Source organism: Sminthopsis crassicaudata, chromosome 1 (assembly GCF_048593235.1).
Source record: "Sminthopsis crassicaudata isolate SCR6 chromosome 1, ASM4859323v1, whole genome shotgun sequence".
Lineage (NCBI taxonomy): Eukaryota > Metazoa > Chordata > Mammalia > Dasyuromorphia > Dasyuridae > Sminthopsis > Sminthopsis crassicaudata.
In genome coordinates, this window is record NC_133617.1 from 98,525,885 (window position 1) to 98,814,242 (window position 288,358).

Genomic DNA, 288,358 nt, shown 5'->3' on the forward strand with positions numbered 1-288,358 from the left:
TGGGAAAGTCATATCTTGAGTAAAACTTTTTTCCCCTTCATTGATCCCATTGATTCTGTGCTCTCTCTGTTTAGGCATACCATCAAGTGATAACTTCCAGGACAGAGAAGAGAGACTGCTCTGAGCTTGGCTTTCCTAGCAAATACCTAACCTTCAGCATATAAGATATAAAAGTGATTAATATAGAAAAGGCATTCCAAGGCAATCAACTTCCATTCCAAGTGTTATCATTTCACTCTGCTGTCATTTGAAGGTAGTGAAATATCTCCTCCACATCAGCAAGTATAGGACTCAGATTCTACCCAGAATTCTATTATTTTTGTCTAAAGGTTTTGTCATGTATTAAACTGCGGGGAAAAAAAAAAACTCTCCTTCCCTTTCTTTCCTAAAAGAGGAAGATTTTTAATGGAAGATATTTAATGGAAACATTCTTTCTTGAGATCAGGTTTTGAAAGATGTGAAAAGAAGTTTACCGAATAAACTTTTTATTCATCTGAGGTAATTAGAGAGGGACTAATGCTGGGAAGGATGGGGGAAGCTTGAAGTGTTGAATATCCATGAATTGATAATTTATGAAATAATGAAACAGCAAACATGTCCAGTTTTATTAGGTCCTTGACAGAAAAGGTCATATTTGGCAGTGGGAAAAGGGGTGCCAGTCACACTTTAATTAAACAGAGTATTTGGAGGTAAAAAAAAAAAAAGCCTGGAAAGATGAAAAAGTCCAGAGACAGATCTCATAGGAATAAAATGGGGAGGTGAAGGAAGGCAGGCAGGATACATAAAAGGGTGGAGAGAGGGAGAGGCAAGAATTTCACCCATGTAACCAGGGATTAAAGTTCTGGCAGCATGGACTTTATGGAGAAGTGAGAAAAAAACTGGGGGGGGAAGGAGAGAGAAGAGTTTGAGAAATTATTTTATTGTTTTGTTTTGTTTTTTTGTGGAAATAGGCCAACATCCTATCTATGATATTTTGGGTTTAGTTCATTGACATATTCAAATTATCACAAAATCATGAGCATTCTTTTTGATATTCTTCTAGTCTGGAGCTTTGGAAGTCCAGATTTTGTATGGAATTCACATTTCAAAGGATCAGAACCTTAATACCTTACAAAGATTGTTCATTGTTCATTTGTTCTAGATTGTTCATTCCTAACCTAGCAATATATTACCAGCATATGGATTTTAGTTAATTGTAAAGGGCTTAAACTCTTAAAAGGTGTGCTTGAATGAGACAGCTTAGCACTTAAGGTTAATTACCTATTGAACAATAACTCTATTAGCATGTTTGGAATTTCTCTTCTCTCAGTTAATGCTGCCTCTATGCTTAGGGTTAAGAGAATTGTAGGTAAGGATTGGAGGGTGGGATGAAAGAGGCAAGAGAACTTCACTTGGCCTCAGGATGAGGAGGAGAAAAGTATAGAGATTCATGGAAATTCTGGACTCTAGAATCAAGGAAGCATCCTTGGCAAAACCAAAGACTTTTGCTTATCCTGACTCTGAGGCCTCCAGGGAACTAGCCCAGAATTTATAGTTAATATATGAAACAACTTGTAAATCATGCTCCTTTGATCTTTGAGACAATTGATATATATTGTGACTTAAGAATTGCATAATATATTAATCACCCTCTCTTGGGTCAGGATGGTGGATCAGCAACTAGTTGTGACTCCTCCTACATAACCAGAGAAGCTAAATTGTGAGCCCCCAAACCCCAGCATAATAGGCTGGACTTGGTCAGGCTCACTCAGCTCAGTGGGAAACTCTGCAGCATCATTGGCCCCAGCACAGTCAGGGAGAGGCACCTCTTTTCCCTGCAAAAGAAGCTTGGGACAATCTCCTTTATGCCCTAGTCACAGAGCTCGTTTTTTAAAATGAACAAAAAAGCAAAAAGATCTCTAAATATAGAAAACTACTATGGAGACAGGAAAAATTAGAATGCAAACCAGAAGAGGAAAACATAGGCAAAATGCCTACAGGCAAAACCTCAAAAAGAGATATGAATGGGTCTCAAGCTCAAAACACTCTCTTGGAAGAGTTTAAAAGGATTTTGGGAGAGAGAAAGAGCAGAAGAAGAAGAATAGGGGAAAGAAATGAGACCTATACAGGAGAAATATGAAAATTTTGGGGAAAATATCAGCAGCTTCAAAAAGGAAGCACAGAAATTGACTGAAGAAAATGCCTTAAAAATTAATTAGGTGAATTGGAAAAAAAAGCTTTATTATATATATATATATATATATATATATATATATATATATATATGTATATGTATATGTATATATATATGTATATATGTATATGTATATGTATATATATGTATATATGTATTTATATGTGTGTGCATACTGGAAAAAAAAAACCCAGCATCTTTAAAAATAAATTTGTCAAAATAGAAAAAGAAAAAACTCCTTAAAAATAGACTTGGTGAAACAAAAAAAGAAAACAACTTGAGGGGGGAAAAGCCACTGAACAAAATAACTCCTTTAAAAGTAAAATTGACCAAATATAAAAGGAGGTAAAAAAGCTGACTGAAGAAAATAATTCATTAAAAATTAGAATTGGACAAATGGGAGTGGATGACTTAATGAGATATCAGGAATAAGCCAAACAACACCGCACCTTCCCCTAAAAAAGAAAGAGAAAAAGATAGAAGAAAATGTAAAATACCTCACTGGAAAGACAACTGACTTGGAAAATAGATCCAGGAGAGACAATCTAAGAATTATTGAACTACTGAAAACCATGATGAAAAAAAAATAAATCTGGACATCTTTCAAGAAATCATCAAGAAAAACTGCCCTTATCAGGGAATCAAAGAGTAAAATAGCCATGGAAAGAATCCACTGATTACCTCCAAATAGAAACTCCAAATGAAAACTTCGAGAACTATTGTGGCTAAATTCCTGAGTTATCAAATCAAGGAGAAAACATTGCACGCAGTCATAAAGAAACAAATCAAATTTTGAGCAGTCACAATTAGGATTACCCAAGACGTAGCAGCTTTCACATTAAAGAATCAGAAGACCTGGAATATGATATTCTGGAAGGTAAAGGAGCTTGGACTACAATTAAGAATTAACCACCCAACAAAACTGAGCATAATCTTTCAGGGTGGGAAATGGAATTCAATGAAATAGGGTATTTCAATAATTTCTCATGAAAAGAACAGAACTGACTAGAAAATTTGACCTTCAAAAAAGTTTAAAAACTGATTCTTGATATCTCATTAAGTCATCCATTAAATTGAAGGTAAGAAAACTATTGAATTGATAATAAAGCTAAAAGTTGGTTTTATTTTTAAAAACAACAAAATAAATAAACCTTTGATTAATTTGATATGAAAAAGGAAAGAAGAAAAGCAAAGTACCAATATCAAAAATGAAACACCATTAATGAAGAGGAAATTTAAAGCAATAATTAAGAAGTATTTTGCCCAATTACATGCCAATAAATTTCACAATCGAAGTGAAATGGATAATACAAAAAAACCCCATTAATTGGCCCTATTAACAGATGAAAAATAAAATATTCAACTAGCCCCATTTTAGAAAAATAACTTAAACTAGCTATTAATGAACTCTCTAAGAAAAAAAAATACCAATCATTTCAAATGAAAAGACCATAGCTGAACAGAAAATTTGATCAAAAAAAGCTGGAAAAGGTAAACATAGAAGAAAAAAAGCTATGTTTTTTAAGGGTTAAAGAAAAGATAGATCCAAAAGTGAATTCTACCAAACATTTAAAGAACAATTAATTCAAATACTATATAAACTATTTGGGGAAATAATGGAAAAAGGAGTCCTTCCAAATTTCTTTCATGACCCAGATAAGGTGGTGATACCTAAACCAGGCTAATCCAAAATAGAAAAAGGAAATTATTGACCAACTTCCCAAATGAATATTGATGCAAAAATCTTAAATAAAATATTAGGAAAAATATTACAGCAATTTGTAACCAAGCTAATATACTATGAGAAAGTGGTATTTATCCTAGGAATGCAGGACTGGTTCAATATCAGGAAAACTACAAGCATAATTGACTATATTAATAATCAAGTTCACAGAAATCATATGATTATTTCAATAGATGCAACAGAAAGCATTTGACAAAATACAACATCCATTCCTATTAAAAACACTAGAGAACATAGGAATAAATGAAGTTTTCCTTTAAATGATAAGTAGATTCTATCTAAAACCATCAGCAAGCTCGACCTATCCATAACCACTTGATATTCTTTTGTTTATATCTTACTTTATTTGTGTGAAAAGTGTTTTGCAAAAAGTATAGTTCCTGGCTTTGTCTTGGCAGGAATCTCCCAAATATTTTATAGCATCTATAGGGAGAAAATTATAGGCAGGAAGAACAGTCAGTGAAAATGACAGGAATCAAAAATGCACTTACATGTGCAAAGAACAGCAAGGAAGGCTATGCCATATTGTTTTTAGAAATACCATCATTAGTAATTTTCATTCTATGCATATTGTTTTACTTAACCGTAAATTTGGACATTACAGAAAAAATGAAAAAGCTAAAAGCAATTTTAGCTATAGAATTTTAATCACAGAATGCAGAGTTGAAAAGTAATCCAGTTACTATCTAGTCAAATTCATTTCTGAAAGAATTACCACTACAATATAGTTTATAAGAATTCTTGTGGCCTCTAGAAAACCATTTTATACAAGGAAGCTCGCTTCACTTTTGAACGGTTTTAATTATTAGGTCAGTTGGTTTTTTCCCTGACTTTAAGTGCAAATTTACCTCTGAATCAACTATCCACTTTTCTTAATTCTGCCATCTGGAGTTGAATAGAACAAATCTAAACGCTTTTCAATGTGATAAGAGTTTTAAATACTTGAAAAAAAAACTATCATGTTTCAGGAGTTTTTCTCTTTTACATTTTAAACATCTCCAGTTCAAATGACATTAGTTAGATGGAATTAGTATCGTTTATTTACAATCCTGCCTTTCTTCAAGTTGTCTAGGTTATTGCTTCCAAAAAAGTAAAACTCAGAATAGAACCCAATACTCCAGATGTTATCTGACTAGTGCAGAGTACATTGGGATTGCTTATGTCCTTATTACTAAAAGCTATGCTTCCCTTAATGCAGCAAAAGCACATTAGCTTTTTGGATTTCCATATCTAAGTGATGACTCAGTTTGGCCTGAAAACACTGTTAAAAACCCTTATTTTTTTCTAAATAGTTACTACCCACATCTGTTCAACTTATACTTGTAAAATTGATTTTTTGAAGCAAAGTGTAAATTGTTAAATTATTTTAAATGTAAATTAAATTTTCATCAAATTTCATTTTTTAAAGAAAATTTAATCCTCATTTTATTCTATTCTATTGAAGTCTGTTTTGGACAAGGTTTTGTCATACAGTTAATTAAACTTAAGGTTTAAAATTAAAGTTAATTAAACTTCATGGTTTGGAAAAATGAAAAATGAACTGTATTATCTATATCTATCTTTAAATTATTATAAAAATATTAAACTGATCAAGCAGAGATCCATGGGGTGCACTCACAGAAACTTCTTTCAAAGTTGACATCAGCTCATTAATGTGTTTTGAGTAATGCTATTTAGCCAATTTCAAATTCATCTAATGTCAGTTCTAAATTGATCTGTCATCTAAGTGTACTATATCTCTTAAAGATCTCCATAAGAATGGCATGTGGTTGTTTAACAAACTCCACCAAAATCTAGAATAAGAGGCTATTGGTTCTTTTTTTTGTTGGCACATGTAAGTTATGAATGTCTACATGCATTTGTCTAGCTGTGGCTTTTAGGAAGGCAAAACTATATATATATTTTTTTCTCCCTCACTTCAGTCCTTCATCACCCATTGAGAGGGCAATATGACATGTGAAATCATGCAAAATATATTTCCATAATAGCCACGTGAAAAAAAACAAAAAAAAAGTTTCAGTTTCCATTCAGTTAATCAATTCTCACTCTGGAGTTTAACTTTAAATTTTATATTTTATATTTACATTTTAATTTAACTTTTCCTTTCAGATTTTGGATACTATGCTTAATATTTATATTACTTCATTATCAGTGATATCTTTTAGCAAAATATATTTTTCCTGATTTAACTCTTTTAATTAGATGTTTTTGCTTTTACTTTGTCTGAGATTATAATTGTTACCCTTGCCCTTTTAATTTCAGCCAAACTGTAATAGATTCTCCAGCCTCTTATTTCAACTTTTAACTTTGTGTATTTCTTTCAAAATGTGTTTCTTGCAAAACCATATTGTTGGATTCTGGTTTCTATGCTATGGATTTTGTTTTATGGGTGAGTTCATCTCATTCATATTCATAGTTATGATAACTATTAATTTCTCTCCATCATCTTTTTTATAAATTGTTTTTTGTTTACCTCATCTCACCTCAAAAATCTATTTTGCTTTTGACTATGGCTTCTGTCAGTCCACTTTTGTTGCACTTTTATAGACTTATTAACTAGCACTATCCTTACTCTCCCTCTCACATATCCAATTATGCAATATATCTAATATTTGATCTCTTGTCTCTAGTCACCTAGCCACCAGAGGCTTTCATCACCTGGTATATACTATTTCAATGAACTTCCCTACTTCTCTTCCCATTCAACTGTCAATTGGTTTTCCTAAAGTGAAGATTTGACTATATCACCCCCTGGTCAATAAGTTTCGGTTCTAGTCAATAAACTCCAGTGGTTCCTCATTACCTCCTGAGTAAATGTAAAATTTGGTGGCATTCAAATATTTTCATAATCTTCCTCCCTATTCTCTTTCCAGTCTTTTTACCTTATTTCCCAGCCTTTATTCTATGAGGTAATTACATTAAACTCCTTTGTGCTCCTTATATGGCAATCCATCTTAAAATTCCACACATTCACTGGCTATCTCCCATTTTTGGAATTACTCTCTCTTCATGTCTCTTGGCCTCCCTTAGATCCCTGCTAACATCCTATTCACCACAAGATCTTCCTTTCCAGACCTTCCTTAATAGGAATACTTTCCATCAATTAGCTTCAATTTATCCTGTATTTTGTTTGTGAATTTTGTTGTGCTATGTCCTTTGTTCCAATGTGAGCTAGAGAGCAGGAATTACTGTTTTGTTTTCCTTTTGATTTTCAAGTACTTCATATACTGCCAAGTAGATTATGACTACATAATAGACACTTAACAAATTCTTGTCAACTGACTGCTCTACCACAATCCATCCTCCACAGAATTGCCCAAGTGACTTTTCTTACATATTTGTTCATTCCACTACTCAATAAAGACCACTGATTCCCTCTTTCCTCTAGGATATAATATAATTTGTTTGACTTTAAGGTCCTTTACAAACTGACTTCTTCAGTAATGATTTCTTCTCTTTTGTCACATTGTATTCTGGCTAAATCCTCATACAGCATTCCATCTCCAGTTGCCATGACTTTAACATTAGCTATTATTACCCTCTCTTTACTTTTATCTCACAAAATTCCTCTTTCAAGATGCAATACTACCTTCTAAACAAAGCATTTCCTGATTACAACTGTTAAGGTATTTCCTCCCTGCCTTTTATTTGTTTTGAAATATTTTTGATATACTTCTATATGTAAATGTCTCCTCCATTAAAAAGTAAACTTTAGTGAGGTTTTGAGAGCAGGGAGTATTTTGTACCTTCAGAATCTAGGATTTTGCCTGGCATATAGTAGAAACATGAAAAATGTTGATGAAGCCATCTTCCTCTCCATAATTTTTCAAAGATTTGCAGTTGATCATGCAATCTTCCCCCCCCCCCCCCAGTATCTGAGGATGTATGTGAATCAATACTTGGATTAATCAAGAACAACAAAATGATCATATTATCTTAGGCCACATCTCTGTAGTAACCATTTTTGTTCTTTTTTAATTCAAGTCATTATCCTTGGCAGAGAAAATAGAAGCAAAATAAAAGTTTTAAAATTCAGAAGCTACTCTTTGTTTTCTCTCTTGCCAGATATCGACTCATCCATCAGGAAGAGCAGTGTTATACCTACCTCCATTGATCCTCTTTTCTCTCATAGGGCATTAAAAACAAAAACAAAAAATTCATTGTCCCTAGCTTTCCTTGCCCACTGAAGCTGCTTCTGGTTGAATATTCCTAGCATTCTTCTTTCAGGATCATTTTTAGATTAAATTTTGTATTTTTTATTTTACATATCTTTTAATAATATGACCTAAGTTGCCTGAATTATGTGTGTATTCAAACAAGTCTCAGTTTCCACATTTGTAAAATAAAGTAAATGAGCAAAATACTAGTCTTATGTATTTTTAAATGCTACCATCTGTAATTTAAGTGAATACCATAATTTCTCAGGGAGAAAACAGCTACACCTGTGGAGTACCTATCTCTATTGATTATCTTCAAGATTATAAGGATTATTTGATATTTATTTATGGGTCACTTCCCAGGCACTTAGGTGATATAGTGTATTAAGAAGTTCAAACTCTGTCTCAGACACTTTGTAGCTGTGTGACTCTAGGTAAGTCACTTAAAACTTGGTTTGTCTCACTGTCTTTATCTGTAAATTAGGATAGTACACTTATCCCCAGGGATGTTGATTGGATAAAATGAGATAACTGGAAAGTATTTAGCACTATCCTAGTACATAGGGGGCACTATATAAGATATTACCTATTAAATAACAATGTTTCCTTAATTGTAAAATGGGGAAAGTACCATCTACTTCAGAGAATTGTTTTAAGAATCAAAAAAGATAATTTATAAAGTGCCTTGCAAATTTTAAAAATCTTATTTAATATTTTATTTTTCCCAATTACATGTAATTTAGCTTTTTTTTTTCAATTTTTTTTGTTTCAGATTCTCTTACTCCCCTTCCCCCTGCATTGAGAAAGCAAATAATCTGACATAGGTTAGACATGTGTAGTCTTGCAAAAACACATTTCCATATAAGTTATTCTGTGAAAGAAAACAGACAAAAAAAAAAAACCAAGAAAAACAAAGGAAAATATCTTTGAGATGCATTCAGGTTCTACTATTTCTTTCTCTGGTCTTGGACTGCACCTTTCATGATAAGTCTTACAGAATTGTCTTGGATCATTGTATTGCTGAAAGTAGCTATGTTATTCATAATAAATTATTATACATATAACATTACTCTTAATGTATACAATGCTCTGGTTCTGCTCATTTCACTTTGCATCAACTCACGTAAGTCTTTTCATGTTTTTCTGAGAGCATTCTGCTTATTATTTCTTAAAGCACAATAGTATTCCATTAAATATACAATTTGTTCAATCATTTCCTAATTGAAGGACTTCTTCTCAATTTCCAATTCTTTGCCATCACTAAAAGGATTTTTTTTTGGTACATTCCATTCATTCCAATAGAAACCACTGAACTTGACTCGTTACTAGAAAACATATATTTTTTGCTTCTATTTTGGGATACAAACCTAGTAGTGATATTGCTTGGACCAATTGTATGTGTGGTGGCCTTTTGGGTGTAGTTCTAAATCGCTGTCTAGAATCATTGAATCAGTATACTTTACCAATAGTATTTTTTCCCACATTCCCTACATTTGTCATTTTCCTTTTTTGTTATATTAATCAATCTGACAGGTCTGAGATACTAGGTCAAAGTTATTTTAATTTGCATTTCTCTCATCAATAGTGATTTAGAATACTCTTTCCAATCTGACTGTAGTTTTGTCTGAAAATTACCTGTTCGTATCCTTTGACCATTTATTGTGGCAAGGCTCTCATTTCTATAAATGTGACATGTGTTTTCTTTATTTGAAAAATTATCAGACTCACTTCAAATTTATTTTCATAGAAATGATTTCTATTTCCTTCCATTCTATTCCTATTTATCCTACTCCTTTACCTTGTCCATGTGTTTTGCTTCTGATTTTGACCTCCCCCAAACTGTCTTTCTATTAGCTTCCCTTCCCCATCTTTTCTTATCCCCTTTCCTTCCTACTTTCCTATATGGTAAGATGATTTTTACACCCAAATGTGTACATTATTTCCTCTCTGAGCCAATGCCAATGAGTAAAGTTTATGTGCTACCTCCCTGCCACTCCCATTTCTTCTTCCACTGTAAAATATTTTTCAACCTCTTTTACATCATATTTTATCCCATTATACCTCCTTTTCCCCTTAGTGCATTCTTCTCATCCCTAATTTAAAAAAAAAACCCCACCACATTCAATTCATATGTTTTCTATGTATACACCTAACTTCACTAATAATGTTTCTTGGAGTTACAAATATCATTTTCCCACGTAGGAATATAAACAGTTTATCAAATCCTTCATTTCCCTTTCCTATTTATCTTTTATGCTTCTTTTGCATATAGTTATTTGAAAGTCAATTTTTCTTATTCAATGCTAGTGTTTTCATCAGAAATGCTTGAAGGTCCTGTATTTCATTGAATATTCATCTTTTCCCCTGAAATAATATTTTGTTTTGCTGGGTAGGTGCTTCTTGGTTATAACCTTAGCTCTTTTGCCTTCAAGATTATATTCCAAGTCCTCTAATATTTTCTGAAGATCAGATAGAAGCTGGTAAATCTTGACTGTGGCTCCATATTTGAATTGTTTCTTTCTGGCTGCTTGCAGTGTTTTCTTCTTAACCTTGGAACTCTGGAATTTTGCTATCATATTCCTGGGAGTCTTCATTATGGGATCTCTTTCAGGAAGTGATGGTGAATTCTTTCAATTTTTATGTTACCCTCATGTTCTGGAATATCAGGAGTTTTCCTTGATAATTTCTTTAATAATAATACCTAAGTTTTTTTGTTTTGTTTTGTTTTGTTTTTTATCATGACTTTTAGGTAATCTGATAGCTCAAATTCTTAGATCTATTTTCTAAATCAATTGTTTTTCCAATGAAATATTTTACATTTTTTCCTCTATTTTTTTTTTATTCCTTGACTTTATTTGAATGTTTCTTGATGTCTCATAGTCATTAGCTTCTATTTGTCCAATTCTAACTTTTAAGGAATTTTCTTCAGTTAACTTTTGTGTCTCCTTTTTCCATTTGGTCAATTCCTACTTTTTAAGGTGTTCTCTTCAATGAATTTTTGTTTATCTTTTTCCATTTGGCCCAACTCTACTTTTAAAGGTATTCACTTTTTTTTTAAACCTCTATTTGGCCATTTTTTAAGGTACTCTTTTTGCGTGTGTGCATGCACCTCCTTCACCCAGCTTTTGACTTTTTTCATGATCTTCTTGTGTAATTTTCTCTTCCCAATTCTTCCTCTACCTCTCTTATTTGATCTTTCTAGGCTCTGCTAGAACGTAAGACCAGTTCATATTTTCTTTGAGGTATTTTGACTTTGTCTTCTTCTGTACACTTTGATGTCACCAAGATGACTTTATAGTTTTGAGTTTTGTCTTTTTCCCCAATTTGGTCACTTTTCCAGCCCTATTTCTTGACCTTTAATTCTATGCCAAAGAGGGGAAAACATCCCAAACTTCTAAGGTTTTTTGTGCAGTTGTTTTCAGGGATAATTCTGGGAATCTCTTAAGTTTTTGGCTCTTCCAAGGTGGTATGAAGCAGGGAGAGGTATATTTACTACTCTCCTGTACTATGCACTGGTTTATGAACACTCTTTTTAATCCTAAAATTATGATCAGGGACCCTGCTCCCCTGCAGGGTCAAGCTCTGCTGTGCTAGTGATCCTCTTTGAAGTGGACTATAACACATGTCTGGCCCACATCCAAGCAGAAGATGCAACAGTCCTGCCCATGGTGCCAGCAAATAGAAGCCTATAATCTCCTCCCAACCCACTGTCTTGACCTCTTAATGTCTGTAGGTGAGAGATCTGAAAACTACTAGTGCTGTCACTGATTCAGTTGCTCCCAAGGCATGCTCTTGGTTTGCTTGGGGCCCAATTTTGTGTTAGCATGGCCTACACTGGACTGGGCTCCTCTCTCACCCTGGTACAATAGAACTTTCCTGCTAACTCTTTGAGTTATCATTGGCTGGAAAATTGTTTCATTATGTCTTTCTGAGGGTTCAGTTGCTCTTGAATTTGTTTAGGATCATTATTTAAGGGTATTTGTAGAGATTTGGGAGAGTGAGTCCCCACCTTAACTCTACCACTTTGGCTCCTCTGCCTTGCAAAATAAAGCCAAGATCACCCTGGCAAGAAAAATGCTACTGTGTACTTCAAGATACCAGAACAGATACTTCACACCCCTCCCCAAACATTGGCCACAGGATGAGTTTCATAGCCTTTGGTTTCTTTAGACATTTTCCCATCGATTCTGTTGGGATACAATGGCTCTCAAGTTCTACAGAATCCTTAATGAAAACATGTGCTAGGCTTGCCTACAAAGTTCTAAGTATTGATATATTCTTTGCCTCAGATGGTTTCAAATCATTCATCAAAATCCCATCTCTCTTCAAATAAGAAACTAAGTGGGGAAAATGGTGATGTATTAATGACCACTTGTTTTTTGGCAAACCAGGTCTATTGGAAGGTGGTACACAGAAACTGGATCAATTGTCATACATGGACTTCATTTTCAAAGGATGGTTGGCAGCCTGGTGAAGTGGAAAGAACAGTGGGATTTGAAAGACTTCATTACCATCAAGGAAGGAATAAAAGCTCCATAAAACGGCTGACAAAACATGTTTTCCACCTTTTGGCAGGTGTTGGGCCAGAATGCAGAAAAACATTTACAATCATGGACAAAATATTGATGTTATGTTTGGGTATAGTAGTTACAGGAAGGGTTTCTGGGAGGAGTGTGTATGTGTGTGTGTATCTATCATGGGAAGGTTTTTAAATCTTCCTAATCCACTCTCAGAAAAGTCTATTTAGGCATCTGGCTACCAATGGAGAGGAGAGATCATAAAATCTGAATTGAAAGGGACCTTAGGAGCTACTTAGTCCAAACCATTTTACAGTAAGAATCTCCTTTCACAACACACTCAACATTATCCAGTTTTTGTCTGAAGATGTAGAGAATTCACCATCTTTTAAATTTTAGCTCTAGCTTTGCTATAAATTATCTAATTCAGGATATCAACAATTTATATTTGCAAAGCATTTTATATACATTATCTCCTTTGAGCTTTATAACAATCCCACAAAGGAGGTACTAAATCTCTGAGAAGTTTAAGTGATTTGTCCCTGTTCACACAATTATAAAGTTTTAGAAGAAGGATGTGAATCCAATTTTACTCCTAATTCTAACTTCAACATCATTTCCACATTAGCACAATAATTTTAATCATTTGTTTTCCCTCATTTGTAAAATGAGGTTCATTCTGGGTTTATGGTTTTTTATGACTTGTCATAAAAGTCATCCTTTACCTGAAATTCATAAAAGAATCACAGTTAGGGATAGCATTATTGGGGAGGAGGGTCAGGACTGTCAAAGAGGAGACTACAATAATCTAAAAGCCACAAGCTTAGGATGTGATAGTAAACAAAATTAATATTAAAATCATATATGCCTAGATTTAGGCTTGTGCTCTGATGACAAGACTATATGCAACTCTGTGGTCCCACTCGAAGATTTAAGTGAAGTACTTCCTAATGCAAACCATATTTCTGAAATAAAGCTGGATGATACTCCATCTTAATTCAGATTGTTCTTTCAAGCTTAGTTAACACATAATACCAGTAAAAATCATATTAAAGTCAAAAATACAATTCATCATGTATAATTTAAAAACAAAATAGTAGATTATACATTAGTGTAACTTTTAACAAAAGGTAGGCTAAGACTTATACAATAATACTTTCACCTACAATTTTGAATATTCTTAATCATATATGAACAGATTCTGATAGTGGGAAAAACATTTGGTTCTCACTTTAAAAGATATCATTTTTCAAATACACAGTTACAAAAAAGTTATAAAACTGCACATGACATGACTCCTTGTTATTTTTTTTGGTTTGTTTTATTGCTTACATGTCAATCACACAGTGTATCCTTATAGTTAATGAAACTGGATTCATTACATTTACTACAGAATATATCTTCATGGATAAAATAAGATTTTAAAAAAAGTCTCATTTCCATATTGACAACCCAAGAGATGAATATTACTTCTGGAAATGGGTCTTAATTTTATCTTGAACTAACAAGTACAAATGTACTATTACAAAATACAGTAAATTAGGAAAAATTCAAAGCAAAGCTCAAATACATATAAAATTTGTTGGACTCCAAGTGAAAAATCAAACTTTAAAGAAACAGCCACCGGTACTAGAGGTCCAGTATACACACTATATATTCTAAGTATTAAAGCTGTTCAAGAAGAATGAAATGATACAAAACAACTGTGTACATTAAAATAGAATACTTAACAGTTTATTTGACTTAATAACTACAGAAAAATAAAATCAACACAATCAGATGGTAGACAAATTCCATACTCTAAGACTTCAAAATGCCTAAAAGACACATATACATGTACCTGCAATGTTCCTGTGACACAAGAAATAAATCAAAGAAAATATCCATTCTCAGAACTTATAGCCAACAGTCAGTGTGGTAATCAAGAATGTATAGGAGTTTACTGTAGTGAAACTGAGGAAAACTTAAACCAACAATATATGAACAGACTAAGGGAAAAGTGCAATAAAAGCCAATTACATTTTCCAGGGTACATGCGATCAAGACATGCAGTAAATGTAAATTTTTCAAAACAAGAAAATATGTACAGCAGTTTGTATATTGCATGAGTGCAAATGAAAATACATTCTTAATTTTTTATTTTCATAGATTATTAAATTATATATATTTTTTCATACAAAAGCACACAGTGTTAAATTTATAAAATGGCATCCGAGTGGATGATGATTGTTCTGCATTCTGTCCCATTTAGATTCTTTAAAAAAGGAATGTAGGTCAAAAAATATCTTACCTTAAAAAGAAAATCAAAGTGGGAAAACAGGACAAAAGTAGGCATAATGATGCAAAAATTTTTGTTCAATTAGGGTGTCAAGCTGCAACAGCAATACCCCCAAAAGAATACTGGATATGCTCTTCTGTTGTCTACAACTGTGAGCACCCTGTTAATTGGGAAATGGCTAGTTTTGAGAACATTCCATCTTGTTTCAATGTGTCATTTCATAGGTTTAATTGATTACAACATGGAGCATGCACTATTATACTTCCAAAAAGCATCAAGGGAAACCATTATTTTGGCTTACATATTGAAAAGATTTACAATGACTTTGTTTATCTCTTCATTTTTTCCTGTTTCAAGCAGAGCCTAAAATAATACACACAAATTCACACAAACACTTTATTACAATTTTCTAAATGAAAATATTAAGTTCCTTTTAGCTTTTGAGATGCTTATGCTGCTTCATGTAAATGGCAATGTAGGTTGAAAAATCTTCCACTCAAGGTACTGGATTGTGGAACAGATGATTTTTAATCTTCTGAAGAGAATTTCAAAACGGACCATGAAGAAAAAAAGTGTTTATTAACACCTAGTGCCAAGGAATTCACCAAAATACATACCATTTTAAGAAAATACTATCAAAAGCATGTCAGTACACACAAACTGTAGCACTGATATTAGCAGATATATAAACCTATGAAATTCAGCACACTTGTTCTCTAAAACCACAGGGAAGTCTAAGGTAATTCTAAAAAAACCCAGATATACATGGGTACATTTGGTTCAAATCTTACAAAATAAACTTAAAGTTAACACTTAGGAAGGCTGAAACTATAGAATTCATTAAAAAATAATCAACATGTAAAACAGTACTGAAAATTTAAATTAATATGCTATGAAGAGAAATGTATAGACTTCTCATTTTTTGTATTATGAATTCACAAGTGAACAATTAACTTCTTAAAAATGTCTTTCTATACTAAATATATCTCTCTTAATTAATGAAGCCATAGCAAAATATGACTGCAATTTCAAAGCATGGCCTATAAACTATATATATATATATATATCTATGATGTGAAAAATATTGCACAGTTTGGTGCTCTAAGAGGAAGCTTCACACTTCTCAAGAACAGTTAAACTTTTAGCAGAAAATACAGTATAGCTGTACCAGATTTGTAAAAGTACGTTATTTTTTTAGATCACAGTCTTTGAACACATCACACAAATTTGTTACTGTAAATAAGCAATAGTGGCTTTCGACAACTTATTCTAAAGCAAAGAAGAAAAAGCCACCAATTCAGAGCTTCCGGGATTGCAAGAAAATACATGTCTTTGCTATTCTATATGACAAGCAGTCAAAGACATTTTTGTTAAAAACAGTTCTGTATAAGTTTATGAAATACATCATATATACTCCGTATGTTTGTAAATTCCTATTAAGGATTTGAAAAAAAAATAAAAAAACTTGCTTTTGAAATAAGCATTTATGAAAAGTTTAAAATGTACTATAGAACATGAAAAAAAATCTCAGTTGCTCAACTTTTAAAACCAATAGGGAATTCAAATGGAAAAAACAAATTGACATGACAGATCTGTATGCTCCATTATATTTAAGAGAATACAGTCTAAAAATGTCTAATTTACTCTGGCAATCAATCACTTGGTTCAACTTTAGTTCCCTAATTATTTTGAATAAATATGTTAACTGGAATGAGGCAAATTAACCCTAAAACTGATTTTAGCCTTGATTTTCAACTTTAAACTAAATATGATTCAGCAGACTCCATAAGACTCAATACACACAGAGATCTGGAAACTTCATCTCATAAACTGGGACAGACTGGTACTGGGCATGTCCAGATGTGATGGTCAGTGTTCCTGATGGACTCGGAGGTGGACTGAAAAAGATAAAAAAAAAAAAAAAAAAAAAAGGCATCAGCACAGGTATATCTAAAATTGTTTTTTGTTTTTTTTCTCTTCTTCAGAGAATTCTGTTTTCAAATTTATCATTGATATGGCCTCTCCAATTAGGTTACAGAAATTGTGATGTCTGTCAAAAAAAACAGATGGTATTGCCTGCCAACTTAACTTCAGTTCTAATATTCAAGTCTAAACACTTGGTAATTCAAATTATTGTACTCTGATTGTTCCAGGTCAGAATTCAATAATGACATGCTTTAAAAACAAAAATGGCATTTTGCCTTGCTTTGTTTCACCAATCCTAGAGCAGGGACATTATTTACTAGACTATGAAATTTTTAAAAAGTTAACTAAGGCCTGAAGCCTAAGCTGTTCCTTTAACAATTAAGAGAATGTCTTCCACAGAAAAGCATTAAAAGGGAAATGGAAAATATAGGAATATTTCATGATATTATGCAAAATAGGAATATACAGGAAATGTGAAGAAAGAATAGATGAGCAAGAAAGGAACATTGTTGAACTTTTATTATAGGATAGCATTTGGTTTGTAATTTCAAAGAATTATGGAATGCTATAGGACCTAAAAAACCTTCACAAGATATAAAGGAATTATGTTACAGGGACTAGAAGAACAAGATAATAGCTCTAACCAAGAAGGTCATACTTTTGACTCATTGAATATTAATTAAGGGAAGTTAAATTTATTTTCACAAGTTATATTTCCTCTATTCTATCCTTTGGCATTTGATTTTCTGGAATCCTACTGTGTGGGAAAAATGACATAACACAAATGAAGCTCTGTGCAAAATTAAAGAATCTGGGTTGTTAGCTAATCCTTTTAGCTTTATGATACCTATAAATTTGATAAGCATGTCATTTATACCAGAGAAACAGAAAAACTATCAAAAGTAGGCTTAAAAGTTAGGTAAGAAATCTGAGGCTTATTTTTAGTATAAAAACAAGCAGTTTTATATATCCTAACAGGTCAAGATATAACATGATATGAATCATAAATCTTATGATTTTATTTCACCCATATGTATCTAAAAATACATAAATCAATCTGTAATGTCTACTTAGAACTAATTTATTTCCCCTCCATGTTTTTTTCCAAATGATTTGATTCACTGTTGTAGATATCTATAAGTGAATAACTGCTGTAAAAGGTCTATTTATATTAAGATTTTTGTGTGTATTCAAGAGATCAAGTTACTGCTTCTATTTAAGTTCAAGGTCAATCAACAGTTAGCTAAACTGAACATAGCATTATTTTGGCACAAGCATAAAGTACTATTTCAAAAAGTACATTTCAGAATGGGTAATCAGACAGCATATTAAAAGAACAAAGGAAATTAAAAATAATATGACCAATTGAGACAATGTTAGACAAGGTACTGTCCCTCAAAAATTAGTTATCTGTATCAATATTTATTCTGAACTTACTGAAGTCCTGCAGTGGGTAATATGGCACCATGGTCCTTGGCAATAATCACCTCTACAATCTATTGACAGTTCTATGAGTCTTTTCAATAAACCAGAAAAAAACAAAAACAAAACAAACAAAAACAGGAAATCTCTAGAACTCAGCTAGACTATTCCTTCAGGACAATAATGTGTACATAAGAGAGTGGGACAATGGAATGGAGAAAAGAAATATTTACTCTAAAAGAAAATGCTGATGTCCATTTCCTTAAATGTTTTTAACCATAACTATTTATTTTTTTAAATGGCTTTAAAATATTTCTCTGAAAGAAGAATTAGTTAATCCCAGCAAGGTTTTACATTCATAAATCCTTACCGTATGGTAAGTTCCAGTATTTGTGCAAGTCTGTCATGAAGAAAATTTGCCTATGAGGAGAAAGAGAATAATGGAGAAAGGAATATTAAAAATGCTACACAGAGCTGAACATTCTTCCAATGATTTGCATCATTACATATAAGCCTAATACATAACAGTAAGATTCAGCACTGAACATACTGGTCAAAAATAAAATTTGCAAATGACAAATAATTGAGGTTGCCAAAGTCTTTTCTAGTTTCTCTACATATATCAGTGTTGCAACATTCAGCACTATAACCCAGTGTAACCTGTGTATAATTCAACCCAACCAAAATAAAGAAATAATCAAGTCCATACTTTACAATGGCCACTGATAAACTGATAAGTGTCCAAAGGAGGGGCAATCAGGAAGGTACTCTGTGATCATGTAATGGAAGGATTGGTTGAAGAGAGACTGAAATTATTTAAGCCTCAGAAAGGGATTTAATGGATATAGTATAGTTGTTATCTAGAATTTGAAAAGCTATCATAGGGAATAATGTTGCACTGCAGAGTGCTGAACTTCCAGATAGGAAGACCTGGATTTGAATCTTACCTCCAATACTGTGTGGCCATGGCTGCAAGTAATTTAACCTCTCTGAGTCTCAGTTTTCTCATCTGTAAAATAGCACCTATAGTACCTACACCTCAAGGTTATTAGGAAATACAGTATCATATAAATGTCTTGATATTATCATCATTATGTTTGGCCCCATAGGACATACCTAGGAGCAATGGTTATAATTTCCAAAAAGAAAAATTCAGACTCATTTCATTAAAAGTAGGTATTTATAAAAGTGGAATTGGCTATCTTAGAATGTTCGTAGTTTTCTCCAAAATAATGGCAAATGAGCCAAAGCTAGACAACTACTTATCAGGGATACTGTACAAAGAATTCTTGTTCTGGATGAATCGACAAAGTTGTTGAATTCCATTTCAATTTGAATTCTGTGAATTAAACTGTAGAATCAGTCAAATAAAATCTTTATAATTGATGTGTATATAGCCTAACTTAGCAAGTGGATTACTACATGAAAATAGAAGTTGCTTTCAATAAATAGGTTTAAAATAAAAAATATAATTAAGAAATTTTCTTTCTTTGCCCTCTTTAATTTGCAATAATAGCAAAAAGCTTCAAAAAAGTTTAATTAAAATACATTAGAAAGAACACTTTCTTGGGAGTCAGGTAATGTAAGTTCTAATTAAGTAAAATATTCTAGTTGTAGTCTATATAAAAAATTAGCCACATACTTTAAGAAAGTTATCTGATCTCCTTGGGATTCAATTACCTTATTTTATCTAGTGCTAGAAAGGACCTTAGAGATCATCTTGTGTAAGCTTTATTTTTCAATTAAGAAACTTGGACTCAAATAGATCAGTAAAGTGGCCAAAGTCCCATATACAAAAAAGAACAAGTCATTTGAACACTATTATTTAACTAAATATATATATATATATATATATATATATATATATATATATATATATATATATATATATATATATATGATTGCATATAACATGCATTTCATGTTTGCTGCATTATATATACCATGTTGAGTCTAATATGCCTATAAAATAAAGGGTTTAAACTATATAATGTAGAATATTTATATGAACTATAAATGTTTAAAATCTGAGGGCCTTTTACCCAGTAAAATGCTAAGTACAGAATCCTGTTCTAATAGGAATGTTATTTTGTGACTAAAAGTGAAAATATGCGTTTCATAAAATAAAAAATGAAATTCATACATTCAAATCTGCTTTATCTACGCAAGCAAAAACTTAAAAAATAGTCTTTTCCAAAGAGTTTCTTATTATGTGGTCAATACATTTAAGCCTCAATATTTGTCCTTCTAAAGAATGATCTGAATTCATTTCTTTAAGTATTGGCTGGTTTGATCTTGCTGTCAAGGAACTCTCAAGTCTTCTGCAGCACTCAGCTTTCGTTAAAGTTAAACTCTCATAGTCATACCCTGTAACATGCACTCCTGGCAGTTACAATTACTAGTCTGTCCTAGACCCAACAGAGCACCTTTGACCACTGACCTTTGCAGTGTCAACTCTACCTGGCTTGCCTCCTCTGAGGCCTTCCAAGGTCTCTGGCCACAATTTCTTGAATCTATAGTTTAATAACCAATAGTATGCTCAAGAACAGCCACGTATAATCTTAAACGCCTTTATTATACCTACTCACATAATGTCCTGACTTGTTAACTCCTTAGTGAACACCTGGTCTGAAGATCCACATGTTCATTACCAAACTTCTTACCTCTCTCGGCTATCCATCAGCTTGGCTTGGCTACCCCAGGCCAGGGAGCCAGGTTAAAGAGAGCGACTTGCTGCCTGCAGTGGGCTTATAAAGGACCTGCAAGGTCACACACACAGCCAACCAGAGAGAGAGCCATCACCCATTACGAAGCCATCTCAATATGGCCAGGATCCCACCCACAGGGCAGTCCTATATGCACAGAGATTACTTCTGGACCACTCAATCTCCTGTTGCACCGTGGCCGCCCATTTAAAGGATCCTTACAATACCCCACTATTGGAAAGAACACACTTTTGACTATAAGGGCATTTGTTGGCAAGGTGATATCTGCTTTTTAGTATGTGGTTAGATTTGCTATTGTGTTCGTTCCAAGAGGTAAGCATTTTCTAATTCCATGACTGCAGTTGCTATGTGCAGCAATCTTTTGAGCTCAAGAATAGAAAATCTGACAGATTCTACTTCTCCTTCTATTTACGATCTTAGATATTTTGAAATTAAGCTTCAAGCCGATTTTTACACTACTTTTTCACCCTCAAAAAGAGACTGCTTATTACTCATATGGACCTGTAATCTCATCAGCTGAGATAAATTCTTCAGTGAATCAGATTGCAGATCAACCATATTGTCTATATTCTCTCGACAAGGAGATACATCCATGTCCTTGATTTTTCCTGGAATTCTAAGGGTACCAATGGTGCACTTTCACTCCACCTTTAATCTGTTGGTAGTACCATTTATCCTCCTCTTCCCTTACTATCACAAAACCCTTTTATGACTTCTTTAATTCTAGTCTTTTCAGTTTAACATCATTTATTTGTTGTACATACATGTATACACAAACATACGTATACATACACACACACAAAACCCTTCTTAGATGGAAGAAAATGTTAATCATCTAAAGCTTTGTGTTTTTATACAAATCTCTGGCTTTTCTTGTTCCTTTTTCAGTTTTTCCCCATCCTCACCTTTCTCATCTTTGTATTCAAGTCATCAAAAGTATCAGAGAACATATTTATTTGGAGGATCCTGTGTTTTGTAGAATTTGCTACCATTTCATCTTTGGCAATTAAAGTATAAGCAATATCAACAAATAAGTTTCTTTCCACTTAGCTGCAATTCTTTTTCTTCTGATTATATTAATAAGAAGAATATCATCTAATAATACATCCAGTAATTAGTCACTCACAAGAATATCACATTTAGTGTTCCAATAATAAAATTGATATTTATAGTCCATAGATTATGAAATTCTTAGCATCCTCTTCTATCATCAAGTCAAATGGGCTCTACCCAACAAATGATTCATTTTAAAGATTTCTTTTCATGGGTTGTCAAAATCCCAAGGAAAAACTATTCATGAAATCCTACTCTAATGCCAACATTACCTCTTGATATGGAATGGTGGGTATGTTTTTTTTAAATCCTCTCTAGTTCAAGTGAAAAATATTAAGAAATAATTCTCTCCACGCTAATTTTTTTTCAGACTTTTCTCTGAAAATATTTAGATTTTTCTCAAAATTTAACACTTATCTAGAGAAAATTGTAGATTTGGCCTGTATCCTTCCCTGCTTAAGAGACTGGTACCATGATTACTTAAGCGCAGTGTTCTTTTTTTGCATTTAAGGATTAAAATTCTGATCAAAGGAAAGAAATACTTCAGCTTTTGAACTTAAGAAAGGAATTACAATGTATGGGAATGACTGCCATCTAGGGGAGGGGGTGGAGGGAAGGAGGGGAAAATTTCGGAACAGAAGGGAGTACAAGGGATAATGTTGTAAAAAAAAAAAAATTACCTATGCATATGTACTATCAAAACAAAAAAATGTTATAATTATAAAATTAATTAAAAAAAAGAAGAAAGGAATTACATAGGGACTATTCTCAAATGCTAATAATCCAAAATGGTATTTTAACATATTATAACTTTGTTACTTGTTTAAAATTCCTATAAATATCAACTAGTCTTAGGGCTTGGGATAGAGAATCACATCTAAAAACAGGGCAGGGAGAAAAGGTTCAGATAAGTTGTGCCAATTGGATAATTCTCTCTCTTTAGGACAGACATATAGAAGTTAGATAAAAAAAAAAAAAATCACTGGTGAAAGACATATGTCTAAAACATGGAGTATATGTTATTAATATTTTTTTCTTCAATAGAGGCGACCTTGGGTCTCTGAACAGTAAGACAGCAGAGGCCTAAATCAGCTGAGCATGGAAAGGTATATCAACAAAAAAAGGACTGATTGGTGATGTTTTTTTGAGGTGCTATGGCAATCTAGGACAATGAAAATATATGCATTTCTTCTATATACACTAGTTTTCCTAAATTAGTAATTCTGATACAAAAAGAATTTCATCTTAAATACACAAACAATTCATTTTCAATAATAAAGCAATTTCCATGTCCCCTGAGAAGTGCAGTCTGAAGAAATGAAGTATATCTTTTCCTGGAAAAGGAAGACTATTAGTCATGTAGCACACATTATCAAAACAAGGGCAAAATACTAATTGTTACTTCAATTATGGGTATTCTGGAACAAAATCTATGAATTTTCCAGTGATGTAAAGTCCCTATGAGGAACTTCTACTGATTCAGATCAATAGCTTCTCTAACACAGCTATTTGGGGGGCACTGAGAATTTACTTGATTTGCCCAGGGTCACAAAGCCAAAATTTGTCAAGAGGTAAGACCTGAATCCTGAGTATTACTACCATTACTACTAATAATAATCTCTGAACTGCCAGATTACTAGATTGGCTTGCATCATTACGTGACTATTTACTGAAAGAGTTTTCAGAGTCTGGAGGATATTTCCTGGTGGTTTGTTAACCTATCTATAGTTTAAGAATTCAATTGAGAAACAACTTTTTTCACAAGAGAAAATAAGTTCACAATTCATCAAATATAACAATTTAATAGGTATGTCTTTTATCTTCAAATAAATCAAGATTGAAAACAAGTTCGCATTATGTTCTTTGAGCATTTTTAACTTTCACTAGGTTTTGCGCCTTCCCTTATGAAGTTTTTACCTTTAAAAGGTGTTAATTAGTTCCACAGCAAAACTAAAAGCAGACTTCAGTTTCTCTGCAGTTTCATTTGGAATTTCTCACTTGTATTTTTATGGAATATTACTTTAAAAAAATAAGAACTACTTGGATCCTATTTAATAAAAACCATATTTTGCCATAATGCCAAATTACATAGGTGCTCACTTTGGATTCACACTGTGCTGCAATTTCTTCAAAAGGTGCTTTCTGAAACTTCTCTATCACAAGACGCCTCTTCTCTTTTTCTTGTTCTTCCATTCCATTGGTATCTTTAAAAATATGAAAATGGATTAAATTAACAAGTCAGTTACCTAAAAAAAGCACATTTAATAGCAATAAACTTCCCATAAGAAATCCAAAGGATTTACATGATAGTATTGGAAACTACATTGATTTAAAAGTGAGGAAATAAAATCAAAGTATGACGTACATAACATTTTTGAAATTTCTACGTGTTTGCAACAGAAACAAAGAAACATTTAGAGAGGTTATTACATGAAATGGAAAACTAAAAATAAGGAGACTTGGAAGATAAGGCCTTATCTGTGCCAGGCTTGTATTTTTTGGCCTCTCTCTACAAAATGCATAGGCATTTACATACCATTACTATCCAAAAGACCTGCAATCCCAGAGATGTGTATGTTCCCTCCACCAGAGTAAACTGCAATTCATCCCTCCTTCCCATATTGTAGGCACTTTCTATATGGACTCCCTTAAGTCCTTCAAGGGGATCAAATGATCATATTGTGGGTCTTTACTTTAGATTTTTTTGACATTCAAAGTTAACAGCAGATTAATCAAATTAATGATTAATTTTTTTAGCTCTTTATGTTATTTCAGTTTTAAAAGTAGCAATAACAACTAATAAAAATGATTTTTTTCCAAGTCTTTTCCAGTCCTGTCTAACTCTTCATGATTTGATTTGAGGTTTTCTTGGCAGACACCCAAGTAGTTTGCCATTTTCTTTTCCAATTCATTTTACAGATGAGGATATTGATGCAGACACATTGTCCCATGTAGAGAAAATAATTTATGAGGCTCAAATAATGTAGTTTCAAATCACCCCTATGTCTAACAAGAAACTTAAAGAGTATTTTATGCTTCTTTTTTTGATATCTAAGGGCATCTAGGTCAGGCATCTAAGAGCAGAGAGTTGGACAAGGCTGAATTGACTCAACAAATAAATTTCAACATCTTAAATAAGGATCAACAAAAAGCTGAATTGTAAAAAATTAGTGGAAAAAATAAATCTCACCAATTGCTTTTTTCAATGCTTCAAAGGTTATTTCTTCAGTGGCAGTGACCTGGGTAAAAAATGATTTAAACAGAAATTAGTTGTGGAAGAGACTATTGTAAATATCAATGTAATCTAGTCATTAGTGATCTCATAATATTCAATTTTTTTTCCTTCTTTTCCTTTTCTTAAATCAAGTAATGCAATATAGAGCAAAAGAAAAGCTAGAAAATTTATTTAAAGATTGCTAGTAGCAACAGCCCTTTGTTTAATTAAGAAATTTCACTGTAAATGGAAAGGTCATATAATTATTAAAAAAAAAAAAGGTAATAAAGTACATAAGATGCTATAATATAAGGTGCCCCCAAAGATGATCAGAAAACTTAAGGTACAGTTCTAAATGTTTTTGTTATTTAATTAATTATTAATGTGATGTTCCCTAAAGGCAGAACAACCTATTAAAGTCAAAGTATGCCAATGCATAAGGATGAAGCAATAGCTTCTCCTGCCATTCTTGCTTTCTGCTATAACTCTCAAAGTTGCTTCCCTACTTCTTTCAGATTCCTCTTTTGGATTCACAATCTCATTTCACTTATCCCAACTCTCCAGTTTAGTCCTGTTAGCACCATTTATTATAATACTTTTAATTCTCTCTAACTCATCTTATTCCTAAAGATCCTTATGTCTTCTAAGTACTTTTAGCTTACTAGACAAATCATTTAAGGCTTATATTTACTCGCAGTTATTCTTCAATAAGGGGAAAAGACTTGGTGAGTATCCCAAACTGGTGTCTCTCTTCCAGAGATCTCTTTGATGAAACTATGGTCTCTAGGCCAAGTGACAAGGACAATACTTACTAAAAAGGTGTTACAGTTCAGCCTATGAAATCTACTTTATTTACTATCCCCTCTTCATACTGACTCCTAAGTAACTGTAACATATACAACTGAAATATTCAACCCCTACATTATAAACAACTGATATAAAGAACATTTCTAATAAATATTACTTAAGTATGGTTAAGCAAAAATCTCTCTAAATTCATGCATATTCTTCAATACGACTGAAGGACACAAAAGAGATCCATGATTTATCTTACCTTTAATATTACAAGCAAAGACTTGACATTTCATTGGTATAGGAAGCTGATTCAAAATAAAACTTCCTCTACCAACGAAGACTAACAACGGTTATGTAATTTATAGTCAGAGTTTATAAACAGATTTTGGAAAAGCTAAGTAACTGCCCAAGGTGATGCAGTCAGTGTGTGTTAGAGATAGGACTTGAATCTAGGATATTCTGAGTTGAGGCCAGTTGAGTATCACTATGCCATAATGCCATTCTGATTTAAAAAAAAAAAAGCAAATGATCTAATTTATGCCATTTCTATATTTACTGTTGTATTCAACAAAATTAAAGCAGACCTTCATATATATTTTAGGAGAAACACAATAATCTGCAATTGCTAGGACTTTGGACAGGCTAAAAAAAAAAAAAAAAAAAAAAGGAAATATGCCTGTAAGTCTGACTATCTAAGATTTCTTACACTTTTGCTTATCTGAGTTATAGGAAAGCATGAAAAGGCAAACTTAATATCTCTACTGATAGTTTCTGAAATATATTACTCACATGGAAGATGGAAAGTATTTCAGTGCTTATTTAAACCAATTTCCATCTAAAAATTAGGAATCCTTATTACAACATACCTAAGAATGATTATCCCAGCTTTGCCTGAAGACCTCCTTGAGGTCCAATGCTGAAGAAGTCCAATCTACTTACAGATCTCAATGTTAGGAAGTTTCTACCTATATATAATCTTTGCAACTTCCAGGCACAGCCTATAGGTCTGCCCTTTGGGGCCAAACAAAAAATTAATTTGTGGTAGCCTTTCCAGTAGTTCAAGACAGCTATAACATTCCACTTGAATCTTCTCTTCTTCAAGCTAAATGTTCCTAGTTCCTTCAACGGACTGCATGACACAGCACGAAGTAGGGGTGCTTTACCATTCTGATTTCCTGCCTCTCAACATTTCTCCTGGTTCATGATGTCCTTTCTAAAAAATGATGTGTAGAATTCAACATAGTCCTCCAAAGATTGTCTTACTAGGGCAAAAATACAGAAAAACTATAATGTCCTAGTCTTGAAAGATATATGACAATTTAATGTATCCTAAGACTACACTAACTTTTTTGGCTTCCATTTAATAATGTTGCAGGGCAGCTAGATGGCACAGTGCATAGAGTACCAGGCCTGAAGTCAGGAAGATTTATCTTCCTCAGACATTTACTTAGATGGGTAACATTGGACAAGTCAATCAACTTTGTTTGCCTCAGTTTCCTCATCTGCAAAATAAGCTAGAGAAGGAAACAGCCAGCCAATCCAGCATCTTTGACAAAAATAGAAACAAAAGGGGTTATGAAAAGTTAGACACAACTGAAATGAGTGATCAACACAATCATAACATTGATCCATTCTGAATGTGCAACATTATATCCCCCACATCTTTTCCACACTAATTAATCATGGCTTCTTCATAATGTACTATGAAGTTAATTCCTTGAACTAAATTATAAATCTTACATTTATCAACTAAATTTTAGCTTTTCAGTTTCAGTTCCAAACTTTAGCTTTTTAATTTCAATTCTATCTACCCTATCAAGATTTGGGGGTAGATAATAGAGTGGGGTAAAGGGGAAAGGAATTTATGACTCTCCTCTGCCTTGCTAGCTATCTCTCCTCTCTCTGTGCTACTTGTAAGTTTGATAAGGATCTTATCAATATCTTTAACCAAATCACATATTTAAAAAAAGTTAAATAACATAAGGCCAAGAACAGATCACAGGAACGCTCCCCTGGAAATATCCTTCCAAAGTAACACAAATATCCTGAGTCTAGAAAATTATCCATCATGAGATTTATCAAAAGTCTTACTAAAAATTGACACAAACACTCTCTCTCTCTCTCTCTCTCTCTCTCTCTCTCTCTCTCTCTCTCTCTCTCTCTCTCTCTCTCTCTCTATATATATATATATATATATATATATATATCACTTCTCAAATTCAGTATGCCTGTTGGAAAAAAAAAATTAGTCTAGAAATACTGGTTCTATATATATTTTTTTATGATTGAAGCTTCTTTCTTCCTTTACTTTTAATAAGCTCATTCTTAACCATTACAGAATTTTGCCAAAAACCATTAGCCTATAGTTAGTGATTGTGTTCTTCTTGCTTATCCTAGATATCAACTCCCTAACTAGCTATTTTCAATGTGTTCCTTCCAGGGCAAAGGTAACTCTTCTTTGCAGAAGAAAGAGATCTGCTCTAGTTCATTCTATTTGTACTCCTCATCCTATTCTCATATGATCAGTCAGTGCTATTGTAGCTATTCACATTATCTGTCACTACTTTTATTACACAGACACAAGCAGACAGGCATACACATACTCATCACTGAAGTTGATAAATTCTTTAATCTTTCACATTGGTTTCTTTTGACAATTCACCTCCCGTCTCTCAATGGAATAAAAATTTCCTATTTTGTACCTTCAAAATATCATTCTTGACAGCTTTCTACTTCTTCTGTGCTGACTTTTACTATAGAATTTTATTCCTCAAGACCCTATTTAGTTATCCCGTGAACCCTTTGAAATCTGATCTATAAAATCTAGGATAGATGTCAAACTATGACCAGACTTTCTCTCTATCACAAACTCTATTCTAGTTAGGACAGAAGAGTCAGTCACTCCCTCACTCCATGTGCTCATGTAATACTCCAGACCTATTTTATCTGTTGGTAGGAATCAGATAAAAAGAGAATTCCACAATAGAATTTAAATTCCTTGAGGGATTGGCAGTGTGATTAATTCACAGTAGAGATGCAAATAGAGGTTCATTTGATTTGAAAATCTTTGAAATAATTGTTTTTCATATAATTCTAACTCATATGAATAGATCAATTTTTCAAAAGGGATGTTTCAAGGGTTTCTATTCTTAAAATAAATGATAAGCTAAATAGCTTAATACACAGCATTGAAAAATGTACTATTTACTCAAAAGCAAAATAATTTATATTCCATATAAAGTCTCTCTTAATCAAGAGCTGATTATAAGTCTCATTTTTTTTAAAAAATAGAAGATAGGAAATTGGGCAATAACAAATAGAAGTTTCTGAAAACAGAAAAACTAGAAAAAGGATTAAGCAGTGGTTTCTTTTTTATTAGCAAGGTTCTGAGCATATAAGGCAAAAGAAAATCATAATTACAGTTGTTTCATTGATTCATCAGCAAACTTGTGTATTAGCTGATTTCATTAATATAGGGAACTCTTGTTGAGGAAACCGATAAGCACTGATAAATTTATCAGGAAACTGACAAATGTATAAAGATCATTACTTCCTCTGAAATTTAGAGTTTTGGAAAGTTGCTAAGGCACTGCAATGTTAAGTACTTTGTCTAGGGTCACAAAGAAATGCAGTATATTTTAGCAGTGAGGAATAAACTTAGAATGAAATTGAGACCAACCATATCCACTGTTATGGCTGCTGTACACATATGCAACATCCTCACACACCCACATATATATATATATATGCATAAAAGTTACTTATAATAATGCCAACATTTTTTTCTTTTTTTAAAAATAGATACAATGTTAAAATATTAACTATAGTCTACTGGGAGAAAAATATGTATAAATGAGTCAATATAAGATAGGGATAGAGGACTGGTCTTATGATTTCATTATTGTAAAAATGATTTATCGGATAAGGAAACCCTTTTGATTAATGTAGATTTGGCAGCTTGACTATAACTTCTTAGACAGTTGACTAAAGATCTGACACATTAAATGATTGACCCAGAGCCACAGCCCTAATGTGTAGTTACTAAGTTATACTTACTTTCATTACAAAATATATACAAAAGTAATTTTTTTGTGAGGGGCAAAAAGAAGAATGGGCAAGCCCTAATGCCAGAATGGATCATGAAAGTACTAGTTGGTCTTTGAAAAAAGATTGAAATTCTGGCGAGACAGAGGTAAAGGGGAGAATATTCTGAGCTCAGGACTGTGTGCAAAGAGCTGGCAATGGGAGAGGGAATTTCATGTACATGGAATAGCAAGTAGGCCAGTTGGGCCAGAATGTATAAGGAAAACTATTTTATCTACAAGGATACAAAAAAACATCTTATTAAATGTTCTATAAAAATCAAGATACACTAGTATAAGAAAATGATGTCAGTTTGGAAGGCTTTATTCTTACTAAGTCCATACTGACTCTTAATGATCAGCTCTTTTTCTTCTAAATGCTCACAAATCCATTCTAGAATTTTGCAAGACATAAAGAACAAGCTTACCAGTCTAGTTTCCAGAATCCATCTATTTCCCCTTTTCTATGATTTTAAAATTTTGATATTTATTGCCTAGCTGGAAACTCTGTACTGTTACCTTGTATTAGAGCAAACATTTCCAATATGTGTTATGTTGAATGCTGTCCTGGTGAATAAGTTTGAAGCTGGAGTTTGGCTCAGCTGAATCTAATACTGTAGTATATTCGACTATTCAGATGCCCTGGATGAGACTTGTTTGACTTTACTGTAGCAATATAGAACCAAGTTTGCAGTACAGGAGCTTCAAATGGGAACACAGGGTAATAAATGCCTTTTAATGTAAAATTCATCTTCTGTTTAAAAACTATGAGTACTTTCCCCCCCATGTGAATATTTTATGCAAAATATCTATGAAATGAACTTCTCAGATCAATTTATAGATTAATTCAGTAATATCAGCTAAAAATGCTGTATAAAAAAGGTAGTATCAAAATAAAAAATTGTAATTAAAAAACGAATGGTTCATAAGACAGCATTGTATTTGGCAAACATATATGAAGAACTAAATTTAAAAAGCAAGCACCCCAAAAGAAGACAGTGGCAACAACCAGACATCAACACTAAAGAAAGGATATTATTTGCCACAATTATTAAATGGAGGTTAAGTTACCACTAGGCTTTATAACAGAAAAATCCGTAAAGTGGAGTAGAGAGAGGTTTCTGACTAAATCCAATTGGTAATATAATAACTTGCCCTTGATACCCCCAAGTCTCATTTTAATATTTGGAAATGCATCAATGTTATAGATCACAACCCCTCTATGACATGGCAGAGCACTTTTAAAAGTTGGTAGTTTCATCAAAAAATAAAAAGGTTAATAATCACTGTGTAACCAGCCTGCTGAGGTGCCACCAGAACTAGGCTGGTCTTTGAAAGACAGTCCTAATAGTCTATTAGAGGAATTAATTATATCTATATTTTTTTCTCTCTCTCTCTCTCTTTCTCTCTCTCTCTCTCTCTCTCTCTATATATATATATATATTCTATATTTAAATACCTATCTATGTAGACTTATACCTACATATATACATATATGTATGTATATGTATATGGAGCATTTCCCTGTTGGTAGGACCTGGCAGAGCTTGTTCTTAATTGGCCTGGCTTTCAAAAACTTAATTATGTAGGTGCCTGACAGAGACATCAGAATGAGATTTAAGCCAATCACTGAATATTTCTTAGTGAAAATAGTATGAATAATACAAACCCAGCAACTGCTGTCCCTACCTATCACACTAGTGTTTGAGATGTCAATTACCAATACAAATCAACTATCAGGAAACCTGAAGATCTGGGAGTTGCCACATAGTAACACAAGAAGTGATTTTAGATGATGTTCTTCACTGTTTTGATAACATTATTTTCATGGTTTATTTTGTATAAACAAGAAAACAAGTTTTTTTTGGAATGTGAACAATTTTTTAAAGAGGTAATATTTTCATAAAAACAGAGAAAAGATTCTGTGACTTCCTTGTCACAGTCTAATGATTTGTCCAGTCTTGGATGAATAAAGCATAAGTGAATGGGTGAAAATCTAGTAGCAGCACAGTGGTGCTATTAAAATTTAGGTCCAAAATAGGGAACAAACACTGAGAAGAAATGCCAATTTCTAAATAATCTATACTAGGAGTTTTTGAGGGTTGTTTGATAACATTGAAATCAAAGTTATAATTTTCCATCAATGGGAAAATTCCGTAAAAGCAATATGCAACCTAGACCAAGAGAATAATTCTATCTGTGACTAATACATATTTAATAAAATGATCTGATACACTAATTATATGATACCTTGTACATATCTTGTTGTACATGTTGTACAACACTTTATTTTTAGTAGTCTTCATAATGGCTATGATACTATGAACCTAACCTACAAGACTACAAGATTTCTCTATGATGACATAATATAACTATAAAGTTTAAATTGCTTTAGTATATAAGTTAAATAGCATATAACTAAATTGATATGCTAAATAAAATAAAAAGAACTTTAACAACCATGTCTTATTTAAGCTTGCTCCCAAAGATGAGGTATCTACATAAACTACCGTTCCACCTTTTTTTGCAAAGGCAGAGGTTATAAAAGTAGAACACTAATTTTAACCACTGCTGGACATAACTGATGTGCTAATTAGTATTGCTGAATTGTTTTTTTTCTCTCTATTTTATTTCTTTATCATATCATTTATGGACTAGAAAAGTGAGAGTTATTGGGAAGTTATGATATTGTTTAAAACAAAAACTATTTTAAAAGAACTTTAAAACCATGCATAAAAAAACTACTTTTCAACATTAAAAGATTCAAAGCCTAAGTAATATGAATGACTACTAAAACTTTTAAAATGCTTCTATCTAAAGGGTAATCTGAGTTGACATACTATATATTTCATTTTAAAGTAAGACATTGATAATATTCTATCAGATACAGTGGGAGGAAAAACTGACAAAAATTTTGACAGTCTCAAAACAAAGCTCACAGATTAACTTTCAATAACTTACCACATCTTCAACAGGGTTGCTGCCTGGTAAAATATCCACCTGGATAGATACAGTGTCTACAATGCTCTTCCTTCTAGAAAGTCGATCTTCATCTAGATTTAAAAAAAAAAAATTTGTAGTTTTTCTTTCCATTAGAAACAAGATTCAATTTTTATTTTTAATTGTTTTTGATGCAAAAAGAATACTAATATTCTCTACCTAGAGAAAATATGAAAAAGGTAGTTCAAGAAATATTTAAAGGCAGTGAGCTTTGTCTTTCATCATCCTCTCTTTAGTTTTTAATATTTTCCTTCATATTGGCTTATTACCCTATCTACAGACAGATATCTTACCTACCTCCCAATTTAATTATTCCCCCCCCTTAAGCTCAGCACTTTTCTTTATTTTTCTATTGCTACTGAGGGCATCACCATCCTTCTAGTAATTCAGTTCTGCTTCTTAGTGTGCTCACTCCTCACTCTGTTATATCTTTTTCTACAACAGATCTTATATTAAAAACCTTGTCTATTCAAAAAAACACCAACTCAGAGCGGGGCTTCCTTAACTCTTAGCTTGTTTACTTTTAAAGATCTTGCTCCTAATTATCTTTCACTATTACAAGACTGTGAGTTGCCCTTTCTGCCTTAACTTTCCCTCTATTCCAATCTGTCCTCCATGTAATCCCTACAGTAATTTTCAGAAATAGGGGGGCCTGACCACATCAAGCTCCTTCTCAACAAATTCCAATAATTCCCTATTATCTCTAAGATCAAAAATAAACTCCTCTAAATAACACATAAAATTCTTTACAACAAAGTTCCTTGCTGCATTGTCTTCTTTTAATCTTCTCTTGCAAGTCTATTTGTTATTCTTCATACACAGAACTCCATCTCTCATCCCTCTGCCTTTGTATCAGCTCTTCCTCATGCCTTTCCTTTACTCACTTTCCTGTTTAATTTCTTCACAGCTTAAAATTGTTCTTCAGGAAGTCTTGAAGTATCTTATTTACCCTAGTCATTAGGACCTTTCCTTCTAGGGGGCAGTTTTTTAAAACTTACCTTTACTTCATTCCTACCATATTATCTTTGACATTTATTAGCATTAGCCAGTAATCAACATTAACTATTCTCTTAATGTTAAATCTACACATTTCTTAATTATATGAAGTTAATTGAAGAGGAGGATCACTACATTAAGATTTTTAAATATTACTCAAATTTAAATGCAATTTTTTTTCTTTTGCATGAAATCAAGAGTTATTTAAGTTTCTCAGGACTGACAGTAGAAATTATAAGCCTCATTTTCATCTTTGATTGCTTTAATTAACTTTTTAAAGTATATCAGTCTTTTTCAAAGAGTCTAGTCTTCACCAATCCTACATTCCAGTTATTGCAGAGAAATTTAATCATTGCTATAGCAGGCATAAAAAAAGAAAAAAGTCAATTATTCAGTATCTCTAAAGTTATTTTCTACTTTCCCTGAAAGTATTGTGTGTGTGTGTGTGTGTGCACGTATACATATGTTGCCTTTCTGGTTAAAGGCAATTAATCCCTTGAGGTCAGAGACTATTTCATTTTTTCTTTGTACCTTTCAATGGTGAAATGAATGAATAGAACATTTTAAGCGCTTAACAAATACCAATTGATTAATGTTGAGATAAATCTTCCATTGACTCTCATGTTGCTCTCTATCTACTATTCTAGTTCAGTCAAACTTCTTGAAGGAATAATTTAATAATGTTGAGTTACATCTCCCTCCTTACTACTCATTTTCCCACCACCTTGCAATTATCTGTGTTTAATTTTCCCAATTATATGTTGATTTTCATTTCTACCACAGTTCTATGTTTTTTGAAAGTCATAAATGACCTAATAGTTACTAAATTCTATAATCCTTTTCATATTGGCAGCATGAAGAGTTATAACCACCATTCTCTCTTTTTGGTTTAAATAATAGACAAAAGAATTATCCTGCTTCTTCATACCTCAGAGAATCAGAGTTGGAAGAGATTTCAAAAGGTCCAGCTCACATCAGGACAAACTGTTCTTCCAACAAACAGCTTTGGTAAAGATGCTTAATTTCTGGACAGACTCCTATGTCTCCTATGCTAATTAATACATGTTGACTAACTGACTGAAATCGGTAAGAAGGAAAAGGATATAATTATAAACAAAAAGAAAAATGAAAAAAAAAAATCTACAAAATACTTTAGTCCTCCTTTCTAAGGTCATATTCTATCTAATCTATGAATCCTATTAACACATATAGCTGTTTCATTTTATAATGTAAGCTTCTTGAGAACAGGGGACCATAGTTTCTTCCCTTCCTTCTTTGATTCTTTAACTGGTACATATTACTGCCTAGGGGGCACCCAGATTTTAACCAGAGACCTCTTAATCTGTAGTCAAATGCTTTACCACTGAGCTGTATTCCAAAGAAAAGTGTAGGAAAGAAAAGGTATTAGACTAATTTCTAAATTGAAGGTCTACAGAGCTGTTATGTTAAACTCATTGTTGTGTGCCTGTGAAATCTGGGATGGTGTCATGCCAGGAAACTGAACTGCTTCCATTGTTTTAGGAAGATTCTAAAGATCACCTGGAAGGATAAGATACCAGACATTAAGTCCTTTTTCGAACTAAACTGCCAAGCATTCCAACTCTAATGCAGAGAGCACAACTCTTCTCACTTGATTGCAGTTTGAATGTCTAATGTACACTTGTCAAAAAGATTATTTTATGGAGAACTCACAGATGACAAGCACTCACATGGTGGTCAGAAAAAGTGATACAAGGACAGTCTCAAGTCTCTTAAAACTTTTAGAATAGATTGTATGGCATGGGAGACACTGGCACAGGACTGTCCAGCAAGGAGCAAAGATAATGCTGTGCTTTTTGAGTAAAACAGAATCGAATTAGTTCAGAAGAAACACAAGATGCTCAAAGTTAGAGAAGCTATCCCAATGTTCATAGGGACTATTTGTATCCAACTTGTGACAGAGTTCTGAGCTCATATTGGTCTGAGCAGCCACAGATGGACACATAATCAACTCTAACATAGTGATATCATTTTGGTCCTCTGAGAATATGGGTCAATAACCAGCTAGTATATGGTAAGCCTTTAATAAATGTGTGTCTATGGAATGGTTAACTGACTGACAAGTATTTAAGTGCAGGGTTCATTTGAGACATATAGTAATCTTAATTTCACTAGAATAAAATAAATGTAATAGGGGAAAAGATAAGATTGGAAAAGTGGATAGTGCCAGATTCCATAGGCTTTGGATATCTGGCAAAAGGAATCAACAGAACCCAACAAATGAGAGGAAGTGACCTGACTAGATTATGCATAAGACTAGTCTACCAGCCTTTGGAATGATACTTTAGAAAACGAAGGTATCAAAGGTAGGAAAGTTTATCATTAGAAGATAAGTGTGACTGTTCAAGTAGATAGGGTAGAAGAGGCCTTTTTTAGGATGGGGACAGTGGGAACTGATAGAAAGTTACAGATTTGTAGGACTCTCTTTCTTTTCAGTTCCATAGTGACTATTCTAATTCATACTCTTAATATTTCATGCTAGAACTATTTCAATAGTATTTTAACTAGTCATTCCATTTCCAACTTCTTTTCTCAAATCTGTCAAGTACATTTTCAACCCATAAATCTTTCTAAAATACTACTTTGATCACATAATTCCCCAACTCAAAGACCTTCACTACCTTCCCATAATTTTATCAAGTCTAATCACTTAAAATTTTCTAAAGCTTGGTCTTAGTTATCTTTCAAACCTTATCTCCTAACACTCCATGTGAGCCATATTCCCCACCAAATTAGTCTTCTGTCCATTCCTCAAGTACCTTTTATCCTTTCAAGGCTAGCACAAATATCACCTTCTTTATAAAGTCTTAATTGCTTATCCCAAAGGAAAGTTATCTTGGTTTCTTGAGAATTCTAAAGGCATACTGTTTTCATTTATATGCCACTTTTCTGGAAGGCCTCCCCACCAATGTCCTAATGTTCTCATCTAAATTGCAAGCTCCTTATATATACACATACTGTTTCCCCCCTTAGAATATAAATTACTTGATAATAGAAACTATTTCATTTTGTTTATATCTATCTTTATATCATTAAGTACACAGCTTAATAAATACTGGTGCATTGAAGGACATCTTTGCATTACACTAGCTTTTTAATCAGGCTGTAATTTGTTTATAATCTCTATTTGTGACCTAAATGTAATAATAAGGCTCATAAGAATTAAGACTTGTCAGTAAATAATGAAGTACTATTCACAACACCTCCTACCAAAAGGGATTTTCAAATAAATTAGGAAAAAAATTGATGGACTTCACCCACAACTCCTCCCTCAATCAAAAACCAAAAACAAATAACACCAATGAAAACCCTAATTTTAGATCAGCGGTAAAAACTTGAAAACAGAAAAAAAAAATTAAGTGTGAAACTTTTTTTTCAGCAAACATCAATATAAGTAGCAATAGGCTAAAAAAAAGCCTAAGAAACTCAGGAAAAGGATAGAAAACAGGCAAATATATACACATAAAATATAAACATATATATTCATACATATTATACTATATATCATATATATGTATACATATAATTTTAAATTGAACAGGAACTTATTTTGTTTTTAAAACCTCATTCTTTTCATATTGGAAAAGAAAAAAAATTGTCTTAAAGATACATTTTATGATTATTCTTATGACTGTGGCTAATAATTATTATATATTATTTATTGATAGGACTTAAAATTAAGAAAGGCCCAAGTATAAATAGAAGCAGAACACAATTCAAACACTATCATAAAAGTAAAAAGGCTCCTCAAAGTACATACATACCTAATGATAGTATCCAACAGATATAAAACTCCCCACCTTAGACAACTTGATCCTGCTCCTATTTTTCAAAGACTGTTAAAATGCCATAGTTTAATATATTCTCTGGTATTTCTTGCTAAATTGAAAAGAATTCAGATGTCATTAATCAGGAGTCACTTGGACACCTAGTATTTTTTTTGAAGCCATTTCCTTAAGATCCTTTGCATCACTACTTCCAAGTTCAACAAGACCATCTTCTATTCTACAAATACCCTTTTCATCTTTTCATTCCTCACTGTAGTGTTTAAGACATTTACTAAGAATAAAGGTATTGCTTTATGTTTACTTTTTTCTTCTTCAAAACTATATTACTGTGACCTAACTTTCAGAAACAGTACTTAAGAGACCCAGAACCCAACTGCTATTAACAATGCTTTACTGCCATCTTGTGTATCTGTATATGTATTATACAGAGGTTGGCTTAAAAACTGTATGAGTGTGTATGCTACACATATACACATACCTAATTTTAAAGTCTATACTAACTAAAAAGTTAACTTTAGCTAACAACTACATATGCACATGAACTATGAAAATTATTAGCTTAATAGTGAATAACACTGTACAAAACTTTTGGTAATGACTATATAATGCCAAGCTAATTTGAAAATTAAATAATGTATTATTATATGTATATAGATATATAATGTATATATATTCTTTCTGTGCAATTTCATAAAATAATTATTTAACTGCATACAAAAATCCCAAGATTTATAATTTGTCCAAAGGTTACTGATTCAAACATTAGATTTTACTTGTACAGAAGAAAATAAAGCATACCCAAAATATATATTTTACCTTCTTTTTGTCTAAGGATTCTGTAAGAACATAGTAGGCACTATATAGATATTAGTTATTATTACTGCTGTTATTGTTAAAGAGTGAGGCCTCAAAAAATGTTAATGAAAGAACATTTAAATGTTACAGACAAGTCTCTAAAACAGGCATTCAAGGACCTAAAAATAAAGCAAAAAACACATTAGGAATTTAAGAATTAGTTCTTTATTTTTCTTCACTCAGGTGAGAAGTGAAAAAAATTATATTACTTTCATTTATGGGTTAATGCTACAGATAGTTTTTATATGCCACTAAATGGCTTAACTTGTCTGTTTTAAGTGCTCTATTAGTATTAATGGCTGCCTTGCTATGGTGTGGTTGTTTAGTCATTTTTAGAGATGTCCAACTCTTCATGACCCCATTTTGGGATTTACTTGGCAGAATTACTGGAGTGGTTTGTGATTTTCTTCTTCAGCTGAGGTCAAAAAGGATACTTTAAATAAGTATCTGATGACTCCAGGCCCAGGGCTCTATCCATTGTACCACTCAGCTGCCTTTGATACTCCTTGACATGACTAAATCTAAAAAATAAACCAAGATCTTAAAAAAGAAATCCTTGTGTTCCAATATGCATTTTAAACTACTGTATGCCATTTTTCATTTATGAAGGCACTTAAAGACATGAATGGGTACTGCCACCTTTTTTCCACTGCCACAAGGAATGTTTTTTGCACTATTGCCAAAGGCAATTATATCTAAATCACATTCACTGCCAAGTTTTGTTTTTTGTTTTTTTGAAAATACTAATCCTTCAAAATCTTGCAGCTATACACCATCCTTGAAATTTATTTATAATGTCCTTCTTAGATTTTCTAGTTCTAATCCTCCTTGAATTCATAGCATTTAAGATTAATGATTTATCTTTTTTCTTGGAAATTCTCAAGTCTGAAATAATTCTGCATATTTTACTGCAGGGAAGCTGAATGTACTTCCCACAACTTTTCCTTAAAATTGGTACCTTTCCACTACTTGTTTATTTCAGTGGAATCTATTTATTCTGATTGCTATGTGTGTTCAAAACATTGAAATTGTTTTTAATTTATCCCTTTGCTCTATTCAAATGAACTTGATTTTTAAGCTATTTCTTCCCCTTAAAAAGGTAACAGACCTTAGGGCATATGCGGCAGCAAAGGATGCACTCCAAAGAAGATTCAAATTAAACACAAATTCTGGGCCGCACAGAATAAAAAGGTATTACACTGAGCCAAAGCTACTAGGGGTGCAGAGCTTTGGAACTGAGCTTCAAATGTAAGGTATTCCTTTAAATGACCAACACCTGCCACCACAGTGGAATAATGCTATAGCGCTGCCATCAAGAGAATTTTACTTCAGTAAACTATCAATGATTTACTAATAAAAATGCCTAACAAAACTCCCTTACAGCTCTACTTCCACTTCAACTCCCTATTTTTCCAAATTAATTGACCTCAATGTCTCATGGAAACTGATTTCATTGCCATATGGTGGCAGTGTTTAGAGTGATCAGAGGACCTTGGTGGGAGAGGAGGGACATGATCATCTGGTTCTACCTTAGGATTATAATGGGTAACCCATCTGACTGATTCTTGCTCCCTATATCTAAGCTGATTATCTGCTGGATGAAAATCTCTCTCTAACCCTTATACCTAAATTTTACACTAACAGTCCATATCTTCTTTCTGTCTTACTATTGCTTTGTATGCTTTCATCCCAGATGCCCACATAAGAACTGTTAGAAAAACTTCCAGATTCATACTGAAACTATTTCACTTTCCATTTTCTTAGCAAATAGACCTTGGGTTTCCCCAAGGTTTGTCTTATCACTGACCACACTCTGCAGTATTGGAGATTATTTTTCATGTTCCCTACATATTTTAATAGTCAAATTCAGGGAAAGAGTCAATCTTTTCTTTCATTTCCTCACTCTTCCCTTTTTCTCAATCATTAGCAAGCATAACTCAATTGAAACTACTCTCCTAGAGATTATCAATGGTCTTTGAATTGTTAGATGCAGTAGCCTTTTTTTTTTTTTCTTCAGTCTTCAATCTATTTAACCTTCCTGAAACTTTGAACACTTTTGATCACATCTTCTTCTGGGTATTAGATAGTTTCTTCTTTTGGTTTCAGTGACACCGCTTTCTCAATTCTCCTACTTGCTCAAATGTTTTCTCAATATTTTTTGCTACATCATCATCCTGTTCTCAAACATCCAGCCTGGGCCATTTTCTTTTCTCTCTACAATTTCTTTGGGTGGTCTCATAAACCCACAGGTTCAAGTAGCATTTCTATGAAGATAACTTCCAAATCCATTTATTTAGCCAAAACTTTTTTCTTGACATTTACTTTCATACTGCAAACTACAAAGTGGATATGTCTCATAAAATGGCTATCCTCTATCAGAATCTTGAATTTAATATGTCCAAAATGGAACTCATCATATTTCCTTCAATCACATTCCTTCTCCAACCTGCCAATTTCCTTATCTAAAATTTCAACTTTGGAATCATTCTTTGATATTCGTCTTCCTTAATCCATGTTATATCCAACCAATTATTAATCCTTGGTAATTCTACTTCTTTTGCATCTATGACATCCATTCCCTACTTTCTACTTGCCAAGCTACTACCTTAATTTAAGTTCTTATCATTTCTGGACCAGAGTACTACAATAGCTTCCAGATTATCTTTCTGCTTCCAAATTTTCCTTTCTTTACTCCATCCTATACAGTTAAGAAGTCAATATTCCTTAAGCACATACATGTATGACCGCATTACTCCTCTGCTCAAAATTTTCAGTGTTTGCCATTGCCTAAGTCATGGCCTCTACAATTTGGCTCCCATTTACTCTTCATCCTATTTCAAAATGATCACCTTTATATCCTTTATCTTTCATATCTTTTAGATTTATCCTTTTTATATCTTTATGTTTCAGTCAATCTGGCCTACATTTAGCAATTCTTCAAACTTAACCCTTTCTTTCATCTCTCAGTCTTGGCATAGGTTGTATTTTATGACTAAAATGCACTCTTTCTTCTCAGCCAACACCAAGAATTCTTGACTTCCTTAAAGATTAACACAGATGCCATTTCTCATACAAAACCTTTGCTAATGCTTCAGTTACTTATGCCTTCATCAATTATATTTCCTTGTATAATGAGTAATAGTCTACAAAGGAAAATATAAGTGCAATGTTTTGCACTAAGTAGGAACTTAATAAGGGCATTTCTGAACATATTTTATGACAAAATTCTAAGACATACTATTAAAGATATGCTATGATAAACATCCAGTAAAATTATGAAAATAAATATTCACAAATATATCCTAAAATTTAGCAAAGCAAAAGGAATTAAGTGATTTTGGAATCTCTTGAATAGCCAGCCAACCCTACAGAGTTGAACTTGAAAGGTCTCCATAGGAGTGGCCCAGGGATTTATGCTTGGCTTGAAATATTTAACTATACCTGGATGAAGCCATAGCTATATGCTAAAATTTTGAGAGACACAAAGCTATGGAGGACAATTGCCATTTGTTCAATTGTTTAAGTTGTGTTTGACCTTTCATGAGCCCTTGTGGGGTTTTCTTAGGAAAGATACTTGGAATGGTTTGCCATTTCCTTCTCCAGTGGATCCATTTTGTCTGACAAATCAGAGGTGAAGGGACTTGCTCAGCCAGCTAAAAAATGTCTGTTTGATGCTGTATTTAAACTCAGATTTTCCTTACTTCAGGTCCAATGTTTTATCTACAGAAACACCAGCTAATGTCTCTAAAAGTCATCACACTAAAAGGCAAAAATAGTATTTAACAAGATCTCATCAGGCAAGACTAAGCCAAATATTTTAAGAAAATTAGTGGGAATAAGCAATGTTATAAATGCAACAATGGGAAGGCACAGAAATTGGCTCATGTAACAAAGAGTTTTAAAAGACTAAAAGATCAATATGAGTTAACAATTTTAAAGCAGTCATGAAAAAGCTACAGCAATCTTAAGTTCAAAGAAACCAAGACTAAGGAAATACTATTTTCATTGCTTTCTATCATTTTTGGATCACACCTAGAAGCACTGGTTACTAAATTGGACACTACAGAAGGCAAATTTTCAGAGATGACCATATGGTAAAATGTCTCAATATCATGCCATTTCAGGATAGTTTAAGAGAATTCTGGAAATGATCAGATTTTGCCTGAGAGAAAAAGTGTAAATGGGCATCCTGATTAGAGATTTCCAACAAATAACTATGGTATATTCTACAAGGGATTTTCATTCAGATTTGAATTGTACTGGGTTGTCTCTAAGATTCCTTGCAACTATTTTAAGATTTTGTTTTCAGTGGTTTCTATTGATTTACCAGATACAAGAAAATTTTACTGAAGATAATGAAGAACAATGTTTTATATTAAAAGAAGCAATATAGTAGCCATCAGTGAAAATGCATTCTTATCTCCTACCTGGGTCTTCAGACCAGGTGTTCACTAGGGAACTGACAAGTCAGGGAATTAAGTCAGGGCATTATGTGAGTAGGTATAATAAAGACTTTTAAGATTACATGTGGCTGTTCTTGAGTGCGCTACCGGTTATTAAACTATAGATTCAAGAGATCGTGGCCAGAGACCTTTGAAGGCCTCAGAGGAGGCGAGCTGGGTAGAGTTCACACTGCAAAAGTCAGTGGTCAAAGGTACTCTGTTGGGCTTAGGGCAGACTAGTAATTGTAACTGCCAGGAGGGCATGCTACATATGACCTTGAACAAGTAATTTCACTTCCATAGACCTGTTTCATCAACTAGAAAATAAATATTTTGGCCTGAATGATTTATATATTAGGCCTGTAGCTCTGAAATTCTATGATTATTTATGCATTATTTATTCAAAAGTAAAGATTTTGCAATCTTTAATGATTAGCATTAAGAAAATCAACTATTGGTGTATATATAGCATTTGGTAATTTGGATTTTTATCCAATTGCTTAAATCTTGAGACAAATGACAGTTCACTACAAAAGCCACCAATGTATTTTATTTTCTCTTCTCAAAAACAATAATTCAACAGGCTTTTTTCTGAATATATTTGGCAACATTAAAAAGCACCTGTAAAATACCAAAATCATATTCAAAATGATACTAAAGCCATAAGAGAAAAGACTATGGAGATATCTAATTGCCTTGAAGGGGACACTATATTTTCTCTTTAATTTACTGTTAAGTACTTGTGTGTACAATAACAACAAGATTATGTAACAACTATGGAGACTGAAAATGGATCAAAGCAGAGTATTTTCATCTCTTTTTGTTATTGTTTGCTTTTTTTTTTTTCTTTCACATAGTTTTTTTTCCCTTTTGGTCTAATTTTTTTTTTTTTTTTTGCACAACATGACATATGAAAATATTTTAAAAAGAATTACACATATTTAATCTATATCAGATTGCTTGCTTGTTGGGGGAGGGAGAAAAATGTGGAACAGAAAGTCTTATAGGAATGAATGGATGTTGAAATCTTTATGTATCTTTACATATGTTTGGAAAAATACTGTGAAAAAAAGTATTTGTGTATGTCTCACACACACATACAACCCCCCCCTCCACTTTGATAACAGCAAAGCCTAAGAAAACAGGCAAATATCTACATATTCATATCTAAGATTTTCAGAAACTATTTGACAAGCTATTTTAAAAAACTAATCATTTTTTAAAAAGAGAAATGCTAAATTGAAATTAAACATATCTAAGATTTAAAAAAGAAACAGGGAGGAATGAAGGATAAACCAACTATGGCTACAGGAAAGGTTAAGAATAACACTAAGATCACAACTACATAGAACAGTTCAGTTCTAAAAGTCTTCTAAAAGCATTCTTATTTTAAGCTAGGTATGCACTTTCCTACAGGACAGCGAGGGAAAGGAGAGGCAAAACTAACACTTGGATTTACCTTTGTGCTTATGTCTGTGTTTGTGAGGTTTTTTGCCTGAAGGAAACAAAGCTAAATCCAAAAATTTTAAGAATGTAAAAAAAATTAAGTCTTATCCTTACATAAGTTCTACTACTGTGTTTTATTCTAAACATTTTCATTTCCCCAAAAACTCTTAAGGAACAGAAACTGGGAAGGTAAAATATTAAAAATTTTACAGTCATAGAAATAATACTGCAAAATATTATTTAGCATAACTATTACAATAGTATACATTCTATATAAATAAGCAATAGTGATAATGAGAAAAATTACTATTTGACTAATAGTCTTATTAAATCACTAGTTATAATGAAAATATCATCTCTTAAGGAATACATCTATGCATCATTTACAATATATAAAATTTCACTTAACTATTATATCTGAAAATTCAAAATCAAACTAAGAAATAAAAAATCTAAGGCTAAGACATGATAAATATATAAATAAAAGCAAAGAGAAAACTGGATAATCTATCAATGTAAGAACATCATATTATGATTTAAGAAAATAACATTTACTATATACATCGTTTGAGGAAACTATAAAGAAAAATTACTAATTCCTTTATATCAGGAACAAAAACTGAATATTCTCTTAGTTTGCATAAGTTTCACTTTTTGTTATTTCAATAGGGATGTACAACTTCTGAAAGCAGGACAATATTACTTTATTTTAGCCTATAGTATATGTCTCTGTTTAGAGAAATTACAAACAAGATTGATTTAAGTATAATTTCCCATTCTTTATTAGAGGAAATGTTACTATTCTTAAAGAGAGCATAATACCTGCTTCTGTCAGTTACCTGTGTTAAGAACTTGGGAGTTATGTCAGTGGGGCCTTTGAAAGTTGCTAGGTCATTGACCAGATTCCTGGTGATGAGCCTCTTTGATTTAGCTAAGCTACAGCTAAGATTGCAGATATATAGTCTGCTGTAAGGGTTCTAGTCCTTGTAGCATGACAAAATATTATTCTCTGCTAGAAAAGCCTTTTTGCAAATCAGGATTACCTCCAAACTATTATGAGACATTAAAGTAACTTTTGAGAGTCCCCCTCTTAAAAAATTCCTCTGTCAAAAACATATTTTCTGTCATTAAGTTTAGCTAAAGAAACACTGATATATTTTCACCAAACAATTTTGTTCAACTTTCCCAAATGAATTAAAAAATAAGTTTCAAAGAGAAGAAAGTATTTAAATCTCACAAAACTGAAGGGCCAGGGGGTGGAGCCCAAATGGCAGATAAAGCCATGAAACTATTTGAGCTCTCCTAGTTTCCCTCGAAAACCACATGAAACCAAACCTCTGAACAGAGTCTAAGGGAATGAAACTCCTCTTCAGCTCAAAATGGACTGGAAAAACTTCAAGAAAGATTACTCTCACTAAGGTGAAAAGGGTGATTAGGCAGCTCAGACATCCTCTGGGAAAGCCGGTGAAAGGGTCTTAGTCACAGCAAATCAGAACTAAGACTCAGTCCTGGCTCAGTAGAGGAGCAAATCAGGGGAGGCAACCTCCAGTCCCAGCTCAGAAGGCAAACTCTGAGAAACCAGGCTATTTCCTGAAAAGAGCAGGCAAAGCTACCGCTGCAAACACAAGGGTTCAGAGCTGTACAGGAAGCTTGGGAAAGAGCCCCTTTTGCCCCAGGAGCAGAGTTCAAGCATAAAAGTAAAAAAAAAAAAAAAAAAAAAAAAAAAAAGAGAGAGAGAGAGAAACTACCAAAAGGAAAAAAAAAAAAAAAAAAAAAAAAAAAAGAAAATGAGCAAGAAACAGAAAAAGAACCTTAACCATAGAAAGCTACCATGGTGACAGGGCAGACTAAATTTCACAGAACTTTCTGGCAAGAGATGCTATAGTAAAACATACTACAGGTAAGATACTATAACATTATTATCTTAGGTTACTTTAAAAGTAAACTCTAAAAGCTACTCTAATAATCTTCTGAAGATAGCTAATACAATGAATATATACACCTACTCAATAAATTTTAATATTGAATATTTGAACACCCATATAAAAGAACAAGATGAATTCAAACACTACCATAAAATAACATCTAATTACTCTTATCTTACCTGTTACTTGTGGCACATATGGCACTGTTAATCTTTCCACACTATATCCACTGCCTCCTAATGATTCTGCAATCTTGTTAGTCAAGAAATACAAATTTTTTTCATGTTTCTCCAGAGATTTTGGAAGCCTGTGAAAGTAAACAGTTTTTTCTTATTTGTTGGTATTTTACATTTCAATCCAGCTAGACAAAAATACAGAAGCCAAGAAAATAATACTTTCAGGATTAAGTCTGATAGATGTATGGTGTGTAGTGTGTGTGTGGCTGTGTTTTCCATACTCTAGTGTGAAAAAAGCTGAGATAGTATAGGCAATAATGGAGGCTATGTAAAAAACCTTGTAGCATTTCAAAAATTTGTTCAAAGCAGTCATCAAAAACATGCTAGTTGATTTTGCTATACTGACTACTATTATGAAAAGAACTGACCTTACAAATATTGGAGTTTTTACTCTTTGAGTGAGTCCATTCTATCAACACTTGAGCATCTAAGAGGGAAATAGTCCTATCTAAGTAAATTCATAGGTTCAACTGCTTGAAATTAAAAGTATTTAAAGCAACTTAAGACTTTTTCTAGTTCAACTGCCTTATTTTACATAACAGTAACAATCCCACAGGGAAGAAGTGACTCTTCAAGGTCACAAAGTTTTAAGTAGCAGAATCAGAACTCAAAGCCAGGTTCTCTGTATCATGAAATTTGACAACAGAGAATGGCTTTGGTTACTAATGGAATTCAGTTTGGATCTGGCCAAATCTCTCTCTAAAAAAAAAAAAAAAAAAACAGCTTAAATATTCTCAATTGTGAGATATTATTTCTATGAGACATGCAAGTTAATTGCAAGTTTTTAAACACAAGTTAAAAAATCAATTAATCAACAAATGTTAGCTCCAATGAGGAGCTAGGCATTGAACAAGACAGTGGAAAAATAAAAAGAGAGGGAAAAAAAATTCTCCTTGCAAATTTACAAAGTAATTTTTCACAAAACAAATATTTCTTTGCCTTTAAAACTGCTTGCAGTTAAATGTAGACCCATTTACATTTGCAAATTCAAGACTGAATATAACCCTCAGTTTAGTGGAAGAAATGAGTTATAGGAATTATATAAGAAAAAGAAAACGATAAATAATTAGTAGGAAACCCTATAGGGACTAATTATTCCTTAAAAATATGGTACTTCTCACTATTTCAAAGTCCGATTTTTTTTGTACAGCAAAATAACTATATGGACATGTATACATATATTGTATTTAACTTATACTTTAACATACTTAACATGTATTGGTGAACATGCCATCTGGGGGAGGTGGTGGGGGGAAGGAGGGAAAAAAATGCAACAAAAGATTTTGCAATTATCAATGTTCAAAAATTACCCATGCATATATCTTGTAAATGAAAAGCTATAATAAAAAAAAAAAAAATCATTTAAATCTCCAGTTCCCCCCCCAAAATCTGGTATTTCTTATACTATCAAAACAATGTTTAACATACATGCACTTGTCTCTGAAAATATGTTCTGGCAGAAAATAGGGTGCTTCCATTGTTCTTGTTTCAATAACCTGAAAAATATTTTTGTAAAGTAACACTTAGGATGTAGCAATTATTAAAAATGTATAAGTAAATAATTTACTTTAGAAATCAACATTTACATTATATCTTATGTACAGAATTCAGTCCACTTCTATCAACTTTATTTTAAACTCACAATTCTATTTATTATAGTTATAGTTAAATCAAGATATTCATGAAAAACAATTTTAATTTCAAATGCACTGATTAAACCTTTATGATACATTTACAGCCAGTAAAAATAGAGTATTTATTCTCCCAGACGTTACCGATGTTATACTTTGCCAACAACCTGAATATTTAAATTTGTCCCAACAGAGTAGATACTAAAAATACATTTTATGTAACAATTCCTTCACAATACTGTGTAGCCCTTCTGTAAGATGGTTTGGATTCAATCAGGGTATATGGCAAAATTTTCAAAAATTGGATTTTTTTTTAAAACTAGAAAATCAATTTGCAAAATAAAAAGTTATGTGAGACATAATTTTTCAGTCAGATAAGTAATATGCTTTTAAAGAATATATTAGACCTTCCAGGTAACCATTTAACAATTTCAAGTTGCAATTGACTAAATGTAATTACGTCTTCTTGGAAAAGGATATGCTTAGTTTAGCTAAGTTAACAATTAGCATGTTCACCTTGCAGAACATGTTTATATCAATACATGGTTTAAAAATAAGAACCATATTGTAAAAAAACTATACATATTTAGGCTTGAATTAAAATACATATGCATAAAATTAAATGAAAATTGTAAGTATTGGCATTAAAAATCATAGGTTAAAGGAATATATTTTGAAGAATAAGCCAATTATCAGAAAATGCTGACAATGTACAACATTGATGATTACATTACCTGTTACATAGAATTATTACAAATAACATGACATTTCATAAAACTAAAAGACAACATGCTGAAACAAAGCAATATGAACTTTTTTGGCCACATTACCTTGCTCACATGTTGGTAAAAAGCTGGAACTGCTATCATCTGACTTAAAAAGTTGAGGTACGCTCCAACTAATGCCATGACAGCACAGCGATGGAACATGGGTAAATTATCTTCATTAAGGATGGCATTATCCTTTAATAAGAAAAAAAAAATTGAAATAGTCCAAACAATAATGTTGCTTTAAAATTTTTCTGAAAAAATAATCAGTAAAATACAGAAACAAATACTAGCAGGATAATATCTGTTTCAAAGAGATAATAAAATGAAAAAATCTAAAGAATAAATTAATGATTAACAGTATTTCTAAGTCTTTAATTAAAATGCTTACCTATTTCTGTTCTAATAAACCATGATCAGTATCATTAATAATATATCTTTAAGGAAATAGTATCTCAAAGACTGTGTTTTCTTTGAAAAATTTCACTGAGATAAATTACCTGTAAAGCAATAGCTACTCGTATAAGATCAATAACCACTTCTTCATTGGCCAGTTCAATAGTTATAAGAGCAAGAGATGTATAGAGTAATTCAAAATTTTTCTGAACATTGTCTTCTTCCTTACAGCCCAAATAAATATGGCGGTATAACAGCTGACCATTCTGAAAAGACATCAGAAATTAAAAATATTCTTTACTTTAAACCAATTCATTAAAAAATAGGTTATTAATAGGTACATGACCATCCATTAAGGAGAAACAAATAAAAATGTTGACACAATGATAGAGAGGAGTGAAAAAATAGGTTGATTCAGTTCAATATCTCCTAACAATATCCTAACAAAAATCTGGAGTTGAAGCATCTGGGTTCAAATTCCAAAATGCTAACTGCCACCTATGTTTATTAACTAAATTATTTAATCTTTCTAGATTTCAGTTTCCTGATTTATAAAAATGAAAACAGTTTAGACTAGAGCAGGGATTCCAATCTTTTTATAGCATATACTCTATTTCTTGAAGGAAATCTGTTAAAAGTCTCAGGGACCATTTCTTAGGACAAAGGTTTAAAGGCCTAATATAAAATACAAAAAAAAAAAAAAAAAAAAAAAAAAAAAAATTATATAGAAAAATATCAAAATAATAATTTTTTTAAAAAAAGTTAATGCACTTTTTTTTAAAAATAGGATTATATTCATGATTAATTCTGATGGATGTGACTCTCTTAAATAATGAGATGATTCAGACCAGTTCCAATGATCTTGTGATGAAGAGAGCCATCTACACCCAGAGAGAGTTGGGAACTAAGTGTGCTTCACAACATAGCATTTTCACTCTTTTTCTCATTGTTTGCTTGCCTCTTACTTCCTTTTTCATTTTTTTTTTTTCTGGTTTGATTTGATTTTTCCTGTGTAGCAAGCAGTTGTATAAATATGTATGCATATATTGGATTTAACATATATTGGATTACTTGCCATCTAGGTGGTGGAATGGGGAAAAAACTGGAACACAAGGTTTTGCAAGTGTTAATGTTGAAGAATTATGCAAATATGTTTTGAAAAATAAAAAGCTTTAATAAAGAAAAAAAAAAAATTAATGCACTTGAGGATAAGAACCACTGATCTCTTCCAACTATAAATCCTGTTCACAAAAAAGAAAATGAAGCAACAAGAAGAAAACATTTAAATACAAAATTAAATACTTAAATACAAAACAAGAAAAAAACAAAATAGAGAAAAAAGAAAAACAAAACATTGTCATGTGTCCAGTGGAACAACAGGTAAGATTCAAAATACGTAACAATAAATTTCCACTTCAAGATAGCATATATAATAAAAGAAGACATTATATTCACACCTGCCTACCTTTTTTTTGCTTCCTTAAAGGTTTTCTTTTGTTCTCTGCTATGTACTTTTTACTATACACACACACACACACACACACACACACACACACACACACACACACACACACACACACACACACATTTACATACACATACATAGACATGCATCTAAAACAATATGAATATGGCTGAGATATAATATATATATTTCTCTTCAATGAATCTTTAAATTTGACTTTGAAATCAATGATTACTAGCCCTACTTTTTTTTCCCTAATTCCTGATCCTTGTTATTGTGTTTGTGCATATCTCTTTTATTTCCTATCCTTATTCAGCTCTTCAACTTTATTTCTATTCCTTAACTTGCCTTGCTGTTAACATTTCCTCCCATATATGCCTTCCTTATCTTCTCCCCCTACCCTTTCCTCTTTTATCTTTTTACCTCTAAACTACACACCTTGTCCCACTGCCATAAATCCACACAACCTTCTATATCCCAATTTATCCTCTTCCCCCCCCCAATTTCCTTATAGAATTTGAAGGGTGCAATACCCTTCTTGGTGTATGCGTGATTGTATTATTCCCACTTTAACCCATTCCCAACACTAATAGGCTTTCAGAACTACCAGCCCTCCTTCCTCTGTCATCTAATTCCTCCATATTAGTTCTTCCTCTGCGCTTCATTCACATGGCATAAGTACTATTTTTTCAACTTTTTCCTAGACAGTTTAATAGAGTCAGATCACACTCAGCTCTGCTCCAGTCTTTCTTATAAATAAAATAATTTAAAATAATTTAAATAGCTCTAGTGGGCAAAAGAGGAACAAAAGGGGGGCAGATCATTATTAAATACACAGAAGACTTTTCTAAACATTATAGTCATCTAAAAATGGAATGAATCACTTTGTGAGGTAGCAAATTCCAGTTATTAAATGTTCAAGCAGAAGAGAGATGATTAACAATCAGTAATACTACAGATGGGAGTCATAGATTGGACAAAAAGGTTGGATTAAATTACCTCTAAGATACCTACCAATCTAAGACTTTGTTTTTATTAAACAGATTAAAATAGATACTCATAACTTAATTTTTGTATCATTCTATAATAAAAGTTCTCACCTTTTTCATAAAACTTGCATCTTGTCTGGAAATTTTCTCTCTTTTTATCTTGAGGTCACCTACATCTGGTATGATTCTATGAAAACAAAGAATACATTATTTTAAAAAAGCATTATCACATATTTAATTATATCAAAATCACGTATGAAAAAACAGCTATTAAAATGTCTGAACTATTTTCAACATTGCTACATCAATTTCCATTTTCAATTATGCCTATGTGTAATAACTGTATTCTATAGTCAATTGTCAGGAATCACAAAAGTATTATTTACTTAATCATAAAACCATTATAATTTTTAAAGTAAAATCAGACTTTGTTAAAGCAAAAAAAATAGATTTTGTATTTAAGCTAGTAACTATTCAAAGACATTGTGAAATATGAAATGTTTCTATCTTTATGGCATACAGCCGTCTTAAAAACACATTTACAACTAGAGAAGAAGCCTAATGAAAGTGCATAATATGCTGGAGTCAAGGAGAATCTAGGTTTAAATCTCAATTTTGACATATACTAACTGTGATAGATGTCATTTAACTTAATCTAAATCTCAGCTTTTCCATCTATAAAATGACAATAATATTGATAGTACCAACATCTCAGGATATGATAAAACTCTAATAGGATAATGTTTGTAAAGACCAATGTATGTAAAAACTAGAGACTAAATTTAATTTAAAAACCATACAACTTTAAATTATAATTACTATGAAGTAAATCCAATATTTCTTAATTAAATGAAAGACAGGTAATAATTTTTGAAACCTGAAGGATCTATTGGGAGGGGATCTTCATCATTTTTTGTGCCCTTTGGCAATCTGATAAAAATCTATGAACTCCTCAGACTGTTTTTAGATGCACAAAATAAAATACATATAATTACAATGGAAACCAAAGATTAATGAAAATGAAGATATAAAACTGTTTTCCTGTCCAAGTTTATCCCAAAAGGGTAAGTTTTGATTCCCTTTAGAGGAATCTTCATGGATTCTAGGTTAAAAATCCATAGTCTTAGAATAATCTCTCTCACTTGATTATTTAATTTAAAATAATCTTTAAAATTTTAAACATAGAAAAATATTAATTAAATCAATTTTAAAGTAAAATTGCCTGATTCCTCGAAGTTTTGCCCGATTGTCATGTCGATCAACTAGGTTATGCAATATTTCAAGGACCAGCTGTCTCAATTCATAGTCTTCCATTAGAGATGGAGATAGTAAAGGATCAAGAAATGGGGCAGGTAGTGCAGTAACAATGGTCTTAGCTTTGTATCCAGATGTTACCTAAGAATAATTAATATAAACATGCACCATTATTACAAAATCTTTTATCTTTTCCAAAACCCCTTTTAAAGTTTCAAATTATCCTTTCAAAGACACATAAATATACAAAACATCTTCTGAGGGAAACAGAAATAAAAGCATAAAATCAGAATGTACCAAATAAGAAAACATAGTTACTTAAAACTTTTAAATGACTTTACTATAATCAATAACTATAATGAACATTAATTTGCAAAAAATAAAAAAAGAGATGGAATTAAAGAAAAAAAGTGAAAATTGAATTATGTGCAATTCATCTCACATATTTTAAAGCAAAAAGTTAAAGATAATGACACCTTTCTCATTTTGAACACTGGTTTTCAAAACTATTATACTATAAACAAGCTGACTGATTAATATTTCCATGCATCTATCTACTCTAAATGAAAAGGTTTTACATATCAAAATTCTTAAAATGCAGTCAATAAAGTAGGTGTGTTATTAACAGAAAAAGAGAATGATTATTAGAAGCAATTTTTTATAATGGCATGGACATAACACACAAATTTAAATGATCAATGAATTTTTCTTCAAAAATATATAGACCAGGGCTTGTTAATCCATTTTTTTTCTGATTCTGTCCTAAAAATGTATAAAACATGAAATGTATCAATATTGTGCTTGCATTAGACTTTTACTCTCCATAGCTTCATTCTCAAAGAGAGTGAATTAGATGCCTACTTATAATATAGGCTAGTATATTACAAAATAAAAGAGTGTTATGTTAAAAAGGGAAAAAAAAAGGTCTCCTTTCTGGTCAGTTGATTTTTTAAATTCTTTGCCCACATGCTCACTTTGGTTTATTCATTAATTATTTATTGACTTAAGAAATCAGTTTTAAATTTTTATTCACCCTACAGATTATGATGTGAGAAAACAAGATGATACAATGGATTAATTGCAAGACCAGAAATCAAGAAGACATATTTAAGTTCCCTCTTTTCTCTTACTGTATGATCATGAATAGCACTTTTCATTTCTCTTATTATCAGATAACTTTCTAATATTATAAATTATAGCCACTTACAAATTGTATTAACAGGGGTAAATACTATAGTGGTAAGTAAGTCTTTCTCCTTTTCCACTACCCTAAAAAAATATTAAAATTAAGGACATGGAAGATCTCATTTGATTACCTTTCCATTTTTATGCAGTTCTTATGACTCATAATATATTAATTCTTACAGGTCACAATGAATAATCATTACACTGGGCTAAGAAGGCAGAATCCATAACTTTTCTCAACTTTACTCCTTAGGAGTTCTATCCATTCTCTTTTTTTGGCTACCCTGAAAGTCCTACTACCTCCTCCTCCACAATGATTAGGGCAAAGTAGCTCCCTACTGCAGCAGGAGCAGTAGCAGCTCAATATCAAGACTTCCATCCATTCCAAAATTTCTTGGCCATTTTCCTATGGCTTCTGGAGGATCCTAGTATTAAGTAACAGCTTATACACAGGGTTAAAAGAGGAAGAAAACAAGAAAAAAATAGCCAATACATTTAAAGGAATAAGATTAAGGAATTCTTTATTTCCAGAAGAATTAATGCAACAACGAATACCTAAGTGAAGAACAATAAATATTTATTAAGTTAAAAGCATTTTCCTTTCATTGCAGAAACTTTTTTACTAAAAAAATGTAACTGTGGTTCTTTATAACTGAAAACCTTTTTCAGGAATATCAAATGACATGATTATCTACAATCTGTTTCTTGGTTTCTCATTTTTAAAAATCTGCTTTTAAATTATTTTCAAGTGAATTTAAATTCTAAACATGCCAAAATTAAATTCTCTAAAACATGTCAAAGAAATCTGACTCCTCAATTAACTGTGCTGGTAAATTCCAAAACATACATTCATTTACTAATTTAAAGTAACATGTATATCCTCTTTCAACTTGAAATATTATTTTTAAAAAAAGAACTTGATTTAAATATAAGAGGGAAATTGTCATTGTGTGTTTTAATAAACTCTGAATCAGGAATTCTAGGTGGCTTAGAATGGCCTCTAGAAGCTATATTAGTCTGGAGACCATTTTTTCCCCTGATTCTTCACCAAAGGAAAATAAACAATGTCATCTTGGGCTAAGGCATCTAAACTTTTTGAAATCTGTATTTTTTGGTCTGTAAACAGAGAGATTTGAATTAGATCTTTAATACTACTTTGAGCTCCATCATTCTCTGATTCTATATAGGAAACTATAAGACTTGTAAAGTTTAAATATTTTCACTTAAATACCCTTTGATTATTTCCCTCCCAGCCCATTGCACATTTCATATGACTTACCATAAGTAAAGATCTCAGCAACATTATCTGAATCCGTCTGGTTCCCAACTCCCTAAAATTTAAAGTTCTCAGGTATTAAATTTAATATTCAAGATTTGTATTACCCATTATTAATCACATTACTAATAGCTTACACTTCAAATATCCCATCTTTAAAAAGAGACATTTGCATATGCTTCTCAAGATCAAATCAAGTGGAAAGATTGCTGGCTTTGCAGTTAGAGGACAGAGGTTCAAAGCATGGTTCTACTAACTGCCATTGTGACTTCAAGCAAGTAACTATCTCTCTAGACCTCATCTTATCCAGCAGTAAAATGGAAGCATTGCTCTTTGATATCTCTTCCAACTCTAAATATATAATACAATGATGCTAAACAGAATTTTTATTCTTGTCCATATACATAATGTATGTTCAACCTACAGAAATATATTTGTTCGTATACAGAGAAAGGCTTGACTCAAGATTTAAAAAGAAAAAAATCATTCAAATTCAAAAACAAAAAACAAAATCAACTTAAGTGATCCTAGCCAAATAATTCAATCTCTCAGGACCCTGAACTCTTTAGACAAGTCACTGATCTGTTTTAGCAGAGAGAACACAAGGTCAATGATATAAAAAACAGACCAAAAGTAACTATAATTAATTTTTAGGTTCTCATTCTACATATTTATAACTAAGCAACATAACTGGTAGGCATAATAAAGATGACATATAGTTGTGACTAGAAATGTGCTTTCTTTTTTTTCCTTCTTATTAGTTTTACTTAACTGTTTTACCTTTTTACAAGAAAATTCTTATGAAGCAAGAGTAATCTATGTTTATATTGTAAAAAACAAAAATTTTAAGTGTACAAATAGAAAAAGTTGATGAACTGATTAAAAATTAAAACTAATTTTAAAATACAAATTTTACCAAATTAATGTAGTCTGTTACACAAATATGAAAACTACTTTTCCTTCAGAAGGACATCAATCTAAAATTAAGTTCAAAATTAAGTTAAAATTAATTAGAAGTGTGAGAAAACAGAAAGTAACAAACCCGAGTTGACTGGTATCCAAAGTATGTGTGGTAGTTCCAAAAACAGGTACTTTTCCCATAATGAACATCATGATCTCTGATCTCTGATAATCTGGTAAATTACTTCCAAAAAACCCTATAAAATATTTTTAATTTAATAGAAAAGAATTTTTATAATTTCCCAAAGTATATAAAACTGTAAATTATTAAACATTTTCAACATTCCAAAATATTTTTGTACTATTTAAAGGATATATAAATCAAATGTTTTCTCAGCTTCATTCATTATTAAATAATATACATGCCTATAATAGCTGCCTATATAGTCTGCTTCAAAATCACATTTAGACTAGTCAACTGAATTAAATTCAAATGAATATTAAAGTGCTTTATATATAAAAAGGCATTTTCCTAGAAAATTGAGGTATTTTTTAAAAAAGAGAAGAGGATTTCCTTTAATAAGAAATTAAAAGCTATACTTTGTAAACTTTGTACATAGTTTGTAATGACCTATGTGTATGCTATAGTCCCAGACTATAAACTATTTGAGGGCAGGGGATAGTTTGTCTCATCTTTCTCCTTACACACTTGTTGGTGATCTCATCTTCCATGGCTTAAATATCACTTCTGAAAATAATGCTCGTTAACTCTGAATATGAGCACTAAATATGAGCTATGACACTAAGAGATAAAGGTACAATGAGAGGCAAAAGTAGTCCACGCTCTTTGAGAACTCACTTCTAATAGGGAAAATGACTAGCAAACATCTTGTATACACATGACTAAGACAAAATTAACTGAAGGGAATCTCCAATTTATCTTATATATCTTGTTAGAATAGTTATTTGCATTTTGTTTTCCATGACAGACTTTAAAATCTTTACACTATAAATTCTTTGAGAGCAAGGATTTTATTGTCTTTTTTCCTTCTATCTTATACATTTCGCACAGTACCTAGAACATGGTGGACACTTAATTCTTCTTTAAGACCTCCAATGAACCTATAGTTTCCTGAGACATCCTATTTTATTTTCAAATGACTATTAAAAATGCTTTTAAATTTCTTTTCTTTGAAAATTTTATCTAGTATCTCCAGTACAAAGAACCAGGACTAAATTAATTCCTTATTCCAATTGAATGCCCTTAAAAATATCTGAAGATAGCTATCATACATATATCCCTTTCCACTTTGTAATTCTGTATTTGTAGGAAATAACTGTAATTTACTGACATTTCCTAGAACCATCAATTTTTAATATTATTAGATATCCATGAATCAAGGTTTACATTTCTGGTGGGTTCAAACAATGACAGAATCAAAATACCTATATTATTAATTCAGCTTTTGGGAGATAATGTAAAGGAGATAAGAAAAAAAAAATAAAAGCTTAGTAAATTTTCTTCTTTTTTAATTAAACATTACAAGTGGCTTGCTATTTTGTATATATACATATACACATATAATCTGTGCATGCATTATATTTCAGAACTGGTATAAATAATCTAATATATCAGCAAATGTTTAGTAGACTATGCTACAGGAATACATAAGGCTCTGTTATCATATAATAATATTTAGAAACTCAAGATCATTCAGTTGAAAAAAAAAAAAATCATGGCTCATATGTAGTCCTTAGCAAATTTACTCATACTCTTAGCAATCTGGAAACAGCTTTTACAAGTTCAGCCTTTCTAATGAAAATATCTCAAATTTAATGTCTAAGTTAAAAACTTATTGTAATTTTTTTTTGAAAATAATATTTGAAAATAAAATTCACTCACCTATTGTTTGAATAATAGCATTCTGAACAATCTTCTCATCATTATCTTTGGTGCTTGTGCTTACAGTGATGCTGCCCATAGAGCCTCGTCTTTCACCAGCTTCAAATTCAACACTGAGACGCAAATGCTTCAGTAAGGTGTTAAATACTTCCAGTACTGTAGGGCCTGTAAAGCAACATGTATAAGAATAGATGTTCTTTTCCAATATTAGAACCTTAATTAAAAATTAGAACATTTTATTGGCAATAAAAACACAAAACTAAATGAGTTATTTTCTTTCCTTAAGAAACCTACATTTTTCTAGAGTAAGAGTTCTTATCTTTCTCTGTATCATGGACTCCTTAAGCAGCATGAATAAGTCTAGGGACAATCCCCTTGTCAGGAGAGTATTTTTAAAACATAAAATACATAGTGTTACAAAGGAAACCAATTATTCTGAAATACAAAAACAAAAAACATATTCATGGAATCCAGTGTGGTAAAGGAATATAATACATTCACAGATGAGTAAATAAATACATAAATAAAATGCACAATAGTGATAAAATACCATAAACATTTATTAAAACCCAGTGTTCTGCAGATATTGTATTAAGTGCTAGATATGCAAAAAAACCCCATTTCCTTCAATGCGCTTACAAGAGAGAGAAGCTGGTGGCAAATGAAGAAATAACTGGTATTATGAGGCCTATGTAAATAGAAACTATGGCAGAAGATTTTTTTCTCTGTCTTCCAGTCCTCAAATTAAGAAGACAAAAACAAATGAGGGTACTAAAAAGGTGTGAATAGCAAAGCTGAAATAATATCCAGGATGATAAATTTCCTGGTCACAAGATTATCCTGGGGTGGAGATGAGGAAATAGAGTAGGGGAGTAAAAAGGGGAGTTATGGTGAAGATGATGACAAAGTAGAACCCAGATGAACAGCTGATGGAATCTGACATGGGAATATATTTATTATATAAGAAGAGGAATTAAGAAATCCATCACTCAGGCATTTATTAAGTGCCTGTTTCAGGCAAGAAACTGTGATAAACATAGGATATACAAAGAAAAAAAAATTAAAAGTCTTCAGACTCAAAAATTTACATTCTATAAGAAAAATAATGTGCACACATATAGAGATATACAAAATATGTAAAAAGTAACATTTTTAAAAATTTGGAGGGAGGCATTTACACCTAGTGGCACTTTGAAAGAGACTAGGGATTTTAAGATACAAAGATATAATGAATTCTCGGTTTGATGAATAGTCAGTACAAATGTAGGAAAAGAACAGCAAGATCAATTCAGGGTAGTAAGGTAAACCGATGGCAGCCTATCAAAGACTTTATTGGAAAAAATGGAAGTTTTCTCATATACGAAAATTATTTCTGTGCATTTGCATTCCTATCTCTTTTTTTGTTTCTTTAGTGAGAATTATCACTCCATATTCAAATTTTTCTGTTCTGACAATTTTCCTACTCTGCATGTTATAAATTCTGCTTTCCAAATTGTTCCTTTCAAAATATTCAGAAACATCTTGCTGTTTTCAAAGTTCTCTTGGGAATATACAGGGTCCTCTGCCTCATTGGGTATTTAATTTTCCTGTTTTGCAATATTTATTCACAGATACCTGAGCTCTTTTTTCTGATTTAGAAGCCATTTTCTCTTCTGTTATTAATATCTGCCTAGTATTATCTGTTTATGTTAAAGATCTTTGGATTTTCTTTCTTCTTAGAGCTTTGGTAATTTCAGTTCTTTTTTCTATCCCTGCCCTCCCTACCCCCCCCCCCCGAAATACTCAATTTCTGACTCCTTCTTTGATGGAAGTTTCACTGAGCAATGGATTTCAAAGTTATTTCAACCTCCTTATACAATGAGCATTTATGGCTCACTAGCCTACTTCTTTGACCAAGCAAAGAATGAGACAACATTGGCCCCAGCTGGATGCTAGGATCTTTGCCTCAAGATTAATGGAGTTTCCCATGTGTCTGTCCTGACCCACATCCCTCTTTTCTCTATTTTCTAGCTAAGCTTTCTTGGAACAGAGAAGGTTACCTACCACTACTGACTTTTAGCACAGTCTAAGTAAATTTCTGCAAATTGGATCTCTGCAGCACAGGGAAAATGGGATGGAGCATTTAGAATATCTTAGTTCTGTTGCAAGGGCATAGGTCAGTTTGTGCTGGACTGCTGAGGAACATGAAAGAAGACAGAGTTTTTTGAGAGTGTGTGAGCTATTACAGATTAGCCTTGCCTGTTGTTAGTTCATCAGTTTTTTACCCTGTTTGATTCTTAGTGTTCTGACAAGCTGAAATTGTTTCTCTCTGGGACATAACTTCTACCTTAAGAGTTTGAGAGATTGTGAATATGGTTTAAAAAAAAAAAATCTAACTCTCCATATTGCTGGTCATGTGACCAAAAAGCTCCAATAATCTTTTTTTTATCATTAGTCACTTAGGTTAGAAACAAGAAGGACATTTGTGATAATTATAATTTTTAATCTCCAAAGTCCCTTAATTTTAACAATTTCACATGCACATTCCTTCGTCTTGCATGATTCCTTACTTTCTGGTCTCACTTTTCATGTTAGGTCAAACTCTCCTTATGAGCCCTAAATTATTATAAGTTTGTTTCCCTATATTAATGTTGTTTATATATGGGTAAATGCATTTTATACCTGTGTTTGTGTGTCTGAGTATATGTGGGCATATATGCATGTAAGTTTAAGTATTTTATAAATAAATTTGTATATATACTTATTTCTGTTCTTAACTGCTTGGAGTAGATAGAGCAGATAAAAGGGGAAAAAGGGAAAAGAGCAAAAAGTACACAGCAGAGAACAAAAGAATAAACTACAAAGAAGCATAAAAAGAAGCATGAATATCATTCTCTTCTGTTATTACTTATGTTTTCTTGAAATGGAAATTTATTGCTATATATTTTGAATCCTCCCTAATGTTCCACTAGGCATGTGACAATGCTTTTAAAAAAGGAAAAAAGAAAAAGATTATACTAAGTATTTTTTAAAATATTGCTTACCTATAGATCCTTTAGCAGCAATGGCAACTGCTTCTAATAGAACCTGGATAATCCCTGCCCGAACACGTGGAGAATCTTTTTTTCGAGCATCAAGATGTCCTAGAGTCTCTTGGATCACATGGTGAGAATACTGTGCCTAATAAAAATGAAAAAAATATTAGACATTTAAAAGACAATTTTCTCTTTTTTTTTTACTTTACCTTATTAATTTATTTAAGGTATTTATTAATACCTTATTAATTTTACTTTACCTTATCAAGGAAATCTATTACAAATTTTTAATTTAAATACTTTTTTATTTATTATAATCTTCAAGAAATGGTAAAAATTTTTAATTTATCACATGCACTATTGAAATTATGCTCATATATTTGGCTCTAGGATACAATTAAGTTTTATGTGTCAACATTATTCAAATACTGTCTACCTTTCAAGAAAAGTAGATAATATATTAAACATAATTTAATACTATGGTTTGGGGAAATTAAAACTACATATATTTAAGAATTCATATCAAAAGAAAGGCTAAGTGGCATAGAGGATAGCACTCTAGGAATGTAGGCAGAAAGAGCTGGATAGGGTTCCCATTTCTAACACTTAAGCATTATTACCTTGAATGAATCATCTAATGTAAACCTCAGTTTCTTCAAGTGTAAAATGAGAATATTAACCGTAGTATTTATATCATAAGGATCAAATAAACATAAAACATTATATAAAAGTCAATTATGTTATACAATATATGTTATATATATATATATATATATATATATATATATATTATGTCATACAAAGCAGCCAATATAAAAATTTTTAGAGTGAATGTAATAGACAAGAAGCTACATGATACAGTGGAAAGGGCATAGGATTTGCAATCAGAAGAGAAGAGTCTGAATCCCAGATCTGACATATTTACTATGGGTGCCTAGATGAATGGTTGTCAACAAGCTGTGAATGAAATCTGGATTGAGGTCAATAGCATAAGATTAAAGTCTACATGTTCTTTAAAAGATAATTATTATAGTATTTAATCAACCAAATCAAGATTGGAATGAGAGCTATCCAATAATATGTGAAATTGTTATGACATACCCATCAAAAAATTATGTTTAAAAAGGACCTTAAAAATCAGGCATGTACAAGAGTACCTTGGGGGGGGGGGGGGAAGAAGGAATTGCTTCAATGTTTTACTTTTTCTGGTATAGCCTTTTCTAGGGCTCAATTCCAGAAACATTGTTAAGCCCCTGCTGCTGCATAGAGAACTCTGCCAGAGCAAAGGGCAATGATAATATTTGTTCCAAAGGAGCTTACACTTTTATCCAACTTTATCCTGACAAGTGTTTGTTAATTCTCCCACTCCTAATATAATAATGAAGACATTTGGCATTTATAAAAAGTCTTTAAGGTTTACAAAGATTTTTATCCAAAATTACTTCCTTAGATCCTCATACCAGCTGTGTCAAATATGTAAGAAAATTATCATGCATCTTTTTGAATGAAAAAGTCCACAAAGGCTAAGTGGCATACCCTGGAACACAGGGTTGACATGTGACAGCAGCCAGCACACAAAGCTCAGCTGAGGCCCATCCATGATGACTTATGTAATAACTAAGGACTCTATTATGTGTGTCTATTGTTTTAGTCAATAAGATTTTAGTATTCCCCAGTCACAGTCACCCCTCTCTTCAAAGATTTTCTTTAGGGCTAATGTGTTTTATTCTCATCCCCCCCCCCTCTATTATAGGGAACTCCTCTAAAGATGGGGGTAAGGAAGGACATTAAGAAATATAAGTGATATAAAAGTAAAAAATATCAATAAGAATTCACTTAAAATGCTATTTAGTTACAAAAATGCTTATTTTATAATTCAGAAATGACTGGCATATGATTAACTTATATGGTAGTCACTCTTTCCAAAAGTGGGCTGAAAGTTTGATAAGTGACATGGAAAATAAAGCAAAGGTAGTGATCAACCAAATATAACAATAAATATCTATTTAGTGTATTTAGTGTAATTTTAACCTGCTCTGTGTTGAATTTTCTTTGCTGAAGAAACAAATGAAACTTATTCAGAACTAATGTTACTTAGCAATTATACTAAAGCAGATAAACCTTACCTGAATGGAATACATTATAATTTTGAAGCAGTGAACTGCAAATTCATTGGGATCCCACAGGTTATGATTATCTAAATGTCTGTAAGCAAAAGAAAAATGCAGTTCAGCATGACAAAGTCTCACAAATGGCTTTGATGAAGAATATACTTTAATTGCTGTACATTTATTGAAAATCAGCTTTTAAGAAAAAAGGCAAGCAACCACAACCAAAGAAAATAAAGTCTATATCCCTTCTCTCCTGAGCCCTGCCCCCCTCTGCCTTCAAATAAAAATAGTGCACCTTAAAAAAAAAATACTAACTTACCAAAATGATTCACTTATGTGCAACACTGTAATCCCTAAAATGCTACATAATGATAATATTCTATTGTAAAATTCAATATATTTAAGCTTTTTTTTTTTTAAACGGCTACATAGCATCGGGTATTCAAGAAAAATGTTGTTCCCAATATAAATAATTTCTACATTTCATATGCATGTGTGGAAAATATGTGAATATTTGAAAAAAAAATTTTCCAATCTCTCTTCTTTGATTTTTCAAGTCCTTTTTAAGTTTTTTCAAGAACTCCTTTTCTACTTGGAACCATTTGATGTTTCTTACCAAAAAAAGAGTGACTTTTTTTAGTTCCATTACTAACTTCCTCTAAATATGAACTCAGGTCTTCACTATCCCCATAGTACCTATCCTATGGTTGGATTTTTCTTTGCTTAAAATTTTTTTGGTTGTTTAATTTTTTTAGAAGTTATTAGTGTAATCAAGTGCTAGTCCCAAGGTAATGGGGCATGATGTCCCAAGTATCAGGTCCTACTTTCTGAGGTCTATGACATCTGACTCAGGAAACAGATACATAGAATTATTAAGCTACTTGAAAGCGATAATCAAAAAAAGGCTCTAGACATCATCTTTCAAAAACAAAACAAAACTATCCGTGATATCCTAGAAACAGAGAATAAAATAAAAATTGAAAGAATCTACCAATCACTTTCCTGAAAGAGATTTCCAAAAGAAAACTCTCAGAAATGTTATAGCCAAATTTCTGAACTGCCAGATCAAGGAGAAAATACTTCAAACAGCCAGAAAGAAACCAATTCAAATAACAAGGAAACACCATAGGGATTACACAGGATTTAGCAGTTTCTTCATGAAAAAATTAGAAAGCTTAAAATATTTTCCAGAAGGCAAAGGAGGCTAGAATTACTGCAAAGAATCACCTACCAAGCAAAACTGGTTATACTCTTTCAGTACAAAAAAGTACATTTAATGAAAGTAGGGTATTTTCAAGCATTCCTGATAAAAAGACCAAAGATGAATAAAAAAAATCTGATCTTCAAATATACTATTCATGAACATAAAAACATAATAGAAAAAGAGAAAAAAGAAGAGTTCAATAAAGTTAAAATGTTTCCATTGCCACATAGGAAAATAACAATTGTAACACTTAAAAATCTTTATCACTATTATAGCAATTAGAAATATATATAGACGAGTACACTAAGATTGACTAAGATGGAATAGTATCCAAAATAAAATAAAATAAAAAGTGAGAAAGAGGATTCCAATAGGAAATGAGAAAAGGGAGAGGTAGAATGGCATAAAGTATCTTAAATGAAGAGGTGCAAAAGAGCTATTAGAGTAGACAGGAAAATGGGGAGAGAAGGATGAAAAAAGGGAGAAACATTCAGGCAATGCTTGAACCTTACTCTCATTTGAACTGGCTCAAATAGAAAATAAAATAAATGAAAAGTAGGGCATTAAAAAAATTAGTTTACCTTATAGAAAAGTAGGAGAGAAGGGGAAAAAGAGTAGGTGAGGAGACTGGGATTTATGGAAGGGAAGGTAAATTAGAATAGGTAGTGGTCAGAAGCAAAAACATGAGGATGTTATGGGCCAGAACTTGAAACAAGGTGCTAAGTCAGTGGAATTGACAAAGAAAATAGTTATTTAATTTAGCATGGTGCTTAACAGTTCTCTAGTTCAGTACATGTACTTAGTACTTACTATAGTTCTACAAGATTCACACCTTTAAGAGAAAATATATAAGCTAGGATTCAGTCAGGGAGATTCAGAAGCCAGAAGGTGCAGGAGCTTAAGCTCTCAGAACCAAGGAGAGAGATAGGCCTCTAAGAAAGCTAACCCGGCCCCAGGAAAGGAGACAAGACTTGGAAGGAGACAATAAAGGATTTGGACTTTAATACCTGTTTGCATTTGGGGTGATTACTGAACTGAAACTAAGGCTGCCTCCAGAAACTCCAAAGAAAACCCAACAAGAGAATATTACATTTTAGAGAAGAATATTACATGAGGGAAAGAGACAGAGAAACAAGAATAAACGGGGAAAATAGGATAGAGGGAAATATATAATAATCGTAACTGTTAATGTAAAAGGGATAAATTATTTTATAAAACAGACACAGATGGCAGAACAAATTCAAAACCAGAATACTACAATGTGTGGTTTACAAGAAACATATATGAAGCACCCACGCAAAGTAAATACTTTATTTCACTGAAATACAAAAAAGGGATTAAAAAAGTAATTATGATCACAGACAAAGCAAAAGCAAAAGTAGGTTTACTTAAAAGAGATAAGGAAAAATACTGTCTTGCCAAAAAGTATCATAAACTATAAAGTATGGTTACCTATTGCACATTGCAATTTTCCCCATTGTGGTTTCAATGACATGTATTAGCATAAGAAATTAAATGAGAATTTGGGGGAGTTTTGTGAAAACCACAGAAGACATGTAAAGGCCAGCAAAAGAAAAATAAAAAGTTTAGAAATCCATAAAGATATAAAATATACATAGGATATTGCATAATATCAACCCAAATTTTACAATAAAGTACTATAAATGCCCCCCAAAAGAAAAAAATAGCAGACTTCTCTAATAAAGGGAGAGGCAAAAAATTTCACATGTATTTTTTCCAGATTGGAGGGGTGTCATGCCCTTACCCCACATGCTGCACAAGTATAATATCAAAACTACATATAGAGGCCCCAGACTGAATAGCACCCAAATTTTTAAAAGACAAGTTAACTCAGTTTTAGTAGGAAATAGAAAATAAAACTATATTGGGGAGAGAGGGGAAGGGAACTTCAACTTTCCTCTCTGAAAGGTAAAAAAGAAAGAAATTTAAAAAATGAAAAGAATTTTAGAAAAGTTAGATATGATAAACCTCTGAAGAAAACTGATTAGGAACAGAAAGGAATAGATCTTTTCTCAATGGTTTATTCCACTTATACAAAACTTGACTATGGGTTATAGCATAAAATAAAAATGATACAAAAGTTTCACAATCAAATAAGAAAAGCAGAATGTTAAAAGCACATTTTCAGATTATAATGCAATTAATATTATGTTCAATAAAGAACTGTGGAAAGACATTAAATGTTAACTGGAAACTAAATAAGCTAATCCTAAAGAATTATAAGGTTAAAGATAACAAAGAAATACTCAATAATTTCATTAAAGAGAAGATAACATACCAAAAGTTATGACAGGCAGCCAGAGAAGGAAAACTATGCCTCTAAATACTTACATCAAATAAAATAGAGAAATAATAAATCACCGAATAAAGCACGCAATTAAAAAAAAAAAAAAAAAAAAAAACCCCAAAAAATTCAAAATCCTCAATTAAATGCCAATTGGAAATTCCAAAATTCAAAAGAGAATGATAAAACTCAAACTAAGACAATGAATAAAAACAAGAACTGGTTTTATGGAAGGAAAAGAAAACAACACTAAAATAGCTAAACCATTGGTTAATTTCATTTTTGAGGAAAAAAAAAAAAAAAAAAAACAGAACCAAATTACCAGTATCAAAAATGAAATGATTTTACTACCAGTGAGGAGAAAATTAAAGCAATTAGGAGATATTTTGCCCAATTATATGCCAATAAATCGGGCAATATAAGTATAATGGATTCAATATGTCATGGATTGGCATAAGAAATTAAATGGGAATTTGGAAGGAATTTTGTAAATATCGAAGATGTCATAAATGTTTACATAAAGTATATAAGTAAAAGGAAGTAGAATACTTAAATAATCCCATCTTAGGGGAAAACAAAAACAAAACCAACTGAACAAGCCATAAATGAATTCTCCAAGAAAAAATTCTCCAGGGCCAAATGAATCCACAAGCAAATTCTACAAACTATTTAACAAATAATCCTAATACTATATAAATTATTTGGAAAAACTGGTGAAAAAGCCCAATGTTTTAAATAATACAGACAAGATACTGATACCTAAGCTACCATGAGCAAAAACTAAGAAAACTATAGACCATTTTTTCTAATAAATACTTATACAAAAATATTAGGAAGGAAATTACAACAACCTATCTCAAGGATCATATACAATGATGAGGTGATATTTATACCAGGAAAACAAGGCTATGTCATTATTAAAAACTCTTAGCATAACTGATCATATCAAAGCCAGAAATAATATGATTATGTCAACAGATGCAGAAAAAGATTCTGACAAAATACAACACCCCTTCCTATTAAAAAAAAGAGTAACAAGATAGAAGATTCTTGGAAGATGATGTAGTAGGTTGGAAAATTCCAAGACTAGAGATCCCTTCCAACAAACAAGGTAAAATAACACTTCACGATGGAAAGTAGAAGAACAGCAAACAAACAAAAATAGGACAGAACAATGGTCATCCTGGGACAACCAGAAAAAATCCAAAGGAAAATATTAGGACAGAGATATGGTCCCTTTAAAGTATAAATATTTCCACCCTAGTTCCTCTGAAAAAGCAAGTGGTGAGTTCAAGGGATAGCTCCACTGACTGTAGCCTGAGGCCCAGCCACAGGAATTTTCACCTCCAGATAGTGTGGCAAGTCCTGAGTTGGGGAAGACTCTGCTGATTAAGGACACCAGGCACAGCTGTGTTGCTGAAATGTGGCTCTGGGTAAGGAACCAGCATATGCTCTGTGAGTGCAGAAGCAGTGAGGCAAGGAAGCCGCTGGCTACAGAAGAGCAAAGTTCTTGGTTTCAAGTTCTAGGCCAGAGGGGAGGGCTGAAGGAGGACATGAGTTAAGAGTCCCCATACCTCACACTCCACGACCTACTAAAACTCAGTTATGCTAATACTAATACTAATACTAATACGCTGCTATAAATTTTTTTAAATAAAAAGAAAAAAGCAGGCAAATGAGAAAGAACCCAAACATATAGAAAGTTACTACAATAGAGAAGACCTAGTGTTCTTCTTCAGAAGAGGTTACTTAAGTGAGGGAAAAAAAAAAAATCCCTGAATAGTAATGTCAAATAGTTAACTGTCCAAAAAAATCTTAGAACTCAAAAAAAAAAAAAAAAAAAAATTAAAAATCAGATGAAATAGACTGAAGAAAATTAAAAAAAGAAAAAACAAGATTATGAAAATAAAGTCAACTAACTAGAAAAAGACAGATCAAAACTCTTAGAGAAGAAAATGACTCTTTGAAAACTAGGATTGAGCAAGGGGAAGCCAACAAAATTATAAAAGACCAAGAAATAATAAAACAAAATGTAAAGAAAGAATGAAAAAATAGAGAATGTAAAATGTCTCATAAGAAAATCAACAAATCTTAAAGAACAAATCAAGAAAGATAACATAAGAATAATTGTAATATCTGAAAGCTATGATCAAAAGAAGAATTTTGATACAAAAACTAATTAAAGAAAATTGTCCTGAAGTGTTATAATTAATAGAGATTTAAGTAGGAAAAAAAAAAAACCCACCAATCATCACTTTAAAAAGATTCTATGAGGAAAACCTACAGGAATATTATGGTCAAATTGGAAATTTCCAAGTCAAGAAGAAAAGCAAGGGGAAAAAAAAGAATACTGTGACACTATAATTAGAATTCCAAAACACAGGAATACTATACATTGAAGATTGTAAGAACTTAGTTGTGGCCAAAAATACTGTGCCCAGCAAAGTTAAACATAAATATGAACAACAACAATGAAAAGACATTCAATGAAATGCTAGACTTTCAGGAGTTATTGCAAAAAGATTTGAACTTAATAGAAAATCTGGGACTGCCTAAGAAATACAATGCTAGACCTGTAGCAAATGATCACAGTAAACCTTGTGTGTGATAAACTAACTCAAAAGACCTAAGCTTTTAGAGGAACTCTATTTGACAAACCTGCTTTAAAAAAATAAAATAAAATAAAGTAAGATAAAATAAAACCTAGAAAAACTATGAAAGAAAATAGGCATAGACCAAAATTTATACCATATGCCAAGAGGTAAGGAAAAATGGGTGCATACTTTAGACATAAAGGGTGAGACCAAAAACAAATTAGGGGAGTATGGAAGAATTTAACTACCAAATGTATAAAGAAGGGAAGAATTTATGATGAAACAAGAGATAGAGAACATGATGACAATTTGAACTATTTTAAAATTAAAAGTTTTTCAAAACAAAATCAGTACAACCAAAATAAAAAGGAAAGTAGATGAAAATTGATAACTCTTACTTTATAATATATTTCGAGATCTGGTCAAACTAAGACCACTTTCCTTCACTTTTGTTTTTCATTAAATTCCTTGACAATGTTCATTTTTTGTTCTTCAAGATGAATTTTGCTATTACTTTTTTTCTAACTATAAAATACTTTGTTGATAGTTTAATAGGTACGACAGTGAACAAGTAGATTAATGTAGGTGGCATTGTCATTTTTGTCTTATTGATTCAGCCTGCCCATGACCAATTGACATTTTTTCCAATTGTTTAGATCTTACTTTATGTGTCTAGAAAGTGCTTTGTAATTGTTTTGATGACTATTACTTTATAATAATACATTTCGAGATCTGGTTAAACTAAGACCACTTTCCTTCACTTTTGTTTTTTCATTAAATTCCTTGACACTGTTCATTTTTTGGTCTTCAAGGTGAATTTTGCTAATTTTTTTCTAACTCTATAAAATAATTGGTTGGTAGTTTGATTGGTATGATACTGAGCAAGTAGATTAATGTAGGTGGCACTTTCATTTTTGTCTTATTGGCTCAGCCTACCCATGACCAATTGATATTTTTTCCAGTTGGTTAGATTTTACTTTATTAGTATAAGAAGTCCTTTGTAATTTATTCATATAGTTCTTGGATTAGACTTCCAAGCATTTTATAGTGTTAATAGTTCTTTTAATAGTTTCTCTTTTAAGTTTATTTAGCTTTAACTTTGAGATCATGATTACTACTCCTTATTTTTTTCTTTTTACATAATAAATTCTACTCCAGGTCTTTATTTTATATTTTTGTATATCTCTTTATTTCCTATCCCTCCTGACTCCTCTCCCTTATATTACCCTCCTTTACTCCTTACCCTCTTATTTTTTTATACATTTAGAAAATTTTCATTCCCTTCTAAATGTATATTGCTAAAAATCTCTCCCTTATCCTCTTCCCCATTCTTATACTCTTACCTTCTTAATTCTCTCTGAATTTAAAAGATTTTATACCCTTATATATATACTTTACTCTATTCCCAATGAGAGTGTTATTATAGAGCTACCAGCCCTTCTCCATCTAATTCCTTTGTGTTTCATACGTGATTTTGTTTTTTAGAATGAGATCATATTCTGCTCTACCCCAAATATCTTTTTTTTGTTTTTGTTTTTGTTTTGTTGTTGCTGAGGCAATTGGGGTTAAGTGACTTGCCCAGGGTCACAAAGCTAGGAAATGTTAAGTGTCTGAGACCAGATTTGAACTCAGGTCCTCCTGACTTCAGGGCTGGTGTTCTATCCACTCAGCCACCTAGCTGCCTTTCAAATTACTCAATTACTGACAATCTTAGACATGCAGATTGCATTTCCATATATGAAACAATATATATATAGTTTATTAACTTTGCCTAAAAAAAAAGATTACCTTATCCATGAATTTAGTTGAATAGAGACCATGAGATCTCATTATATGTAAATCTCCAAAAGAACAAAACAATACTAATTGTGAGTATTGGGAAACCAGAAACATTACTCAAAGCAATTAAATTTAATTTATCAGGCAATAAGTAAAACATATAACTGAGCTAAGTCAAAAGGGATATAAAACTGCATACCTTTTGACTAAGCAATACTACTACTAAATCTGAATCCCAAATACATAAAAAACCCAAAGAGGGAAATATTTACATTTTTATATATGTCAAGTAAAGTACTTAATGAACTACTTGGTAATAAACACCTTACTCATTTACCTCAATGGTCCATGAGAAGGATTATTCATCATTAGATTAGGGAAATCTGTATAAGAAATAATTCATTGGACCCCCTACTCTATTTTAATCAGTATTAACCAATTTGATATAATTCTATAGGGGTAGTGATTATAAGTTCTATATATTAGGTCCCAAAGTTATGAGCTATAGATAGTAAGTTCACCAGCTTAACTGAAGGAAGCTAACTAGAGGCCCTCCACCCTCATTTTTCCTTCTCATAGTGACCAAGTCCAGTGTGATGGAAGTAACTTAACTATTTGGAAAGTTCTCAATTTATTTTCATACTTCTGAACTATTCTTCCTTTTCCAAAACAAGCAGGGGACCAACTAACTTATGAACATTAAATCTGTGGAGATGCCGCATGCTTCCTTCAACAGTCTCCCTCCTGATATGTCATTTTGGCCCTCAAAAGTAAGACCTATTAATCAATGAGTTTCTGTGTTTCACTCTGCCTCTTTTGCAAGCTCAGATATCAAGCTTTACAAAGACAAGGCCTTAGAACATCAAAGACAAGGCATTTCATCATGAAGATATGAGAACCATTTCTGTAGAGGGGACCATGGACCTTCTAACAAAGTATCATTGGCTCAGAACTCGACTTAGTCTCTTTTTATCATCAATTGAAAAACTTTAATCCCCACATCAGAAACCAACAACAATAAAACACAACTTACGCAAAAACTGGTCGAACAGCATTACTCATGTTCCCATATGTTGCTCGGCCCAGTAATTCTCTAAAACAGTTTTCAGCCAACACAGCAGGATTTTCCTCTTTGTCACCTTCTGAAGGAGAAGAAGGAGGGCCTATTCGACTGATAAAAAGCAAACAGGAAATGAATTAAAGACTCTCCATCAGCATTTTTTGCTATTTCAAGTATAATACAAGTATAGACAATCCTCTTTACTTATGGCTTCCATTTAGTCATTTAACCTATTCACTAAAATGTATTTGTAACCCCAGAAGCAACATTCACAGGCCTTTTAGTGATCATTCCCTGGCATATTCAGTGCAACAAACATTCCCATTCCAATTTGAGCAATGTTATACTTTGCTTTGTTTGTTTCAACTCTCGTTTAAAAAAAAAAAAATCACATTTGTATGAGCCCCAAATTTTTCATATTTTTGTGCTTTTTCTGGTGATTTTACTATTTAAAATGATCTCCAAATACAGTGCTGAAGTGCTCTTTAGTGTTCCTAAGCACAATAAGGCTGTCATGTACCTTATGGGGGGAAAAAAAAAAAAAAAAAACTCATGCATGAGTTAAAATGCTACTGGTCATGAGTTTAATGTTAATCAATCAACAATATGGTATATTCAGAAAAAGGTTAATTCCTCATATGTATTGAGGCCACTTTAGAAGGTGCTAAGGACTTTCACAGAAAACTATCATATTTCTACTCATATGAAAGGGCGTTCCAAATCACTATGGATCAGAGAAATGCAAATTAAGACAACTTTTAAGATATCACTACACACCTGTAAAATTGGCTAAGATGACAGGAAAAGATGATGACAAATGTTGGAGGGGATGCGGGAAAACTGGGACACTGATGCATTGTTGGTCGAGTTGTGTATGGATCCAACCATTCTAGAGAGCAATTTGGAACTATGCCCAAAAAGTTATCAAACTGTGCATACTCTTTGTTACTACTGGGCTTATATCCCAAAGAAATCTTAAAGAAGGAAAAGGGACTGTATGTGCAAGAATGTTTGTGGCAGCCCTCTTTGTAGTGGCTACAAACTAGAAATTGAAGGGAAGCCCATCAATTGGAGGATGGCTGAATAAATTGTAGTATATGAATGTTATGGAATATTATTATTCTATAAGAAATGACCAGCAGGATGAATACAGAGAGGCTTGGAGAAACTTACATCAACTGATAGCTAAGTGAAATAAGTAGAACCAGGAGATCTTTATACACTTCAACAACAATACTATATGAGGATATATTCTGATGGAAGTGGATATCTTAGACAATGAGAAGATCCAATTCAGTTCTAATTGATCAACGATGGACAGAACCACCTACATCCAGAGAAAGAACACTGGGAAATGAATGTGGACTACTTGCATTTTTGTTTTCTTCCCGATTTTTCTTGTGCAACAAGAGAACTGTACGGATGTGTACACATATATTGTATTTAAGATATATTTTAACATGTATGAGACTACCTGCCATCTAGGGGAGGGGGTGAAGGGAGGGAAGGAAAAAGTTGGAACAGAAGTGAATGCAAGGGACAATGTTGAAAAATTACCCATGCATACGTTTTGTCAATAAAAAGCTATAATAATAAAAAATACAAAAAAAAAAAAAAAAAAAAAGAAAGAAAGAAAAGAAAAAGAAAGTGGAAAATAATTCATCCATGCAAAAATATTTGTAGTTCTTTTGGAGGTAGCGAAGAACTGGAAACTAAGGGGATGTCAATCAATTAGACAATGGCAAAACAAAGTATGGGAAATAAACATAATATTATTGTGTCATAAGAAATGATGAAATATAAAAAAAGAAGAATAAAGGACCTACACGTGCAAAATTGTTTATAATGGCACTATGTGTAATGGCAAGGAACTGAAAATTGAGTAGATGCCCATCAGTTAAGGAATGGTTGAATAAGTAATGGTATGTAATGTAATAGAAAATTATTGTTCTATAAGAAATGATGAGCAGGCTGACTTCAGAAAAAGCCTGGAAAGTCTTATATGAACTAATGCTGAATGAAGTGAGCAGAACTGAGAGAACATTGTATACAGCAACACTAAGATTATGCAATGTTCACATGTGTTGGACTTGGCTTTTTTCAGCAATGAAGTGATTCAAGGCAATTCCAACAGATTTTATGATAGAAAGAGCTATCCACATCCAGAGAGAGAACTATGGAGATTGAATGTGGATCAAAGCAAAGTATTTTCACCATTTTTTGTTGTTGTTGTATGTTTGCTTTGTTTTCTTTTTCTTTCTCTTGTTTTTTTTTTTCCCCTTTTAGAACTGATTTTTCTTGTGCCTCATGACAAATATGAAAATGTTTAGAAGAATTGCACATATTTAACCTGTAGTGGTTTGTTTGTTGTTTAGGAGAGGAGGTAGTGGGGGATGGACGGAGAAAAATTTGGAACACAAGATACTGTAAAGGTGAATATTGAAAACTATCTTTGCATATATTTGGAAAAAATAAGTACTTTTTTTTAAATATAAAGAAATTATGAAATGCATGATGTCAGAGAAATCTGAGAAAACTTATGTGGAATGAAGTAAGCAAAACCAGAATGATTAATAAGATTACAAAAATGAATTGTGAAAGACTTAAGAACTGTGATCAAACCAAAACAAACATGATGATTCAATAGATCTAATAATGAATGTCCATCATCTGAGAGAAAATGAATTATGCAGAGTAAGATAATCATAATTTGATTTGGGTAACATAAGAATTTGTTTTCCTTCGTAGTGTCTATTTGTTAAAAGGGTTTTCTTTTTTTCTTTCTTTTTTGCCTTAAGTGGAAGAGGAGAAAGAGAAAATACTTATAAACTCAAAACATTTTTTAACAATAAAAACTTTCAATATGCCACTCCCAAAGTTTACCACATAACTACTTAGATTCCAATTAAAAGTTTTACACTTTATATAAAAGTGTATAAACTTCTTAAGAAAGTTTATACAAACCTGTCAATATCTTCTGTTTTTTGCATGTTAAATAAGAGAGATGGAACAATTTTATCCATATGCTGTGGTTCCCATATAGTTGCCCGCAACTCATCATTAACTGTTTTGCGAACCACACCCTGAATTCCTCGGATCCCAGCTATCCGGATTCTAAGAAAAGAAAAAAAAAAAAAAAAAAAAAGAATTTGTAACTCCTAAGTTAAAGAAAGTTAGGTATGGTTATTTTTTTATTTATTTAATTTTGGGGGGGCTTAGCTAGGGAGAGAACAAATAGAGAAAACAATAATCATACATGAAGTCAGCAAAATGGAAATATCACTTTCTACCAAGGTCTAAGACATCAGGTCTAAATTAATAATGACTGGAGCAGGAATACTAAATGATCTAAAGCTTTAGATGTCTAATTAAAGGGAACCTATTTTTTGGTTGCTGAGTGTAATATGAAAAGTTGAAAATAGGTCTTCAACTGAGCTTTCTTACAATCTCCCTCAACTCTCTCATAAAGTACTATAATCTGTCCCTGAGATCTTCCTACTTCCAGGAATCTAAAAACTCAAAACCAAATAGAATAACTATACCCAGAATTCTACCCAAAATGCCCTCTTGAACTAATGACCTAGCAATTGATAAATTCAATGACTTTTACTTAGTCCTTGACCCCCTTGAAACGTTTAACATTGTTAATCACCATCTCTTCTTTCTACGTTACTTCCTGGGCTCCTACAACACTGCATTCTCTTGGATCATCTAAGAAATACAGATTGAATCCTCTATCTCTTCCTAATCATTAAACGTTAAGTTCTGTACTCAACCTTCGTCCATTATCCTTTGTTTTAGCAATATTCACTCCTCAAAGATGACCTTAAAAACTCTAATGCCTCTGGAATTCCACATCCACGTATACAACAATTCCCTATTGAAATTTTCTTAATATCTTATCAGCGTCTCAAATTTAACATGTCTAATTTCCAGGTCACGATGCAAGAAACAGACCAGTTAGTTCCCAAATACGTTCTCTAGAAAAACACTGTAATTCACAGCAAGCTGAAGAGTAAATTAAAAAACCTAATGAGAAAATATTGTAATTTCTACACACAGAATTACACAAAAGAATGGTACTAACTTGAGAACAATAGGAAAGTGAACTATAAGCAAATTCAATGCCGGCAGAGTAGCTTCCAGCAAAATTAAAATGAGTTTAACACATATAACTTAGAAAGCTCAATACTCAGAGGCTGTTAGATCATAATTCTCCATTCCAACTCTGAAATGTTATGAGTCCAAGAGACAATATGAATTATACTAGTTTTTCAAGCATGGTGGCAAATTATCATATACAGCATTATTTATGCAGGAAAATATGTTCAGTTACATACAACTTCATATAAGCAGTTTTAGAACATAATCTAATATCTGGCTGCATATGAATTGAAAATTTTCCTATGTTATAAGCTACAGGTATAAATTTAAAATTATGAGGGAACTTTTAAAATACCTTGAGGAAACACAAATAAATAAGTACTCTACATGTAATTATGCATTACAGCATGGAAGTAACCAAGTTTTCAGAAAAAAAGGAAGAAGAAAGGGATTGAGAAAGAGAGGGAGGGAGGAAGGGAGGGAAATTAATAATTATATTATATATAAATGTACCTAAAACATTTTCACTAGGGGGAGCTAAGCAATAATAAAAGGACTCCTTTTATATAATGTTTTCTTTTAAAGACTTTTAAAGACTATTTGTTAGTCTTTTTATTTTGTAGACCTATAATTTACATCAGTTTACATGAGATTTTTATTTTAATGGAATATAATGAAATGTCAGCTTATAATCTTAATAACCAATGTTAAATAAAGAAATAAATTACTTATTATACTATGGATATTTTGGTTTATTTCAATGACAAATTAAAGCTTATGAAGAAAGTTGAAAAATTAACTTTACTATCAAAAACAATAATACCTAGCATTTATATAATGCTAATTTATTTAACATTTGAAAAGCATTTACATCATGATCTCATTTTATCTTCACAGTTTGAGGAGGCAGGTATTATTATCATCCCTATTTTACACACAAGAAAACTGAAGCAAAGAAAGATTTGATCGACTTGCCTGTAATTACACTGTCTGAGCCACATTTAAACTCAGGTCTTCCTGATTCCTAGCACAGTGCTTCTATCCACTGCACCACTTAACTGCCTTGAAATTAGATTTTGCTAACACATATATACATATATACATATATATATGTATATATATATACATATATATGTGTATATATACACACACACACGTGTGTGTGTGAATATATACACATATATATGTATATGTATGTATGTATGTTCTAAATTAAATGTGATAATTAAAAGGTACAAGACACTTAGAAAAAATTAATGAAATAATTATTTCAAGTAAGAGGATTTGAATTGTGGACCATTTATTATAAGATATCTTTAAGAAAAAAGCAATTCACACACACAAAAATAGATTATTACACAATCTAATTATATGGCCTTAAGATTCTGAGAACATCAGAAAGTCACAATTTGTAGGGCTCAAAAGATTTAGAATTCATCTAGTGCAAACACTTTATTGTATAGTGGAGGTTAACTGTAGTATAGAAAGATTATAATAGTTTACTCAAACTTACAAGACAAGTTTATTGTCCAGACATGAACTAAGGAACTGAATCTCATTTCAAAATTCTTTCCCAATATCACTTTTGGGATTATCATAGACTCACACAAGCCTAGATTCTGAGATACCATCTCCAGATCCCACTATATGGATGAAACTGCTCTAGCCAAAGTAACCAATGCTTTGTTAACCATCAAATATAATGATCTCATTAGTCCTCATTCCTCTTGTTCTTATGGATATTGTTATATTGTTTAAGATTCTTCTCTACTCCTTTGGTTTCTATGTCACTGTTTTCTTTTTTTTTATTTTTATTTACTCATTATATTTCATATTAATGTTTTACTACGTTTATTGTTGTTTGCCCTAATTTTTGTTTTTTTCCCTTTTTTTATTAATTTTATAATTACAATTTTTTGACACTACATATGCTTGAGTAATTTTTTATACCATTATCCCTTGTATTCATTTTTCCAAATTTTCCCCTCCCTCCCTCTACTCCCTCTCCTATATAACAGGCAATCCCATATATATTAAATGTGTTACAGTATAACCTAGATATAATATATGTGTGTAAAACAAAATTTCTTGTTGCACGGTAAGAATTGGATTCCGAAGGTAGAAGTAACCTGGGTAGAAAAACAGTAGTGGGGGCAGCTGGGTGGCCCAGTGGATAGAGTACCAGCCCTGAATTCAGGAGGACCCGAGTTCAAATCTGGTCTCAGACACTTAACACTTCCTAGCTGTGTGACCCTGAGCAAGTCACTTAACCCCAGCCTTAAAAAAAAAAAAAAAAAAAAAAGAAAAAAAAAAAAGAAAGAAAGACAGTAGTGCAAACAGTTCACATTTAATTCCCAGTATTCCTTCTCTGGGTGTAGCTGTTTCTGTCCATCATTGATCAACTGGAAGTGAATTGGATCTTCTTTATGTTAAAGATATCCACATCAGTCAGAATATATCTTCATACATTATCATTGTTGAAGTGTATAGTGATCTTCTGGTTCTGCTCATTTCATTTAGCATCAGTTCATGTAAGTCTCTCCAAACCTCTCTGTATTCATCTTGCTGGTCATTTCTTACAGAGCAATAATGTTCCATAACATTTATATACCATAATTTACCCAACCATTCTCCAATTAAGGGGCATCCATTCATTTTCCAGTTTCTAGCCACTACAAAAAGAGCTGCCACATATTTTGGCACATACAAGTCCCTTTCCCTTCCTTAATATTTCTTTGGGATATAAGCCCAGTAGAACACTGCTGGATCAAAGGATATACATAGTTTTAATAACTTTTTGGGCATACTTCCAAATTGCTCTCCAGAATGGCTGAATTATTTCACAACTCCACCAACAATGCATCAATGTCGCAGTTTTCCCACATCCGCTCCAACATTCATCATTGTTTTTTCCTGTCATCTTAGCCAATCTGACAGGTGTGTAGTGGTATCTCAGAGTTGTCTTAATTTGCATTTCTCTGATCAATAGTGATTTGGACCACTCTTTCATGAGTGGAAATAGTTTCAATTTCATCATCTGAAAATTGTCTGTTCATATCCTTTGACCATTTATCAATTGGAGAATGGTTTAATTTCTTATAAATTAGAGTCAGTTCTCTATATTTTGGAAATGAGGCCTTTATCAGAACCTTTAACTGTAAAAATATTTTCCCAATTTGTTACTTCCCTTCTAATCTTGTTTGCATTAGTATTGTTTGTACAAAAGCTTTTTAATCTGATGTAATCAAAATCCTCTATTTTGTGATCAATAATGATCTCTAGTTCTCCTTTGGTCATAATTCATTCCTCCTCCACAGGTCTGAAAGGAAGACTATCCTACGATCCTCTAATCTATTTATGATCTCATTCTTTATGCCTAAATCATGGACCCATCTTGATCTTTTCTTGGTATATGGTGTTAAGTGTGGGTCCATAACTAATTTCTGTCATACTAATTTCCAGTTCTCCCAACATTTTCAATGAATTCTTATCCAAAAGCTGGTATCCTTGGATTTGTCAAACACTAAAGTAGTCTATTTCTTAGCCAATACCAAATGGTTTTGGTGACTGCTGCTTTATAATATAGCTTTAGATCAGGTACAACTAGACCACCTTCATCTGATTTTTTTTTTTCATTAATTCCCTTGAAATTCTCGACATTTTCTTCTTCCATATGAATTTTGTTAATTTTTCTAGGTCATTAAAATCGTTTCTTAGGAGTCTGATTAGCATAACACTAAATAAATAGATTAGTTTAGGGAGTATAGTCATCTTTATTATACTCGCTGGGCCTATCCACGAGCACTTAATATCTTTCCAATTATTTAAATCTGACTTTATTTTTGTGGTAATTTTGCTCACATAATTCCTGACTTTTCTTTGGTAGATGGATTCCCAAATATTTTATACTCTTGACATTTGTTTTGAATAGAATTTCTCTTTGTATCTCTTGCTGTTGCATATTGTTGGTGATGTATAAGAATGCTGAGGATTTATGTGGATTTATTTTATATCCAGCAACTTTGCTAAAGTTGTGAATTATTTCTAATAACTTTTTATTAGAATCTCTGGGGTTCTCTAAGTATAGCATCATATCATCTGCAAAGAGTGATAGTTTGATTTCATCATTACCTACTCTTATTCCTTTAATCTCTTTCTCAACTTTTATTGCGGAGGCTAGCATTTCTAATACAATATTGAATAGTAATGGTGATAGTGGGCAACCCTGTTTCACTCCTGATCTTACTGGGAAAGGTTCCAGTTTATCCCCATTACATATGATGCTTACTGACAATTTTAAATATATGCTCCTGACTATTTAAGAGTATTCCTATACTCTCAAGTGTTTTTAGTAGGAATGGATGTTGTATTTTATCAAATGCTTTTTCTGCATCTATTGAGATGATCATATGGTTTTTGTTAATTTGATTATTAATATGGTCAATTATATTAATAGTTTTCCTAATATTAAAAAAGCCCTGCATTCCTGGTATAAATCCTACTTGATCATAGTGTATTATCCTGGGGATGATTTTCTGAAGTCTTTTTGCTAATATCTTATTTAAGATTTTAGCATCAATATTCATTAAGAGATTGGTCTATAGTTTTCTTTCTCAGTTTTCACCCTACCTGGTTTAGGTATCAGTACCATGTCTGTGTCATAAAAGGAGTTTGGTAGGACTCTTTCATCCCATATTTTTAAAAATAGTTTATATAACATTGGGGCTAATTGTTCTTTAAATGTTTGGTAGAATTCACATGTGAATCCATCTGGTCCTGGGGATTTTTTCTTGGGGAGTTGGTTAATAGCTTGTTCTATTTCTTTTTCTGAAATGGGACTACTTAAGCAATTTACTTCCTCCTCTGTTAATCTAGGAAGCCTATATTTTTGGAGGTAGTCATCCATTTCACTTAAGTTATCAAATTTATTTGCATAAAGTTGGGCAAAGTAACTCATTATTATTCTAATTTCCTCTTCATTGGGAAGATCCCCGTTATCATTTTTAAGACGAAATTTGATTTTCCTTTTTCCTTTTTCTGATCTATTTATTGGATTTTTCATAAAGCCAACTCTTAATTTTATTTATTAATTCAATAGTTGTTGTTGTTTTTTTACTTTCAATATTATTGATTTCTCCTTTTAATTTTAGAATTTCAAGTTTAGTATTTGGTTGGAGGCTTTTAATTTGGTCTTTTTCTAGCTTTTTTAAGTTGCAGGTCCAATTCATTGATCTTCTCTTTCTCTGCTTTATTCAAGTAAGCCTCTAAACATATAAAATTTTCCCTTATTACTGCTTTAGCTGCATCCCACAAATTTTGGTATGATGTCTCATCGTTGTCATTACCTTGGGTGAAATTATTGTTTCTATAATTTGCTGCATCACCCAATCATTCTTTAAGATGAGATTGTTTAGTTTCCAATTACTTTTTGGTCTATTTACCCCTAACTTCTTATTGAATGTAGTTTTTATTGCATTGTGATCTGAAAAGAAAGCATTTACTATTTCTGCCTTCCTGCATTAAATGTTGAGATCTTTATGTCCCAATATATAGTCAATTTTTGTATAGGTTCCATGAACTGCTGAGAAGAAAGTATACTTCTTTCTATCACCATTCATTTTTCTCCAAAGATCTATCATACCTAATTTTTCTAATGTTCTATTTACCTCCTTAATTTATTTCTTATTTGTTTTATGATTTGATTTAGTTCTGAGTGCAAGGTTGAGATCTCCCACTATTATAGTTTCGCTGTCTATTTCTTCTTGCAACTCAACTTTTCCTTTAGTAAGTTAGATGCTATACCACTTGGTGCATATATGTTTAGTATTGATACGGCTTCACTGTCTATGCTACCCTTTAGCAGGATATAGTTTCCTTCCTTATCTCTTTTAATTACATCAATTTCTGCTTTTGCTTGATCTGAGATAAGGATGGCCACTCCTGCTTTTTTGACTTCTCTTGAAACATAATAGATTCTTCTCCAGCCTTTTACCTTTATAAGTATCTCCCTGCTTTAAATGTGCTTCTGGTAAGCAACATATTATAGGGTTCTAACTTTTGATCCAGTCTGCTATCCGCCTCTGCTTAATAGAAGAGTTCATCCCATTCATATTTACAGTTAAAATTACTAATTCTGTATTTCCTGTCATCATATTATCCCCAGATTTTGCTTTTTTCCCCTTGTCCCCCCTGAACCCCTTCCCCAGTATTAAACTTGTGGTCCCCACTTATGTCACGCAGCCCTCCCTTTTTAGTATCCCTCCCCCCTCCTTTTAAAAATCCCTTCCCCTCTCTTGTACCCTTCCCTTATTATTCTTCTCCTTTTCCCTTTTCCTCTTCCCCCTTTTAATGAGGTGAGAGAGAAATCTCTGAAAAACAAATATGTCAATTATTCACTCTTTGAGCCTACTCTGATGAGAGTAAGATTCACACAATGTTCCATCCCCTCTCTAAATTCCCTCAGATGTAGTAAATTTTCTTTGCCTCTTCCTGGGATGTATTTTCCCTCTTTTTATCTCCCCTTTACCCATTTTCTGATACTATCACCTTTCCCTTTCTACTTCCCCTTTTTTTTAATATCAGTAAAATCAAATTATACAAGTGGACTTTCTGTATATCTATAACAGAAATACAGTTCTCAAGAGTTCCTTTTACCTTTTTCTGCTTCTCTTGAGTCTTGTGGATAGAGATCAAATTTTTTGTTTAAGTCTGGTTTTTTTCTTAGAAACAAATGGAATTTCTCTGTTTCATTAAATGTCTATCTTCTTCCATGAATTATTTCAATGCCTATTTTCCCTTCTGTTTCAATTATCTCTGGACATTTCTCTTTGATGATTTCCTATAAAATAGAATCTAGGCTCTTTTTTTCATCATAATTTTCAGTAAGTCCAATGTTCCTCAAATTATCTCTCCTAGATCTATTTTCCAGGTCTATAGATTTTCCTAATAAATATTTGACGTTATTCTCCAGCTTTTCATTTTTTTGATTTTGTTTGACTGATTCTTGGTGTCTCAATGAATCATTCATTTCTATTTGTTCCGTCGTGATTTTTAATGAGTTATTTTCTTCATTCATATTTTTAAGCTTTTTTTTTTTTTTTTACCTTAGGGAAATATTTATTTTTGAATTATTTTAACCAGTAAGCTTCTCTAATGTACTTAAATCTCAAGTACAAAAATTTTAAATGATTTATTTTCATTGTAATTTAAAATAAACACATTTCTTTATTATAATAAATTAATTGATTAACATAAAATTTACCTGTACTTAAGTAGCATTATGACTTTATTCAAGATTTTAAAATGGCTCACATATTGGAAGGAATTTTGGGACATTGGATACTAGTTCATCCTTTCATAATTGATAGTAATTAAACAGTAATAAATTCATTGAGTCCTAAGATGTAATTCTTAAAATAAATATTATGAAAAAATGCTTTTGTAAATCTAAAAACTTTTTTAGATCTAATAAGTATATATTTCTAAAATGTAAAAAGAAAATAATGTTTATTAGCATATTTCTCTTTCTTTTTTTTCTTTTATTAATTTTATAATTATACATTTTTAACAGTATATATGCATGAGTAAATTTTTTATAACATTATCCCTTGTATTCATTTTTCCAGATTTTCCCCTCCCTCCCTCTATTCCCTCACCTAGATGACAGGCAATCTCATACATTTTACATGTGTTACAGTAGAACCTAGATATAATATATGTGTGTAAATCCAATTTTCTTGTTGCACGTTAAGTATTGGATTCCCAAGGTATAAATAACCTGGGTAGATAGACAGTAGTGCTATTATTTTACATTCAATTCCCAGTGTTCCTTCTCTGGGTGTAGTTGTTTCTGTCCATCATTGATCAACTGGAAGTGAGTTGGATCTTCTTTATGTTGAAGATATCCACTTCCATCAGAATATATCTTCATACAGTATTGTTGTTGAAGTGTAGAGTAATCTTCTGGTTCTGCACATTTCACTCAGCATCAGTTCTTTTTGTATATGTCCAATTGAGTTTTTAAATGAATTATTTTGCTCTGTGGAATTTTTTTCCATTTCACTAATTTTTTTTTTTTTTTTGTGAGTTAGTTTTTTTCCAATTCACAAATCCTACTTTCTTGAGAGTTCCTTATCTTTTCCAATTCAGAAATCCTACTTTCCTGTGATTTTTTAACCTTTTCCAATTCAAAATTTTGTTTCCCTGTATTTCCTGTTAATTCTATCTATTCCAATTCAAATTTTAGGACGTTGTTACTCTCTAGCATAACTTCTCTTCCTTTGCCCATTTATCTTCTAACTCTCTTTTCAGATCTTTAATAGTCTCTTCTAGGAGAGAGTTATATGATGGGGGCCAGGTAACATTCCCCTTCAGGGCATTATCTGAAAACTATCTGCTGTTAGCCTCCTCAGGGTTAGAGATCTGCTCTGTTTCTGTACAGAAACTGTCAATCTTTCTCTTCAATTTCTTACTCATTTTTTCCCCTGAGGCCAAGGTTAAGTGACTTACCCAGGGTCACATAGCTAGGAAGTGTTAAGTGTCTGAGATCAGATTTGAACTCGTGTCTTCCTGAATTCAGGGCTGGTACTCTATCCACTGCGCCACCTAGCTGCCCCTCTTACTCATTTTTTATAATTTGTGGGGTCTGAGTGTTCTGGGAGAGAGTTCCCTCCTCCTCCTCTTCCGGAACTGGTTCAGAGCCAGGGCTGAGGTATGCACAGTGAAGGACCCCCTGCTTTGTAGCCTAGGGAGTGCCCTAAGGCTAGAGGCTGAACAGTGAAATCATCACAACCCCAGGCCAAAGCCCCCTTCCCCATCCCCCTTGGGGCCCTGGATATTAGCAGCTGATCAGCAAATAGCCCGGGTGCACAGATCAGAAGTATCTTCATCCTAGAAAACACAGTCACTGTTGTGGGAGCTTCACTGCTTTGGAAGTTCCACAGCCTCAGGCCGAGCCCCCCACTATGGGATTAGAAGCTGACACAGGCTGTGTCAAGCCACTGCCTTGCAGGTTTTTAATTGCCCCAAGGAAAAGCCCCGGACAGCAGAAGGCTTGCCCCAATTTATGCTGTCTCCCTTCCAGTTTGGGGTAGCTATGCTCTGTCTTGGTAACTATTCTAATCCCCAGGGACCTCTCCAGCCCAATGGGCACAATAAGCTAGCCTTTAGTCTCTCTCTGTCTGTGCTAGTCCTTTTCCCCCTCCCTTCATTACAGACCTTTTCTGACGATGTTTCAGATTCTCTTCAGCTGGTAAGTTGTTATGTTTCTAATCTTCTTGATTTTTACCAGTCCAGCGTTATTTTTGAGGCTGAATTATATAACTGGTATTGAGGGTAAGAGAGAGCTGAGAAATTATCGTGTATCTTCTCCACCATCTTGGCTCCACCCTATGTCACTGTTTTCTCATGGTCTCCTTCCTACCTGAACATTTACATTCCAATTTCATTTGCTATATCATCTTCATTCTGCACAAAAAAAGTGAGGGTTTTTTTCATTTCATAGTCCAGTCCTGGATCTTCTTATCATCTCAGGAATTTACATGACCTAATTCCACTACTCTACCAATCACAAACTGCTAAATATCTCTGTTTGCATCACAAAGTCAATATATTCAAAATATAACTCTTATTTTCCCCTAAATTCTATCCTTCTTTTAAAACTTACCTATATATGTTGAAATTACTATCATGTTTCCAGTTTTATTCAAGTCATATTCAGAGCCCTTCTTGATTCTTTTCTCTTCCTCAAATTTTGTTATTTCATCAACCGTTTAGTCTTGTCAATTCAACCTTTATAACATCTTTTATGCCCCTCTCTTCCAACAATCAATATCCTAATTCAGATCTTCTTACTTCTCACATGTAATATTATAGCAGCTTCCTAATATTCCTGACTGCCTCAAATTTCTTCCCTTTGCAATATTTACTATCAGTCAATTGGCATTTCTTATTTTTAAATTTTGTTCATTTTAAACTTAAATACAAAGGACAAAAAAGAACATTTCTATGTACACCACAAAACTTAAAAAGTGGGTTCAACATAAAACCACAAATTTTCATTTTATATAGTTTTTTTTCTTTTTGGAAAAACTGTGAAATAAATACTATACATCCTTTTCAAGGCTACCCTGCTTTTCTGTCCTTCCTTCTAACTTTTCTTTTGCTCCCTGCTGTGAACTTTTTAATTTTTTTCTCTCTCCATTCTAATCACTCCCTAAAGAATACTACAATTAAACACAAATATAGATAGATAGATAGATAGATAGATAGATAGATAGATAGGTAGGTAGAGAGGTAGAAAGGTGGATAGAAAGATAAAACAGAGACACAAACCCTATATCAAAACCCATCTTATAAAATACTTCTATTTATCAGTTCTTTCTCTGGATATAGATAAAACATTATTTTAAACTGGCATTTTTAAAATACAGATGTATGATACCTTACTCCCAAATCCTCAGCAACACACATGGACTCATTGTTCTGATCAAAGTAACGTACTAGCTTTACTCTTTACATGACATTCCATCTTCCACTTTGAAGCTTTTGCATGATGCTCTTCCATGCCTAGAGTACACTCTCCCTAATCTCTACTTCTTAAAATTACAAAGTTCTTTCTGGATTCACTAAAATGATACCTCCTGATCTTTTTTTACTGTTATTCCTCTCTCATTCTTGAAGTTAGTTTGTATTAACTTTCTATGTACTTATATTTGAGAGGATGCATGTAATAATGGATAGTCAACAACAGAATCACTAGATGGATGGATTTAAGTTGCAAAGAAAGGGACTATCAGTTTCCTGATCTGGAATTTCTGTATGTTAATGAAATCATAGTACTGATCACTATTTCTATGTTTAATAAATATTTAGTAAAAAGTTTTAGTAAAAATTATGAAGAAATCTAGATTTCTAGAAAGCTAAGTGAACTTACACAGAGCATTCAACATTTCTCCATTTGCTGTAACTATACAAATGGATGGAATGGTGCTGGCTTGAAGAGAACCTCTGTTTTCTTGGTGTTGTTAGAGTAAAATTAGTACAAGCATTAGAGAATCAATCCACATTCTTCTGCACTATGCTTCAGACTCTATACTGACTACACAACTATCTGAGAACAAAAAGTTCAAATCAATTCAAACCTCCACTTTAGTCTTGGCTTGTAGCCTCTCGAAGTCAAATAATTTACCATCAGTGTGATAGCAGATCCTAATGCGATTTTTGTTCTCACTGAAGACACCTGAAAACATGGATAAAAACATGCTAAAAAATATGAGAGCAAGTATAATCTTTTTCCACTCGATTGGTGAATGGGAGAATGCTAGAGCAAGCATGTCTTTATGAAATTGATATACAATACTGGGGAACTTCTTTGAGCAACCAAATTTTGCCATAATTTTCCACAAACCCTCACAATTGACAATATCAAAGACTTTTACTAGAAAGATAAACTTTCTGTTCACATTTCTGTTCTTCTCCTTAAATATCTCCTCAAGTGTCAGGCAGCAAACACCCTATCAACTATAGCTTGGCCCTTTCTGAAGCGAAATTGGCTCTCAGGAAGATGACCATCTTTTTGATGAAGGATCAACCTATTAAGAAGGCCCATGGCAAAAATCCTGCCAGCAATAAGCAAGAGAGAGACTCATCTTTGACTGTCACAAAACAACCTATTTCCTTTTCCTTCACAGAGACAGACAATGGAGCATTCTTAAAACTCTGTAGGATAACCTCCTCCTCCCATATAACCCAGAAAATTTCAGTCAGCTTTTGTATGAGCAGTGGGTCTGCTGTCTTGTAAATCTAAGCAAAAAGGAATCAGTACCAGGTGTTTTATCACATGAAAGGAGCCTAATGACATTCAAAACCTCTTCTTCAATTGGAAGTTTGGCTAGAAAGGGATGGACTTAACTTGAGGTATATGGTCAATGGTTTCAGCATTGATTGATGATGTATTAAGAATACTATATAAGTGTTCAGGTCATCTATCACTAATCAATGTGGCTTCATTAATATGGGTAACTAAGATACACCCTATGTCTTTGGTTAATAGCCTTTAGAGGATCAGAAAAGTGCTTTGAATTGTTAATATCAGTATAAAACTGAATTTCATCAGTTTTCCTACTATGCCCAAAATCCTACATCTAAGTCCCACTTGTAATTTATTTCTGATGGAGCTAAAAGCTGCCTTCTTAGAGATAAATGAACTATTCTGTGAGCACAACCTGTAGAGTTTTTTTTTTTTTAGTAGCTTCTGAATTTCCTCATCATTTCTGTCAAACCAATCTTGATTTGCACAAGTGACCAAATGAGTAAATGCAGCGCTATGTACATCAAAACTCTAAAAGCTGCCCACTCCTTTTCTGTTCCTTTTTATACCAACCATGGGTTAGTTTAGCTTTCCATCCAAGTCATAATTGTTTATCCATGGAGAAATGTTCTAATCTTTTTACATTTAGTTTTCTGGTAGCTGTCTTACCTTTGGACTTCCACTTTTGTTAAATACTAATGTTTAGTTTGGGGAGGATAAATCTATGATCAGTCCAGCACTCTCATATCCTGTTTTTCTTCTCTTTACAGTGACATAGCCTATTAAATGCCTATGTCTGTTGTGAGGATGCATTCAAAAAACTTTAGTGAGTTTAGGTAAATGGGACACAGTGTTGGTGATTAAAAAGGTCATTAGTCACACAAATTTTCATAATTAAGTGACCCTTGCTGCTGATGTTTCCAACTCCATTCCTCAGAATTATAAACTTGTCCTCTTTCAGGCCACTGATAATGAGGGTCTCTTAGATGTTCATAAAATTGTTCTTTGACTTTATCAGGGTTGGTCATAGTATGAACAAATGCATTGTCATGAACCTGTTAGTCATTCCTTTTGGGACGGATACAAGCTTGCTGACTAGATTAATTTTAATTGTGAAATCTATGCCAGCCTCATAGCAATTGCCAACACTATGGCAACTCCAAAAAATGTATATTTAATTCCAATTGTAGTAAGTTGGCCTTAATCTGCTAGCCTTGTTTCACTCGGGCCCCCTGTTTACATGAAATACTTGCTAAGTTCTCTTAACAAGAGTTGTTTGTCTTTCAAGTCTACTCAATCTTCACAAAAGTTTTTATTTATTTATTGATGATTGAAACTTCAGGGTAAGAACCCTACCTACCATGGTAAGCAGGCCAGACTTACATAGGTATAGCAGAAAATTTGGGGGGGTACCTTTTCTAGCTCCTTCCTCACATCAGGAAGTGAAAAGTATATTCCTTAAAAATGGCTGTTAAAATACCCAGAGAGTTAGCAAATACCAGTGCTGATGACTCTATGGACTGGACTTCCTGTGTGCAAGGTTAAGATGAGAATACAGATTCTATTGTTTACATACTTGCTACTTCTCCACTTATTACTGCCACAGGACTTGAAGTAATTAAAATGGTAAAATGGTATGGTGATATCTTTTGATATTTTGTGCGAAGTCATTGGCCTCATTCTCTTTTCTAGAGTCATCTGATACCAGTGGCAAAACAAAAGTCAAGACAACTGGCAATAAATAGCCCAGGGTATAATGGATTACTCTGAATCTCTAAGCACTCCATAGTCTTCATGGTCATTGAACAAATCTATCCATTCCCCTGGGAGAAGTCTTTTTTAGAGTAGACACTCCCCCCCACCAAATCACCAATGAATTTGAAACCCCTCAGTTATACTCAATCTGGTTTAGCTCATCTGCTGAAATGATTTACCAGCATATAGCCAATGTACATGCCACAGAATTGGGTGGCACGTAGACACCAAAAGGGGAAAGCAATCCTGAAAAGGGGTTGGCAGCCCTAACACCAGAAACATCAGTCTTCCCTGAATATCACACCCCAGGAAAACAGTATAATTTAATAGAGCACATGTGAAAAGAAGCAATAAGAGCTAAAGCTAAAAAAATTAGGTAGCATCAGATTTTATTGAGCCTTGAAATATAGACTAAGGAATTTTTAATTTATCTGGTGAATAATAAAAAGAGATTGTGAGAAATGGAATGAAATGATTAGAATATGCACACAAAATATATTCTAACAGCAGTAGAAAAGAAAGATCAAAAGAATCGTGAAGATACGATAAGAGTTAATTATTAGAAGATGATTTCAGTATGCCAGGTAGCCAATAATAACGCCTGGGAAAGGAGGTTCTCATGGAAAAGGTAGGAAAATCGCCACCAAGCTAAACATGATCTGACACTCTTCAGTTCAAAAATCTTCAATGACCTCTTGTTGCTTCTAGCATGAAATACAAATCCCTTTATTTGGCAATTAAGACCTTTCACATGTTCATTACCTGTCTTTCTGAGTTTACTTCATATTACTTCCTTGTACTACCTATACAGTCCAATGAAATTAGATTACTACTTATTCCCGTTATATGAAGTTCCATCTTGCACTTTTTTCCACTATCTCTTTTAGACAAACTCTCGCATGTCTCCCATGTCTACTATGTGCTATTTCCTCATCTCTGCCACTTAGAAACTCTAACTTTCCCAAGAGTCCAATCATTCCTAATCCATTTTCATCCTCCAGTATCTCCCCAATATTAACACTAGTTTTGAAGTACTACTTCACCATTCCAATCACTAAGAAATTCTCTTTCTGAAAACAAACCTCAAATAATATTTAGCTTATCACTTCTCTGTAAAGTACATATCTAAAGGCAAAATCATGACATTTGTCAAATGTTACCCCTAGCTTCTAATTTGAGAACTCTTATGAAGATAGAGATTATACCTTTTTTTTTGAAAAATGCACTTTGTAACTATTTGTTGAACACACATATAGGACATGTACATTTTAGAGATGTTTAGAGCATAGCTCTTCATAATTTCTTTAAAATTTGTTACAAAACATGAGCATAAACGAGAAATCCATGATCACATAATGTTCTATTAAAGTTCTGTAACAGAAAAATTATACATACTCTTTCCGAATTTCTGGATCACTATGACAGGAATGACACATGGCACTGAATCGAGAAACGAAAAAGTCATAACGTCTGTGATAAGAGGGTGTGTCTTCTTCAATATTTGCAAATTTAACAAACTAAAAAAAACATGAAAAGGCAACAATAAGTATTTTTGTTATTTCTTCAAAATGTCAAGACAATTAGTAAAACTTTTTATATTTTTCAATATATAATTCCATAAGCATTAGAAACTTAAAAAAGAGAACTTCAACAAAATAAAAAATCCTTTTTAATATCAATAATAAAACTTTTAAAATTACATTAAATATTAAACAGTAATATTGTTCATGTAATATGAGTAAATTATTCCAAGTATAAAATTGATATTCTTGAATTCTATTTCTATTCATGATGAAACAAGTGGAAATAGATTCAAATTTAAACAGAAGTGAAAGATTAGCAATAAAAATGTAAGCTATTATACTTATATCATAAGTCAACAATAATAATACCAATAACAAAAATAGTACTAAGAATAATAATGATGAGAGGAAGAATGGTATAGAAGTTAGAATCCTGGTCTCAGAAACAGGAAACTTAGGAATAATTCTACCTCTGCTCTGGTAGAGTAAGATTCCTTACCAGGTATAAAGGGCTAGAACTGAGCAAAAGCACTTGGATAATGGAGCATGTGAGACTAATTGCCAATTGGACGGTTCTCTATTAACTTGTTTGAAGGTTGACCCTCCTCAGTTGTTCTGTGCTGACTTGATTGGTGGGACAAAGAGGGGGAAGTGATGTGTGGGGGAGGTAGGAGGAGGTAGGAGGAGGAAATAGAGGCTTTCTCTTCTGGCGGTTGAGAGAGGAAGGTGGTGAAGGTGGTGTGGAGATTACTAGATCTAATCCCCTGAGGGTGACCTCAAGAGACCAAGAATAAAGACTTTTGGTGATCCTGACTCCGGCTGATTTCTGGGAAGACAGAGTTCCAGCATTTGGCGTCCAATGTGGACCACCAGGAGATTAGGTGAGTATTCTAATAGACAAATAAGGAACTTACCTTGTTAAGGGCTAAACCAGCAATCTCTTATAGCTGAAATGGGGCAGATGTTAGTTATAAACATTCCCTGGACCTCAGCCGCCCCTGCTCCAACCCCACCTCCAGCCCCACCCAGGAGTGGTGCTATAGAGAGTATAAAAATGGCATACCATTAGAAGGACTGGTGGACACAGGTGCACATCGCACAGTTAATAGAGGTGCCAACTGGCCTAGTCACTGGCCAAAGACTAAGGCAGACACCTACATGTCTGGGGTAGAAGGATCAATAGCAGATGAAGTTAGTGCTACCCCTTTAAGATGGATATTTGAAGGTGAAACAGGAGTTTTTACTCCTTTTATAGTTGAAAAAAATCCCCATCAATCTGCGGGGAAGAGACATTTTACAACAATTAGGGTTAAAAATGAGTTCTTTGGTTTTTTAGGCAGGGCTTCTGTTGAAGGCCTGCCACCACTCTCATCTGTTCCTATGCAATGGAAAACTGATTCAGGCCTTATTAGACATAGTACAGGAACAACTTGACCAAGGACACTTACAACCTTCTCTAAGTTCTTGGAATTCCCCAGTATTTGTTGCAAAAAAAATCTGGAAAATCTGGAAGATGTTGACTAATTTAAGAAAGGTAAATAAACAGATGGAAACGATGGGAACTCTTCAACTTGGACTTCAATCTCCTACTCAATTGCCTAGAGAATGGCCTCTGTGGTTATAGACATTAAGGATTGTTTCTATTCTATCCCTCTAGATAAGAAGGATATGAAAAGATTTGACTCTTCAGTGCCCAGCGTTAACTTAGCTGAGCCTTATAAAAGATATGAATGGACAGTTTTGCCACAGGGAATGAAAAACAGCCCTACTATGTGTCAAATGTATGTTGCTACTGCTCTTACTTCAGTAAGAAAAGCATTTACAAAAGTAATGTTATTATATTACATGGATGATATATTGGGATGTGTACCTGAGAAACAAATGTTAGAAGCATGTCTACAAAAAACCATGGAAATGCTAAGGAACTACAAATTGCACATAGCTTCAGAAAAGATTCAAAGACATGCTCCTTTTCAATATTTAGGATATGAAGTATATCCTAAGGTGCCTACAGTACAGAAACTCTCCTTAAGAACAGAGAAGCTAAACACCTTAAATGACTTCCAGAAATTGATAGGAGATATCCAATGCATGCGTCCCATTCTAGGCTTGACTACCTGTCAATTGCAACCATTATATGACATTTTAAGGGGAGACAGTGCTTTAAATTCACCATGCCAGCTTGCAAAAGAAGCTCAAGAGGCTTTGAGACAAGTTGAACTGGCTTTATCCAATGTGGTAGAAAGAATCACTCAAAAATGCAAATTAAGACAACTCTGAGATATCACTACACACCTGTCAGATTGGCTAAGATGACAGGAACAAATAATGATGAATGTTGGAGGGGATGTGGGAAAACTGGGACACTGATACATCGTTGGTGGAGTTGTGAAAGAATCCAGCCATTCTGGAGAGCAATTTGGAACTATGCCCAAAAAGTTATCAAACTGTGCATACCCTTTGACCCAGCATTGCTGTTATTGGGATTATATCCCAAAGAAATACTAAAGAGCGGAAAGGGACCTGTATGTGCCAAAATGTTTGTGGCAGCTCTTTTTGTTGTAGCTAGAAACTGGAAGTTGAATGGATGTCCATCAATTGGAGAATGGTTGGGTAAATTGTGGTATATGAAGGTTATGGAATATTATTGCCCTGTAAGAAATGACCAGCAGGAGGAATACAGAGAGGCCTGGAGAGACTTAAATCAACTGTTGCTGAGTGAAATGAGCAGAACCAGAAGATCACTATACACTTCAACAATAATACTGTATGAGGATGTATTCTGATGGAAGTGGAAATCTTCAACATAAAGAAGATCCAACTCACTTCCAGTTGATCAATGATGGACAGAAATAACTACACCCAGAGAAGGAACACGGAAGTGAATGTAAATTGTTAGCACTACTATCTATCTACCCAGGTTACTTATACCTTCGGAAGCTAATAATTAATGTGCAACAAGAAAATGGTATTTACACACATATATATTGTATCTAGGTTATATTGTAACACATGTAAAATGTATGGGATTACCTGTCATGGGGGGAGGGAGTGGAGGGAGGGAGGGGACAATTTGGAAAAATGAATAAAAATAAAAAAAGAAAAATAAAAAAATAAAAAATAAAAATAAAAAAGTAATGGGGAAAAAAAAAGAAAGAAAGAATCACTCAAAAACCCCTGGAAATATCAGTTTTTGCTACACAAGAGGCACCCACAGCAGTCCTTCATGAAGGAGACAGTGTGATAGAGTGGGTGAACCTCCCAGCACAACTAAAACAAAGCGTTATTCCTCACCCAGTGCTTGTGGTTAGAATTTTATTAAAGGCCATTAAGTAAGCAGTACAATTATCTGGGATAAGATCTGACAAGATATACACCTTTTATACTAATGCACAAGTTAATGTGTATTGTGAAACCATCCAAGAGAGGCCAATTTTGTTAGCCATGGCCCCAAATTTTACACATGGGTCTCCATTAAAGATAACCAGACTGTTACATAATTGATGATGAATTCTTGAAGAAAAGGTTTCTAAAATTCCTCTTAAAAGACCAACTATCTTTACAGGTGCATCCAAATGTAATATTTGTGCTGCATACTCTCGTAACTTAACTATAAAGAGAGTAATCAGAACTCCTTTTCAGTCCACTCAGCAGAATGAATTGTATGCAATCATTCTAGCTCTTATTATCCGGGAGACATAAATATCTGATTCAGCCTATTCAGTAGGTGTGGTACAAAGAATTGCCACAACCCAAATAAAACTTATAGCCTCCAATATATATCAGCTCTTTAAGGAACTTCAAGAGCGAGTGAGAAAGCATTTAAGATTTATATTTTGCATGTCCACTCCCATAGTGGACTTCCAGGTCCTATTTTTGATGGTAATTCAAAGACAGATAGCCTTCTAACCATGTTGGCCAATACTCCTTTATTTCAAGAAGCCCAAGAATCTCATTCTAAATATCATCAGGCTGCCCAAGCTTTACATTTACAATTTGGAATAACAAGAGAAGAAGCTAGAAGCATAGTAAAACCCTGTACAGCTTGCCTTCCTTTCCATGCTCCTACACTCCCTCCAGGGAAGAACCCTCGTGGTTTGAGACCTAATGAAATTTGGCAAATGCATGTGACCCATTATAAAGCTTTTGGTTGTCTATCTTTTATCCACGTCATGGCAGACACCTTTTCAGGATTCACATTTGCAATGCCAGCAGCAAAAGAAGACAGCCCGAGTGGTCACTGAATTCCTTATACAAGCATTTGAAATTATGGGTGTGCCACAAGCAATAAAAACAGACAATGGACCTGCATATACATCTAAATATTATGCACACTTTTGTGCACAGTATAAGATTTTACATACCACTGGCATACCCTTTAATCCTCAAGGGCAGGCAATAGTAGAGAGAAGAAACAGATATTAAGACGCTCCTCCAAAAAACAAAAGAAAGGGGGAGCCACCATTGACCCTAGAGAACTTCTAAATTTAGTTCTCTATACCATTAATTTTTACTTTTTGACAAAGATGCACTGGTTCCAGCAGACAGATTTTATAATCCACCGGAAGGACAGTATCCAATGTGAGCAGCCCCACTGTCTTTAGATAATTGCCAGGTGATGTGGAGAGACCCAGAAAGTGGTGAATGGAAGGCACCAGATAGGTTAACTGCTTGGGGGAGAGGGTTTGTTTGTACCTCCACAGGTGGAGAAGGAATCAGATGGGTGCCAACGAGCTGTATTCGCCTTATCCATCAGAGAGAGACAGAGCAAACCCTTGAAACGCAGAAGAGCCAAAAAACATCGGGTGGTTCCATTGCTGACTGTGCCCACCACTGAAAGAACCTGGCAGTTATGGCGTTTGACTCATGGACATCAAAAATTGTTGGATTTGAAAACCCTCAGGAATCATGGGATTCTCTGAGATGTGGTAAGACCGTTATAGGACTTGAAAACCCTCAGGAATCATTGGATTCTCTGAGACATGATAACACTATTGTAGGAATTGAAAGCCCTCAGGAATCATTGGATTCTCTGAGGCATCATAAGACTGTTGCAGGACTTCAAAACCTATAGGGATCATTGGATTCCCTAACATATAAAGAGACTGATGTGGGACTTCAAAAACTTGTGGGGATCATTGGATTCCCTAACACGTGAAGTAATGGACAATAGATTGGTTTTGGACTATCTCTTAGTTGCTGAAGAAGGCATATGTGTGACTGATGTTTACATACCCTCCTTCCAGGACTTCTGGAAATCTTTTACAAAACCGTGTTGATTTATATTGTTTGTTATATCACTACTTGCATGTACAATTCATGTTTGTTACACCACATCGAGCCTGCACTGACTGTGGGGAGAGTCAACACTAATAGCCTCTACGTTACTGCTATGTGCTTGTGTAATAACTCCCATGCTGATGGGGATACTTATCTCTAATAAGGCCCTTCAACACAAAAACCCACTAGCAATCCCCACTTCCCTTTGGTGCTTTTCATTTCCCTTCCTGAGAATTCAGGGGGGGCGTGATCACCTCCTTTTTGGGGTTTTCACCTCCCTGAAAAGTCAGGGATGGCCTGACCACCTGTGTTCTAAAACAAAAGAAAGCGGGAGATGGGCTAGGACTGAGCAAATGCACTTGGATAATGAAGCACGTGAGACTAATCACCAATTGGACAGTTCTCTATTAATATGTTTGAAGGTTGACCCTCTCCAAGCTGTTCTGTGCTGATTTGATTGGTGGGACAAAGAGTGGGAAGTGACATGTGTGGGGGAAGTAGGAGGAGGAAATTGAGGCATTCTCTAGTGGTGGTTGAGAGAGGAAGGTGGTGTAGAGATTATTAGATCTAACCCCCTGAGGGTGACCTCAAGAGACCATAAAGACTAAAGTAAAAGTTGAGTAAATTTATATCATATTCTTCTCTAGTAACTTAAAGCAAAATACAAATATGTATATATGCACTGTTTATGTATGTATAATATATGTGTGTATGTATATAAAAAGAGACACAGGGAACATGTGTACCAGTATAGACATTTTTCTAGAGATGGTTTCTTTCTTTTTTTTTTTTTTTTGAGATGGTTTTCCATATCTAATTAACATTACCATTCAGTGAGTTATTTCTTACAATGTATTATGGCATCTCAAATATTAGAGTTTAGTGACTTATTTATTTTTAAAGTAATTCAACCATTTAACTGTAAAAGGCCGCAGATAGTGGGAGAACTCTGGATAAGGTATAAGACCTTTCAGCCCAGAGGGAACCTGCTGACAATGTCTGGTTTGACTCCTCTTCTCCCTTTGGTGCTTCTCACCTTCCTGAGAAGTCAAGGAGGGTGTGACTATCTGTGTTCTACTTAAAGCAAGAGATACTTACAGTAAAGAGATGCATTTACATATCAATAGCAGGGTGCTTATAGTTAGCACTTGCACAGTGTGCATGGTAATGTGGTGATGTAATGGTTCTACAGTTGGCACATGCTCAGTGCCATGTAGTGATGTAATCGTATGTACTTTAGTATTTAGGGGCTGAGAAGACTTGAAATGACTCCATCTTTGACCAGCCACGTGGGTCTCCTACCTCCTCCTAAGGCCACTATTCCTCCACTAAGACCAAAGACTTGGGCTGGTCCTGAGATCTTCCAGAGAGTTAGTGTGGACAATATGTTTTGGCACCCCAGGCTGTAGAAAGCACACTACATTTTGGCGCCCAAGTGAGGCCCTAAATGTGAGGCTTCTAGACTTGAGGCTCTACACTCAGCAGCTAGACTGACAGAATTGGTGAGCTCAGTGGAGAAGTCCTGTGACCAGAAATAGAATGAGTATAAAAATAGGGAAGTGGGAAGATTTGGTAAGGGCTAAACTAATCACTTTTGTTTTTCAGCCAAAATGGGGCATATTGTATCCAAAGATCTTCCCTCCCAAGGGAAGTATGAAAAGGACTTAGGTTAATTGAGAAGCAATTTTTGTTGATAACTCAGAAGCAGATCGATGAGTTCTTCTTAAATATAATAGAGTACACATTTCCTTGGCTCTCTAAGGAAGATTAGAGCCAGAAATGTGGAAAATAGCAGGAAAACAACTAATTGGATATTACAAAGCTATGGGGCCTGATTCAATTCCCAAGGAAATATTCCTTATATACAATAAAATTGGCTTTAAGGAATCCCAAAAGTTTTAAAACAAGGAAATATTTTAATGTGGACAGTCAGACAAGGAACTGTGAGGAGAAAGAGCAGGAGGGGGATGTTTCTAACAAAGCATCTGGAAGGCATAGCCAGTTGGGCCAAGTTAAGTACCTTAAGTACCATGCTGAAAAGCTTAAAGAATTTGGTGCTCCTCACTTTCACAGCTCAGCATCACTTCACCCCAGAATAACCCTTAGGGTATTCCCCAGTTCCTGCCCCTCCTCCCTCAACTCCATTATTGCGTGAAAACTAGTGGGAGGGGCAATGCAGTTTTGCCCACCCACTTTGTTCTCATTACAAGAGGCATTAATAAAAACAAAGGAGGAAGGCCAGGATACATCTGATTTGAGAACAGAAGCATATCCTATGATTGAAGAACTTGAGATACACTCCTTTTAATCTAGAAATTGTCAAAGATCTGAAAAAGGGTTGCACTCTTTATGGGTCTACATCGTCTTATGTTAAGATGCTATTAGAGAAGTTGCCTTATGAAATTTAAACTCCTAATGTTTGGAATTCTATAGCAAAAACATGCTTAGAACCTGGACAAATCTTGTTGTGGCTTTCTGGGTATAGTTAACTCTGTATAACACAAGCCCAATAAAATAGGCAACATGGAGCTAATATACCAATCACCTTTAACAAACTAACAGGTTTAGGTCCTTATGCAGACACTTTAGTGCAGATTAATCACCCTTTGGCAGCATATAAGCAAATTGCTTCTGCTGCTATCAAAGCATGGGGTATCCTCCCAAGAAGACAAGATAGAGGGGAAGCCTTCACAAAAATAGCATAAGGTTCAAATGAACCCTTTGCTGATTTCATAGGATGTCTGCAGAAAGTTGTCATATGAACTATTGATGAAAATGCAGCAACAGCAATTATGATAAGATAACTTGCTAGAGAAAATGCTAATGAGGATTGTGGAAGAGTTATATTAGGACTTAAAAAGGATGCTCCCTTTAGATGAGATCTTAAGATGCTATGCCATATTGGGTACAAATAAATACCTTTTATGCCCAGACTATGATGCAGGCTTTTCAAAATCTGAAAATTAGAAAATAGGGTCCCTCTTGGCAAGAGACTTTCAAAGAGACTCATCAATGCTTTCAATGTGGTAAAGTAGGATTCTAAAAGCTCAATGTTGGCAAAAAAGATAAAGTGAAAGAACAGAGAGTGACAACAAGACCCAAAAACCCATGTCCAAAATGCAACAAGGACTTCCACTGGGTGTCAGAATGTAGAGTTACTCAGGGAAATGGGAAGTAGGGCTTGACTCAAAGACCCCAGGCCAAAAAAACAAAAAACAAAAAAAAAAAAAAAACAAAACAAAACAAAAACCTTTGGGGCATGATGGCAGCTGATGTTACATCCAGAGAGTCTTTAGAAGTTCAGTACTCAGACATGATTAATCAGCCGAGAAGCAATCTGATGGGGAAAGGGGATTACAATTAGGGAGAATAGAATTGTATGTTGTTTAGACTACCAAGATATTCTCTGGAGAGCTGAAATCTGTTCCTGCCAACTTAGAGATCCCTTGCCTCCAGGCACAGTAGGATTTACCATTTCACCTCCTAAGAGTGCTTACAAAAGAATGTCCATCCATACACTGATTTGAAGAACCGGGGAATATATAGCTAATGTTCCAGTCACTAATACAGGTAGACAATGTGTGATCTATCACCCAGGAGAAGTAGTAACATCAAGCCTCCTGATACACACTCCTAAAATGCAATTTGGTGCTATTTACCCAGATTTTGACTCCAAACAACAGAATCCAGAAATATTCTGGACTGCAGCTATTACATACCAACCTATGCTCACTATCTATGTAAATGGCATACCATTAGAAAGGTTGGTAGACACTGGTGCAGTTCATACAGTTATTAGAGGTGCCAGTTGACCCAGTTATTGGCCAAAGATTACAGCAGACATCTATATGTCTGGCATAGGAGGATCAATAGCAGAAAAGTAAATTTAAAAGTATGTATAATTTTTAGGGAAAAAAAAAAAAACACAGGACAGTGAAACTGTATGTTGAGAAATGATAAATAATAAGTGTGGCCCCAAAGAAAAGATGATATAAGAAGATACACCCCCCTTACCTTTGCAAAGATTTAGACAGGGTTAAGGATATCATGGCATAAGACATCTATATAAAATGAAGAAAAAAGAGAGAATTCATGAGGAATGGCCCAAATTCTTTCTGTAAAATATGAAGCAAGATTCTCAGCTGACAAGATGGAGATAACAACAGCCATAGGAGGCATAAGAAGGGATGAAAAGGTTTGGAACTGCTGATATGGAGAGCAAGATGAGTTGATAAGGCAGGTATAAAAGTAAAAGTACTGCTGAGCAGTAGTAAGGGCCCACTTGAGGCTATGTAACATAAATTTATAGTAGATTCAGTCCAAAATGATTGCACTTAATTTAATATCATGTACATAGAAGCAAAGGCAATGCATAGGCAGAATGATCCTGTATGATAAGGAATTTGAGAGGAATGAACAATGTAGAATTGGACTTGTTTCTCAAGGGATTAAGGGAAATGAGGAAAAAATAGCTAATGCAGGGTGGATAGCCTGAAAGTTAACAGAATGGATAAAAGACTGAAAGTCAGAGTATGGGCAAAAAGCAAAGTTTGATACAAGAAAGGCAGAGGGAGAGATGAATAATAAATTATGGTCATATAAGATAATTTTGGAATTCTTGTAAATGAAGTACACTTATGTATGTTTATAAATATAAGCATCTTTCTTTGTGGCTAAACTAGGGTATAAGAGTAGGTTAAGGGAACAAGTAGATTAAGGAAATGGAAGGTTAGGACATTTGAGGGAATTTCATTATGTTTGTGTGAAGTTTCTTAGGCAGGAGTTGGGGAGGAAAGAAAGATTATGGGCCAGACACTGTACTCATTCAGAAGTAGTGTGTACTAGAGGTCTTTAGACAAGTACTATCATAAGTCTTACTGGATGGAAGATATAGATTATATAGACCTTGAAGATACTGAGAGATAAGGAAGAAATCTGGAAGTGCCAATGAATAGCAATGGATACTCTTAGAAAGCCAAGGAAAATGAGTAAAAGTATAAGCAGTAGCAAAAAGTGGCCAGAAGAGTTGTGTTATCAAGAAGCAGCCATGTCTTGGGGTAGCCCAGAAAGAATGAATGGGAAAGGAAAAGATTTTAAGATGAAAGAAAATTTACTACCTATGGAACAAGAATTCCAAAGGGTTCAATGCAAGTGGTAGGGTAGCATTCAGGTGAGATTTTGGGATAAATGGGCTGAGAAAGATTGGAATAAAGAATCTAGTAGCAGGGGATGAAGAAAAGGTTTTGATAATGATGCACTGGACAATGATCTACAGGAGTTCAGAATAAATGGGATGAGTTAGATATGACCAGGTATGAGTTAAGTTAATAATGAAGTGAGATTGGTCTCTCTTTTTTCCAATGTTTACTGGAGATGAGAGAGGATTCAGCAGAACACAAAGGGGCTGCTGGCAGCCAAGTGATCAGAAGGAAAGTCCTCTGTTTCTCCATTCTTACTTCCAGGTGCTAGATATCAGGTAGAACAGCACAGCAAGAAATGGAACCTTGTTCTCTATGGTAAGAAATGGAAGCCATGATCACACCATCTTTCCTTATTTTTTCCCTCTGAAGTTAATGCAGCAAGAAATAAAAGTTGTTCCTGTAACTTTGATCTTGACTGTCTTGTTCTCAACTTCCTTTGTATTAACTATATGAGAGGTCTGGAAGACATTCCTCCTCTCTTTTGCACATATACATATATATATACATATATACATATACATATATATATATATATATATATATATATATATATATATATATATATATATATATATATATATATATATATATATATATATACATATATACATATATATATATATATATATATGTATATATATATATATATATATATATATATATATATATATATATATATATATATATATATATATATAATATAAAAATTGCCCATAGACTATGAAATCAGAACTAAGCTAACAGGGAAAGTCATACAGAGAAATAAATCATCAAAGTCAAACAAATAAACAGAATTGTAAGAAGGGAAGAAAAGATTGCAGACAGGCTTAAGGCTTAAAGGCAGACTTAACATATTCAGTTTCCAAACTCACAGGTTTCAGTAACAGGAAACAGACATAGCTAATATGAAATAATTCTAAAAAACTATTAATTCGTATATTCATTTCTGACATTTTATTTTAATCGTCTCTCATTATTTTAACTATCTTACACTTCCTTTGCCTAGTAAGGTAGTATATAAAAAGATAACATCCCAAAATCAAAACAACCTTATAATTTGTATTATTAAAAAGGCTTTACTCACAGAATTAGTTCCAAGAACTTGTAGTTTTGGTTCTCCTGATTCCAGCAGCTTTGCTACCATATGCAGAAAGCTTTCTACAAATGGCTTGATGCTTTGAGAATGGCAAGCCATTAGCAATTGATCCAATGCCTCCATAGCAATTAAAACATACCTAAATATAAAGGAAAAGAAAACATTACAATATATCTCCAGTTAAATCTCATAAAAGGGCTTATCATTCATAATATTAAAATAACTTTTTAAAACAATAGAAAGACACAATTTACAACTTAATGAAGTTATCAGACAGATATGAAGTAGGTAAAGTTCAAAGAAGGCTACAAGCAGAGAGGGCATAAGCTAAACTTTACACAAAGTAACTGTAGGTGTGGGAGTTCAAGAAGTTTATTATAGATTTTACTCCTAACTCCACTCTCCAGCAGTCTTCAAATCTAAAGATATCTCTGTCCTGAGACCCACATTTCTGATTGGCATGTATCTACCTCTTACTTGAATGGATCAGGCTATGGTTCACTTTATTCCCAGATCTACGTGTTCTCCAGATTTTTCCACCCCCTTGTCAGCATCCCCTACTTTCACCACTAACTCCTCTTTCCAGCTCCCCTTTATGAGTTGTTTTCTTTCATCTGCATAGAAGCTTCCTAAAAGCTTATTATTTCTATCCTAATTGTTTTGCTTAGTGCCTGGCACAAAGTAATTAATAATTGTCCTATCTTTCTGCAGAAGGTGATGTTTAAACTAACCCTTAATTCTAAGGGATTCTAAGAGGTGAGAGAGAGAGAGAGAGAGAGAGAGAGAGAGAGAGAGAGAGAGAGAGGGAGGGAGGGAGGGAGGGAGGGAGGGAGGGAGGGAGGGAGGGAGGGAGGGAGGGAGGAAGGAAGGAAGGAAGGAAGGAAGGAAGGAAGGAAGGAAGGAAGGAAGGAAGGAAGGAAGGAAGGAAGGAAGGAAGGAAGGAAGGAAGGAAGGAAGGAAGGAAGGAAGGAAGGAAGGAAGGAAGGAAGGAAGGAAGGAAGGAAGGAAGGAAGGAAGGAAGAGAAAGAAAGAAGAAGGGAGAGAGGAAAAGGGGCAGCTAGGTGGTGTAGTGGATAGAGTACCAGTCCTTAAGTCAGGGGGACCTGAATTCACTATGGTATACTAAAAATGCTTTTCTTGTTACTCTTCACATATAATATTCCCATCTTTGTGCACTTGCACTGACTTTCCCCACTACCTTGGCGCATGCTCCCTTTATGTCTTATAATTCCCTAGTCCCTTTAAGACAATCAAGCAATACCTTCTATCCAAGAGCTTCTTAGTCAAGGATATATGGATCCATAGAAAGGTTTCAGGGGTTTCATTCCATAAATTGGATGGGAAAAAAAATTATCTCTATAATTTCACTAACTGAAATTGACATTTTCTTCAATTAGAAATGTAGAAAATAAACAGCTGTAGTATTAGCAATATACATAAGACTTTGTCACCATTGGAAATCACATTTCCATATCACAATGTTGTATGTATTTCAAAGTAGCATTCTTCAAAAATCAGAGTTATATAAAAGTAGAATGGTTTTCTCTTTATTAACAATCTTAAAGCAAAGGGTCAATGACGACTGATAAAGAATGCTTTAGAACTGACTTTTCAAGTACATAAGATCCTTTTTCAAGATCAGATGGCACTTCTATAGAAACCCTTTCCCAATCCACTCAAGTTTTCTAATTACCTAGGACTACTCTGAATAAATTTCATATATGATTATCTATATGCAAGTTACATCTTTTGTTTTCTTTTTGCTTAGGTAATTGGGGTTAAGTGACTTGCCTAAGGTCAAACAGCTAGGAAATGTTAAATGCTTGAGACCAGAATTGAATCCAGGTCCTCCTGACTTCAGGGCTAGTGCTCTATCCACTGTACCACCTTACTGTTCCTGAAAGTTACATCTTAAAAATAGAATGAAGCTCCGTAAAAGCAAAGAATCCAGAATCTAGTAAAATATTTTTGCATTATTGTCCAACAATACCTAGGGAATCTATGTTGTGCTGCAGACACAGTTATATTCACAATAAAGAGGCTCAAAAGTTCCTTCCACCTATAATCCATCAAAGCTAATTTTATTTGATCATTTTTAGAAATACAAAAGGGTAAAACTTCACATCAAGAAAAGAAATTTACACTAATTCATACTTAAGATACTGAGAATGATTTTCTTACCCAGACCGATGTCTGACAACATCTCTGCTCAATCTGTCAGCCAGGTATGAACCAATTCGATCTAGTTTCTCCGGGGCAGATACAGCATAAAAAGTCAGTTTCTCCATATCAGCTTTAACAAGACCATCCTAAACATAAGAGAGAGGGAGGAAGGGAGGGAGGAAGGGAGGAAGGGAGGAAGGGAGGAAGGGAGGAAGGGAGGAAGGGAGGAAGGGAGGAAGGGAGGAAGGGAGGAAGGGAGGAAGGGAGGAAGGGAGGAAGGGAGGAAGGGAGGAAGGGAGGAAGGGAGGAAGGGAGGAAGGGAGGAAGGAAGGAAGGAAGGAAGGAAGGAAGGAAGGAAGGAAGGAAGGAAGGAAGGAAGGAAGGAAGGAAGGAAGGAAGGAAGGAAGGAAGGAAGGAAGGAAGGAAGGAAGGAAGGAAAGAAGGAAGGAAGGAAGGAAGGAAGGAAGGAAGGAAGGAAAGAAGGAAGGAAGGAAGGAAGGGAGAGAGGGAAGGAAAGAAGGAAGGAAGGGAGAGAGGGAAGGAAAGAAGGAAGGGAGGAAGAGAGGGAAGGAAAGAAGGAAGGGAGGAAGAGAAAGAAAGAATTACTTTTTTTCCCCCCTCCACTTACACATATTATTTTAAGACTCATTTATTTCAGAAGCTTTCAAGGTTAAAAAGAAGGTTAAAGGGGACATAATTTATATAAAAACTACTAAACAAAATAATCAATCATAATTTTCAAATATATATATTGTCAATTAATTGATGTCTTCTTGGAATGAGAGATAGGCAGTCTATAAAAACCTAATGAATAGTTTTTTTTTTGTTAAAAAGATGAATAACCAGAATTTCTATTGTTTCTAAAATGTCTAATTCTACCTTTGTGTCTTAAAATACACTAAGAATCATTCTTTAAAATAGAAACGTGTTCAAGTCATGATTTTATTGCAGTATTCTTACTACCTAGTAAAAATAACAACTTCTATTTTCATAGAACTTTTAAGTTTAGAAACACTTAAAGCATGTTAATGAAATTACGACCTCCATTTTATGAATGAGGAGACTGACTTTCTGAAAAGTCATGACTTGGCCAAGACGACACAACTAATAAAGCTTTCAGAGCTGACACTAAATCAAGATATCCTCTTACATAGGCATTTCATGTCTGTTAAATCCTTGTTTCTTTTTTATTTGTAGTGAAAACAGAATGAAGCCATAAACTTTTTTTTTTTTTTTTTTTTTTTTTAAACACTACAGGCATTGATTGTTAAATTCTGGATGTTTTATATTGAATTACTTGCCATCTAGGGAAGAGGGGAGGAAATTTGGAACACAAGGATCCATGCTGAAAAATTATCCATGCATGTTTTGAAAATATGAAGTTTTAATTAAAAAAAAAAATTCTGGATGCTTAGGATTTTATTCTCCAGAAAATTTCATGTAAATCCTTTCCCCCAACCCAGCACCAGAAATTAATTCACTTTTTAAATGAAATTTCAAATAAACCTACAACAAAATTTAGATTTTATAAATTAAAACTTTTTAAAAACTGATTTATCTATTATTGAACTCCTTAAACTAAAAAAACAAAATAATAAAAAAAAATCTACATTTTTGCTTCAGTATTGGATAAACATCCAAATTCCTTACCCTTTCCTTACAGGCAGTTGGGGAGCACTTGACCTGGATTCAAAAAGGACTGAGTTCAAAGCATGCCTCAGACAGTTTTAAGTTATATGATCATGGACAAGTCATTTAATTTGGCTGCTGCCTCAATTATCTCAACTATAAAAAATGGTGATAATAATAGTACCTTTCTTACAGGGTTGTTGTGAAAATCAAACAAGATAATATTTATAAAGTATCTTGGTAATACTTATTTTTCTTCCCCTGAAGCAAGAAAATCTTCATTCAAATCCTACCTAAGACATAAGATCATAATTTCATTAACATGCTTTAAGTATTTCTAACCTCATGCAAATTGAGAGATTTCTCAAGGCTCAGTTCCCTCATCTATAAACCAAACAATAAAATAGTAACTGTAAAACAGAATTAACAATATTTACCTCAGTTTTTGTGTTATACTGAATATATCATTCTGCAAAAGATATATAAATATATACTGTATGTATATACACACATATATAATGTCACAACATGGTATAGAAGATACATCATTGGGGTCATGTGACTTAGAACTTAATTCTGCCTTATTTACTTAATAGTTGCACAAGTGTGGAAAAATCACTTAACCTCTCACAGAGACACAATAATACTTGCTCTCCCTTACTCACAGGATATTGTGATAATAGCACTTTGCGAACAACACTATTTAATGTGAATTATAATTACATTAATTTAACAATTTATTAAATATCTCTAAAACACTGTTTTTTTAAAAAGTAATTCCAATGCTACTTTTGCAGTTTAACTTTTCATATTTTACCCAAATAGATTTTTATTCAGCACGAGTGTCATGTCTTGTACTTCACTGTATTCCACATAGCATCTTGCAGATTCAGTGTTGTTCAATAAATATGTTGATAAGTTGTTTTTGTATGTCTAAATTTTCACAAATACATAAAAACTAGCAATAAGTAGAATCAAAGTTTAAACCAAGTAAAGTCATTCTATGGTTGTTGTTATCATTAAAATGGTGGGGCACATTAAAAATGGGATAAACCAGACATTCAAGCATTTTTCATTTACATTTATGATCAAATAAAACCAGGTGATTCATTTCTAATGTGAAAATCTCAAAAAAAAAAAAAAAAAAAAAAAGAAACTGTTTTTATACTATAAAGCATTTAAAAGCAAAGAATTTTTGTTATTATTTTTATTTAAGCACTACAATCTGAGATAGAAGCATAGTAGGTAAAAGGGTATATTATACATGGGCCTATATAATTGAAAGCCCAGTTCAGAATCCTTTTGTTTATCTGGTCTTTTTTTAATCTATGAAAAAAGATTTCAAAAATGTTAATATGGATTATTAAAAAGACAATCAACAAGGAAAAGTACTGACCCTCCTCCTAATGAAGTTTAGACATAAAACTATAGCAAGGAAATTAGAAGAAGCTTGAGAAGAGAAACAATAGAGAGCAGAAGAGGAGGAAGTGAAAGAATCTGGCAAATAGATCAATAAGTGGGAGTCAAATTTACTTTTGGATCTTCAGGAAATATGTTATCCACCAGTCGTTTGTAACGAGGGCGCAAAGCAGCACAGCAGCAGCATACTCCTATAAAATAAATGAAGGTAAACAATCAATAACTTTTTTTAAAAAGATTACAGTAGATTTTAATAAACAATTTATAAGAAAACTTTCATGCATTAAAAGAAATTTAAAACCAACTTATGTAAGCTAGCAATTTATATCTCTCCCTCTCTCGTCTGCCTATACCCCCCCCAAAAAAATCAACAATACTTGGCCTCCACTTCTCTTTTTGTACTCTAATTTTCAGTCTCTTAACCCTAAGTTAGGGATTGAAAGTTGGCTTCTAATTTCATCATTTAAATGAAACTACTACTTCAAAGGTTACAAATTATTTCTAAATTGCTCAATTCTATGATTTTTTTTTTTTTAACTCCTCAAGTGTAAATGACCTCTGGTATTTGATGTAGTAGATCATCCCTTCCACTTGGCTGGCCCCTGTCTCCTCCCTAAGTTTTCTTGACAGTGTTCTCAGATCTCCTCCCTATGTAATGGCTTTTTCTGTCTTCTTTGCTGGATCATTGATGATCTGTCCTCACCCAAGCCAACTATAGCTTCTAACATTCTTGTATCTTTCTAAATCTTGTTCCAAGTAATTCCATAGAGCTTCTATAATTCAATTATCATCCTTATGCAAATAACTTCCAGCTCGCGCGCTCTCTCTCTCTCTCTCTCTCTCTCTCTCTCTCTCTCTCTCTCTCTCTCTCTCTCTCTCTCTCTCTCTCTCTCTCTCTCTCTCTCTCTCTCTCTCTCTCTCAGAGAGAGAGAAAGAAAGAGAACCCACAACAAGTGCCTTTTAGAAATTCCCAACCCACCAAAGCATTTCAATGGTGAAGCAACTAAAAGGCAAAATGAAGAGAGCTCTGGACTTGTAGCCAGGATGATTTGAATCAAAGTGTGTTTCAGAAACTTACTAGATGCATAGCCCTGGGCAAATCACCTTTAGATTTAGTTTTCTCATTAATAAAATGTCACATATCTCACAGGTCTGTAGTGACTATGCTGCTGTGGAGATCAAATTGAATAGTATATATAAAGTACTTTGCAAATCTTAAAGCAAAAGCATTATATGTTAGTTAATAAACTCAAAATTTCTAAAGCATAATTAACATTATATAAAATGCCCCCACTCTCCCCAAACTATCTTTCTTCCTAACATTCCTATTTCAGTCAAAAGCAGAAGTATCTTTCTTAGCCATTCTAATATAATTAAGAATTTTTTTTTACTTTTCACTTTTAAATGGTACTAAGACTTTTGAAATACTATATATGTGTGTGCATATACATATATATACAATTATGCATGTATGTGTATATATGTTATTTGTTATAACTGTAGAATAATTTGTTTTAGTCAATACTAACCAAGACTTCTCCAAAAGGTCATTAAACCCTCTAATTTTACAATGGAATAAGAATGTGAATAGAGGTATCTGACCAAAGTATTACTTATATTCACCTAAAATTTTCTTTACCTTGAATTCTATTAGTCTAAACTCCAAACACTGACCTCAAGTCCCAAATTTCCAACCATTAAACATCTTGTGAAAATTATTCTAGCACCTCAAGCTTAATATGTCCAAAATCAATTACCATCTTTTATATAATATCTACTTCTCCTGAATTCCTTCTTTTGAAAATAGAGATAATATTATCTCAATCATTCAAGCTTGAAATCTTAAATTCATCTAGTAATTGATTTTCTCTATTTTCCAAACAGGCAAACAATTTCCAAGATCCTATTTAATCTTGAGTGGAAAGAGCACTGGATATCAGATCTGAAAAACCTGAAATGAAATTCTAAATTCTTACTAATAAATAACTTACCAATTAGTTGTACGTATGGGAGCTTTGGTTTTTTCCTCTACAAAATAGGAATAACTAGAAACTACCTTGAAAAATTGATACTTAGCTCAAATGAGAAAATACTGATGTACTTTAGAATTCTTAAAAGTTTTATATTGTTGTGCCAGGGTTTTCTTTTATTGTCCTGATTCAGTTTCCCTAAACTGTCCTGCTTCAGTTTCTAATAGTCCTGCTCAATCCTACAAAATCACCCCTCCCTCCTAATCATCAGAATATTTGATAAGGATATTTTAGACATCATGACCCCACAGCCCTTCCCTACTGATCAGAATGCCTCTCCCAATCCCAGAATGTTCAGTGCCTCCCCCCCCCACTCTGTAAGAGTCCTGTTACTGCTTTTAGCACTCTGTCTACCCCAGTATCTGGGCCATGTATATATGTCATTGAGAACTCACATTGTTTGCTGGATTCTGGGAGAGGAGAGTCTCATTCAGACCCGGGACCAAAACATCGATCCATTTAGTCCCAGTAAATCTCTCCCTTTCAAATAAAATATTAAAAACTCTCTCTAATCTCTTATCTTGCCTCAGTTTCTCCAGCATTACAATATGTCTATTATTTTATGTCAATGTCATTATTATTATTGTTATTAATTCCTCTTCTAAGTTTTTCACATTCAGCTTCTACTACTATAGAAGTTCTTCATCTGGTATGTATAAACTTGTTTTATTTATTACTTTCATAACAGTACTACAACACACTGCATTTTATTTTATGTTTTTAAAAACATTATTCTGAGACTGATTCCACAGGTTTCACCACACTACCAAAGTTCATGACACAAGATAGCTTAAGAATTCCTGCTAATCTTACTAGAAATCCAATTCTCACTGCTATCATTTTAATTTAGGGTTCCATTACTCCTCACTTTGACTGATGCAATATATCCAGTATCATCTAGTATCTGTGCCTCCAGACTTTTCCCCTTTTACTCCTGTAAGTAAAAGTACCATTCAACAGCTCAAAAATCTTCAATGGGAAGTCTTATTGTTCAGTTGTATCCAACTCTTTGTGACCCCATTTAGGGTATTCACAGAGATACTAGAGTGGACTGATATTTCTTTCTCCTGTTCATTTGAGAGATGCAGAACTGAGGCAAACAGGGTAAAGTGACTTTTTCAGCCGCATAGCTAGTAAATGTCTGAAGTGAGATTTGAATTCAGGAAAATGAGTTTTCCTAACTCCAAAACAAGTATCCAATAAATAGCAGCTGCTCAAGAAAACTTTACATTGAACAAAGCAATTTCATCTCAATCAATGTCAGTACTAAGAAAAACTAATTGTATTACTCTTCTTAGATATAGATGATGAAATCAAGATTAAAAAAGGACTAACAACCTAAATATGATCAGAAATATACTACTTATGTTCTCTAACCATCTTTGCAATATGAAATCATATGATCAACTGATCTGGGTTAGAAAACAGCAATTAATAAAAGTACTTTTCACTTATATAGTCATGAGTGGTTGATAAAAATCAATACAAAACCTAGATTTTCTGATTCCTCATAAATTTATGCGTTAAGTAGTACAAGTTTTATTCATATTGCCATTGCCATCTTACAGATGAAAAAAAAAATACATAAACTAGGGAAATGTTAGGAAACAGAGAAGCAACAAGATAGGTTGAGATCCAAGTGATAAAGAATCAATACCTAACATTTTAACTTTCTCTAAAGATATCAGAGTGTACCAAGAGAACATTGTACACAACAATAAGATTATATGATGATTAATTCTGATGGACTTGGCTCTTTTCAACAGTGAGGTGATTCAGGCCAATTCCAATGGCCTTATGGAGAGAGCCATCTACACCTAGAGAGAGCACGGAAGGGACTGGATGTGCGTCACAATAAAGTATTTTCACTTTTTTTGTTGTTGTTTGCTTGTATTTTGTTTTCTTTCTCATTTTTTTTTTCTTTTTGATCTGATTTTTCTTGTGCAGAATGGTAACTGTGGAAAAATATTGTGGAAATATTAAAGAACTGCACATTTAATATATATTGGATTACTTGTCTTCTAGAGGAGGGGAGGGGGAAGGAAGGGAGAAAAAAATCTGGAACACAAGGTTTTGCAAGAGTGAATGCTGAAAACTATGCATATATTTTGAAAATAAAAAGTTTTTTTTTTTAAATACATCATAATCAAGATTGTTTGCAGAAATATACTTGAGAAAGAAAATGATTAAGAATACCAATTTCAAAGATAGTAAAGAAACAACAATTTTGGAAAACAAAGGAGTTACAGACTTTAAAAATAACGGCTATAAGCAAAAGTCTCTTCCTAGTAATAAGCAATATTTAGAATTCTATCAAATGATAAAGTGATGTCTATTTAAGTATAAGAACAACAACAGAAATTTTTCACAATTATAGTGGAGGCTTATTTAATCATGACGAAAACATTCAATAATATAATAACAAATATATATATATATATTTTAACCTACTCAAGCACAGAAATGAAGATGTGTCCCTTGCTGAGTTAAATTCATACGGTTTTTCCAGGTCAGCTGTGGATACCTGAACATAGTCCTTCATTTTGTATAAGACTTTTCTAAGTCTCCTTCCTCTATGTCCTGTTTTTATCTGTCATGGTAAGCCACTAGCTCACCTTACTTCTAATTAAGACTGATTGTATTGTATGGGTAACTTATCTACCTTGTCTGTGACATCAATTTAAAGGTATCAAACACTTGGAAAATATTCCACATCATTCCCATTCAACAAATGTAAGATTAATAAGCTGTCATAAATACATTATTTTTAGTCTGATTAAATTTTTTTTTTGGTATGATTTTAAAATACAATTTTAGTAGCAGATTTCTGTTGATGGTGAACCATTTCTGTGAACTGGCTGAAATTTCACATTGTAAATATGTTTTAACTGTCTTCAATATTTGGTCATGTCATTTTTTGGTCATAACACCTCAATGTCTCTCCACTAACAAAAATCATAAAATCCCACCTTCTCAGGCTGACAGTTAAGGCCACCTACAATTTTTTTTTTTTTTTTGCCATCCTTTTTGACATTATTTCATGTTTTCCATTCCATGTAGTCTACTCTCCAGACCAATTTCTCAGGATATTCTTCACTTTCATGCTTCTTATTTATATAATTCCATAAGTAGAAATTCTGCCTATCATTTAAAGTTTGTTTAAGTGCCATAATCTCCATGAAGCTAGCTTCTCCATCTCTAAATCAAAAATAATTTCAAGGATTTTTTTTCCTACTTTAATTTATGGCTTTCATTTGCTTTTTTTACATGCTTCCAGATATATTCAACTTAAGAGGGGAAAAAACAAACGCACACACACACAATTTAGCACAACTTATTGACAAAGCACCCATAATTGTATACCTAACCTAGAGAAGGAATGTATTACAACATCCTTTCTTCAGAATCAAGGATTGTTCACTACAATGAATCTGTATTCAAAAAGCTTTTATTGATTTTTTTGATATATGTTATATTCTTGGTTCTGATTTGTTCTATCTGGATTACTATATAAAAGTTTTTTCACATTTGTCCAAATTTTTCATCTGTTATTTCTGTCATTGCAGTGTTATATTAATGTATATATAAATTAATGTTTTTTCTTCAACCATTCCTCGATTTGATGGGGAAATGTACTTTGCTTCCAGTTTTTTAATATGACCACAAAGAGTTGCAATCCATATCTTATCATATACTTGACTTTTTCTGTCATCAACCTTGAAGTATTTGGCTCATCAAAATAATTTGTACTATTCTCACTTTTATATATGATTAATGACCATTACTAATCTTCAATCTCTCCTTAATCTGCTGGATGCTACTTTGCTGCCTATAAAATGTCCACGTCATTTCCACCTTAAAAACCTTCATTTGGGCCAGCTACATACAAAAGCTATTATCTTATTTCCTCTTCTCTTTAGTGACAAAACTCTTTTGAGAAAGCTACCTACAACTGTCACCTCCATTTCCTCTTGTCTCATTCTCTGTTAATTCCCCTTCAGTCTGTCTTATTTTGGGAAGAAGAGAGCAGAGGAAAGATAATGAGGGTTAAATGATTTACCAGAGTCACACAATTAGTAAGTGGAGAGACTACATTTGAATTCAGGTCCTCCTGACTCCAAGGCCAGTGTTCTATTCACTTCAACACCTAACTGCTTCCAATCTTCAACAGAAGAAAAAGTACCCTCTCCAAAGTTAACAATGATCTCTTGTCATCAACCTACATCATCTTGTTATCAACGTGTCCATCATCTATTGTATTCGAAAGACCTTTTCTCAGCTCTCATGCTTTCCCACAATAATGAAAGTGATTTCTTCCAAGTACTCTCTCAGCTGTTTTCAAGACATTATTATTATTCTCCTGCCTTTTTGATCACTCTTTATCAGCCTCTCTTACTAGTCTCTGTTCAGTGTCTGTGAATCATAGATTTCCCCAAAGTTCCCTCTTTTCTTCTCACCTTAATCAATTACTCCTGATAATGATCTCTACTTCTAAGGATCCAATTATCATCTCTATATAGATAATGCTTAAAATATATTTATTCAGCTCTAAACTTTCTCCTGACTTTCAGTGTCATAGCAAAAACAGTCTATAGATCTGAAATTCTACATAGCCATTACAGAACTCCTTCTCTTTCCCCCTTTACTCTCCACTTTCCAAACTTGCTTCCTACTATTATGAAGAGCCCCACATCATTCTCCAGGTTTGTAATCTCTAAGTCACTCTCAAATCCTCACTCTTACACATCCCACATAATCTATTTCCAAAGCTTGTTATTTCTATGTTCATAGCATTTGTCCTTTGCATCCCCCTTCTTTCTATGCACACAGCAGACATCATGGTACAGGCCTGCATCACCTCATACTTGAACTTATGCATTAACCTTCTGATTGTCTCCTTGTCTTAAGTCTCTTTCAACTTTTTATTCCATTCAGCTAATAAAAATGAGTAAGTTACTTAGATCATTACCACCTTAAAAAACTTAAAAGACACTCCCAGAACTAACTCTGAAACCAATATCAAGAAAAATCTGAAGCTTGGGATAGTGCTCCTTCAACCCCAGGAACAGATCCCCACTTTAACATACAGTTAAAAGTAATAAAATAGGCTGTAAAATGAGCAGACAACAAAGTGAGCAAAGAACCTGCCCACAGAAAGTTGCTATGGTAAGAGGAAAGATAAAAACACAAACTCAAAAGGTGACAACAAAGTCAAAATTGGTCTCAGCCCCAAAAATAGTTCCTGGGAAGAGCTCAAAAAAGACTTTAAAAATAAAATAAGAGAGATAAAAGAAAAACTGGAAGTGATTCAAGAAAACCATGATAAGAGTCAAATGTTTAGTAAAGAAAGCACAAAAAAGAATGAAGAAAATTACACCTTAAAAAAGAGAACAAGCCAAATGGTAAATAAAGAAGGCACAAACATCCAATGAGGAGTAGAACTCACTTCTTAAAAAGCAGGATTAGCCAAATGGTGCAATGGTATAAAAACTCAATGAAGAAATGCAAATGAAGAAAATAAATCCTTAAAAACTAAAATGGGGTAAGTAGAAGCAAATGATTCCATGAAATATCCAGAAATAAAGAAATAAAATCAAAGGAATAACAAAATAGAAGAAAATGTGAAACATCTCACTGGAAAAACAACACCTAGAAAACAGATCCAGGAGAGAAAGTTTAAGGATTATTGGACTATCTGAAAGCCATGATTAGAAACCTTTCATAAAATTATCAAAGAAAAGTGCTCTGATATATTAGAACCAGAGGATAAAATAAAACTTGAAAGAAGCCAACCCAACAAAACTGAGTATAATTCTTTTTTAGGGAGACAGGGAAATGGACATTCAAGGAGGGCTTCTTAAATGTTCCCCACTTGCAAACAAAGCCTTTTTGCCTGAGAAGTTTTTATATAATCCCAGTTACATAGGTATATAAAGTAAGTGTATAAATCAAACATTTACTGATAAAAAATTATAATTTTACAATCCCTACATTCAGGTCCAAAACTCTGAGTCTTGACTCACAGTTTAAGAAGCTGGGAAATACAGGACTTTCAAGTATTCCTGATGAAACAGCTAAAGCTGAATAGAAAATGCGACTTTCAAATATAAGAATCAAGAAAAGCATAAAAAGGTAAACTGGAAAAAGAAGCCATAAATGGTTCAATAACTGCTTATATTCCTACATGAGAAGATGATATCTGTAACAGTTAAGAATTTTCTCATTATTATAGGAGTTAGAAGTAAACATAAAGAAGAAGGGTATGAGATAAAAATGACAGGTTGATATCTAAAAAAAAGAAAAATTAAAAGATCAAGAAAGAGAAAGGCACACAGAAAAGGGGAAAAGGAGAAGTAAAATGGGGTAGAATATATTATATCAAAAAGGCACAAAAGAGAGTTTACAATGTAAAAGAAGATTGGAGGGGTGACCTATACAAGGGGGATGGGTAATGCTTAAGCCTTACTATCATAGGAATTAGCTCAAATAGGGAATAATATACCCAATCAATTGTGTGTAGAAATTTCTATTACCCTACAGGAAAGTAGGAGAAGGGAATAAGAACAGGGTTATCTGAGTGGGGAACAGGTAAGGATAAAAGGAAGGACAGATTGGGGAAGATGATAGAAGCAAAACACTTTTGAGAATTGAGAGAGTGTAAGGAAAGAGAGAAGGATATATGAAGAAATAGGATGGAGAGAAATATACAATCAGTAAATAATAACTGAAAAAAATTTATAGAAAATGTTTCTGATAAAGACCTCACTTCTACAAATATAAAGAAAACTGAATCAAATTTATTTTTTTAAAAAAAGCCATTCTCCAATTGTTAAGTGGTCAAAGAATATGAACAGGCAGTTTTCAGATGAAATAATCAAAGCTATCTGTAGTCAAATGAAAAAAAAGCTTCTAAATCACCATCGATCCAAGAAATATAAATTAAAACAAGTCTGAAATACCACTATACCTATCAGATTATTAATGCGACAAAAAAGGAAAAATGACAAATCAGTTGAAGGTAATGTGGGAAAAGGAACTAGGTAGCACAGTGGATAGAGCACCAGCTCAGTCAGGAGTCTGAGTCAGAAGAATCTGAGTTCAAGTCCGACCTCAGACACTTAACAGTTCCTAGCTGTGTGACTATAGGCAAGTCACTTAATTCCAACTGCCTCAGCAGGAAAAAAAAATCATAGCTCTAGAGCTAAAAGGACTATTTAATTGGTCATATAAAATAAAACATAAAACAGTTTCTTCATTTTGCTGGAGTAATTTCTTAGTGGAGTAATTGTTCCATTCCTTTGCCTGATATTCAATTCAGTATCACTCTTTTGTGCAATCTGACCTCATAATCCTCTCTATGTACTTTTATCATTCAACTACACTAGACTACTACTGGAGAATATTCCTTTGCAACTTTTTTCTGATATGTTTGACACAACTTCCTTCCTATTTTTCACCTGTTATACTCTTATGCATCCTTTAAAAGCCCCATTCAACTGATGCTGAGTGAAATGAGCAGGTACAGGAGATTCACCAACAATACTGTTTGATGATCAATTCTGATGGATGAGGCCATCTTCAACAATGAGATGAACCAAATAAGTTCCAATACAGCAGTAATGAACTGAACCAGCTGCACCCAGCGAAAGAACTCTGGGAGTTGACTGTGAACCACTACATAGAATTCCCAATCCCTCTATTTTTGTCCGCCTGCATTTTTGATTTCCTTCACAGGCTAATTGTACACTGTTTCAAAGTCCGATTCTTTTTGTACAGCAAAATAACTGTTTGGACATGTATACATATATTGTATTTAACTTATATTTATAAGTTAACCTGCCATCTGGGGGGAAGGAGTGGGGGTAAGAAGGGGAAAAGTTGGAACAAAAGGTTTTGCAACTGCCAAAAATTACATATGCATAACATTTTTGTAAAAATTAAATAAATAAATAAGTAAATGTTTTTTAAAAGTCCCATTCAAGTGTTTCCACCTTTCTGAAACCTAATTTTCCCAGATCTCCAAATACTCACTACCCCATCAAATATGGACTTTTTTCCTTTGCCCTACTCCCCCAGCTCACAAAGCATCTTGCTTTGTATCCTCTAATTTCTTTATTGATTTGTTTATACTATATGTCTGTCCCCTAGACACAAAAGGAAAAAAAATTTCTTATTTCCTCTACAACTGTACTATTTGATAATGTACTGTACTACTTGATAACTGCTGGATGAATCAAATTAAACCCAATGGGTAAAAGTACATGCCAAAAATATTACAAAGGAAAAATCAACAACATTTGATTAATACTATGATTAATAATAACAAACACTTAAATTATGCTTTAAGCCCTAATCTTAACAAGTCCGAGAAAAATGAGGTTTTTATATAGGGAGAAACTGAGGATCAAAATGTTTACATGATTTGTTCAGTATCTCACAACTAAAATATGTCAAGGGTAGGATTTGGATGCAGTTCTTCCTGATATCAAGTCTATAGCTACTTATCCACAACATACTGCCTCTTCATAATGTTGTTTCTGCTAAAATCACAGAGAGGATCATAAAAGGATTCAGTAACAGTGCATGGATCTCACCTTGAGAAAGGTATCTCTCTATTAAGAGGACCTTAATCCATTAAGGGAGTATTTCATTACACCAAGATCTTTCCACATGTAATCGCATACCTTCATTCCTTTCATTCTCAATTTCATCATTTGCTCTTTCTTCCCAAGTAAACACACTAGGGAAAAGACAGACACAAATGGATTATTCTATTTGGATTTAAAGATAGCATTCTTCCATCTTTCTTCCATCCATTTATTGTATCCCAAAATTTATACAGTAGTTGTTTACAACTCAGGAAACTTTTCCCAAAAAACATGTGTAAATTCTCACACGACATCCCCAACAGCTTTATATACTATATGTCTGAAGTGTAGCACCAATCAGAATAGAGGACTGAATTCCTACTTACAACAACATTTCTAAAGGAAAATAAGTTTATTGGAACAGAGGGAGGCAGGGAGAGAAGGAAGGAAAGTAACTAAGTACAGAGAGATGATATAATTTGCCCAAGATTTCAAAAGGAGTTTGTGTGGAGTAGTAAGAATTCAAATCCAGGTCCTCTCCAAATTTGGCATGCTTTATATTTTATCATGCTATTTCTAGCAGGATTTAGTTTGGGATTAAGGAAAAGGATTTGGATGGGGACTCTAAAAGTATGGGTAAGAGAAGTCATGGATGTTCTATAGATCCTTTTATAGTTATACAGGAAGAATGGAATTTGAGCAAAACTTAATAAAGAATACAGATCTCTGAAAGCAGTAAAAGAACAGGAATATCTGAGGAGAGAGTGGGACACGGTTTTGCCTTTTCACTTCTATTTCTCCTTGAAGAAAGCAAATGGTAGATGATGACTAGCTACCAATAGGCAAGAAAGATGACCACCAAATCAAGTAGGAGATGGGATGATACACCTATCTTTTCAAATACTAGCTTCTATGATTCTGGATGCTGCAATGAGACAGGGAAGTGGGTGAAGGAATAAGACAGGGATTGCCACCTTTCATTCTTTGGTTTTTTTTTTTTTTTTTTTTTTTTAGCTGCTTGTCCCTTCACATAAGAAAAAAATAATATTAATGTAGTACTATCATTCTTGTCATGGGTTTCACAAACATTATTGCATGGGATCTTCGCAATTATCATATGTAACTGAATGCAAGTACTATCACCTTCATAACAACACAGAGAGAGAAACAAAGGCCTAAAAAAGGTTAAGTGATTTGCTCATGGCCATAGAAGCATACATTCAGAGCTGAAAGGTACCTTAGAAGTTATCTCAGCCAATGTCCTCATTTTGCAGAAGTCTAAGTGTCAGCCCAGAGAAATGAAGGGACTCTCTGCCTTATGCCACATATGTTAACAAGAAGCAGAATCAAGGCAACAACTCAAGAGCTTGTACTCTATCGAAGCAACAAAAATATCCATCCCAGAGCCTAACTGACCCTCCCCCCTCTCCAAGGTGAAAGGACTTATTTAAGACTGTTAAATTGAAAATATAACACAATCTCACAACTGGATTCTCTGACCTAAAGCTTAAAGTAGCAATCATTAAAGAAATTTGTAGGAGTCATATCACAATAGCCTACTGTTTGAATTATTACTTAGCTGAAAAATAACAATAATTCTTCTAACATACTAAGACACTCAATGAAGTACAGATCTTTTTTTTAATTAATTAATAATTTTTATTATATATATATATATATATATATATTTTTTTTTTATAATATTATCCCTTGTATTCATTTTTCCAAATTATCCCCCCTCCCTCTATTCCCTCCCCCCGATGACAGGCAATCCCATACATTTTACATGTGTTACACTATAGTCTAGATACAATACATGTGTGTGAATATCATTTTCTTGTTGCACAATAAACTTTAGATTCCGAAGGTACATGTAACCTGGGCAGACAGATATTAGTGCTAACAATTTACATTCACTTCCCAGTGTTTCTTCTCTGGGTGTAGCTACCTCTGTCCATCATTGATCAACTGGAAGTGAGTTGGATCTTCTTTATGTTGAAGATTTCCACTTCCATCAGAATACATCCTCATACAGTATTGTTGTTGGAGTGTACAGTGATCTTCTGGTTCTGCTCATTTCACTCAGCATCAGTTGATTTAAGTCTCTCCAGGCCTCTCTGTATTCCTCCTGCTGGTCATTTCTTACAGAGCAATAATATTCCATGACCTTCATATAACATAATTTACCCAACCATTCTCCAACTGATGGACATCCATTCATCTTCCAGTTTCTAGCTACAACAAAAAGAGCTGCCACAAACATTTTGGCACATATATGTCTCTTTCCGCTCTTTAGTATTTCTTTGGGATATAATCCCAGTAGTAGCGCTGCTGGGTCAAAGGGTATGCACAGTTTGATAACTTTTTGGGCATAATTCCAGATTGCTCTCCAGAATGGCTGGATTTTTTCGCAACTCCACCAGCAATGTATTAGTGTCCCAGTTTCCCCACATCCCCTCCAACATTCATCATTATTTGTTCCTGTCATCTTAGCCAATCTGACAGGTGTGTAGTGGTATCTCAGAGTTGACTTAATTTGCATTTCTCTGATCAGTAGTGATTTGGAACACTCTTTCATGTGAGTAGATATAGTTTCAATTTCTTCATCTGAGAATTGTCTGTTCATATCCTTTGACCATTTATCAATTGGAGAATGGTTCGGTTTCTTATAAATTAGGGTCAGTTCTCTATATATTTTGGAAATGAGACCTTTGTCAGAACCTTTGTTTTTAAAAATATTTTCCCAATTTGTTACTTCCCTTCTAATCTTGTTTGCATTAGTATTATTTGTACAGAAACTTTTTAGTTTGATGTAATCAAAATCTTCTATTTTGTGATCAATAATGATCTCTAGTTCTCCTTTGGTCATAAATTCCTTCCTCCTCCACAAGTCTGAGAGGTAGATTATCCTCTGTTCCTCTAATCTATTTATTATCTCCCTCTTTATGCCTAAATCATGGACCCATTTTGATCTTATCTTGGTATATGGTGTTAAGTGTGGATCCATATCTAATTTCTGCCATACTAATTTCCAGTTTTCCCAACAGTTTTTTCCGAATAATGAATTTTTATCCCTAATGTTGGTATCTTTGGGTTTGTCAAAGATTAGGTTGCTATAGATGTACCCTTTTTTGTCCTTTGTATCTAATCTGTTCCACTGATCTACCGGTCTATTTCTTAGCCAATACCAAATGGTTTTGGTGACTGCTGCTATATAATATAGCTTTAGATCAGGTACACTTAGACCACCTTCCTCTGAGTTTTTTTTCATTAGTTCCCTTGCAATTCTCGACCTTTTATTCTTCCATATGAATTTTGTTGTTATTTTTTCTAGGTCATTGAAATAGTTTCTTGGGAGTCTGATTGGTACAGCACTAAATAAATAGATTAGTTTGGGGAGTATTGTCATCTTTATTATATTCGCTTGGCCTATCCAAGAGCACTGAATGTCTTTCCAATTATTTAAATCTGACTTTATTTTTGTGGCAAGTGTTTTGTAATTTTTCTCATATAATTCCTGACTTTTCTTTGGTAGATGGATTCCCAAATATTTTATACTCTCAACATTTGTTTGGAATGGAATTTCTCTTTGTATCTCTTGCTGTTGCATTTTGTTAGTGATATATAAAAATGCTGAGGATTTATGTGGATTTATTTTGTATCCTGCCACTTTGCTGAAATTTTGAATTATTTCTAGTAGCTTTTTAGCAGAGTCTTTGGGGTTCTCTAAGTATACCATCATGTCATCTGCAAAAAGTGATAGTTTAATTTCCTCATTTCCTACTCTAATTCCTTGAATCTCTTTCTCGGCTCTTATTACCCAGGCTAGCGTTTCTAGTACTATATTGAATAGTAATGGTGATAGTGGGCAACCTTGTTTCACTCCTGATCTTACTGGGAAAGGTTGCAGTTTATTTCTATTGCATATTATGCTTACTGAAAGTCTTAAATATATGCTCCTGATTATTCTAAGGAATAGTCCATTTATTCCTATACTCTCAAGAGTTTTTAGTAGGAATGGATGTTGGATTTTGTCAAATGCTTTTTCTGCATCTATTGAGATGATCATATGGTTCTTATTAATTTGATTATTAATATGGTCAATTATATTAATAGTTTTCCTAATATTAAACCAGCCCTGCATTCCTGGAATAAATCCTACTTGATCATAGTGTATTATCCTGGAAATGATTTTCTGAAGTCTTTTTGCTAATATCTTATTTAAGATTTTAGCATCAATATTCATTAAGGAGATTGGTCTATAATTTTCTTTCTCAGTTTTCGATCTACCTGGTTTAGGTATCAGTACCATGTCTGTGTCATAAAAGGAGTTTGGTAGGACTCCTTCATCCCCTATTTTTTCAAATAATTTATATAACATTGGGGCTAATTGTTCTTTAAATGTTTGGTAGAATTCACATGTGAATCCATCTGGCCCTGGGGATTTTTTCCTGGGGAGTTGATTAATAGCTTGTTCTATTTCTTTTTCTGAAATGGGACTATTTAAGCAATTTATTTCCTCCTCTGTTAATCTAGGGAGCCTATATTTTTTGTAGGAAGTCATCCATTTCACTTAAGTTATCAAATTTATTGGCATAAAGTTGGGCAAAGTAACTCCTTATTATTTTTCTAATTTCCTCTTCATTGGTGGAAAGATCTCCCTTTTCATTTGTAAGACTATCAATTTGATTTTCCTCTTTCTTTTTTTTGATCAAATTTACCAAAGGTTTATCTATTTTATTGGCTTTTTCATAAAACCAACTCTTGGTTTTATTTATTAATTCAATAGTTTTTTTACTTTCAATATTATTGATTTCTCCTTTTAATTTTTGTATTTCAAGTTTAATTTTTGGTTGGGGGTTTATAATTTGGTCTTTTTCTAGCTTTTTAAGTTGTAAGCCCAATGAAGTACAGATTTTAATAACTGCAAATTCAAATCAAGGAGTCTCCTATTATTAGTTTATGAACTTTTCAACTTCATTTTCTGTACTTTTGTTCCCATTACCAAAAGTGATTAGCGAAATGTGGGCATTTAATAATGTATTGAAGAACTGGACTTTCTACCTTAGAGAGATTACACTGACCCAATGAGAGTTTTATTTTGATTTCTTTTAAGAAATTTATGAACCTTACCACAACAATTAATTCATTAAACCAATAAAACCAAATGCTAGCAATTGTCATTCTTCAAAATAAAATATCTTGATGTTATAACTTAGATACTCTTTCAATTTATCCAGTGAGTAAGCTATTTAATTTCATTAATATCAACTTTCAATTTTCCCATTATAAAAACATTTTTTAAAGTACTAGTTACAATAGTACTGCATAAAAGTTATAATTTACTCCCTTTAAGCCTAAAGTTGACAATTGTTAAATAGAATTTCTCTGACAAGATTAAATATTATTCAGAATATAGCTGTCACAAGATAAAAGATAATTACAATAGTTTTGTTTTTCAAACAGTAGTCTCTTTACAGGTATTATTCCTAAGTGTTTTGAAATTACCATTTTTTTAAAAATCACAAATATTTAAAATTCAAATTATAAAATCCCTAACCACTTTATTTAACCATGATTTAACCTATAGAGAAAATATGAAATGATCCAACAGATAAGAGAGAAACTAGAGATCTAGGCTGGCCAGAGACAAGGGAAGCAGTGGATCAATCCTGTCTCTTCCCACTATACTCAAAGTAGGATCAGGTTCACCTAAGGATTTGGATCCTGCCTTGCAAACCAGAACAAGACCAGAAGATCCTATTGTGGATATTTTAAAAGGGCTAAAAATCTTGAGATACAGGCTACAGAAAGAAATACAGAAAACACTGTTAATCCTACATCTACCCAATTATTTTGAAGGTAAGTAGTTATACTAAAAATTAGTGTTTTCTTTTTGTTTCCATCATGAAATGTTCATCAATATACTCTACAATAATGGTAGGGGGAATATTGAGATTATGAAAGAAATTCAGGGATTATGATAGATAATCATTTTCTTCCAACCGGATGTAATTACAATAATTTACAAGGTATAGCTTAAAGTACTAACTGCCCATTTCCTACTTTGCTGGTAAACAATTCATAATTTTTTTTTTTTAAAAGAACTAGAGGGAAGGGAGCAGTGAGAAGTAAAAGATAGTAGAGTGAATACATCAAATTATTAAAAACAAAGGACAGGAAATCTAAGGAGGGGAAATAAAAACAAAGCAAAACAACAACAGCAAAAAACAAAAAAACAAAACAAAACAAAAAAAACCGGCCACATCTATTAGACCAAACAGAATAATTTTTAAAATATACTATCAAGGATCTAAAAATGAAAAAAAAAACAGATGTGTACATAAGAGAAATGTTTACAGAATAAGAATTCTGATAGCTTGCATCTTACAATATACTTCAACTTTATCAAGGAAATTATTGTCTATGTTTCACAGGAAGGGTAATGGAACACCAAATGATTCCACTGGTAGAATAAGTATAATACTACCTTTCCCCCAAAAGCTGGAATTACTTAATCTATAAGATTAGCAAGCAGTTTGTTTTATACTTCTAAATATGACAAAGGACCAAAAAATGTATGCAATTAACAAAACTACAACATAATATTATTTTTCTTAGAGGAAAGTAAAAGTTGCTAAACAATGGAATGAGTTTTCATAGGACAGTGCATAAAATCATTTTCTAAATGCCTTTTTAAAACATAGAGCCTCTTCAGTCTAAAATAATTTAGATATATATGATTAGAAATAAACATTTTTAGTTCAGAATTATTTTCTAGGTCAAAAGATGCTAAGGACCCCACCTACTGCTAAAACAGACAAAAGTTCAACCAAAAATCAGACTAGTACTGCATTTTGAGATATTAATATTATGAGATGTGAGTTTTAAAATTAATTAATAGTAAAAAAAAAAAAATTTAAGAACTTATCTATCATGTATCAGGCACTGTGCTAAGCACAAGGAAACTCAGTCCATTGCCTAGAACATAGTAGATGTTTATAAATGATAGCTGACTATCTGTAAATTAGAGGTCAATAGATGATCTCTGAGTCTGTTAAAATCTAATAAGAGTCTCTTTAATATACTGCACTCTAGATATTTAAAAATAGATAACCTCATAGAGAACAGAGATTCTTCTAATAATTCTTTTTATGTCCCACGGGGGCCTAGAACAGTACATACTCAAATATTTAGTGAATAAAAGATAATAAACATTAATATTTCAAGAGACTATTCTTTAGGCAACTTGAAAATATTAGTTACCATAGTAGAATTAGCAGAAACATTAACAGGAGAAATGTTAGATTTTGTGACAGATTAAAAAGCAAAAGTCAGGCACACTCTAATATATAATTTAGATTTCTAAATCCAATTACTGAAGACCCCATGGGCTAACATCATATAAGGGAAATTGACTAAATGGGATTGGAGGCTCTCAAAAATAAAATACCAACCACACAAACGACAATAATGAGGAAAGTATTATTCCAATTATTCAATTTTTAAAAAGTATCTACTAAGTTTATTCTTCTTGTTCCTAATATAGTATTCACTTTCCTAATGGAATTTTAGGTCATGGGATCTTATTTATGCTATTTAAACTGGAGACTAATAAATTTCAGTTCTCTAAGTCAGTAATTAATATAATATGTAGATATTATGCATAATATGTAGATAATATGTAGAATCTTAATAACGAAGTAGTGATCAATAATACCTATCATGAATTTATCAATAATAGATTTTGTAACAAAAACTTTTCTTTGGCAGTATTACCAGACAAGTAGAACAGAGAACTCCCACAAACAAAATATAACAATTGCAGCAAAATCAGTATACAAGTATCTGCTAATATCCTTTTAGACAAAATAAAGAGACAAGGGCTATATAACATTACATAAGATATATTCAGAACTGATTAAAAGTTCTACTCCAAACAATGACAATTAACAAATAAAGATTAACTTTGTTAGATTCCTCTAGATGAATACTTCAGGCTATTTGGTCTCATTACGTTCTACATTTTTTGCCAATGACTTGGTTGAAAGCAAGAAAGCATGTTTCTAATATCTTCAGCTAACAGGGATAAACAATATAGCTGAAATCAAAGCTGAAAAGGAAAAATAACAACAAACCATTAAAATAAGAGCTAGATAACGTGCAACAAGAAAATTGGATTTACACACATATATTGTATCTAGGTTATACTGTAACACATGTAAAATGTATGGGATTGCCTGTCATCTAAGGGAGGGAGTGGAGGGAAGGAGAGGAAAATTTGGAAAAATGAATACAAGGGATAATGTTATAAAAAAAAAAAAAATTACTCATGCATATATACTGTCAAAAAATTTATAATTATAAAATAAAAAATAATAATAATACATAAATAAATAAATGAAATAAGAGCTAGAAGAGAAACCATGTAAGCTCAAGCTTTTCATAACTGTCATATAAAGCAAACTCCATTAATATAGACCTGTTTTGTTTTACTTTTTTTCTTCCAGTATTCCCATAAAAAAGTATGCTTAATAAATGTTCACAGAATTGTCCCGAGCAGTATCACTCCATATCACTTTCATCTTCTTTTCCATAATTACTCAAATTTTTTCATATTACTTCTTAAGTGCCATATCAAGAGATATTGCATTTGCTTTTTATAAGTAATTGATTTGTAGTAGTTCCTTCTAAACTTTGGTCCACAAACTTCTGTTAAAAGATAGATGGAGGGGAAGCTAGTTGGTGTAAGGGACAGAGCACCAGCTCTGAAGTCAGAAGGACCTGAGTTCAAATCTGACCTCAGACGCTTAATACTTCCTGGCTGTGTGACCTTGAGCAAGTCACTTTAAAAAAAGATAGATGGAAAAGTAGACCTTTTAAAGTAACAGAAATTTAAAGTAGCATAATGAGAATATTTTTTTCAGTTTTAAATTTGCTGTATGCTATTGAATAAAGTGGAAGACTGAGTTTGTGTAGGTAACCTCTAAGACTATTTAGATAAAAATCTACTCAAGATCAAACAATTTTAATGCTATCTCTTATGCTATGATTATGTCTGTTAACACTCATTTTACTTAAGGATTGTTTTTGTGTGAAATATGGGATACAGATTCCTAAAATAAGCACCTGTCTCAACTGGAACCTGATGTTTCTCCACTTTAGGGTAAGCAATCTAGTAGTTTTGTCTTTCGGTATCTTCTATAAAATGAGATTTCCATATTCTAAAGTTTGTAGTCTTTATTGGAAGTCCCATTTTTTGAACTATTAAATCAACCAACATTTGTTAAGGGCTTATTATTGGAAAAATATACTTTACAAATAGAAGATACAAAGACAATCATTACCTCTAAGTTCAGTTCTTAGCTCTTGTCATACAGCACCTTTTGCATATAAACATAAACACAAACACACACACACACACACACACACACACAATTATCACATGCCTTCATACTTGTTGATATATGGGCAATAATTTGGAAAGCAGAATAATAGTATTCTCAAATTATTTTAGAACCGCCCAGTCACATGAGCAACAAGATAGGGAAATAAGACTTTTACTCTAATCCCCACAACCTTTCCAACCTTCCTAAAAAATGATGCACTAATAATATTACAACTTCAACTGCCTCCATGGCTCAGGGCATCCAGGATCCAAAAGGTTAAAAAAAATCCAAAAGGAAAAAAAGATCAAAAACCCATGAACAGACACACTTATCCAGGGCTCACTCAGCAACCCCTCCATCCATCTTCCCCAACACTAGCTTACAATAAAACTCATTCTCATTCAGATCTTGACCAGTCCCACAAAAACACAGGCTCTAGACTGGTAATTTGTCCTAACTGAGCTCCGCATAGAGGAAGAAATACTGTGAAACAAAGTAATCTTATGGGTTTGAGGAAAAAATGAGAGCAAAATTATGACCTGCCCAGAAAAAATAAGAAGTAAAATAAAAAACAGGAATTTGTTCAGCTCAGTTTCATTAAAGAAACAAAATAACAGTAGATTAGAACTTTGGTTCTAATACGCACAAATGAAAGACAATTTGCAAGAAGAGAAGAAAAAAACATTAATACCAAAAGAAAATATGCTTACTGTGCACATAAAACACACTGCTATTGATAAGGTCTAGATTTAGGGAACCAAAATGAGATTAGGGTTTCTGGTGGTCAGGGAGTTAAATGATAAGGTCTAGTGGCAGGTTCAGGGAACCAAAGAGAGGTTTGGCTCCCCTGTATACCATTTGGGATTCAGCACAAGAGTAGGGAGTTGGGAGGATCTCCCTTCTGGCAGCATAGAGATTCTCTGTAAAGGAATTTATAGACCCAAAAACCTAGATTGATAAAAGAAGTTTAATCATAAGGATTGGGAAGTAAAGTTAGAAATCCTGACAGAGGAATAAAGTCTCGTTAGGGAAATAAGTGAGGGTAAAAGAAACAGTGGCACTGAAAGGAGTATTCCAGTAGACAGAGGCTTTTGGCATAGCAAGCATGGCAAAGCTGACATGTTTAGAACCTCTGCAAAGAAAGGATTTTAGTTTGGCTCTTTTATAGCTACAAGCTGAATGAAGGGAACTCATGGGGCTTTCAAGCTGGGTTTCAGCTTGAGCTGAATTTGAATTCAATGAGTTTCTTTCTAGATAACAGAATGGACCTGTTTATACCTCAGGCAGGGTCCTTCACTGAGGCAGAGTTTGAAGTAGAAGGAAAATGAAATTCCAAATGAAAGAATTCAGATTGCCTCCAGAAAATATTCAATGCTGCAAACTCCAAATCACAAACTGGTTAAATATAACAATTAAATTCAGAAACAAGTTCTACAAGAAAACCTTTCAAATATAAACAAAAGGGTATCAGAATAACACAAGACTACTCTGAATTTCCTAGAAAACATAGGAAGGAATGGAATACTGTGTCCCAAAGAGCAACAGAATGTAGGATGAAGCTCAGTAATGCACTGGGCAAATCTGAGATTAATTACAAAGGAAAAAAAGGTAGACATTTAATAATAATAAGAGTTTGAAACCTTTTTTTCAAAGGAAACCAGAACTTGAAAAGATTATCTGCTTATTTCAAGAATAAGTGAATGTATCATGCAAGGACATCAACAACAGAAGAACCAATAAAACTTTTTTCTAAACGTCAAGGAGACAATGATAAAGGTGGAAATCTAGTTGAGATAACACTGAAGAGGTGACATTATGGACAGAACTTGGTTACTCCCGGCTTACAGGTGAGTGAATCAATGAATGTTTTTGCGGGACAACATGGGAGAGGTACATGAAAGGGGAGAAGAATAACAAAGAGGAGTATTCGATGGGCAAGGGTCAAATCAAGGATTAGAAATCAGAGAAAGGCCATCTTTGTGGTCTTAGAAAGAGAAAAACCTAAGAGGGGGAGGGGTGGTAATGCAGCTGAGGAGGAAGAACTAGAAAGAGGAAGAAGGGAAAAAAGCCTTACTCTGGTAGTAGGGAGTTCTACTGATTAATACTTCTATGGGTAAAGAGAGAAGATCTGTGAAGGGAGATGCTGATATGACTTGGTGACTGAAAAGTCTATTTATCACATGGGAGGACAGTTGGAACAACTGAGGGCAAGTGGCACTGATGAGATTAGATTCAAGGAACCAAAATGAGATTAGGGCTTCTGATGATCAGGAAGGTTAGTGGCAGGTTCAGGGAACCAAATGAAGAGGTTTGGCTCCCCTAAATTCCCTTGGAATTCGATACATGGGTAGGGAGTTTTGGGAACCCCCCTTCTGGCAGTGCAGAGATCCTTCACAAAGGAATTTATAAACCCAAAAAGCTAGACTGATATTATAGATAGGTATTGGGAAGTCAGCCTTTGCTATGTATGAACAGAAAGGCTGAATTCCTTAGTGGCAAAGTCCAGATAGAGAGATAAGGGAAATAGGTGAGGATAAAGAGAGGGTAACACTGAAAGAGAATATTCCAGCAGGTAGAGTTTGCTATGCCAAGGACGGCATATTGGGTCCTCTGCAAGGAGAGGGTTTAAGATTGGCTCTTTTATAATATAAGCTTTTGGCTACAATCGAGGGCAGTTCTTGATAGGTCTGGGTACAGCTTGAGCTGAATTTGAATAGAATTGAATGAGTCTCTTTAATTCAATAAGAAACTTAATCAATATTAGTGTTATCAAAGGAGCTGGTGCCATCTCTCAGGATCTTTTACAGAGGCTAGGGTTCAAGGAGAATCTATCCTCCAAGGAGTTTTAGAGAGTTTGGGGGGGGGAAGGGGGGGTCCCTTCAGCACCAGGGGAGTGGGAAAGCATGAACCCAGGAAGGAGACTTTGAAGCAAATGTGGGGAAAGGGGGAAAGGGAACTAGGGGAGATCATAGATCAGTGATGGGTGTAGATCAGTGGTAGGCTACATAATCAGGGACCTAGAGGGGGAGGGACTTATTACAGAGCAATATCCTCTCTGACATCTGCAAAACTGGCACTATTCTAGGAGTGAGACATAAAGAAACTGAAATCCATGAATAAGTCCTATAATTCAGAGGCAGGAAGGGCCTAGAATGGACCCCATTGAAGCTATGATTGCAAGAATACAGAATCATAAATACAGGCTATGAATAAAAGAATGAGGGTCTATTGTAGGCAGACAGAACGAGGGTGCTGAAGTAAGAGTGAAAGAAATCCTTTTTGGAATGGGTTGCAAAAAATAAAATTTTTAAAATTAACGAACAGGATTAGTAGAAGAGGTGAAGATGAAGAAATCTACTCAATTAAAAGCAGGGAGTGGATTTTACATACCTAAATAAAAGAAACAGAAAAATCAACTTAACAAACAAAATCCCAAAAAATAAGAGGTAATGAATGAGAAGAAAGGATCAGTGATAGAAAGAGAGGCAATGGAAATAGGGTCCCCTTAAAAAAAAGAAAGATTAAAAATAAATGAAGGCACATAATATTTGTCTACAACATAAGATGGAGGGAAATCTTAATTCAAACTATACCATCTTACCAAAATAGGTATCATACTTGCTTTTACTTCCTTTCAAATATCAGGCATTTCCACTAATATTTCATTTCTTGAAATGCCTTCAATGTATTACCAATGCAATCTATAGCAAACTGTCCGGTGTGCTCAAAAAACTTTATCATAACTGGAACAAATGAAAATGTTCCCAATAAGACACCTCTATTTTGCTATGATTGGATCTTCTTTGGAATGCCAAGAGTAAAAACACCTGGGAAACAAGAAAATAAATTATTGAAATTCACCAAATAGTCTAATAATTTTAAGTCAACGATTATTAGAAGAAAAAAATTTTATAACATTGATTTTAATCACCAGACTTTCCTTTTTATTCTTAAATATAATAGCAAGAGTGAAATGTTTCCTTCTAACAGCAGAGAGCATTCATTTACATCTATTACAGCCATCAGAATAAACTTTTTATTCAGTTATCTCAAGAGATGATACTTATACACACTGAAATTTTATGAAAAAATTAGTTATATATTCTAAAATGCTTCCAACCCTTTATGGTTTAAGAAAAAGATAATAAATTGTTAAATTAATAAAAAATTAAATCATTAATAATAAAAAATTAATAAAAAGAGCAAGAACCCATTCTCATTCATTTTTGAATGAATGCCTATAGTAGCAAGCAAAAGACTTTCTATATACTTCACTCAAATACCTGTTAAATTAATAATGTTTTCACTTTATAATTTCTATAGGCTGTGCCCCAAAATTACTCGCTTTGTCAGACAGGAGGCACTCTCATTGTTAGAGACTAAAATTTTAGTACACATACTTTACTAGAAAGTCTAAAGGATCCATATAAATCATCAACATTTCTATATGTTGGGGCAGCTAGGTGGCGCAGTGGATAGAGCACTAGCCTTGAATTCAAGAGGACCCGAGCTCAAATCTGGTCTCAGACACTTAACACTTCCTAGCTGTGTGACCCTGGGCAAGTCACTTAACCCCAGCCTAAAAAAAAAAAACAAAAAACAAAAAACAAAACAAAACAAAAAAAAAACATTTCTATATGTTACCAACAAAGTCCAGAAGTATGTGATACAAAGAGAAATTCCACTTAAAATAACAGTAGATAATATAAAATATTTGGTAGTCTATCTGCCAAGGCAAAATCATGAATCATATGAACATAATTATAAAACATTTTCTACACAAATGAAGTCAGATCTAATCAACTGGGAAAATATCAAGCACTCATGAGCAAAAATAACAGAAATGACAATACTACCTAAATTAATCTACTAATTCAGTACCATATCAATCAAACTCCCAAGAAATTATTTTATAGGGTTACAAAAAATAACACATTTCATCTAGAAGAACAAAAAGTCAAGAATTTTAAGGGAATTTATGAAAAAAATGCAAATGACGATGGTCTACCTGTACCAGACCTAAAATTATGTTATACAGCAGAAATCAACAAAAAACATTTGGTACTGGCTAAGAAATAGAGAAGCTGATCAGTGGAATAAGGTTAGGTTCACAAGCACAATAGTCAACGACTATAGTGATCTAGTGTTTGATAAACTCAAAGACCCCAGTTCTTATACTATTTAACAAAAATTGTTGGGAAAATTGGAAATTAGTGTGACAGAACTAGACACTGATCCACACCTAAAACCATATATGAAGATCAAAAGGGGTTCATGATTAAGACATAAAGGATGATATTATAATCTACCTTTCAGATTTGTGGAGAAGGAAGGAATTTGTGGCCAGAGAAGAACTAGAACAAAATTATGGAATGCAAAATGGATAATTTTGATTATAGTAAATTAAAAATATTTTGTACAAACAAAACCAATGCATATAAGCTTAGAAGGGAAGCAATAAACTGGGGCGGGGGGGGGGGGGGAATTACATTTACCGGTTCTTATAAAGGCTTCATTTCTAAAATATATAGAGAATTGACTCAAATGTATAAGAATTCAAGTCATTCTCCAATTGGCAAATGGTCAAAAGATATGAACAGACAATTTTCAGATGAAGAAATCAAAACCATTTCTAGTCATATGAAAAAATGCTCTAAATCATTACTGATCAGAGAAATACAAATTAAGACAGCTATGTGGTGCTACTACACACCTCTCAGGTTGACTAAAATGACAGGGAAAGATAATGATGAATATTGGAGGAGATGCGGGAAAACTAGGACACTAATACATTGTTAGTGGAGTTGTGAACTGATCTAATCATTCCAGAGAGCAATTTGGAACTGTGCTCAAAGGGACCATAAAACTGTGCACACACACCCTCCCTTTCATCTAGCAATGTTTCTACTGGGTCTATATTTGAAAGAGATTATGAGGGAGGGAAAAGGACCCACTTGTGCAAAAATGTTTGTGGTAGCCCTTTTGTAGCGTCAAGAAACTGGAAACTGAGTGGATGCTCATTAATTGGAGAATGGCTGAATAAATTGTGGTATATGAATGTTATTGAATATTATTATTCCATAAGAAATAATTAGCAGGATGATTTCAGAGAGGCCAGGAGAGATTTGATGCTAAGTTAAGTGAGTAGAACCAGGAGACAAGTTGTACACAGCAACAAGATTATATGATGATCAACTCTGAAAAAATAAGTTCATCTAGAAGAACAAAAGGTCAAGAATTTTAAGGGAATTATAGCAATAATAATATTGATGATTGATAGATGTGGGTTCTTTTCAACAATGAGGTAATTCAGGCCACTTCCAAAGATCTTGTGATGAAGAGAGCCATCTGTACCCAGAAAGAAGATCGTGGGGACTGAGTGTACATCACAACATAGTATTTTTCTTTGTTTTTTTAATTGTTGTTTGCTTGCATTTTATTTTCTTTCTCATTTTTTTTTCCTTTTTGATTTTTTTTTTTGGTGCAATATCATTGTGGAAATATGTATAGAAGAATTCCACATGTTTAACATATTGGACTAGTTGCCATCTAGAAGATGAGGTAAAGGGTAAGAAAGGAAAAAAAAAATTTGGAACACAAGGTTTTGCAAAGTGAATATTAAAAATTATGCATGTTTTGAAAATAAAAAGCTTTAATTAAAAATACTTTTCTTAATAAGAGCACAAGGAAGGAAGGAAGGCAGGCAGGCAGGAAGTAAGGAAGGAAGAAAGGAAAAAAGGAAGGAAGGGAGGGAGGGAGGAAGGGAACACAAGAATTCAAGAACAGAATTGTTTTTACTTTTTCTTTTAAACAAAAGGTTGTACATCAAAGAAAAATACAAACAGGACCTTTGCTACTAGTACTAACAATGTGAAAAAGATGAATCAGTTTACAAAAATAGCTAAAGAAATTTGGCCTAAAATTAGGATTAAAGAAAATAATGATAGCAAATATTTATATATTGTTTTGAAATCTGCAAAGTACATTATATACAGTATTCTTTTTAATAAGAATCCTAGAAGATAGGCACAACTGTTTTCTCCATTTTGCAGATAAAGAAATCATGGGAAGACACAATCATCTAAAAGAAGATTAGCAAAGGCCTCATGAAGGAGCTGATGAATGAATTATGTTCTGAAGGAGTCTAAGGAACCTAAAAAATGAAGGTGAGGAAGAACATTCCAGATAGGGGGGAAGAGAGTGAAAGCATTAATACCATATGTGAAAGCAAATTAGTGAGGCAGTTAAGAGGTGCAGTGGATAGAACACCAGCCCTGAAATAAGGACCAGAGTTTGAATCAAGTCTCAGACAAAGGCCATTTCCTGGCTGTGTGACCCTGGGCAAGTCACTTAACCCCAATTGCCTGGGGGGAGGGGAAGAAAAGAAAGTAGCTTAATTAGAACGATAATGGTACCTATAAAAAGAAACTGAGAACTTAGGAAGGACAGGATAGTAAAGAGTTCTGTTCTGAACATGTTGAACTTGAGGTGCTTGTTACAACTATATTATGGATATATAGAACTATACAAAGGTAGAAAATGAAGTCTTAGGAGATGGTAAGCTTATCATCACTGGAGGTCTTTTATCACAAGCTCATCACCCATCATAGATGTTGTAAAAGATATTTTCATTAGACTCAGAAAATCAGGGTAAATGTTTTTAAAACCTAGAGTACAGTAACCAAAAAAAAAGTGATTAACAATGTCAAAGGCAGCTGAAAAGATGGATGAGGACTGAAAAAAAAAAAGCCATTAGATGGCTATTAGGAGATCACTGGTAACTCTGGAGAGGGTATTTTTAGTTGAATGATATTATAAACAGGATTACAAAAGATTGAGAATCAAATGAGAGGAGAGTAATAGGAAGCATCAGTTTATGTATAGCTACAAAGGGAAAGAGGGATATATTAAGAGAGTAAACTAAAATAGTAGGGTTAAGTAAAGATTTTTTTTTTTTTTAAGAGTAAGGGAATTTTTTGAATGTGTTTCCAGAAAGCAGGGAAAGAACACTAAATAGGGGAAATAACCACTAGAGGCTCTAGGATGTTTATAGCCTATAAATGAATTTTAATATAATTAAAGTTAGTAAACATAGCAATGCCAATAAATTCCTCATATAGATTTTTTCACAGCACCCACACTTTCTTATGCTACATATTCAATCAATTAAAGACCAAATGTATTTTGCTATTGTCAGTCATAAATGGAAAATTCTAATAATTTGTTAAAATGAAATGTATAGTATACAATTTTATTTCTCACAGCATCACTCAAATGAAAGCAACAAATCAGTAAGTACTTTTTGTTAAAAACTAAAAGGTTGAAATTTTTTTAGGAAAAAAAAAAAAAAAAAAGCTTTTTATTTCCCATGTTGAATACCCAATATCTACAGGGAAGGTTTGTTAGTTCAAGTATGAATTCAAAGTTGTTAATAACCACAAACAATAGACATTAATAAAATTTGTTGTTGGACATTTTTAGCAGAGGTTCCCAGTGATGTGGCTTGTGCTAATTCATATTTTTATAAATGACATGAACATATAAGTTGGTATGCTTATCAAATGTGAAGATAACACAAAACTAGGATAGGTAGTCCACATAGTGGGCAATATTTAGGATCCAAAAAGTTGACTGAATCTAGTAAGATGAAATTTATTATGGATTTTTTTTTATTATTAAAGCTTTTTATTTTCAAAACATATATAACTTTTAATATTCACCCTTGCAAAACCTTGTGTTCCAAAGTTTTTTCCCTCCCTCCTTCCCAATCTTCTTCCCTAGACAGCAAGTAATCCAATATATGTTAAACATATGTAATTCTTCTATACATATTTCTGCTTCACAAGAAAAATCAAATCAAAAAGGAAAAAAAAAACAAAAAGAAAACAAAATGCAAGCAAACAATAACAAAAAGAGTGAAAATATTATGTTGTGATTCACTCTTTAAAGTCCCCACAGTTCTCTCTTCTGGGTGCAGATGGCTCTCAATCACAAGACCTTTGGAACTGGCCTGAATCACCTCACTGTTGAAAAGTCACATGCATCAGAATTGATCATCACATAATTTTGTTGCTGTGTACAATGTTTTCCTAGTTCTACTCACTTCGTTTAGCATCAAGTTCATGTAAGTCTCTCCAGACTCTCTGAAATCATTCAGATGATTGTTTCTTACAGAATAATATTCCATTACATTCATATACCATTACTTATTCAGCCATTCTCTAACTGATGGGTATCCACTCAATTTCCAATTCCTTGCCACTACATAAAGGGCTGCCACAAACATTTTTTTCTCATGTGAGTCCCTTTCCCTCCTTTATGATTTCTTTGGCATTCAGGTCCATAAGATGAAATTTTTAAAAAATATAAAATCTTAAACATAGATCTGAGAAATCAACATCACAACCATAAGATATAGTAGGCAAAGCTAACTAAAAGCATGGAAAAAGTATCTGAAGATTTTATTGGACATTAGCTCAATGACAGGTCAGTCAATTATATATAGTAGCCCCTACTATGTATAATGTACAAGTTGTTGGGGGATGCAAAAAGACAATCCATGACAAGGAGTTCACAATTTAATGGAGAAAACATACAAACAAATGTACATAAACAAGATATAGGTAGGATAAAAAAAAAATAATTAACAGAGGAAAGGCACTAATATTAAAAGTAGTTAGGGTAGGCTTCCTGTAAAAGGTGGGATTTTACCTGGGACTTGAAAGCCAGGGAATCCAGGAGGCAGAAATGAGGAAGAAGAGCATTCCAGGCATGGGGGACAGCCAGAGAAAATGGTTGGGGCCAAGAGATGGAGTTTCTTGTTCAGGTAACAGCAAGGAGGTCGTGTCACTAGATAGAAGAGTAAGTGGTAGGGTGTAAGGTTTAAAAAGACTGGAAAGATAGGAGGGGGCTAGATTATAAGGGGAACTTTGAAAGACAAATAGAGCATTTTGTATTTGATCCTGGACATAGTAGGGAACCACTGTAGCTTATTGGGGGACAGAAGAGGTGACGTGATCAGAAAACCACATTCTTGGCTGAATAGAGGATAGTAAAGGAATTACAAATTATGCTAAATAATAACTGTTTAAATTTTAATGTTTAGCTTGAAGAATGAAAGATTTAGCAGGGTCATGATAACTAACTTTAAACCTATAAAAGTCTGTCCCCTGGCAAAGAGATGTCTAGTTCTTTTTAGGCAGCATTAGGTAGATGATGAAGAGACATTTTTCATCCTAATTTAAGGAAAAAGTAATTAGCACCACGTGAAAACTTAATGTATTGCCTTAGGAGATAGTGAGTTGCCTTAGGAGATTTTGAAAAAGGCTGAATTTACCACTCAGTTGGAGATGGTTTGAACTAGATTCCTGTTCATATTGTAGTTCAAATGGCATGACCTTTGAAGCCCATTCCAACTCTGAGGCCCAATAATCCTGAAAAAAGTATATTTACAAATCAAATTAAAAAATAAGGATACTCCAAATTACTAAGTACTTAACTAAACTACTTAACTAAAAATATTTGGATATGATGAACCACAATCAAAAAGCTACTTTTTTTAAAACCTAATTTCATATATCTCTATAAACTGTCTTAAAGTAAAAAGCAGGAAATCGTAACTGTCCATAACAATGTAAACAAAAATAAGTAAAACTAAGGACTGCATCCTTATAACAAGCTTAATCCCTGTTCAAGCTGAAAAAATAGCCTTCTCTTCTCTTCTTTACAGAGATAGGATATAATAAATGTGAAATATGCATATGCTGATGATGTGTTTATTCCTTCCTTTTTTCCCCTCTTTTTCTTTTTCAACATTTATTACAAGGTCCAATTCCAATAGTCTCTGGATAGAAATGCCATCTGCATATAGAAAAAGAACCATGGAGATTAAATATAAATCAACAAATATTAAGTTCCTTTGTTTTTACCTTTTTTTCCCCTCTTCCATGGTTTCTTCCTTCTGTTCTGAGTTTTCTCTCACACAGCATAATCCATAAAGCAATGTATTAAAAATAAATAAAACTTTTTTTTTTTTATTTTTGCAAGGAATGGTCCACTTTTTATTACAAGGAATGGATAAGGAAGGGATATATTCAGGAACAAAAAAAAAAAATCAATAAAAGTTTAAATCAATTTTTAAAAATTAAATCTTAATATGATGAAAACAGTTGATAGAAGCTAAAACAGAAGCAAATTATTGATTTTGTTCATTTAGATTTTGGCAAAGTGGTTAGGAAAAGCCCCTCTGCATCAATAAAAAGAAATAGACTAAATAAAAAATGTCATTAAAAAAAATCTATATCATATTACTTGAAATCCTTTCATAAATTTCCAACACACTGAAGAGGCTAACTAAAGACACATCATTTTTTGCCATTTTTCTTTTTTATCTTCAACTTATTTATTTAATATTTGCCCCCAATCACATTTAAAACATTTTTTTTTTACATTTTGTTTCTAAAACTTTTGAATTACAGGATCCCTCCCTTATCCCCATCCACAATTAAGAAACCACAAGTGAAGTTTCCATAAAAGTCATGTTGTGAAAGAAAATAGATCTATTATAATGAAAGAAAAAAATCCACAAAAAAAAAAAAAATAAAAAACTTAAAGAGTATGCTTCAATCTGTATTCAGACACAATCAGTTGCTTCTCTGGATAGGGACAGGATTTTTCTTTTAAGTCCTTCAGAGCAGTGTCATAGATTATTGTACTGCTGAGAATAACAAAGTCATTTATAGCTGGTCATCCCAGAACATTCCTATCATTTTGTTTACCACATGTTTCATTTGCCTAAGTTCATGGAGGACTTTCCAGGTTTTTTGGGGTTTTTTTTTTCCCCCGAGTGGATCCTGCTCATTTCCCATAGAATAATAATATTCTACCACAAACATATCAAAACTCATTCAGCTATTCCCCAATTGATGGGCATCCTATTTCCAATGTTTTGCCCTGAGAAGAAAACTGTTATAAAAATATTTTGTAATTATAGCTCATTTTCCTTTAAAAAAAAAAAATCTGTTATGGTATTCATGCCTAGCAGTGGTATTATGTATGCATGAATTTATAGTGCTTTGAGAATAAATAATATCTTTTGATAATTTATCAAATGGGGCATGGATCTTATTTGACTCAGATTCTTTTTTATTTGACAAATGAGGCCTTATCAGAGAAATTTACTTCAAAATTCTTTATAATATTGTTAACTATATTTCCCCTCATTTATTCTCTCTCTCCTTTCACTCTATCCCTCAAAAGGTTTTGTTATTGACAACTCCTCCCTCAATATGCCTTCTTTTTTTTAATCAACCTCCCCACTTCTCATATCCCATTCTTCTCCTATTTGCCTGCAGTCAGATTTCTGTGAATGATGAGAGAAGGTTCATCCTCTTCTCCCTCCCTTTACCTCTACTGTGAAAGTTTTTACTTAACCTCTTTTTTCATGGCAGATAATTTATATTATTCCACTTTCTTTCCCTTTCTCCTAGTACATTCCTTTTTGTATTTCTTTTTTGTACCTTTCAATTCTTTTCTTAAATTTTCCTCTATCTCTCTTACTTGATTTTCAAAATCCCTTTTGAGCTCTTCCTTAGCCTGAGACCAATTCTTATTTTAATTTTTCTTGGAAACTTTGATTGTTACCTTCTTCTGAAGGTGCATTTTGATCTTCCTTGTCACCATAATAAATTTCTATAGTCAACAGAGAATTGACTCTAATTTATAAGAAATCAAGCCATTCTCCAATTGATAAATGGTCAAAGGATATGAACAGACAATTTTCAGATGATGAAATTGAAACTATTTCCACTCATATGAAAGTGTTCCAAATCACTATTGATCAGAGAAATGCAAATTAAGACAACTCTGAGATACCACTACACACCTGTCAGATTGGCTAAGATGACAGGAACAAATAATGATGAATGTTGGAGGGGATGTGGGAAAACTGGGACACTGATGCATTGTTGGTGGAGGTGTGAAAGAATCTAACCATTTTGGAGAGCAATGTGGAATTATGCCCAAAAAGTTATCAAACTGTGCATACCCTTTGACCCAGCCGTACTACTACTGGGCTTATATCCCAAGGATATACTAAAGAAGGGAAAGGGACCTGTATGTGCCAAAATGTTTTTGGCAGCCCTTTTTGTAGTGGCTAGAAACTGGAAAATGAATGGATGCCCATCAGTTGGAAAATGGTTGGGTAAATTATGATATATGAATGTTATGGAATATTATTGTTCTGTAAGAAATGACCAACAGGATGAATACAAAGAGGCTTGGAGAGACATCAACTGATGCTGAGTGAAATGAGCATAACTAGGAGATCATACACTTCAACAGTGATAGTGTATGAGGATGTATTCTGATAGAAGTGGCTATCTTCAACATAGAGAAGAGCTAATCCAATTCCAATTGATCAATAATGGACAGAATCAGTTACACCCAGAAAAGGAACACTGGGAAATGAGTGTAAAGTGTTTGCATTTTTTGTTTTTCTCCCCAGGTTATTTTTACCTTCCGAATCCAATTCTTCCTTTGCAGCAACAACAACAACAAAAAAAAAAAAAAAAAAAAATTCGGTTCTGTACATATATATTGTACCTAGGATATACTATAAGATATTTAATATGTATGGGAATGCCTGCCATCTAGGGAAGGTGTAAAGGGCTAGAACTGAGCAATGCACTTGGATAATGAAGCACGTGAGACTAATTGCCAATTGGAAAGTTCCCTATTAACTTGTTTGAAGGTTGACCCTCCCTGGCTGTTCTGGGCTGACTTGATTGGTGGGACAAAGAGGGGGAAATGACATGTGTGGGAGGAGAAGGAAGAGGAAGAGGAAGAGGAATTGAGATGCTGATGCTGAGTCAGTCTCTCCTGAAGTTTGAGGAAGGAAGGTGTGTGTGAGATTGTTAGACCTAACCCCCTGACCTTGACTGTAAAAGATCAAGAATAAAGACGTTTAGTGATCCTGACTCTGGCTGATTTCTGGGAAGACAGAGTTCCAGCAGGGAGGGGGTGGCATTGAGATTGCACACTGGGCTCCCACCTGCTTCCACAGACCTTTTCCGCTGACCTTTTAAGTTGCCTTTGGTGTGTCTGGGCTGAGAGGTGTAAAATCACCAGTACTAACATTGATTCAGAGGTCCCTAGATGACCTGTTCCTACTTTACTGGTTTGGGCCTGGCATTGGGGCTGGAGCTTGCTACACTGGGACTTAGCACTGAGCTCCTATCCTGTTGTCACAAACTTTTCTGCTGACCTAAGTTGTCTTCAGTGGAAAATGTTCTATTCCATCTTTTGGAGTATTCTAATGCTCTAAAATTTCTTTAGAATCATTATTTAAAGGAATTTGGAGCAGTTTAGGGGAGAAGTTGGACAAGTTCCTCCCTTTATTCCACCATCTTAGTGCTGCCTCCTATTTTCTGTTTGCAAAAAAACAAAAAAGCCTAACACAAAAGAGCTGCCTATATAACAATGCCAATGATACTTCAGAAGTATAAGAGGAAAATAATAATCCTTTGTATTTTTCAAAATTAATCATACTTCACTAATTCTTCACTAAAATTAATGGAGTGTTTCTATTTAAACACAAAGATTTGATTTTACACGATAATTTTAGACCCAAAAAATTCTATTGTTGCTATTGTTGTTATTGAGTCTAACTCTCTGTGACCCTTTTTGAGGCTTTTTTGGAGTGGTTTGCCATTTCCTTCTCCAGCTAATTTTCCAGATGAGGAAACTGAGGTAAACAGGGTTAAGTCACAAGTTAGAATTTGAGGAATACTTGAACTCAGGTCTTCTTGACTCCTGAGCCTGTTACTCTATAGAGTAACACCTGGTACTCATGAAAAAGTGTTTGTTGACATACACTCTTGTAGGCCATTTGATCCTTACTTACCCAATCATAACAGTAATTCCAAGCTTCTACTTGCCAAACATTCCTCCTGTTTTTTGCAATTCATTAGATCTTGAAATCTTTTTAGCTCACAATTTACAATCTAACATCTTCCCATAATTGATAAGATCCTCTAAATGTACTCTAAACTTTAAAAAGGGACTTCTCCCACACCCCAGAATAATATTCTGCATACAAATTTTATTTTCATTCAGTAGTTTTAGTTACGTCCACATTTTTGTGACCCCATTTGGGGTTTTCCTGGCAAAGATACTAAAGTGTTTCCTTCTCTAAATCTTTTACAGATGAGAAAACTGAGACAAAGAATGTAAAGTGGCTTGCCTGGGCTCACACAGATAGTACTTGTCTAAAGCTGAATTTGAACTTAGGTCTCCCTGACTCCATCCCCTGTGCTCTATACACTGCTCCATCTATTGCTTATTAAAAAATGTTTGGTGAATTGAATTCAACTGTGAAATACCATATTACACTCCTTTAGCACATTTGATCTTGACCCCAACACTATGAAATATTATCCCCACATGGCAAGCTACTAAGTGCTTGGATCTTGATTTTTAGTCCACTGTTTCTGTACTATACTACTCTATTTTCTCTCCCTAAGAATTTTAGAAAAATAAATTATCTCCTAGATGGATTAGTTTTTCACCTCACAGGCTCCTACAACTTTATAAAAAATTGTGTTCATAGAATTATTTCCAAAATCCAATTGTATAAATTCTCTCACAATATTCTAATATACGCATAAGGTTAATATAATATCTACACCCATTTTATCAGTAGTGACAAAAATTCAATCATTTGTCTTAACCAAATTTGTTTTGTGATCTCCCAAATAAGAATTGGTCTTTCCAACAGTCCAATACTTTAATCTAACCTTTTTATTTCTTCAACCTGTAAAAAAGTTTATAAGGTTTCACAATTGATAATGGGCAAATTAAATCTCTTTTTATTATGAGCACCAGTGTGAGCTCCATTTAGAAGTGGCTATCAGCTTCATAGCAAATGCCAAGACAGTTGTTCAAAAAAAAAAAACCAATTTAGTAGTAAGAACGTGGTGAACATTTAGCTTTAACCAGAAACTGCTCCAGCAGAAATACCCTAGCGATTAAAAAAAGGAAAAGGCAGAATTCACCAACTGGGAATAAAAATCAAAATAATGAATTTTAAAAAAACAAAGTTTCTCCAGAGGACAAATGTTACAAATATCTAACACCAAAATAGTCAAAGACAGCAGAAAAGGGATGTAAAATATTCAGGGTAGGTTTTTAAAAGGCAAGAGGGAAAACCTCTAATGAAAATAATGTCATTAACCCCTGAATTTACAAAGCTGGGAAGAAAAAAGCGGGTGACAAGTTTCAAAGGAGGGAAAGATTTAGTCTGGTTTTCCCATCAGTGATTAAAATCCAACTCTTTCAAGAATAGAATTCAGCAAATAATAATGAAAAGTAAATTTTGACAGTTTTGACATAATAATCATAGTAGAATTTCCATTAATTCAAGAACATATTCACTCATGAGTTGGTACTCAAAGCTATCAGACAGGATCATTTGAGAAAATAAAACCTACTAAGATGTTCCAACATAAAATGACTCATTCTAAACTCACAAGTTTTCGTGACTGACAATATTACCACTTAAAAAGCAAAACTCATCTCTCTTCCTCTTAAATGATGACAGTGATAAGTAAAAAGCACTATTATTTCATTTCCTTTAGAAAAACCATTTCCACCTACTGCTACTCAGTCATTCACAGAACCATCCCACTTATATTCAAAAGCAAAATGAAAGTAACTAGGCAGCTAACATTACTTCTCAAAGGGCAGAATTTACTGCAACACTATTTAATCACCTTCAAAAATTTGGAGAAAGGAGTTCATGAAGAAAGTTATCAGCTCCTAAGTACAATCTTATTCCATAGAACTTCAACAGCATCCAGAAAAAATCAAAATGAAATTAATCATTTCTAGTGTATTGATCCTAAAATGTAATGGATTTTATGTTGTAATGATTTTTTGATAGTCTGAATCTGTCTAAAGCCACCTTTCTAAGTCCTTGAGTTAAGCTCAGCAATTTAACTTATCCTGGGAGTTGATTTAAAAGTATAATTAAAGAGGCAGCTAGGTGGCACAGTAGATAGAGCACTAGCTCTGAAGTCAGGAGGAACTGAATTCAAATTTGACCTCTGACACTTAATCCATCCTAGCTGTGTGTCCCTGGGCAAGTCACAACCCCAATTGCCTCAGCAAAAAAAATTATATATATATAATTTTCATATATATATATATATATATATATATATATATATATATATATATATATATATATATAAGAAAAGTTGTTATCTCTCCTGGTAGCCCTTAGGATACTTCAGGTTGTTATCTTTAAGCATTACAACTAGGTACCATCCCCAAAAGATATGTTGTCTTTCCTTGGCAGTCTTTGAAAAATTAGGGTAGATTTTATCTCTTTTAAGGAGATTTCAGGTCCCTTAGTTTTGATTCTCTAGCAAAGATTACAAAATGAAGATAGGTCCCATAAACCAATTAACATTCTTTAATTTGTCAGTGAGAGGCATTATTAGCCCATATTTCTTAATATAGCCAATCAAAATGTTACACAACTAGCAAGATCCTTTCTCTTTTGTTTGTCAAATGTCTCCAGCTTTACTGAGGTGGCCAGTCTGACCCACTTTGTTAATAGGTATATACATCACTGTAAATAAATTGATCTTACTCAAAAGTCTGTACTTTAGTCTACCTTTATTAAATTTATTTGAGACAATCCTTTTATACATTATTGGTAATTTCTACTGTCAAATTGGGACAGCATATTAAAATTTTCAAAATTTACTTTTTAAAAAAATATCACCAAGAAACTCTTCCATAAATCTTTAATTATTTATTCTATTGACTTTTAGGAAACCTTCATTCCATGTTTTCTCCATTCTACTTTACCCCACTGCTTCTGACTATATACTGATAGTAAGAAATAATAAAGATAGCCAAATTTGTATTTGAAGGCTTCCTAATAGTCATAATTTATTTTAGAAAAAAATCAAGTCCAGAAATTTTTATAGGTAGTAGAGATCCTCTAGTGAAGATATCCTTTAGATCTTGTTCTGACTCCTGCACTTTTCTAGTATAAATGCCCAAGTTTAGAGATATCCATCATATTTTCCATGTGCAGCATGATAACTGTGGAAATATGCATAGAAGAATTGCACCTGTTTAACATATATTGGACTGCTTCCCTTTTAGAGGAGGGAGTGGAGGGAAGGGAGAGAGAAAAAAAAATTGGAACATGAAATTTTGAAAGGATCAAAATTGAAGATCATGCATATGTTTTGACAATAATATTGAGGACTCAATGGTACATTCTTTGAAGTGTTAGAAGGAAGAAGATGAATTCCCAGCATGTCTATGAATAGCTAGCATAAAGATTAATTTTCCCATTAAAAGCTATATAATTAAAGATAACCAGTTTCTAAGATCTCCAAAAGACCACTTAACTAATAATGCAGTATAAAACGTTTCTGTGGGAAATTGTTTTCAAGTTCCAAACAATCAACTCAAAAATAAACTATGAAACATAAAGCTATGGGTAAGCTGGGAATCATTTAAATGACTATTATTGGTAAACTGCAAACCAGTGTTCAGTATTATTTATTTTATCTCTGTAATTCAGTGATTTACACTGAGAAGGCAATACAAGGTTGAATTAACCTAAACAAAATCCATAAAACAGCTTAATTCACTGAGCTACTCAGTCAGATGCTTTTTGCAATCTACTCAGTAACTATAATAGTTATAATGAAATCAATCATTGTAAAAGGGTCTTTTAAAAAAGTTTTTTTTTTAATGATTAATAACATCTACCTTTAATATTTTTCTGGCCCAATCTTTTCCAAAATACTTAGCAATGAACTAAGGTTTCAACCAAGTATTTGTCCTAGAAGTTTTCAAGTAGTTTGAAAGAGCCTTGTTGAAAATATTAGCCCTACCCATAGATACCATTCCATGTGTAAGTGGGCTGGTTCTCCATCTGGGTGAGAATACAAATTAGGTTCCTAAACTTTCATAACAGAATGTCAACTCTTGCCTCCCCCATATTTAGAATTTAAAGCATATGGATCTCTACTCAATGAGCAAAACAGATTACTGTCACTTCCACAATTCCAGGAGAATTCAAATATGAAATGACTGCAATCTGACAAAGTCTTACTTGAAACAACTGAGATTTGAGACAGAGGTTAACAGACATGTTAAGGAGCACTACCCTTTCATTAAGTTAAATCATCAGAAAGTCTCCACATTATCTCAGCTCCACAAAGATACAGTTACTGTTATTTACAATTTTAGTTTAGAATAGAAATAAGAAGTGTCCTTTTGAATGTGACTTTTCTACACCTTCCATTCTATTACCCAAAGACTGGTACTCACTCATTAAACTCCAACTTTAATTAACTTAACAGAATTTTTATTTTCAAATAAACTTCTTTACTTTCTTTTATCAATTGGAATCTTATAACCCAAAAATGTTTTAGTTGCCACAAAACCTAGATTTAAATTTAATTTTCAACTTCTGTAATTAGTCCATTAACTAGGAGGTCCCGGTGAAGAAAGTCTTGGCTTAGAGAGATCAATATGGATAGAACAAACACCTATTTATCATGTATGAGTCTTGAAATCGATATCAAAAAACAAAGACTATGATCAGAACAAAAATTCACTTCAAAAATTATTATATTACAATAGAGAAAAATAAATGTTATTCTCCTTTCAGATCAAAAACTCTAGAAATAAGACATGTAATTAAATCCAAAAAAAAAGAAGGAAAAAAGGTAGTCTTTTGGGTAAGAATGTGTCTCTCTGGTGAAATAAACTTACTATTTAGTAACGAATTTGTTTTAGCAAATTTGTTTTAAGAGCAATGCAATACTTATTTCAGAAAAAAAGTAATGACAACAATAATATTAATAACATCTCAATAAGCTCATAGCAGGTTTAATGTTTATGACTTCATTAGGGAATTATTGCCCATATTGGCCTAAGGTTACAAGGCCAGAAAAATAACATAAATTGTCAAAGATATTAAAATACACAAAACTAGGTGAACAGACATTTTAAAATGAGGGTTCAGCTTTCAATTTTCCATAACAACGGTTTATAGCTTTCACATAAATACATGAAAATACTAGAAATTAACATGCTGCTATTGCTCAAACAAGATATTCCATATCCAGACTCTAGAGAATTTTCAAAGTTGTGCCTCTCTTCTCCTGGCCCCTCCTCTCCCTCCCACCCTCCGCCTCCACCCCTTCTACTACCTTGGCTGAAATATTCTTTCCCTCCTCATAACTATCTTTTGGTTTCTGGATTTTCTTCAAGTCTTACCAAAAACTTGACCTACTCAAGTTTTTCATGATTCTCTTTAATACCTTCCTCTGTTATTTATTTCCAATTTACCCTATATATAGCTTGTTTATACACAGTTGTTGTATGATGTCTTCCTATCAGACTGTGAGAGCTCCTTAAGAGCAAGATTATCTTTTGCCCTTCTTTGAATCCTCAATATTTATTTGGCAGAGTGCCTGGCACATAATAGGGATATTAAAATATGCTAGCTAACTGACAAAGTGATGAGAAATTTGACTATTTAAGAGTAAACTACAAAGGCAGTAAATGTAGCAGTTTTCACAGAACAGCAAGCCTTTCTAAATCACTATGCTAAGAAACACGACCATACAGAGTTAATGAACTAAGACAGTAGAACAGATCCCCTAACAACTCCTATGAAAAATAAGAATATGGTAAATAAAAATGTTCATTTCTTTTAGATCTATTATGTACATCCCTGTTTGTATTTATGTAAGCTTTCTTTCCTGGAATTATTACCGCTGTCTGTTTACCATGTACAGAAGTACAAAATTACTTAGGGTCACAATTCAAGATTCCTAATGATGCTTTATAAGCATGACTTACTTACCTTCCCAGACTTAAAAAATAAAGAAATTTTGAAACCAAGGTCTTCTAATCATATTGTTGTAGATTTTTAAAATCTTGAAAACGAATCTAATTAAAACAGCTAAACAAAGGCTGAGCATTAAAGGAACACTACGGATATGTTCCTATATAAAATCAAGCTAGTTCCCATCAGAGGCCTTTTCACTTTCAAAGGAAAGAACAGTTTCAATCAGGGCTTGTTTGTTTGTTTTTTTTTTCCTTAAGTTTAGGAAATTTTTAAGAATTTTTTTTTAGATCACACCTGAAATAATTAGTTTCCACTACACTATATACTTGATTTGATTCTAATTACCATAAGCCACTTTAAAAAGCAATTCAAAGGGCAAGATTGAAAACATAATCTTTATTTACTACTATATTTACCATTAAAACAGCAAAAAATAGCATAATTATATAGCAAAGCAAAAGAAAAACTTTTTTTAAAAAACTAAACAAAGTCTTTAAGAGATAATCAGTAATACATGAACATTTTAAACCTAATATTAAAAGATACATTTAGAATGTTTTTAGGGCCTGTTTATTTTACAAAGAGAATTACCAGAGATTATTTCTGATCTTTGCACTAATATTATAACATTTACTTGCCTCTTTTCTAAATACTAATAGATATTAAACTGTCAAATCCTCTGCCCCTAGTCTCAATTCTTTTTTTTTTTCCCCTCTGAGGCTGGGGCTAAGTGACTTGCCCAGGGTCACACAGCTAGGAGTTAAGTGTCTGAGACCAGATTTGAACTTGGGTCCTCCTAAATTCAAGGCTGGTGCTCTATCCACTTCACCACCTAGCTGCCCCATCTCAATTCTCTAAAACTATTTCTCCATCACTTTCTTAAACGCTATTACCAAAAATATAAGTAATCAAATTAGATTTAAAGTGACTTATTTTTCTATATTCCTTGATCATACACTAACTAAGTCTCTCAAGGACACTAATAATGCATCTTGTACAGCTTTCTCACCCTTCTTTCTAAAGTAAAATGAATAAGGGAGGGGAAGGGAGGGGGAGTATGCATTGTTGAGAACTGTGAGATTGCAGAAGATGAAGAAATGTTCATTTATCATGTCAATGCTACTAAATAAAAAGATTTTTTTCTTTAGTAATAGAAATGATACTATTTCATAAATCAATAAAATAACAGGTGGTAAAAGTAATTTTTAAATCAATTTTTATTTTAAAACTTTTAAAATGTTTATTTTTAGTATTTTATAAACTATATTTGCAAAACATTTAGTTCACTCTCACCATTATGTCCTTTATTAATCTCCAAAAACTCTAGATCAAAAAAAAAAAAAAAATCAAATTGCAACTTCTAACAGCTCTTTATTGGGAAGTCAGCCAAACAGTACTTACCCATTTCTAAATACATACAAAATCCCTTCTTACTCCATTTATATATGGATTCACTGAAATCTCTTTCCCTTTACAAGGTAATCCTCCTGCCTCCCTCCCCTCTTTTTAAAGCCACAACCATCTAGACTTATTTTTAAAATGCCTTCAGGAATAGAGCAGTATTGCTTGCCCCAGGATGCTGGTAAAGACTATTACACTCTAGCTAATTTTCTCCCAAAGAAAAAAAGTCCATCAGCAAGTGTTTTTAAACATTTGCTATGTGCCTACCACTACAACAGCACCATGAGACACAAAAACAAAAGTGAAACAATCTTTGCATTTAAGGAACTTAAAATCTAGCCTGGGCCACAACATTAGGATATATAGGTGTAAATAAAATAGACACAAGGTAATTGTATCCAGGAAGGGCAGTAACAATTGGGCTGATCAAAAAAGGTCCCAAGTAGCAGAAGATGCTTAGGACGAGTCTCAAAGAAAAGTGAAGGGGAGACGCAAGTGCACAGTGTAAAAAAAGAATGGAATGAGGAACAGAAAGAACACGATGATTAGGAAATAATATGTAATAAGCCTAGAAATGATATTTCTTTCTCCAGCTCACTTTAAAGAGAAGGAAACTGAGGCAAACTCTCCCAGCCTCCCTCAAGTGACTTGCCCAGAGTAAAACAGCTAGCAAGTGTACGAGGTTGGATTTAAAGTCAAGGCTTCTGGGGCAGCTAGGTGGCGCAGTGGATGGACCATCAGCCCCACTGAAGTCAGGAGGACCTGAGTTCAAATCTTGCCTCAGACACAACGCTTCCCGGCTGTGTGTCCTTGGGCAAGTTGCTTGATCCCAATTGCTGCCTCAACAGGGATAAAAATAAGGTCAAGGTTTCTTAACTCCAGGTCCAGAGCTCGATCCGTTGACTAATTAGCCTTTCCTCCCCCCTCCCCTCCAAATGCGACTAGGCTGACTATTCTCCGACTGGCACACAATAGGCGCTTAAAAAATGCTACCTGACTGGCTTTACATCCCCAGGTACACACAAGGGGCTTAATAAATGCTATCAGGATGATTTGTGCTAGAAGCTTCAGATCGTTCCATACAAATTCCTGACCCTCGCTTCCTCCCTTTCCTCTCTATTTCTCCTTTTCTCCAACCCCATCTCCCTCTCCTCCAGATTCCTTCAATGCCCCTAATTCCTTCCCTGCCCCTATTACATACCTCTAAACCTCCCACCCGCCGCCACCGGCACGGCACCCAAAGTTTAATACAATCCCCAACGCTTCTGGAAAAGATCTCTGCCCCCGCCCCCCACCTTCCCAAGGTAACACTTCTACGGAAGACCCTCCAGGAGAAAAAACCTCGCGCGCGCACACAGCACTCCCACACAGGCACACGAAAAAAGAGGGAAGCCCCAACTGGTCAGGGCTTCCGGCTCTCCTCAGCCCCGCCCCCTTTCGCCCCTCGCAGACGTTTCGGACCGTCAGTCAGTTCGGTACCAATCAGACAGACAGACACACAGACATCCGGGGCCTCTCTCCCGTCTCCTCTCCCCACCAATACCCGGCCCCGGCCCCTCACTCACGGGCAGGCATGTTGGTCAGCACAGGTTCGCCTTCTGAGGGCTCAACGAGGACCAGTGATCCGAAGGCCGGAGGAAATCATGGTGACGGACCGGCGCTGGAAGAAGCTCCCTGGAGACCCGGGGGTAGCCGAGGCCAGGGCTTAGGGGGCGGGGACTGGCGCCGCGCCAGGGGCCCTGCTCTAAGTGAAAACGGGCGCCGCTGCCAACACCGCCCCCTCCCACTCCCGGCTCCCTGGCTCCCGGGCTCGAGAGCGGGGCGGTGTCACGCACGCTTACGTCAGCGCGTCTCGCGTGGGTGGAGGCCCGCCCACTTCCTTCTGCCCGAACGGGGGATGGGGGAAAGGGCAACTAGAGGGCGGAGCGTCGTGCTGGAAAAGACCTGTGTTCTGACCCACTAGGCCAAAGTGGGGCAAATTTGATTGGACCACGGGGACGGGTCCTCAACCCAATCAGCCCCTCTCATTTGGAAATCAATAGTTGTAAACATTTATTAAGCTCCTACTATGTTAGGGATAGGAAGAGAAATAAAATAAAGCTCCTTGGTCTCTAAATAGTGAGTCACACAAAGCAGTTCTAGACATGTTTTAAAAATCAAGAAGCACTTTAATTAATCAATATCCCAATGAGGGATACAGTTTGCAAAAGGAAAATTCTCCTGGACAGGAAATGCCCCCCAGCCCCCTCCAGTTATGGGAAAGGTAGAGATTATGTACACAATAATGCAATCGTTTTCAGGGTTTGATTGATCTCTCATGACAAGCCCAAGTCCAAGTTCAGGACCTTATGGGTGAGTCCTTTAGTAACAGTTCTTAATTGTTTTTTCAAATCCCAGGAGTTGTTAGCTGGGGGGGGGGAACAGGACCGGAGTTTTGTGATGGAAACAGGTTCTGCAGTCTTTGATTCATTTCACTTAATATACACAAAGTATCAACAAGAATTGATTGATCATTTCAAGCTGCATTGTAAGTTTCTGGCTCCCAAATCAGAAAAGGCAGCTCTGAGAAATGTAAATTATTAATATATTTATATCTTGGTAATTATAAAAATCATAATATAATCTCTCAAGGAGCTCACAGTAATGAGGGAAACATACAAATAAATTACTTTAAGATTTACAATATACATGATTTATAATAATCCTATGAAATATCTAGGACAGGCCTTACCTCTATTTTAAAGATGAAGAAAGGAGGATTTAGAGAAGTTAATTGACTTCCCAAGGTTATACATTTATAAAATGCCCTTCAGAATGTGAGCCTGGATGTTCTGTATCCCAAGACAATTCTGCATTATTGTTCAGAACCAGATAATTTAGAGCTAAAAAGGACTTTTTATATAATGTTTTTCATTCCCTTCTTTTACACATGAGGAACCATAATCGTAAAGGCTAACATTTATACAAATGATGATCACCCAGAGTCAACATGGTTTTATAAAACTAAGTGACTTGGCAAATAATAAACCTTGCCCAGCCATCCTTCACTTAAATCCAGTTCATTTGTATGTTATAGCATCACCTCTCTGATGTCATGATCTTCCAGAACAAAAGTCAAAACTACAACAATAGGTGACAGAATTAAAACCAAGTCTTGTCATTCCAAAATCAGTGTCATTATCTTCCAGAACAAAAGACAAAACAACAATAGGTGACAGAATTAAAACCAAGTCTTGTCATTCCAAAATCAGTGTTCTTTTTGCTACCTTATATTGGTCCCCATCTTTGCAGAGTTTAAAAACTAGAGATATCTTCCTCATAGTATAGTTTAGGGAATTTTTAAAATTAACATTTGATAAAGATTTGATAACTCTAGATTTTGGGGGATAGTAAGTTAAAGTTACATTTAATTTGACAAATTTTCAGGATTGATTAAAAAATTTTAGGCTAAAAGAAATTTTGATTAATGTTTGGAGTTTAAGAAAGAATGCTCATAAAACACAAAGCTGTTTAACTCTGATGTTGTTTATATTTTCCAAGAAGGATCATCTGTGGACTGGAAGTAATACAACAGAAATGAATAATAGGGAATTGAATCCTCAGATAAATAGGTAGATAGGAAGAAAACAGGTAGCTACCCTTAATTAGTTCAAATCAGAAACTACAAGATATGAAGTCTAAGCTAGCTCCCTGGAAGTCTCAGGGTCAACCTAGAGTCAGGGTAAGCAAAACTCCTTGGTTTTTAAGAGGATGAGTGAAGGAGATGGACAAAACTGCCAGGAGTTTTGCCAAGGATATAGAGTTCAGAATCTCCACACTTTTCTCCTGTCTGTCCTGAGACCAAGAAAGTCTTCTCACTCCACCCTCTAATCCCTCCTATGATTATCTGTATATCAAAAGATAGAGCCAGCACAGAATAGTGAGAAGGACCATTTTTCCAAGCATATGCTAATAGAGTTATTGTCCAATAGGTAATTAGCCTTAAGTACTTGGTTATCTGATTCAAGCACGCCTTTTAAGAGTTTCAGCCCTTGGGACTGGTATGTGCAAGAAAGTTTGTGGCAGCTCTCTTTGTAGTGGCCAGAAACTGGAAACTACATGGATGCCCATCAACTGGAGAATGGCTGAATAAATTGTGGTATAAGAATAATATGTAATATTATTGTTCTGTAAGAAATGATCAAGAGGATGATTTTAGAAAGGCCTGGAGAGACTTACATGAACTGATGCTGAGTGAGATGAGCAGGACCAGGAGATCATTACACATAACAAGAAGACTATATGATGATCAATTCTGATGGATGTGGCCCTCTTCAACAATTAGATGAACCGAATCAATTCCAATAGAGGAGTAATGAACTAAACCAGCTATACCAAGCGAAAAAACTTTGGGAGATGACTATGAACCACTACACAGAATTCCCAATCCCTCTATTTTTGTCTGCCTGCATTTTTGATTTCCTTCACAGGCTAATTGTATACTATTTCAAAGTCCAATTCTTTTTGTACAGCAAAATAACTGTTTGGACATGTGTGTGTATATGTATATATATATATATATATATATATATATATATATAGTATTTAATTTATACTTTAACATTTTTAACATGTATTGGTCAATCTGCATCTGGGGGAAGGAGGTGGGGAGGAGGGGAAAAATTGGAACAAAAGGTTTGACAATTGTCAATGCTGTAAAATTATCCATGCATATATCTGGTAAATAAAAACTATAATTTAAAAAAAAAAAGTTTTGCCCTTTACATCAAGACATTGAAAGAAATGACAGATATGATTGTTGAGCCATTGTAAGTGACCTTTGAAAGACAAAGATGGAGAAGAGATGCTATAGGATAGAACAAGGGCAAATATTGTGCTGATTTTCAAAAGAAAGGAGAAAAGTCAACAATCTAGCCCACTGAGCTTAACTTGAATGTCTAGCAAAATCTAGAATATATTATTAAAGAGATGGTTTTGATGGGGGAACCCTGAAACTGTCCTTAACTTTTGTGATGAGCACTGAAACTCTCCTGACAGGAACCTACCCTTCTAGGCAGTTAAGTGGTTTCATTAAGATTGGCCCAGGATCACTCCCTACTTAGCTGGAACTTAAGTGGTCTCATTTAGCTGGAGATCTGGATCTGATATTTCTATTGAGTAGCTGGCTATACTTTCTATTGAGTTGAAAATTAGTCCAGGACCAAGGGTACTTATCTCAGCCCGAACTTAAAGAAATCTCATTCAATTGAAAATCTAGGCCTGGGGACAGTGACAACATTGAAGTAATTTTATTCAATTGAAACTTTAGTCTCAGATTTCCCATTAAAGGGCAATTTGGGACTCATTTCTTTGCAGAGGCCCCAAAACAAGATCATGCCTTGTCAAGGAACCTCACTCCTTAGCATAGCTGCCTGTCAGAACCCCTGCCTGCTGTGAAGACATTCTCTTCTCAGTGTTAACACCTTTTATTTATCTCTCTGCCAAGATTTCTCTACTAGGACCTTTATCTCTCTTCTAGGACTTTGTCACTCAGAAGTCAATCTTCCTAGCAAAAACTGACTTCTCAGTGCCAATAAAACTTCCCTTTTGCCATCCAAACTTTTCGGGTTCGTGAATTCTTTCACGTTGGACCTATGCTGACCAAAAAGGGATTCCTACAACTCTCTGCACTGCCACTAAACCGCATCAATTATAGATGATCATTTATAAAAATGATGATTACATGGAGCTAGCATAGCTTTGTAAAGAACAGAACATACTAAATTCATCTTATTTCCTTTTTTGGAATGTAAATCAAGGCGATGCTGAAGATATAGTTTACCTAGATTTTAACAGCATTTGGTAAACTCTCTCATCCTATCCTTGATAAAAAGTGTCAGACAATACTGTTTGATGGATTCAAAACTGGACTGAAAGAATTGATGTTAATAACTGCAAGTCACTTGGAAGCTTTTAAATGAAGTCACTTTTAAATGAAGTAGTGAAGAGCTCTGGCTATGCTCTGTACCTTTTAACATTTCTGCTGATAACTTGGATAAAGATACAGATAATATTCTTACCAAATTTCAGATGGCACTGTGTGGGAAAAAAGGTGAAGAACTTGCAGATTAAATGGCTGTTATCTAAAGGCCTCAGTTTAGGAAGCATGTGATTTTAGATAAGTTTTGAACTATATTCTATTGTTCAAAGAAGGCCACTGATGAGAAAGCTATACATCTACTGCATTCCACTGACCAAATAAGGAATAGGCTTATGTGACCAATCACACCATACATAGGGTGGGATTTGGGGAGTTCTTTGTCTGAAATGTATGAAAGAACCCCCAAAATGGGGGTGAACATTTTCAAGGGAGTGACCCTCTCCTGCTGTGAATTTGGCTCACAGACCAGAATGGGGTCCGCTTCTCTAGGTTCTAATAAATAATTCTGCTTTCTATGAGTGATCTCTGTAGTAGTCACTTTGGGTAGATCTTTTTGTCTCAAACAGCATAAAGGCAGGAATAATAACTAACACACAAAGTCTTGATCCAAAAAGATCTCAATAGGTTAGAACTTTGGACAGAATCTAATGAAATAAGTTTCAATGAGATAAATGTTGAGTTGTTTCAAAAACTGCATCACAAGTACAAGATGAAACCAGCTTATCAAGCTAAGAGCCTCACTTTTCTTTATCTAAAATAAAGATAAAAATATCTGTATATATCTATAGACCTAACTCTAGAGTTGGGTGCCCACCCTCCTCTTTGCAGCTTTACCAAAAAGTTTGTCATTGGGACAACCTCTTAGGCTACTAAAATATAAATATTTTATATAGCACCTACTCTGCCCCAGGCACTATGCTAAGTACTTTTACAAATGTCTTATTCAATCCTCACAACAACCCTTTGAGATAGGTGCTATCATCATGTCCAATTTATGCCTGAGACACAGGACAGCCATGAGATGCCCAAATCCAATTTGAATTCAGATCCTCTTGACTCCAGGCTCATTACTCTATCCACTATTCCACCAAATGCCTCTAATAAATTAATCATATATAGATAGAATCTGCTGAAAGCCTTGCTTCACTGTATTAGTAACTGAATATGACTTTGGAATATTCTTCCATGGAAGATGTTTTTATTTTTCCCAAGAAATTTTTTTTTTGAGTTCTCTCTCTTTTTTGTGAATTTTGTGAATTGTATCCTTGCAAGAAGAATTAGTGTCAGTGTATTGTATGGGAATATCCCCAGATCGTTTGTTGGAGGGGTAAGCCAGACAGGTGAGAAATTTAACAAAATAAAACTTCCTTTTTTGTTGCAAAAGTCTTTGATAAAAGGATTAGATTGTGAAGAAAAAGTGGGGGGTCAGATTCCCTTCTGGAATATTATATTGTTTTATCTTGAGTAATTCTAACTGCTCCTTTTTGAAAAAGTCCAGGTGAGGATGATGACCTTATAGTGCTATTAACACAAGTATCCTTCTAATGATTCTATATAATTGTGAATCATGGCAAATCAATGATTTCTGAAAAACTCAAATTTTAGGCAGTCTAAATGATAGTGGAAATATGCATGATAGGTACTAAGTAGGCTATAGTATTACTAATAAGGGATTGTATACATGGAATCATAGTGCAAAACATGTAAACAAGGACATGTATGACTGGTGAGATGGATGGAAACCCCAAGAGAGTTTTTAGGTAATTAATAATCAATTTTTAAAATAAGCTAGCTGATAATCATTAAAATGAGATCACTAAGTGATTTCAGTAACTAAAGGACAAAACCATGGAGATTCCTGAATGTTTGAATACCTTTGGAAAAGATGCACCTGAGAAATGAAAATATACCCTGATTGGTGAACAATTATTGAGAGGGAAGATATATTAACCACGAGGTAGGCTAAAAGTCTTCAGCTCCTCCTACTAAGAAGGTGGTTTATTGTGAGACCCTGCTGCCTCCAGCAATTTGGAAAAAATAATCCATCTCTACTCAGACTGTTCTGATTGGTTTTCTCCTTCTTAAATTGGGTTACCCTAAAATCCAATGAAGGGATACTATGACATGGGTTTATTTCTTAAGGGCATGAATTCACCTAGATTAGATTCTGTTTTTTCTCTAAACAGAAGTAAATTCTAGTTAGGTGGTATTCTCCCTCTTCTTGCCCAGGATAGCTGAGCAGGTATCTAGAGGATTTGGGCAATCTTGTTTATCAGCAGTGTCCTTCAGAAACAATAATGAAATCTTAATTTAATAATTAGTTATTAATAGAATACAAAATAATTTTTCTAAGAAGGAAAGGAGATAATCTAGTAGTATAAAAAGCACAAGGGGTTAACAAATGGACATCTGGAGAATTGTGTTCGGTTCTGGATACCGTATTTTAGGAAAGACTGGATAAGTTGAAGTATGCCCAAAAAATGAAAGGAAAGAAAGAAAGAAAGAAAGAAAGAAAGAAAGAAAGAAAGAAAGAAAGAAAGAAAAGAAAGAAAGAAAGAAAGAAAGAAAGAAAGAAAGAAAGAAAGAAAGAAAGAAAGAAAGAAAGAAAGAAAGAAAGAAAGAAAGAAAGAAAGAAAGAAAGAAAGAAAGAAAGGAAAGAAAGAAAGAAAGAAAGAAAGAAAGAAGAAGGAAGAAAGAAAGAAAAGAAAGAAAGAAAGAAAGAAAGAAAGAAAGAAAGAAAGAAAGAAAGAAAGAAAGAAAGAAAGAAAGAAAGAAAGAAAGAAAGAAAGAAAGAAAGAAAGGAAGGAAGAAAGAAAGAAAGGAAGGAAGGAAGGAAGGAAGGGAAGGAAGGAAGGAAGGAAGGAAGGAAGGAAGGAAGGAAGGAAGGAAGGAAGGAAGGAAGGAAGAAGGAAGAAAGGAAGAAAAGAAGAAAGAAAGAAAGAAAGAAAGAAAGAAAGAAAGAAAGAAAGAAAGAAAGAAAGAAAGAAAGAAAGAAAGAAGAAAGAAAGAAAGAAAGAAAGAAAGAAAGAAAGAAGAAAGGAAGAAAGGAAGAAAGGAAGAAAGGAAGAAGAAAGGAAGAAAGGAAGAAAGAAAGATTCAGGAGGGATAGGATAGTTGTTATCTAGAAAAGAAATTAGATGTATTCTGCTTGGTCCCAGAGGGCCAAAGTAGGATTGAAAGGTAAAAGTTGCAAAGAGCAGATTTATTTCTAATGGAAAATAATAGATGGTTCCTAACAATTAGCACAATTAAGAATTTTATGAGCTGCCTTGGAAGGGACTGGATTTCCCTTCACCAAAGGTCTTTAAGTGAAGATCAAATCATCTATTATCACAAATATGGCTAGGTAGCCCTAAATCATTGGGTAACAAAATAATCCAAGACATAAGAGGATCCTCTGCCCTTGTGTAATAGGCTTAAAAAGGCATTCATATAGCTATCCTTATCAGTTATTCATACTGACCAGTTGAAAACTATTCCCATTTATCAATTCCAAGTAACATTTATTGCCCAGGAATATTTATTAGCACTTTGCTAGTTTCTTGGACTAACTCTAAGAAATAACTAGGATTAGTTTCCTAATTCTATGAAATCCCTATTCTTTTTTTGACTATCATTTTAGCTGACTTAATGTTATTTTGTGTATTAGTCATTTCTGTCTTTTTTGTGAGTCCATTTGAGGTTTTCTGTGCAAAAGATAATGGAATGGTTTGTCATTTAGTTCTGTAGCTCATTTTACGCTTAAGGAAACTGAGACAAACAGGGTCAGGTGACTTGCCCAGTGTCTGACCCCTGGATTTTAAGTCGAGTCTTCCTGACTCCAGGCCTGGCACTCTATGCACTAAACTATCTAGCTGCCTCTGAATTAGTGTAGAAGAGATAAAGACCCAAATGTCCCAACCAATCATCCAGGAATGATAAGAGTATATAACCTGTAGTTGGCACATGAGCGAGGGCAGTCTTTTATAGGACTCTAACTAAAGAGCCATACTTCTCTTATGACCTAAAATCTCAGGTAGTAGAGCTGCACTGAAGGATCTGGAGATACCAGTTCTGGAGATTAGAGAGGTTGGAACTATACGTGTAGGAGTCAGTAGTATAAAGGTGAAAGTTGAAGTCATCAGATTAAATGAACGCTAGAGGGAAGTAATATAGATGGAAGAATAGATTGCCAAGGATTGAGACTAACTTGAAATTAAAAGGAAAAAGAAAGACCAGAAACTGAAGATTTAGGAAGGGAAAGAATATTAGGAGTATGCAGTATTGCTGAAAACAAAGGAAGTTTCTCTGAGAAAAAATTTAAGAAGCAGTTAAATTTGCTATTTATTTTCCAGAACAAATAACTTCTAAATACTTTATTGTATTTTTGTCTCCAAATGAGGATTTCTGTGCCAGAAAAGAAATTAGCAGGCAAAGAGCTTTAGAAATGCCAATGACTAGGCAGCAAGTATTTATTGAATATTTGGCAATATATTATTTGCTTGGGAAATGCTATAGTCCTCACTTTCAGGTACCTTAAAATCTAAAAAGGCAGATAAGTTTTTAAAATATCCAAATTTTATAGGAGATGTAATCTTGCTTAAAATTGAGAGTATTATGAGTGATAACAGCACATGGCATGAATGGGGTCAGCTGGTAAGGAACTTTTTAGCTAAATTTAGAAATTTGTGCTTCAAAAGGTGATGAAAATTTTCATCTAGAATGGGGATAAGAGTCAGGAAAAAGGCAGAGACAGGAGGGAAGGAAAGAAGAGAATGAGAGAGAATCTGTGTCCTTCCTCTCCTTAATAAAATCACATGATGGACGTTCATTCCACTAGAGGAGTCTTCAAATTCAGCACTGAAAGTAACTCAAGATTTATATAGAATTTTAAACTGGTTACTCAGCCAAGAATTTCTGTTTTGTATCTCTCCATTTGATGTAATTTGGTGCCATTATGTAGAAGGCCCACAAGAAGGTAATTGAATTCCAAAGACTGAGGGAGGTCCTAAGTTTTCTAAATTGGGGCCACAAATCATGAGCATGACAAAATCCCCCAAATTGTAACTGAGCTCATTTATGTAACTAGAATTTCTGACACAAAGGTTATACCCTATAGGAACTTGTCATTCTTTTATATTAATCCTTATTTACCATCCTTTACACAAATGAAATTTATAGATGCAATGGAGAACTGGCCATTGAGATTCTAGTTCTGGAAGTAGGTGCTTTAGACTCAGCCTTATGGCAACTTCTGCTGACTCTTTCAACCTTTCTAAACTCAATAAGGTCTCCATTCCCTCTTCATTGAAAAATAGGAAGGACAAGGAAGAAGCAAGAAAAATGCTTTAAGGCCTGGAGGCAGTAAGGTACCCAGGTGGGAAGAATCTGAACCATCTCTCTCAGTCTCCCTCAGGAGACTTAACAGCAGGCCTTACCACCAGGGAAAAGAGACTTCATTTAGCCAATTAGTGTCCTTTTTATGCACACTTTGTTCCACCTCAGGAGGTATCAAAAGTTTTATCTTCAATCCATAGTAAGTGGACAGGAAACAGCAATCAACTACCTGATATTCTGAATAAAAGTCCAGTGCTCTAGTCCATGTTCTATTGCCTCTCAGATATTCTCTACTCCATTCCCTTTACTCTGATTTGTGGATTTCTATATAGGAAGATATCTTGATAAGCAATGCTACTCTACTATCCTTTTTTTCTTTTGAATAAATTATACCCTTTAATTGTTGTATTCCAGGCATAATTCACATCCCATTAAGCCCAACTACTATTTAATAATATCTATGAGGTCAAGTATACCTCATGGCATTAGGAACTCTAAATCCCATTATTCTGCACATTTGTTTATAGACCTCTTAGGACATGGTTATTATAGCTGCTAATTTCCTGCACAGTGTCTCCTGATCATTTCTACTTTTATATTCCGTGGGTCACTGATTCTCATTTATAAAATAAAGGGGTTAGACTAGGTCTCTAAGGCTCCTAACAGTTTTAAATTTACAGTCCTATTATTTGTCTTCCTCTGTCATGCCTGGTACCCTGTGCTAAATCCATGAAATCTGACACAATGGTTATCAACCAATCTTTTTCTCTTCTTCCCCTATTATTTTTAGTTTAATGTTATATCTGATTTTAAATGTTTATATTATTAACATGACCTTTTTTTTTTTTTTTTGCTTGTCAGCATTTATTCTGGTTTGAAAATAATCTATCAGTTAGTTAATAAATATTTATTAAATGCCTACTGTGTGCCAGATACTGTGCTAAAAACTATAAGTACAAAGGCAAAAGATAGTGCTTACTCTCAAGAAACTCCTTGTGTAATAGAGGAGACATTTAAATAGTTATGTAGAAAACAATTATATACAGAATAAGCCAGAGATAATCAACACTAACATTAAGAGAAACTCAGGAAAGACTAATTGTAGTAGATGGGATTTTAGCTGGGACTAGAAGAAAGCCAGGAAAGCCAGGAGGTGGTTATGAGAAAGGAGAGCATTCAGAGCAGCTAAATGGCACAATGGATAAAGCACTGGGCCTGGAAGAAAGAAGGTTTAGTTCTCTGAGTCCAAATCTGGCCATGAATAACGGTGTGGCCCTAGGCAGTTATGTTTGTCTCAGTTTCCTTATCTGTAAAATGAGTTGGAGAAGGAAATGATGAACCACTCTGGTATCTTTACAAAGAAAACACCAAATGGAGTCATGAAGAATGGGACACAACAGAACAGCAAGTAAAAAATGCACACTTGGGAATTGAATGTTTTGTGTGAGAAGCAACAATGAAGTGAGCGTTAACTGAATTCCTCAGAGTATCTAATGGAGAAGAGGGGAAAAGATGTAAGGTGTAAGAAGACTAGAAAGTTAAGGAGGTATTGAAGGTAAGAAGGGCTTTGATGCAAGAAGATTTTATATGTGATACTGGAAGTGACAGCAAGCCATTGGAATTTATTGATGTGAGGGTAGGGGAAGTGTGTGACATAGTCATGCTATGCTTTAGGAAAACACTTTAACTGTTCTTTATAGAGGAGTTAGAGGAGACATTTCAATAACAACTAAATGACAATAGTGTAAAGAGTCATAAAATGGAAAAAGAGATAACCTGGATCTTAATTCTGGCTTTGCCACAAACAATTGTGTGACTTTGGAATAATTATTTCTTTTGGCCTCCAGGAAGTCCTTATAGGTAAAATATAATGGTTGAAGTAGATGAACTCAGATTTCTTTTAGCTATAAAATCCTATGAGTTATAACACAAACTAATTGCCCTATATTGGGCAAGTCAATATAACTGGGGGACCTGAACAAAATGAATTATCTACTATGCCTCCATTGAACCATTAGTTGCTTTCAAACTAGATGATATGGGCTCATGTACAGTTTTAACCTTTGCAATCCAAGTCATTTTCAATCATAGAAACCATTGGGAAGGCAAATCATTCTAACCTCATATTAAGTAGCTTTTTAATTAAAAGACTTTATGGCAATGAGAATCTGGCTTTGCATGAATGTTATGTCTCTGTTTAGGCTATTTCAAGTTACTGTTTTACAAATTCTGAGTCCTCTATTCCAGTAAAATTCTTCCCTCAAACACATAGAGTAGAAGAAACTGTGAAAAAAACAAAGCACCAAGGTAGATTGATATTCAAACAAAGCATTCGCCAACCCTTTCACTGCCAACAAGTACATTTTGCATATTACACTCTCATTATTCCCAGAGCCAAATGTCACAGTCATTTGTGCTTTGTAGAGATAAAAGCAAATGGAAAGTTAACAAAACAGTGAAATAACAAGGTTAAGAGTTCTTGATTAAAACAGACAAAACAGCTGGAAAAGGTTCTTTAGAAACACTATCATTTTAAACAATTAGAGAAGAGGCAATATCTATCATGGTTATTTGCTAAAATACTAGCTAACATTAACATTTAAATGTAGTGTAATGGTGCTGTTTTTTTTTTTTTCCTGTAAAAACATCCACAAGCACACATCCACAAGCATACATACAAACACAAATATACACACAAATGCACACATAAACAAGTACACAAATCTGCTGAGTAAATGAAATACACAAACTGAAAGAATCAAAGAATACTCTGTTCAAGCCATCAGGAATAATAAGAAGCTTTTTAGAAGTGTATTATCACTTCCTTTCCAATTTCCCAGGATACAGGATCATAACTTCTTTCAGGCCAAAGACCATTCTTTCTATTTCTTGGAAAAAGCCTACATGCAGGGCTTGATATATTAATGTCAATCTGGAAGAATGTCTTTATTAAAGTGCCACATGGATTAATCTATCCTTGGTCCTTTGTTCATTTTTTTTCTCAATAGATTGGAAGAAAACATTTCTAGCATGACATAGTATACATATTAAATTTGTAGATGACACAGACTCAAGTGGATAGCTAATAAATATCTGTTAGATTAGAATTACAAAAGATCTCAACAGAATAAGGTGAACTTTATTTTCTAAATTTCTCAATATACCTAAATTTCTCAATTTTTTAGTAAATCAACTTCATGAAATAATAATAAATTAGTAATAAATGGGCTCACTCATATAGAAGGTATCATTCCATGACCAATTTCAAGCTGGTGAACATTTTTGAATTTAATTGAAGAGATGGCATTATCTGGCATTTATCCATTTGTACCTTTTCCAGTTTTTCAACTGTTATTTCATTTTATCCTCATGATTTTAAGAAGGAGATGCAATTTTTATCCCCATTTTATAGAATGAGGAAACTGAGGCAGATAGAGGTTAAATAACACTCCCAGGGTCACATAGCTAGTTAAATGCCTGAGAAAATCTTTGAACTCAGGTCTGAGGGAAGAATCTGCTGGATGAGATTGAAGGATATGGAATTAATTAGATACATATATAAAAGAATGGGCCTTCAAATCATGATGAAGCATTGAAGAATCTAGTTATAAATATACTCATATCCTTCCATTCATGTTTTTTTTTAATTATTTTTTTATTATATATATATATATATATATTTTATAATATTATCCCTTGTATTCATTTTTCCAAATTACCCCCCCTCCCTTATTCCCTCCCCTCGACGACAGGCAATACCATACATTTTACATGTGTTACAATATAGTCTAAGTACAATACATGGGTGTGAATATCATTTTCTTGTTGCACAATAAACATTAGAATCCGAAGGTACATGCAACCTGGGCAGACAGATATTAGTGCTAACAATTTACATTCCTCTCCCAGTGTTTCTTCTCTGGGTGTATCTACCTCTGTCCATCATTGATCAACTGGAAGTGAGTTGGATCTTCTTTATGTTGAAGATTTCCACTTCCATCAGAATACATCCTCATACAGTATCGTTGTTGAAGTATACAGTGATCTTCTGGTTCTGCTCATTTCACTCAGCATCAGTTGATTTAAGTCTCTCCAACCCTCTCTGTATTCCTCCTGCTGGTCATTTCTTACTGAGCAATAATATTCCATAACTTTCATATACCACAATTTACCCAACCATTCTCCAACTGATGGACATCCATTCATCTTCCAGTTTCTAGCTACAACAAAAAGAGCTTCCACAAACATTTTGGCACATATATGTCTCTTTCCGCTCTTTAGTATTTCTTTGGGATATAATCCCAGTAGTAGCGCTGCTGGGTCAAAGGGTATGCACAGTTTGATAACTTTTTGGGCATAATTCCAGATTGCTCTCCAGAATGGCTGGATTCTTTCACAACTCCACCAGCAATGTATTAGTGTCCCAATTTCCCCACATCCCCTCCAACATTTGTCATTATTTGTTCCTGTCATCTTAGCCAATCTGACAGGTGTGTAGTGGTATCTCAGAGTGGTCTTAATTTGCATTTCTCTGATCAGTAGTGATTTGGAACACTCTTTCATGTGAGTGGATATAGTTTCAATTTCTTCCTCTGAGAATTGTCTGTTCATATCCTTTGACCATTTATCAATTGGAGAATGGTTTGGTTTCTTATAAATTATGGTCAGTTCTCTATATATTTTGGAAATGAGACCTTTGTCAGAACCTTTGTTTTTAAAAATATTTTCCCAATTTGTTACTTCCCTTCTAATCTTGTTTGCATTAGTATTATTTGTACAGAAACTTTTTAGTTTGATGTAATCAAAATCTTCTATTTTGTGATCAATAATGATCTCTAGTTCTCCTCTGGTCATAAATTCCTTCCTCCTCCACAAGTCTGAGAGGTAGATTATCCTCTGTTCCTCTAATCTATTTATTATCTCCCTCTTTATGCCTAAATCATGGACCCATTTTGATCTTATCTTGGTATATGGTGTTAAGTGTGGATCCATATCTAATTTCTGCCATACTAATTTCCAGTTTTCCCAACAGTTTTTTCCGAATAATGAATTTTTATCCCTAATGTTGGAATCTTTGGGTTTGTCAAAGATTAGATTGCTATAGATGTACCCTTTTTTGTCCTTTGTATCTAATCTGTTCCACTGATCTACCGGTCTATTTCTTAGCCAATACCAAATGGTTTTGGTGACTGCTGCTATATAATATAGCTTTAGATCAGGTACACTTAGACCACCTTCCTCTGAGTTTTTTTTCATTAGTTCCCTTGCAATTCTTGACCTTTTATTCTTCCATATGAATTTTGTTGTTATTTTTTCTAGGTCATTAAAATAGTTTCTTGGGAGTCTGATTGGTATAGCACTAAATAAATAGATTAGTTTGGGGAGTATTGTCATCTTTATTATATTCGCTCGGCCTATCCAAGAGCACTGAATGTCTTTCCAATTATTTAATTCTGATTTTATTTTTGTGGCAAGTGTTTTGTAATTTTTCTCATATAATTCCTGACTTTTCTTTGGTAGATGGATTCCCAAATATTTTATACTATCAACATTTGTTTGGAATGGAATTTCTCTTTGTATCTCTTGCTGTTGCATTTTGTTAGTGATATATAAAAATGCCGAGGATTTATGTGGATTTATTTTGTATCCTGCCACTTTGCTGAAATTTTGAATTATTTCTAGTAGCTTTTTAGCAGAGTCTTTGGGGTTCTCTAAGTATACCATCATGTCATCTGCAAAAAGTGATAGTTTAATTTCCTCATTTCCTACTCTAATTCCTTGAATCTCTTTCTCGGCTCTTATTGCCGAGGCTAGCGTTTCTAGTACTATATTGAATAGTAATGGTGATAGTGGGCAACCTTGTTTCACTCCTGATCTTACTGGGAAAGGTTGCAGTTTATTTCTATTGCATATTATGCTTACTGACGGTCTTAAATATATACTCCTGATTATTCTAAGGAATAATCCATTTATTCCTATACTCTCAAGAGTTTTTAGTAGGAATGGATGTTGGATTTTGTCAAATGCTTTTTCTGCATCTATTGAGATGATCATATGGTTCTTATTAATTTGATTATTAATATGGTCAATTATATTAATAGTTTTCCTAATATTAAACCAGCCCTGCATTCCTGGAATAAATCCTACTTGATCATAGTGTATTATCTTGGAGATGATTTTCTGAAGTCTTTTTGCTAATATCTTATTTAAGATTTTAGCATCAATATTCATTAAGGAGATTGGTCTATAATTTTCTTTCTCAGTTTTCGATCTACCTGGTTTAGGTATCAGTACCATGTCTGTGTCATAAAAGGAATTTGGTAGGACTCCTTCATCCCCTATTTTTTCAAATAATTTATATAACATTGGGGCTAATTGTTCTTTAAATGTTTGGTAGAATTCACATGTGAATCCATCTGGCCCTGGGGATTTTTTCCTGGGGAGTTGATTAATAGCTTGTTCTATTTCTTTTTCTGAAATGGGACTATTTAAGCAATTTATCTCCTCCTCTGTTAATCTAGGGAGCCTATATTTTTGGAGGAAGTCATCCATTTCACTTAAGTTATCAAATTTATTGGCATAAAGTTGGGCAAAGTAACTCCTTATTATTTCTCTAATTTCCTCTTCATTGGTGGAAAGATCCCCCTTTTCATTTGTAAGACTATCAATTTGATTTTCCTCTTTCTTTTTTTTGATCAAATTTACCAAAGGTTTATCTATTTTATTGGCTTTTTCATAAAACCAACTCTTGGTTTTATTTATTAATTCAATAGTTTTTTTACTTTCAATTTTATTGATTTCTCCTTTTAATTTTTGTATTTCGAGTTTAATTTTTGGTTGGGGGTTTATAATTTGGTCTTTTTCTAGCCTTTTAAGTTGTAATTCCATTCATGTTTTAATCCTTTTTTTTTTTTTGGTTTGTTTTGCTTTTATTCTGTGTGATTATTGTACATACTCCTTCATAGATCCTCCATGGGAGATCTTTTCAACATACTAAAGGCCTTCTTCTAGACATATTTACATTTTATGATTACCTGCTGGTCTCCACCTGCCTATCTTTTCTTCCTGTCATATAATTTCTGAATGATCTCCCTTGCATCACTTTTTGGAAAGATTCTGAGGCCTGTTTAATACCTTCCATTGTATCTTGAGTCACTTGAAAATTTGATACTTTGGAGATTTCAGTGTTCAAAGATTCATAACCACTCACTCTGAAAAACATTGATCTTAATATTTTTTCATTTTAATTTTTTTCTGTCTCCAGCATGTAGTGCATAATAGATGCTTAAAAATGCTTGTCAGTTTTACTAATGTTAGCTAGATGGGTAAGAGACTTTGCTTGGAATCAGGATGATCTGAAATCAAATTCTACTTCAGGTATTTATTAGCTGAGTGATGTTGCTTCAATTTAGTTACTTCACTTCTCACAGCCTTATCTATAAAATAGAGATAGTAATAGCATCTGTCTCATATGGTTTTTGTAAGGACCAAATTAAATAATATTTCAAAAATACTTTTCAAACCATAAAATACTATATAAATGCTAGCTATTATTATGGATTTCTTTGGAATCAAGGAACACCTTCATATTACTAAAAATAGTCTACAATGTTTTCAATTCAATCTGGCCTTTTCTTCTTCTCATTCAGTTCTAGACCAGAGTCATTGTCCATCATGTGTTCCTGCTCTAAGTATATAAACTGATATGCTAAGTTAATGGATTTGCCATCTAGTCTGGCCTGTGGTAGTTTGAACAATAGTCATTTTTTATCTTTTTAGTTTTTCCAGTATAAATAAACTTCTCTATATCTGTCTCAATCTCTGACTCTGTACATATCTGTTTCCATATCAACCTTTCTGTTTCTCTCTGTGTCTATCTTTCAAAGGAATTTAATTAAAAAAAAATTTAATTAATGTTTCCCCAAAGATCCCCCTTCTCTCCCTTCCATTTTCCTTCCCCACACCTCTCACAACTGGAAAGCAAGAAAAACAAAATTCCTATTATAAACATGTACAATCAAGTAAAACAAATTTTCACAAAGACTATGTTCCCTCTACATGTCTCCATCTATAGCCTAAGTCCATTGCCTATCAGGAGGTGGGTAATATATTTGATTATGTGTTCTTTAGAACTAAGATTGGTCAATTTTGATGATCAGTCTTTGTCTCTCAAAGTTGATAGTCTTTATGGTATTGTATATAGAAATTTTTTTTGAGTTCTGCTTCTTCATTTTGTAACAGTGAATATAACTTTCCATGTTTCTCAGAAGCAAAATATCTCTCTTGAGTGAACTTAGGTGCTATTGAGGAGATTCTGTAATCTTTTGAGCCTTGATGTAATAAGCCGAATGCCATTTGCAAAAAAAAGGGGAAAACTGTACTTGGAAGTCTTCACTTCCTCATTTTTCATCCTTGATGAATATCATTGTATATCATTTTATCTCACTGTTTTGTGTAGTTTAATGTTAATTTATTCCACAAACATGTCTTCATAACCTTAATAAAGTTATACTCTGATATTTACTAGCTGTGTGACCCTTAACTTCACTTAACTGCCATCTGCCTCAGTTTTCTCAACTATAAAATGAGGATAAAATTGAGATAATATTTGTAAAGCATTTAGCACAGTGCCTGGCACATAGTAAGCACTTAATAAATGCTTGTTTCCTTCTTTTCCTTTAGGCACAAGGAATACAGAGACAAAAATAAAACTGTTCTTGCCCTCAATGAGCTTACATAGAGTTGTTAAGCATAGTTATTTCTGGGGTTGCATTTATAAATTAATTTTGTGTGATCTTAAGATACATATAAAAGATTTCTTGCTAGAAAAGAGAACTTAAGGCTAGTAAACATAATGGCAATAATGTATTCTTTGTATATTTTAGGCAGTTTTGTGGTTATAAAGATATCCTCTGTAAAAAAACACATTTCAAATATATTTAGAAGCTAAAGGATATCTAAAGGGAGCAAGATTATAAAAGAAACTGAAACAATAAAAAAAAAAAACTGACTTTCTAAAGATACAAGGGAATAATTTCATTTGCTACAGTAGCCATCACTACTACTCTGTCACCAACATTTAGTAATAAATGGTCTCTTAAGTAGTTGATAGTATGTTGTTAGTAGCAATTAGTGAAAACAGAACCAAAACAATTTATACATTTTAAATGGGGTTTATTAGAGGACATAATTCTGCTATTTGGCCCTAAATGATAGAAGGAAGCAGAGCCAAGATGGCAGATTAGGACTTGCCTGAGCACTCCTGCAAACCCTCCCAAATACCTTTTTGTTTTTTTGTTTTGTTTTGTTTTGTTTTGTTTTGCTGAGGCAATTGGAATTAAGTGACTTGCCCAGAGTCACACAGCTAGGACGTGTTAAGTGCCTGAGGCCAGATTTGAACTCAGGTCCTCCTGACTTCAGTGTTGGTGATCTATCTACTATGCCACCTAGCTGCCCTCCCCCCCAATACCTTTAAATAATAACTCTCAACAAATGTTAGAGTGTTAGAACTTACAAAAAGACAGTGAAACAATTTTTCAGCCCAAGAGTGGAGCATAGTTTGTCTCAGACCCCTGCCAGCATAGGCCCCAGCAAACCAGGAGCAGGTCTGAGGGTAACCAAATCAGTGGCAGCACACACCTCTCAGCCCACAGAGACCAAAGGCATCTTGGAGGGTCAGTGGAACGATCTGTCACAATTGGTGACAGAGAAGTGGAGTCCAGTGCAGGCTGCACCAGCATAGCCCCAGCAAACGAGGAGCTGGCTTTGGAAGCCACTGAATCTGCAGCAACAACTAAGGCTTTCAGAGCTCTCAACCTACAGATGGTATGCGTGATTGAATAACTGGTCAGAAGGAATTTATAGGGGTCACATTACTAGCACAGAGGCAGGACTCTGTCTTTTTGCCTATACTTGGATCCAGATCACAGTCTTGGGTGGCAGTCCCTGGACAAGGAAGAGCACTAGCACCCAAGGGTTTGTAGCCACAGTAGAGCAGAGACCCTCTTTACAGCTGCAGGACAGAAAAGAATGCTTGTGGTCCCTCACAGAACTGAACAGAGGGCAGGAGAGGAGTCAATATATTTCATCTTAGATCATACCATTGTGAAAGAGCTGAAAGCTTATAGATCCTTAGAAGTTTCTTTGAAAACAGTTGAACCTCCCCCACCCAAAGCTTGGGACAGTACTCTCTATTCTGGAAGCAGAGTCCTACTTTCACAAAAATTTCAAAATGAAGAAATAGGCTAGGAAAATGAGCAAACAACAGAAAAAGATTCTGATCATAGAAAGTTATTATGACAAAGAAGACCAAAACAATAAAAACAAAAGTCAAAGTTCCCACATTCAAAGCCTCCAAGAAAAATATGAATTGGTCTCAAGTCAAAGAAGAATTCAAAAATAATTTTGAAACTTAAAAAGAGAGATAGAGGAAAAATTGGGAAGAGAAACAAGAGTGATACAAGAAAATCATAAAAAAGAATCATATCAATATCTTGGCAACAGAGACACAAAAAATGCTGAAGAAAATAACACCTTAAAAATGTGTGTGTGTGTGTGTGTGTGTGTGTGTGTGTGTGTGTGTGTGTGTGTGTGTATAAATATATATATTTATACACACTATAGGCTGCTTGGGAGAGGTGAAAATGAAAGTGCATAACAGAAATCAGAAGAATAACCTAAAAGAAAGCAAAGATGGACAGTAATTAATATGTCTTCTATTATTATATATGCTTTTTTGAAATTCAAATTTATAGTTTCATATTGTAAGTCCTCCCTGAAGTTTTGCTGGGCACATGGCAATGTTTTCCCTTTTCTGTCCTTTTTCTTTTTCTTTTTTTCAGTTTTGTATTTAGTTTTAATTAAGTAAAAAAAAAAAAAAAGATGTTGCAAACCAAAACAAAAAAACAAACAAACAAATAAACAAGCACATACAACAAAACTTGTAAACTAGACCAAATGGTAAAAATAAACAAAAAAATACAAAAAGCTAATGAGGAAAAGAATTCCTTTAAAAAGAATAATTAGCCAAATTGAGGGAGAGGGGAGAAATTTACTAAAGAAAACAACTCCTTTAAAACTAAAATTTGAAAAATGGAAAAGGAGGAACAAAAGCTTACTGAAGAAGATACTTCCTTAAAAATTAGAAGTGAGCAATAGAAGCTAATGACTTTATGAGAGATTAAGAAAATAATATTAATTATTTTATATATAAGAAATATATATTTAATATATATTATATATTTAATATATATTATATATTTAATATATATTTAATAAGAAAATATTAAACCAAACCAAAACTAGAAGGCAATGTGAAATATCTCACTAAAAAACCAATTGATCTGAAAATAGATCCAGGAGAAATAATTTTGAAATTACTAGACTGAATACCATGAGTAAAAAAAAAAAAAGCCTAGATATCATCTTTCAAGAAATTGTCAAGGAAAACTACCCTGATATTCTAGAAGCAGAGGATAAAATAGAAATTGAAAAAAATCCACCAATCATCTCCTGAAAAATATCCCAAGATGAAAAATCTTAGGAATTTTACAGCCAAATTCCAGACCATCCAGGTCAAAGAGAAAATATTGCAAAAATTCAGAAAAACACAATTCAGTGTTGTGGAGTCACAGCCAGAATAACACAAGATTTACCAGGTACTACATTAAAGGACTAAGGACTTGGAATGTATTCCAGAAGGCAAAGGAGCTAGGATTATAATGAAGAACCTCTCCAGCAAAACTGAGTATAATCTTTCAGCCATATTCAATGAAGTAATTTTCATGTATTCTTTATAAAAGACCAGAGCTGAGTAGAAAATTTAACTTTCAAATGCAAGACTTTAGAGAAACTAAAAAGATAAGTAAGAAAAAATCAAAAGAAACTTAATGTAAAACTGTTTATATTCTTACATGAGAAGATATGTGTAATTCATAAGAATTTTCTCATTTTTAGTTATAAATAATAGTATGTACATATATATATATATATATATACATATATATATATATATATATATATATATATATACATACATACTGAGAAAGAGAGAAAGAACACACAGTTGTTAGTTAAATGTGAAGAAATGATATCTTTTTTTTTTTTTTTTTTTTGACTGTGGCAATTGGGGTTAAGTGATTTGCCCAGGGTCACACAGCTAGGAAGTGTTAAGTGTCTGAGGCCAGATTTGAACTCAAGTTCTCCTGATTTCAGGGCTGGCACTCTATCCACTGTACCACCTAGCTGCCCCTGGATAATACTTTAACAAATAAAATTAAGGAGTAAGAAAGAAATGCACTGGGGAAAAGAGAAAGGGAAAGGAAAAGGTAGAATTGGATAATTTGTCACATATGATAGAAGAAAAACTTTTTAATGTAGAGAGAAAGAAGAAAGAGGCAAGAGGGAATGAGTGAACTTTACTCCTGTATGAATTGGCTCAAAGAGAGAATAATTGGTTGTAGAACTCTATCTTACTCTATGGAATAATAGGAGGGGAAGGAGATAAGGTGGGGTGAGTAATAGAAGAGAGGGAAGATTGGGGGAGGGGATAATCAGGAGCAAAACACTTTTAAGGAGGGATAGGGTGAAAGGAGAGAGAATAGGATAAATGGGGGGCAGTACAATTAAAGTAATTGTGGGGGGAAATTGAATCAAGTTTCTCTGATATAGGCCTAATTTCTCAAACATATAGATAACTGAGTCAAATTTATAAAAATAAGAATTACTCCCTAACTGATAAATGGATAAATGATCAAAAGATAAGGATATTTTTCAGATGAAGTAATCATAGCTATCTTAGCCATATTAAAAAAAAAAGTTCTGATTCACTATTGATGGAAGAAATGCAAGTTAAAACAATTCTGAAGTACTACTACATGCTTATTAGATTGTCTAATAGGATAGAAAAGAAAATGACAAATATTGGAGGGAATGTGGGAAAATGACACATTAATGTACTGTTGGTGCAGTTGTGAATTGATTGAACCATTCTGTATAGCAATTTGGAACTATGCCCAGAAAGCTATAAACCATACATACTCTTTGACCTAGCAATATCACACTACTAGAACTGTATTCCAAAGGAGATGAAAAATAAAAAAGTTAAAGGACTTATATATACAAAAACTATTTATAGCAGTGCTTTTCTGGGGATAAAAAATTGGAAATTGGGGAATAGCTAAATAAATTGTATAATGTAATAGTATTGTTCTATAAGAAATGATGAGCAGGATACTCAGAAAAACCTGGAAAGACTTTCATAAGCTGATGCAAAGTGAAATGTTTTGTGTAAAATGTTGTAAAATGATCATCTATGTATGATAATTATTTTCAGCAATTCAATGATCCAAGACAACTCTGAAGAACTTATGATGAAAAATGCTGTCCATACCCAGAGAAAAAACTGATGGTATCTGAATGTAGATTGCAACATACTTTTTATTTTCAACTTTATTTTTCATATGGGTTTTTTTCCTAATTTGGCATGTTTTCTTTCACAACATGACTATTTTGGAAATGTTTTGTGAGACTCAAATATATAACACATATTGAATTTCTTGTGCGCTCAATAAGGGAGCTTGGGAAGGAGAAAGGAAAAGATTCTGGAACTCAAAGTTTTAAAAATGAATATTAAAATGTTTTTATATAATTGGGGAAAATAAAACACTAAATAAATTCAAAAAGATGAATAAATAAAGCCAAATGATGGAGAAGGTGACTGCTTTTTAATATTCCTCTTAGACTTATAGTGAATCTTCATTCTCTCTTTTTGCTTTCATTTCTGCATAGGATAGGCAGTAATGAATCTTTAGCAATAGTTCACTTTTGCAATGCCTTCAAAAGAGTACATTTTGAAACTGATTCACTTTTGCTTTAATCCTTAGAATATAACTATACCATATATATATATTTTTTTCTGCTTTGTTTTGCTTATCTAAACCTGCACAGGCAAGTTGGCAGGTAGAAGATATTCTCTTGATTAAACTTAAGTCTCACTGAGGAGGTCCTATAATCTGAGCCTTGATGTAATCAGTGCAATGTCATTTGAAAAAAAAAAAGTATCTGTGGGTCTTAACTACAGAATTTCTATACAAACAGAATTTTTCTTCCTATGCTTGATATCCTTTGTGAAAGTAATGGCCATCGTTGTATGGCATTTGATCTCCTGTTTTGTATCTTATTTGTTGTTAATTAATTTATTCAACAAGTCTTTATAAATAATTTGAAATATACTACATAGGAGATATTCATACTGCTATGACTCATGCTCCTAAAATATTAAGGATCACCTTAATATATGTGGTGGGAGTGGAAGAGTGTACAATATAGTTATTGAGCCCCCAGGAATAGTCTTCTTATTGAACAAATTAACTAAAAGAATCCTATTAATACAAAATTACCAAATAGAGGGTTAAGAAAGAATAACAATAATATAAAAATGCACCCATAAAGCAAACATACTTTCCCACTGATATACACAATATCTATTATGGAGAACAGGTATAAACTTATAAAATCATAGGAAAGAAACCCATTGATAGGGAATATATATGTATACCAGGAACAATTCACAACTTTAGACTAAAGAACTTGATATCTTTTATTTCTCTCAGGAATACACTACACAACAATTTACTGATTATTGGGATTCCTTCTCTACCTTTTTGGTCACTTGTCTTTTGAAATATTGAAATACTATTAAAACTTAGGCAAAAATGGCAACCCTAAGATTAGTAACTATAAATTTTTCTAGGTCAGTTCCCAAGGCTGGACTCTAATGTGTTTTTGACTCTAAAGAAGTGTGTAGCTTTGAAAAAAGTGCAAAGACAAGACTTAACTTTCTTAAGTTTGCTCTTTTAAATACCAAAGGACGATACAAAGATTTCTTCCAGTTCCCTCTTTCAAGCAGTAGAAGACAGTATAAGTTCTGAGGTCTCTTCTCAGCCCTGGTCTCTGCAGAGATTAGCTTTCAGATTTTTTGAGGTCCAAGTTCAGCTCAGATTAGCTCTTAATACAGTAGTATAAAGCAGTAGGTGAAATACCTTTGTTCCATGGTCATAAAACAGGTCCAGGAATCAGGGTTTTCCAGTTATAATATTGCAAGTACTATTTTCAGTAGTATGCTAATTAAAAATTGTGAAACAGGACACTTAGGACATCTTTACCCTGAGTAAGGCCTCTTCTCTATGGAAATTTCTTTTCAGATTTTTTCTAAGCTAAATAATTTCTCTCCTATCTCTTTCTTCCAAATTGTCACATGAAAGGGGCCAACTATATTATAGAGTCTTGCCATTGCCATCACTTATTAACAAAGTCTCACTTTATGATCTTTTTTTGAAAATTTGGGAGTATTGGGGCAGAGCCAAGATGGTGACAAGTAGAAAAGTCTTTATCTAAGTTCCTCCTGGTGTCCCTCAGATCAACACCAGATCAAGCTTCTGAACTGGTTTTGGAGTGACAGATCCCACAAATGTTTAGAGTGTAATAAATTTCCAGCAGAAAATATTTTGGAAGAACTTCAGAAAAGGCCTATTTCAATTGGGCAGGAGAGGAGGCAACTGAGCACAGATGCAGCACATAGAGCCAGGGCAGTCCAAACTAAGAAATATACTGGGAAGCTGTAGGCAAAATTCAGCTTCATTGGCTACTCTGTCCTGGTTACAAGCTAGTGGATCAGCAGATTAGCTGTGGTACATCCCACACAAAAAGGCAAATAGTGAGCCTCTGAACTCCAGAGTAAGGAAGGACTTGGCCATGCCTACCCAACATTGGAAGTAAGTCAGCAACATCTGCCCCAAGGCAAGCTAAAGCAGCTATCCCTTTAGAGGAAGCTTGGGACAATCTCCCCTTTGCTCTAAGAGCAGACCTCAACCTTTAAAAAAAGACCAAAAAAGCAAAAAGAATTTTGATCATAGATAGCTTTCATGAAAAAGAGAAAGAGAGAAACAGACATCAAACCCTGAGAATCCTAAAGGTAAATCATCTCCAGATGAAGCCCCAAAGGGTTACATGAGTTGATCCCCAACTCACAAGGCACTCTTGGGAGAATTCAAAAAGGATCTTAAAAGAGAGTTAGAAGAAAAATGGGGAAAGAAAAGGAAAACTTGGCAAGAGAGTTTGGAAACAGAAAGAAAGAAATTATCTGAAGAAAATTCCTTAAAAATAAATTTAATGAAATGGGAAAATTATATACTCCTTACAAAATAGATTTGATGAAATGGAAAAAAGCATATATAAAATAGATATAAAAAAGAAAACAATTCATTGAATAAAAATTTGTCAAATGGAAAAAAAATGGACAAACACATTTAAAAGTTGAATTGACTAAAAGCAAAAGGAGATTAAAAAGATAATTGAAGAAAATAATTCAATAAAAATTAGCATTGAACCAATGGAATTGAATGACTCAATGAGACTTCAAGAATTAGTCAAACAAAACCAAAAAGATAAAAAGACAGAAGAAAAATACCCAATTGAAAAAACAAGTGACCTGGAAAATATATTTAGGAGAGATAATATAAGAATTATTGGACTTCCTGAAAGCCATGATGAAAAAAAAAAAGTCTAGACATCATCTTTCAGGAAATTATCAAGGAAAACTGCTTACATATCCTAAAACCAGAGGATAAAATAGCCATTGAAAAAAATTCACTGATCACCTCCTGAAAGAGATTTTAAAATTAAAACTCCAAGGAATATCATAGCTAAATTTTAGAATTATCAATTTAGGAGAAAAGGAAACAATTCAAATAGCGAGAAGCTACAATCAAGATTACTCAGGATCTAGCAGCTTCCACTTCAAAGGATCAAAGGGCATGAAATCTGATATTCTGAAAGGCAAATGAAACTACATTGCAGCCAAGAATCAACTATCAAGCAAAATTGAGCATTACCTTTCAGGGAAAAAATGGACATTCAATGAAACAGGTAAATTTTATTTATTTCTGATAAAAAGATCAGAGCTGAATAGAAAATTTGATCTTCAAACTGTATAGAACTCAAGAGAAGCATAAAAAGGAAAGAAAAAAATAACTTTCTTTTAAAAATTAAAAAAAAAAAAAAGAAAACATATCCCTATATGAGAATATGACACGTTTTACCTCTTGAGATATGTATCTTTGTTAAGGATATGTTTAAAGGATGAAGGTATAATTTGATTTTATTGTAATGATATAAAAAAGAAACTAGAGAAGGAAAGGAGATTCTACTTGAAGAAAAGGAAAATGGAATTAAAATGGGGTAAATTGCATCTCATGAAGAGGCAAAAAAAAGTCCTGTTACAATTGAGGGAAAGAAGGGAGGGAGATGAGCATTGTGTGACTCTTGCTGTCATCAGATTTGGCTCAAAGAGAGAATATCAGATATATTTAGCTTCACAGAGAAGCTTGTCTCATCCTATAGGGAAGTAGGAGGAGAAAGTAAAGGGGGAGACTAATAGAAGGGAAAACAAGTAAAAGTAGAAAGGTATAAGAAAGGTAGTTAGGCTGTAAAAGGGGAAAACTGTTTGAGGGAGGGGATGCTCAGAAACAAAATACTGGAGAGAATGGAAAGGGGGAAAGGAAAGAGAAAAGTATAACTAGGGGGAAACAAGAGAGTAGGAAATAGAGTTAGTCATTTTAAATGTGAATGTAAATGGGATGAATTCTCCTATAAAATGGAAGCAGATAGGAGATTGCATTAAAAGCCAGAACCCTACAAATTGTTGTTTATAAGAAACACATTTAAAGCAGACTGATACATTCAGAATAAAGAATAAAGATAAAAAAGTTGCAGCAGAATCTATTATGCTTTAGCTGAAGTTAAAAAAAAAAAGCAGGAGTAATGATCCTGATCTCAGATTAAGCAAAAGCAAAAATAGATCAAATTAAAAGAGATAAGGAAGAAACTACATCCTACTACATTATCTTTATAGATAATGAAGTAATATTATTACTAAACATATATGCACCAGGTAGTATAGCAGCCAAATTCCTAGAGCAGAAGGCAAGAGAGCTGCAAGAAGAAATAGATAGCAAAACAATACTAGAAAGGGGATCTCAACCTTGTTCTCTTAGAACTAAATAAATTGAACCACAAAATAAATAAAGAAGTTAAGGAGGTAAATAGAATTTAGAAAATAGAAAAGTTAGGTATGATAGAGCTTTGGATTAAATTGAATGGAGACAGAAAGAAATATATTTTTCCTTGGAAGTACATGGAACCTATAAAAAAACTGACCATGCCTTAGGGCATAAAAACCTCAAAATCAAATGCAGAAAGGCAAAAGTAGTAAATGCATCCTTTTCTGATCATGATGCAATAAAAATTACATGCAATAAAAGGCCAGGGGAAAATAGACCAAAAAGTAATTGGAAACTAAATAATATTATCCTAAAGAATAAATGGGTGAAACAGCAAATCATAGACACAATTAATAATTTCATCCAAGAGAATGACAATAATGAGACAACATATCAAAATCTGTGGGATGCAGTCAAAGCCATAATAAGGGTACATTTTATATCTCTAGATGCTTACTTGCATAAAATAGAGAAAAGCCGATCAATGAATTGATATTGCAACTAAAATAGCTTTAAAAAAAAAAACAAAAACAAAAACAAATTAAAAATACCCAATTAAATACCTGTAGGGGGCTGAAACTCCAAAAAGGTATGCTTGAATCAGACAACTGAGCACTTAAGGCTAATTACCTATTTGATGTGATACAATGACTCTATTAGCATATGTTTGGATAAATGGCTCTTCTTACTACTGGTGCTTGCTGAATGTTTGGTGTTAAGATAATCATAGGCAAAGATTGGAGGGCAGAAGGAGAAGAGCCAGAAAGGCACTTGGCAGCAGGATGAGGAGGAGAGAGGCTGGTGACTCTGGACTCCAGGATACAGAAGACATCTTTTGCAAGCCTTGTGGCAGTTTGCCTGCCTCCTTCATGTCTTCCCCTAAAGACCAAGGACTTTGATTTATCCTGACTCTGGCTGATCCTGAAGACCTCCAGGGAGCTAGCCTGTACTCTACAAATACCAAATTTGAAATTCTGAAAATAAAAGGGGAGATTAATAAAATTGAAAATAAGGAAAACATTTAATTAATAAACAAAACTAAAAGTTGATTTATGAAAAAGCCAACAAAATAGATAAACTTTTAGTTAATTTGATTAGAAAAAGTTAAGAAAAAAAAAAAAAAGAAAGAAAAAGTTAAGAAGAAAATCAAATTATAAATACCAAAAATGCAAAGGGAGACCTTTTCACCAATGATGAGAAAATTAGAGCAATAATTAGGAATTATTTTGCTTAACTATATGTCAATACATCTGTTAAACTAATTGAAATGGAGGAATACTTAAAAATATAGATTGCTCAGATTAACAGAAGAGGAAATAAATTACTTAAATAGTCCCATTTTAGAAAAAGAAATCGAACAAAGAATATTAATCAGCTCCCTAGGAAAAAAATTTCCAGGGCCAGATGGATTCACTTGTGAATTCTACCAAACATTTAAAGAGTGATTAATTCCAATACTATTTAAAGTATTTTTTAAAAATAGACAAAAAAGGAGTCTCCCCAAAATCCTTTGATGACACAGATATGATGCTGATACTGAAACCAGGTAGGGTCAAAGCAGAGAAAGAAAAGTATAGACCAATTTTCCTAATGAATATTGATGAAAAGATCTTAAATAAAATATTAGCAAAGAGATTACAGCAAGTCATCCCCAGTATAATACATCTTTACCAAGTAGGATTCAGGATTGCAGGACTGGTTCAATATCAGAAAAACTATTGGCATAATAGACTATATTAATAACCAAATTAACAAAAATCATAAGATTATCTCAATAGATGCAGAAAAAAAATTTTGACAAAATCCAATACCCATTCCTATTAAAAACACTGGAGAGTATAGGAATGATCCTTAAAGTGATCAGTAGCATCTATTTAAAACTATCAGCAAGCATCATATACAATGAGGAGAAACTAGAACCATTCCCAATAAGATTAAGGGTGAAAGAAGATTGCCCACTATCACCATTACTATTCAGTATTGTATTAGAAATGTTAGTTTTGGCAATAAGAGAAGAAAAAGAGATTAAAGGAATTCAAATAGGTGATGAGGAAAATAAATTATTACTCTTTGCAGATGATATGATGGCATACTTAAACAATTCTAGAGAGTCAACTGAAAATAATTCACAACTTTAGCAAAGTTGCAGCATACAAAATAAATCCACACAAGTCATCGATATATCTATATATTACCAACAAAGTCCAACAGCAAGAGATAAAAAGAAAAATCCTATCTAAAATAACTGTAGATAATATAAAATATTTGGGAGTCTACCTACCAAGGCAAAGTCAGAAACTATCTGAACACAATCTCAAAATACGTTCCACAAAAATAAAGTCAGATTTAATCACTTAGAAAAACAATAAGTGCACATAGGTAGGCCGAGTGAATATAATAAAAATGTCAATACTACCTAAATTAGTCTACTTATTCAATGCCATATCAAACTCCCAATAAATTATTTTACAGAAAAAATAATAACAAAGTTCATCTGGAAGAACAAAAGGTCAAGAATTTCAAGGGAATTAATGAAAAAAAATTCTAATGAAGGTGGCCTAGCTGTGCCAGAACTAAAACTATATTATATAGCAGTGGTCATTGAAACCATTTGGTACTTGTGAAGAATAGAGTAGTTGATCAGTGGATTAGGTTAGGATCACAGGACAAAATAGGCAATAACTATAGCAACCTAGTATTTGAAAAATGCACCTTTTGAGATAAGAACTCACTATTTGACAAGAATTGCTGGGAAAAGTGGAAATTAGCATGGCAGTAACTAGTTATTGACCCACACCTAACATCATATACCAAAATAAGGTTGAATTGGGTTCATGATTTAGACATAAAGAGTGATATTATAAGCAAATTAGGAGAACAAAGGATAGTTTACCTGTAGATCTATGGAGAAGAAAGGAATTTGTGGCCAAAGAAGAACCAAAGTATATTATTGAATTCAAAATAGATAATTGTGATTACATTAAGTTTAAAAAGTTTTTCTTCAAACAAAACTAATGCAGACATGATTAGAAGGGAAGCAAAAAAGTGGGAAAAAATTTTCACATTCAAGGGTTCTGATAAAGGCCTCATTTCTAAAATATACAGAGAATTGACTCAAATTTATAAGAATTCAAGCCATTCTTCATCTGATAAATGGTCAAAGTATATGAACAATCAATTTTCAGATGAAGAAATTGAAACAATTTATAGTCATATGAAAATATCAATCACTATTGATCAGAGAATTGCAAATTAAGGCAACTCTGAGGTACCACTACACAACTCTCAGATTTGCTAAGATGATAGGAAAAGATAATGACAAATACTGGAGGGGATATGGGAAATCTGAAACATTACTACATTGTTGGTAGAGTTGTGAACTAATTCAACCGTTCTGAGAAATTTGGAACTATGCCCAAAATGCATACTCTTTGATCCAGCAGTATTTCTACTGTACTTGTATCCCAAAGAGATTATAAAGGAGGGAAAGGGACCCACCTGTGCAAAAAGGTCTGTGGCAGCCCTTTCTGTAGTGACAAGAAACTAGAAACTGAATGGATACCCATCAGTAGGAGAATGGCTGAATAAGTTGTGGTATATGAATGTTATGGAATATTATTGTTCTATAAGAAATGATCATCAGGATGATTTCAGAGAGGCTTGAAGAGATGAACTGATGCTAAGTGAAGTGAGCAGAACCAAGAGATCATTGTACACAGCAACAATATTATATGATGATCAATTTTGATGGATGTGACTCTTTTCAACAATGAGACAATTCAGGCTAGTTCCAATGGTCTTGTGATGAAGAGTGCTATCTATACCTAGAGAGGGGTGTGTGGGAACTGAATGTGGGTCACAACATAGTATTTTCATTCTTTGTTGTTGCTTACATTTTTGTTTTCTTTCTCTCTTTTTTCTTTTTGATCTGATTTTTCTTGTGCATAGCTGTAGAAATATGCATAGAAGGCTTGCACATGTTTAACATATATTGTATTACTTGCCACCTAGGGGAGAGACTGGGGATAAGGGTGTAAAATTTGGAACACAGTTTTGAAAGGATCAGTGCTGAAAAGTTATCCATCCATATGTTTTTAAAATAAAAGACTTTAGTAAAAAGTTAAGAATAAACATCAAGCTCCAAAAAAGAAAATTTAGGAGTATTAAATAGCTAGAATACATGTTGCTGAATTCATGGAATGCCTTTCAGAATTCAAAATTCATCTTTTTGAACAGCTTGGTCTTCTTGCCCCAACATATTGGCTATGGCCTCAGACTTAGGTGATTATGGTTATTACCTGGAAGCCATCCAAAGTACATTATTGAATTCAAAATAGATAATTGTGGTTACATTAAACTAATCTATCTCCTATCACCTAATCTTCTCATAAGTAACCTAACACAAATGGGCACATGCTCACACACACACACACACACACACACACACACACACACACACACATACACACACACACACACACACACACACACACACACACACACACAATCCCACTGGTACCTATATCCCTTAGGAAGTAGCTGTCATTTTGGCTTATCCAATATGACTAGCAACAATTATCCTAAGAATGACCTTAGAAGAAGTTACAATTATCTTACAGTGCCTGACACTTTGTGAGAAGTTTGGAGCTTCTCATAAAAGTTAGAAAAGGGGAAAAAAACACTTGGCCAGGTATAAACAGTTGTTATATACTTCTAAGAAATAGCTGGTAACCTGCAAGCAGAAAAGACACTTTTATGCTATGCTTAATATAAATATTTCTTCTACTTAGATGTAATCCCTTCAAATGGTGGGTATATTGGTGATTTCATTATATGACAATAAAATGATGCAATCCCATAAATTCATACATCAATAGTACCCAAGTCATAAAGAGTATCATAACAGTGAAAGAAATTACTAACCAAGAAAAACTCCACCTATAAATATCATGGGAAGTTAGGTGATACAGTGAATATAGTTTTTAGCCTGGAGTCAAGAAAACTCATCTTCCTGAGTTCAGATCTGGTCTTAATAACTTACTAGTTGTGAAATTTTGAGCAAGTCATTTAATCCTGTTTGCCTCAGATCCTTAAAATGTTCTGTAGAAAGAAATGGCAAACCATTCCCATATCTCTACCAAGAAAACCCCAAATTAATAGTCAGATTAAACAACAACATAAATGTGATGTTTATTTTTAAATTTGCAAAGCACTTGGCAAATATCTTTTGATAAACTATCACTTTGGTGGATTTGTTGAAAGAACTATGGAATGTAAACTTAAATTCCCATAGAAATACCCTTATTTACTTTTAGCCTGGCCCTCAGAGTGAGAATGAGAAAAAGTATCTATCTTTCTTGCTACCACTAATACTGACCATTGATCCAATGCTATTGATGAGTATAAGGGCCCTCCGCTAAAAGTACACTAGTGCTCAGAAGGAGTACTCATTTCCAGAGCTTCTATTCCAGAATCCTGGGCACTTCCCACAAAATCCAAGAGGAGATATATTAGAAGTTAAAATAGTAGAAAGAGTTTCAATAATTTGCTGTCTGACTTTAGGATGCCCATTTCTGTATTAGCTAATCTGCCTTGCCTCTCTAGAGATTATGCATTCCTTCAAGTGGCCTTTTTGTACAGAAAAAAATGCTCAAATATGGGTTGAATTAGATTTAAGGGCTCCCAGTCAAAGATGAACTTCTGTGATTCTGTGGTCCTATGGACTATGGATCACCTATGAGTGGTAAGGGAGTAAGATGGAGAATTTATCATTTAAAGTCCCAGAGAAATACCCTTAACTTTTATATGAAATAGAAAAATTGTTTTCTTAATGAGAATTATTGGTCAGAAAAAATTAGAGTAAACAAAATTGCCTTGAGCTATTTTTGAGGCATAAATAGAAAATACGTTTTAAAATATATAAGATTGGGGCATCTAAATGGTACACTGAGTAGCATACCAGCCCTGAAGTCAGGAGTTCCTGAGTTCATATCTGGCCTCAGATATTTAATGCTTACTGGCTGTGTGACCCTGGGTAAATCACTTAACACTTATTGCCTCTGAAACCCCCGCCCCCAAACAAGCAAACAAAAAAAAAAAAAAAAAAAAAAAAAAAAAAAAAAAAAAAAAAAACCCAGAAAATAAAAGTGATAAAATTACTCTGAATGATCCTATAGGCCCAGTAACTATAACTTTTAGATTCAGTTTTATTCTTTTCCAGTAACTTCACAGAGTGAGCTTTGAAACTTAGAGATAAAGAACACTTCATTTGCCCCTACTTTCAGTAGTAGGGAAAAGAGGAAATGGAGAAAGAACCTATCAGATAACTCTATACTTAGTGTTTTGATGAAAGTCTGACAATTGATTTACAATGTGTAAGTCAATAGTTAAGCAGTAATTTTTATATAGGAAGGACAATTTTGGCATTTTCCCACTTTTCTTTGCATAATGGAAGATTTTTGAGGCTAGCTTGCTGTAGAAGTATCTAGGTAGTTCAGTGGATAGATTGCTAGGCTGATGTTAAGAATAACTGAATTTAAATCTGGTCTCAGACATTTACTAATTGACTTACTCTTGGTAACTCATAGCCTCTGTCTGTTTTAATTTTGTCAACTGTAAAATGGGGATAATAATAGCACCTACTTCAAAGGGTTGTTGTGAAGATCAAATGAGATAATATATATATATATATATATTTTATACAATGCTGGCATATTGTAGGTACATCATGAATGCTTTTTATCCCTTTGTAATCTATAACTTTACTAGATATCTTTTAAGTGCATAATAAATGTTGAAGTGAATAATAATTTTTACTTATATTTGTATATTCATACATAACCATCGTTCTCAAGATGTGGAATTGTTCTTGAGTTTGCAAAGGCCATACCAAAGGATATGTAAATCTTTGAGAATCCTAGAGTATATCTTTCCCTTTATGAGGCATTACGGAAAAGTATTAGTAGAGGATAGCTTGTAAATTTTGTACTAAGCATCAGCTATGTGTCTGGCACGGTGGTCAGTACAGAATATACAATGAATGGCAATAAATTTAAAAAAAACAATTGTGCCCACTCTCTAGGAACTTATAATTTAATAGGAGAGATGAAGTTTAAATAAATATGTACAAACAAACTTTCTGCATGGAAATATCTGCGTTAGAAATATCTAACAAGAAAGAAGGCACCAAATTTAAGAGAAATTATAAAAAGAAACTAGGGAAATCAGTATATAGAGATAAGGAGGGAGAGCATTTAAGACAAAGGGGACAATCAATTAAAATGTCCAGAATGAGAAGTTGGAGTGTTTTGTAGGTTTGAGTATGAGGTAGGAAGAGGGAGAAAGATGCAATTATAAGAATACTGGAAAGGAGTCAGGGAAAAAGTTATTAAGGGCTTTAAACTCCAGAGCACTTTATATCTGGAGGTCATAGGGAGCCATTGGAATTTACTGAATAAGAAAGGTGACATAGTCAGACTTGGGCTTTAGAGAAAAAAAAATCACTTTGACAGCTGAATACAATGTGGATTGGATTAGGGACAGAGATTTGTGGCAGGAAGACCCACCAGAAAACTATTGCAATTGTTCAGGTGTGATGTGATGAGAGCCTGCACTAGAGTAGTAGCAGTGTCAGAGGAAAGAAGAGGGCATATTAGCAGTGTTATGGGAGATGTTTTAAAGATGAGGAAATTGAGGAGATATTAAGTGACTTGTGCAAAATCAAACAATTTGTAGGTGTTAGAGATGAAAATTGACCCCAAAGAATCTTAGAGATCTGGACTACTCTTCCCTTAATTTTAAAGATGAGAAACTGATGAGAAAGTAAAAGTTATTTGGCTGAGATCATACAGGTAGTGAATAGCAAAGCCAATACTAAAATTTAAGGCCAGTTTAGGGCTTTTTCATCAGACATGTATTACATTAGATATTAATAAAGTTGCTGTTTCCTCATTTTGTTGGAAGACAATTCCTAAGAACTTTATGTGCTAGGACATAGAGTACCTGGCAGCTGAACTTCATAAACTAAATATACAATTTTGCTCAAAAAAAAAAAAAGAGAGAATATTTATGGGTATTCTCAGTCACATGAACTACAGGAGAAATAATCAAATCTATAATGAATATACAAACAATCAAGCAATTAAACAGATAGATTTTCTGCAGATATTATCAGCTCAAAAACAAACTCAAGCTCAAACTACCCAAAATGACTTTTTACATAGTGAAAATAGTATCTGTAAAAATAATACTAAAACGGCACACGTTGCTCTAAAGATTACAAAAGTGCTGTAAAGAGCTTTACAATGTATTACATTTGATACTCCTCTTAACTCCATGGTATCTGTATGAAAAATAGGTCACACAGGCTTTAGATTTTTCAATTCCTTTTTTTGGGGGGGGGCAGGGGGAAGGGAGGAAGAAATTAAGGGGAAGGGAAAAGATAGAGATACATTTCTTAACACTCTTCCACTCACCAGAAGAGTAGCCTTGTATTTGCCCATAGAGCAGATGGGCTGCATCCTTTGTCAGAGGAGGAAAGCAGGTCAGAGAGCCAATCATAGTGCTGCTGCCTCAAAGCTGACTGTAAAGGAAGACAGAAAGATTAAGAACAAACATTGCAGACAACCTGGCAGAAGCCCCGCCTACTCATTGCAGTCAAGTCAGGTCCCCATGTTACCCAGTCATGTTCCTAAGATCTTTCTCAATTCATCTCCAAAGAGGATACATAGCAAGCTCTGCCAAAAAGATATTTTTACATTTAAAAGGATTCAAACCCATTAATGTATTAAATACTGCCTCCCTCAATCCTTTCCAGATGACTCATCAGAGACTAAAGTCTCAACCATAAGGGAGGGAGGAAGGGTCCAGCTTTTCCATAACAGATACACCCACAAAATATTCCCTTGGGGTTATTTACAAACTGATAAGAGCTAAGGTGATGGAGGGAAGGGTTATTCTATTGTACCTGCTCTACTAAAAGAGCTAGAAGGTTCTGGTTGCCAAAGAGCTAAAAAAGATGAGAATCAAGGACACTCACAACATAAAACACAACACCACAGAATATATAAACGTCATTCTTAAACTCCTTTTTTTTTCAACCATCTTTCAGCGGTTATGGTACCTGGTAGGAAAGAGGGTACATAGTTGTTTAAATGTTTTCTATTAATAAAAAGTCATAGTACTGTCTTGACTACTCCTACAGGCTTCTCAGAGATCAAGTTGCTAGAAAATGAATGTCTAGTGGTTCAGAAAGAAATTCCCATCCTCCTTCTTTTCCTTGATTCTTCCCTATTCTCAGCAGTTTTGGCTCAACTTGAGAATAGGGAAATGATTCATTAACAAACTCTCAACCTTTGCATTTTTGGGAAGAAAAAGGGAACACAGTTTAAAGGGGACATATGTACACTTTTGAGCCTAATGTTTTTCCAGGGGCTTGGGAAGCTTAACCTTGTTTCTTAAAAATGTATTTTATTTATGTATCTAAATGTTTATTTTGTTTCCTTAATCTGGCAAATGTAATGAAGCTGTTAATGAGTTATATTGAGAAACTATGTGCTTTGTAATTTGAAGGCTATATTGAAAGGGGACTATAAGAAATGGCTAGGTAAGATGAAAAGATGTAAACTGCTTTATTGTCTAGTGGAAAATCTCTAGCTCACTCAGTCACTGTAGTTAAAAAGAGTTATTGATTACTTTTTACAACTTTCTTGGGCAGAGAGCATATTCAGCAGGATTTCTCTGGGCAAATGAATCAGCAACAATATCTGGGCAAGTATTTGGTGGGTTTGGCATTGAGGCAGGCATCTGCTACAATTTATTTTGAAAGAAACACAACTCCTTGGGGAAATGAACTAAAGGAATTACTAAGTTTATCCTAATGAAAGGAGTAATATGACGCCCAAAAGTGCAGTGGAAATCTGGTCACTGGCTCTCCAGGAAAAAAAAAATTACACAGGTACATTTTTAATATAAATCTGCATTATTTATATTTTCCTACATTACTTTCATAAGTATAGAAATCGACAAAACAAACCAATTAAATAAAACAAATAAATCAAACTCAATTTGTAGCTTGTCTAGGTGCAAATACCCAAACTGTCTCTCTGATTATAGCAAACTTGTAAGAAAAAGGGAAGGAGAATAAGAGTGATTGACAGTCCTGTGTACCTATTTATTAGCATATAGTAACCTCTGTTTCAACTTATCTATCATGTTATAAGATTGCATTATCCACTGAAATAAATGGAAAGGCTATTAAAAGGAAGCAGAACTCAGTATAATGGGAAAGTAGTAAAGGTCTTGGAGAAGAGTTAATGAAATTTACCTCTTCCTCATCAGAGTGGTAGAGATCTATTAAAACTGAACATGAGACATGTTACCAGACAAGGTTTTGGTATTGTATATATTTGCTTAATTACTTTTCTTGGTCATGAGGGAAAGTTCAGTCTGGAGAGTGTAAAGGTAAACAATAATACTAAAAAGAGAAAAATATCAATAAAACATTTTTAAAGAATTCATTACTTCCTAAATAACATTGGTGCTAATATCCATTGTATGAGATATATTCATACTACTCTTCTGAGAAGTTGGGCATTTGGAAATGAAAAGATGAGAAGAACTCTAAAAGTAGCAAGAAGGGTCATTTTGTGTAAATTTCACAAGTAAAAGATGTCTCTGAGCAAGAGAAGTTCTTGCCCATGGAGACCTTTAAAAAGCTGAAAAGGATGGGGGAAAGAGGAAAGCAGCACACAGTGCTAATTGAAAGTGTAATTTGGCAGAAGCAACTCCCCATTTTATAATTAAACTATGCTTCAAATTAACTTGCTAAAATCACAGTGAAATATTTGAGACTTTTTAAAGGTGTCATAAAAGTAGGTTCAGTGGAATGCTGAAACTTGAACAGAAGGAAACATCTAATGACTCAGAATACAAATATAGCATGAAGAAAGAGGGAGGGGAAGAAATAAATGTCATAACTGATTAAATTCAACAAATTAAACCTATTATGTTTTAAGTATTATAATTTCCAAGTTTCAATAAGTTAAAAATCAGTTTTGATATGGTTTACTTTTAGAGAATCTTAAAATCAAGTTGAAATAAAACAAATATATATATATATATATATATGTATAAATATATATATAAAAAGTGTGTGTGTGTGTGTGTGTGTGTGTGTGTGTGTGTGTGTGTGTGTGTGTTGTTAGAAAGTAATCTCCTTAGGAAAACATAATGTTGGAGGGGATGTGGGAAAATGGACATAAATATATTGTTGGGGGAGTTGTGAACCAATCCAACCATTCCAGAGAGCAATATGGAACTATGCCCAAAGGGCTATCAATCTGTGCATACCTTTTGATCCAGCAGCATCTCTACTGGGCCTCTATCCCAAGGAGATCATAAAAAATGGAAAAGGACTCACATGTACAAAAATGTTTGTAGCAACTCTTTTTGTAGGGGTAAGAAAATAGAAACTGAGTGTATGGCCATCAGTTGAAGAATGGCTGAACAAGTTATGGTATATGAATATTATGAAATATTATTGTTCTATAAGAAACAATCAGCAGGATGATTTCAGAAAGGCATGAGAGACTTACACAAACTGATGCTAAATGAAGTGAAGAGAATATTGTGCACAACAGCAAGATTCTACAATGATTAATGCTCATGGAGGTGGCTCTTTTCAACAATGAGATGATTCAGGCCAGTTCCAATACTCTTGTGATGAAGAGAGCCATTTGCCCCCAGAGAGACAATATAGGGATTGAATGTAGATCACAACATAGTATTTTCACTTATTTTGTTGTAGTTTGCTTGCATGTTGTTTTCTTTCTCATTTTTTCCCTTGATCTGATTTTTCTCGTACATCATGATAATTGTGGAAATATATCTAGTACAATTGCATATGTTTAACATATATTGCATCACTTGCCATTTAGGGGAGAAGATAGGGGGCAAGAAGGAAGAAAAAATTTGGAACACAAGGTTTTGCAAGGATGAATATTGAAAATTATTTAAGCATATGTTTTGAAAATAAAAAGCTTTAAAAAAAGAATGTAATCTCCTTGGGAGAAAGAAATATTTTATTTCTGTCTTTAGATCCTTGGTGCATAGTACAATATCTGGCACATAATATGTGCTTTATAAAATGCTTGCTGATTGGTTGACTTCAGAAACCATCTAGAATAAATACTAACTGGATAAAATTTCTCATTACAATATCAATAGTTGAATAAACAGTCATCCAGCCTCTCTTTGAAGGGAACTTGCTATTTGTCAAGTTAGTTCATTCTAACTAAGGGTAATTTTTAGCTCTAATTGATGAAATTTCTACCTTTAAGGTAAAAATGTCCAATCTAGCTTTGGGGATGAAATGAACTCACCTAAAATAATTACAGGGTAATATTATGATTACTCAACAAAGATATAGTAAATACATATGATAGCAAGGTACTATGCTAGGTACTCGAATACAATAGTAAAAATATCCTAGCCTCTGTTCTTAAAGAGCTGAAACTGAAGTATGAAGCCAGGTATACAATATATACAATAGATAAGCATAGTACAGAAAATCTGTGATAAAGGACAGAATACAACTTCTTTGGGCATTATTATTCACAATTTAAGTTTGCACTAGGATTTTAGACTAGAATACTTTGTTAATTCATATTGTGCTTCTAAATCTACTAAAACCCCTATACCTTTTTAGTACTTATATTTAGTCATGTCTCTTCCCAGCCTATATTTGTACACTTAAAAAAAAAACCTGACTTTACATTTAATTATATTGTTTTATCTTATTTAATCTGGAATCTTATTTTAGCCCAGTTTTGGTCTGTTATTATCTCTCCTGGTTTTATGTCAGTCAATATGGGTATATGGAGTTTTTAAGAAGGACCACCACCTTTGGTGTGACGGTTTGCAAAGTTCTTTTCAGGGTTGCTTATCCACCTTGGTGTCTACCTGGCACTCAAATTGTGAAAACGTTTCTGGGAAGAATGGGTGGATGATAATAATTTGTTCCAATTGCTTTGAAGGTGGCTAAAACAAGGTCTTAGAGCTTGATAAGACATAGAAGTCACATGGGTCATCCACTGCATCCTGGGCCATTGCCAGGACTTTTGTCTTGCTACTGAACTTATGACTCTGGAAGAGAGAAGCTGACAACTTTGTGTAACTCTGCCTTAGAAATGCAATGTTAAATAACATCAATATGTCAGTCAATAACCACTGACCAATTGCTTGCTCTGTGATAGGCACTGTGGTGAGTACCTGAGAGGGCAAAAACATCATCTCTGCAATTCAGGAATTCACATTATAATGGGAAAGACAATAAGCCAATAACTATTAACACATAAAATGTGTACAAAGTAAATGGAAGGTGGTCTCAAAGGGAAAGCACTAGCAGTTGAATAACCTATCCTGAAGGTAGTTTTTGAAATAAGTCTTGAAGGAGGATATGACAGTGAGTAGGGAGAGTATTCTAGGCATGAGGATATAACCAGCAAAAAGACCTGAGAGTAAAGGAGAGTAAAGAGAACTATGTATAGAGAACCAGAAATAAGCCAAAGTAGCTGTATTATCAACTGTGTGACAGGGAGTAAAGTATAAATTCGGAAGGGGAGGAATGAGCTAGGTTGTAAGGGGCTTTAAATGATAAACAGAACCTTTTATATTTGATCCTGGAGTTAATAGGGAGCTTCTGGAATTTGTTGAGCATAGGATCACATAGTGATAGGTACTTTAGGAAAATCACATAAGAGCTTGAGTGGAGGATGGATAGAAGTAGGGAGAGGCTTGAAGTAGAGAGACCATTGAAAAGGTTTTCATAGTAGTGAAGGCAAGAGAATAATGACAAGACTTGATAATAGATTGAATATGTGGGGTAACTGAAAGAAAGGAGTCCGGGAAGATACTGAGATTTTGAGTATAGACAATTGGGAGAATAGTAGTACTTTTAATAGAAACAGGAAAGTTGGGAAGTGATGAATGGTTTCTTTGGTGAGGGCAGGAGAAGAAATAATGTGTTTTATTTTGAATGATTGAGTTTGATATGCCAGTCTCAAATATCCCATTATCTACATAGAGTTGTTTGAGAGAAAAATCCCTGCTCAGTCCCTAGAATCTCTTTCGAGTAGTTAATATCCGCCTCCTCCCAACTTTATGGCTTGCTCCCTATCTCACTGGACAATGGGATCATATTGAAAGGAGAGTCCAATGTGGTAGCTGTACCTTAAGAACCTATGCTTTTGGCTAACTTCTTCCCGAATACGCTCAGTAATTTCATGTTTTCATAAAGCTCTCCTTTAGTTCCCAGCCTGGAACCAATGGTATTATCAGGATAGGTGCTAGCATTGGTGGTGATTATATTAGTGGTTATTGTGGTGATAGCGTTAGTAATAATGGGAATGGTAGAAATAGCAGCAATATCATAATCAATAATAGTCATAATAATAATGTCAGATACTAATATCTAGTTATCCTGGCTCACAATTTCCATGTAACCTTGGACTCATACTCACCCAACATCCAATTTATTATTGTGTCTTATTGTTTTTTTGTTTTTTTTAACCTTTCCTGTACTTTCCCTTTTTGTACTTTCCTGTACTTCTCTTTTCTTCCATAGCAGCAGTAAGCTTAGTGCAGGTTATATCATTAGGGATAGAATACCAGAACATCAGACATATAGGCTATGGAGAAGTCAGTACTTATAATTCTTAGAGACACACTGTTTCCAATTCTGCTCAGTCTGGATAAGTAAGATTCTCCTGTTGCCCTAGTCACTCAGCTAAATTTTTCTGGCCTTGATCCTGGTCCTTTTCTCCATACTCTGGAAGGTCATCCAGTTGTACAATCATAGCAATCAAAGCTGCAAGATCTTCAGCATGCTCTATTAAGCACTCTTTTAAATCATTACTTAGGCCCTTCTGAAATTATGCTATCAGCATTGCCTCTTCCCAGCCTAGCTCTTAGCTGATGAAACTCATTAATATAAATGAACAATAAGCATTACTTTATGTTGAAATGCTAGGAGTACTACAATATTATCTTGAGATGATATAACTGAAACATGGGAAAGCCCTACCTTATACTAGTTCTCTAGGAAGGGACTTTCATTCTCCATCAAAAGATCCCAGAGAACTCCTACTAATTTCTGTATCATAAAGGCTACTCAAATCTGATTTTTTGCAAAAATACCAGGCTCTTTTGTAACAGCCATTTCATCTTGCCAAGAAAGGTCAGTATTTGTTTTCCTTGACCTTTAAAAATATGTTTGATCTTCAATTACTTAGTAGATCTCTGTCAATACAAAAAGTAGGTTTACATAGCTATTATCTATTAGAAAAAAAGGTATTCTGAATACTGCAGGCAGGGATCACAAATACCTTTCTTTTTCAGTGTAACTCATATTTGGAAAAAAATTTGGGTTTTCATCACAGCAATTTCCCTGCTCTTTTACGTGCCAAAAATGGGAATTGAACTGTCTAAGCCATTTTGACATAAAATAGTAGACTAAAAATCATTATTTCTTATGCTAAAGTGATAACATTTTTAAAAGAGCCATCTGCTTTCTGGGATAAGCCTGTCAGAGATACTTGAAATATAAATGGAACAGTAAATTTGCAGTATGGAGCAGAGTAGGGATTTATTCCTTACCATAGGCCTAGCAACAAGACAGTGGAAGGCTTGGGGACATCAGAGAGATGCTGGAGAGAGACTCCTTGAAAAAGATCTCTGAATTCCCACCTATTTGCTTTCTGATAAGACAAGTATGGTAAGAAGGTTTACACCTAACTGGTTGGCAAGAATTGGATGATGGCAAAATTATTTCTTCTCTTCCTCCTTGAGAATTTGACCATAAGGAGTTTAGGTTTGCTCCCCTAACAAAAACATTCAGTTGTGTGCCCTAATACCAAGATTGAAAACTAAAAGGGGAAAAGTTGAGTTTTTAGGCTTTTTTTTAAGATTGGCTGGCTCAAATTCTTTATGAATTTTAATGTATCTTTTGCTTTCAATTCCATTCAATAAACATATTCTATAAAGTCAGTGTATGTAATCCTTCTAGGTCACATGAATTTGAAATTAGAATAGTAGGAGCATGAGATATTTTGATAAAATATGAATTATTGGGAATTCCCATAATTTGTAGCCTAGAGTAGATGAGTAAGAATCTGGATTTTATAAAACATTAAAAATGTTTTAAGAGATAAAGGACTCAGGAAAGCCAAATCCACACATGTACAAAGGACTCAGGACAGACTCAAAGGAGACTTTGTAGGTCTCTGGCAAAGGGGACTCAAGCTCAGAGCTCAAAGCTTTGAGCGCCACCTGGTGGTTCACCACCAGAAGATTTACCTGTCCTTTACATTTATTGTCTCTAGGGGCAATCTACAGTAGACATTTCTGTGAGAAAAAAAGCATTTATGATCTGAATATAATCATATATGCTATTCTCTAGCATGCTATCTATTATTCAAGGAATAAACCTTGGTTAGTTTTAATTTATTTTGTTTATTTCTGTTTTCTTTGCCAACTGTAATGACCTATGGACTAAAAAGGACAGAAATTATTAAATGTTGCTAATGAAGTTGAAATCCAAGATTAAAAAGAGAGAGTGTAAAAAAGCACCTGGATATCTTTGATGAGGTCAAGTCACTAATTCTAGATGATCTGTATCCTAGGATATGGTAAATTATATGTTAAATTCAATATATGTATACATATTTATACAGTTATCTGTATACTACACAAGAAAAATCAGATCTAGAAAGAGAAAAAAAGCCCTCTGAAGGAAAACAAAAATGCAAGCAAACAATGACAGAAAGAGTGAAAATGCTATGTTGTGGTCCACATTTGTTTCTCATGGTTCTCTCTCTGGGTGCAGATGGCTCTCTTCATCACAAGACCTTTGGAACTAGTTTGAATCACCTCATTGTTAAAGAGAGCCACGTCCATCAGAATTGATTATCATATAATATACACATAATATATGTATAATTAATAATAAATAATAAAATACCTATAATTATTCTTGTTGTTGCTGTGTTTAGTGATGCTGAGCCAAATTTTGAAGGTAGAGAAAAAATAGCAAATTATAGAACAACAAAGTTAACTTTGATTTCTGTCCAAATTCTAAATCATATCATTAAAGGGAATTATTAAACATCTTGAAAAACAAACATTGATGACAGAGTCTACATGACTTCAGCAAGAATAGATCAGAATAATCTTATTTCTTTTTTTTTTTTTTTTTTGAGAGAGCAGCAAGATTAGTAGGTCAGAGTAATGCTATAATTATAGTTAGGCTAGGTTTCAGCAAAGTGCTTGACAAAGTCTATCATAAATAATAATAGTTCAATATGATAGATTCAAGCAGCTAGGTGCCACAGGGGATAAAATGTTAGGTTTGGAGTCAGAAAGACATCTCCCAGAGCTCAAATCTGTCCTCAGACCACTTCCTAGCTGTGTGTTCCCCAGGTAAGCCATTTAATCATCTTTGCCTCAATTTCCTTATTTGTAAAAATAAACTGGAGAAGGAAATGGCAAAACCATTCCAATATCTTTGTTAAGAAAACCACAAATGGAGTCACAAAGAACCAGACATGAGTGAAAAATGACAACAACAAAGATGGATTCAGTCCTAGATAGATAGTTGGATTTAAAGAATATTCATAAAAGGCTGGATGGCTGCAGAGAAGAAAGACTGAAGGGGAGTATCTTAAAGTACTTATTTTTGGCTCTGAGTTGTTTTACATTTGTGTTTCTCCTGAAACTTTAATTAAGCCAATTGCAATTGACATAAAGCTAAAAGAGATAGTTCACATTTTGGATGACAAAGCTAGAATTTAGAATCCCTTAACATGGGAAGTCATTGGTCTTGGTGTGATTTAATAAGGATAAATGTAAAGATTTACACTTGAGGTGTTGTAGTAGTAATAGTAGTAGTGATTGTGATTGTGATTGTTTGTTCTTCATTCTCAAAGAGGACCATGACATTAGAGAGATGATACCATGACATACAGGTGAATTGGATTTGAATGATGGAGAGCTATACAAGCTTATTGTCCTCCCCTTCTCCTCCAGAGCCATCTGAGTCTAATGGCCAGATATAGATCAGGATGACTAGAGATGGTCCTTATACTTAGTAGATCAACTTTACAACTACAAGGTGAGGAAGGTATAGGAAGATAGTTCATTAGAAAAGAATTGGAGATTTTTAGTAACTTATAAGCTCAATATAAATTGACACTCTAATTTGACAGGCAAAGAAAGTAAGGCAATCTGAGACTGCAATAGGAGGAATATCAGTCTGAAAAGAAGATAATGTAAATGATTGATAAACATTTTTTTAAGAACTTACACTGTGCTAAGTGATGAGTATACAAATACAAAACCAAGATATTCTTTGCCTTAGAGAAACTTACATTCCAGAATGGGAAAACAGCACATATAAAGGAGCAGTTGTGAGGAAAGAATATTTTGACTTGGGAAATCACATTCAATGTAAGTAGAGTTATAGGAAAATCAACTGATAGATAATGCCTTTTCCCAAGAATGATGGAATTTCTTCCAAAAGGAAGAAATATAAAGTAAGATGGGAGGAAAGGAAGGCATAAGTGCACATGTTTTGGAGCAAAGAATAGGTAGGATAGATGGTAGAATGGAATGTGAAGCAAGCTTTGAAATCTACTGATGTAATGAACATTGCGTTGAATTTAGTTGAGAGAATAATCCAGAGAGTAGAAAACGAAACTTTAGAGGCGAAAGTTGATAACTATTTATTTACAGAACTGTTGTGTGGAAAATAGATCTATTTTTTTCTTTACAAAGTAGTGAAATTTGTAAAGAAACAAAATTATAATTATTGTAAGGAAAAATTTTCATAATGATTGGAACTATACCAATGTACAGCCAGTTGCCCTGAGGAAGGAGTGGTTTTTCCTCTCTAGACATCTTCAAGACATGTTTTAGAGGAGATTCCTATTTGGATACAATTCTAGCAAAATGGCTTCTGAGATTGCTTCAAGCTTTGAGATTCTATGATTCTTTCATTCTGCAAATTACCCAACCTTATTGTCCACTGGAAAAATGGGAAAATATAGATTTAATTCAGGAAACAGTGGTGGTATGCTCCCTCAAAGTGAATCTGTTAGAAACTTCTAACATATCTTGTCTAGAAGCCTTGGGACAAAAGAGACATATAACTTCAACTCACCATAAATTATACAACAAGGGTCAGCTATATATACAAAATGTCTTGGACAGTGTAGCTCCATAAGATGAGGCTGAAGAGGCTACTTCTAGGAGAGTCAAGTTGACATAGTCTAAGTGACTGGGAGAGATTTGAGCATATATAGACATTCTATAACTGGTCCTACTAATCATATTGTCTACTAAAATATGATTAGGAGGAATATTTTTCAATTGGCTAGACCATTCCTATTTTTATAAGGAAATCTAAGAATGATTTTTACATTAAAAAAGATAATAAAACTTTATTTAAAGATAAAAATAACATTCTTAGCTTAAAAATTGGGGTTCTGGCCATAGATCTTTGCTGCAGGTAGAATGAAGAGAATCTTCAAAAAATATCTAAATTAGCTTTGGACTAGTCTTTTCACTGTTATCTTGGTGTGAAATGGGGAGTTGCTGAATTGCTGAATCTTTTGCTCATGTCAAAGGAGAAATAAGTTCATGGGGACCTCAGTCCTTGACTTGTGTGTTTATTATTTATTTTTAGTGAAGGACATTAATCTGGAAGTTAGGAGAAGTGCCTCGGGAATCTAGAAGTTATAGGTCTATCTGGATTTTTTTGACCAATGCAGCATCAATGCCCTAAAATAGTAAGGACCCAGAACAAGACAACTGAGTTAAGGAATCATCTAGCAGTCATACTAGATCTGCTTATGAATTTAACAGGACCAATGATATGTAGGAATTATGAAAAGAATAAGCCCATTCTTCCTCAGAATCCAAGGTTGCATAGGGAATAGTTTCCTTGCTCACCTGCCTGGGACAATGAACGAAAATGTTTATACATTTCTTCTCACTAAATCTTTTAAGCAAATATTTGTAATAGTTAATTAAAGTTCAAACGGTATTTGGATCTTAGTCTCTGGCACCTAATAGTATATTTTTTGGGAAAGGGCACAGCCAGTGAGGGATCAAGTAAATAGCAGTAGAGAATATGTGAAGGGAACTAAAGTTTTTATATTAATTGATATACTAATATTTTACATTTTTCAGAGCCTCTGAAAAGTAGAATTTCCCAACAGATTCTGACTTGGGAATTTACTTCAAATGATCAATTCTTGACAATTCTTTCCTTTGTACATTAAATGAATAACAACCCCCAGGATTTGAAACAATCACTTAAGAATTGTTCCCAAGTGCCTCGAGGACACCTGTATTGTCTGGCACTTGTAGGCTTGTCCTGGGAAAACACTCACACCCTGGAAATGATTGCATTGTACTTCACCTTCCCCCTTCCTTCTCACTGGTGATTTATATATATAAACTTCACTCCAGTAGGAGTGAGCTCTCCTCAGGAGAACTTCAAAGGTTTGCAGGCCAATTCTCCATTCTGAAAGAAATTAATTAAATTATTCTTTGTTTTCTGGCACTCCTGTCTCTTGCCTACTTGAAATAGTTATTTCCAGATTGGAGACTAGACCTGTTCTGACTACATTTAAATTAACCTCCAGATCTCTTAGAATTCCCTGGAAATATGAGTAGTAGATGTAGATTGACTGGTATAAAGAGTCAGAAAAAATTTACTAGGGAATGTAAACAGAAAGTTGCTTTTTGAACCCAAGAAAGAGGTTCCTACAATCCTTCAAGATTCCAATTTGTTGAAATTTAAAAGCTTAAAAATAATTGGAATACTTATTATTTTTTTTTAGTTGTAACAATCTACCTCAGAATCTTGTACCATATGATAAGCCAGGTTAGAGAGTTAGTTTGTGGAGTACAAAATTATGAAAAGCATGAAGTAGAGAATTAACTAGCAGAAAAGAAGATGAAAGATTCCATTTGTGGAAGGAAAATGAAACTATAAAACCTGAGAAAGAAATGACCAGAGTTTTAGAGCAGAGGAGGACCAACAAAAGGAAAATTAAGGAGGAAGCATTGAGTAAGGAAAAGAGTTGATAATGGTGAGATGACCACTCTTCTAGGAACATAGGAAAGTGGAAGTTAAATAGAAGAGAATGGTAGGCAGGATCATCTACAGTAAGCAGCTCTCAGTAGCTCAGTGTGTGGCAGCAGGTGAAAGCTACTAAAAACAGGCAATGTGGGAAAGGCAGAGGAATCTTGGAGGGAAGTATTACTTGGAGAAACAAACTCTGATACTCTTGCTTGAAGCCTGAGCCAGAGCAGTGTTATTAGTCACAAACACTATGGATCTTTTAAGGTCACTTATTGAGAAACTCTGTGTTGTGCCTTTCAAAGCACTTGGATGCAAGATATGTTTCCATTAACTTATACATAATACTGTTCTTATTTTGAGCTTTGTGAACTCCTGCTCTTTTAAGGGGAAACGAGCAACTAACTGTGTGGAATGCCAGATAATAAAGTTTATTATTTTTCATTCGGGGGAAATAATGTGGAAAAAAAGTGAAAGTTCTCCTAAGTGTAATTTGATTTTTTTATAGTAGGAGTTAGCCTCTGAAACAAGAGTTCTAGGGGGACAAAATGCAATTTCCAATTTATTCTGTCTTTTTTGTTCTCTAGCTGACAATCAGAAAAGTGTAGCCATCTATTTGTAGTTTCTTTTCTAGCCTATTGTTTTCTTGCATAAACAAACAAATAAAGGCTTTTGAAATCATTTTTCCTCTTCCATAGTTTTTTTTTTTCTTTCTGGTATCCAATCCAATCCAATTGGAAATTATTAAGTCCCTACTATGTGCAAATCTTGGCACTAGGTATTAAGGATATAAAACTGAAATGAAAAAGTCACAGCCCTTACAGAGTTTACATTCCACTTCAGCAATAATACTAAATTGTTCCTAGAATTATTATAGTTACATTTGTTGTTTCAATAACTTTATATAATAACAATTAGATATAACCTATCTTCAGAAAGCATATTAAGCAGTATGTCATGTAAATGAGCCTTTGGTTGCATCCTGTAAGAAAAACAAACTTTTTAGCCAAATGATGTTTTTAATTTTATGCTTTTAATATCTACTTTCAAACTTTTTCTTTTCCCTTTAATGGGGAACAATTGGGCTTCAATGAGTAGGCTCCTGGTGAGGAAGCTTCCTCTACTGACTTTCTCCTTTATGACACAGCTTCTTTGTATACCCTTTCCAGTGCTGATTCCATTTTTACTCATTCTTCTTGGCTAACTGGTCAAGACTGAGGAGTTGGAATAGTTTTTACTTTCTATCATCACTTTCAGGTTCTTCTCCTCCTTCTTTCACTTTCACCTTTCTTCCTTCATCCTACTCATATTTAATACCCAATCAAAATCCTTGTCACCATTTCCTATAGACACCCAAATTCCTTCTCTTCCTTCTTCAATGAATTACAGACCTGTTTTAGAGTAATTCTCTCATCTCTAGTTCCTGCCTTCATACTAAGGGATTTCAACACACAGTAATTCTTCCTCAAATACCCTACCTACCTACTCAGCTCCTCACCTTACTCTCCTTAGCCACACACAAAACCACACACATATTCTCATTCTTGCCATCACCTACAAATGTACCACCTCCATGTTCAAAAATTCTGAAATTCCCTTCTTTGACCATAATGTACTGGCTTTTCACCTCTCTCTCTGCCTTTGTTTTCATAAGTTTAATGTCTATATATACCTCACAGAGCACCTACTTTCCTTGATCCCTCAATGCTCTCCCAGGTCATCTCACTGCTCTAACTACTCTCTCCTCTTTTCCCCATCCTGACTTCTTGGTGAATGAATTCAATTTTATACTATTTCATCTCTTAAATCCATAGTACCTTTAGTATATCACCAATTACCTAGCCAAATTTCAACCTTGGATCATTCACACCTAAAAGCTGTGAACAAAGTGGAGAAAAACATGCAACAATTCTGACTGGATCCACTACAAATTTATGTTACCTAGCCTCAATCTAGGCCTAATTGCTTTTAGGCAATCCTAATTTATTCTTTTAATCAAATCACTCCACAGCAGCTATTCCAAACTTTTAATAACTCAAATCTCCATCTACTCCTTCAGGTGAGAGCCTTGCTTCTTATTTTACACAAAAATTGTGGCCATTTACTCTGAACTCCTTCCTCTCTTCCTCATTCCCTAACACTTAGGTGTTTGCTGCTGCTTTCTTCTCTTTTACCTCTATTTCACATAATAAAGTGGCGTTTCTCCTTTCCAAGATGAACCTTCTGCATGTTCAAGTGATTCTGTTCCATTCTATATCCTTCAACAGTTTGCTCCTCTATCATCCACATTTTTTCTTTTACTTATTTTCAACCTCTCAATTTCTACTGGCTCCTTTCCTACTACCTACAAACATGGCCATGTCTACCCTATCCTGAAAAGGATCCTCAACTTGATCCTTCAGTCCCTACTATAGCCCTATTTCTCTTCTGCCCATTTGTAGCTAAATTCTAATATGTCATCTACAATAAGTGCCTCAGCTGTCTCTCTTAATCTGTTGCAATCTGGCTTCCAATTTATCATTACAATTAAACTGATCTCCAAAGTTACTAATTATCTTCTCCTTAACATCTCTGCAGCCTTACATTGTTGACCCCCTTGACATTTTCTTTTCTCTTAGCCTTTGGGACATAATTCTCTCCTGGTTTCCTCCTACCTAGCTAACCACTCCTCTGTGTCTTTTGCTAGATCCTTCCCTAATCATACCCTCTACTTGTAGGTATTCCTACAATCTAGTATCCTTACCTGCCTCTTTGACATGTCAAATTGTATGTCCAGTCGATATTTTAAAATTAAAATATCTAAAATAGAAGTCATTATCATTATCTTTCTCCCTAAACCTTTCTAATGGCAAGGAAAAGGTTTAAGGAAAAAGAGGGAGTTTCAGCCCTTTACATCTGGGCATTTTCTGAGGAATTTTTTTTTTTCTGATTGAAATGCTCTCCCTCTCTTTTCTAACTACTGACCTTGCTGGTTTAATTTGTCCCAATTAAAATTTTACTTTCTATGGGACTCCTTTCCTAATTCCTCTTAATTCAACTGCTTTCCCTCTTTTAATTATTTCCTATTTATTCTTTTATATAGTTTCCTTTGGTGTTATTTGTAATTCATTCTTGAAGAGGACCATGACATTAGAGAAGTTATACCGAGAAATGCAAGTAAATTGGATTTAAATGAGAGGAATGTGCAAAGTCTTTGGTTTTATTTTACTCTGGAGTTATCTGGACCAGTGGCAAGCTATAGATCAGAATGCCTTGAGATGACCCTGAATAAAGTTGGCATTTTTAAACTTAAGTCTCAGTTTGACTGATGCATCAATTAGTGATTAAGGCTAGGTAAGAAATGAGGCAGAAAATAGCCTCTTTTACCTCGTCAAAAAAAAAAAAAAAAAATCAACCTGTAAAGAGAAGTCCCTAAGGGTTTCCTGCCAAAGCATCAACAATTACTATTTACTTTCACTGTGAGTCAATAGGAGTCCAAACTAAGACTAAATGGGGCTTGACCTGGGATCCATTATTGGCCAATCAATGAAAGACATAGTGTTTAGAGTTTAAGGCATGATCCTTAAGAAAGAACTCTAGCTAGTAAACACCAAGATATCTTGCTGAGTTTCAAGGAGCAAAATGCACATACCTTGCCTCCCCTATTAGATTGTAAACTCCTTCAATGCAAGGATTATCTTTTATCTCTTCTTGCATCTCCAGTGCTTAGCAAAGTACCTGGGATGTAGTAAGGTCATATAACAGATAGATTTCAGAAAGAGTACTTGAATTCACATCTTCCTGAATCTGAAGATGATTCTCTAATTATTATACCAAATTGACTCACACTTTCACTGAATTTTTATGGAAGACTTATGAAATGACATGGACAAGCATTGGATAAATTGAAATATATATATACATACATATATATATATATATCAATGGATATGATATCTATGTTGAGATCACAGCTTCATTGAAACGTGTATGCATATGTCCGCGTTCTTATTTTAGGTTGCTTTTTTGTTTCGAAATTGTTTTGTTGCTTGCTTTGTTGTTTTGTTGGGAAGAATTTATGGGGTAGAAATTTCTATCTTGATAGCTTCTTTTATGAAATTTCCTTTCACTTCTTTTGCATATAGCTAATATGTACGTCATTGTTTTCATGTGTTTTCCTATGTTAAAATGTGAGCTCTCTGAGGAATTTTTTTTTTAATTCTTTCTTTTCTTTGTATTCCCAGCACTCAGTACAGTGTTTGAAACATAGTAAGGGCTTAATAAATGTTTAAGTTTAGTTGATTGACGTACAGAACATGAGCACCTGTCCATGGTAACACATTTATTAGCATGGGCAAAAGAAAAGATTTGAACCTAGTTTTTGCTGATTCCAGAGCTGGCTTTTTTCCACCATACTAGCCTTCCTCTTTTTGATAGTAGTGTGACTTTATGAATAATTAGAGTATTTGTGCTTCCTCTTCTTTGTGTAGTATTACTGCCACCATCATGGTGTAAGCTAATGGAAGTCCACTATGTTAACACTGTATGTAGCTCTTGAGCCCCCTTTTTACTCCCCATTATTCAATTTATTATTTATTATCGTATTTTTCACTTATTCTATGACCCCTCCCTTCTCTCCCAAACCATCACCTCTTCACTCTCTCCTCTTTTCTTCATCTTAGTCCCTTGGTGAACTAATTCAACTCTACCCTATCTTCTTTTAAATCCCTGGTGCCCTATCATTTCAATGATTGCATTTTATCAAATCTAATTCTTAAGCCCGTTCCATATCTGTTGCATTCTTTTCTACTCATATGCTGCCAAGTGAAGGTGGAAAAAATTATGCAACAGTTCTAACTGGGTCTAGCACAAATTTGTTTACACAACTTCATCTGGGCTAGGTAATCTTTCCATAATTGCATTATCACTTACCATCCCACTCTACAGTGGTGATTCCAAATTTTTATATCTTTCCTACCTACCTTAATCTTATCTGCTGAGAACTTTGCTTCATATTCAAAAGTAAAAATTGAAAATATTCACCAAGAATTCCCTTTTCTTTTTTCCTCTTCATCTCACATCACTCAGATGTCTTCTGCCACTTTTTTCTCCTTCCCTCTTATTTCACACAAAGAAATGGTTGCACTTACCAAGGCAAACTGTTCTACCTACATGTAATTGTATTCCATTTTTTTCTTTTCTAACAGATTGTCCTCTCTGTCCCATTCTATATCATCTGTTTTAATCTCTTCCTGTTTATTGGCTTCTTCTCTACTGTCTCCAAACATATTCTGGGTCTCATCCTCAAAAAACAAAAAGAAAAACCATCATTTAACCCTTTCATCTCTGTTAACTATTTTCCTATATCTCTTTTGCTTTTTGTGGTAAACCTCTATGAGAAGGTTGTTTATAATAGATGGCTCTATTTTCTCTCTCTCTCTCTCTCTCTCTCTCTCTCTTTTACCATTTATAATCCAGCTTCTAATCCCATTGTTCCACAAAAATTTCTCTCTCTAAAATTGCCAGTAAGCTCTTAATTACCAAATTCAATGACCTTTTCTCAGTCTCCATTCTTCTTGGCCTCTCTGCAGTCTTTGACACTGCTAATCACACCCTTCTCCTTGATACTATCTTCTCCTTAGTTTTTCCAGACACTGCTTTTTTGGGTTCTTCTCCTATCTATTTGACTACCTATCTCCACTTTTCCCCTTACATTTCTCTCTTCCCCATCTCTCATTTTGTAAAATTTCCCATTATATTTGAAGGGACTATATCCTCCTAGTTCCCCTAGATACAACTTGTATCATCCTTAATGTCTCACTATCTTTCACTCCCCCACCCCCACCCAAATTTACTTTTTAATATCTCTCAAATATTTCCCTTCCCTCCTCTGATATCTCCATCATTCTGGTGCAGATTCTCATTACCTCATACCTGGACTACTGTAATAATCTAATGATAGGTCTGCCTACCACAAATCTCTTTCCACTCTAATACATCCTCTATTCAGCTACCAAAGTGATTTTCTTAAGGCACTATGTCATCCCCCAGCCAATAAACTCCATTGGCTTTCTATAACCTCTAGAATCAAATGCAAAAAAATCCAACTATTTTGTAATTCGAAATCCTTCAAAATCTAGCTTTCCTTTCTCTGTATTTTTAGTCTATTTACACATTACAACCTCCTACCTCCAATCCCCCCCATAGATTATGATTCATTAATACCCCCCCCATTCCCTGAACAAGACTTAATATTTGTCAACTTTGGGAATTGCTCTGGAATCTTATCCAATGTCATTTAGCCACCTCCCACCTCATATGGCCATTCTGACTTTCCTGGCTTTCTTTGAGTCCCAGATAAAAAATGACCTTTTATGAGAAACCTTTCTCAATCTCTTTTACTTCTACTTCTACTGCCTTTCCTCTCTTGATTATTTCTTATTTATATTGTATATAGCTTCTTTATACACACTTATTTGCATGTTTTGTGAACATTAGATGGTGAGCTCTTTGAGGGCAAAGATAGTTCTTTTTTTTTTTTGACTTTCTTTGTATCCCCTAATACTTAGTACATTGCCTGATACATAGTAGGCACTTAATAAATGCTAGTTGACTAACTGACCAATTGATAGAGCAGTTGGCTTTCCTCTACTTAATCTAATTCTATAAGCATGTAGCACAGTGGATACAGTGCCCAACATATTTCTGTGCTAAATCTGGCCCCAGACACTTAATAGCTGTGTGATTCTGGGCAACTTACTTAATCCTACTTGCCTCAGTTTCTTCATCTGAAAAAATAAGGTGGAGAAGGAAATATCAAAATAACTGTCGTATCTTTGCCAAAAAAATCTCAAATGAGGTCACAAAAAGTTGGACATGACTGAAAAATGAATAAACATATAGCACCAACCTACCAAATTCAAAATTCTTGTGGATTTGTATCTGGTTTCTCAGGATTTCCCTGTTGAACTGGTTGCAACAATTAGCCTGAAATCCTGGTTTTGAAGTCATCATGACTCAAACTGTTAGTAAATTGAGGGGTCTAAAATCAGGAATCCTTCTTCATCTTCATCTTCATCTTCATCTTCATCTTCATCTTCATGTCATGACATTCAAGGAATATCATTTTCATAAATTCAAATCTGTACTCAGAGACTTACTAGCTTGTGAACCTGGGCAAGTCACTTAACTCTGTTTACCTCACTTACCACATCTATAAAATAATCTGGAGGAGGAAATGACAAACTGCTTCAGAATCTTTGTCAAGAAAAATACAAATGGGGTCACAAAGAGTAGGATATGACTGAAATGATTGAACAACAACAACCAAGAGAAAGCGACTAAGAAGGACTATTAAGGAGATAAATGTAAATGTAAACCTCACCCAGATGTTATAGTATGAGTCTCAATCATTCTGTATTTCTATACAGCTTATCCTGTACTTCAAACTGAATAGATTGACAAATTATTACCATGTTAGACTATAAAGATGTGCAGAATAAGAGGAATTGAAGTTTCTAAGCAACTCTATAATAAGTAATCACACCATGAAGGGCTTTGGTTGATGAAGGAAACAATTTTAGGTTTCTAAGGGATAGCATAAATTGCAAGGACAAAGCTTTTAAAACTCATGGGAAAAATATTCTCTACTGCTGACATGATTTGGTTTTAATCTTTGGACCTGCAAGAATATAATCTGTTAGGGAGATGAAAAAGCCAAGCCCTGGGAGACCACATATATTCAGCAGACACAAAATCTGATAATTGCCATGCATTTGCACACATTGATGTACCAGAGAAATTGAATGGTGAGTCCCTCTGGGGAAGATTTTTGTATATAATAAGTTGCTTTGATACTTCCCAATGTACTAAAGAAGCTTATGAAATAGATCCCCAAAGTCATCATTGTCCCAGAGATTTTAATGGCTATTTTAAGACTGAAAGCTGCTTGATATATGCAGAGGGAATTTTTGTTGTCTTACAGAAGAGTGGTGGAAAAATCCAGTTTTCAGAATTGGAGCCACCCGCAGCCTGGTGTAGTAAAATAAGCATTGGACTAGCCTGAAGACCACATATCCAAGTCTCAGTTTCTTTATTTAAGGAATGTAGGTAATAATCTGTTCTTTGAAACAAAAGAATTTTCAAGTTTAGCTAATATTTCATCTGCTTTGTGTAAAGTTTCATTCCAAGAGTTTTCAATCTGCTGTGAGAATGAGCAGGGGCATCTTAAGGTCCACCAGCACCTGGATGTGTTAGAAAACAAAAGGGTTAAGAGTGTGGTTTGTGTGACAAACACATGGTAGGCCTAGTTGAGCATTTCGGGGTGTAGAATTGATTCTACAGACCCCAGAGAGTGGAAACAAGATTTGCAGTGCAAATATGAGACTGATGGGTGGGCTCTGCTGAAAAGTTTTAAGAGATGATCCCATTATGATATGCTGACAATGCCCTTGTGATCAGTACTGGTGAAGGAGGAAATTGAGAACAAGGGGCATTGTCTGGGGTAGAGAGATGAACAAATGGTTCTGAAAATGGACTAGAGATCAATATCATAATATATAATATCAGTGCTTTCTGGTAACATCAGGGTGGGCACTGGGACATTAATGTCTATGTGACATTACTGCTCATCAATCAAACAAGCATCTATTGATCTCTTACTATGTGTTTAAACTGCTAAGCACTAAATACATAGATAAAATGTGATATACAGATAATGAATAGATATGTAGATAAAATGTGATATAAATAATACATACATATATATATATATACATATATATAGTTAAAAGTAAAATAGTCTTTTCTCTTTAAGAGCTTACATTCTAATGCTGGAGATAACATATACATAAGTAAGTTGATGGGGAGGGAGGGAGGGAGGGGGAGAGAGAGAGAGAGAGAGAGAGAGAGAGAGAGAGAGAGAGAGAGAGAGAGAGAGAGCGAGAGAGAGAGAGAGAGAGGGAGGGAGGGAGGGAGGGAGGGAGGGAGAGAGAGAGGGAGAGAGAGAGAGAGGGAGAGAGAGAGAGGGGGAGAGAGAGAGAGAGGAGAGAGAGAGAGAGGAGAGAGAGAGAGAGAGAGAGAGAGAGAGGAGAGAGAGAGAGAGAGAGAGTGTGTGTGTGTGTGTGTGTGTGTGTGTGTAAGGGGAAGTGGTCACTTACACTATTAGTGCATTAGACCTCCTACAACTTAATACACTGGTTCACTCCCTGCTCTCATACTTGCAGTTCTATTTTTAGAAAAGGACCAGCATCATGTGGTTTCACTCAAATTCTCTCAGGCTTATAGGGAATACACTTTTTCTGTTAATTACTTTAACTCTTCAGCCCCCATCAGTTTGTTTCCATTTATACAAATTGGCATTCACAATGAAGATACTTCCATGTGTTAAGCATAACTTTATTGGTAAGAAATTATTAATAAAGCAAAAAGAAATAATGCCACAGCTATTACATATAAAACAAACGCTAGGGTAATAAATATATAACAACTCACACATAAACTTAGATTACCTTTTCCCATCAAAGTATTTATGTGGAGACACTCAAATATCTGGTAGAGAAGCATATGAAGAAGGAAAATCCTTGAGCTCAGGGAAACATACTTCTGGATTGTAGATTTTTATAACGCTGGTCTATTCAGAAACATCTATGGGATATACAGTTGCTTCTCTGCTAACTGTTTCTTTTGATCCTCAACATTCTCTAGTTAGGGAAATAGTCTTCTATTTTCAAACTGATGAAGTATTAACAAGCTCTTTCAATTCATAATGCCCTTTACTCTATTAGGGCTCAAAAATTTCCACTGGCATGTTTCTTAGGAATAGTCAGCCAATACAAATAAACTCTGTTCATCTCTCCATCCTGGACAATGCCCCTTGTTCTCATTGTGGATATAGGGGCAGCTAAGTGGAGCAGTGGATAGAGCACCATCCCTGAAGTCAGGATGCTCTGAGTTTAAATCTGGTCTCAGACACTTAACACCTCCCAGCTGTGTGACCCTGGACAAGTCATTTAACCCCAATTGCTTCAGGACAAAAAAAGAACAAAAAAGAATAATAAGTATAAATAATTTCTTCCTGTAAATCTAGCTTGCACTCATCCCTATATATACACAATGTCCATGAAAAGAGTTGATTCACACTTAAAGTACAGTGTTAGTGAGGAAGCCCATAATTATTGTGCCTGGATTTATTTGATCTATTCATAGATCTTACTTTGAATATCATAATTCTGATCTCTTTCCTGATATCTTCTCCCCCAACCCCAAACATTCCTCCCAAAATTTTCTTGTACTCATTTTGTATTCTTAATGGCTAGTTCCCTAACTACCAGGTCAGCCACCTCTTTCTCCTCCACTAGGCTATACCTTAGATAACTTTATATTCTGAAGATTACTTCAGTACTAGAACTCAGATTTTTCTCAGTCTTCTTTGTCTTTGATTGAACAGCTCCTTCCAGACTCTCTATCATCTATATAGATCAACCATCCCTTCACTCTTCACCATGATGCACTTTTCTGGACTTCTCTATTATGTCTCCATGTAGGATACTCTCTCCCTTCCACATTCCTTTTTTTGTTGTCCTCATAAATGTAAACTTCTTTTTGCTTTTATTTATATTCTCTGCTTAGCCCTATTCCTGGCATATAGTAAGAAGTTAATAAGTTCTTATTGACTGCTATGGCTGACCAATTTTCCTTGCCTTGCTACCAAGGTACGAGTCTCCATGGGTTGGGGTATATTTTATTTTAAGATTATCCCATAAGTTTTAGTTACTGTTACCATTGCTAACATAGCTCACAAACCTCAATGGTTACTTTCCCCCAAACAGTAGACAAAATTAGCTTAAATCAAAGGTATTTACTAAGATAGCCAAGTAAAAAGAGTAGCTACAGAGCATCCTTCTCCCATGGAGACATGCTTCTATAAATATGTCATATCCATTTAAAAAATAAACACAACAAACCTAGATTATGATGGTAGTAAGGAACATATGTAGGAAATATTTATGGAAAAGACAATTCATGGCTTTTGTATTGAATTTTTTCTGTCTTCATAAAATATACTGCCCCTTACCTTGAGTGGGAAGGGGGATTTGGAGCAGTTACCCTCTCCTTTTGTCACTAAGGAACACCTTCACTTTGGACCCACATGTGTATGCACGTCAATGTCATTGAGCCTCAGTTTCTTTCTATGTTATATATGGAAGTCGAACAAGATGATCTCCTGTTTTGTTTTTGTTTTTGTCTTTATATTGCCAGGGTCCAGCATAGTGTCTTGCACATAGGAGACATTTAAATTGTTTAATGTGAATATTAGACCCTTGAGTTCCTTGACTATTTTTAATTTTTCCTTTGTATTCTTTGTGACTCTTAGAAGTTGTCAATTAATATGTGGTTTGGAATTAAAGACTTCTCAAGTTTTTTTCTCTGTGAATCTGTGATGACATTATACAGCAGGAATTCCAAAAATAATTTTTGATTGATTACAATTGAGGGATTCCCATCTCTCTATCCCAACTTCATGTTTTCAGATCTACTAATGGGAATTCTTTCTTTTTGTCAAATCCAAATGTTTTGTCCTCTAGGGCCAAGCAAAACAAATCTAATTTCCTTCTCTACAAGATAGAGTTTTAAATACTTGAAGCCAGGAATACTATTTCTCCTAAATTTTATCATTTCCAGACTAAAAAAAAGCCACTTTTATCAACCAATTATATTTGGCATACAATCAAGTAAGGGTATGTTGAAGTCAGCTTGAAAAAAATCACAAAGTTGATGGTTAAATTTTCAGTGTAAACATTTATACTTCAAAAATTCATAAATTATACAAATCGGGGCTTGCTTTATTATTTTGTTGATTATTTAGAATTAAGAAAATAATGAAGAAAATGCTATTGATATAGATTAAATGTAAAAATGTGTATCCTTTCCAATTCCCCAATTGTTAAAATTTTATAAACACAATGCTGCTGCACTCAGTTTCCAGTTCTTTGCCACTACAAAAAGGGCTGCCACAAACATTTTTGTACATGTGGATCCTTTTTCCCTTCTTCATGATCTCTTTGGGATACAGATGCAGTAGTAAGATTGCTGGATCAAAAAGTATGCATAGTTTTTATAGGCATAGTTCCAAATTGCTCTCCAGATAGTTGGATTATTTCACAATTACATCCACACATTCATGTTCTTAGATATTTTAACACACATTCTTTTGGGGAGGCTCTTTTGGGGAGGATCAATTCATTTGTACTAAGGGATTAATAACTGACTATTCCTTTAAGTAATTCCATAGAAGATATTAGGAAGCATGGTACACCTGAAATATATATTTATTTTATTCTATAAAGTCCCTTGGGGCATTGAATTGAGAAAGAGTGCCCAGAAACATCTGCTGATAGAGAACAAAGGAGAACTGGGGGGAGATACATCCGGTGCCTAGAGCAAGAGTGACCCCTCCCCTCTGCTCTTCCTCCCTCATGTGTTTTGGAGCTGTGATAATGATAAAGGACCTTGTTCTTACCCCTAATAAGTAACTGAACATACTACACCAAGAGCCTGTTTTAAGAAAAGTAAAGAAAAAAATTGTAGTTCTCTTCCCTGGAGCTTATGAAAAATAGGGAAATTGGTGGTACTTAACTACTTAAGTGTTCAGCTAGACCAAGGAGCCCTCACTTTAGGGCTTAAGAATATGACATGGCTATAAGATTTGCAATGGAAAATTCAAAGATTAGGTTTTCTCTTTTCATCTTATATTGCTCTGAGCAGAGAAAAAAAAATTAAGAGCTGGCATAAAGTGCAACTAGCCTATAATAAAATTAAGGTAAAGAAAAAGCAAGAACATTAAGATTGGGTTAAGAGTTGAGCAATTTTTGTTCCTTTTTTTTTTTTTTTGACTTTACTGAGGGAAGATAGGAAAGCTATAAGTATTGAGCTCAGTGCTTTTTACAACTATGATTTTGAGCCCCACAACCCCAAAATACAAGTATCTTATCTCCGTTTTTCAGTTTAGAAAACTGAGGCAGATAGAGGTTAAGTGATTTACCCAGAATCACACAGCTAGTAAGTGTCTGAGGCCAGATTTGAACTGAACTCTTCCTCATTCTGCATATAGTGGTCTTGTGACTTCTAGAGGCCTCTAGAGAAAAGCCTATAGTTGCCAAAGTGAAGGTGGAGATAGTGAGTGAGGACAAACTTATTGTTGATCTTGACTTTGAAGGGATTATTGCAAATTATAATTCGTGAGAAATTGGGTTTCAATACACTGAATTTCATATTTTTCCTTATTGTGCATATTTTGGATGCATCTACCATGGATCATCAAACTGGAGATTGAGATATGAAATTATTTGGATGGTTGCTTACAAAATGAACTTTTTTTTTTTCTGACTGATTTTGCATTTAAAATGTGACTGAGTGTGGCTTTGTGACTAAGCCCCTTAGATAATGAGTATCTAAATAGCAAAATCAAAACTGCAGGAATTTCTTTAAGATTTCTATCTGTGAGTTTTGGCCTTAGGATCTTGGCAACAGGGAGCTTTCTCCATCTGCCTAACAATCTAGCCTTGCAATCCTGTTATGTGTGTTAAGGAAGGAAATTGAATACATTCAGAATTAAAATAAAAATTAATGAAGCAGGAATGTAGTGAAGGCAGTGCTATTCAGGGGCTCAGAGGAGACTTCATGTCTTGTATCCAATGATTGTTGACAAAGTGATTGCAAGCATGTCATTTGGCTTCTTGGACCTTAGTTTTCCTCAAACAGTTTGTAGTGTCTACCTTACAGTTATTATGAGGAATGAATAAGGTCATACAGATAAAATTCCTTGAAGAACTTACATCATTGTGAGTTTGTTTTCCTCTTCTCCTACTTACAGGACTATATTTATAATTGTTGTCATATCATCTGTAAGCCTGACTCTTGCTGACTGAGATCATATAACAATAGTTTTAAGACAAGGGGTAATGACCATCCTTTATGAGAGCTTTACCTATGAAGAGTCACATTGGTATAAAATTTCTCATTCTAACCCTGAATGTAGCCTGAACAGCATGTCTTTTCTCCCCATCTTGCCTAGTATGGTGTCTGTCACAGAGCAAACATTTAATAGCTAGTATTTATACAGAACTTCAAAGGGTATAAAGGTATCTTATAAGTTTTAATTCATTTTGGCCTCACAACTTTGGGAAGTAGGTGCTATTATTATTCCCATTTTATAGGTTAAGAAACTAAGATGGAGATTGCTTGTCCAGGGTCACATAACTAATAAGAATTTGAGGCAAGATTTTAATTCAGACCTTCTTCACACCATGTCTAACATTCAATTAGGTGGTTGAATGGTATCAATGGGAAATATTTGGAGGGTGGTCTGATGAATTGAAAATGGAAAGATGAGAGGGATTTTGACATGTAGATGTCAGGAGGGAGTAAATCCTAGCTTTAGGAAATGGCTTTTGTGAGTGCACAGAATGTGGAGAAGTAATTCAGAGTTCAGAGAACTCAGCAAGCAACTTTGGTTACAATGGTAAGCAGTAGTTTTGAGAAATGTATTCTGATTTAAGTAAAGTAGAAGTTTAATATGAATCAACATAGTGATATGGTCCCCCCCAAACTGGTAATTGGATGTTGAACTATATTAAGAGACTCGTAGCTTCTAGGAATAAGCAGGTGACAATTCTGCTATCCTCTGCCCTGAGGGATGATGTAAAGAGAATTGTATTCGGTTCTGGATGCTAAGGTTTGGGAGGAACATTGATAAACTGGGGAGAGCATCCAGAAAAAAAAAAGACAATTAAAATGATAAAAGGTTTTGATTACAAATAGCACATGAGAATGGGTTTAAAGAACTGTTAATATTTAACCTGTAGAAGAAATGAGATCTGTCTTTAAGTATGCGGAAAAACTATCACGAGAAAATGGCTTAAACTTGTTTGTTTTGAACACATAGAGAAAAAAGTAGGAATAGGTATGGGAGTTGTCAAAAGGCAAATTCAGACTTAAAGTCAAGAAGAGTGTTTTAACAGAGAGCTCTACCAGATGGAATAGATTGCCTCTAGCAGGTATGGTTTTTCTTTTATTTCAGATCCTCAAGCAGAGGTTAAATGACCTCCTGTTAGGTATTTTATACTGGGGATTATGAGTTTGACTCAGAATCCCTTCCAACTAAAATGAAGACAAATTATTTGTTATAAGGGATGGCTCTGTGGGAGGTGAAAAAAGACAACATTTAGAGAATGTAAAAACAATCTATTAAAAATTTTAAAAAAGACAAATGAAACAACTGCTGCTGTTAAAGATTTAAAGAGGCAGTACTCAAAATCTGAATCAGATTTAGAAGTAAAAGAATAGTCTTACATTCAGATCAATTTTTAAAGCTTATGGGATCCTTGTTTATTGCATCCCTGTATCAACACATTAAGGTAAATGAGGCTCAGCTATCATTTATGTCCATTTTTACTGGAAAGGAAACTGAGGAACAATATCAAAACAGTAAGGTAGAGAGGGCTCAGTTAGTATTTATCTCCATTTTTACTGGGAAAAAAAACCCTGAAGCTTAAAGAGACTAAATGATTTCCCAAACTTACACTGCTCACTAGCTACAGAAGGAAAAATAAAGCTCAGCTCTTTGACTTCTAGTCAAGTGCCTCTACTCCATTCTAATTCCACATGACATCACACAGCTGAATAAACAGGTGTTTAAAAAATAGAAATCAGACTAGTGAGACCTGTTTTGGCATATAATGTACAATGCATATGTATAACTGATTTGCTCTTACACTAATTAGTGGATTGAAACACAAATTAGAGTTAGGCTTCTCAAAGCATGCAATCAAACTTCATTAATTAAAGTGGGCAAACAATACACTCCCAGAGCAAACCATTACCCTCTGATTCAGAGGCTCTGATAGGCTTCTATCTTCCTGGATTCAACAAGAGGATGTCTCCCTCTAAGTAGTCATGGGGCAAGTCCCTAAAGTTTCCATCAACCAATATGCATTGTCTTTGAGTTAACATAAATTGGTCAAATTTCAAATCTGGGGAACACAGAGGTGACCCTGATTGATCCCCAGGAATAGACTGAAGGCTTGGGACCTCAGGATGGACTCCACTACAGATAAATTATTTAAAACATAATTTAATAGGTAGTTTTCCTCAAAATTACTGACAAAATTGTTTATAATACATTTTCATTAATAGTTTGTCAAATCAATGTTTGTCGATTGTTTACACATGTCACTTACTACATCATACCATACAAGAGTTTATCTTATTTTAAAAAACAACTTAAATAAACACAGCGCACTTAAAACATCTCAATTACATAATGGAGGTTTTGAAACAAAATAGGGTCAAATATGCTAAGCTGACAAATTTATTCCTATTATCTTATTACCACACTGTATTTAGGGAATTAAAGTTTGTGTGCTGCAGAGTAAGACCTTGGATTCCTTCTCCAATATGAATTCACTGCTCCAAGATGTACTGGAAGGTAAGGATCAATTTGCCTTTTATGTCTGAGATTTTGGCCATTAGTCAAGCTCTTAATCTCTTTTTCATGGAGATGAAGATTGGAACCAAATATTCACATTACCACCTGAAGCAATGCCTTTCTTGGTGCAGGCAGTAAATCAGGACTGGCAGGAGAATTGATTACCATAACCTCTCAAAATAGAAGGTAATTATTTGCTTTCAGTTCTATCCTCAACAAAGTTTGTTGAAGACGATTACCTTTTTGGGAAAACAAATAATGGCCATGTATTCATACATGCATATGAATATTTGCCTCCATATGTATATATGCATCTCTTTGTGTATGTGTGGATACATCAGTGTATCTGCGTACTCATCCTTCTGCCTTTGTGTCTTTGGGTATTTTATTTTTTTCTACTTCTTTTGAAGTCTTATTCTCCCTCTGGTGGCAATGCAATGCTCAATTCTGAGTCAAAAGATGTGAGTTTAGGAATCTGTTCTATCATTTCTCTGAATTTCTATAAAATGGAAAAGGAGGTATTCTATCAGATGATCTTTACAAAATCTTTCATTTCTAAACAGCCTTTGATTTTTTCCCTAGACCATTGATATTTCTTCTGCACCATTTAACATACAGTCTGCAGATGCTATCAGAGATGCTCTGAATAGCAAAACCTTAAAAAAATGCTTTATAAATTCAGAAAGTTAGCAAAACCACCTGCAGATTTTCATCATTTATTGTAGGTTGCTCAGCTCATTAGTGGAGTATTTTTGAAACCTGGAAATGTGACTCCAGAGAATAATAAATCATAAGTACATGAATCAATAAACATTGATTAAGTGCCTATTATGTGCCAGGCACTAAGCTAAGCACTGGACGTTTCCCATATTAATGAGAATGGATAAAGTTGCAATAATTAGCTCTCATCCCAATTATTTTGTACCCTCTAGTATGTGGAAGAATACTTTCTGTTTGGATAGCACTATGTAGTTTTCAAAATTCTTTCTGAGTTTTATGCCCACTTAGGAGGAAGGTTCTGTGATCTTTACAGATGAGGTAAGGAGGTAAACAAGCCTTATAACACCTGCTGGATAAACAGGTGTTACAAATAAGAAAAACAAACACATTATTAATGGAAATAATTTTTTTTATCAAATAATATTTTATTTTCCCCAATTACATGTAAAAAGCTTTTAACATTATTAAAACTTTTTTGAATTCCAAATTCTCTTTTTCCATATATCTCCTTTCTTCTCTCTGAGATGGTAAGCAATCTGATGTAGATCATACACAAGCAATTTTGCAGAAGAAACTTAAACAAAAAAAGGAAAAAAGTGAAAACTGTAGTCTTCATTTGCACTCAGACTCCATAAGTTCTTTCTCTGGAGGAAGATAGTATTTTTTTATCTTGAGTTCTTTGGAATTGTCTTGGATCATTGTATTGCTGAAAATAGCTGTCATTCACAATTGTTCATTGCACAATATTGCTGTTACCACCTACAATGTTCTCCTGGTTTTGCTCACTTCATTCTGTATTAGTTATGCAAGTCTTTCCAGGTTTTTCTGAAGTCATTCTGCTTATTAAATGGAAATAATTCCTGCATTGTTCAAATATTGGAAACATCAAGAAATGGAATGTGACAACGTTCTATTTTCTTCAGCTGTGGAAATTTCAGGAGCAAGCCATAGAAGGAGTACAGAATTTAGGGGGAGAGATAACAGATTATGATCTTTATCTTAAAGTTTTTAGTCTTTAAATTAACATCTACTCTTTAAATTTCTCAGAAGAAAATAATAACGCAAAGATATAAAAGAGTAAGGAAGAGACACAGGGTATAGAGATGATTTCTCAATAAGCATTTAATAAGTGATTATTGTGTAGATAGTAAAGGAGATAGAAACTGTATACAAGATAGTCTTTGACTTCCTGTTGCCAACTGTTTAGTTTGGAAATTATTCAATATGCAAAATTGCTATAATATAGTTAATCAATATAATGTTATTAATTATATTATATCATATATTATATAATTATATACTATATATCACATCCATATAATATTAAAATAAAACCATTAGGTAATGATTATAATAATAATTGTAATTTTATATGATACAAAAATATTAGAGAGTTTCAATGTATGATGGTAAGGGAGGGGTTAATTTAACTAGCTTTTTATTTACTTTTTTATTGCTGTCGGCTGGTGTGGGAAGTTTTGCTGCAGCAAAACTACCTGCAGATTGTCATGATTTACCACAAGTTGCTCAGCTCAGTAGTGGAGTCTTTATGAAACCTGGAAATGTGGCTCCAGGGCACAATAAATCATAAATACATCTATCCATCAGTCAACAAACATTGATTAAGTGTCTACAGTCAGGCATCATGCTAAGTGCTAGACAATTATGTACATAAACAAGAAAGAATAAAATCACAATAATTAGTTCCATCCCAAGAACAGGGGAATCAGTAAAGGCTTCCTAGGGGAGGTAGCATTTGAGCTGGCCTTTAAAGGATGGAAAGGAATTCAACAGATGAAATTAGGAAGAAGGAGGGTGAGTGAGTAGATAGAGCACTGGCCCTATTGTTAGGAGACCCAGAATTCAAATTCAGTCTTAGGTGTATGACCCTGAGCAAATCACTGAACTTTACCTGTTTCACATACACACACACACACACACACACACACACACACACACACACACACACACACACACATATATATATATATATATATTTTTTTTTTTTTTTTTCAGCGTGGAACATACTTTAGAGATAAAATGTATGTGAGCTCTTTGAAGGCAGGGATTTTTTAGGAGGCCTTTCTTTGTATTCCCAACACTTAGTAGGCACTTAGTAAGTATTTTTTTTTTAATTGACTGACTGGGGATGACAGTTGTCATTTTATTAATAACATTGCCTTTCTTGCATTGTGATGTATAACTTAGTCTATGTATATTCATGTGAATGAATGGCATAGTGGACAAGGGCCTTGTAGTCAAGAAGGTCTCGATTCAAGTAGTGTGTCTGACACATAACAACTTAATTTGCAGTAAAAAGTTTTGGATGAGTTGCTTATTTAAATATATGGACAGAATTCCAGAATTCTTTTTCACCAGAATTTTCCAACTTGAATGAAATCACAGATTTGTACTAAAATGTTGACTCTCATATTAATTAATTTGCATCTATTACTTTGTATTTTAACGGTAATATAAGCTCTTTACTTATAGAGCTTGTGTTTGACCCATATTTTTTTTTCCTGTGCCTTGATCTGTACCTCTAGGAGATGCTCAGCAAATCATTATTAATCACTTGATTTGAGGTAGAAAAGCATAGTGGTTAAGAGGTTCTGAAATATGAATTGTTAGCTTTAGGGCATTAGATGGCACTGTAAGAGAGGTTTAAACACATGAAGCTGTGATTCCTTCTACTATTCATGTGAAAGGCTAACAGGTCTTTTAAATTTAGCATCTAACTCTTTTTTCTACCTCCCTCCAAAGTATTGTTGTGCTTATTTTTATGGAATTTGGTGGAATCTGCTAATTTGAATAATAGAATGGAGGAATATTTGAATAAATAAATGAAAGTAAACAAAATTATCTGCTTGAGATTAAAATAAGCTTTACTTTTTACTGAAATGCCAAGGAATAGATCTTTCTGAAACCTTTCCAGGGGAAAAACAGGCAGGTCACTCTCATTTAATTGTGTAGGGAACACTTTATTATAGCATTTGGAAAATGCTCTTAAAATGATCCTATGATTAATAGGAACTATTGTTTGGTAGTAGAGAGGTCTACCTTTTTTCTGTCATCTGAGAATCAATTAAAAGGAACTGGAAAGTGTTTAACCTGGAGAAGAAAAGACTGGTGGTAAGAGAACTAGGCATTACTATCTTCAAGTATCTGAATACTGTCACTGCCATTTTTATTCTATTTAGAGCTGGAAGGCAAAATCAGAAGCTTTGAGTGGAAATCTTAAAGAGGCAAATTTAAGTTTGAAGTCAGGAAAAATTTACTAATGTTTGGACTTGTCCAAAGGAATGTTGACTCGGGAGGTGATGAATTCTCTCTAATTTGAAAGTCTTTACAGAGATCCTGGATGATCATAATGTTATGTGAAGATTCTTTTTCCAATGTGGATTAGATTATATTGATGCTGAAGTTCTTTCCATTTCTGAGATCTAGAATTCTGTATCCTGGGTTCAAACATGGAGTCCACCAGCAAATCCTGTCTTCTTTTCCTGTGGCTTCAGCCACTTTAGGAGAGTTGAAGGTTATTCTTTGCAGGACCACAGAACCCCCTCTATGTTGTTAATTATTTCTGTGTTGGCTAGTCTCAAAGTATTGACTCTGGGAATATATAATTTTAGCTTGTTGTTACTAAATTCAGATTCCACAGTTCTGATAACTAGACCAAAACTTCCATATATCATGCTTGTTTTAGATTCTGGTCTAGGGATCACCTACTATCTCCTCCTGGAGAAAGGGTTGTCACTCTTTAGAGATTGTACAATTGTACTGGTCTAGATGATTTTGTAGGGAATAAATCACAGGGTCTTAGAAAATTAAGCAGAAAAAAGCCCTAAAAACCCCCAAAGGAAAAATTACTTACTTATCTAAAGACACGTGGGAATGAGAAGCAAGACTGAGATTAAATTTCAGTTTCTGACTCCAAATACAGTGCTATTTCTACCACATATGCAATGTGATGCAAAAGGCAACTCCTGAGACATTCAAGATACTAGAGTTGGAGGCTTTGATGAGTATTGATCACAGATTCTATGCAGTGGTTCTTAAACTGGGGTCCATGAACTCATTTTTTATTTTAATTTAAAAATTTTCTGTTTATTTAAAAAACAGAATAAAAAAGAAAGACAAAGCAAAACAAAACATTGTCATGTGCCCAGCAGAACATAGGGAGGATTCAAAATATATAGTGATAAATTACTAGTTCAAGAAAGAATTATAATAGTATAAGAAATTATATTCATGAGTGTCTTTTTCTTTGCTTGCTTGTAGGTTATTCTTTTATTCTTTGCTATATACTTTTTTTTGCTTTATTTTTTCCCCTTTCATCCCCCTATCTTCCCCTAACAGGCTATAGTTAAGCACAGACATATATATATATATATATATTTATACACACCAATCCCCCCAAATCCTTCCTGCTCACACACACACACACACACACACACACATATACATCCACACCCACCCACAGTTTCACACACATATACTTACATATATGCATACACATCTATAGAACAACATACATACATATCTCTATATATATACATTTACACACATATATCTATATTTATATATCTATAATTACCCATATGTAAACATCTAACTAAAACAATATTAGTATTGCTGACATATAATGTAGATTTCTCCTTTGATTTAATCTTTAAGTTTGACTTTGTCTAAGATCAATGATTTCTTTTCCTGATAAATTCTACTCCTGATTTTTTGTAGTAGTTAGTGTGTATTTCTTCTTTCCTATCCCTGCTTACTCTTCTGCTTTAATTATTAAATCCCCTAACTTGTTTTGCTGTTACTTAACCTTTCCTTACTCATGGATCCCTCTTTTGTTTTCTTCCCCCATCCTTTGCTTCACCCTCCGCCAATACTTTTTGCCTTATTTCTTTATAGATTTTAGAAGGTGCTATACCTATCATAGTAAACATGTAGTGTTGCCTATTTAATGAATTCCCTATGTAGGTTTTTAGAACTATAAGCCCTCCTCTCTTCTCTAATGCCTCTATGTCTATTCTTCCTTTGTACATCATTTGTATAATAACTATTTTTATCTTTTTCTAGGCAGTTTTGCTTTTTAGAATCAGATAATACTCAATTCTACTTCAATCTTTCTTTTGACCTTACATTGCTAATGTCAATCCTAAATATATAGTATACATTTCCATGTAAAAAATATAAACCATTTGTCCATGTTAAGTTTCTTGAAATTAAAAATACAAAAATATAGGCTTTTATATCTTAAATTTTCTATTGAGTTCAGGTCTGATTGAAAAAAAAACTTCTGAAAGATCTTCAAGTTCATTGAATGTCTATGTTTTTTATTCAATATTATGGATAATTTTTCTGGATATGATATTTTTGGCTGCAGGCCTAGTCCTTTTAATTACTGGTACATGATTCCAGAAGTGATGGTCTTTTATTACAGCTGCCGTTAAGTCCTGTGCAATTCTAATTGTAGTTCCAGTGCATTTGAATTGTTTTTTGTTTTGTTTTCTTGTTTCTTGCAAAATTTTCTCTTTGATTTGGAGATTTTGAAATTTGGCAATAATATTCCTGTATGTTTTCCACAAAGGACTTCTTTGAGGTGATGATTGGTGGATATTTTCTATTTCTACTTTCTCTTATATTCTATCACTCCAGGATAATTTTCTTTGATTATTTATTATATTATTGTGTCAAGGTTCTTTTTGTAGCTTTAATGTAGACAAATTTTATTAATTTTCTCTTCTTGATCTATTCTCCAGATGTTTTTAAAATAAGATGTTTTATATTTTGCTCTATTTTTTTCATTTTTTTATATTCCATTTTGTTATTTATTGGTCTCTTATGGCTTCACTGGCTTCCTATTATTTTTGTTTTTAAGACTCTGTATCTCCTTTCCTAGTTGGTTGACTTTTCCCATAATATTCTTGTTGAATGGTTTTTATTTTTTCCTAAGTTTTTCTTCAATGCCTTTCATTTAATTTTTAAATTCTTTTTTGAGTTCTTCTATACATTCTTTCTGAGCAGGGAGCCATTTAACATTATTCTTTGTCATCCTCTGAAGTTGAACCCCGGTTTTCCCTGCTCTCATAGCAAGTTTCTATGGTTGGGTTCGTTCTTCTTTGCCAGTTCACTTTTTTCAATGAAAAAAGCTACTGTAAGCATCTCTAATTATGGGGTGAAGGGAGGGATGGTGTTTCTAGCTTCATTTCAGTTCTCCCATCTGACCTGCAACCCCAAACCAAAGGCTCCACTCTCCTGCAAGTGCAAGCCCCACTGCTTCTTCACTCATTGGGAGTGCTGGTTCCTTCTGGCCCAGGGTTGTGTCTCTGAAGCATAGTTGGGCATTCCTAATCATCTGAGGTTTTTTTAGTCTTTCCAGATTCAGCCTCCTTATGCCTCATACTATCTAATTCCTGCTGAGGCTCCACAAAACCCACCTAGATTCAAGATTCTCCACTTTTTTCTGTGGAGATAGCTGGAGTATTTGCACTTCACACTGAAGACTTCAGATTTTCTTGGGTTGTCCCAGGAGGATGCTTGTTCCATCCCATCTTCTTTTTATGACATTTACTGATCTACTTGGCCATCTTCCCAGAATTCTCTTCTGCTAATTTTTAAAAATATTTTTTTATTAATGTATTTTTATATCATCATAGTTTTCTTTAGTATTCCTTCCTCTATTTGTCCCAGAGAAATATTTCACATAACAAACAACATTTTTTAAAGACAAAGCAAACAAAAGAAGAGTCAATCTGAAAAACGTCTGTGATGTAGGGTATTAACACTTGTGGACTTTTCACCTTCATGAAGGAGTGAGTTGGGAGTAATCTCACATATTTTCTTTCAAGTCATACTTGATCTTTATAGTTTTGCTATATTCATTCCTGATTTGTGTATGTGTGTGTGTGTGCGTTGTTTTTTCCATTTACATTGTTGTAATCATATAGATAGTTTTCTTGACTCTACTTGTCTCACTTTGCAATCGTTCACATCTTTCTGTGTTTTTCTATATTTATCACATTCATCCCTGAACTTGTTTTAAAAATATCTTAATAACTGTATTTTAATAAAATAGTTTCTTTTGTATTCCAATGTGTTTTATTTTATGTAATCAAACCACTGTTTTTTGAAGTCCATAGGTTTCATTACACTGAAAAGAGGTATACTACTTTTCCAACTCTTGTAAGAGAAACTGATCTGAATTTCAAGATTCTGAAGCTTTTTTCTCCCCAAATCTACCAGGAGAGAAAGCAGTACTAGGAAATGAGGAGCCCTAAATTATTCATGACAGAATTTCATAATGTTTTGAGGCTCACTAATTGTTTTTACCCCTGTGACTTTGTGTAAATGTCTTATAAACCACACTTGTAAAAACCACCTTACCAGTTATTTGTGTAAAAGGTGTTAGTATGCTGTCTTTTGCTTATATAGAGTATGTCCACACAGGTGTGTCTAAATGTGGCTCATAGTGAGCTATGAATGAATCTCTTCCACCCACTCTTTTTCCTGAGGGACTTGGATTTTTGCCAGTAGAGAAGCAGGAAGTTGAGTCATAGAGTGGTCACTCTTTTCTACTCAGAAAGGGGACACTGGATTAGAATTGCATCAACCTGTCCTTTTAATTTTTTTAATCTAAGAGAAATAATTCTTAGATTCATGTTTACTTAACATTATTCTCTGTCTGTCTGTCTCTGTCTCTATCTCTGTCTCTCTTTTTCTCTTTCTGCAATTGGGGTTAAGTGACTTGCCCAAAGGCACTCAGCTATTAAGTGTCAAGTATATAAAACCAATTTTAATTCAGATTCTCCTGACTTCAAGGCCAGTGGTCTATCCGCGGCACCATCTAGCTGACTCAACATTATTCTACATATGCAAAACTTGTCTCTTTTCCCATCAAAAGCCAGTTTCACTATGAACACATATAGAATAAAGCAATTATCAAAGTTGACAGCATCAGAAATGAGAGAAAACATATAGAGTCTTTATAGCAGACAATCAGAGTAAATGAGCTCTTCCTTTGGGAACAAACTATCTGAGATTATCTCAGAACTTTCTCAAGGGGAAGTTTTCTGATCTTCTCTAGTGTAGTAAAATTAGGGATAGAGATGTGATTTAAGTGTCAATTCCTTTATATGTTTGCTTCTTATCAGAGTCTTTCTCTCCCTTCAAGAACCTAAAAAGAGTCTGCAATGATGTGTCTCTACTCTCAAAGCTGGTAATCAGAAAACCAGTCTCTCTATTATTCTAAACTATCATCAGCTCTGCCTACCCCTCATTCAGGGATGCAGTATTGAAATGATACTTCTACCCTGCAACTCTTCTCTTTGCCCTATGTTGTGTTGCTTAAGGCTGTCCATTTTATCTGGGTAACATGATAGAAAATGAAGTTTTTTTCTTAAGACAAAGATGAAGGGGAATCTGAGTGATATTGTAGATAGAGCACAAGACTTGGAATGAGAAGGATCTAAGTTCAGATTTGGTCTTGATACTTGACAGTTAATGCTGTGTGACACTGGACATGTTATTTGACCCTGATTGCTTTGCTGGTCCCTCTCTTCCTAAAAAAAAAAAAAACAATCCAACACAGGTGAACAATAAGTCTAGATTCCTCTGAATATTTATGAACCATTCTAACTCATAGTACAAGTTGCTATGGATTCCACCTTCTTCTAGCTATGAAACTGTTTCAAACCTAATATTATTCCCTTAGGTTTAACCTTCCTTTAATTGGCAGGGATAATGAAAATGCCATTGGTGCTCCTAAAGCCTTTCATTCTTGACCAGAATCACTCTATCCTATAACATCACACTAAAATAATACATTACCAATTTCCTATCAAGTATTTCAAATTGGACATTGCAGTCACATCTTAAACTCATTATTTCTATAAATTGACTCGTCATCCCCCTTTTCTACTAAACATTATCTTCTTTCAAACGTCCCTATTTTTGTTGGAAGTACAACCATTCTTCCTGGATGTAAAGTTAATCACTTCAGCAATATCCTTGATTTCTCATTCTCCCTTATTCCATATAATCAATCAGTTGCCAACTATTGCTATTTCTACTTTTATAACATCTCTCTTATCTGATCCTTCCTCTCCACTCACACAACTTCCATCTTCGATAAAACTTTCATCACCTCTTGCCTACATTATTGTGTCAGCTTCCTAATTGGTCCCATAACAGAAGTCTAGTAGTCCATCCTACTACTGTACATGACTACTGCTGTCAAAGTGTGCCGATTTGACCATGAATTCCCTACTCAGTTAATTCTGATGGCTTCCTTTTGTTTTTAGGATAAAATATATAACTCATCTGTTTCTCTGAAAGTCCTAAACAACCTGGCTCTACTCAGCATCTTCAGGCTCTTAAAAAAGGAAATTGAGTGTCATTAGGAATGGAATAAAATTTCCCCCATATTCTTCCATTCATCAAACCTTTTTTCCCTTTGTTCCTCATTCATGACACTCCATTTTCCCATCAATTTGCCTTTGCATTGCCTGTCTCTCATGCCTACGATGCATTTATTTTCTTATTTTGCATTTATTATCACTGTCTTCTTATAAGATCTGACAGAAACACTACCTTCTGTATGAAGCTTTTCTTTTCTTTTTTTTAACATATTTATTAACTTCATATTTATGCTGCATATATTTTTATATGTGCTATTTGGAATGAAGCTCAGTGCAAGTAGGGATCCTTTAATTGTACTTGATTACCCAATAGCACAATATCAGGAAATTCATATTCAGAAGTATTTATTTATTGATTGATTCAGTCTATATTTATGTTTTGGATGGATTTCATTCCCCCTCCATCTTTTCAGATCTTTAATCTCCTTCAAAACTATTCCTAAGTGTCAACTCTTAATTGAGTTCTATGCTTCCAGGGTCTATTTCTATCCAAATGACCTTATCTTAGATTTGCTTGATATGGTTATGTTTACTTATGGATACATATTGGTTATTATCATTGCTTATTAGCTTTTTGAGGACAGAGAACCCAACTACAGAATGACACCAGTACCTAGTACAGTGTGACTAATAAATAGTAAGCACTTACATATACATGCTGATTTATTAATAGGTAACTTCTGGAAGTATCATATATTCCAATATAAAACATCAAGAGGGGTAAACATTTGTTAGGCTTGACAAGTTTGGGGAGGCTATCCATACTAGACTAGTAGAACAAGACTTGAATTACACTTTGATTAAAGTGATTTAAGATCAAGTCAGTTTTTGTTCCCGTGGTATAGTATTGTCTAATGTTGTTATTTTGGCTTCAGTGTTACAGCATTGACTAACATTGAGTTTGCAGTTTATTAAGATACTTTAGGTTTTCTTTAACATAATTTTTTAAAACAGATGCTGATTTTCATTGATATTTTTACTGATGTTGGGGGCTGAAGAGCTGAGTGCCTCCTCTAGTGACTTCATTATAGGCTGAAGGACCTCTTCAGTCACATTGGGCTACTTCTTTTAGAGTTTAATGATATAATGGCATTGACAGCCACTCTTGACAACATTTTTTAACTTGGCTTGAAAAAGAACATCCAGATACCATAACAATAAGTGTTTGTCCTTAGAAAGAGAATTGAATTAATAAAAATTCTTGAAATAAAAAAAACCATTTCTTAAGAGTCAGAGAGGAAGCATCAAGAAATAGCCAAGTGTATTTATTGAAGTTCTGTCAAAATGACACTTGAACAATCATGTGGATTTTTATTTCTCCATTCCTGGTTGTCAAAAGCCATGTTTTAAACACCTAAAGCAAAGATATCAGTAGACTCAACAACAATGAGGAAAAATGAAAAGAAAATGCTATAAGCCAAAGAGCATGAGAAGAATTAAGAAGACAATTTCATTTGTTGAACTCAGTGGTGGTTTTCAATGTTCTCAGGACTAATAAAATTAGTGTGGAATTTCCCCACAGCCTCTTCTAGTCTATGGTTAAATATTTCTTTTAGATTGGAAAGTCATGCATGTGTGAGGAATACATTTTGGACAAAACGTCAGAATTTTTCAGAATTTTGGAAGTTGGTGACAAGTTCTTTCATTTCTATAGCTAAAGTGTCACGTGAAACCATGTTTACCTTCCCATTTTCAGTGATGTTTAGCACCTTATTCCTTTTTGTGTGTATTATTTAAGTAACATTTTAACTGATTTCTTTGACTCTGCTCATTTCCATTCTGTCAAGTAACAGATTAATTTCCCTAAAGCAAAACCCTAATTATCTCATTCCTTTGTTTAAAAATCATTAATTTCTCCCTATTGTATACTAAATAAAGTTCAAGTTTCTTTACCTTGTGTCAAGGTTAAATTGCCTTATGAAAGCCATTCCATGGAACATTCTCAGAATTTTTAGTTTCAATCTTATTTACTGTATGGGTCTATTTTTGGTCATTAATAACTCTGTGCTGAAGGGACTTGACATAACATGGTAGACACTGAGAGATCCCCTCCTTGATCTCATGGCAATAGTGGGCAGGGGATGATGGCTCACTCTTTTGGCTTTAATTCTCTCATGTGGCAAACAGTGTATTTTTTTGCTGTGACTCTCCTGTGAAAGGAGTGGGGAGTTGTTGGGGAAGAAACAGCTTTCTTTTCTCTATCCTGAGACTACTCCCAAGTGGAACATGGACTCAACTAAGCCAGTTTACCCTTGCAGTTCTACTAATCTTTTCTGCTTTTTGTTTCCCTTCCTAAACAGTTGACTAACAATCATTCTCAAGGTGCCAGGTTTGGAGGCTATCTTATGAATTTGGGAGGTCTAGAGGTCCTAAATCTAATGAGAAGAGGGTCCACTATCCATAGGATTGCCATAGCTTGTCAACTTTACCTAAAGTCAGGACCTAGAGTTGTTTAAATGTACCGAATCCAGGTGAAATGAAAACAATCTAGTATTCTAGTTAATGGCCTTGCAAACTATTTTATGTTCTGATGAAGTTTAAGTTTTAAGTTCCATAAAGGTGGGTGCCCTAGAAAGCATATAAAACATTGCTTGTCCAAATAATTCACATATTATTGGAGAAATTATCGTTGAAAAGATAATTTTAGAATAAAGCACTTAGGAGAACATAATATCTAGAAAGAAACATGATTATTAAAAGCTAATATGGTTTCATCAAGAACAGATGATGGCAGATCAACTTCACTTTCTCTTTATGTATTTAGACACCAGAGAATTGCCATAAACATATAGTACATCTGATTTTGAAGGGTATTTATCAAAATGTTTCAAGCTATCCTTGTATATACAGTGCATACAATGTAAGATATGGACTAGATGAAGGTTTCCCCAAGTTTTTTCACTCATGATCCCTTTTTGCCCAAGAAATTTTATACAATATTGAATATATAAGTATATAAGATAGGTATACAAATCAAAAAATTAATGATAACAAATCATAATTTCATCACCACCACATTCAGTTACAGAATCATAACCCACAGTTTAAAAAACTTTGGACTAGAAAATTTCACAGCACAGTGGATTTAGAAGTAGCTAAATGATTTTTCAAAAAATTTTTTATTAATTTTTATAATTATAACATTTTCTTTGACAGTACATATTCATATGTAATTTTTTTTTTACAACATTATCCCTTGTACTCCCTTCTGTTCCAAATTTTTCCCCTCCTTCCCTCCACCCCCTCCCCTAGATGGCAGGCATTCCCATACATATTAAATATCTTATAGTATATCCTAGGTACAATATATATGTGCAGAACTGAATTTTGTTGTTGTTGTTGCAAAGGAAGGATTGTATTCGGAAGCTAAAAATAATCTGGGAAGAAAAACAAAACAAAACAGTGCTCACTGTTTACACTCATTTCCCAGTGTTCCTTTTCTGGATGTAGCTGATTCTGTCCACCACTGATCAATTGGAACTGAATTAGCTCTTCTCTATGTTGAAGATATCCACTTCCATCAGAATACATCCTCATACAGTATCATTGTTGAAGTGTATAATGATCCCCTAGTTCTGCTCGTTTCACTCAGCATCAGTTGATGTAAGTCTCTCCAAGCCTCTCTGTATTCCTCCTGCTGGTCATTTCTTACAGAACAATAATATTCCATAACATTCATATACCATTATTTACCCAACCATTCTCCAACTGATGGACATCCATTCATTTTCCACTTTCTAGTGGCTAAATGATTGAACCCAAAGATTAGTCATCTTCTTTCCTTTTTCAAATTAACTAAAGGTTTATCTTTTTTTTCATAAAACCAACTCTTAGTTTTGTTTATTATTTCAATAGTTTTCTTACTTTCAATTTTCTCTCTCCTTTAATTTTCAAGTTTTCAAATTTGGTATTTAATTGGGGTTTTTTTATTTTGTTCTTTTTCTAGCTTTTTGGTTGCATTCCCAATTCATTGATATTCTACTTCTTTATTTTATACAAATAAGCATTCAAAATTCATTTGATAAAATTTCTCATACAAGATAGAAAGGTGTGCATGATAATATATATATATATATATATATATATATATATATATATATGTATATATGTGTGTGTGTGTGTGTGTGTGTGTGTGTGTTTTAGAATTAGCTTAATGAATGGACTCAAAGAGATGTCATTAATAACTTGAAAACAACTTAGAGGGATGTTTTTAAGGGAATACCACAAACTTCCATCCTATTCCCTATACTGTTTAATGTTCTTATTAGTGAATTAGAAGATAACATAGAAGTATACTTATCATATTTGTAGGTGACAAGAAAAGAGAAAGAATAATTAATATAAGAGGAAACTGTTGATGTTGGGGTATAATATTGCCTTTAATGATTATTACCTCTGGAACTTTGGGGTGGATATGGGGGGTCACTAAATCTTCCAGGTCTTCAATTTTTTAATTTACCAAAAAATGGTTGTACTAGATAAGCTCTGAGGTCCTTTCCAACTCTAGATCTAAGATGTTATGCTCCTGTAGAATGGCAAAATTAAAATATGACATGATCTTGACAAGTAAGATTACTAGGCTGAATTGAAAAAGATAAAATTTAATATATAAAGTTCACTATGTAATTTGAAGAAATCAATTTCACAAATACAACATGGAGAAAAAAGATAAAATAAATATTTTACTGTAAAAAATGAGTTTAAGAATATTATAGTTTCAGTTTAAGTCATTAGGGTGCCATGAAAGCCAAAATGGAAAACATCTTCTTAGACTGCAATAAGAGAAGTAGAATATCCCAGAATGAGTCAGATAATGATTCTATAATGCTCTTATAGATCAGATCATAACTGGAGTATTGGGTTCACTTTTAAACATCATAATTTAGGAAGGGAATAAACATACTGGAATGAATCTAAAGGGTCATTATTATGTAGAATGAATTGGAAAACATAGATAATTATATGAGAATCACAAAAAGGAAGTGAGAATATTTAACTTGGAGAAGACTTTGGAGGAATAGCTACCTATAAGTAATCTAAAAGTCACAATATAGAAGAGTGTTGGTTTTGTTCTAATTTGTCCCCAAAGATAAGAAATCAAAGAATCATTAACAATGAGTGAAAATTTCAGAGGAAAATTTCATTTTGATGAGAAAAAAACTTCTTACCTATGGGGATTACCTCTGTTGGAATAGGTTGCATTGGGAAGTATTGGGTTCCAAGCTGGAGACTTGAAAGCAAATTCTGGATTACAATTCATTAGAGGAGATTGTTGTTGGTAAGTGGACTAAATGTTTCTGAAGTCCTTTTCACTTCTGAAGTTATGGAATTTGGGAAGTTTGGGTTCTGTTATTAGATATGTGTTCTTAGACAAATCATAAATAAAATAAGGATGCAGTCTATAGTCTAGAACCAAGATCTAGGTTTCTATAGACCAATCATAATTTTGCAGAACCTTTTTACAAATCATTCTTTGGTTCATGTCCCCACCAAATGTGTCTCTTGGTAAAAAAAGACCAAACCAAATGACAGATTAATTAAAAACAAAAGGAATTTAATGAAATGGATTAGTGAGCCAACAACAGAGAAGTGAATCAGGTAATTAATATCTTTGGCAATCATTTCCAAATGATCTCCACCTTATCCAGCACATCCAGTCCCCTGGAATTACTCATTTCAGATCTCAATTATCCTTGCTATTTTCTCAATACAGTAATGACACATATAATTTCACTCATGGAAAGCTGTGAAGGAAACCATGTATGGTTTAGACTAGAAGTTCTTAAACTTTTTTTTCTTTGCATTTTGAAACCCTTTGAAAGTCTTGTAAAACCAGTGGACTCCTCAGAACAGTGCTTTTAAAAGCTAAAAATAAATTACATGGATTCACAAGGGAAACCAATTATATTTCAATACAATTATCAAAATATTAAAAACAAAAACAAATTCACAGATCCCAACTTATGGAACTCTGGATAAGTTCATAAGACTACTGAAGCATATTACACCTCTGAAATTGGGTTATTATTTTCAGCATGCTGTATATCTTTGATGTTCAGGCTTTTTATTTCTGCTCAAGTATCTACTTTTTTCAATTAATCTTTCCATAGCTGACAAATTAATTGGCCTGAGAAATAAGTCTGACTAGGACATTGTTTTCTGAATTGTTTTTCAGTCATATCTACCTCTTAACTTTGGATTTTCATGGCAAAGAGACTGGAGTGGTTTACGATTTCCTTCTCCAGCTCACTTTATAGATGAGAAAATGGAGGCAAACAAGGTTAAGTGACTTGCTCAGGTTGACAAAGTTAGTATGTGTCTAAGGTCAGATTTGAATTCAGGAAGATTAGTCCTCCTAACTTCAGGTTGGTGCTTTATCCACTGTGCCACCTAGTTGCCCTAGTCAGGGCATTTCTTCAATAAAAGTCCTCAGGACACAACCAGCAATGTATGTAAAGGGGCAGATGTTGGCTTAAAGTAAGGAAAAGTATCCTAATAATTAAAGCTGTCTAGGATGATTTAGAACCAAGAGAACATTGTACTCAACAACTACAAGATGATATGATGATCAACTCTGATGGACATGGCTCTTTTCAAAAATGAGGTGACTCAGGAGAAAGTCATATACATACAGAAAGAAGATTGTTGGGGACATAATATTTTAACCTTTTTTGTTGTTGTTTGCTTGCTTTTTTCCTAATTTTTTCCCTTTTTTATCTGATTTTTCTTGTGCAGTTTGATAAATGTGGAAATAGGCATAGAAGAATTGTACATGTTTAACATATATTGGATTGCTTGATATTTAGGGGAGGAAGTGGGAAGAAGGGAAAAATTTAGAACACAAGATTTTGCAAGGGTAAATGTTGAAAACTACCTTTGCATATATTTTGAAAATAAAAAGCTATTATTAAAAAATAATTAAAACTGCCCTAAAGTAGAATGGTTTGCCTAGAGAAGTAGTGAGTTAACCCTCAGTGAATATCTTTAAATAGAAGATATACTGTGTCAGAATACTATAGAGGTTCTAAAATGGACTCTGAATTTCTTCTGAAACTGGCCTTCTGAATTGCTATAATTCTAGGTTTATAGTGAAAAAAAATGGTACCTAGAGTCAAGAGTTTTGAACCCAGTTCTACCACTAGCTTTGTAAAAATAGATAAATCACTCCACTTTTATCTCTAAGACCTCAGTATACTCATCTGTAAAGTAAAGAGAATTAGACCAGATAATCTCTAAAATCTTTCTCAGCCTTATGATTCTATATGTAATTTGCCATTCTTGTTTACTTTCACACAAAATATTTAATAGCCTGAGAAAAAGTACTTTGTGATTTTTATGGCTCTAAACAAAAAGAAGAAAAAAATAAACTTCTCAAAATATGATCAGAGAATGCAATAACAAACATGAAAAATGTGGAATTAGCTCAGAAACCTGGGGAGTTTTGTAAGAACCTGATATAATGAGCTCAAATGACTGGCTTCATCTCACAGTATTTCCCCCAAGATGCTAATGCTTTAGATCTCTCTGTAAATGTTATGTGTGGCTCTGTCACTAGCTGGATATTTGTGTTCAGATGATATACCAACATATGTTTCCTCCCCAATTTAATGGGATTCTATTTTAGTTATGCTCCCCTTTGAAACAGGTATTGCCAAATATTCATAGGAATATGACATCCTGTTATATAAGAAAAATAGTAAACCCATCAAAATGTAGAAGAAAAACAGTTAAGGGTCATTTATCAGACTATGGCATTCATTAGAAATATTCTCAGTCTAGCAGCTGGGAATTATGTTCCTTATGGACCTGAGGAAAGGCAAGGTTATTTAATGTTGTTTGTACTTTTATCATTACCAGAAAGGTCAGAAATGAGCTACAATAATTCCTGGGACAGGAAAAACCTGAAATGGGTGAACAAAAAAATACAGCATAAGATAGAATGATTCCAATATTATTTGGAGAAAGCAGATGTGTTCCAGTTTGCTGGGTCTTGAAGAAACTTTGGCATTGAGGTAGAATCCTCATGGAATCCCTGGTGATGATTTTAGAGCATTTGCAGAAGGCTCTGCAGGTACCCCAATTTTAGAAAAGGACGAATAGCAATGTATATTCTTATGAAAGGGAGAGAAAGGACTTTAAGCCTGTTTTCTACAGAGACTTCCGATTTTAGTCATACCACGGAAGGAAGGACCAAATCTTATCAACAAGAATCAATTTGCAAGTACTTAGGAGATCACAGGATATTGGGTGAAAACAAAATGGTTTTAGGAGGAATCAATAACATCAGAGAAAACTATTTTCCATCTATGTCAGGGCAGTGGTAGAAATCGAAGCCATATTGCAATTACATTTTAAAAAATATTTATTTACTTTATTTTTAATTTATTAAATAATACAAGCATTTCTATAACATAGCATAATAAAAGTCACTGCAATTATATTGCCTAATGAGTTTTTGATTCTTTTTTACTCAAGTTCTTCATATGCTTGATTCAATATGCATATATCTGTATATATGTCTCATTTAAATCCAGAGAAGTTCATCAATATAGTATTCAATTCCATTATAGGGTGTGCTTGCCCAGGTTCTGGACAATGGACAATGATCTCCAACTTTGCTAATTATCAATGGAGTGAGACAATGCTGTGTACTTATTTCCATGCTTTTAGCATGACGTCAAATGCCTTCAATGAGGGCAAAGATGGCATTAGAGTCAGCTCCCACAATGATGGTAAATTTTTCAACTTGAAAAGGCTACAAGATACAGGAGGGAGTGTTGGTGCAGAATTTTTTGTTTATAGATGATTATATACTCAATGCAGCCTCTGAAGCTGAGATTCAAAGTATGGATTCTTTGCTACTTTTGCTAATTTTGTTTGAACAATTAACCTCCAGAAAACACAGGTCCTGCATCAGCCAGTACCACACCATCTTTATGTGGAACCAACAGTTATAGCAAATGGCAAAAATTTGAATGCTGTGGATAAATTAACTAGCTTTGGCAGTATACTTGCCACTGATGTCCACACTGATAATGAAGTTGACACATGCATTGCCAGAGCTAGCTCAGGGTTTGGGAGGCTCTGAAGGAAAATGTGGGAGAGAAGTATTAGGCTGCCTAGTAAATTGAAGTCTGCAGAGCCACTGTGCTGACCTCATTGTTGTGTGTCAGTGAAATGTGGACAGTGTGTCAGCTTCATGTTAGGAAACTGAATCGATTCCATCTGAATTATCTGAGGAAGAATCTAAAAATCACCTGGTATGAAAGGACCTGAGGTCCTTTTTTGAACTAAACTGCCAAGCATTCCACCTCTAATTGCAGAGAGTTCATATCTGTGGGACTGGCCATATTGTTCAACTGCCAAATTTATGCTCATTTTATGGAGAACTCACACAGGACAAGCGCTCACAAGGTGATCAGAAAAAAGTGATCCAAGGACTCTTTCAAGGTCTCTCTTAAGAACTTTGGAACTGATTGTATGACAGGGGAGATGCAAGGTGCTGAGCTTGATGAGCAAATAACAATTGAATGGGCTCAGAAAAAAAACACAAAATATGTAGAACTGGAGAATTCACCCCAAATGTTCATAGGGACTATTTATGGCACATGGCAGAGCATTCCGAGCTTGCATTGATCCAATCATCCACAGTCAGGCACATAAACTTTACTCTCATAGTGATGTTATTTTGGTCTTTGATAATCAAGGACAACCAATCAATTAAGCAATGTATGTAATATATAATTCACATACATGTGACTAGTTGTATTCACCTATATTTCATATTTATTTTATATTTATATTAATTATTCTGACCTTTACAATGTAAATATTATTGTTTCCATTTTATAAATGAAGAAATTGAAGTGCAGAGAGAAAAAAGGATTTTACTAAATTTATGTAGCTAATAAGTAGCAGATTTAGGATTGAAATTTTGAGTCTACTACATTGTTAAATTTCCTCCTTCTAGGCCTCCATGCTGTCTAGATTATTTAATAGTGTCCTACTTATATGTTTTCTAACCCTTCCTAACTTTTGTATCTTGTGTTTGATTTGTTCCAGTCTCCCTGATAAGTGTGAAAATATAGAATGACAGACTTATTTGTGCTAGGGAATTAATAGCTGGTAATGGCTTAACAAAGACATTAGAAAACATGGATCCAAAAAAAAAAGAAATTAGAAAGACCAAAGAATGGAGGACCACATAGAAGTTTCATATCAATGCATCAGGAGTCTTTCTTTGAGAAATGAATCATCAATAGGAATTAAGATATATATCTTAACTTCTATAAGTTATATAAATTACAAGTTAAGTTATAAATAACATAACAAAAAATTAAATTATATTTTAATGGATAGAACATGATTCTTTACTAATGTAGGAATCATTCCTACCTCAGTGTACTAATATAGTACCAGCTTATTAGAACAAATATCTACATTTTTCAAAACTAGAAGATAAAAAAATGAGAAAAAGGTAAGATGTACAATTTGAAGGAACTCTATCCTGACCTATTCAAATAACCTGTTGATAATGAAAAATGCAATGGGAAGAAGAGAAAATATAGACAAGGACTTTACTATTTTCAAATAGAAGTTCAAATGATATAAATCAATTACCATAATGACTAAATAACCCTAAAAATATCCTAGGCAATAAGTATCAGATTTACTTGACAAAAAAGGAGAAATGAAAACCACATGCAGTATTGGATTGGAGTATGTTTGTTTGTAAAATCTTATGGAGAAAGGTATTGAAAGAGTTTTTTCCTCAAATCAGATAAAAAGTTATAGAAGCAGAATACTTTATAGATGGGACATCTTAAATACATTTATAGATGAAAATGATAAAAGCATAAAAGAACAAAAGGAAAATACACTTTTTAAAGTAGCATACCTTTTTTTTTCTACCTTTATAGATAATGGTAACTATATTTGATTGGACTTTAACTTCACAAGCTTAGATGTAGATATAGGGAAGGTAGAAACACTACTAAAAGAATTGTGAAGGAAAACAGCCAAATTAGATCATGTATACGTAAAATATAACTAGGCTGGAGGTGATACAATAGTAAGGATCTTGAGTGATCGAACTCCAACAAAGCTTAGATCTTATTAGTATACCAAAAAGGTGATACAGAGAACACCAACTACTGATCTATATATTTTCTTTTCCATTTATACAAATTTTATTATTGAAATCATCTATATGTATTGTGTACATTGCAACTTCAAATAAGGTATAATTGGAGAATGGTTATGTTTTTGTTAGTGAAATTCTATAGTAGATAACCTATTTATTATCCTATGATTAAATGTAAGCTGTATTTATTGTTTGTTGATTATTTTAAAAAGCACTTGATCTGATAATGTAAAATGCTTGAAGGCTCTTATCCAACAAGATGACTCTCATTTTAAAATCAAAATTATAAGAGTCATTGGGAGATATAATGGAGATAAACTTGTTTAATAATTCTCTGATCATAAGTATCCAGCAAAATATAAAACAGAAAAATGTGTAAAATAAGTATATCTACATGTTATTAAATATATATAGCTATACTTCATGAATGGAATAGGTAAATGCAATTTGAATACTAGTTCACTTCTTCAGAGAGAAATGAAATCAAATATCCTCTCTGGGAAGTTTGGTGACAGGATAAGGTCCCAGGACAAATATTCTCTGAAAGTGATATTGGGATAGAATTATATCTATCTGCTATAGTTGAAATATCTGTTGTCTTCAGGTGCAAGCCTTCTTTCAAAAGGAAAACCATTTTTCTATTAACTTCTAAGAAAGATGGTAATCCTTAACTTATATTTTTCAACAAATTATCAAATTACACAAAAGAGCATCATATCAATGAGTGAATAAGCTCATTATTCAAGAAAAATAATCAACAAAAACTGAAGAAGTTATGTAATATAAAAATAATATAAAAGAGAACATAAGCTATTAAGCTGGTAGTGAGATAAGTTCTCAGCTCAAAGCAGAAGATAGCATCAGATCTTTCTATAGAATCTTTAGGAAGTCAACTAAAAATCAGGTATGTGTTGAAAAGCTAGTTTCTTTTACTTATCTTCAATTTTCTCATTCATGCCCACAGAATTCTTTGTCTATTTGTATCTAAAAGAAGCTCTGGAACTAACTTAGTAAATCCCTTATACAGTCATCAGGAGGCATGTCTCCCCCTATTGCAGTATGCTGTTCTGGGCTGTACCTCTGCATCCTGAATCCTGTGAGATGATTTATATTTGTGGCTGAAAAAAAGTGTTCTCCATAATGGTAGAAAAGATTCAGTACAGAGCCCATATTGAGCCTTTCTGTATGGAAATACCTCCCAGAAGTTCTTGATTGCTTATGACATCATTCTGGCACTCTAAACTTGAACTATTTTGGCTTAGAACCCCATCCATGTCTTTGAAACTTGTAGCCTGAATTCCTTGACTATGCCTTTGTGAAGATGATGATAGAATAGTCTAGTTCTTGTGTCCCCAAACTCCTTGTAATGCATTAAAAATAGCCCAGAGGATGTACTTCAGCAGCTCACTTGTTAAAAAGTGGAAAGATACAGAGAAGATTGGAAGGGCCTCTGCACAGTTGTAAAACACTTATTAGGAAACATTCTATATTTTAAAACAGTTCTTCTCCCACATAAAGAAGGAAATTAACCCAGGTTTTTCTTCCTTTCATTTAGTGTAAGATTCAAAATGTAAAGATTTCATATTTTATATCTTTGGCAAATTATTTCAGTCCCCATTTTATTGGCTTTCTTATTTTTTTCCAAACTATTTGGTTAAGAACTACACTTACATTACAGATTGGAATACATTTAAATAGCAGATTTAAAAATAAAAAAGGCAATACCAAGACTTCACAGTGAATGGTATAAATATTACCTGGATAAAATGAATGATTTTTTGAAAATATTTCTGTAGCCATATTATTAATATTTTATTTAATTGTTTTTGTATTGACTGACTTTAGTGTTAACATTCTTTTACTTTTCTCTTCCTGTCTTAATTTCTCTATGATTTGGATATCAGGACCAAATTTATTTCATAGAACAGGATTGGTAAGATGCCCTTTTCATTATTTTTCTGATTTTCATTATTTTGGTTTATCTAACACAAAAAGTATTTGTTATTTAAGGGCTTGATATAAACAACTTAGAAATTCATCTGGACCAAAGTATTTTTTTTCCTTCATGAATTCATTTATGTTTTCCTTGATTATTCTGGAGAGTGGGATGTTTCATTCTTTATTTCTGAATTTGTTAACTGTATATTTGTGTTTGGTGAATATTCACTCATTATATCTATCAATTTTTGGTGTTGTATATTTTGTAATTATTTTAATTTCCTTTCCATTCATTATTGATTCCCTGAGGATTTTTCTTTTTCATGTACTGGAAGAGATTTTAAGATGCCTTCTAGTTCAAATATTATTTTAGAGAAAAAGAATCCCAAACTAAGAGAATTTATGTAAGTTTCCCAGGAAGCATACAGGAACTAATCCTCAAAGGCAAGATTTGAACTCAGTTTTTTTTTTTTAACTAAAAAACCAGTGCTCTTTCTAATGTACTATACTTTCCTTATCTTTAAAAATCAAATTAATGATTAATTAACTTGATTTTTAGTTTTTTTTTTTTAAATTGCTCTATTTGACAAGGGATAATATAAATAAAATTAAAAAAAAGAAAACAGCTTCATTAAAGCTAAGAATTCAAGATTTCGATGGAGACTAATATACTTATGATTATAACATTTATCAACTATCAACAGGATTGGTAAAATGATTAATCCTAATTGTCTCTGAAAACAAATAAAAAGATTATTCCAAAAAATACCTCTATTTGAAGGAATCTTTTCAATTTTATTTATCTCTATTTTGATTTACACAATGTATACTTTTTATTTTTGTGTCAGGATTATTAATTTATTGGTGTCTAGTTTTTTTAGCTACATACTCAATTTGTTACTTCATTATTCATCTTTTTGTTTTAAATGTTCAGATATATACATTTCTCAATAAAGATTGATTTTATTCGAATCTTACTAATTTTGATATGCTGTACCAGTGTTATCATTTTATTTAGTTTCACTATTGCTTATAGAATTTGTTCTTTGAGACCCCTGTTTTTTAGGATGAAATAATTTAGGGGTCATTTAAATTGTTTATTTTGTTCATATTTTCCATATTGATAATATTTTTTATTATTGTGATAAGACCTGTAAAGAATACATTTAATATTTCTGACTTTCAATATTTAATTTTGACTCATCTATGATAGCTCTTTATATGATCAATTTCTATAACAGTGGCATAGGTTATATACTCCTTAAGATTTTCACTAGTTAACAAAAGATTTTTATTTTTAATTTTGCTAATATTCTTGTCAAAGGCATTAGATCCATATTTTCACACTTTTTAAACTTTATGATTTAAATGTTAATTGAAACTTGAAAGCAATTATTCACTGCTTTTGTTTTTTATGAATGATTTTATTCCATTAACTTTTTATTCAATTCAATTCAACTCAGGCATTTAAATAACTAGCATATGACAGGCACTGTACTAAATGCATATGATATAAGGTTAAAATAGAAACACTTTGTCCTCAGAGCTTATAATATTGTGTGGGGTAGATATAATATTTATATAGCTGAGTAGGTGCAATATAATTTGATGATAGAAAGGCTGCAAACACCTACAGAGACCAGGAAAGGCTTTATATAAATGACAGCACATAACCTGGATCTTGAAGAAAGCTATGAATCCTAAGAGACGTAGTTGCTGAGGAAATGTATCCCAAGTATGTAGGCAATCTGTGAAAAGTCTTAGGCATGGGAGACAACATATTAAATTTAGGAAACAGAAAGAAAGTCAATTGGGTAGGATTTAGAGTATGGACAGGAGAATAATGTGAAATAAATATGGAAAGACCTCTCCTAAGCAATCTCTTCCAGACCAGCAGAGATTAATCTTTCCTAGAAAATGGATGTAGCCTGTCAAACTACAAAATCCCAAAGAATCTAATCAGCACTTCAGCCTTTGTCTCAGGGATGTGATGCAGATCTTTGAGAAGACCTTGGCTAGTAAAATCATTACAATTGAAGAGAAACAAGTGACGCCATTAAAAATGTCAAGGCAAAGATCTAGGGCAAAGGAAGAATTGCCCCAGACTATCAGAAGTTCATCTTTGCTGGGAAGAAGTTGGGAGATGGGCAGAAAGACTATTCTGTATTTGGTTCTGTTCCTGAGGGAAGGTGTCTGAATTCCCCCAAGTATTTTTCAGGTTTCTGAGTAATGTCTGAGTAATTTTCTTTCAACAAAGTTATTGATTCTTCTCCCCTCTCTCAATTAGTTTTTAAAATGTTTTAAATGCCTCATTGAGGGGCTTCTTGAACAGGGGAATAATTTTAAAATATTGATTTGACAGCTGTATCAAACATATGAACTGAGTTTTGACCATGTCAGTTTCTTAATAGGGAAGAAGTATGTGAAACTACATGTCTAAAGGCTTGATTCCCTTCCTATAATACACAGAGACCATACATAATGATTGCAAAGCTGGGAAACAAATCCATTTATATGACTCAATAGCAAACAGAAATTAGAGAAGTTATGCAAATGGGAATATGCCACACAATATATAGAGCAAATGAAACCTTCCCCTAGGGCAAAATAACTCAGATATTTCCATGGAAAATGTCCCAGATCTCATCCAAATAGATATTCCCTGAAGTTTCTAGTGTGGTAAATTGGGGATGGATAAGGACATGATAAAGGCATTAGTTCCTCTTTATGTCAACTTCTTTCCACAATTTCTCTCTCTTCCTTCAGAGACCTTTCCCTGAAGATACTCTGGACCCATATATCTTTTCTCCAAACTGGGCACTGAAAACTTTTCTTCCCATTTCTTGTTAATGCAATCATGGAACACTAAACATGGAGTACAACCTATCAAATGCACCTCTAATACAAAATAAACACTGAACACTCCACTGACAAGAAAAGAGTCATGTAAGGAAGACAGTTCCTGGTTACATATTCTCTCCCTTAAAAGCTCTTTAAAGGTAGAGACAATTTCATTTTGTCTTTGTAACCTTAGTGCCTAACATAATGCCTGGCAGAGATTAGCAGTTAAATTATGTTTGATTGATTGGCTTCTTTATATGTTTTATTTAAACAAAATTGTGAAATAAATGGCATAAGTATTACCATCCCCATTTTGTAGCTGAGTAAACCGAGTCTCTGAGAGATCAAGAACTAAAACCACTCGTTTAGGAAATGGCAGAATCACTCCCATTCCAATCCAGTTTAGCACAGTGTGTGATACATAGTATGGGCTTATTAAATTGAAATGGATTGATCCATTTGGAGATGTCAAATTATACTGGAAGTGTCAAACACTTCCAACTGCCTCCCTTAGCCAGAGTAAAGTATATTTGGGAAATATTTAACAAAATAAAAAAATACAACTGAACACAGATAATGTTCAACATGTGACATTCATAGACCTTTATATATGGGTCAGCGGCCATTCTTTCTATTTGGGTACCACTGCACTACACTATATCACCTCAAGAATTATCCTTAAATATCGACTATTTTATTGCATGTACCACTGAGGGAGACCATAGTTTTTGAAGATTTTAGAGAAACAACCAGACAGCAGTTTTCTTCTGGTATGGCTTGAATTCAGGGGGATGGAAGATCTTTATTTTTACATTAGAGTGTTTTCATTTCTCAATTCAATTCATAGCTCATTTCAACTTAATTCTTCAGGAGGTAACTCCATTATAAAGACAATAAAGATTTATGATTAATAAATTTTTTTTCTATTATTTTGTGCTTTAATAAAGTACATTAGAACTTAATACTACTTGAATTTAGTTAGCACAGTGTCTGGCATCTAGTAGGCTTATATATATATATATATATTTATTTATTTTCCTTTTTTTAATTAATTTTTATAATTATAACATTTTCTTTGACAGTACATATGCATAGGTAATTTTTTTTTATAACATTATCCCTTGTACTCCCTTCTGTTCCGAGTTTTTCCCCTCCTTCCTTCCACCCCCTTCCCTGGATGGCAAACATTCCCATACATTTTAAATATCTTATAGTATATCTTAAGTACAATATATATGTGCAGAACCGAATTTTGTTGTTGTTGTTGTTGCAAAGGAAGGATTATTTACAAGGTAAAAATAATCTGGGAAGAGAAACAAAACAAAAACAAACAAACAAATAAACAAAAAAACAATGCTCACAGTTTACACTCATTTCCCAGTGTTCCTTTTCTGGATGTAGCTGATTCTGTCCATCATTGATCAATTGGAATTGGATTAACTCTTCTCTATGTTGAAGATATGATTAATAAAATTAATAAAATTATTGTAGAGACATATAAGGAGCAGACATCAATGAACAACTCAAAGTATAAAATACTTTGGACCAGTAACCTAAATAGTTAAGTATTGGCTCTGACCCTAGATTTCCAATTACTAGGGAAAGATAGACCCCATGAGTAAACAAGCATGAGTGTGATAACAGTTTGGATCACTGCCTAGAGAGTATACTGAATTGCAGATTTTTCTGCTTCTCCCCAACCAACCTCCATCGGAAACGTTATATATCCACAGATGATAGGTGAAAAGTATTGCCATGAATGGGATTTTTCAATTAGGTGGGTTCCCATAGGGTAGAAGAATATAGCTGATCTTTGGATCCTTAATTTGGGGCTTGATCATTCTTTCGGGAAGAAATCTTCTCTTTTTGACCTAGAAAAGACATTAACAATATCAAGGCATGATCCACTCCTTTCACTAGATAAGGCATTTTAAGTGTGTGATGTTGAATATGCTGTTAGACTGGTTGAATCACATTCTTTTTTGGGGGGGTTTCTTAAGTACAAGGGAAAACTCACAGGGAATTAGGGTTAGAGGAATGACACATTCAAGAATGAGTGGGAAATAAAAACCAGAGGAAAAAACCATTTTAAAAACATTTTATAAAGTAGGTGAGTGAGTGCAGGAATTAACTAGGAGAAACTGTATATAGTAACTATCTATCTTTGCTTAAGAAAGCCATTTCCTTAGAGAAGCTAATTCCTGATGTACCAAATATACTCTCTGGGCTCATTATCCTAGATTGAAGCTTCTATATCTCTTCTCAGAGTCTGAGTGTCTGTTCCCTAATGTTATCAGCTCAACTCCCCATTTTAAATGTGCTCACTCCCACTGTTAGCTACTAGCACCTCAGCTCCATTTAAACACTTACCATTGATTAGCTTTTACTAAAGTATATTCACTTCAAAGATACAGTGAGAACAAAAACATGAGTGTTCTCTAATACCTTGGGGATATACTTTCCTTTCAACTTACTTTGGTCTCTGGGGAAATATGAACTTTGATTTAGTGGTCCTACCTTTAGCACTGATATGACCAATTCATGTTTAACTGCAACATAGCTGCTAAATGAGCCTCAACTACCAGGTGAGCTGCTGTGGATCCTTAAGGTCACTGCCTATTATTTGTGTCATCAGTGCTAGGTTGGCTGCAAAATCTATCATGAACTCAATTCCTAATGCCTGGACTCCCAGACTCCTAGATCTCAAATTTCTTACTCTCCTATCTTTAAAAATTCACAAGGTTATAGTCTCCAATCCCTTTTTCTAAAACAAAAGTATAGACATGTATTTAGAGAAAGAACTGAGGACACATTTTGGCCTTAGATGGGGAGGAGGCCCAAGACCTTTAAAATAATGTCTTTCACTGGGCATCATATATTAATAAAAAACCAGCTGAAAAGATGAAGTTAAATCAAAAGAAGAAGCTGATGGTAAGGCCTTTTGAGGGTACCCACAGGTCTGGTTATGCAATTGTAGTCAATCAAAGAGATGGCCATTCACCATGTGGTTAGCAGAACAGAGCTAGGTATATAATATCTATGCATAATTCAAAGTCTCCCCAAGGCAATACCATTATATGACACCATGACTCTCCCAGAAGCAGGCTGTCCAGTTTTTTCTAACATAGGGAACTGGCTCAGTCATTATGATGATATACTGTGTGCAAGCTCATAAGGACTGGGCTTATTGGTTAGCTTCCTGTTATGCTCAGAAGTATAAATTTAAGCAGAAAAAGAAGAATTAAGACTCCCAGAAAGAAAGCAAATAAATTCAGTATAAAATTTTGACTCTATAAAATTTGGACTCCTCAAATAGCTTTATGAACCAAGGAAATAATTTTTATCTACCACAACAATTCAGCTTATTCTTAGGAAAATAAGATGCAATTTTAGACTATTGCTTTAATAAATCATATGTTTTTGTTTTTGTTAAATGTGTTAGCATTTCAATATATATATATATATATGTATGTGTGTATTGGAAAAACTAGATTGTAGTTTTCTTTTGGCTTTATAGATACTTTTAAAATGTAATTTTTATAGATTTTTTGATCCACAGAATGAAACAATATTGTTTTCTGTTTTTTTAAAATAAACACTGAAATTTAAGGAAAAAAATTTTTAAAAGTATCTCTACATCGTTAAAGAGAGAGAGACTAGGTGAAAGGAGCCATTGTTTGCCTCAGTTGCTACTTACCCTTTATCACTTGAATAGGAATGTCCACAGTCAAACGGAGCCCTGTTGAAGACCTGAGCTTAAAAAGGCCCAGGTCTACCATTTCATCTAGGCCATCTCCAGTCTTAATTTCTCTCTCTAGTCACTCGACATAGAGGGCTCTAGAGGAAAAAGTGAGGCAGGTGACATTGCCTGGCTCTCCCTCACTGAAATCCAATTCCCTTGCATGTCCTGGTGTTACCTACCTGATGTCACAGACATCAAGAACGAAGTGCAACAACAACGACTCTTGCAGCATTGCTACCTTTACCCTCCTCTCACCTGGGGTGGGAGAAGGTGGAGAAAAAGTCACAAAATTTTTGGTATGAAGTATGTATCTGTTTGGAGATAATGAGACAGATTTCAAACTAGAAGATTCTAGTTCCATTTAACTTCCTTTCTACAAAGCTATGAAACTTAAAAAGATTTTATAAATAATATTCATAAAATTCCCTGAGTCCTTAGATAATCTTTTTGTTGCCAAGCTAAGAGGGTGGTCTCACAGCCAGTTAAATTTGAGGTAATCAATTATCCACAGTATCTTCCTTGTTATTTTTTCTCTTCTTTTAAACTTCAACTTAGAACATAATTCACAAGATCTTATCTTTACAATAATAAAGGCTAGCACTTATGGAACTTTAATGTTTGCAAAGTTCTTTACAAATGTTATATTATTTTATCCTCACAACCCTGGGAAATAATTACTAATATTATCACCTTTTTAGATGTGAAGAAGTTGAGCCAGATACAGTTAAATGACTTGCTTAGATAAATAAAGAGCAGTTAGATGGTGCAGTGGGTAGAGTTCTGGACCTGGAAGTCAGGAAGACTCATCTTCCCAAGGTCAAATGTGGTCTCAGACATTTACTAGCTGCATGACCCTCGGCAAGTCACTTCATTCTATTTACTAGTTTCCTTATCTGAAAATGATCTGGGGAAGGAAATGGCAAATCCTTCCAGTATCTATGCCAAGGAAACTCCAAATGGGGTGTCAAAAAGGATTGGACACCACTAAAATGACTCAAAAACTAGGAAAATAAAGCTAAAAAGTGTCTGTGGTTGGATTTGAACTCATCATCTTGACTTCAGTCTAGTGCAGTATTCATCAAGAAAGTAACTGCACCTTTATTTAAAAAGCAAATCAGAAAACAAAATTTAAAATAGCATAATACTTGTCAATAAATCATGCTGCTTGTTGAAGGCAGAAGTAAAATGGAACCATGAACTAGGTAGTGTTAGAAATTTCCAGCTAAGTAGCTGTAATAAAAAATTCAACAAAACACCAAGTGCAGCTGCAGAAGCAGAAGTAACTCAAACAGAAAAACAAAAAAAGATCCATTATCTACAATGATTATGGTTATTTTTTTGAAGTTCTTCATCTACTCTTGCTGTTATGGATTCTGAAAATCTTTCTCACCAAATCTTCTCCCCCTTTTTAATTTTTAATTTTTTTTCTTATCATTTAGGGGTGACAAAACCCTTAGCATCCACCCAAACTGTAAATCTGTAAGCTTCTTGGGGTCAGAGGACAGAAGCAATTAGTCATTCTTGTGTCTTCAGTGGGTAGCAGTGGACCAGAAGGACATGTCTTAGTTATTGAATTGAGGAATCTTGGGTGTAGATATTTGATCCCAATAGCAGTTTGATTTGCAAATTTGGTGTTTAGGGAAGTGACTTTGGCCAAATGGACTGCCCCTTGGGCATTGCTGTCACTGTAGATGGCATGATGGTTATGGTTGATTTCTGAAACAATGGAATTCTTATCACTTAATAGAAAATTTTGGTATTATTGTTATTCTTGAAGGGTTTTGGGGGCAGTGTATGATTTTTTCCCATTTTGAATTTCAAAGAAGAAACTATCTCAGGAATTTTTTTTTTCTTTATTACAAGAACAAGGCAGTTAATCTAAATGTCTCTGGAATGACTCTTTCAAATTCTTCTTGTAAAAAACCTACCTCCAGTAAATAGAGGATAACCACCTTTTGCTTATTGGTATACTCACAATGCCAATTAGTAGTTAGAACAAGTTATTATTCTCAATTTATAAATGAGGAAACTAAACCTCAGAGAATTAAATATCAAGGTCATAAAATGATAAGTTTTAGAGGTGGAAAAAATCTTAAAAGTGATGTCTTCCTCTTTTATCTTATATTACTTAGTGATCTCATCATCTCTCATTGATTCAATTATTATCTCTAAGAGGGTAAATCTCAAATCTACTTATATAGCCCTAATCTTTCTCCTGAAATCCAGTCATCCATCTCAAAATGCCTATTAGAGTGATATAGCTATCTTAAACTTAATCTGTCCAAAACTGAAATCATTATCTTTTCCCCAACATTTCTTCCTAACTTCCTATTACTGCTGAGGATACCATCATCCATCCATCACCATACACTCAGGCTTGAAACCTAGGCATCATTAGTTGCCAAGTCTCATTGGTTTTACGTTCATAACATTTCTCAAAAATGCTCCTTATTTTTCTTTGATGTGGTTGCTATCTTGATATAGGCCTTCATCTCCTGCCATTATTATGTGTATTGCATTGTATTATTGCAATAGCCATGTGTTTGCTTTCACTACCTTTTCCTACTTTCTCCCTTTCTGCACTTAGGTGATCTCCCTAAAATGCAAGTCTGGTCACGTTATCTCCTAGACCCCTAGCAATGGCTAATGTTGGATTTGGAGTCAGGAAGATCTAAGTTCAAAACTTCACCCCAGATATTAGCTGTGAAACCTGACCTAAGTCTCTTCATATCCCTGAACCTCAGTTTCCTACTCTGTTAAACTGGGATAACAATAAAACCTTCATCCCAGGTTTGTTGTAAGGATTCAATGAGATAATATTGTAAAATGTTTTGAAAACCTTAAATGATTCATAAATCTTAGATATTATAATTCACTTCAGGAAGTTTAAAAAAGGTGCCCAGTCACAGTTTATTCCAAAGAGACAGATGAGGAAACTGAGGCACAGCGTTTAAGTGATTTGCCATGGCTACAAAGGCAAGATGCCAGATTTGAATTGGCTTTGAGTCAATGTTCTCTTTTTCTAGATCTACCACTTTTGATACTGTCTTATGCTTTTTCCTCATGCACCTAAAAAGTAAGAAATCTAAAATTTTAACTCAGGTGTCCTCATCAATCAATCAAAATTTATTATGCCAAGTGAGATCAAATAAAATAAAACAGGCAAAGGGCCTTGCAAACTTTAAAATTCTAGGTAAATATTAACTATATTATTGTTATTTTCACTATTACAAAACTCAGTGTATTTCCATTATATAACACATTGCTTTCACTAATAATTACCTTAGTCTTATGTTTTATTTTTATAAACTAATGTAAAATCTCCTCCTCCTTTTTTTTTTTTTTGGGTGGATTTATATTTGTTTGTTCAGGCTAGCCAGACATCTCTATTTTTTCCTTGTTATGTGTTTCAGGCTCTCAGCTCTCACCTTCATTTGAAGATGAATAATGATGACTATTTAAGGATATGTGGTTTAGGAGACCAAAAAGCCAGAGTTATAGAGAAGAGTTGTCTGTCAGCACTCTCAGACTTCTTTTAAGACCCACATTTGCTCTAAAATATTAGTACTCTCCCCTATTTGGTTCACATGTATTTAATTCTAATATTATTTGAAGGCTGTTGAATAAACTCCAGATAAGACTTAAAATCTAATTTGAATATAGCTATTTACCTCTGTGTGATCTTAGGTAAGTCACAATCTATAAATGTAATTTTCTTTAGTTCTTCATCAAGCTGAAAAGGTTGGATAAAATGACCTCTGAGGTTCCTTTTAGTGCAGAATTTATGTCCCATAATTCTCTAATCTTCTGTAAGAAGCTAATGCACTGCTGAATTTTTTATTCCTGCCACCAACCCTCCTGACTCCTCTATCTCTTGTCTTTTACTGTCCTTTAAACAGTCAAAAACAATTCCAAGATTAAGTATGTAATTTTTTTCAAAGTATGTTTCTTTTCCTTAAGACTTTGTGTTTGGAGTCACTAAGGAGGCAGCCCCAGTGCCCAAAGCTGTTCATACATCTTGTTGATTTGGTCTTTGATTTTATGTCTTAATGGATTAACTGGGCTAATGGGGTTTGAAGTAGCATGGACTTAAATAGAGGACAGAGATTACAGGTCAGCCACTTAACCTTTCTAAGCCTCATTTTCTTAATTATTAACAGAAGAGATTAGACTCTACAAGATTTTTTTCTAATTCTAAACCTATGATCTCATGATCCTAAGGAGGACAAAAAGAGGTCCTAAGAATCATTAGAGCAAAAGGTAAATAATGTGGGTTGGTATTGTGGGATAATAGCTCATGGCTAGGCTATATTCTGCATTATTATGCATACAATGTTAAGAAAACTGGAAAAAGGACCCTAGAATGTGGAATGGGTTGAGAATTTATGTAAGAATTCAAACTACAGTTACACAAGTTCAGAATGATTTGCTGGCTTGCAGTTTCTGGAGTAAGCACCCATGTTGATGGGATCAATGATCTCTCATGTCAGGCATTGGGGAAGAGAAGGGACATGGTGACCAGAGGAAAGTGTCAAAGCACTGGAGGCAGGGGAATGGTAAAGAGCAGAGGGAGTGGGAGGGAAAAGCTAGAGTTGGAATGCAGGGCAAGGGAGCTGGGGCAAAACAGATGTTATTTGTTTTGTGATTTTTCTGAGGGTCTGATGACCTGAAATCCAACTCATTATTGAAAGGAACAATAGAAGCTACATTTTACCAAGTAATTTCTTCACTAAAATTATATCAGGAAGCTGGGAGTAGCCAGGTAGCACAATGGACAGAGTTTTGGGCATGGAGTCAGGAAATCTGAGTTCAATTATATCTTCAAATACTAGCAGTATGAAGCTGGGCAAATTTCTTATCTCTGTTTGCTCAAGAAGACCTAGGGTTCAAATCTCCCTTCTAGCTGTGTGATTCTGGGCAAATCATATAATTCCTCTGAGCCTCAGTTTCTGTGTCTTCAAAATAAAAAAAAAAAAACTGGACTTGTAGCATCTAACATCTCTTCTAATTCTAAATGTATGACCCAAGAACCCAAATAGAAAATGCTCTCTCATACTACCTTTGCATAGGTTTTATAGTTTTACAAAGTACCTATGGAAGACTTAGGAAGTCCCTAATGAGATCTTTTCTCCTTTCCTTTCATCCCATCATCAAAATTCATGGGATGGACTCATTTGGGGGCCATAGACTGGAAAAAAATCCTTGGGGAAAGTTGGTATTCTATTTTTAGTGTGTTTTCCCTTTCTATACTTTTAAGCATGGTCAACTAAAATTTGGTGTAGCTAGTGTCTTTTGGTTATCCAAGCAGGATCTCCAGGGCATTTCACAACTTGGAAACTGAAGCTAAACTCACAAACTGATCAGCTACTTAGATGTAACTAACTGCTTTATGCAATACCACAGGGCTTGCTGAAAAGGAGATAGGATTACTAGTCAGTGGTTCTCCATTGCTCTGAATGGAATTAGTAACCAAGAAAGCAGAATTTATCTAGAGCTGACTGCCTCCGTCTGAGTCTCTCCTCCCAAATATCCAAATCATGCTGCTACTGTTGTGGTTATTCCAGTCATAACCGCATGGACAAGCAAATAAATTATGGTCATTAAAACAACTTAAAAATAAACTCAAACAAACCACCAGATATATTTATAGGCATAAACATGAATATTATATCTCTAATGGAAATTTTTAAATGGTTTCCTTTTTTTTTCAGATTTGTTATCTTTTTTCTCCTAAGAAACACTGAAATAATTGAGTTACTTTTGTTTTCTCTGTTTTTCAGATGGAAACTGAAGGCCCAAAGACTGATTGGGTTTGCCTGAAATCCCTAAAACCGACAATAACTCAGGTCTTTTGACTTTTAGGCCAGAACTAGAGGTGGCATTATATCAAAATGGAGTAATTCTTCACTACAGCTACTAATCTTCAAATTATTTTATCTTCTGAGCCTTAATCTTCATCTGTCAGATAAAGGGAGTTGACTAGGTGATGTCTAAGACTACTTATAGGTCTAAAAGTGTATGTTATGTTAGATAATACAGTGCCTAGAGTATGCAGCATAGAAAGACTAGATTTTTGATCCGATTGATATATTTACGAGTTGTCTGATTCTGGGCAAATCACTTTTTTTTCCAGCATTAGTTTCTCTTCATGTAACATGGGGATGTCATTGTAAAGCTCAAAGGCAGACAGAATAAATATCGCTAGACTTTTTTCACCATTCTCTAAAGGAGACTAATTCTTATCAGGAGGGGAAAAGAGTAGATTGAAGTTAGAAACTTAGCTGTTCTGCTCTCTTCAGGGAGAAGCATTACTGGGCTGAATTATATCTATGTATTCCCTCAAGTCAGCCTAGATGATATCATTTTAGGATTCAAGCTAAACTTCCAATCTCTCTTTGTTAACTGGGGGAAACAAGATCCCAAACTTTATGTCCAAGGCTTCATTTCTTTTCCATTAAATATTAATTTCACAACAAACACTCATAGCAGTTAACAAATAAACCTATTTATCCAATCAGAGAAATCAGAGAAAATATACATAGTGGGATATATATCAATACAGAGTGAAATAGTTTTGGGAATACTCCTATTGGGAAAAGTTAACTCAGCTCTATTGAGAGAGAATCACAGATTTCACTCAAGGGGGAGTTTCCAAAAGTCTCTAGTATACCAAGCTGAAGCTATGGACATGATGGAGACTAAATCCTTTTTATGTTGGTATTTGTATAGCATGGCAATCAAAATAAGCAAATATCCTTTTAATTAATTAATAGAATGAATTAATAGAAGTATATTGTTTCAAATGAGGAAAGTGATATTCTTCTTGTACCCTTCCCTAATCTGATTAAAAATAAAGTGTTATAGTCAAAATATATGTTTGTTTTATTTTTATTTTTTATATATTTTAAAGGAATTTTCAATAGTTTTTTTTTATTTTTCCAAATACATATAAAGATAGTTTTCAATATTTATTTTGGAAAGATTTTCTATTCTAAATTTTTCTCCCTCTCTTACTTCCTGCCTCTTCCAGAGGCTAGCAATTAAATATTCATTACATATGTGTAATTCCTCTATACATACTTCCATATCAGCCATATTGTGCAAGAAAAATCAGATCCAAAGGGAAAAAGCCACAAGAAATAAAAATCAAATAAACAAAACAACAACAAACAAAAAGATGAAAATATTGTGCTTTGATCCACATTCATAGTTCTCTCTCTGGATGCAGATGGAATTTTTTGCCCTAAGTCTTTTAGAATTTTTTGAAATCATCATATTGTTGAGAAAAACTGAATCCATCACAATTGATCATCACAAATTTTGTTATTACTGTGTACAATGTTCCCTAGTAAGTCTTTTCAGGCTTTTCTGAAATCAGCCTGCTCATCATTTTTTATACAACAATAATAATGAATTACATTCATATACCATAATTTATTCAGTCATTCCTCACTTGATGAGCATTTACTCAATTTCGGGTTCTTGCCATTACAAAAGGGGTGTTACAAATGTTTTTGTGCATGTTGCTCCTTTTCCCTCTTTTATAATCTCCTTGGCATACAGACTTATTGGTGAAACTTCTGAATCAAAGGATATGCAGAGTTTTATAGCCCTTCCAAATTGCTCTTCAGCTTAGTTGGATCATTTCACAATTCCTTGGGTTTTTTTTTTTTTTTTAGAAGAAAATTATGTCAATCAGAAGTTACCCTGAAATCAAGTAAAGGATTGAACTTTGATAAAATAAGTCAAATTTATAAAACAAGACTTAGGAATAATTAACTAAAGCTATGTAGGGGGGCAATGTTATTATATATTATAATTTTGATTGTCCTGTCTAAAGTCTTTAATATGATGAATTTCATATCTTATGTTTTATTCTTGCTCAATATGAAATCATCTATTAGAAAATAAGCCTAATTAGTTCATTTATTAATGTAATAGTATAAAATCAAAAAACTATATTTGGAATAAGAATCTACACTGAGGAATTTATGTCAATACTTAATTCCATTTTCATTCTTTGCTCTAGAGTCATTATCATAAACATCTATTCAATGTGATGAGTTCATGATTTTATATGTTGCCATTTATATGTTGCATTACATTTTTAGTTTAGAAAATTCAGGCAAAAATAAAATGGAAAAAAAATCACCAAATATCTCTGAGAGCTGCATACATTTCTTTCTCTTAAAAACCCTTGTGTGTCCTAAGCTAAGATTCTGCTTTATTTATGACTAAATCCTTACCCTCTTACTCCTACTCTTCCTCCTGTTTCTGTTTAGAGAGCTGAGTTTCTTTTTTTTTTTCCTTTTTCTAATTAAAGCTTTTTATTTTCAAAACATGCATAGATAATTTTCAATATTTACCCTTGCAAAACCTTTGTTCCATTTTTTTCTCCTTCCCTTCTCCCATTTCCTCCTCTAGACAACTAATCCTATATATGTTAAAAGTGTGCTGTTCTTCTATACATATTTCTACAATTATCATGCTGCATAAGAAAAATCAGAAAAAAAGGAAAAATGAGAAAAAACAAAATGCAAGCAAACAGCAACAAAAAGTGAAAATACTATGTTGTGATCCACACTCAGTCCCTACAGTCCTCCCTCTGGGTCAGATGGCTCTCTCCATCACAAAACTATTGGAACTAATCTGAATCCTATCACAGTTGAAAAGAGCCATGTCCATCAGAATTGATCACCATATAATCTTGCTGTTGCTCTGTACTCTCTTGGTTGTACTCATTTCACTTAGCATCAGTCCATGTAAGTCTCTTGAGGCCTTTCTGAAATCATCCTGCTGATTGTTTCTTAAAGAGCAATAATATTTGTAACATTCATAAACCATAACTAGGGCACTGTTTTTTTTAACCAAATCATATATATTTTTTCCATCCTCTGAACAGTTTAGATGAAACTGAGGTTCACCTGTCACTCTTTCTTGTATAAACTTCATAGTTTCCCACCTGTACATACTGATTACATGAGAAAAAATGTACCCCCACTCTATTTCTCCTTTCCCCCAGCATATTCCTTTATCTTTATCTTTTTTATTTCTTCTTTTGTGATCATAAAAAATAACAAAATTACTTCCAAACCTTATGTCTTATTTGACTCACTTTATGAACCCTGATATTATGGTTTTGAGGATCACATATCATTTCTTCTTATTGGAATATAAACACTTCTTCATTAAATCCTTTATGATTGCTCATCTGCATTTACATATTTATGTTTCTTTTTACTCCCATATTTATATTTCAAAGGTCTTTTTAAAACTCAAAATTGTTTATTCTTTCTTTCATTAAAGATCCATTCCTGCTCCTCCCTAACTCTTGGTAGGATTATACTCAGTATTTCTGGGTAAATTATTCTTGGTTGTAAATCTGGATGTATGTTTTAAAAAGGATTCAGACAAATTTGAGTGTATCCAAAAGAGAGTGTCAGAATGATGAGAAAACAGAAATCATGACAGAAGACGACGGTTTAGGGAACTAAGGTTACTTATCCCATATAAAAAAGACATATCGGGGGAGAAGGCATCTTAACATTTGTCTTCAAATATTTAAAGGGATATTATAGGAAGATGTACTGCACTTCTGCTTACTTCCAAAAACCAGAACTCAGAACTATGGGTGGAAAGTTCAGGGAGGCAAATATTGACTCAATATGAAGAAAAATTTCCCAGGTTGAACTCCTCCATAATTGAATGAACTTCTTTGAAAGATACCCTGAGATCTCACTACCAAAAATTCTCAATCAAATGATTATCTATTAAGTTTATTGTAAAAGGGATTCTTGTTTAGGTATGACATGAACTAAATGATTTCTGAGGTCTCTAATTACACTAAAGTTCTATTTTCCATTTTCTAACAGTTTATATTCCGAGGTCCTTTCCAGTTCCAATATTCTATGCTTTTGCGAGATTATGTAGAGATTACATAGCGTAATGGATAAAGAGTAGACTGTAGAACCAGGAAGTTCTAGTCTCAACTCTTATACATACTGGCTATGTGTTTCTGTGTCACAGGTTAAGTAATTTAATCTCCAAATGCTCTCAGTGACTCTATAACACTAAGAGAAAAATGACTGACTTTTATTCATAGAGATTCCTTACCTGGTAACTTCTTATGTCACTGAAATCATAGCGCTAGTCTTTAATTGTATCCCTTAGCTTAGAACCTTGTTGTAATGAAGGGGGTCATGGTACTTGGACTAATGCATTGTCATGAGCTGTGTTAGACATTCCTTTTGACAGACAATTCTGGCCTAGACTCACTGCCTTCCATATTATTCTCAACTAGAATGAGGATGCTGAGGTTTCTGACCCTGCACATCTAAATTGAATTGCATTTTCTCTTCATTTGCCCACAGATGTTACAAATGGTTCTTTTGGATTCCCTTGGCGCTCAATATACCCAGCTTGGGCTTTTAACATTTTCACAACCTGATGATTTTTCTTTTTAAATTTAGGGTTGGCATTTCACCAGTATGAAGTCTGAACTTTATAAGGTATTATTTTTAGAGCTCTAATTTTGGAGATGGAAGATTTACTGTTCTTTGTAGGTAAATTTCTCTTTTTTCCTCCAATTCATCCTTCACACTATGGCCAGAGTAATTTTCCTAATGTACTGCTGTAATCATATCATTTTTCCCACTTAAAAACTTCCATTGCCCATTGAAATTTCTTAGCCTGGCTTTCAAGGCCCCTATTTATCCTAACTTCATCCTACCTTTTTTTTCAGCTTGTAAAGCTTTTTGTTCTGAGAAGCAGTATGGCCTAATGGAAGCAGAATGGTCTTTCAATCAGAAGCAGTTGGTTTTAAATCTTGCTTCTGATGCTTAATAGCTATAATAGTATGGGTAAATAATTTAATTTATCTGAGCCCAAATTTATTTGAGCATAATAATAGTTATAAAGTATGCCTTACAGGTTTGTGATAATGATCAAAGATCATAGAAATAAATAAAGTTCCATATTAATAAGTTATATAGTTTAGTGTTGTTATTTGCTTGTTTCAGTAGTGTCCAGATCTTCATGTCCCCATTTGGGATTCTCTTGGCAAAGATACTGATGTGGTTTGTCATTTCCTTCTCTGGTTCATTTTACAGAAAAAGAAACTGAAACAATCAGTTTTGTGTGATTTGCTCAAGGACATACAACTAGAAAGTGTCTGAGGCCATATTTGAACTTAGGGAGATTATTATTCCTAACTTTACACTCAGCTCCGTATATTCTATACCACCTAGCTTTTCATTATGTGTTGAGAGGCAATATGAAATAGTGAAAAGAGAGTTAGCTTCAAAGCCAGAGGAAACAGGGTGCAGATTCTAACCCTCACACTGGACAAGTAATTTAATTTTTCATTGTTATAGAACAGTGGCATCGAACTTAGATAGAAATAGGGACCACTTAAAATAAATAGTAGAAACCTTACATCTCTGTGTTTCCTATGACTTAGAAAACCACATAATAACATTTATCTATGTTCTGTTTATTTGTAAAATATTTTGCAATTGCATTTTAATCTGTTTAGGTACAACTTATGTGTGTTTCAGACTATAATTGGGTTGCATGTTTGACTTCTATGTTCTAGACAACTCTTATATTGTTTATTTTTAATTCTAAAGTCTTTAAGGATTTTAGTCCCTAAAATTGTAAACTGGCTAATCAGCACTGGTAGTAGAATATTCCTTATCTGGTTGCCAGAATTTCTAATTTTTTTCACTTTCCACCCCCCTTTGCCAAAGAAATTTTCACATCATCCTGAGTATATAGCTATATAAAATAGGTATATGATTTACTTATAATAAATCATAATTTCATGACCACATTAAGTTATGAGATCCCAAATGGGGTCATGAATCACAGTTAAGAAGTTGACCCCTAGACCTGTGAAATAATAGATCTTTCAGCTCCTCTTTACCTATTCTATAGTCAAAGTGCAAAAGACTAGCAAGGTATCCAAACTTTTTATTATTTATGAACCTTTACTCATGTTTTCATCATGCTTTTAATGTTTTTCTTTGATCTTTGATTTGAATTTCACAAATCTTTGAACATGTAACTCAAATATAACTTCATGATACCTTTCATAATTTGTTCCCACTCCCACAGTGATCTTTTCCACATATGATGTCATAGCACTTTGCTATTCTTTTCTGATGTATTTATCCTGTAAATAGATTTAGGAGTTGAAGCTGGAATTACCTTAGAGATCGTCTTATCTAATCTAATTTCATTTTGGGACAGCTAAATGGTGAAATAGAACACCAGACCTTGAGTCAGGAATATTTCAGTTCAATCTAGCCTCTGATACTCATTTGCTAGAGGATCCTGGGCAAGTCACTTAATACTTCTTTTTCTCAATTCCTTATCTGGAAAATAGGAACACACTGAAGAAAAGAATGACAAACCACTCCAAAATCTCATGGACAAAGTAGAACTGAATATGATTGAACAACAGTCTCATTTTGTAGATGAAGATAATAAGACGCACAAGGATGAAATGAGTTGCCTCATTTACTTATAATCCAATAAGTTGGAAAAATGAAATCCATATCTTCCTATTCCAAGCTAGTATTAGTTTCACTAAGATAATAATAGCAAGCATTCATAGAGCACTTAATGTATGCCACCTCATTTGATCCTTGTAATAATTCTGAGGGGTAAATACCCCTACTATCATCATTTTTGCAGATGAAAAAACTGAAATAGAAAGAGGTTAAGTGACTTGCCCCAAATCATGCAGCTAGAAAGTGTATAAGGCAATATTTGAACTCAATCTTCCTGATCTAAGCCAGAAGTCTATCCATGGTGCTGCTCACTATGTCACTTAGATGTCTATGATATGCTATTTTTCTAACTGGAAGAATTTTCTTTGTCTCCCTCCCTCCCTCCCTCCCTCCCTCCCCTCCCACTCCTCCATCCTTCCATTCCTTCCATCCTACCTCCCTCCCACCCTCCCTCCCTCCTCCCTCCCACCCTCCCTCCCTCCCTCCCTTCCTCCTTTCCTTCCTTCCTTCCTTCCTTCCTTCCTCCCTTCCTTCCTTCCTTCCTTCCTTCCTCCCTTCCTTCCTTCCTTCCTTCCTTCCTCCCTTCCTTCCTTCCTTCCTTCCTTCCTCCCTTCCTTCCTTCCTTCCTTCCTTCCTCCTTTCCTTCCTTCCTTCCTCCTTTCCTTCCTTCCTTCCTCCCTTCCTTCCTTCCTTCCTTCCTTCCTCCCTTCCTTCCTTCCTTCCTTCCTCCTTTCCTTCCTTCCTTCCTCCTTTCCTTCCTTCCTTCCTTCCTTCCTTCCTTCCTTCCTTCCTTCCTTCCTTCTTTCCTTCCTTCCTCCCTTCCTTCCTTCCTTCCTTCTTTCCCTCCTTCCTCCCTCTCTTCCTTCCTTCCTTCCTTCCTTCCTTCCTTCCTTCCTTCCTTCCTTCCTTCCTTCCTTCCTTCCTTCCTTCCTTCCTTCCTTCCTCCCTCCCTCCCTCCCTCCCTCCCTCCCTTCCTTCCTTCCTTCCTTCCTTCCTTCCTTCCTTCCTTCCTTCCTTCCTTCCTTCCTTCCTTCCTTCCTTCCTTCCTTCCTTCCTTCCTTCCTTCCTTCCTTCTCTTCTGTCGAATGCATACTTTTTAGTTGTATTCAATGAACATTAATAGAGTTCTTTTAATATCTAGAATAAACCATTTTCACCATTAGTAAATGTAGAGAAGATAAAATTTCATTTTATTCCATTCAATTTAATTCAACAAGCATTTATTAAGTGCTTTTTGTCGTTGAAGCACTGTGGGTGGTGAAATACCTAAATGTGACCAAAGCATTTCTCATCTGAAGTTTTTAGGATAAATTGTACTATTTAAATTCATATTCTATTAATACCTGAAAAGTCCTTAGAGATCATCTAGACCAGTGGTTCTTGAAGTATAGTCCTCAGAACTGTGGGGGCTCCTCAAGACTTGTTCAGGGGGTTCTGGAAGTCTAAATTATTTTCATAATAATAATATATTTAAACATCAGCTATTATAAATATTAAAAGAGATATAACTCACATGTACAAAAATTTTGGAGAGGTGTGCTTGATAATTTTTTTTGGAAAAAAAAGGATCCTGAGATGAAGGAGTTTGAGGACAACTGATCTAATTCAAACCCCTCCCAGAATGATTTATGATTATGTTAATTCTTCCCTCTGTTATATATGATAGATTTGTTCTCTGGTAATGGTATCTTAATAAAATAATGTATTAACAACTAACATTTATGTAATATTTAATAGTTACAAATTGATTTTCATGCATCATCTCATTTTATCCTCACAATAGTGTTTGAGGAAGTAGACATCTTATTATTTGTATTCTACAGATGGGGAAACTGAGTTAAGTGATTTTCCAATGTCACACAAGTGGGAGATAAAATCAGAACAGGAATCCAGAATTCTTGACTCCAGGAATTTCATGACTCTACCTGATAATATAAGTGCATTCATTTTAAATAAAAGATTTTGGTTTTGTATTTTTTGACTTTATGCCCTTTATTCCTGCAATGTGAGCTTTGTCCTGATTTCACTTTTATAGAAATGTTGTCTATTGTAATATTTTGGATGCAATGATCAGCAGTTAAATCTCCTGTTTGAAACAAACAATGGGGAAAGGGCTTTTAAAAAAATAATGTTGCTATGTCAAGGCTGAAACAATTCCAGAGCCTTCTGTGAAATCTCATCTGGAAGCTAAATTTTCTAAACTGTCGCATCCATCACTTTTCTCAGCTCTGTGAATTTTATAATTGCCTCTGGTCTGTTCTGACCTAAGCTTCCAATAACTGGCTGTAAAAGAGGCCAAGATTATTCTGGCTGCCTTGAGTTAGGCCCATGTGTATCTTGAGCTGAATTTTCAGTGTTTCAACTCATTCTTCTGACTTCTTTTGACCATTAGACTTTTTATGAGTGTCAGAAACTTATTATGTATAAGGCAGAGACTCAGTATTGTGCTATGGTGGAGAAAGAACAGGGTACAGAATCCGGATGACTTAGATTCAAGTCTCCCCTCTGATAAGTATTTGCTCTATGCTTATGGCAAAACTTATATAAGTATCTAAGTTCCCTCCTCACTAAAATGGGCATAATAACAGCATCTTATTCATGAAGTTATTGTGATGATCAGATGAATAATATCTGTAAAGTGTTTTTGCAAATGTTATTACTTTGTTGTTGAGTCATTGCACTCAGATCTGATTCTTTGTGACTTCATTTGGGGTCTTAGACTAGATGATCTAATTTTTTGTAGTTTTCCTGGCAAAGATTCTGAAATGGTTCGTAATTTTTTTTCCATCTCATTTTACAGACTAGGAAACCAAGGTGAAGAGGGTCAAGTGACTTCCCTAGTGTGATACTGCCAGTAAATGTCTGAGGTCAGATTTGAATTCATGAAGATGAGTTTTCTTGATTCTTGATGCTCTTTTGAAACTTTAAAGCCACATAAATTATTTATTATTAAATTATTGTATTATTATTTTATTAATTTATTATATTATATTAATTATTATATTAATATATCATTAATATTATTATATTATATTAATATAATATATTATATTATTGTTTTATTAATATATAATTTATTAATTTATTATTAAATTATAATTATTATTATTATTAATTCCCTTCCCTTTGAGGAAAGGAAGGCACTATTATTAGTTCTATCTTTATATATTGTGGAAACTGAAAACTTTTCAGAAAAAATTAAATGACTTGACCAAAGCCTCATAATTAATAGTCATATGAGAATTGATTTGACATCAAGACTCCCTGTTTTCAGCTTGTACACTCTAATCCAACCTACCAAGATGATTCTCAAAAATCACCTTATCTCTTTTGTCTGTCATTTGTTCTCAAATCATCAGGGATGTGATGTCATGGCATGCAAATAAGTTGGATTTAAGTGAGGGAAGACTACAAAATCACCAGCCTCACTTTCTCTTTCAAAGACATCTGGGTCCAGTGATCAGATATAGATCAAAACGACAGGAGATGTTCCTAAGTATAATGGGTGAACTTGGCCTTTTTAAACTAAGGTCTTTAAGAGGTCTCAATTTGACTGAACACCCAATTAGTGATACCTCTATTTATCAAGACAACATATAGTAATTTAGTATTTGATAAATCCCTAAACTCCAGCTTTTGGGTTAATAACTTACTATTTCACAAACATTGCTGGGAAACTGAAAGTAATATGTCAGAAACTCAACATAGACCTACATTTCACACCCCATGCCAAAATAAGATCAAAACTGGTACATGATTTGGGCATAAAGGATAATACCATGAGGAAATTAGGAGAACAAGGGATAGTTTATTTATTAGATCTTTGGAGAATGCAGGATTTATTACCAAAGAAGCACTAAAGAACATTATGAAATATAAAGTTGACACCTTTGCCTACATTAAATGAAAAAGGTTTTGCACAAACAAAACCAACCCAAACAAGATTAAAAGGAAAGTATAAAGTTGGGAAAAAACATTTGCAGCCAATGTTTCTGTTAAAGGCATCATTTCTAATATATATAAAGAAATGTGTTAAATTCATAAGAGTATAAGTCATTCTGCAATTGATAAATAGTTAAAAGAATGTGAGCAGAAAACTTTCAGATGATGAAATTAAAGCTATCTATAGTCATATGAAAAAAATACCCTAATCACTATTAATTAGAGAATGCAAATTAAAACAACTCTGAGGAACCACCTCATACCTCTCAAATTGACCAAGATGACAAGAAAAGATAATGATAAATATTGGAGGAAATGTGGGAAAACTGGCACACCATTCTGGAGATCAATTTGGAATTGTACCCAAAGGGCTATAAAATGGTGCATATCCTTTGACCCATCAGTATTTCTACTGGGTCTTTATGCCAAGAAAATCATAAAGGAGAGAAAAAGACCCACATAGACAAAAATATTTGTAGCACTCTTTTTAGGATGGCAAAGAATTGGAAAATGAGTAGATGCCCATCAAATAGGGAATGGCTAAATGAATTATGTTACATGAAATGAATTGAATATTATTGATCTATTATAAAGGATGAACAACATGATTTTAGAAAAGTCTGTAAAGATTTATATGAACTAATGATGAGTGAAACAAACAGAACCAGGGATAAAATATACACAATAATAGCAAGATTGTGTGATGATCAACTATGAATGACTTGTTTCTTCTTAGTGGTTCAGTGATCCAAAGCAATCCCAATTGACTTTGGATAAAAACCACTGCTTCAAGAGAAAAAATATGGAGAATAAATATAAATCAACATATGCCATGTTCACTTTTCTTTTCCTTTTTCTTCTGTTTTTTTCTCTTTCTTGGTTTTTCTCTTTTGTTCTGATTTTTCTCTCCCAAAATGGTTCATAAAGAAATATGTATTTTAAAAATTAACATGCATGTAAAACCAGAAAAGGAAAACAATAAAAAAGAAATTGTTCAGTGGGTGGGTAAATAGTGGGAGAATGAAATAAATGTCTACAAAAATAAATTAAGAAAAAAGATAGGGTTATTAGAAAAAAAGAAAATAAAAGCCAAGGATTACACATATACAGAAAACAAATGCTTATTGATTGATTATGAACCCTTGTTACTGGAATATATAGTAACTTTTCAGCATATAGGCATTAGGAACCTCTGACTGAACTGACTAAAAATTAATAATAGTGGAGTAATTCTTCATCTTAGATTCTTCATCTCTGATATTTTTGAAAATTTGATACCTTTTTATTGTGTTTTGTTTTGCTTTGAATTGTTATAGAGCTGATGAGCATCTATAAATTGAGGATTTTGGACTACATGACTTCTAGGTTCCTTTCTACATGCAAATCTTACCCCTCTTCTCTTATCAAACATCGTTAAATGGAATTATTATTGGTAGCGTTAGAAATATATCTTTTCCTTAAAAAAGACAACATGAAACATATTTCCTGCCCTTAAATAGATCATATTTTACTAGGCAATAAGGACAAGAAAGCATATACTGAAAAGAATAATATTTGTATGTATAATGTCATGGGGACAATTAAGAAAAATAAAAAATGATTTTTGAGAAAATTTTGGGATCTTAAGAGTAAAAGTAGGAGTGGAGTGAGGTAGACATATTATAGGTCTCAAATTCTCGACAAATTTCTAAAATGGACTTTTGCTGTTCTGCTGAGTTTGTCTAGGATTTTGCTTTATCATGCTTCAGATACCACAAAGTGCAAGCCCCAGAATTGGAAGAATAAATAGTGATAAATGCTATAGTTAGAGTTATCCTCTAATTTAGAGGCTCCTTTGAAAAATGCTAGCTGAGTTTAATATCTATTTCTCTTCTCAACAAAACAAAACAAAACAAACAAACAAAAAAAAAAAAACCCACAACAACACATGGCTTTGATCCTTGCAGGGACATAGATTATGTGCTTTCAGATTTTTAATCCCCCTGTCCTTTAATATGCTGTTCTGATCTATTTGTAAGCCTTTTGTTCCTTTCCAAAATTCTGACCTTACACATCAAGTCCTGGATCTGTGGAATTCTTCACTGACCAGTCTTATATGGTGGTTTCAGAGTAAGAGCACCTGGGTTCCATTCTGTTAATAGATTTTTCTGTAAAATAAGAGGAATTAGATGAACCCCAAGTTTGAAATTTCAAGTTCCAAGCTAGAAGTTTGACTCTATTTTAAATCTATGACCTTTTCACAGGATTCTATGGTCTTCGGCTTGGTATGTATCTCTCCATTATCTATGTTAACATTCACTAGCACTTAGGAAGATCAAGTAGGACAGGACATGGTCCCATTCTCCCAGAAGGCAGATCCAAAAGCAAATGAGTTGAGTTTTCCAAGAGACAAATTTGGAAAAGAACTTCATAAAAATTAGTGTTATCCAAAAGTGAAATGTGTTTTCTTAGGAAGTAATGGGTTCCACATCATTCTATAAAACCTTTAAGCAAAAGCTGTATGATCACTTCTTGGGCATACTGTAGAAATAATTCTTCTTTCCTCCCCCAATTATATATTGAAGAGGATAAAGAGTTCTTAACCTTTTAAATTTTTGTCATGAAAGTTTTGCTTGTCTGGTGAAGCCCACAGATCTTTTCTCAATATAATGCTTTCAAATTATTGAAGGATATTTTGAATTTCATTTGAAATGAAAATAAGAATGTACTTGTTTTCTCATCCAAATTTGTGGATGGTCTAAAATCTCTTTTATGGTCTCTTAGGCTAGATGATCATTGAAACCCTTTTCAACTTTGAATTTCTGTAATTATATGAACCCATGCTCATATCTGGGCATAGTGTTATTCAGTGGAAAACACATTGTGCTTGCAGTCAAGACCTGAATTCTCACCTCAGTTCTGCCATTTTCTATTTTTGTACTGCAGTTTCCTCATCTGTAAAATGACTCTTGTTCTAAAACTATGATTCTCTGGTTGGACAAAACTGTCATATTTCAAGTTTGGCACTCATTTAACAGAACCTGAATTCCTACGGTGCTTTTTGGTGGCTTATCTAGGGTATTTGACCTTTCAGTTCTACCTTTCTACCCATTATGCAACCATGGTCTTGTGGCAGGAATGCTACATAGGGAGTTAGGAATTTTCATTTATGATTCTTACACTAATTATGTGATCCTAAGCAAGAAGCTTTATTTTTCTGCATTTCAAATTCTTTCTAAAATAGAATTGTTACCACTCATGCTACTAGGGTTTTCTGAGGAAAATGGTTTGTAAATTTTAAGTCTTCAAAAATGTGGTTGTAATAATCCTTTCCTTCAGGTGTCTTCTTACTAACTTCATGGCACTAGAATTTACCAATTCAATTAAACAAATATTTGCTTATTAAATGTTTTTTATATACAAACTGGTATACAATGTATAGATACAAATTGCATCCTTCATTTTTAATTTACTTGACATCCAATATAACCAGATATAGGACATGTCTCTGAAGCTCTTAAACATCTCTTTCATAAATATTATTTAGGAGCTCAGAATTTCCGATTTTGTAGGGTAACTCATGCATCAAATACCTCCCATTATGGAATATACAGACACATTTCTTCAGCCTTAGGACCTCTTGCTTTCATGTTCTCCCATAATCAAAACCTATTCTTAGATCTTAAAAATCTTATCATTTTTACATTGTTGGTGGAATTGTGAATGAATCCAACCATTCTGGAAACAATTTGTAACTATGCTCAAAAAATTATCAACTGTACATACCCTTTGACCCAACAGTGTTTCTACTGGGATTATATCCCAAAGAGATCTTAAAGAAGGGAAAGGGACCTGTATATGCAAGAATGTTTGTGACAGCCTTTTTTGTAGTGTCTAGAAACTGGAAATTGAATGGATGCCCATCAATTGGAGAATGGTTGAATAAATTGTGGTATATGAAGGTTATGGAATATTATTTTTCTGTAAGAAACTATCAGCAGGCTGATTTCAGAGAGGCCTGGTAAGACTTATGTGAACTGAAGGTAAGTGAAATGAGCAGAACCAGGAGATCATTATATACTTCCACAACAATACTATATGACTATCAATTCTGATGGACATGGCCCTCTTTAACAATGAGATGATCCAAATCATTTAACAAGACAGGTCACATAGTAATTCCAGCCCTGGAATTAAGAAGACTCTTCTTCAACAATCGCAACCACCACAACAAAAGAGATAGGGAATGTCTTCCTGTAGAGCAAAGCTTCTTAAACTGAGTTGTGACCCCATATGGAGGTCACATAACTGAATATGGGGAAAATTATGATTTTCAGTAAATGTTTGATTTGTACACCTATTTTATATACTTATATGTCCAGGGTCATGTAAAAAGATCTCAGGCAAAAAAGAGGTCATGAGTGGAAAAAGTTTAAGAAGTCCTGCTGCAGAATATAGGACTTAAAAGAAACTAGGAAAGTCAATAGATTGAGATGAGGAGGGAGAGCTTTGGAGGATTGTGCGATAGCCAAAGAACATTCCTTAAGTCAAGAAATAGAACATCTTGTTCTTTGAACAGCAAAGAGGTCAATGACACTGGCTTGAAGAGTATGTGTTGAGGAGTAAGTTGTAAGAAAACTGGAAAGAAAGGGAGCTAGAATATAAAGAGATTTGAATTCTGAATTTGATCCTGGAAGCAATAGGGAACTTATTTGCAAATAGTTATTTTCATGTTGTCTCCTTTTGATTAGAGAAATGCAAGTTAAAACAATTCTTAAGTATCCTTACAAACCTATCAGATTGATTAAGATTATAGGTACAGATAAAGATAAATATTGGAGAGGATATGGAAAAACTGGGACATTAGTTCATTGTTAGTGGAGTTGTGAAACGTTCAGGAGAGCAATTTGGAACTATGGCCAAAGAGCTAAAAAATGCTGCATACCCTTTGATTCAGCAATCTCATTGCTGGATCTATATCCTAAAGAAATTATGAAAGAGGGAAAAAGGCCCCCATGTGCAACAAATGTTTGTAACAACTCTTTTTATTGTATCAAAGAATTGGAAAATGAGGAGATGCCCATCAATTGGGTAATATCTGAATAAATTATGGCATATGAAAGTAATGGAATATTATTGTTCTACAAAACAATTAACAAGCTGATTTTAGAAAAACCTAGAAAGATTTACACGAATTGATGCTGAGTGAAGCAAGAAGAACCAGGAAAACACTGTACATAACAACAGCAAGATTGTGTGATAATCAACTATAATAGACTTGGCTCTTTTCATCAAGTTAGTGATTCAAGGCAATTCTTTGGATGAAAAATACCATCCACATCCAGAGAGAGAATTATGGAGACTGAATGTAGATTAAAGCTAGTATTTCCACCTTTTTTTCTTGTTTTTTTTTTTCCTCTTGTGATTTTCTCTTTTGTTCTGATTTTTCTCTCAATATGACTCATGGAAATATGTAAAAATAAATATAAAATGAATATATATGTATAACCAAAAAAGGGACTTCTTTTGGTCTTTTTTGATATTCCCATCATTTACCATAATGCCTGACATAAAGTATTAACTGCTTACAGAAATTTCTATTGGTCACAAAGTTATAAATACTGCATGGAGGTGTCTTTGTGTAGCTCAAAGTTAGGTGAAATAGACATTTCTAGCTTTCTCTCACAGTATTACTTTTCTCCAAGGAAGACTTTAATTCTTACCCAAAGGGGAAGCTAGAAGCTAGAAGATAGAATAATCTCTAGTCAGATGCTTTCTTCAGAGAAAATACAATCTAGAATCTATCTTCTCCCTTAAATAATATTAGTTTAGGGGATGTGATTTTAAGGTTCAATCAAACTTCTGATTCATATTTCATTAATGGAAGGAAAAGAGGACCTCATGCTTTATATCTAAGACTTGACTCCTTTCACACCAAATTCCAATTCCACAATGAACAGATATAGCAGTTATCAAAGACTAGAAATTATCAATGAAACATTTTTACAATTCAATGGCAAAATTAGAAATCAGAGAAAGTATTCATAGAAGAATATATATATCAGGCAACAGAGGATTCTCTCTCTCACTGAGAATGAGATAACTCAGCAAAGAGAGAGTTCTAGAGCTCACCAACGGAGAAATTCCCTGAAGTCTTTAATGGAGCCATGCCAATAGGATTTGAGACTCATGTTACAAATGTTTAATTGACCGATTACAACAACTTCAAACTAACAATAAGCATGAACAATGTTTCTAAATAGATGCAACAAAAGCAGTGTGATATGAAAATATCTGTAATTTTTATTGGTGACAAAGTCAGAAGTACTGTTAATACTACTTGCTTGTCTATATGTTTAAAATGGATGCCAAATTTTGGTTACAGGTTAGTGAAAATAAAGATGTAATTTCTCTCCTGCTCCTCCAATCCAAGTTCATGGACTTCTTGAAATTAATCTCCAGACTGAAGTCAAAAACTCCTGACTTAAAGCATTGGAATGATTAGAATTTTGATAAATATTTAAATTTTGATAAACAATTTAATTGACAGTTTTTTTTAAACTTAAGCTTGATTTTTCTCTTCTGGCTTTTCAGTTTGTGCCTTCATTAACAACAGTGCCCATGAGAATCATAGAATTCAACATTCTGATAGTAGCATCACTTCAAGGAAGATTTTCCTCCCTAATCTTCTAGTTACCTAGCAATCGAACACTGAGTCATAGTATATTAGAACTGGTGAAATAACAAAAATAAACTGCCAAACCTCATGATCACCTAGCCTAGCCTATTTATTTCATAGAAGAGAGGCTTTAATCATAAAAAGGGAGATGAATAGTCTGTAATCCCCCCAAAAAATTATCACAGATATGGGAGAGACACAGTCTCCAGACTATCAGTTCAGTGACCTTTCCACTGTGCCACATCTGCCTTATTATTGTTGGATGGGTTGTCCACATAATTTGTTCTTCTAATGACCACTGTTATGACTGTTAGTTATATAACCACCCTGGGGCAAAAGTTTCCACATAGTCTGATATTAGGATATTATAGAATAGCTTTCTGCAATGGGCAGGAAGTACCCTCTGAAGTCCTGCCCAGTTCTGGATTTGATAAATGTCTTGTTTACCTCCTTTAGGTTAAGAGGATGCTTTTTTCAGTTTTCATTTTCTTGCAGCATTTCCCTTCTGTTATAAAAATAGCACTTATTCCTTGCTTCAGAGGCTGACTGTCCTTTGCTGAGTTTAGTGCAGAGAAATGCTTTGGTTATTGTGTGTTCATGTTTGACAGCTCTTCTCTCATTTTCTGCTTCAGCTCCTGCAGGGTAATTATCACTGTATATCTTACTGTTCATAAAACACATGTGACCAGTCAGCATCTGAGTGAGGAAAGATACCTAGGCATCCTGCTGTTAGGATTTACTTCTTACATATTTTTCTGGTTTTGTGGAAAAACTGAGAGTGAGTCTAGTCTATGAGTAAATGCAATTTGGTTATGGAGAGAAGAGACAAAAGACCATTGATCCATCTCTGATTATATATGCTGCCTATAACCCAGATATACATTCATATATATGTGTGTCTATATATGTAGACACACATATATATGTATACATATTCATGTATATAATTCTACAATCCAATTCCCAGCTTACCATGTAGAATGCTGAAGTTCCTTTGTCACCCCAATGAATGTAGATTATAGAAATCCAGGTACTTCAAATAACTTAATCAAAGTTCTAACTTTTTATGAATAAATCCTTAACCAATGTGAGAGAATTATGATATTTTGAACATTAGATAACTACCAATGAGGTCACACTGGAAATATTTGCAGTTTGGCTGAAAGAATCAGACATACCTTTGGGTCTATGTAAAGAAATAAAAAAAAAAAGTTCTCACTAGAACTGTGAGCTATATATAACATTGGTTCTTTCAGTCTAGCAAGGGAAGAGTTCTAATATGGAGAATTCAACTTCATTAAACAAAATCAAACCTCTGAAAGGCAATTTATTTGAGGGAAGGAAGGATAGAGTTTTTCTTTCTCATTTTCTTCTTGCTCTCCTTTCACCAACTTCCTCTAATTGACAATGCCATTGGAGATACTGGACTAATGGCAGATAATGTATGTAGATCAGAGAGATTGGAGTAGTAGTTGTAGTAATAGAAGTCATAGTAGTAGTAGGAGCAATGATAAAACTGAAACAGTGCCTGACACAAGATAGGTGCTTAATAAATGGTTATTGTTTGATTAAAATGATGACAAGATTAACTAGTAGTTGTCTAACATTTTAAGGCCAATGCTCTGTATTTTATTTCATTTTATCCTCACAAGAATCCTTTAGGGTAGTTGCTCTTATCCTCATTTTGCGGAAGAAGAAAGTGAGAGTGAGGGAAGTTAAGTTGCCCAAATTCATATAAATAGTGTCAGAGACAAGATTTGAACTCAGCTCTTTCTGAGTCTAAGTCTAGTTCTCTATTGACTATATAATCTTATAGGAAATAGCAGGAGAAACATTTGGGGAGAGGAAGCTTTAGGGAGTGTCACCTTTTGGCAAAGGGAATAGTTGATTAAGCATTTTACCAAGGTAGTGTACCTTGGAGCATATCAGAGTAAGACCAAAGGGGAACTTCACAAAGACTTTACAAAGGGAGAAAAGGACTTCCAATAACTAGCAATTGTGACTTACCCTTTTGCCTAAACAGTCAATCCTCAATATTCACACATTTAATTTTCATGATTCAAACATTCCCATGGTTTTTTTTTTTTTTTTTTTTTTTTACTAATCTCATTTTCACTTTCATGTTGGCAACCATGCACATTTATGGCACAATGGAGTGGTAGGAATCCTGTGAGGCACTTTACTACCCTTCTTCATCCTATCTTTATAAAAAACAAATTGAGTATTTATTGCATATTTTCATTGTTTGCCTTTAAACTCAAGTTTTATCTTGCAATTATGCCCCTGAAGCATAGTGTAATTCCTTTGGGCTCTAAGCCCAAGCATGCAAAGTCAATGATTTGGCTTAGTGAGAAAATAAAGGTGTTAGATAAAATTTGTGCCAAAATGTCTGTAGGTGCTGTTAACTGCTAGTTTGGTGTTAATGAATTGAGAATTTCTTAAATACATAATACAATGCCCTTACATCACCAACACAATGGAAGTTAAGATTCAGGTTAAAAAGTTTTTCTTTCAAGAATTTTATTTGTTGTACAATATTTATAGTACTATAGATTTCATGTGCTTTGAAAAGTGAATATTACCTGAAATCATTGTGTTTTTCTTTTTAATTGGAATGTTAGCACAAAAGTCACAGGATTCTAGGGAATTACTTGTAAGAAAAATATGTTTTGCATTTAGCAATTTTCTTTTGTGTACTGCATTTAATGGGTTATTTCATGGTTACTGTGTCAGGAAAAGTGAATGTTGTCAGAATTAATGTTTTGTTATAAAGAATCATATGGAGAAAAGTGTATTTTCAGCATTTTAATGGAAGACTTTTGATGGTCACAGGAACCTAACCCCCATTTCCATAGATTTCAATGTATTGATGAGGGTTGGGGTCCCTTTAAGATTCCTAATTGCCCAACCCATGGCTGACCTTGATTCACAAATCCTGGTCAAAGGCACCCTTTGAATATCCGGGCTCAGCCCTCACTCTCAGCTCAGCTTCCCCCAGCCCTCACCTGATCTGGGCTAACTGAAAAGCCCACCAGAACTGGGTACCGCCCATCATCTAGGTATAAAAGAAACAAGCTGGAACACCCTCATTGCAGGAGCCTTCCCAGCCAACACATGGTATCCTTCCAGCCATGTAAGGGTCTCTGCCCACCCAGCGGCCACCTCTGGCCCTGGCGTCTTTCTAACTGAGCTTTACTTCCAAATTCCTATAATAAACCTTTTATTTATCAATCTAGGTTTTCGGGCCTGTAAATTCATTTTACAGGGGACACTGCACCTCGTGGGGTTATCTATGCGCCGAGAAATGGGGTTCCCCCTTTCCCTCATTAGTATCAATATTCATATTTTTGTTTTCTAACCATTATCTAGGAATATTCCCCTGTGAAAGTTGAGAATTGACTGTATGTATTCTCTAAAGTTGTCATTCAGTATCTTTGAACTCAAGTTCTTCTTCACTTTAACTATGGACACTCTGTATGTATTTGTGTGAGAGTGTAGTTAAATTTTTTTGAGAGGGATTTTTTATAACTATTGTTATTGTCCCCAGTTGTTAATATGAAGCTCTGAAAGTACCTTGTATATTTATTTTATATATTTTTTGCATATATTCCTCCTCCTCCTCTTTCTTTTCTTCCTCCTCCTCTTCCTCCTCCTCCTCCTTCTTCATGTTGACCATATCCAAAAATATATTTCATTCTGCATATTACTCCATCACCTTTCTGTCAGAAGATGGGTATCCTTATTTGTCAGTGTTGCTCTGGAATCCTGGTTGATCATGACATTGATGAAAGTTTCTTTAAGTCTTTCAAAATAGTTCATTTTTACATTATTGATATTATAATATAAATTGTCCTGTATCTGCTTATTTCACTCTGAATCTGTTCATATAAGTCTTCCAGGATTCATTATTAGTAATATGTTAGTTTAATACAATATAATAAAATAACATTCCACTATATTAAATATTATAATTTGATGGGCATCCTCCTAGCTTTTAATTCTTTATTATTACAACAAGAGTTAATATAAATATTTTTGTATCTATAAGGCCTTTCCTCTTTGTTTGATCTCTTTTAGATATAGCTTAGTAATGGAATCTTTGGATCAAGTTATAGATGGTTGAGAAGCATTGAGGGGCATAGTCCCATGTTGCTTTCTAGAATGACTAGACCAATGTATGGTATGGCATATCCAATTCACAAATACTCAGAGATATCTCAAGTGAAGAATAGAAGTGTTTATTTTATAGTCTTGCAAGAAACAAACATCTTTCCACTGGAGTTCCACCAGTAGAGAGAGAGGTTCATTTACACAGAGATTGAAGTGAGCTATGCAGTTATGACGACAAGAATCCATGATACCCCTCCTCCCCTTATTGATCAATTCTCACTTAGTGGCACAAATTTGCCAAATTTTGGTCAGGCCCATATGGTCAGTTTTACTGTTTGCAGTAATCCCCCCACAATAAGGAAATTTGTTAGAGGTAAATAGGCCATTAAGCTAGAATAACCAAGGAGATTTAGTTTACCTCAGGCTTCCTCCATCAACAAATAGAGATTAGCCAGTTTATAGACCTCTTTGAATATTTCCAGGCCATTAAATAGATTCTTCTCTAAGTAGTTAAGTAAAGGTCCAAGGGATAACCTCAGATATTTCTACTATAAGAGCAAGGCTTTTGTTCTCCTTCCCAGAGCCTTAATGATTAACAAACTTTTGAAACTGGGTCTGGAATTATCAAGTGACTATTCTAAGAAGTCCTCAGTTATCCCTTACATTCACCAATATGTACTAGATAAACCAATATTGTGTCAATGGGCCCCATATCCCTATAGTCTTGCACACATTTACCATTTTCAATTTTGGGTCTTTTGCTAATCTGATGAGTGTAAAGCAGAACTTCAGGGGTACTTCAATGTACATTTCTCTTATTATTAATGATTTAAAATATTTTCCCATGTGGCTGCTGATAGCTTGGATTTATTTGCTTGAAAACTACTAATATTCTTTGATCATTTATCTATTAGCCAATTTATCAATGGCCAAATTAATCATTTAAAAAAATTGAATTGATTCCATACATATATTAGATATGAAACCTTTTTCTCTCAATAATATATTTTTTTCAAATATATGTAAAATAATTTTCAACAAAAATTAAAGAATTAAAACAACTCAATGTCACCCCCCAAAAATGACTAATCCATAAATGAATTTCAAAAGCAGAAAAATATATACCAGATATATTGACAAGCACTCTATCAAGCATTCAAAGAACAATTAATCATATTATCAAAACTTTTTTGCTAAAATAACAAGCCAGATACTTTCTACAACACAAATATGATCTTGATGCCTAAACCAATGAAAGCCAAAACAGAAAAAAAAATTAGATATGAATATCCCTGATGAACATTGATGCAAATTTTTTAAACCAAATATTAGCAAAGAAATGACAGCAACACATCACAAAATTTTGCAATATGACCAAGTTGAACTTATATTTTAAAAATAATTTTTTCTAGCCAACTATTTTCTAATCTTACATCTATTTAATTTGTTCGTACAAGAACTTTAAATTTTTTTTGTAATCAAAATTGTACACTTTCAACATTTTTGTAAGACTTTGTGCTCCAATTTTTTCTCCCTCCCTCCCTTATCTTCCCTTTCCCCAAGAAGACAAGCAATCTGATATAGGTTAGACATGTGCAATCCTTTTAAACATATTTCTGTATTTGTTACGTTTTACAAGAAAAATCAGACCTAAAGGGGGAAATCCATGAGAAATAAAAAGAAAACAAACAAAAAAGGTGAAAATATTATGCTTTGATTCTCATTCAGTCTCCATAGTTCTCTCTCTGTATGTGGATGGCATTTTCTATCCTAAGTCTATTGATACTGTTTTGGAGCCAAGTTCATTACAATTGATCATTATATAATCTTGCTATTACTACGTACAATGTTTTCCTGGTTCTGCTCACTTAACTCAAGCATCAGTTCATGTAAGTTTTTCCAGGCTTTTCTGAAATCATTTCTTATAGAACAATAATATTCCATTGCATTTATATACCATAACTTATTCATCCATTCCCCAATTGATGGGCATCCCCTCAATCTCCAATTCCTTGCTACTATAAAAAGAGCTGCTACAAACATATTATATTATATTTTAAAATACTGCAAAATAATTGACCATGTTAATAATATTGAAAACAAAAATTGTATCAATTATATCAAATATAGTAAAAGCTTTTGAGAAAATACAATAACCATTTCTGTTTTAAAAAAAAACACTAGAAAATATAAGAACTTGTGGTCAGTTACTTGGCATAATGAATAGTATGTATCTAAAACCAAGAACCAACATTATATGTAATAGAGACGAGCTAGAATCCTTTTTCAACAAAATCAAGAGCAAAGAATGTATGCCTAATATCATCTCTACTAATTCAACTAAACTACCTACCATATAGGAATTAATACAATCAAAAACAATTTATAAATAATTGGAAAAATATTGATTGCTTCTGGGTAGACCAAGCCATGGCAATGGCAAAACTACCTAAATGAAATTAATAATTCCATGCCATGACATGCCATAAAAATTTTTACCAGAGGGTTACTTTAAAGAATTAGACAAAAATTATAAAATGAATCTGAAAGAATCAAAGATCAACAATCTCAAGAGAAATAATTAAAAAGAATATGAAGGAAAGTGACTTAGCAGTATTAGGTCTTAAACTTTACCACAAAGTTATACTTAACAAAGCAATTTGGTAGTAGTTAAAAAAATAAAATATTAATCAATACAATAAATTAGGTATACAATAAGTAAAAATAATTGAATACAGTAACTCAGTATTTATTCTCAACTACTGAAACAAGAACTTCACTATATGACAAAAACTGTTAAGAAAACTGGATCGCAATCTGGAAGAATTACTAATATTTCACATCATATACCAAGATATGTTCCAAATGGAAATATGACCTTAATATAAATAGTCATGTGATAAACAAATGATAGAAACAAGGAAAAAGATAACTATGACAATATTTGTATATAGAGTTCATGAACAAACAAGACAGATTTTTTTTTGATTGGCTATTTCAGTAATTGAAATATGTAAATTGAGATTCTCTTTATTATAGTTTTATTATATCTCATAAATTGTTTAGCTTTCCCTTTAAATATTAGCTGTATATTCTTTGGTGAACACATGTAAAGTATTTAAATTAATTCATTGAGTCTAGTAGTTACAGGCAAAATATAGTTTTCCTATTTATTTTAATTAAATCTATTTTTGTTATTGTCTAGTGTGAGATAATGATTAGTAAATCAGATTTTTGGTTTATTTGTTTAGTTGTGGCATAATAATTTTTTCTCCAATCTCTTATTTTATCTGTTTGAATCTTTATGTTTCAAGTGTGTTTCTTAAAAACAGCATCATATCAAAATTTTATTTCTAATCCATTCTACTATCTCTTTCAATTTCATGGAAACTCCATTTAATTCATATTCACAATTACAGTAGTTAATCATGCATTTTCCTCTACCTTCTTTAACATAGGTTCTTACATTTTATTTCCTCTTAAATCCCTATTTAACATCATCAACCTCCAACTTTGTATTTGTTTGAATTTACCCACTCCTCTTACTGGCTCCTTTCCTTCCTTTTCTTCCTGTTTCTTTGTGAGATTGAATTTGTGTGTGTGTGTGTTTGTGTGTGTGTATGTGATAAGGGGTGAAGGGATATGTGTCTATATTCTCCTTTGAGCTGTTTGTGTCTATTATGTGCCAAGCATTGTGCTAAGCACCTAAAAGAAAAAAAAATTAGTTCCTGTCCTCAAGGAACTCTCAAGGGAGAAACAACATTCAAATAATTAAATACAAACCATATGCATGAAAAACACTAAATAAAAAAGAAAATAATTAAGGAGGATTGGGAAAGTCTCCCACAGAAGATTTGATTAGTTGGGACTTGGAAAGAAGTTGATGAAGCTAAAAAGTGGAGAGGAGGGACAATATTCCATTCATGGGCAATAGCCAGAGAAAATGCCAGGATATGAAACAGCAATGACTTGTTCAAGGAATAGCAAGGAATTGGTAGGGAAACACTACAATTTATTTAGTATGGAGGTGACATGACTGGACCTGACTTTAGGAAAATCATATAAAGGCTTTGTAAAGGATGGATTAAAGTAGGGCAGCAAGGGAAGCAGGCACTTGTGCACATAGATTGTGTGAGACAAGTTCCCTCCCCTTTTACTTCCACTTTTCTCTTTGTGTATCTTCTTCCCTCCATCCTTTCTTCTTTAAAGAAAAAACAGCAAAGCAACTCACAGGCCATCTGTCTTGTTTGACTCCCTTGATGATCCTAGATAATTCTGGATTTCTGAAAAAAAAATTGCATAATCCTTTCCCCCATTATAAAAAAAAGTTCACCTTTATAAAGCCTCTTCTGATAGTTCATTTGTATTTATTTTTTATATTTCTTTTATTTTTATATTTCAAAGTTTCTACTCAGTTTTGGCATTTTCATCAGGAATACTTTAAAGTTCTCTATTTCATTGAAGATATATTTTTTCCCTGTGGGTTTGTAAATACATATTTAATTTTGTTGAGTATGGTATTCATGACCACAACTTTTGTTTTTTGAAATGTTGTATCCTATTACTTAGAGTTATTGTTACAAAATCTTTTGTGATCCTTATTTTGGAATTTGGTGCTCAAATGCTTTCTTTCTGGCCTTCCAAAATATTTTCTTTGATCTGAAGGTTCTGGATTTGGATTATGATGTTCCTTGTAGTTTTCATTTTGGGATGTCTTTTTGGAAGGCAGAATCTATTTTCACTTTGTCCTTTTGTTCTAATATGCCTGAGTAGATTTTCTTTATGATTTCTTGAAATATAATGTCCACACTCTTTATTTTCAGATAGTCTAGTCATTCTTAAAAATGCAGGCAAATAACAACAAAAAGAGTGAAAATACTATATTGTGAATCTATACTCAGTTCCCACAGTCCTCTCTTTGGCTGTAGATAGCTCTCTTCATTATAAGATCATTGGAATTGGCCTGAATCATTTCACTATTGAAGAGAGCCATGCCCATCAGAAGTGATCATCATATAATCTTTGTATTGCCATGTACAATGAATGATCTCCTGGTTTTGCTCATTTCACTTAACATCAGTTCATTTAAGTTTCTCCAGGCCTCTCTGAAATCATCCTGCTGACTATTTCTTACAGAACAATAATATTCCATAACATTAATATACAATAATTATTCAACCATTCTCCAACTGATGGACATCCACTCTGTTTCCAATTTCTTGCCACTATACAAAAGGCTGCCAATGCACATTTTTGCACATGTGGGTCCCTTTCCCTCTATAATCTCTTTGGGATATAAGTCCAGTAGAAACACTGCTGGATCAAAAAGTATGCACAGCTTGATAACTTTTTGAGCATAGTTCCAAATTGTTCTTCAGAATAATTGAATCAGTTCACAACTTTACCAGCAATGCATTAGTGTGCCAGTTTTCCCACATCCCCTCTAATACTCATTATTATCTCTTACTGTCAACTTAGCCAATCTCAGAGGTATGTAGTGGTACCTCAGAGTTGAGTTAATTTGCATTTCTCTGATCAATAGTGATTTAGAGTACCTTTTCATATGACTACAAAGGGTTTCAATTTCTTCATCTGAAAATTATCTATTCACATCCTTTGAACATTTATCAACTGGAGAATGGCTTGAATTTTTATAACATTGAGCCAATTCTCTATATATTTTAGAACTGTGGCCTTATCCCAGAACCCTTGGTTATCTTGTCTGCATTGATTTTGCTTGTACAAAACCTTTTAAATTTCATATAATCAAAATTCTTCATTTCATATTCAATAATGTACTCCAGTTCTTCTTTGGTGACAAATTTCTTCCTTCTCCACAGAACTGAGAAGTAAGCTATTCTTTGTTCTTCTAATTGGCTTATGATATTACTCTTTATATCTAAAATCACGAATCCTTTCAAATTTATCTTGGTATAGGGTGTTAGGTATAGGTCAATGCCTAGTTTTTTCCATATTAGTTTCCAATTTTTGTAGCAGTTTTTTTTAATCAAATAATGAGTAATTATCCCCAAAGCTGTGGTCTTTGGGTCTATCAAACACTAAGTTACTATAGTTATTGACTTTTTTTGTCCTATGAACTTAACTTATTGACTATTCTATTTCTTAGCCAGTTTGACCATTCTATTTCTTAGCTAGTAACAAATGGTTTGATGATATAAGTTTTAATATAATTTTAATTTTATATATAATTTTATGACATAGTTTTAGGTCTGGTACAGCTAGATCACCTTCATTTGCATTTTTTCCATTAATTCCCTTGAAATTCTTCCTTTTGTTCTTTGAGATGAACTTTATTGCTATTTTTTCTATCTCTTTAAAATAATTTCCTAGAAGTTTGATTGATATGGCACTGAATAAGTAGATTAATTTAGGTAGTATTGTCATTTTGATTATATTTGCTTGGTCTACCAATGAATACTTGATATTTTTCAAATTGATTGAATCTGACTTTATTTTTATAGAAAGTGTTTTATAATTGTGTTCATATAGTTTCTGACTTTGCATTTTCAGGTAGACTCCCAAATGTTTTATTTTAAATGGAATTTCTCTTTGTATCTCTTGTTGCTGGATTTTGTTGGAAATATGTAAAAATACTGATGATTTATGTGGGCTTATTTTGTATCCTGCAACTCTGCTAAAGTTGTGAATTGTTTCTAGTAGTTTTTTTAGTGATTCTTTAAGTATACCATAATATCACTTGTAAAAGATTGATAATTTGGTTTCTTCATTACCTATTCTAATTCCTTTAATCTCTTTTTCTTCTCTTATTGCCAAAGCTCACATTTCTAATACCATATTGAATAGTAATGGTGATAGTGGGCAATTTTGTTTCACCTTGATCTTATTAGGAATTGTTCTAGTTTATCCTTATTATATATGATGCTTGCTGATGGTTTTAAAAGATGTTATTTTAAAGTAGATTAATTTTAAGGAAAATCCATTTATTCCTATATTCTCTAGTGTCTTTTAATAGGAATGGGTGTTGGATTTTATCAATTTTTTTTGTATCTATTGAGATTATCATATCATTTTTATTAGTTTGGATATTTATGTAGTCAATTATGTCAATACTTTCCCTAACACTGAACCACCCCCTGCATTCCTGGTATAAATTCTACTTGGTTATGGCATGCTATCCAGGGAATAACTTGCTGTTATCTTTTTGCTATTATTTTATTTTATTCATTAGCAAAATTGGTCTATCATTTTCTTTCTCTGTTTTGATTCATCTTGGTTTAGCTATCAGAACCATGTCTGCATCATGAAAGGAATTTGGTAGCAGTCCTTTCCTTATTTTTTCAAATAGTTTGCATAGTATTGGAATTAATTGTTCTTTAAATGTTTGATAGAATTCACTTGTCAGCCCATCTGGCCCCAGAGATTTTTTCTTAGGGAGTTGATTTATACCTTGTTCAATTTCTTTTTCTAAAATGAGACTTTTTAAGTAATTTATTTCCTTTTCTGTTAATCTGGGCAGTCTATATTTTTGTAAGTATTTATCCATTTTACTTAGATTATTAGATTTTTTGACATACAGTTGAACAAAATAACTTCATTATTGTTGTAATTTCCTCTTCATTGGTGAAAGGTTCTGCCTTCCCAATTTTGATACTAAAATTTTGATTTTCTTCTTTCCTTTTTCTAATAAGATTAACTAAAGGTTAACTATTTTGTTGGATTTTTCATAAAATCATCTCTTGTTTATTAATTCAATAGTTTTCTTACTTTTAATTTTATTAATCTCCCTTTTTATTTTCAGAATTTCACATTTAGTATTTAATTGATGGTTTTTAATTTGTACTTTTTTCCTAGATTTTTTTAGATGCATCCCCAATTCCTTAATCTTCTCTTTTTATATTTTATGCAAGTAAGCATCTAAAGATATAAAACTTCCCCTAAGAACTGCTTTGGCTGCATCCCATAAATTTTGGTATATTGTCTCATTATTGTCATTTTTTTTTGGATGAAATCATCAATCATGTCTACAATTTGTTATTTCACCCACTCATTCTTTAGAATTAGATTATTTGGTTTCCAATTAATTTTTGTCCTATTTTCCCCTGGTCTTTTATTGCATGTCATTTTTATTACATCATGATCTGAAAAAAATGCATTTACTATTTTTGTCTTCTTGCATTTGAGTTTGAGGTTTTTATGCCCTAATACCTACTCAACTTTGTATAAGTTCCTTGTACTGTTGAGAAAAAAAAAAACACAACAATATTCCTTTCTGTTTCCATTAAATTTTCTCCAAAGGTCTATCATACCTAACTTTTCTAAAATTATATTTACCTTTTTAAATTCTTTGTTCTTTATTTTGTGGTTTGATTTATTTAGCTCTGATAGAGCAAGATTAAGATCCCCATACTAGTATAGTTTTGCTGTCTAATTCTTCTTGCAGCTCTCAACTTCTCCTCTAGGAAGTTGGATACTATACCAATTGGTGCATATATGCTTAGTATTGATATTGCTCTATTATCTATGGTATCCTTTAGTAAGATGTAGTTTCCTTCCTTATCTCTTTTAATTAGATCTACTTTTACTTTTGCTTGATTTGAAATTAGGATCACTACTCCCACCTTTTACTTCAGCTGAAGCATAATAGATTCTGCTCCAGCCTTTTACCTTTACCTTGAATGTATCACTCTGCTTTAAATGTGCTTCTCTTAAAGAACATATTGTAGGATTCTAGTTTTTAATCCAGTCTGCTGTTTCCAATTTATAGGAGTGTTCATTCCATTTACATTCAAATTAAAATTAATAACTCTTTATTTACTATTTTCTTGTTTCCTCCAAGTAATACTTTTCTCTTTCCTTCTGCTCCTTCCCTCTTCCCCAGTATTTTACTTTTGACTATCACCTCCCTCAAACAGTTCTTCCCTTTTACAGTCCTTGCCCCTTTCTTATACTTTTCCCCTTCTATTTCTGTTCTACCTTTAGCCTTCCCCTTTCCTTTCCACTTTCCCCTCCTACTTCTCTATAGGGTGAGATAAGTTTCTCTGTGAAACTAAATATGTCTGATATTCTCTCTTTGAGCCAAATCTGATGAGAATAAGAATCATACAATGCTCATTCCACTCCCTTCTTTCCCTCAATTATAATAGGTCTTTTTTGTCTCTTCATGAAATGTTATTTAACCAATTTTAACTCTATTTCCCTCTTTTTCCAGTAAAATCCCCTTTCCTTCTCTAGTTTCTTTTTTATTTCATCACATTAAAATCAGGTTATGCCTGCGTCTTCTAGGTATAACTATAACAGAGATACAGATCTCAAGAGCTAAACATATCATCTTTCCATAAAAGGATGTAAGCATTTTAAGCTTTTTAAAATTTTTTTTCTTTCCTTTTTGCCTTTTTATCCTTCTCTTGAGTTCTGTATTTGAAGATCTAATTTTCTGTTCATCTCTGGTCTTTTCATCAGAAATAAATGAAATTCACCTGTTTCATTGAATGTCCATCTTTTCCCCTAAAAGATAGTGCTTAATCTTGGTTGCCATACAAGTTCCTTTGCCCTTTGGAATATCATATTTCAGGCCTTTTGATCCTTAAAAGTGGAAGCTGCTAGGTCCTAGTTTTTTTCTGATTGTGGCTCCTCTATATTGGAACTGTTACTTTCTGTCTGCTTCTAATATTTTCTCCTTGATCTTATAATTCTGAAATTTAGCTACAAGGTTCCTTAGAGTTTTCATTTTGTGTCTCTATCAGGATGTGATTTGTGAATTCTTTAATGGCTAGTTTACCGTCTGGTTCTAGGACATTAGGGAAGTTTTACTTGTTGATTTCTGAAAAGTGATGTCTGGGTTCGTTGTTTTTTTTCCATCATGATTTTCAGGTCGTTCAATAATTCTTAGATTGTCTCCCTTGGATCAATTTTCCAGTTCAGTTGTTCTTCCAATGCAATACTTTACATTTTCTTATATTTTTCCATTTTTTGGTTTTATTTGACTGATTCTTGAAGTTTCATTGAGTCATTCATTTCCATTTGTTCAATTCTAATTTTTAGTGAATTATTTTCTTCAGTTAGCTTTTTATCTCCTTTTTCATTTAGTCAATTTAACTTTTAAATGTAGTGTTTGGTTTATTGTATTTTTTCCATTTCATAAGTTCTGTTGTTCAATGAATGTGTTTTTTTCCCCAAATCTATTTTGTAAGGTATTATATGCTTTTTCCTTTTCACTAAATCTATTTTTAATGAAATTATCTAGTTTTCTTTAGATGATTTCTGTTTTTCCTCTTCCAAACACTCTCTTTTTTTTCCTGAGGCTGGGGTTAAGTGACTTGCCCAGGGTTACACAGCTAGGAAGTGTTAAGTGTCTGAGACCAGATTTGAACTTGGGTCCTCCTGAATTCAAGGATGGTGCTCTATCCACTGCGCCACCTAGCTGCCACTCTTCCAAACACTCTTGCAAAATTCTCATTTCCTTTCCTCATTTTTCTTCTAACTCTCCTTTAAGATCATTTTAAAATTCTTCCAAGAGACCCTTGTGAGATGGGAACCAACTTATATCACCTTTTGTGGCTTCCTCTGGAGATGATTTGCCTTAAGGATCCTCAGGGTTTGAGGATTATTCTCTTTCTCCATAAAAGCTATCTATAGTCAGAGTTCTTTTTGCTTTTATATTAACTTTTTTTAAAGATTGAGGTTTGCTCTCAGGGCAAATGGAATATTGTATCAAGCTTTTACTACAGACCACAGTGACTTTATGCTGCCCTGCGGCTGATGCAGTTGGCTTCCTTTCAGTGCTGGGTGGACATGGCCAAGTACTATTTTATATTGGTGTTCAGAGCCTCACTATTTGCTTTTTGTATTTGCCCTTGATGTCTCAAGCTAGTCTGATGATCTACTGGCTTCTGAACCAGGACATAGTAGCCAACACTACTCTATTTTGGCTAAGAACCTCCCAATAGATTTCCTGGGACATATGTCACACTGCCCTGGGTTCCTTTGTTGTTCCTGTGCTCAGCCACCTCTCCTTCCCCCCTTGCATTATTAAAACAAACCTTTATTGAAGTTTTTAAAAAATATCTTCAGCTATAAATTTGTTACACTCCAAATATTTATGGTTTCTATCGCTCTAAAACTAGTTCAGATGCTTGATCTGGTATTGATCTGAGGGATGCCTGGAAGAGCTCAGATAAAGACATATTTACTCCTCACCATCTTGGCTCTGCCCCCCTGAAATGTATTTCTTTTTGAATCTTTTTTTCCTTTGAGAAGCAATTGAGGTTTAGTGATTTGCCCTGGGTCACACAGCTAGGAAGCATTACATTTCTGAAGTTGGATTTGAATTCAGGTTCTCCTGACTTCAGAGAGAGTGCTCTATTCACTGCACCATCTAGCTGTCCCTTCAGCCTGAAATTTAAAGCTACCTCCAAGATACTGCAATCTAGTTTTGCATAATACTTACCTTAGCAGACTTTACATTCCACATAAACTGGCCTACTGAGTATTCCATGAAATTGACAAGCCATCTCTCATCACTGTTTCTCTTCAAAGATTTTTGCCTATATCAACAGCTACTATTTATATAATCCTTACTATGTGCATTTGATCTTCACAACAACTCTGGGAGATAGGTAGTATTATTATTCCATTTTGCAGCTGGGGAAACTGAGTTAAAAGAGATTAAGTAACTTGCCCAATGTCATAAACTAGTAAATGTCTGAAGTCAGATTTGAACTCGTGAAGATGAGTCTTCCTAAGTCTAGACTTGGCATTCTATTCACTGCATCAAGCAGCTGTCCCAAACATCTCTCAGTTATATCAACCACTGGGCATTATATTAAATTCCCTCATTCTAGTTTTGTGTTTTGGCAATCACTGAATACATCCATATTAGGAAAGACATTTAAGGTGTTTCCTGATAGGCCACCCTAAAACTCAATCACCAAGCATTTATTAAATGTCCATTAAACACTAAGGATGAAGCTAGCTTTTGAGGATACAAAGGTTGAAGTAAAATAATCCTTGCCCTCACAATATTTGCATATGTTCTCACTATAGAACATGATTCACACCTCCTTTCCTTTGGAAATTTTATTTTTTAATGCAGTCAGAAAATACATTAACTTTTTTGGCTGTCAAATCATAGTACTGAAATCAGCATTTTAAAAGCTGTTATTCAAAGAAAATTGTACATCTTGCTTGATGTACAGTAGAAGTCTTTTCTATAGTGATGAACCAATCCTGAAGAATAATTCCTTATCCTGGCTGCTAGGATCTGAGAAGCCATAATTGAGGATTGCTGCCTTTTGGAAATCATGGCAAAGAACATCACTTGAAGATAGCTTCAGGAGAAAAATATGAACCTGTAGCTAACTTAGGGTCACAATAGAGGTGCTATCAGTTATGACTTGCTAGGAGCTACTCAGAACTTCAGGAGGAGATGCACTTCTGGCCATGACTAGACTCTATAAAAATCTTTGGAAAATGGCCATTTCCTAGAGGTATCTTTATTTTATTTTATTATTTTATTTTTTGCTTGATGTACTTTTTAGTTTTAAATTCTTAAAAAATTTTATAATTATAAATTTATTTTGACAGTATATATGCATGAGTAATTTTTTATAACATTATCCCTTGTGTTCATTTTTCCAAATTTTTCCCTCCCTCCCTCCACCCCCTCCCCCTGATGACAGACAATCCCATACATTTTACATGTGTTACAGTATAACCTAGATACAATATTTGTGTGTAAATCCAATTTTCTTGTTGCACGTTGAGTATTAGATTCTGAAGGTATAAGTAACCTGGGTAGATAGACAGTAGTGCTAACAATTTACATTCATTTCCCAGTGTTCCTTCTCTGAGTGTAGTTGTTTCTGTCCATCATTGATCAACTGGAAGTGAGTTGGATCTTCTTTATGTTGAAAATATCCACTTCCATCAGAATACATCTTCATATAGCATTGTTGTTGAAGTGTACAGTGATCTTCTGGTTCTGCTCATTTCACTCAGCATAAGTTCATGTAAGTTTCTCCAAACCTTTCTGAATTCAACCTGCTGGTCATTTCTTACAGAGCAATAATATTCCATAACCTTCATATACCATAATTTACCCAACCATTCTCCAATTGATGGACATCTATTCATCTTCCAGTTTCTAGTCACTATGAAAAGGGCTGCCACAAACATTTTGGCACATACAGGTCCCTTTCCCCTCTTTAGTATTTCTTTAGGCTATAATCCCAATAACAACAATGCTGGATCAAAGGGTATGCACAGTTTGATAACTTTTTGGGCATAGTTCCAAATTGCTCTCCAGAATGACCAGATTTTTTCACAGCTCCACCAACAATGTATTAGCGTCCCAGTTTCCCCACATCCCCTCCAACATTGTTCTTGTCATCTTAGCCAATCTGACAGGTGTGTAGTGGTATCTCAGAGTTGTCTTAATTTGCATTTCTCTGATCAGTAATGATTTGGAACACTCTTTCATATGAGTGGATATAATTTCAATTTCATCATCTGAGAATTTTCT

The 288,358-nt window shown here is 33.6% G+C and overlaps 1 protein-coding gene and 1 non-coding gene across 9 annotated transcripts; one reads left to right on the forward strand and one right to left on the reverse strand.

Moving 5' to 3' along the window:
* Positions 1 to 14,299: 14,299 nt before the first annotated feature.
* Positions 14,300 to 152,805, reverse strand: EFR3A (EFR3 homolog A). 8 transcript variants are annotated; one of them, XM_074265440.1, is made up of 24 exons: positions 152,490 to 152,805; positions 108,741 to 108,817; positions 105,597 to 105,724; positions 103,404 to 103,554; positions 91,711 to 91,832; positions 75,612 to 75,761; positions 72,621 to 72,758; positions 63,721 to 63,799; positions 61,604 to 61,739; positions 58,581 to 58,745; positions 56,820 to 56,934; positions 55,781 to 55,832; positions 53,285 to 53,457; positions 52,174 to 52,249; positions 49,713 to 49,874; positions 49,276 to 49,407; positions 48,243 to 48,310; positions 46,758 to 46,885; positions 33,049 to 33,140; positions 25,187 to 25,235; positions 24,097 to 24,200; positions 18,588 to 18,637; positions 16,673 to 16,767; positions 14,300 to 15,401 (listed from the first exon to the last, which is right to left on the reverse strand). In XM_074265440.1, the coding sequence occupies exons 1-24, from the start codon at positions 152,497 to 152,499 to the stop codon at positions 15,397 to 15,399; spliced, it is 2,457 nt and encodes an 818-aa protein (XP_074121541.1). In that variant the 5' UTR covers positions 152,500 to 152,805; the 3' UTR covers positions 14,300 to 15,396. The 8 variants fall into 8 exon arrangements, with proteins under 8 accessions (XP_074121541.1, XP_074121543.1, XP_074121531.1 ...); XM_074265442.1 differs by having other exon boundaries at positions 14,300 to 15,404; XM_074265430.1 differs by lacking the exon at positions 152,490 to 152,805 and adding an exon at positions 138,345 to 138,471.
* Positions 152,806 to 240,505: 87,700 nt separating this feature from the next.
* On the forward strand, positions 240,506 to 240,608 carry LOC141552335 (U6 spliceosomal RNA). Its single transcript, XR_012485135.1, has one exon. It is a non-coding gene; the product is annotated as a U6 spliceosomal RNA (small nuclear RNA).
* Positions 240,609 to 288,358: the final 47,750 nt, after the last annotated feature.

Excerpts from the sequence above, each read along its gene's own strand:
- EFR3A (XM_074265435.1), bottom strand. Across the intron at positions 63,800-72,620 it reads GCTGTTCGACCAGTTTTTGC|ACATTTAGATAATCATAACC; the intron begins GTAAGTTGTGTT and ends TTTTGCTTACAG. Across the intron at positions 58,746-61,603 it reads TGCTGCTAAAGGATCTATAG|GCCCTACAGTACTGGAAGTA; the intron begins GTAAGCAATATT and ends GTTGCTTTACAG.